This window comes from Megalobrama amblycephala, linkage group LG16 (genome assembly GCF_018812025.1).
Source record: "Megalobrama amblycephala isolate DHTTF-2021 linkage group LG16, ASM1881202v1, whole genome shotgun sequence".
NCBI classification, from domain to species: domain Eukaryota; kingdom Metazoa; phylum Chordata; class Actinopteri; order Cypriniformes; family Xenocyprididae; genus Megalobrama; species Megalobrama amblycephala.
In genome coordinates, this window is record NC_063059.1 from 36,947,458 (window position 1) to 37,155,769 (window position 208,312).

Genomic DNA, 208,312 nt, shown 5'->3' on the forward strand with positions numbered 1-208,312 from the left:
TTTTTAGTGATATTTGTAAATTGTCTTTCTAAATGTTTGGTTAGCATGTTGCTAATGTACTGTTAAATGTGGTTAAAGTTACTATCGTTCATTACTGTATTCACGGAGACAAGAGCCATCGCTATTTTCATTGTTAAACACTTGCAGTCTGTATAATTCATAAACACAACTTCATTCTTTATAAATCTCTCCAACAGTGTGTAATGTTAGCTTTAGCCCGTTAGCCACGGAGCATAGCCTCAAACTCATTCAGAATCAAATGTAAACATCCAAATAAATACTACACTCACATGATCCGATGCATGCATGCAACATGCATGATGAACATCTTGTAAAGATCCATTTTTAGGGATATATTAGCTGTGTGAACTTTGTTTATGCACTGTATTATAGTCAAGAGCTCGGGGGCGGGGAGCGTGAGCAATTAAAGGGGCCGCAGCCTGAATCGGCGCATTTCTAATTATGCCCCAAAATAGGCAGTTAAAAAAATTAATTAAAAAAAATCTATGGGGTATTTTGAGTTTCTATTCATTATACGGCACTCACCCTTGACAACAGCTGTGAGGCACGTGTTGAGATGGCTCTTGTCTCTTAAGTGTTCAGAGACACAGTTTGTCATGTTTGAAGAACCAAACGTGAGAGAAAAAACTCTGAAATTGCACCATCTCAGAGACCGGTAAATAGGTAATAGACAGTTGCTGAAATAGGGGCAAAATGGATAGAAAAAAGACAAACAGACGATTCACACAGATGTGAGATACACAATAGCTCTGCAGTAGCCCAGTGTACTTACAGCTTTTGAGCAATTGAAAAAAAAAATGCTTTCTCTCTACCTGTCTCTTTCTACCTCTCTCGCTCACTCTCTTTTTGATAAATTGCCTTACTATTAAGTGGACTTTGGCTTAGTGCGGCTATAAGTCTTTTAGCACCTCTATCGATTGAGCGCTGTGCATTTACCGAACACACACAGAGAAAATATCACAGTAAGGTGCTCTGCTCTGAAGAGATCCTGTGGACACGCTGTGTGCTCGTCCTAGCATGGAGGAATTCGCAGAACCTACTGGTTTTCTGTACTGTATATATAAAATCGTAAACCACAGTAAAATGTGTGCTAGATGTAAAACTACAGTTTACAGGATTGAATGCCACTACTGCTGTCCGCAACCACAGATTCTCACATTCACACACACATCCCTGCAGAAAATCAATGTCTGCCCAGAGACACAGAGAGGTTGGAAAGCACTGAATGGAATACAAGATGAATACAAAGAGAGTATAAAAGTGAAATTTAATGAAAAGAAATCAATTTATTCATAATAAGAACACAGAGAGATGACCTATGTTCAAAGAGGGAAGAAATTGATAAAAAAAAAAAAAAACTCGCTCTGGCTGAATCTCATGATGCCTGTCAAGAACATATTTTGCATTTAAAAAATGAAGCCTGTTTTTGTACATCAATTTTTTTTTTTTAATATTTCATAATTCTCCTGACTGTAATGCAAAAAATATTATTATTATTATAATATTTACATTTTTATTTTATTATTATTATTGAGTATATTTCAACAAGTATATGTCATGGTAGTACTTGTCATATTGCCTTTCATTTATAATAATTAATTGATTTTATTTATATTTAAATATTTAAATTAAAAAAAGATAAGATGCTAGGGTGTTTTAGTCAGTTGCCAGGGTGTGCTTCTGTATGGTTGCTAGTAGGGCTGGGTATTGACACAATTTTCACGATTTGATTCGATTACTATTCACGTGCTTTTGATTCGATTATGATTTCGATTCGATATCGATTATTTTGGATGTAGAATTTCAGTTACAGTACATGCCAATTTTCTAGAGGAAAAAAAATGTCTCAACTCCAATTCGAAAATAAACATTTAAATCGCGGCTGTCATAACTGATTTATTCAAACATGCATTAAATATTGAAGAACATTATAATGAATATGTAACTGCATAGCTATATTTATCAGAATGTTGCTTTCTAGAGTTCATTTTTCTAGCTGACTAATGAGTTTATGGTCACTGAATATGTTTTTCTGAGGTAAATGTGACATTATGTGACATTGTTTACAAGCCTTTCCAAGGTTGAAACACTGATTGAGCGATTACACGAGACATGATACGGATTTCAGTAAGTTGTACTGTATCTTTTAACATACCTTCAGATGTTCATGCATGTTTATTTCGCGCTGTAACTGGTATTAAAGCAGAGGAGAGGATGATCACATGCGCTCGTGCTGCTGGTTCTCTTTGTCACGCCACATTAAACAGCGCCAAAACAGTATTATTTTTTGAATCTCATAATCAGATGGACGTCATCTGAAATCTGAGACTTTGCTTCAAATCAAAAGTAATAAAGCACAAAGATTATTGCAAATTATTGGATGGGAAGTGCTACATATTCTGCTCATTCATCAACTGAAAACAGATTAGACTAATCGATTCTTGTGATTTAAGAATCGATATCGGTTCGTAAAAACGAGAATCAATTAAAATCGAGAAATCGATATTTTTTACCCAGCCGTAGTTGCTAGGGTGTTGTTGTTTTCTTCATCCATTTTATCATTCGCCAGGCAAAAATATTGCAAGCCATATTAATGACATTTACAAAAACATGCAGACGAATTACCATAATGAGAATTCTGGTTGGAAAATGTGTTTAATTTATATGAAAACAGTTAGAATTATAGTTTTTTTTTATAGAGAGAGATGAATATCTCAAAATGCATGTCCAATATATATCGGCAGATATAGTATCGGTGCATCTCTAATATATATTTATTAAAATATGACCTGGATATATTTTTTGACATTGTGACTGTTGTGGCAAAAAATCAACTCCGACTCTACTGCATAAGAGACAAACACGTCCAATTGTCTTTAAAGCTTTTATTTCTTGCAAGAAAGGTCAGACAGGTCATACAGAAACACAAGTAGCTGCAGAGTGTAAGACCCAGAACGAAAGCTTCCCCTCACTTTTATATCTCTAACCTCCAAGGCCGAAGCCTCTGTCCTTTTACCATATTTGGAACATCCCTTAGTGGCTGTAACTTTCCACACATTGTTAGCACAGACATGTTTTTTAACATACATCTTGCATGTCCCCATACCATATCTTGCTCTTTCTATTTCTAACATCTATGTTAACACTATGTTAAACATTACCAATGAAGCCAGCATCATATCATGTTCCATAAGCATCATATTTCACAAGAATACAGGTTAAAGCATATGAAAAATTAAAATTTCCACAACAGTGACATTCAACTCTTTTTATATGATCTTGTAAGTCCTTTCTCTGCAGATCTGACTCTGAAACTGGGGAGCTGTAGCGGTAATGGTGCATTGTGGGAAAGGAAAAATGAGGACTGGAGGGGAGCTTCAATTTGGTAGTAGAGAGTGAGACAGTGAGAAGAAGTGAGAAAAGGAAGACGGATGGTGAGATTTCAGGTGCAGGAGGAAGATGTAGTGAAGATGAGAAGTGTCTGATGGTTTCTCACAGCCGTTTCGTGTGAGGGTGTAACAATCAGTTCCACTAGACTCTACGACCCCGACCGCCTGCCAGACACACAAATACACAAACACACACTGTGTGTGACAGAGCGAGCAGAAACCGTCTGCTACCGTGTGCTTATGAGTGGCAGCGGTCCAAATGGGCCAAACAGAGACAGATATTCCCATCATCACTGTGCTAGAGCACAAAAAACAAAGCAAATTCATGATAACAATAGATGCGTTTCACTTTGAAGGCTGCGTCCTCCAGTGGTCACCTTTGAAGGCTGCATGCATCATCAAGGATGACTTTTTTAAGTAAATTAACTTCTTCCTTGTGAAGTGTAAAATACTGTAATTTCTTTCTTACTTTGCAATCTAATGGTTACTTTTCTTAAATGAGCCCACCTTAATGAGGTATGCAGCCTTCAAATGCAACCTCTGAAGGATGCAGCCTTCAAAATGAGATGCAGCTAATGAAGCATTTCAGAGGCATTAAATGTAGCCTATTTGCTAAGTCAAGGTTTACCATTAATTTACTACTACTGATCATAGATAGGGATAGTGTTTTGGTATTGTTAACTACAACTAAACTATTAAAAATAAGCCATATAAACCATGAGATATCCCATATAGCCCATATAATTCATAAATTTACGCACACTAAAGCACCATGAAAAACATTACATAAAAAGAATTCACAGTATGTGTACAGTGCAAAAACAAAAAGCTTGTTTACATTTTACACAAGTCAAGTTGTGATAGTGAACAGGACCAAATCAGTACAGAAGTGGTCTGGCGGAAGCTAGATATTTTACTTTATAACATGTTAAATATGGATATTTTTCTTACACAAATGCATCGCTTCACTTCAGAAGCCCCCCTGGAGTACGTTTATAATAGATGGAGACACTTTCTTGAGCTTCATACTCGTTTCCCATTCACTGCCATTATAAAGCTCGGATGCGTCAGGATATTTATTAATATAACTCAGATTGCGTTCATCAGAAAGAAGAAAGTCATATACACCTGGCTTTAGGGTGAATAAAGCTTGGGCTAATTTTTAATTTTAAAGTGAACTAATCATTTAACTAGAGATCTTTTAACTTGGGCCAAAACACCCTAGCAACCACAAAGAACATCTTAGCAACTGCATAGCAACACCCTGGCAACCACCCACAACCCCTTTAGCATCATGCCACATGTTTTGCATGGGCAAACACCACTCACATTTTCTTCAGAAGATCTAGTTACCTCTGCTTCAGACTTTTCTTACAGAGGCCAATGGTTTTCTTTGAGTTTGGACCCTCATTCCTTCACGGCTTGTCAGAGTCTCTTCACACACTAATGTCATCAATCTCTCCTGGACTCCCTTCACCAGTTCCACCCACCTCTACACCTTCCTCGCTTTTCTTTCTCGTGATGAGCATCGGTGGGATTATTAAGGAAGAACTGGAGAATGTTATAAAAGACAATTATAAAAGAAAGAACAGATTTAGAGAGAAAAGAAATGCAAGGGATGAGAAAAGAGAAGCCTAATCAGAGGAGATGTTACATAATAACTAGCCAGCTGCCTACCTAGACGGTATATTAAGTCATCATAAGAGCACTCCACACACAATATCTGGTCTGAACAGGAGGCGAAAAACTATTCTGCCTTCTTAAATACCTTGTTTTGACTGAAATATAATGCAAATTATATGCAAATGAGCTGAATAACAACACAATTGTCTTCTGCAGTGACGCTTTATAACTGAATTGAACTTGTTTCATAATTGATGATTAACCCTTTAAAGGCCAATTCACACCGCCCCGACGACGGCCAACTTGTTCGTTGGCGTTTGTTGGTGTTTGTTGGCGTTTGTCGGTGTGGTGTGAATTGGCCTTATGACCTGAATGCTTTTTTAGAGTTTTTTTTTTTCTGAGCGACACACACAAAAGTAAAGACTCATAACTCCAAAAGTGTAGCAAGGAGAGTCAAAAGGTAGGTATCATTTCATAGAACACTTTTTAAGTTTTAAGAAAATATAAATTACATTACATTTGGACATTTTTTTGCTGAGAAACAGCTGATAAAATAAAAAAAATATATAACTTTTTTTCAATAATTTTTCTTTTTTTTTATATGACATGGAATAACTCAGGAACGCAATAAGATCGGATAAAAATTATTTTTTGGTGATGCTCTCCTATATGTGAGCTGCATCTGGTTCAAATTTTGTGGTGATAGCATAAAGGATAGTTTAAAAAAATTGTTGTTTATTTTTTCCGCAGCCAGGTGGCGCCAACGGGCGGTAAGCTCAGGTTTAGAGGTGCTTCTCAGCACTTATTAGGAGTTTTTTTAAAATGGTTAGATGCATTAAAAAGATGAGATTCTAAGCTTTAAAATGATATCTATTTGTGTTATTCCACGTTGGAAAACGTACATGGATGTGTCCAGGAACATTGGATACACACTTCATCCCTGAAAGATGAGAGACATGTTTTTAGCCAAGTATGTTAAATCATTTCCTGTTTAATATCTTGTGATCAACGAATATATAATGTATATATTATATATTATATATTTTCAAATTCATTTTAATCTTGAGAATCTGCTTTAAATATTGATGTGCCATTTTTTATGATCCGTGCATTTTTCATGAAGTTATGAGCATGTGAAATATACATATTTGTATTCAGTTAGCGGCTGTGCTGTTTTTGTTGTAAACGCATATTATTCCGACTCATTATAAGGTGAAAACAACGCAACATAAGCATGTTGGAGGCTTGATATGAACATTTAAAGTCTCTGGTTTTGTATGCAAAAATAATTTTTTTGCTACCTATATGGATTCAATTTTTATCGGCTCTTAAAGAGAGACATGCAAACGGGAGCGCCGACGCTCCATCCGGTCTTAAAGGGTTAAAGGGTTAGTTCACCCAAAAATGAAAAAAAGTGTCATTTATTACTCACCCTCATGTTGTTCAACACCCGTAAGACCTTTGATCATCTCCAGAACACAAATTAAGATTTTTTTGTTGAAATCCGATGGCTCAGTGAGGCCTCCATAGACAGCAATGGTACTTCCTCTCTCAAAATCCATAAAGGTACTCAAAACATATTTAAATCAGTTCATGTGACTACAGTGGTTTATGGATCTTAAGAGAGGAAGTACCATTGCTGTCTATGCAGGCCTCACTGAGCCATCGGATTTCATCAAAAATATCTTAATTTGTGTTAGATGAACGAAGATGAAGATGAACGAAGGTCTTAGGGGTGTAGAACAACATGAGGGTGAGTAATAAATGACATTATTTTCATTTTTGGGTAAACTAACCCTTTAACTTTACACAGCTATTGACTGCTTTACAGCAGAATTTGAATGTCTCAAATCTGCATAATTGATTCTGTTATTTTCCTGTTTATTACTGTGAAGCTGCTTTGAAACAACCTGTATTGTATAAAGCACTATATAGAGTACAGTCCAAAAGTTTGGAACCACTAAGATTTTTAATGTTTTTAAAAGAAGTTTCGTCTGCTCACCAAGGCTACATTTATTTAATTAAAAATACAGTAAAAAAACAGTAATATTGTGAAATATTATTACAATTTAAAATAACTGTTTTCTATTTGAATATATTTCACAAAGTAATTTATTCCTGTGATGCAAAGCTGAATTTTCAGCATCATTACTCCAGTCTTCAGTGTCACATGATCCTTCAGAAATCATTCTAATATGCTGATCTGCTGCTCAAGAAACATTTAATGTGTACAATTGTACAAAATATTTGTGTACAATATTTTTTTTCAGGATTATTTGATGAATAGAAAGTTCAAAAGAACAGTGTTTATCTGAAATCTAATCTTTTGTAACATTATAAATGTCTTTACTGCCACTTTTGATTGATTTAATGCATCCTTGCTGAATAAAAGTATTCATTTCTTTAATTTCTTTTCAAAAAAATAAAAATAAAAATTCTTACTGACCCCAAACTTTTGAACGGTAGTGTATAATGCTACAGAAGCTTTGTATTTCAGATAAATGCTGTTCTTTTGAACTTTCTATTCATCAAGGAATCTTGAAAAAAAAGTACACAACTGTTTTCAACATTGAAAATAATCATAAATGTTTATTGAGCAGCAAATCAGCATATTAGAATGATTTCTGAAGGATCATGTGACACTGAAGACTGGAGTAACGATGCTGAAAATTCAGCTTTGCATCACAGGAATAAATTAATTTGTCAAATATATTTAAATAGTACATAGTTATTTTAAATTGTAATAATATTTCACAATATTACTGTTTTTTACTGTATTTTTAATTAAATAAATGTAGCCTTGGTGAGCAGACGAAACTTCTTTTAAAAACATTAAAAATCTTAGTGGTTCCAAACTTTTGGACTGTACTGTGTATATATATATATATATATATATATATATATATATATATATATATATACACACACAGGTGAGTTATTATGTTATTATGATCAATTAAGTGGACAATAGACATTTGCCCAGTCCAGAGATAAAGATGATTGCAGTTGCATATCATGGTACAATTTTGTAATACAGAAAACAGAGATACATAACAGTGTTAAGCAACAACAGAAAGAGGATAGTGGATAGAGGACAGAGACAATAAGTAACAACATAAATACACTGAACAAAAATATTCAGAGAGAATTACAGCTGGTAATATAGGATTAGGAGAGTGTCTAAAGAACATGTTATGACTGATAGTATTGGGTAAACAAGTAGGTTTTAAGTTGAGATATGAATACCAGAAAGCATTCCAATAAGCTTAGTGGAAAAAAAAATTAGTTGTGGCACTCTGCAGTCAAGTTACATAAAACTAACAGTCATTGTTTCAATTTTCTTGACTCTGAAGCAAAAATAAAAAACAAAAGATATGTGGAAATCCCCCTAGGCTGCCCGTATGTGCTTTTATTTACAAAAAATCATGCTGATATTGTGAAATTCTTTGTCTCTTTCTCTCAGATCTGTGATAAGGAGTGGCATTATTACGTCATCAGCGTCGACTTCCCAGTGGTGACTCTATATGTGGACGGCGTGACCTACGACCCTTACTTGGTAACAGATGACTGGCCCATCCACTCCTCTCAGATTGACGTGCAGCTGACTGTAGGAGCCTGCTGGCAAGGTCAGAGGAATGGAATGTGGGTGTGGTCAATATGCATGTGACTTTGGAAAGTCTGGGTTATTCTTCAAAACATGCTCTAGAGATCATTTAAATTCAACATAGAAATATAAATTCTCACAGCATGCAAATCCACAATGAATAATTCTTCTGCTAAACAAACTTTCTTTCTTTTGCTTTTGAAAACTTTTTTTTTTTCCTCATTCTTTCAGAACATATCTTCTAACTCAAACAAACAAAAAAACAGCTCCAAAAAACAGAGTTGACCTCTTAACCTGCCCATGCTCTCTTTTCTGTGTCTCTGGGCTTTGTTTCATAATGAAAGCAATATGAGAGAGACAAATCATAAAAAAATTACTTGTGCATGTGGAAGGAAATCAAAGGAAAAGCGATGTGAGAGCTGACTGGACATTTGCTCTTTTAAGATTTTGAGAGCTTGAGGGGTATAATGGTTTCTCAGCGATTGTTTCAGTGGTCATGATTTTGGTTCAGTTGTACAATGCTTTGTATACATAGATTATAGTAGATACTATTATTGTCAAAAATATTTCGATATGTATCGATATTAAAATATTTTTTAAAAATTATTAAAATCGTTCTTGTTAATCGAAACAAAGCTAAAATAAAGTGTACATATTAGATGAAAATCATAACTTTAACAACTTAAACTTAAAGGTGCCATCAAACGTTTTTTTACAAGATGTAATATAAGTCTAAGGTGCCCCCTGAATGTGTCTGTGAAGTTTCAGCTCAAAATACCCCATAGATTGTTTTTTATAAATTTTTTTAACTGTCTATTTTGGGGCATCATTAAATATGCACCGATTCATGCTGCGGCCCCTTTAATTCCTCACGCTCCCCACCCCCGGAGCTCGCGCTTGCCTTAAACAGCATAAACAAAGTTCACACATCTAATATAACCCTCAAAATGGATCTTTACAAGATGTTCGTCATGCATACTGCATGCACACATCAGATCATGTGAGTATAGTATTTATTTGGATGTTTACATTTGATTCTGAATGAGTTTGATGGTGCACCGTGACTAAAGCTAACATTACACACTGTTGGAGAGATTTATAAAGAATGAAGATGTGTTTATGCATTATACAGTCTGCAAGTGTTTAAAAAATGAAAATAGCGATGGCTCTTGTCTCCGTGAATACAGTAAGAAACGATGGTAACTTTAACCACATTTAACAGTACATTAGCAACATGCTAACCAAACATTTAGAAAGACAATTTACAAATATCACTAAAAATATCATGTTATCATGGATCATGTCAGTTATTATCGCTCCATCTGCCATTTTTCACTATTGTTCTTGCTTGCATACCTAGTCTGATGATTCAGCTGTGCAGATCCAGACGTTAATCCTAGCTGCCCTTGTGTAATGCCTTGAACATGAGCTGGTATATGCAAATATTGGGGGCGTACATATTAATGATCCCTACTGTTACGTAATGTTACGTTACGGTGTTATGTTGAGATTCGCCTGTTCTTCGGAGGTCTTTTAAACAAATGAGATTTACATAAGAAGGAGGAAGCAATGGAGTTTGAGACTCACTGTATGTCATTTCCATGTACTGAACTCGTTATTCAACTATGCCAAGGTAAATTCAATTTTCCATTCGAGGGCACCTTTAAACTTTTAAAAAAATTAGAAATGGCAACTACCTGAAAAAAATAGAACTAAAATGACTAAAACTAAAAAAAATATATATATATATAAATAAGTATATATATATATATATATATATATATAAACAGCACATAAATATATAAAAACAGCACATAAAATTACAAAAATTTAAAATACAATTAAAATCTGAAAAAAAGTGTTAATTCAAAATATGAATAAATACTATAATAGTATATAAATAATATTAAAACTGACCGTACCAATTATGTGCATTAATGAAAAAAAAAAACACCATAAAAGCACTCTTAAAAAAAAAGCATGCAGGCAGGTTCCATATTAAACCTTGACAATACCAGATGGGTCAGGTTCAGGCTTAACAGTGCAGACCTCTATTTCACTCTTCTCCTGAAATGTGTAACACATTGATCTGTTTGTTTGAGAATCAAAGCAAGGCTGAACCTCAAGTCTCAACCAAAGTTGCTGAGACAATTTTCTCCATAAACCATATCCATGTAAACCCACACACACAAAACGACCTGATACACATCAGTATGCCATCGCCTGAGGCTCAGAATCTCATCTCACTGTCACCTGATCACAAACACACTCAGAGAGGCTTCATTACACACAAACTCATCTCATACAGAGCAGATAGGTGCAGGTAATTGCTCATTATCTCTAACTTCAGCAGTGAATATAGGTTTAATCATATGATTGCTTCGTTTCAATGCAGCTTCTGAAGACCTCTAGCTTGACTGAAGCCAAAATTTATTTTATATATGTTATGTGTGATGAATAAAGTGTGTGTGTCCATGGCTGCATCTGAAATTAAAGGCAGCTGCCCAATCCGTCAATAACTTAACAGGCTGAGTTTCTGTTTGATGGCTCCTCCAAAAGTAACCAAAGGCTTCCAAGGAATCATTACATCTAATGATCTAGAACAAATAAAAAGAGCTTTGGACATAACAGAGTGAATATTTAATGACTACAACACCTATTTCTTACTACAAATGGAATAATATGTTTAAATTTAATTCAGACGTGCCTTTTGGACGTGGATTTTTTATTTTTTTAAATAAAACGGTTAAATAGAGTATAAAATAAAAATAAAGCTCTACGCTAACATTAATTCAGTCAAACTTCCTCCCCAGTCCACCATGACCATTTATGGAAACTAGGCAGCAAAAATGGGCCAATCAGAAACCATCACTCTATTGAACATCATAAGCTCATTTACATACACCACTCTTCAAAATACAATTTTTTTATGTTTTTGAAGTCTCTTATGCTCACAAAAAACAGTAATATTGTGAAATATTATAACAATTTATAATGACTGTTTTCTATTTGAATATATTTTGATTTATTCCTGATTTTTCAGTATCATTACTTCAGTCTTCAGTGTCACATGATCCTTCAGAAATCATTCTAGTATGCCAATTTGATACTCAAGAAACATTTCTGATCATCAATGTTGAAAACGTTGTGTGCTTCATATTTTTGTGGAAATGTGATACATTATTTTTCAGGATTCTCTGATGTATAAAAAGTAAAAAAAATAATATTACAAATGTCTTTACTGTCACTTTTGATCAATTTAATGCATCCTTGTTGAGTATTAATTCATTTAAAGTAGCAAAAACAGAGCATTTAATTCTATTTGTCAGACAGAGGGTAAAGAATGGTCATGAAAAACTAAATTATATGCAAGAAGCATTGAAATAACATAAGTTTAGGAGGATATTATCAGGTTAGCATATCTATATTTATGTTTGCGTTTGCAGGTGGCGAGGTCTCTAAAGCAAAGTTTACACAGTATTTCCGAGGCAGTTTGTCTGGACTGACGATACGACCGGGGAAGATTGAAAGCCAGACGATCATCTCCTGCCTACAGGCCTGCAAAGAAGGGCTGGACATCACTTCACTGGAGAGCCTTGGACCGAGGATAAAGGTTTCAAACACACAACGCTAACTAAAACAGACTCTACAAACTCAACATTATGAATCTGATTTAATGAGCAGCGCTTGAAGCCAGTGCGCAGTGCGAATAAAATTTTTTGCCTTTACTAGTAATTCAAGGTCACAGATTTGATTTCAAGGTATGCACATGCTGGAGAAATGACATAGCCTCAATGTACTGTATGTCTATTTGCATTAATATAGAAAACAAGATTACCATAGTCTATCATGAAACCATAAGAGTAGAAAGTCAGTATTTTGAAGGAAGAGTGAGGAAGAGACGAAAAAAGCCAGGAGACAAGACTTAAGGAGAGATATTTCTGTACACACATTTTCCGCTTTGCTTTCCTCTGTTCTGTTCTTTTGTGTTCAAGAAGCTGTAGGGAAGATTTGAGGAGCAAATGAAAGCAGGTTTTACAGACACACAGAGAGAGAGAGTGTTAGTGAGAGACAGACGACAGGTGACAGGTGTTCCTTCACTCAGGTGGTCTGATCAAACTATAAGCTCAAAGGAGGATTGTGCTTCATTCAGAGCCAAATTTGATAATGCCTTTAAAATTCCAGTTCAATTCTTGCTGTGCCAAACAGGACGCAGAATTTGAAATCAAAGTGCCCCTGTTATGCTATTTTAAAGGTTCCTAATTTTGTTTTGGAGGTCTCCTACAATAATTTACACGCATCCAAGGTTAAAAAAAAAAAAAAAAAAAAAAAAAAAACTTTTTTTTCTCATAATATACAGTGGGTACGGAAAGAATTCAGACCCCCTTAAATTTTTCACTCTTTGTTATATTGCAGCCATGTGCTAAAATCATTTAAGTTCATTTTTTTTTCCTCATTAATGTACACACAGCACCCCATATTGACAGAAAAACACAGAATCGTTGACATGTTTGCAGATTTATTAAAAAAGAAAAACTGAAATATCACATGGTCCTAAGTATTCAGACCCTTTGCTGTGACACTCATATATTTAACTCAGGTGCTGTCCATTTCTTCTGATCATCCTTGAGATGGTTCTACACCTTCATTTGAGTCCAGCTGTGTTTGATTATACTGATTGGACTTGATTAGGAAAGCCACACACCTGTCTATATAAGACCTTACAGCTCACAGTGCATGTTAGAGCAAATGAGAATCATGAGGTCAAAGGAACTGCCTGAAGAGCTCAGAGACAGAATTGTGGCAAGACACAGATCTGGCCAAGGTTACAAAAAAATTCTGCTGCACTTAAGGCTCCTAAGAGCACAGTGGTCTCCATAATCCTTAAATGGAAGACGTTTGGGACGACCAGAACCCTTCCTAGAGCTGGCCGTCCGGCCAAACTGAGCTATCAGGGGAGAAGAGCCTTGGTGAGAGAGGTAAAGAAGAACCCAAAGATCACTGTGGCTGAGCTCCAGAGATGCAGTCGGGAGATGGAAGAAAGTTGTAGAAAGTCAACCATCACTGCAGCCCTCCACCAGTCGGGGCTTTATGGCAGAGTGGCCCGACGGAAGCCTCTCCTCAGTGCAAGACACATGAAAGCCCGCATTGAGGACTCCAAGATGATGAGAAATAAGATTCTCTGGTCTGATGAGACCAAGATAGAACTTTTTGGCCTTAATTCTAAGCGGTATGTGTGGAGAAAACCAGGCACTGCTCATCACCTGTCCAATACAGTCCCAACAGTGAAGCATGGTGGTGGCAGCATCATGCTGTGGGGGTGTTTTTCAGCTGCAGGGACAGGACGACTGGTTGCAATCGAGGGAAAGATGAATGCGGCCAAGTACAGGGATATCCTGGATGAAAACCTTCTCCAGAGTGCTCAGGACCTCAGACTGGGCCGAAGGTTTACCTTCCAACAAGACAATGACCCTAAGCACACAGCTAAAATAACGAAGGAGTGGCTTCACAACAACTCTGTGACTGTTCTTGAATGGCCCAGCCAGAGCCCTGACTTAAACCCAATTGAGCATCTCTGGAGAGACCTAAAAATGGCTGTCCACCAACGTTTACCATCCAACCTGACAGAACTGGAGAGGATCTGCAAGGGGGAATGGCAGAGGATCCTCAAATCCAGGTGTGAAATCTTTCCCAAAAAGACTCATGGCTGTATTAGATCAAAAGGGTGCTTCTACTAAATACTGAGCAAAGGGTCTGAATACTTAGGACCATGTAATATTTCAGTTTTTCTTTTTTAATAAATCTGTAAAAATGTCAACAATTCTGTGTTTTTCTGTCAATATGGGGTGCTGTGTGTACATTAATGAGGAAAAAAAATGAACTTAAATGATTTTAGCAAATGGCTGCAATATAACAAAGAGTGAAAAATTTAAGGGGGTCTGAATACTTTCCATACCCACTGTACATTGCACATCACCTCTTTTCTCAAAGAGTCTGAAAACGGTGCGACAAAGGATTCAGTTTCTCTAAACCCCAGGGGGACTGTAGTCAATAACAGGGGGAATGTAGTTAAACATTAGATTATAATTCATTTTTGCAGGGTTCCCACATATTTTGAACAATGACTTTCCAGACTTTTCCTGGACACAGAATAAAATAATTCAAAAACAGGCTGATTCATTTGACTGATTCACTGAAAAGACTTACAAATCAGACATTACTGTGTGAGCATGTTTTACACTACAAACACAAGAAACATATTTAGCCAATGAAATGATATGGAGCAAGACATAACTAGAAATCAATTTAAAAATGCATTCAAAATAAATATGCATTATGTAATAGTTATGTCTGTTGCAACACTTGTTACAGTTCCTGTACTGAATTTCTTTGAAATCAGTAAATTCCTCATCCATTCATTCTTTCTAATTCAAATTCCAATTCAGGGCAGAATGTGAATTCAATTCAGATTCACAGCCTATTTCTTTGATCCTGAATTTTGCACAAGTCTGCTTCAAGCACACACTTTAAATGTATGTTTTTGTGTGTCTATTTCTCCCAGTTTCATTTGAATCCCGCTCAATCTCTGGTGGTGATGGAGGGCGAGGATCTGGAGCAGATGAACGGCGCATTGAGGAAAGTTTCCTACATCAACTCTCGGCAGTTTCCCATTATGGGAGCGCGTCACCTTCGGATCTCAACAGCAGTGCAGTAAGATCATAAATATTCATGAGATTTCATCTCTGAACTACAATACTAGAATGTTAGCTCTGAAATATGGCATTATGAATGATCAAACCATTTATTTCAATGTTACACCGTTGTGATTCACATCCCAGAGTCATACAAGAGCTTAATTTTAATCTGTGCCTCGGCTCAGGGCTGGAAAAGTTATTAAAACTGTATCATACTGTGAAAAACAATAAGCAGAAGCTGTTTTATAACATAGTTGTAAGAAAAATTAATACAGTACTTGTAACTAGATTTGTACATTTTCTGAAAGATTGCTGCTTGCTTACTGTCTAGTTCAAATCCCTAACCCTGCGTATGAGCGATACTAACTCTTCTTGTAACCTTTTCACTTTTCCAGTTCTTGTATAATTCATATTCCACGCTTAGGGAGGTTTAATTTTTATGTACAGACAGGGAAATGGAAAGAGAATGACAGAGAGATTTGTTTTTGGAGCAGAAGCACAACCACCGGCACCCTGTGATTATTCAAAACTGTGCATGAATATGCATAAGCCCCTAGAGGATTATGACCCGCCCCTCTGAGGTTTGAGACAGGCAGTGGGCGGAGTTCTTTTGGCAAGATCCACAGGGAATTAGCATGAGAAAACACACACACATATACAACGCTAAAACACACACAATAAAGGCAATTATATAAGTATTATATTACTATGAGTAAGACATATAATTGTATGCTTGCTTCTCTCATTACCATGCAGATGACAGACTTATATTAAGACACGACCATGTGTTGTGTTTGTAAATGTAATTTACACCATTCATTTTTTCAAAAAAATTAACACATTGCTTGCTAAGGTGACCAACATAGCACAGCAAATTATAAGACTCTGAATTAAAGCAACTTGGCATGAAAAGTAATTATGGAAAAGAGAAACTATATATGGAAGCTTATTTCTGCCATGGAATTAAAAAAAAAAGAAAAGATAATTGCGACTTTTTATCTCACAGTCACGAGATATAAACCTGCAATTGACCGTTCGCAAAGACCCGCCCCCTTTAGTTACTGTTGCTATGCCCGACAAGCCATGCCGATCTCTCGCCACACATCATGTTCTCACGCAGTGAAAAATACATCGCGGAGCAAAGAGGACACTGACAACGCATCAACAGACAAGACAGAGTAGGTTACTTTTGACATGAAACGAAGTCTCAAATTTTGGCATTTTTTAAAGAAATTGAAACAATAAATATTGTTTTGTGGCTCTTTAATGTGTTGTGACAGATCACTGTAGCACCTCAGTTCAAATAGCTCGTGAATATCTCGCAATTCTGACTTTATAACATGCAATTGTAAGTTTATATCTCGCAATTCTGACTTTATAACATGCTATTGTAAGTTTATATCTCACAATTCTGACTTTATAATGCAATTGTAAGTTTATATCTTGCAATGCTGACTTTATAACACGCAATTGTAAGTTTATTGCTCGCAATTCTGACTTTATAACATGCAATTGTAAGTTTATATCTCACAATGCTGACTTTATAACATGCAATTGTAAGTTTATATCTCACAATTCTGACTTTATAACATGCAATTGTAAGTTTATATCTCACAATGCTGACTTTATAACATGCAATTGTAAGTTTATATCTCACAATTCTGACTTTATAACATACAATTGTAAGTTTATCTCACAATTCTGACTTTATAACATGCAATTGTAAGTTTATATCTCACAATGCTGACTTTATAACATGCTTTTGTAAGTTTATATCTCGCAATTCTGACTTTATAACATGCAATTGTAAGTTTATATCTCACAATGCTGACTTTATAACATGCAATTGTAAGTTTATATCTCACAATGCTGACTTTATAACATGCAATTGTAAGTTTATATCTCACAATTCTGACTTTATAACATGCAATTGTAAGTTTATATCTCACAATGCTGACTTTATAACATGCAATTGTACGTTTATATCTCACAATGCTGACTTTATAACATGCTATTTTAAGTTTATATCTCGCAGTTCTGACTTTATAACATGCAATTGTAAGTTTATATCTCACAATGCTGACTTTATAACATGCAATTGTAAGTTTATATCTCACAATTCTGACTTTATAACATGCAATTGTAAGTTTATATCTCACAATGCTGACTTTATAACATGCAATTGTAAGTTTATATCTCACAATGCTGACTTTATAACATGCTATTTTAAGTTTATATCTCGCAGTTCTGACTTTATAACATGCAATTGTAAGTTTATATCTCGCAATTCTGACTTTATAACATGCAATTGTAAGTTTATATCTCACAATTCTGACTTTATAACATGCAATTGTAAGTTTATATCTCACAATGCTGACTTTATAACATGCAATTGTAAGTTTATATCTCACAATGCTGACTTTATAACATGCAATTGTAAGTTTATATCTCACAATTCTGACTTTATAACATGCAATTGTAAGTTTATATCTCACAATGCTGACTTTATAACATGCAATTGTAAGTTTATATCTCACAATGCTGACTTTATAACATGCTATTTTAAGTTTATATCTCGCAGTTCTGACTTTATAACATGCAATTGTAAGTTTATATCTCGCAATGCTGACTTTATAATATGCAATTGTAAGTTTATATCTCGCAATTCTGACTTTATAACGTGCAATTGTAAGTTTATATCTCACAATTCTGACTTTATAACATGCAATTGTAAGTTTATATCTCGTAATGCTGACTTTATAATATGCAATTGTAAGTTTATATCTCGCAATTCTGACTTTATAACGTGCAATTGTAAGTTTATATCTCACAATGCTGACTTTATAACATGCAATTGTAAGTTTATATCTCACAATGCTGACTTTATAACATGCAATTGTAAGTTTATATCTCACAATGCTGACTTTATAACATGCAATTGTAAGTTTATATCTCACAATTCTGACTTTATAACATGCAATTGTAAGTTTATATCTCACAATGCTGATTTTATAACATGCAATTGTAAGTTTATATCTCACAATGCTGACTTTATAACATGCTATTTTAAGTTTATATCTCGCAGTTCTGACTTTATAACATGCAATTGTAAGTTTATATCTCACAATTCTGACTTTATAACATGCAATTGTAAGTTTATATCTCACAATTCTGACTTTATAACATGCAATTGTAAGTTTATATCTCACAATGCTGACTTTATAACATGCAATTGTAAGTTTATATCTCACAATGCTGACTTTATAACATGCTATTTTAAGTTTATATCTCGCAGTTCTGACTTTATAACATGCTTTTGTAAGTTTATATCTCGCAATTCTGACTTTATAACATGCAATTGTAAGTTTATATCTCACAATTCTGACTTTATAACATGCAATTGTAAGTTTATATCTCACAATGCTGACTTTATAACATGCAATTGTAAGTTTATATCTCACAATGCTGACTTTATAACATGCAATTGTAAGTTTATATCTCACAATTCTGACTTTATAACATGCAATTGTAAGTTTATATCTCACAATGCTGACTTTATAACATGCAATTGTAAGTTTATATCTCACAATGCTGACTTTATAACATGCTATTTTAAGTTTATATCTCGCAGTTCTGACTTTATAACATGCAATTGTAAGTTTATATCTCGCAATGCTGACTTTATAACATGCAATTGTAAGTTTATATCTCGTAATGCTGACTTTATAACATGCAATTGTAAGTTTATATCTCGCAATTCTGACTTTATAACGTGCAATTGTAAGTTTATATCTCACAATTCTGACTTTATAACATGCAATTGTAAGTTTATATCTCGTAATGCTGACTTTATAATATGCAATTGTAAGTTTATATCTCGCAATTCTGACTTTATAACGTGCAATTGTAAGTTTATATCTCACAATTCTGACTTTATAACATGCAATTGTAAGTTTATATCTCGCAATTCTGACTTTATAACGTGCAATTGTAAGTTTATATCTCACAATTCTGACTTTATAACATGCAATTGTAAGTTTATATCTCGCAATTCTGACTTTATAACGTGCAATTGTAAGTTTATATCTCACAATTCTGACTTTATAACATGCAATTGTAAGTTTATATCTCGTAATGCTGACTTTATAATATGCAATTGTAAGTTTATATCTCGCAATTCTGACTTTATAACGTGCAATTGTAAGTTTATATCTCACAATTCTGACTTTATAACATGCAATTGTAAGTTTATATCTCGTAATGCTGACTTTATAATATGCAATTGTAAGTTTATATCTCGCAATTCTGACTTTATAACGTGCAATTGTAAGTTTATATCTCACAATTCTGACTTTATAACATGCAATTGTAAGTTTATATCTCGTAATGCTGACTTTATAATATGCAATTGTAAGTTTATATCTCGCAATTCTGACTTTATAACGTGCAATTGTAAGTTTATATCTCACAATTCTGACTTTATAACATGCAATTGTAAGTTTATATCTCGCAATTCTGACTTTATAACGTGCAATTGTAAGTTTATATCTCACAATTCTGACTTTATAACATGCAATTGTAAGTTTATATCTCGCAATTCTGACTTTATAACGTGCAATTGTAAGTTTATATCTCACAATTCTGACTTTATAACATGCAATTGTAAGTTTATATCTCGTAATGCTGACTTTATAATATGCAATTGTAAGTTTATATCTCACAATTCTGACTTTATAACGTGCAATTGTAAGTTTATATCTCACAATTCTGACTTTATAACATGCAATTGTAAGTTTATATCTCGTAATGCTGACTTTATAATATGCAATTGTAAGTTTATATCTCGCAATTCTGACTTTATAACGTGCAATTGTAAGTTTATATCTCACAATTCTGACTTTATAACATGCAATTGTAAGTTTATATCTCGTAATGCTGACTTTATAATATGCAATTGTAAGTTTATATCTCGCAATTCTGACTTTATAACGTGCAATTGTAAGTTTATATCTCACAATTCTGACTTTATAACATGCAATTGTAAGTTTATATCTCGCAATTCTGACTTTATAACGTGCAATTGTAAGTTTATATCTCACAATTCTGACTTTATAACATGCAATTGTAAGTTTATATCTCGCAATTCTGACTTTATAACGTGCAATTGTAAGTTTATATCTCACAATTCTGACTTTATAACATGCAATTGTAAGTTTATATCTCGTAATGCTGACTTTATAATATGCAATTGTAAGTTTATATCTCGCAATTCTGACTTTATAACGTGCAATTGTAAGTTTATATCTCACAATTCTGACTTTATAACATGCAATTGTAAGTTTATATCTCGCAATTCTGTCTATAACTCGCAGTTGTAAGTTTATATCTTGCAATGCTGACTTTATAACTTGCAATTGTGAATTTATATCTTGCAATTCTGACTTTAATAACATGCAATTGTAAGTTTATATTTTGCAATTCTGACTATAACTCGCAGTTGTATGTTTATATCTTGTAATTCTGATTTTACAACTCACAACTGCGAGTTTATATCACGCAATTCTGAGAAAAAAGACAGAACTGCGAAATAAAAAGTCACAATTATCTTTATTATTTTTTATTCAGTGGTGGAAACAAGCTTTTTGGAATACAAGTTTTTTGTATTGTATATATGGCAGAATGCCCTCATCCTTCATTAATCAATTGCCATTTGAATGCATGAATTTCATCATGGAAAATCCATGCAAAGGTCCTACACACATCACCCTGAGAAATAATTAGCATCTAAATAGGGCTAAAGATGCCATGTGGCATGCATCAATATAACTAGTTTGTTTAGTTATCAGTCAGTAGTCAGATATTCTAAAAGAATAAGTAATCACATTATAGTTTAAACCTACTGTATCTTTTAGCAAACTGCTGTTTCACAATGAAATGTGGATTAATCTTTTCAAGCCTCAGTGTATCTAAACCTTCAGTCACAGATGGTTTCCTCCATTCATTTCCTGTCTTGATGAATGTGAGTGTTTGTTTGCGTCAGGATTAAAAACAACATCTTTAATTAGAGAGGGCGGAACGTCCTACTTCCTGTCGTTCAGCTGCTTCACGGCAGTGAAATCACTAGAGTTGTAAATTAATTCTAGTAAACACAGTTTGTGTTTTGCTTTTAAGCTTATTAAGTCCAATTACGGCAAGATTCAAGAAAGCTGAAGTGTTATTAATTCACTCCAGGCGTAGGTTTTCTCTTTGTTTTAAGTTATCAGCTACTGCAGTCTCCGTAATGAGTTGGGAACGGCTCCAAGTCATATGTTTACACTCAACAAATCACTGTCTAATGCTTCGTATTATTTATATGTCTTCACCTCTGAATGAGTGTGTGCAGGATCCAAAATTAACTTCATGCCACATCTGCCAATGTCAAGTGAACAGAGGAAATTTACCAGCTCAAAATATTTCTTACTTGTCATGAAAAGATATTTTGCAGTATGTACTATCTATCTATCTATAGAGCTGCAGCGGCAGTTCACGAGACACTAACAGACTTCATTCGCGTCAATGGAAAGCATATTTACACTGAATGTTCCCCTATCCTCTATATAATGCACTATGTGCCATTCACCATGTAGAAACTAGTAAATGTGTGAAAAAATAACCGATTTCAGCCGCAGCATCAGTGTCTGTTGATAGTGTAGGAGGGGCGGGACTTCAAATTCTAGAGAGCATTTGATTGGACAGAAGATTGATGAGAAGCTGTAGTCTGCGGCGATGTCAGGAAAGTTTGTGATCCATTTTAGCGGAAGTGAGAGACTACATTTTGAATGCTTATATCTGCTAAATGTGAATTTTGTCATTGTTTTTGAACACACCAGCTTATTCATAACATTAAGGCTAACATATTCAAACTAAAAGCTAAAAAAAACTAAAATTTTGATTTCAGCGGGACTTTAAAAATAGTAATGTTTCCAAACTCCAAACTTGGCTATTGCATTTGGTGCATTAATTTTGGACCCTGAGTGTGTATCTAAAATATGCAAGGTTGTTTTGTTGTGTTTCTGATCTCTGCAGGTGTTTCGGAGAAGATGTGTGTATTTCTGTCCCTGATATTGAGGCAGTTGTCATGGTAATACAGCCCAGTGAACCACGCATCACGATCACTGGGGCGGAGCACCTGACCATCCCCGCCTCCGACCTTGCCCTAGGCCTATCCCTGTTCAGAGATTTGCATATCATCAGCACAGTTACAAAAAGTGATGAACCTACAAACACAGGTACAGAGAAAAATTGTTTCTAGAATCGCCTTTCTCCTCCTAATGAGAAAATTCTGAAAAACCTTTTACTCTCCCTCATGTTGTTACAAACCTCATATTTACATATTGTTCTGCTTAAAACAAATCTTGATTTACCATATTTTATATACCAGAATGAGATTTGTTAGGGCAACATTTTCAGCAAATAACGTGAGTGAAGATTTGGAATATACCTCACGAATTTATGGTGATTTATCATAATTTTTGAAGCTTGACCAGATGTGACAAAGAGCAGCAGCCAAACATTCTGCTAAACTTTACTTTAGGTGTTGCACAAAAGAAAGAAAGTCAGTGGCATGAGGGTGAGTAAATGATGACAGATTTTTCCTTTTTGGGTGAACTATTTCTGCAACAAAAAACGACCTACAAACAAAACCCCCAAACGCAGCACAGAGCACATTATTCACTGACAAACGGCACAGGTGTCATGCTGTTTTGGTGACAAACAACAGAACAACAGTAAATGCAAAAAACATGTTAATAAATCATAAAAGACAGATGCTCACTGCACCTTCCTCACTCTTGAGTCTTTCATGAGGATGCTTTTCTAAATCTGAAACGCCTCTTCCTCCATTATCCTTAGGGCTTATGTGTTTTCCATACTACATTTTCCTTGCTCTTTCCAAGTAAAGTTTTAAGCACTAGTATGTAGACATACACTAAGATTTTTTTAAATGAAATTAACTCTTTTATTCAACAAGAATGCATTACAATGATTAAAATTGACAGTATAAACAAACATTGTAATGTTGCGAAAGATTTTTTTTTTTTTTTTTTAACTGTCTGTTAAAGGATTAGTTCACTTCAGAATTAAAATTTCCTGATAATTTACTCACCCCCATGCCATCCAAGATGTTCATGTCTTTCTTTCTTCAGTCAAAAAGAAATTAAGGTTTCTGAAGAAAACATTCCAGGATTTTTCTCCATATAGTGGACTTCACTGGGGTTCAATGCAGCTTCAAAGAGCTCTACATGATCCCAGACAAAGAAATATGGTCTTATCTAGCAAAACGAGCTGTCATTTTCTAAAGAAAAAATAAAAATTGTATATACTTTTAACCACAAATGCTCATCTTGCACTGCTCTGTGATGTGCCACGCATTATGTAATCACGTTGGAAGGTCAAGCCTGATGTAGGTGAAAGTACCGAGCAAGTGTTTACAAAGCAAACGTGCAAAGACTAAAAAAAAGGTAAAACAACAATGTCAGATGATTTTGAAGTTGGAGGAGAAAATAAGATGGCGTTTTTCACCCTACCGCAGTATTGCCACCTACACATGACCTTTCTAATGTGATTATGTAATGCGTGGCGCATCACAGAGCAGTGCAAGATGAGCATTTGTGGTTAAAAAGTATATAAATTTTATATAAATTTTAATTTTTCCGCTAGATAAGACTCTTATTCCTCGGCTGGGATCATGTAGAGCCCTTTGAAACTTTAAACATTGAAAACTGCAATTTGGACCTTCAACCCATTGAACCCTACTGAAGTCCACTATATGAAGAAAAATCCTGGAATAATTTCTTTTCGACTGAAGAAAGAAAGGCATGAACATCTTGGATGACATGGGGGTGAGTAAATTATCAGGAAAATTGAATTCTGAAGTAAACTAATCTTAATAAAAGAATCCTGAAAAATGTATCACAGTTTCCACAAAAATATGAAGGAGCAAAACTGTTTTCAGCATTGATTTGTTGAGCAGTAATCATCATATTAGATTGATTTCAGAAGGATCATGTGAAACTGAAAACTGGTAATGATGCTGAAAATTTCTTTCAAAAACATTAAAGAAATCTTACCAACCCCAAACTTTTGATTGGTGTACATTTATAAAAATTAAGCTTCAAAATATAATGAACATACTAACATATGACTTGCAACATTAATTTATCAACACCTATTCAGCATTCAGCACTGTGCATGAATTACACTGATACATAATGGTGAGCCAATCATAATAGAGGTCATTTGCATACAGAAGCATAAGTGAGATATTAAATGCTATAAAAATTCAGAATAGGTTCATTTTGTAAAAAGATACTACAATAAATCACCCAAAAATAACAATTTGGACCAAAAAAGCATCACATATGTAGTCCAGATGTACTTTATATCAAATTTTTTGAAAACTGTGGGAATTATGGTAGAGAAAGAGAGAGAGATTTCCTTTCATTATTATTCATGAAGATAACCCACTTGTTTCATCTGTAATAATAATAATAATAATAATTAGTTACATTTATATAGTGCTTTTCTGGGTACTCAAAGCGCTTTGTATATGTGTAGATCGTATTTCAGGTGTATTGAAGGAAATCACGCATAATCTGGACTATTGTGACATCATGGTCTTGGGGGAGGAGTTAAGGGCGGGACTAGAGAGTCTTGAACTGCAACACAGCGCCTTATTGGGCAAACACCTGGAATACGCCAACTCTAGCACCGGCATGTCCATATATGGTAAAAACAAATTCTTCAACATACTTTTGTCTTTCTCAATACAAAGTCCTTACATTTTTCTTCCTCTACATCTGTTTCAGGTGTAGACTCTATTTCTCACTACACAGAGGTGATCAGACAGGTGCGTTATCAGAACCGCCAGGCTGTTGATTCAGTCCGCACCTTCAGACTCACCTGTTCTGAGCTCAATGGACGTTACACCAGCGATCAGTACACATTACAGGTGAGAATCAAACATCCACACTAACTAAGACATGACTCTGATCTATGAACTAAAGTTGCTCTCTATCAATCTTTCTCCAAGGTCAACATCCTTCACAGTGAGGAAGCTATGCAACATGTCAATCATGTGATGGCTCCGCCCAAATACGTGCAAATTATTCATCCTACAGTCATAGAATCTAACAACTACTACAGCTTAGGTGAGTGCCTGTAATTGTGTTCATATTGACATAAGGTAAATATTATATTATGAAAAGAATCAATAATAAAATCATTAAGATGCATTCTGGTCAATCGGATTACAAGTGGATGACGCTAAAAATACAGGCGTAAACGGGGTATAAAATGTTTTGAGCTTGTCCACTTTTGACCACTTCCAGAGGTAGTCGAAAACGCATTCGACCAGATTGCTTTCATGTGTACGAACAGCCACTAAAGACTGCCTACTCTCTGCCTACTGACCTAATGCATAACATTATGGGAAGCGTGCTAGCCAGAAGGGATTTAAACTGTTGGCTGAAGACCCGAGTTTGGTTTGGAGACAAAATCTGGGTCTTAGATTCAGATGCATTTATTGTCTTTCCAGCTGTACCTACCATTGCTACTGCAGTCATTGTGGTGTGTATCGCCGCCCTGCTGGTGGTGCTGCTGGGTGTTTACCGCCTCAACCAACCACAAAACAAAGACAACGTACACACGCACACACTGCCAGAGAAACAAGCGGACTGTGACGGCTCCTCTCTCTCCATCACTGTCAACCCACTAGAGGTAAGACAAACCGTCTACAACCAACACAAGACATAATAATGTAAAGAAGCTGCCAAAATGTTGATGCCTGTCAAACTGTCACAGCATGCACGAGTCTCCATGAAAACTAAAAACTTGTTTTTACAGCTGACAGGAGTGTACAGCAAAGTAACACAATGAGCTAGAGCTGAACAACTGCTCTGAACACTGTAGTTTCTAAGAAGTTATGTGCAAGATCAGCAAACAAGTATCCTAACTGATGACCACGATTTTGCCATGAAGTTGGACATTTTTCTCAATCAATTTCCATGTTGGTCCTGGATTGGAACAAACCGGAATATTAGTATATGACAGATTTGAGGGTTAGTGCTTAAATAATAGTCTAACCAACCTAACTATTCCCTCTTTTTGGAAGGAGTTAAAGGGTTAGTTCACCCAAAAATGAAAATTCTGTCATTCATTACTCGCCTTCATGTTGTTCCAAAGATGTAAGACTTTCGTTCATCTTTGGAACACAAACGAAGATCTTTTTGATGAAATCTGAGAGATTTCTGTCCCTCCATAGACGGCTACCAACTGCTGAAGCTCAAACGTGCTGCGTAACACGAGAATGAACCTCATTGGTTCTTGCGGAAGTTCAAACGTGATGCGTAACACGAGAATGAACCTCATTGGTTCTTGCGGAAGTTCAAACGTGATGCGTAACACGAGAATGAAGCTCATTGGTTCTTGCTGAAGCTCAAACGTGCTGCGTAACACGAGAATGAACCTCATTGCTTCTTGCAGAAGCTCAAACGTGCTGCGTAACACGAGAATGAAGCTCACTGGTTCTTGCTGAAGCTCAAACGTGCTGCGTAACACGAGAATGAACCTCATTGCTTCTTGCAGAAGCTCAAACGTGCTGCGTAACACGAGAATGAACCTCATTGCTTCTTGCAGAAGCTCAAACGTGCTGCGTAACACTAGAATGAAGCTCACTGGTTCTTGCTGAAGCTCAAACGTGCTGCGTAACACGAGAATGAAGCTCACTGGTTCTTGCTGAAGCTCAAACGTGCTGCGTAACACGAGAATGAACCTCATTGGTTCTTGCTGAAGCTCAAACGTGCTGCGTAACACGAGAATGAAGCTCACTGGTTCTTGCTGAAGCTCAAACATGCTGCGTAACACGAGAATGAACCTCATTGGTTCTTGCAGAAGCTCAAACGTGCTGCGTAACACTAGAATGAAGCTCATTGGTTCTTGCTGAAGCTCAAACGTGCTGCGTAACACGAGAATGAACCTCATTTCTTCTTGCAGAAGCTCAAACGTGCTGCGTAACACGAGAATGAAGCTCACTGGTTCTTGCTGAAGCTCAAACGTGCTACGTAACACTAGAATGAAGCTCACTGGTTCTTGCTGAAGCTCAAACGTGCTGCGTAACACGAGAATGAAGCTCATTGGTTCTTGCTGAAGCTCAAACGTGCTGCGTAACACGAGAATGAAGCTCATTGGTTCTTGCTGAAGCTCAAACGTGCTGCGTAACACGAGAATGAAGCTCATTGGTTCTTGCTGAAGCTCAAACGTGCTGCGTAACGAGAATGAAGCTCATTGGTTCTTGCTGAAGCTCAAACGTGCTACGTAACACGAGAATGAAGCTCACTGGTTCTTGCTGAAGCTCAAACGTGCTGCGTAACACGAGAATGAACCTCATTGCTTCTTGCAGAAGCTCAAACGTGCTGCGTAACACGAGAATGAACCTCATTGATTCTTGCTGAAGCTCAAACGTGATGCGTAACACGAGAATAAAGCTCATTGGTTTTTGCTGAAGCTCAAACGTGCTGCGTAACACGAGAATGAACCTCATTGGTTCTTGCTGAAGCTCAAACGTGCTGCGTAACACGAGAATGAACCTCATTGGTTCTTGCTGAAGCTCAAACGTGCTGCGTAACACTAGAATGAAGCTCATTGGTTCTTGCTGAAGCTCAAACGTGCTGCCTAACACGAGAATGAACCTTATTGCTTCTTGCAGAAGCTCAAACGTGCTGCGTAACACGAGAATGAAGCTCACTGGTTCTTGCTGAAGCTCAAACGTGCTGCCTAACACGAGAATGAACCTCATTGCTTCTTGCAGAAGCTCAAACGTGCTGCGTAACACGAGAATGAAGCTCACTGGTTCTTGCTGAAGCTCAAACGTGCTGCGTAACACGAGAATGAACCTCATTGCTTCTTGCAGAAGCTCAAACGTGCTGCGTAACACTAGAATGAAGCTCACTGGTTCTTGCTGAAGCTCAAACGTGCTGCGTAACACGAGAATGAACCTCATTGCTTCTTGCAGAAGCTCAAACGTGCTGCGTAACACTAGAATGAAGCTCATTGGTTCTTGCTGAAGCTCAAACGTGCTGCGTAACACGAGAATGAACCTCATTGCTTCTTGCAGAAGCTCAAACGTGCTGCGTAACACGAGAATGAAGCTCACTGGTTCTTGCTGAAGCTCAAACGTGCTGCGTAACACGAGAATGAACCTCATTGCTTCTTGCAGAAGCTCAAACGTGCTGCGTAACACGAGAATGAAGCTCACTGGTTCTTGCTGAAGCTCAAACGTGCTGCGTAACACAAGAATGAACCTCATTGCTTCTTGCAGAAGCTCAAACGTGCTGCGTAACACGAGAATGAACCTCATTGCTTCTTGCAGAAGCTCAAACGTGCTGCGTAACACTAGAATGAAGCTCACTGGTTCTTGCTGAAGCTCAAACGTGCTGCGTAACACGAGAATGAAGCTCACTGGTTCTTGCTGAAGCTCAAACGTGCTGCGTAACACGAGAATGAACCTCATTGGTTCTTGCTGAAGCTCAAACGTGCTGCGTAACACGAGAATGAAGCTCACTGGTTCTTGCTGAAGCTCAAACATGCTGCGTAACACGAGAATGAACCTCATTGGTTCTTGCTGAAGCTCAAACGTGCTGCGTAACACGAGAATGAAGCTCACTGGTTCTTGCTGAAGCTCAAACGTGCTGCGTAACACGAGAATGAACCTCATTGCTTCTTGCAGAAGCTCAAACGTGCTGCGTAACACGAGAATGAAGCTCACTGGTTCTTGCTGAAGCTCAAACGTGCTGCGTAACATGAGAATGAACCTCATTGCTTCTTGCAGAAGCTCAAACGTGCTGCGTAACACAAGAATGAAGCTCACTGGTTCTTGCTGAAGCTCAAACGTGCTGCGTAACACGAGAATGAACCTCATTGCTTCTTGCAGAAGCTCAAACGTGCTGCGTAACACGAGAATGAACCTCATTGCTTCTTGCAGAAGCTCAAACGTGCTGCGTAACACTAGAATGAAGCTCACTGGTTCTTGCTGAAGCTCAAACGTGCTGCGTAACACGAGAATGAAGCTCACTGGTTCTTGCTGAAGCTCAAACGTGCTGCGTAACACGAGAATGAACCTCATTGGTTCTTGCTGAAGCTCAAACGTGTTGCGTAACATGAGAATGAAGCTCACTGGTTCTTGCTGAAGCTCAAACATGCTGCGTAACACGAGAATGAACCTCATTGGTTCTTGCTGAAGCTCAAACGTGCTGCGTAACACGAGAATGAAGCTCATTGGTTCTTGCTGAAGCTCAAACGTGCTGCGTAACACGAGAATGAACCTCATTGGTTCTTGCTGAAGCTCAAACGTGCTGCGTAACACGAGAATGAACCTCATTGGTTCTTGCTGAAGCTCAAACGTGCTGCGTAACACGAGAATGAAGCTCATTGGTTCTTGCTGAAGCTCAAACGTGCAGCGTAACATGAGATTGTGAACCAGGACAGTGATTTTTTTTTAGAAGCAGTGTTATTCCAGGACCAAAACAACATGGCAAAATTATGGTTACCCTCATGATCTATCATATCAAAACAAAATCTGGGTTACAGTGAGGCACTTTCAAAAGAAGGGAATATGGCCAATCTGAAACATTGAAACACTCCGAGTTTCAATAGCCATATGTCGTAAAACATATAACATGATTTTTTTTTAAAAAGAGAAAAGTTGCTTTCTAATCTTTTATGTGTAATGTTATATCCAATTTTACAACATTGTCTTGACAATAGAATTCCATATACTCTAAAAATTATAAGCTTTACATTTCTGCTTTTAAATCTCCAAAAAATTGGCCCCATTTATAAGTGTCTTGTTGTAGCCTCAATTTGTGCTTCAATTTTTGTGTTAATTTTCACATTCATGTCAGCCCAAACCCATTTGACTTACTTTCTTTCTGAATGTTCACAACTGCAATGAATTTCCTTGGCTCGTCATCAACACAAAATCCTGTGAAAATAATTCAAGAAAACAAAGTAGAATTGTTGTAATGGTTAGAAATACAACCAAATCAATAATAATTATTACAACTGAGAAAGATTAATGAAACTTACAATGAAAGTGGGTGGTGACTAGGGCTCTCAAGCTCCAAAAAAAAAAAAAAAAAAAAAAAAAAAAACACTGTAAAACACTATGAAAGTAGTCCATATGACTCATACGCTAGTCTTTTGAAGATGTAGACAACTTTATGTGTGGAACAGACTGATATTGATTTGTTATTTACAAAAAGTCCAGCACAACAGCTGTAGTCACCATTCAAGTTCATTGTTTGGAAAAGAGCAGCTTGGACATTTAGCTATAAATATCTCCTTTTGTGTTCCACGGAAGAAAGAAATTCACAAGGTTTCCGAAAGATTTGATGTGATTAAATGAAGATGATTCATTTCAGATCCTTGGTATCTTTTTTATTTAATTTCAAACAATGCAAAATATCCAATTTAAATCACTCTAAACCAGAGTAACTAGATAAATGGAAAGAATCTGAACAAATCTGTTTATCACAGCAGATTACATTGGTTAATTCTAGATCTTTCAGGAGCTTCAGTCAGCAGAAGAAGTAACTGAGGAGGAGGAAGATGAGGAAGAGGAATGTGATATCTCAAGTACCGAATCAGACAGTGATGAAGAGGAAGCTACCACATCTTTCATACATCATCAAACCAGGATGCAATGGGGAAAAGCATCATTACACTGCTGAAAACACTCAAAACACAACACTCTACCTGTAGCATTGTAGTGACCTGCAATACAAGCGAGTTTACATGCAAACACACACAGACATGCTCTGAAAGACTCCTCGCTGGTTCGAAGCGGCTCTGATCCTTTGTGAAACTGTTTTGGTGTGAGATGACAAACTAATAAAAGTCCTGCATCCAGTCTGATCCCTTTATGCTCTCTGTCTCTACCGCTGGAGGACAATAACAGAAGGTATGAGACAGTAGAACAAGAGTTTCTTTTTTGAGGCCTCTTCAGTTCATCTCATTTGATGTGAACTTTTCATCCTTCACCCTTCACCCTGAATTTTAGCTGTAATAACTGGCGGTGAAAAGTCTGTCATCATGAGTCTTGTACATTTTTATAAATCCATGCGTGCACCCTTTAAATGTTGTCTTAGTACTATACAGCTACTCTGTGTAACATGGCGGTGCGTTTAGTGTGCGAGCGGTTTTGTAAATGAATGTTGTTCACTCATTATAAAGTGCGAATGAATGGGTTATGTGTATTTGTATATCTTACCGACTTTTTTGTGGTCGCTGCTGCACTTTCTGTACATGGGTCAATAAAATGGTTTTAAGAAATGAGTAGTCTCATTTGTATTACTCTTTAACATGGCTGTCAAATGTTTGCTGTACTGGAATTAAAACAATAAAATGTATGAACATCGAACTGGCACCTCACACGGCTGTGAACGCGCACAAACAAAATGTGTGATACAACAGCGCCGTCTAGTGGTGCATCACACGAAGCACGTTGATACCGTCATGACGTCAGATTACTGTCCTTAGGGCAGCAGGGGTATATTGTAGCTTGTATGAAGTAATACAAAACAAACAACTAATTTAAATTTTTGTATGCTAAAGCATTTTGATAAAAAGCCACTAAAAAAAAATAATAAATCCGTAAAATAACAGTACTTACTGACAGCTAATTACCCGGCCATTATCCATAGTTTTACGGACATTTCTGTTAATATTAACGCAATGAAGTTAAAAATTCAAAATACAGGTAAACACCTGTAAATAAATAAATAAATAAATAAATATGGAAAATTCCCTCAAATTATTACAGTACAATGAACCCTATTTTTACTGGGGGTTTTTATGTATAATACTTTCTTTAATAAGACATGTTCCTAAACTATGACATTATACACTGTGGACACTCAAACTGGTTCAACAAGGAGTATTTATTAATATTATTATTAATAATAATAACAATAATAATGACAATAACCATGCTCGCAGATAACCATACTCACATTAAAAAAGGCAGATTCCTTGTGACAAATTTCCCCATAGTATGACAACATGACCAATAAAGGGTCAAAGCACATGTAAAGGGTTACTTCACCCAAAAATGAAAAGTTAGTCATTAATTACTCGCCCTCAAGTCGTTCCACACCTGTAAGACCTTTGTTCATCTTCTGAACACAAATGATGATCTTTTTGATGAAATCTGAGAGCTTTCTATCCCTCCATTGACAGTCTATGCAACTACCACTTTCAAGGCCTTTAACCTTGCATTAAAACAAAAAAACAAACCAAACACACAACATGAGTGAAGATTTAGGATGATACAGAAGAGGTTTCATGTGTAGTCCAGCATAAGTCACTGAATTACTAAAATCATGGAAAATAGCTTGCAACACAAAAATGGCTTTTAATCAAAATGTATGGACTCACGTATCCTCTCTTATTAGGCAGGAATTCAAATGTTTCCATATTCTCGATGTAACATTTGGATGGCAAATTATTTCTATTGTAAACATGACTTTATACTTCACTTATGTATTAAACAGCACATTCCAGAGCCCAGTTTTATAGCAGGATCCCTCTCTGACTGGTTTGCTACATTTTGATTGGATCTGGTTTGACTAGAACAAACAAATGTCCACTTCCATCAGATAAGGACGACTGCCAGACACCGTAAGAAGACGACCTCTATAACCAGCAAACGCAGGACTTCTCATTCTTCCACAAGCAGTTTTCTTCCCTTCACCTATAAGACCACCCATCCTCTAAAGTTTAAGCCCGGAAAATTCTAGTGGAGGACTTTTTGGGACATGTGTGGGGGCTTTGCTTGCTTTAAGGGTCAGCTCGCCCAAAAATGACATTTCTGTCATTAATTACTCACCCTCATGCGCTTCCAAACCTGTAAGACCTTCGTTCAACGTCAGAACACAAATTCAGATATTTTTGATGAAATCCAAGAGGTTTTTATTCTCAATAGAAAGCAACGAAATTATCACATTCAAGGTCCAGAGTACAGTGGTTCAAACTTAATGTACATGACATGCATGAAAACAATTGTTGGCTAAATCGTGCGCACAATTTGCTAATTCGTTCTTCCTCTTGAACTCATGCTAAAGTTTTTAATTACTTTTTTGTGCACAAAAATTATTCTCGTCGTTTCATAACATTAATACAGAGCCCCGCACATGACATGCAAGAAAAAAAATTAAATTTATGCACGATTTACTATTTCATTCCCTTGATTTATAAATCAAATCGTCTGCCAGTAATTTTACTGTGGTATGAAATACAGCAATTACTGGATAATTGTTGCCAGTAAGTTACAGTTAATTTGACAATAAACATTTTACAGTGTACATAATTATAATTCATAAAATAGAAATATAATAAATAATTAGCAGCAAAAGATGAGAAGTTTTGTCTGTAAAATGTTTTCACTATAAACTGATTTAATTTGGACTGAGAGATACAGGGGGAGTGGCTTTATTGTATCACTTTATTCACAGCTGATTGGTCCAGTTTTGGTTTGAGATCCCAGAATAAAAGCTGCTTGGAGCAGGTTAGCCGGTTACCAAAAAACAATCCACCTTCATGAGCCCGAAAAGACAGAGTTTGTTCAAACTAATCTTGAACTTAACTATGTAGAAAGTGAAACCAGCTTTGTGCAACAGGTCACAGAACACACACGGGTATCGTGGCTACAGTCCAGTTGAACCTGTGATGACGAGTACTAAGGTTGTTTTACATATCAGTGGAGTTACAAAACAAGAAAGGCTACCTACTCACTGCATTGCCATAACCTCCAGCTCTCCCTCTCTCGACCTACTGTCAGAGCATGATGGGTGGAGCTGCATCCCCCAACCACACCCTAACACTACCATAACCCTATCTCTCCACCCATTAAACAGGCTAAACTCCACCCTTGAGCTCCAGAGAGGTGGAGCTGGATGCTGTGCAGCGAGAACTACTTCAAACAAGACTGAACCGAAAGTAAAAAAGAAGGGACGTCGAGGCTTTAAGTTAACATTGGGTGATTAAACAGCCAGATATTTAGTGGTAAGTTCAAAACTTATTCTTCATGTAATAGACATTTACAAATTAGATGTTATTTAGGTTCATGTGGTTCAGTGCCGGCCCTAGCCTCTTTGGTGCCCTAGGCAAGATTTTTTTTTTGGCGCCCCCTTATATTGCGATTTATCTAAAGGGGCGAATCTAGAAAATTATTTCTAGGGTGGCAAAGGGGTGGCATGAGGTCTATGAGGGGTGGCAACACCAAAGCAAGCGCTCATGCATAGTTTTTGGAGATTTATAGCCTTACATACACAATTGTGTTCACAAACATTGCATTACCAGAAAGTATATATATACCGTTTAAAATTATTAAATAAAAAATTCAATATCCATCATGGCACCAAGTAAATACACTATATGAAAAACTTCTAAATGAGTCTGAGCTTGTATCACTAAAGGAGCAGTTTTATTAATATTACACAGGCTACTTCAATGGTATATCACATTTTAGTGCAAGTTAAAGAGCAACAAAACAATTTTTGAATTTCTGTTATTAACAGAGGTGGGAATGTGTGTGTTCACCCAGAACACCCTATCAACCACATACTCTAGCAACACATCAGCAACTGCATAGCAAGAGCCTAGCAACCACCTAGCAACACTTTAGCAATCACCCAGAACATCTATATTCTGGACTAACTGACCAAAGTTTTTACATTTTAAGACTTGAAGTTGGGTTTATGACAAGCCAACATAAATTTGTCCTTCAAACTTTTCAGTCTCTATTGTTTTTCTTGATTGCTAATGCACAATTCATGAAACAATTCAACATTTTCTCACAACTAAACACAATATCAAAACTATACACCAACTTGCACAAACCTCAAATGTCCAGGTCAAAATAAAATGTTCTATTCAAAAACGTATTCTTGTCTGACAAAATCAAACTTTGGCATCAGATGACACACAAAACATAACAAATACACAGACTACTGCACTGCCCAGTGAACACTAGTGAGATCAATTCATATAACACTGTAACAAAAATACCTCTATTTCATTTTACTATTATAAATTGATCTTGCAGTAGATGAAAAGCATGAGAAAAATAAGTATGAACTTGGTATGCACCACAATACAGTATACTATCAATTGCAGTAAAAGTAAATTCAGCATCCTCTGCACATTTGGCTAAATTTTATTACAGTACAGTACTATAGCAGTGTATCTTCTGACACAGACTATATCCCTTGGAAATCATTTCTCAGCGCTGCAAAAAATACAGTACAGCCTACGTATAACAAATGGCTACAAAGAGAGTTGACAATCACAACATTGAGGGTGTACAACGTGAAATTTCCCTCATCTAAAGTAGCATACTGGTACTGTGTAAGTTTAAAACCCCTGTAAATTATTCATTCAACTCCCTCTCAGATTTTGACTGGTGTGTCATCAGTTTTGCTACCTAATGTTGTCATTTTAAACGTTTTGAGAAATGTATAATGTGTTAGCAATCGAGAAAAGCTAAAATACGTTTAGATTCTTACCCCAACTCTGCTATTAGTTTCTGTGATCGGGATCTCCGTATTGATTTCATGTTATTGGTTCATCGGATGGCAAAAATACCTTAATTTATCCATGATGAAAGTGGAGCGGGCGGTCGCTGAATCAGCTCGCCAAAAAATTACTAAAATTTCAGACATATTCGGATGGGACATTTCTCACAGGACTTCTGAGTTAGCCGGGAAGCAGCAATTTTCCGATTCACGTACAAATATGGGAAAAAAATCGTAAGTGAACTTGGCTGCGCTGTGTTTTTGACTCTCAAAGAACCGGTTCATAAGAGTCATTTGTTAATGAAGCACACTGGGCGCGCTGCGTGCAACCATCATGCACAGTTTATTGAAAGACGTGTTTTCTTGCCATTACTTTGCGTTGCGCAATTTATTTTAGTCATCATATTGAAGCGCCACTCCTGAAAAGCAGTACTTGAAACACTGCTTATTTTATTCTGTGATAATTTTGGGGTGGCAAAGCTTTTTATTAGGGTGGCACATGCCACCCCGTGCCACCCAGGTAGATCCGCCCCTGTCCACACATCCGGCCTCTTTGGCGCCCCCTAGCGAGATTGCGCCCTTAGCATTTGCCTATACTGCCTATATAACGGGCCGGCTCTGCACGCAGAAAAACTATTTATTATATATTTAATATGCCGCAGCGCCCAAAATGTATCTGGCCGCGCCGCTCTCTCTATGGAACCGGGCAGGAAAGCTCGTCTCACCTAGAGTTCTTAGTCGAACCTGCCACTTATCAGCCAATCAAAAAAAGAAAGAGGCTATACAATAGCCAATCAGAAAATAGCACTATTGTATCTGGGTAAGATTTAACGCAACAACCAATAAAAAAAAGCATATCCTGGAATTGTTCACCATCATCGTCGTTCACCCACAGAGGAAACCACTGGAACTCTGAGCATCATGGAGATTGGAGATCTCGGTTGGAGATGTCACTCTTGCCTGTCTTTAAAACTTGAGAGCCCTGTTTATTTATACTTATTTACATGTTTGTTGACTATATTTATTAGCATTCCTCAAGTAGAATGGTTTTGACTGACGGCGCTCTGAAAAGTGAATAGACGCGCTGAATAAGAGACGGTAAAAGTGAGTGGGTCTAACATCACTGGTCTTAGAAAAAAAGTGAATGGGTCTTGCCCTTCCACATAAAATGGTTCATACATAAAATGGTTCATAAATATGCACTGTGCAAAATGAAAGATAATATGATATAAAATAATCTGTGAAAATAACAGAAGCTCTAAAAATACATTTTAACAGGCTCAAATAAGCATGAAAATAACTGAAACATAAACAAATTAAGCCTCTACCCAATATATTTAAAAATTACAATGCAATGAAAATACAGGAATCGGCATTGGCAAGAACCAAAAATAAAAGTATCGGGATCAGCCTTGTTCTTGAAAAAGTGGTATTGGTGCATATGCAGGGAAAAAAATTTCTGAAATAGTGGCAAATATGATCAAAAATATCATAATTTATGATTGGAGATAACTGTCATAAGATGCTTAAGCATTGTTGTGTAAAAAAAAAGAAGAAAAGTTGTGTAAAAAAAAAAGTTAAACCCTGTTAAAATGATCACGAACTCTGTGTTTATATGTTCACAAACAGTAAAAGTAACACTGAAGTAGTGTCAAATGCAGCACTAAAATATTAAGCTTTTGTAAAAGAGTCTAATATAGCTCAAAACATATTTAATTATTTGTGTGAACAATGATAAAATATGTCAAAAATTATAATAAAATAAATTAAAATATTACAAATATTTAACAAATAAAGTACAATTCATGTTTTTGAATTCAGTTTTCATTTCACATTTATTTGTATAGCGCTTTTCACAGTACATATAGTTTCAAAGCAGCTTTACAGAAAATGCATGACAGCATTACAATTTAGAGTAATCTGTTATCAGAGGTGAGGTGACTGTGTCCAAATTATGTAATTTCAGAAATGTACATATATAATCATGCAGTTAGCTAACAATGAATTAAGTGTTTCTGTTTTAAAAAAGAGAAACACAACAGGAACATTTGCATGCTGTTGGATATTACTGTAACAGAAAGAGCGAAACTTTAAACAAACATGCTGATTCATACAGAAATGCATTATTAGAAGATATGATGAAAGTAAGCATTTATCTTTTAACTTCACAGATCAAATTAAACTCACAGGCAAGATGCGGAGGAGAAGACACAGCAGCATGACACCACCTCCTGACAGTAAGTAATGAGTAATTCATATTTATCCATCCATTCATTCATCTATCTATAAATTAATATGTTTGCCATATATGTTATTTACAGTGAATGAAGGAGGAGGAGGAGAAGAAGGAGGGGGAGGGGAGGAGGAGGAGGAGGGGGAGGGGGAGGAGGAGGAGGAGGAGGAGGGGAGACGGGGACGGGGGAGGGGAGACGAAGGAGGAGGGGAGGAGGGGCAATGAGATGGTTGGGAATATTAGGCATAGGAACATTATTAGCATTTGGAACAGTAAAAGTAGCTAAATCAGGAGCAGCAGCAAAAGTGGCGGCAGCAGCAGCAGCAGCAGCAGGACCAGCAGTGGTGATAGGAGTAGGAGTAGGAGTAGCAGCAGGGGTAGCAGCAGGGTTAGTGATAAATAGATATAGAAGATGACCCCCCCTTAGAAACAAAAATCTTTTATTTTATAATCATTTGCTCTAAATTGTATTACATCAAATGAATTTAAAGGTTCATAAAATCCCAAAGCATTTATTCATGAGAGCGGTTTCAGGGTAGAATGCAAGTGTGACTTATTTAAAAAAAATTCATAATTCCATGAATTCATGTAAGCAAACATTTAAAGCATCTACATTTATATGAATGTGTTTAAAATGTTTATAAAATGCAAACATGTCACTTGTTCATTTTTTGGGTGATTTGTGATGAATTGTATTGGCAAAATAAGGTGTGCAATCAATTACTGGTGTTTTGTCAAACACTAAGGGGATTTCTTAATTCCGCATAAAGATGAATGTGGGGAAACATGAATTACTCCCCCTTTTCAGGTATAAAGTTAAATTGTCTGTTTATACTGTGTAAAATAATGTTTTGTATAGGGAACCCTGAAATATGCCTTGTGTTTTGAAAAGGATGCAGGAGTTTAAAGTGTATGTATTTTGTTTTTGTTTTGTTTTTTGTTTTAATTTCAATATGTGATATAAACATTTGCAGTTTTTTAGACTTGCCTTTTGTTTAATTTCCTATCAGATAACTAAGATCTGCACACTTCACTGTTCTTTGTAATATAAGGATATTTTTATATTTGCATTTTTTGTAATATTTTGTTTGTTATTTAATTTCTCTGTTTTCTTATCCATAATCTTTTGAGTCATTACATTGAGTCATGTTGTGTGTGATGGTGGATTAGCAGCTAGTGACATTCACTCTTGTGCTGAAGGGGTTTGATTCTGGAATCCACTGCTCCAATATTTATCTCTTGAGTGATTTATAATCAAGTTATTAATCAACATTTATCCTTGTAAATATTACATTATTTGAAAGATGTATGACCAGAAAGATGTATCTTCAATTTATGTTAAAGCATTTATTTTCCTTTTCATCTTCAGACACTAAATAATGATGAATATTGTCTATACCTCTTGTGAGTGAGAACATGTTATCAGTATGTTTTGGGGAAATATGCTGTTCAGCCAACTTCAACTTTAAAAAAGAGACTATGTATCTGTGTTTGTGCGCTAGTATTTTTGTTACAGATCCTGTATTGGAGAGGTGGGCAAAGTGGCGCCCAGAAACGCATATCTGTGACCTAGATCACCCCATGACTAAACTATTTGTGTCATCCAGATAATTGCTGGAGATGTGCGTGTGCCTATCAGTCCATGTGTGGACAATTTCTAAGTTTATCTATTTCTTAGCAAATCAGAATCATTTAACCTGAAGTAATAATGTTAGTGGACTCTGTTAGAGTATAATTGTTGTGGAAATGTGAAAGTGTGCAGAGCGGCCTACGAACTGCTTGTGAGAGTTGAAGCTGACTTCTGCTGATGAAGCTGCTTTTCTTCAGTAAAAATGTCTTTTACTGTTTTTTTAAACTCTGTCTCTGGGTCTTCATTCATCATATCTGGTCTTTGAGTCTTAACATTAAATTCCCCTACAGTGAACAATAACTGTGTGATTGAAGTTATTGGACGTTTGTGGTGGACTTATGAATTAGTTTGTGGACTGGACAGCTCTTTCGTCATTGGACCTTAAAGGTGCCGTAGAATGTGTTTTCAAAATATGTAATATAAGTCTAAGGTGTCCCCTGAATGTGTCTGTGAAGTTTCAGCTCAAAATACCCCATAGATTTTTTTTTTATTCATTTTTCTGACTGTTACGTAACAGTCGGTGTTATGTTGAGATTCGCCTGTTTTTCGGAGGTCTTTTAAACAAATGAGATTTATGTAAGAAGGAGGAAACAATGGAGTTTGAGACTCACTGTATGTCATTTCCATGTACTGAACTCTTGTTATTCAACTATGCCAAGGTAAAATCAATTTTTGATTCTAGGGCACCTTTAATATACATAAACCTATTGTCATTTGTTCACTCAAACAAAATCACCTGTTCAAAATGATAAACTGATAAACTGAAACAACTGCTAAAAAATAGAAGCAAGTGTTGTATTATAGTTTTAAATTGTATGGACACTGACAAACAATTCAGGATAATGAGACCCATTGACACCAATAACTGGAACATGACTTTCACTATATTATCTATGGTTGAAATTTTCATCATTCTTTTTCAGACACTGTTAGCCTATAACCCTTTACCCAGATTGGACATATTGTATGCAGGCCCTTGAAATGAGAACGTGTGACCAAATCCACAATTCAGCTTTGCATCAAATTACAACAGGCTACACAAAATAACAAAACAGTTATTTTAAACGATTTCCATTGCATGTTTTCGTATAGCATAAAAAAATCATCCGATTCCGTACAGCATTTTTTTTTTTTTTTTTTGCAATATCCCAAAATGTGCATAAAAATAAGTGGATGGAAACATAGCTAATGTAACGTCAGGAAGACACTGGTCAGATGTCAAATATTGGTTGAAAAAGATAAACAGGTTGACGTCTTAAGGCCAAAGTATACTTCACTTTTTTAGGTGTATGCTTATATGTGTACATTATAGAAATTAGGCTACCCTTATTTGTACAACTCTAGCATGAAAGAATACAAAGATGTTTATATGGGTTGTAACTAGTCTAGGGATGTAACAATATCAAAATGTCATGGTACAATAATACCATGGTACAATATTTATTGTGATATTAAAAAAAAAAAAAAAAAAAGACAAATGAAGACAAAAAAGTGCCATAAATGCTTTAAAGTCAAGTCAAGTCAAGTCAAATTTATTTATATAGCGCTTTTTACAATTTGTAATTGTTTCCATAAGCAGCTTTACAGCTTTTAAACAATGATTGAACAGTACAATTATGTACAAATTAACCATGTCATACCCTGTCCTCTTTTCTTTATACTTTAATTAACTGTTGCTTAGAGGTTAGAGGTCAAATAACAGTCCCTTTTATAAAATAAATTGCACCAGCAACAAAACAAGTCAGTTTGAAACAGGAACTTCCAGTGTAGTGTTTTCAGTTTTCATAAGGAAAAATATTAAACAACCAATAATAATAAAAAAAATAATAAGTTGGATTCATAAAGACTTCCCTTGTTTTGTTGCCACTTGGTGGCGTAACAATGCAATCGATACAGTCGTTATTTAAAGCACCCAGTTACTTTCAAAAGGTGATTTATTCTATTTTGATTGGTAACGTAGACATAAGCGTTTATTCTGAATAATAAACTTTTGTATACTTCTGTGAATCTGTGATAATTGGAATATTTGTAAAACAGAAATAATGAGACCATGTGGTTGAAATGACTGTTTGTGAAGCTGTTTATATCTAAACATGAACAGCATGAAAAGTGAATCTCTTTAGACTATTTCTAAACATGACAGCGTGAACGTAGATTTGAATGAGATGATTTTATTTTTGTCAAAGGTTTAATATACAAAACAATAATAACGTTCAGCACTTCCAGGTTCTATGTCAGAATGCTGGCTCAGTATTGGCAGATGCTGTTTACATGAGCAGCACAACGCATGCGTGTGATGTTGACTCAAGAGCCGGCCAATGCTGAGCCGACATTCGGATGCAAACACAGAAGCACTGAACTGCGTTCAACTGCGTACAGGGAGAGACGAATTTTGTTGAATAAGTCGTTTTGTTTTTGCACACAAAATGTATTCGTCACTTCAATAACATTAAGGTTGAAACACTGTAGTCACATGGGCTATTTTATCGATGTTTTTACTACTTTTCTGGACCTTGAATGTGGTAATTTCGTTGCTTTCTATTAAAGTAAAAAAAAAAAAACGTGGATTTTATCAAAATATCTTAATTTGTGTTCTGAAGACGAACAAAGATCTCATGGGTGTGGAACGACATGAGGGTGAGTAATTAATGACAGAAATTACATTTTTGAGGTGAAATAACCCTTTAATTGCATTGTATAAATCGCAGCACGTTTCAGATAAATATGCAAGTTATATTACGGAAAAGATATGGTAGTAAAAAAAAACTACAGAGATGTTGTCAATGAAATAGTCATTTTATTTTTGTAATTATACAGAGTCTATAGGCAGCTTTTATGTTGCAGAGAAATGTATAAGAAAAAAGTCACACAGATTTCAGCTGCTACACCTTTGTCCTTCTCTTGGAGGATGATGGAAATATTCCCAGTATTTAATGGTGAATTGTTGTGGGAGGGGTTTGTGATGTGATACTGTCACGGTTCATGGGTTCACTTACTCGCCCTCGTGTGGTTGTGGTGTGTGTTGCACTGAGTGAGTGATTGTGTGGGCGTCACCCACCTGTCTGATTGTGATGTGCTGCCAGCCGTGTCTTGTTCAGTGTTTGCTATTTAATGTGTGTGTCTACATGGTGTCTTTGTCAGTTCGTTGCAGGCTGTCCCGCTGTCGTGTTTCACCTCCTGTTATTCTGGGGTTCTGGATCTCCGTCTTGTGCCAGCGTCTGGGTTGGATTATTCCTTGGCTTCTGATACCCGTTGCAGCCCTGCGCCACCCGGTTCATCTGCTTCAACACATCACGGTGTCAGATCGTCTTTGTGACTGCAACGACTGTCCTGTTTGGAGTGAAGTTATTGTACAGCGTATTCTGTCAATAAATCCTGTTTTACTTGCACTTGGATCCTCTCTCTGTGTTCATTTCCTGACAGAACGAACTGACCAAGATGGATCCAGCAAGGTCGTCGGATCTTCAGGAGTATTTGAGCAAGAGCGCTCAACGAATGGATCAGCAGGACGAGCAGGTGATTGCCACTGCTCGCGCTGTGCAAACGTTGGTGGCGCAGGTGGCCGAGCTCTCGACCCAGGTACAACATCTTTCATCTCCCACTGCGCCAGCCCCACCGCCCGTTCCCCACTCATCGACACACCACAAGAGCCTCGTATTCCTGCACCAGAGAGGTATGGTGGAGAACCTGATGCTTGTAGAGCTTTTCTGTCTAAATGCTCTATTTATTTCTCTCTGCAACCTAACACGTTCTCTTCTGAGGAGTCTAAAGTCGCGTTAGTGATGACGTTATTGACGGGACGAGCGGCATTATGGGGAACGGCGGTGTGGGAAAACGATCATCCTTGCTGCTCCTCGTTCCAGTCCCTGTCGCAGGAGATGAGGCGAGTGTTCGACCGTTCGGTGGCGGGACGGGAGGCTGCTCGCAAGCTCGCAGGGAGTTCGACCTGTTTCCGACTACGCCATTGAGTTCCACACCCTGGCAGCGGAGTGTAAGTGGAACAAGGAGGCGCAGTGGGATGTGTTCCTGCATGGGCTGGCCGACCGTGTGCAGCAGGAGATCTATTCACTGGATTTACCTCCCACTCTTAACGGACTGATTGAGCTCGCGCTGCGAGTGGATGGCCGTTTGCACGAACGCGCTGAACGCAGGAAGCCTGTGGCGTGTCTCGAAGAACTGGATGCTGCGGGGGTCAGCGGTGAGCACACGGTCGGTCCCCTGTTCGATCACGAGCCCATGCAGGTGGGGAGAGCTCGGCTCTCCCGGGAGGAGAGGACACACCGGAAGGAGAAAGGACTCTGTCTGTACTGTGGTGGAGCTGGACACTTTCTTAAGGACTGCCCGGTAAAAGGCAAAAGTCCGGCAGTAGGACCGAGGTTACTGTCGGGCGGTCTAGCCTTGGATAAATCCTCGTCTGCGACGCTCCTCCCGGTGAGATTGCAATGGGTATCCGGACATCACACCTGCCAGGCCCTGGTCGACTCGGGCACGGAGGGAAGCATAATTTTAATTTTAAATGACAAATTTAATAAACTTTGAGCTGGCCACTCGGTTGCACATTCCCATTCGCCCGTTGGATCACGCCATATCTGTTGTTGCCCTCAACGGACAGAAACTACCCACCATCACACACGCCACGGAACCCGTCACTGCCATAATTTCCGGTAACCACACTGAACTATTGTCATTTTACCTCTCCAGATCCGTTCACCATTCTATCGTCCTGGGACATCCATGGCTGGCAGCACATCACAATCAGACAGGTGGGTGACGCCCACACAATCACTCACTCAGTGCAACACACACCACAACCACACGAGGGCGAGTAAGTGAACCCATGAACCGTGACAGATACTGATGCCCATTTAGAAAAATCAAATATAAGTAACTTAATTTTTTATTGAACTGCTTGATTTAAATGGAAATAAGTCAACATGTTTGCTAGTAGAAATACAGTGTTTTCTCTAAATCACGATTTCAGCATCCAGCTAGGTACATCCTCAATTACCCCATCAAATTCGGCCAGAAATCTTGGAGTAATCCTTGATGATCAACTGACCTTCAAAGACCACATTGCAAAGACAGCTCGGTCATGCAGATTTGCACTATACAACATCAGGAAAATCAGGCCCTTTCTGACAGAACATGCAACACAACTTCTGGTCCAGGCCCTGGTCATTTCTAGGCTTGATTACTGCAATACACTTCTGGCTGGACTGCCATCATGCACAATCAAGCCTCTACAAATGATTCAGAACGCAGCAGCACGTCTCGTATTCAACGAGCCCAAAAGAGCCCACGTCACGCCTCTCTTCATCTCTCTTCACTGGCTACCACTTGCTGCTCGCATCAAATTCAAGGCGTTGACGCTTGCTTACAGATCTACCACAGGCTCAGCACCCTCCTACTTCCACTCACTCTTACGAGTCTACACTCCTACCAGAAACCTGCGCTCACTAAAGGAGCGAAGGCTTGTGGTACCATCACAGAGAGGCACGAAATCACTTTCCAGAACATTCTCGTTCACTGTTCCTTGCTGGTGGAACGATCTTCCTGCCCCCATCCGGAATGCGGAATCCCTGGCAATATTCAAAAGACAGCTGAAAACCCATCTCTTTCGTGAGCACTTAACCTTATCTTAAAAAAAAAAAAAAAAAAAACTTCTTATTCCTATCCTTTCACTTCCTTTAATCCCTCTCTATTGTAGCTTAGGATAATCTGAGCACTGCCTATAACTTGTATTATGAGCACTTCTTGCCTATTTGCCTCGTCATGACGACTCGCTTGTTGTATTCCTCACTTGTAAGTCGCTTTGGATAAAAGCGTCTGCCAAATGAATAAATGTAAAATGTAAATGTTTTGGTATGGTTGTGTATCATACGAAGAGAGCTCATCTATGCTTTTTAAATAAGGATGAAACAGGATGAATTAATATATAAACTAAAATTAAATCTAACACAGACAACATAAACAACATTTCATAGGCCACACAATATAAACAGCAACTTCCGGGGGGTAGAATCGTCTCACCTGTGGCAACTAGGGCATCCAGCGAAAATAATCCACATATCCTTCACTGAAACTCTTACACGATCAGCTACAGCCTCATCGATTAATATTAACCACCACTTGAACTGGTCAAACCTCAAACTTTCAGTATTTAAATCTCGCGCATCCTGATTGTTTGTTTTTTACTTGGAATTTCTTCTACGTGTTCCGCACTATATATAGGCACATGACGCCACCTAGTGTTCCTTTTCTCGCTTGGATGATAGTTAATAATAAATAAATTAATTAAACTTTATTATTTTGGGTTCAAACAGCGCTGTATTTCTGGCTGCTGCGTGTTCAGCTCCCACGCCAAAAGATATTTATATTTATCTACTAGTAGATAAAGCTTTTTTTATTGTCCATCCAAAACCTCTTTCTGGATTACTTTTATACTCCTAGTAGTTTTGCTTTTTAGTCTTCAATATGTCAGAGAGATTTTGCCTCTTTGCCCTGTGCTTATTCTTAACGCTTTAGCCTGTATTAAATCCACGTTTTATTTTGAGCTTTGATTTTGCTGCTGCTCTGTAAATTGTACACCCACAATCAATAATGGGTCTTAACCAGGCCCGGATTAACACAGTGTAGTGCCGTATGACCACATTTGAAGTGCCCCCCCCACCCATTTAATTTATATGCTAGTGCAACATGAACATATCTTACTAAATATCTTTATTTCCATCATAAAAGGCATGTATGAGGACTACATGCAAAACCATATGCAAAAAAAGAATAAATTTAAAAAAAGCAAGCCCAAGAAAGACGGTTGCAAGCAATCATAACAGCTGAATTCAGCACCACATACGCGCGCAGTAGCAAAACACACACACTGAACTTTACAAGCATCTAAGTAACCATCTAAAAGAGAAAACCGTTTCAAAAATTTCAAATTTCACGCAAATTTCAACAGCGTCACATATTTGCAGAGAAATAATTCCTTTTTCTAGAATTTGTGCATGCAAAATCGTTAATTAATTCTGCCTTCACGTGCCATTGGAATGATCATAAATACGAGCTTACTATAGGTAAAATAAATTGTACATGAACATTTACATATATGTGTAATCATTTAAAGCGTATTGTATGTTTTATACACAGCGAAATTTGCCCACATTTGACTGAAATAACACAATCGTCAGCCACTGGACTATCTAGATAGCACTGTGAATGTTTATATGGTTGTCAGTGCATGGGACACCACATAGGCCTATAATTTTGGTTTTAATAAGATTTTTCCCAATAAATAGGCAAAAATAAACCTGGTGTGGTGCATGCAGCGGCATGCACAGACCTCCGCGAGGGCAGGGGCGAAATCGCGTTCTGGGGGAGGAGAAATGGGAACACGGGGGGCGGGGCACCGCTATGTAGAGGGTGGGACGGATTTTTCAGTCCCGCGCCCGCCCGCCAGCTCGCTTCCCGCAGGAATCATTTGATTTTCCCGCAACCCGCGTCTCACCGCCCGCGCCCCGCACACGAGTAGTGTCTCACCGCCCGCGCCCATCAAATCTCGTCCCGCACCGCACTCTGTTGCGTTGGGTCCCGAAGATCTCTACCGGGATGCAACCGCAAACTGGGTACTTTCACTTTCGCGATCAAAGGGGCAGGGCTCTTTATATTCTCTCTGTATATATTGTATCATTAACTGTTAATTTTGTATCCCTATCTTTCCAGCTAAATATGTACAAAACATGATTTAAAAAAAAAATAAAAAATCATTATCTTAATCACTTGGTGCCCCCCTATTGGCTGGTGCCCCAGGGCACTTGCCCAATCCCGTCTATGGATAATCCGGCCCTGGTCTTAACATACCTCTTTTTTTGCTTTTATTCTCTATCATGTTTATATGTTCCTCATGTGTATTTGCTATCAAACCATAACCTCAAGTACTTAAAACTGATGCTCTTTCATGGACTTCCATACAGCAAATGTTTGATGTTTTCAGGAATATTTTCTTGAGAAATAGACTACTTGCAATTTGATTTACCAACAAATAACTTAAAACCCCATGTAATAGACCACCCACCTTTGTTTTGAAGGACTTCCGTTGTATATTTCTATATTCCTTCTTTTTCATATGTGCCATCAACAGCATATAAAGCAGTTCTGATTCCTAAACCTATTCCCTCAAAAAATGTAATTTGCACCACCTACTGGAGTGTAGAGAATTGACTATGGATAGAAGTGCATTATGTACTTTCAACTTTTTCAGGCATTGTGTAGGTGAACTCAAAGCAGGGGCGTCAATGCACTTTTAAACTTGTAAGTAAATAAATAAATAAATAAATAAATAAAAAATAACTAATAATTAGTGTATGTCACACAATTGTGCAAATGTACACTGTAATGAATTGCTGTAAAAATTACAGCAATATTTTACAGCCGATGGCTGTATTTTAATAATACAGCATATTGCTGTAAATTGCAATGAATTCCGGGGGCGTGGCGGTTTGAATCAAATTTACAGAATATTGCTGTAAATTTCAAATATACAGAGGCATTGTGGGATCTCCAACGGTCAAGATTCGAGTAGCAGCAAGAGGAGTGATTTACAACTGTGGTAAGTGACTTATTATTTCATTTCCCCCTCAGTCTTTGGTAAATATGTATGTATTTACATTCGCAATTCATATTGGTAACCCCGGATTGACGCATCCTCCGTCCGCGGGGCGCGAAGCAGACTTGCGCGGGGTTTTCCTCAGCGCGATCGCGGTAGGATCTCACACATTCCCCGGCGCTTTAGCATAGCGGCTGTGGGCCGAAAATTAATAATTAGAAACAGTTGGAATTCACGAGAACTTCGTGTTCATCAGCGCACTTGGTCGTGATTATTTTATGGCGTAAATCACATTTGTACAGGCAGACAGTCATCTGTTAACACGGGCCGAAACGAAAAAGCCTCGCGACGCGATCAGGCCGCTCACGGAGGATGTGTCACGCAAAATGGTGCTGCTTCATGCTGTTAACGTAACCAATGTGATGTATTTGTGGACATTTGCTAACTTAAGGTAATGCAAACACTTTAACATCTCTGTTTGATTTCAGTTTGCCTTGTATAGTTAATGTATTAACGTACCATTACGAAAACAAATCTTTTTTAACTTGAAATGAAATGTGCTATTTACAGATATGAACAAACTGATCATCCTGTACTTGTCTTTTAGATGTACATTTTATATCTATTGAGGCCTTTAACACAACTACAAACTATTTGTTTCTCAACTAGATTAGACATTTATTTTTTAGGGTGAATGTTTTAGATGTCTCTCTATTTGACCCTGGCAAACAAATTAGTTAAATAAGGTGTTGATTAGTGGGACATCTAAAACTTTCTGGGAGGTAAGTATTCAGGACTGGAGTTGTAGGCTAATACTGCTCTACCACATGGTATAATTTCATAAACATGATTACATGCCTCAAAAGCTAAAACCAATCTGAATTCCTGACCCTTTATGCACTTTGTAGGTATTTATCTGGAGAGAGGAACAAAGACGAAAGGAAAAGTGCCATCTAAAACAACAGGCAGACAGTTCAGAAGAAACGGGTTGCGTTCAACCTACATGTGGCCACTCTTCTGTGCAAAGTGATGGATTTTCAGTGGAATTTCTGAAATGTAAGAAATACACACACACACCAAGATCTATTTTTCCTTTTATTATATACTTTTATTATTCTATATCTGTATCTGACTGTATCTATCATCCCTCTATCAGTCTCTTAGGGTGCGTTCACACTTGTCATGTTTGGTTCGATTAAAAGGAACCCTGGTGTGATTGCTCGGTTAGTGCGGTTCATTTGAACATATGTGAACGCTGCCATCCGAACCCCGGTGCGCACCAAACAAGCGGACCGAGACCGCTGAAAAGATGGGTCTCGGTCCGCTTCCAAACGAACTCTGGTGCGGTTCGAATGATATATGAACGCAACATGGACCAAAGACATGTAACCGAACCAAAAAAAGGAAGATGAGACCGTAAAAAGGACAGAAACCTCACGCATGTCGGTTTTTCTCGTCATAGTTTGCTCATCACAGGCATCAGACGCGCGTCTCCACACAGCAGATCGTTTGTGTGTGTGACGGATGGATTCCTGCCGGTGTTTTGACTGCCTTACACATTTTATAAGCTCTTCACTAGTTCCCAACTGGCCAAAATACCATCACATGCAGGCTACGCCCCGCTACGCACACACAACGAGCGCATTTACCTCAGCAAACAGCATTGTTTTGGATGTTCGGTAAGTTCCGTCTCAAAATAGGCAATACGTCATAAAATCCGACCAATCACGTTGTGAATGTATCCCTGTGCCTTTAGGTTCGGTATCTTTTGGTTCGGTGATAAAATTGCCAATCTGAACGCTAACCGGACCAGGACTAAATGCTTTTTTTTCTTCTTTGGTCCGGACCAAATGAACCAAACAAACCGAACTACAAGTGTGAACGCACCCTTAAAGTATTATGTTTTGTAATATATCTAATGTATTGTCCTCTTTGTTCCTTTCAATATTTCTAGCCTCTCTTTGAATCCTGGGATGGAACATCATCTGGAGCAGAATTGTTCTTTTTGATCAAGTTTGTTGGACTTGTTGTTTGGCCATGTTGGTATGTTCATGAAGTGATAAAAGTGATGTGGGTTTTAAGAAATGTTTTTATATGACCCTGTTGGTCAAGTTATAGTTATAATTGTATTTCTTTGTGTGAAGGGCCATGATGGCCAATAAGTAATTTAAAAACATTTTCATGATACAATTTTGTCCCTTTAAAAAATAAAATGATTTTCTAAATAAAAAATAAATTCAAAATAATACACCTTTTATGGCATTTTTTTAATGTAAATTTGAAAGATATATTTATTACATTTTGACCTGTTTTTCAAGATTAAGAAGCATCAAATATATATATATTTTTTTGGGAGGCGGGTGAATTAAGTTATGCATTATACAACACTTTATGCAGTTAAAATTTGTTTAAAGTTTATGCAGTTAATAGATTAAATTTAAAATTCAGCTCCCAGTCATTAAGTGAGCAATAGGGAAAATATATTGTATACTGCATTTTACATATTCTACTTGACTAAACTACTTGAATGTGTGTATTTGCTATTTAAAGAAGTATGTTAAATGCAGTATACAATATATTTTTTTGTAAAAATGCAGTATACAAAATATATAAATTACTGTAAATTTTACAGTAAAATACTGGCAGCAGGGTTGCCAGCCAGTTACTGTAATTTTTACAGTAGTGTTTCTGTAATTTAATTTACAGAATTTTACTGTATTCTCGATTACAGTAAAATTCTGTAAATTAAATTACAGAAACACTACTGTAAAAATTACAGTAACTGGCTGGCAACCCTGCTGCCAGTATTTTACTGTAAAATTTACAGTAATTTTTTAACAGTGTAGACCTATCATTGTGGGTCCAGTGGAAGTACATGAGAACTATTGTCTGATATTTCAAAGCTTCTTTACAAAATAATCTGTGGATTCAGATGATATATGTCTTGTTGTTTGACTTAAATTAAAATTATTTCAAATTATAGACCAGTGATTGTTCAACATCAGAATCAAATGACATCAACAACATGTTATTTTTGTCCTGTAAATACATCTTATTTGTACACACAACTCAATGCAAAAGATTTAGTGGAATGTTTTAACCATCTGTAAATAAAGAAAACAACTGTATTGTTCACAGTTTGTTTATTGTTCAATATTGGTATACTTGCGTTGTTACCTCAGTGTTTGTCAGCAGTCAATAATAAATAAGAAGACAGGACACCAACCTCTGTATGATACAAGACCTGATCATTCTGTCTGGGTTGATTTTACAATACTGTACATCTAAAGTATATTTACTACAGTATTACTGTTCAAACTCACAGATTTAAACTAAATTCATTCTCAATCAATCACAGATCAATCAAGTTGTTGTATTTCCTCATAGTTTTATGTACAATCAGAACACAAAAATGACTTTATTTACACTGTAAAAGTTGTTGACTGGTGACGCTTCAACTCTTAAGTCTTTTTAGTTTTCCAAGTATTTCAACAAATTCACAGTATTAAAGATAAGATTGTGCCTTTGGGAGTAATTCCATATTTTCCTTATCTCACACAATTTACTTTAATGTACACCGATGAGCCAAAACATCATAACCGGACTTCCGGTGATGGCGTGACGAGTCAGACGTGTTTGGTGACCGCTCTCCGAGATTGATGGAAAATACCCACCTAAACTCGATGATATATTATCCATTAATAGAGTAAGTTAAGCATTTGAGTGGGGTTCGAAATATCAAAGGCCCAAAAGACGCAAAATGCCTAAAGGAGACAAAGGAATAACCGCGACAAAAGCTAGCAACGCAACCGAGCAAACAAACACGAGCCCGGGTGGAACTAGCAAAACCTCGAGCGCTATATTGGAAGCAATAGAAACGCTTAAATCCGAATTGAAGGAGGACAATGACAAACTAAGGAAGGACATCAATACCCTGCGACAGGAGATGGGTAATAAACTTGACGGCCTGACGGAGGAAATGAGAGGCCTGACGGAAAGAATGGAAGAAGCGGAGAATCGCGTTGGGCATGTTGAGGACATGACAGTGGAACTGACTGAAGCGCTGACTGAAAGCATTAAGCGACAGAGGAGTATTCAAAACAAATTGACTGATCTCGAATCCAGATCGCGAAGGAACAACATTCGCCTTTTCGGGATAGGAGAAGGAGAGGAAAGGAAGTCGGTGACGCAGTTCGTGACAGATTTCCTCAAGCGTGAGTTACCTCTGCCAGCCGACTTGGATCTTAAAATTCAGCGAGCCCACAGAGTCTTCGCAGCCAAGCCCCGACCCAATAATAACCCGAGACAAATTATAGTAAATTTTCAAGAATATAGGCTACTACTAAAGAGCTCATCCTCAAAGAAGCGTGGAAAAAAGGACGCATTCAGTCAAATGGAAGAAACATTTATTTTGACCACGACTATGCAACTGAGATCGTCCAAAAACGCATGGCATATCAAGAGATTAAGAAAGTGCTGAAGGAAAAGGGTGTACGTTTCCAAACACCCTACACGAGCATACGAATCCACTGGGAGAGCGGCGTTGGAACATACAGCAGCGCACACGAAGCTGGGATGGAGTTGCGGAAGCGGGGCTTGGAAGTGGAGGTGCCGACAGCGGTTACTGAAGAAGTCGCTATGGAGACTCGACTTCAGAAATCCTTGGGATGGCAGCGGGAGGCGCGCCCCCGGCGAGAGCACAGAGTCCCTACTGCGCAGAGGGCAAAAGAGAAATTGATGGAGTTTCAGAGAAGCGGGAAAAAATGACTGATGTGTAGCGCTTACATCATTGACACAGGGAGGCCTCTGTAATTCATAGTACTGAAGGAGAGGCACCAGTGAAGGAGTTAGGACGTTGGACATTTAGGATGGAAGTAGTTTCCAAACCTTACATAGGGCCCTCCCCTTACGGGAGACATTACCCTAGGCCTACCGACGGGGCCCAGTTGGGAGAGACATTTTTCCCTTTGAGTTGGAGTCACAGGTATCCCCTGTATCATTGTTCTTGTTTATTTTATTTCTTAATGTTTTTTGTTCTCGTTATTAGTTCTTGTTCACTTGTGGGGTCTACAGCAATAATATACTCAGGGTATGAGTGGGTCATGTAAACTGAAAATTGAGACAATTAATGTAAACGGTCTGGGTAACCCGATAAAGAGGAGTAGGGTGATAGCGAAATTAAAAAGGGATAAAATGCAAGTGATATTCATACAAGAAACTCATATGTCAAATGAAGAGCATGAGAAATTTAAAAAGTTTGGTTACATAAATTCCTTTTATAGCTCTCACAAGAATAGCAGAAGGAGAGGAGTTATTACCCTTATTTCAAACACTGTTAATTTTGAATTGACTGAGGAATGTTCCGATAAATATGGCAGATATGTGATCGTTAAAGGGAGGATTGATAATACTATTGTTACATTAGTTAATGTGTATGCACCCCCTGAGGAAGATAAAACATTCTTTAAATCATTGTTTGACAAAATAACAATAATGAGTGAGGGGATTTTGATATGTGGAGGCGATTGAAACACAGTTTTGAATTATACTAAAGACACAACAAGTACTAAAAGATATACAAACATTAAATCCAAGAATCTTAACATCCTAATTAAAGATGCAGGTCTCTGTGATATCTGGAGAGATCTTCATCCATCAGAGAGAGACTATACGCATTATTCTGCTGCTCATAAGGTACATTCTAGGATTGACTACTTTCTGATGAATACTATAGATAGACACCGGGTAATAGACTGTGAAACCGGAATAGCAGATGTGTCAGATCACAATGCTATATACTTAACCATACATCTTGATTGTCCAAACAAAACAACATTATGGAAATTGAATGTTAATATTCTTAATAATGAAATTGTGGTGCAAGAAATCAAAAAAGAGATTCAGGACTGTATAGCCAATAATAAGGATGAACAAATAGAGCCAACAATATTATGGGACACTGTCAAAGCAGTGATGAGGGGAAATCTGATATCAAGGCTAGCTCACATTTAAAAAAAAGAAAAAGCAACTACAAGCTGAATTAGAACAAAATATGAGAAAACTAGAAAAACAACAGCATACAGATAAGAGTGATAATTTGGCTGGAATGATAAAAGGAATTAGAAAACAATTATCAGACATGGCAAATGAGGAGATAGAAAAGAAATTGAGATTCACAAAACAAATCTTTTATGAATCAGGTCCCAAAGCTACCAAAATATTAGCAAAAAGATTAAGATCACAGCAAATAAGGAACTCAGTTAACAAAATCAGAGACCCAGAAAGTAAGGACATAAAATATGAACCTGAGGAAATCAAAAATATATTTTATAAATATTATAAATCTCTGTATAATCAATCAGAACAAGTTGATAGAAAGAAATTGAAGATTATCTAGCTGAATTAGATTTCCCCTCCATAGGAACCTCTCAAAATGTATCATTAAATTCACCCATTACTAAAAAAGAGCTTGATAAGGCTATCAGTAGATTGAAAACCAAAAAAAGCCCAGGGACGGATGGCTATCCTAACGAATGGTACAAAGTTTATAAAGAAGACCTTGCCCCTCTATTGTTGGAATCCTCCCTCATGGAAAGAGGCTATGATAACAGTCATACCAAAGGAAGGTAAAAATAAAGAGTTATGTGAGTCTTATCGTCCAATTTCCATTTTGAATGTTGATTATAAATTATTCACGTCTATAATCGCTAGAAGATTAGAAAACTTCCTCCCAGACCTGATAGATGAGGACCAGACAGGTTTTATAAAAGGTCGCCAAACGCAAGATAATATCCGGCGCACACTACATATAATTAATGAAGTCAATAAACAGAGCACCCCTACAGCCTTAGTAAGTCTTGATGCGGAAAAGGCTTTTGATAGAGTCAGCTGGAATTTTCTTTTTGCGGTTTTGAAAAGAATGGGTTTTGATAAAACTATCATTAAATGTATACAGGCCCTGTACGATAAACCAGTGGCTAGAATTAAAATAAATGGCGACTTAACAGACAGATTCGAGCTCTTCAGAGGGACAAGGGAGGGATGCTGTCTGAGCCCCTCCCTATTTGCCTTGTTTATAGAGCCTTTGGCTCAATGTATAAGACAAAGTAATGAACTTAAAGGAATCACAGTCACTAAGGATGATCATAAGTTAGGTCTCTTTGCAGATGATATTATTATATACCTCAACAATCCGGATTATACATTTCCTAAACTTTTAACTTTACTAAAAGACTTTGGAGGGAAATCTGGGTATAAGTTAAACATCAAAAACCCAAGTTCTTTGTATAAAATATAGACCAGCTGACTCAATCAGACGAGCTTACAAACTAAAATGGGATTCAGGAAAAATAAAATATTTAGGTGTCTACCTTACTAGAGAACTAAATACATTATATGAGGCTAATTATAATAAGATTAATGAAACTATACAAAAAGATTTGACAAAATGGGCAACACTAGTCATGGATTTAAGCTCAAGGATAGAGGTGATAAAAATGAATGTGTTACCTAGATTGCTTTATTTATTCATTTCACTGCCAGTTTGTATACCAAATACTCAATTTGATAAATGGGATAAACAAGTGAGTAGATTTATTTGGAAGGGGGCAAGACCAAGGGTTAACCTCAAAACTCTACAACTAGAAAAAAAAAGAGGAGGACTTGCTCTTCCAAATTTTAAAGAATATTTCCTAGCTGCCCAGCTGAGATATATAATTTTCTGGTGCTCATTAGAATATTACTCCAAATGGAAACATTGAGCTTAACTACGGATCATGTCAGCCACAAGCAAGGTTGGGTGAGAAAACATTTAACCAACCTATAGAACCAAATCCTATAGTAGATGCAACAATTAAGATCTGGTGGGATGTAATGAATAAATACAAAATGGAGGAGGATTGTAAATTGTTGATCTGGCCATTGTACTCTCTAAAATTCAAATGTGGTCAGATGGATAGCACATTTACAAGATGGATTGACAAGGGAATCACTGCAGTGTGTACATTAACAGATGGAAAAAAGTTTAAATCTTTTGAAAACTTGAAAAGGGAATTTGACTTGGAAAACTCTGATTTATTTAGGTATTTCCAACTAAGACATCTTTATAATACAGACATTGAAAATCACTTTTCTCAAGAGGGCAGTGAATTAATTGATATGGTCACAGGGGCATACAGACATTTACCTTCGAAAATTGTATCCAGGCTGTATAAATGTTTACAAAATTGCAATAGGTTTGACTCACTATACATAAAACAGAAATGGGAAGCAGAACTGCAGCTTAAACTGTCAGAGAATGATTGGCATTCAATCTGTCTTTTACAACAAACTTCTACTAGCTCCAGACAATGGAGAGAATTTGGCTGGAAGAACTTGGTGAGATACTTTATTACACCCCTCATTAAAAGCAAACAGTTAAAAAAAAAAAACCAACAGTGTTGGAGACTCTGCGGGGATGTCAATGTCAATCATTCTCATATATTTTGGTCATGTATAAAAATTCGCCCCTACTGGGAATCTATTGTAATAGAAATGGAAAAGATTTTGGGTTACAAAATATCGAATGACCCACAGACTCTGTATTTAGGCCTGTTAACTAAAGATGTTGTTAGAGGGGAAGACATTCATCTATTCAAAGTGATGCTGATATCAAGTAAGAAAGTTATAATGAGGAATTGGTTGAAAAGTGAGCCTTTGAGTCTGGACCAATGGAAGAATATCATGGCGGAAATATTTGCAATGGAAAAAATGACCCATGACCTGAGATTGGAAGCACATAAATGTAAATTACGTTGGTGGAAATGGACCAGCTATGTAACCCACTCAAATATATGAAACAAATGGAAGATCTGTATTTGTAGCACCCTACCAGTTGTTATCTTGTTCATTATGAAAATTAAAAAATGCAAAAATAAAAAGTAAAAAAAAAGAAAAAAAAAAAAAAACATCATAACCACCGGTACAATGTTGATCGTCCACCTGCTACCAAAACAGCACAAACCCGTCGAGGCATGGACTCTATAAGACCTCTGAATGTGTCCTGTGGTTTCTGGCACCAAGACTTTAGCAGCAGATCCTTCAAGTCCTGCAGCCGAACTTGTTCAAACTTTGATCAAACTTGTTGGTCCAGCACATCCCACAGATGCACATTTTAAATTTGGAGGACAGGGCAACACCTTGAACTCTTCATTTTCTTCAAACCATTCCCGAACAATGTGTGCAGCATGGCAGGGTGCATCCTACAGAAAAAGGCCACTTTCACCACTGTGATGAAGGGGTGTACCAGGTCTGCAACAATGCTTAGGTAAGTGGCAAGTGTCAAATTGATGTCCAAATGAATGATCAGACCCTGGGTTTCCCAGCAAAACATTGTCCAGAGCATCACACTCCCTCCACCGGCTTGTCGTCATCCCACAGTTCATCCTGATGCATCACTTCCTCAGGTAAACGCTGCACAAATACATGGCCGTCCACATCTAGCCTTCATTGTCCTTGTGCATCGATGAGCCTTGGGCGCCCAACACCCTGTCGCTGGTTTGTGATTTGTCCCTCCTCAGACACTGTTGGTAAATTCTCACCACTGCTGACTGTAGCAACACACAAGCCTTGCTGTTTCAGAAATACTCTGGCCCAGTCGCCTTGACAATAACAATTTGGCCCTTGTCAAAGTTGCTCAGATTGCCCATTTCTCCTGAATCCAACACATTAGCGGGGTTTCCATTACAGATTTTCATAAAACTTTTGCGACATTTAGAACTTGGGAGCGGCCATGTGTGACGTGTTTATGAGTGTTTCTCCCTCAAATCTGCTTCGAGGTCTTGATAAATTGTAGCATTTCTTTGTTGTTTAGAATCCAGTAGCCCCGTAATTCTTTTGTCTTTTATGAGTTTAATGAAGAACTCTGTCTCACCTTTCATCCAAACCATCTATAACAAGGAGTATTTATTAATATAGGATTTTATTAAAAAGACTTTTGTTCATCTTCTGAACACAAATGAAGATCTTTTTCTATCCCTCCATTGACTGCCTATGCAACTACCACTTTCAAGGCCTTTAATTACCTTGCATTAAAACAACAAAAACAAACCAAACACACAACATGAATGAGGATGTGTAGCCCAGAACAATTCATTGAATTGCTAAAATCGTGGAAAATCAGGTGAGCAGCTCACAACATAATACAAAGCAACATCATTTATGGGCTCACGTATCCTCTCTCAATCGACAGGAATTCAAATGTTCTCAATGTAACATTTGGATGGCAAATTATTTCTTTTGTAAACATGGCTTTATACTTCGATTGTGTATTGAACAGCACATTCCAGGGCCCATTTTATAGCAGGATCCATCTCTGACAGGTTTGATTGGATCTGGTTTGACAAGCACAAACAAATGTCCACTTCCATCATATAAGGATGCTAGGGCAACTGCCAGACCCTGAAAGAAGGTGATATCTAGAACCAAACGCAGGACTTCTCATTCTTCCACAAGCAGTTTTCTGCCCTTCACCCATCCTAAGACTAACCTCTAAAGTTTAGGCCTGGACCAACATAAAAATTCCTTTGGAGGACTTTTTGGGACATTAAGGGTCAGCTCCCCTAAAAATGAAATTTCTGTCATTAATTACTCACCCTCATGTGGTTCCAAACCTGTAAGACCTTCGTTCATCTTCAGAACACAAATTAAGATATTTTTGATGAAATCCAAGAGGTTTTTTATTAATAATTGTTGCCAGTAAGTTGCTGTTAATTTGACAATAAACATTTTACAGTGTACATAATTATAATTCGTATAATATAAATATAATAAATAATTTAACGCAAAAGATGAGCAGTTTTGTCTCTAAAATGTTTTCACTATAAACTGATTTAATTTGGAGTGAGAGATACAGGGGGAGTGGCTTTATTGCATCAGATGTCACTTTATTCACAGATGCTAGTCCAGTTTTGGTTTGAGATCCCAAAATAAAACCTGCTCGGAGCAGGTTAGCCGTGTAGTGTAAGTTACCAAAAAACAATCCACCTTTATGAGCCCGAAAAAAACAGAGTTTGCTCAAACTAACCTTGAACTTACCTGTGTAGAAAGTGAAACCGGCTTTGTGCAACAGGCCACTGAACACACACGAGTATCGTGGCTACAGTCCTGTTGAACCTGTGATGACGCTCTGCGCCACTAAAAGGAGCGCTAAGGTTGTTTTACATATCAGTGGAGTTACAAAACAAGAGAGAGGCTAGTCACTGCATTGCCATAACCTCCAGCTCCCCCTCTCTGGACCTAGTGTCAGAGCATGATGGGTGGAGCTGCATCTCCCAACCACACCCTAACCCTACCCACATAGGCCTAACCCTATCTCTCCACTCAGAGCCAGCTCTGTCTCCACCCATTAAACAGGTTAAACTCCACCCTTGAGCTCCAGAGAGGTGGAGCTGGATGCTCTGCAGCGAGCACCTACTCAAACAAAACTGAACCGAAAGTAAAAAAGGAGCAAAAGAAGAGACGCCATTCCGAGGCTTTAAACCTGTTAACATTGGGTGATTAAACAGCCACATATTTAGTGGTAAGTTCAAAGCTTATTCTTAATGTAATAGACATATACAAATGAGATGTTATTTAGGTTTATGTTGTTCTTTACATGGGGTTTAAAACATTTTTGAATAATCAAAACCAATAACCAAAAAACAGTCTCCCAGTCATTGACTTTCACTAAAATTGTGTTATTTACAACCCCCTATAAGAAATTGTTTAAATAAAACCATATTTAAAATCGGAGCATTTATAGCCTATACTAAAACCACCAGCAGGTCAAATTTACCCAATTCCTCTATTTTTTGCGCTTACTGAAAACAGTCACACCACGCACGTTCATATGAAGATGTTTTTGAATAATCAAAACCAATAACCAAATGGCAGAAATGTTGATGATTAACGTGCTTGACACTAGAAAAATGTACCCATTTTTTTTTTTCTCATTAAAACCAAAGATGTTCATTAAGATTGTATATCAAGAGCAGGGATACGTTTATGTGTAGCTATTTTGTTTTGTGATTTCAACCTAACAGATAGAGAGTCTTTGCAACAGAGCGACAGATTGAAGCGTGTGAACACTGCTCAGTGTGCACGAGCGCTCAGTGTGCACTGTTGCGCCTCTTCAAAAACAACACATTCTAGCGCCAGATCGCCTATTATTAACTCAAATTGATAATCAACTAGAGGTGTTTCTTTTGTATTAGGCTACATATCCGTGCCACGAGAGGTTTCAAAAAGTGGTCGGGATAATATCGACCCTTTCAAAAAGTGGTAAGGACATGTCCCACCCGTCCCACCCGCAAATTAAGCCTATGGGTTTAAAACATTTTTGAATAATCAAAACCAATAACCAAATGGCAGAAATGTTGATGATTAACGTGCTTGACACTAGAACCGCCACGGGGTAAAATGTACCCATGGTTTTTACACATTCCTGTCCCACCCACTTTTTAAAACAAAGTTACGCCACTGGAAAAAAGCCATGGGTAAATTTTACCCCGTGGCGGTTCTAGTGTCAAGCACGTTAATCCAGTGGCGTAACTTTGTTTTAAAAAGTGGGTGGGACAGGAATGTGTATGTGCCATTAGTCCCGAGAGTATGTGTATTAGTTAATAAATATGACGAGGAACCGCAGTTGACAACAGGTTGTCCTGATGGGCTGGTGATAGCATTTTTCGTTTAGCGTGCAAGAGGTTCTGGGTTCTGACCCAACCATGTATGATTTTTTTTCTTTTTTTTTTTTTCCTCATTAAAACCGAAGATGTTCATTAAGATTATATATCAAGAGCAGGGATACGTTTATGTGAAGCTATTTTGTTTTGTTATTTCAACCTAACAAATAGAGAGTCTCTGCAACAGAGCGATAGATTGAAGCGCTCGTCCGTGTGAACACTGCTCAGTGTGCACGAGCGCCAAGAGAACACTGTTGCGCCTCTGATAGCAGCGACAACTAGCACTCAACATGATTTCAAAAACAACACATTCTAGCGCCAGATCGCCTATTATTAACTCAAATTGATAATCAACTAGAGGTGTTTCTTTTGTATTACATATCCGTGCCACGAGAGGTTTCAAAAAGTGGTCGGGACAATATCGACCCTTTCAAAAAGTGGGGGCATATCCCACCCGTCCCACCCGCAAATTACGCTTATGTCCCGACCACTTTTTTGGTTGTGTTACTGACTCATACCAAAATTTTCATACAGGACAGAAATATAATCTCAGTGTTTTTCTTTTCCTTTGAAAGTGTGTAAAAGATATTGAAAGAACGTGATTTTGGTATTGTTTTATTATTTTTGAAGTGTTTAACTTTATCAAGGGTTTAACATTTTATCTGATATTCTAATTTGAGGTTAAAAATTTAAGAATACAGGTTTAAGAAACTAAGTATCTGAAAAAAAGAATTCTGAGAGGTTGTACAAATCTTTTATTTGCTGGAAAAACAAATAATTCACAGATTTTTGGGTAAAATAATTTCTGTGTTATTTGCTATTCTCTATACAACGTAATTATTTGTTTCATCATTTAGTGCTTTCTTTGAAACAAAACAAAGTCATTTTATTAGTGTAAAAAAATAAACCATTGCTATTCCTTTTTCCTAAATTTGTTATCTGACACACTGTAAAAAAAAATCCCGTTGTTTCTACGGAAAAATACCGGCAGCTGTGGTTACCAGAACAATACTGTAAAAATGACATCAAACCGTAAACATACTTACGGAGTTACATGTGAATTTTACATTTTAAATCTGTTAAATTTACGGTAAAATAATGTATTTCATTAACTGATATAATGTTAATTTACTAACCTAATGAAGTACTAATATCTGTTTTGTACCTTTATAATACACTGACAGTCACCAAACACAGTGGTGATGAGAGTCACATGATGAATCAAAGTTCATCACAAGCAGCTTTTCCACAAGCTGAGAAGCACAATACTAATACATAGAAGCACACAGTGTCATTCACACACACACTAAACACCATCATGGTAACATGCATGAAATTTTAAAAATGCAATAAACATTAATTTAACAACATTAGATGTAACATAAAACCCTAATGTACATAACTGATTAGAAAAAAATGAGAAAAACTAAGAAGAAACAGAGTTATTTCAACGAAAATATATCAAATGTGAAGTATCACGCAGGGAATTGTGGGAATGTCAATATACGTTTTTTCACTGTAAATTTTACAATGAATTGTTATTTTTCACTTCCAAAAACTGTGAATTTAACGGTATTTTACCGTAAAATTACATTAAATGTACCATTAGATCTATTACAGTTATTCACCGTATATAGTACGGAAACTTTCTGTAAACCAATCAACAGTTTTTCACCGCAGCATTTTTACAGTCTTTTACTGTTAAAATCACGGTCATTTTTTACAGTGCATTTCATTGTTCTTTTAGATAGTTAATTCATTTAACACAGTTACAAATTTCTAAGAAAAATATAAATAAGGGTTTTTCCTACTTTAATTTTATTGTGGAATTATTGGTACAGGAGAAAAGCTAAATTACAACTGTTTTAATTTAAAGAAAAGAAACACCGGCCAAATTCCCCATTCAACTGCCGGGAACCCAGGTTTTCTTATTTAACACAGCATTGAAATTAACCCCTATTAACAAAAGGGTTACACAACATTTACTGTAAGTGAGAGGCTTCTCTATGCTGATTAAACAGCTTTTGTGGGGAAATAGCTAATCATTTAATTAATCAACAGCCTGTTTGCCAATCTTCAGAATGTTTTACACTAAACAACACTTTCGCTGGGAACTAGGCTATATGTAGATTTTAGCTTGATAAAAATGTATTTTTAAGAGAAGGCAGACTATAGGGAATGTTGTGACTGATGTCGCTGCCATTACAAGATAGGCCGAGAGCTGCCGCACGTGATTAAGTCAGACGTTACGCGTTCTCCAATCGTAATACAGTCCCTCTTATTTCTATATACAATCTCTGGTTCAACGCACCACTGTTTTCCATTTAAAAAACCTTTTGCAACTTTTTGGCGGGGCTAAACGCAGCCCAGGTGTGTCATTCAGCGTGATTCTACCTTCTCTAACGGCAAGTTCGATGATAACGATTCGTGATTGGATATTAATTTTGGTTGGGCTGTTCTTGCGTGACAGAACACTAGTCTACTACTCGTTCTATCAGCCATAACAAAATTTTAGGATAGATGAAATGCAGGACAAAACATGATTTTTGTCGGGACACTAAAAATAGAGCTGAAATACGGGACTGTCAGGGGAAAGCAGTCAAAAAACATATGATGCTTAAGCATTGCTGTGTAAAAAAAAAAAAAAAAAAAAAAAAAAAAAAGTTTGTAAATCCTGTTAAAAAGATCACACACTCTGTGTTTATGTTCACCAACAGTGAAAGTAACACTGAAGCAATGTCAAATGCAGCACTAAAATGTTAAGCTTTTGTAAGAGTTTTTTTAATGTGGCTATACCTCAAAACATATTTAATTATTTGTGTGAACAATGCTAAAACATCTGTCCAAAAACATTATAATAAAATACATTAAAAATATATTTTAAAAATTTATTCAAAAAATAAAATAGAATTTATGTTTTCAATTTTCAATTCACATTTATTTGTATAGCGCTTTTAATAGTAGGCCTACATATAGTTTCAAAGCAGCTTTACAGAGAATGTATGTCAACATTACAATTTAGATTAATCTGTTATCAGAGGTGAGGTGACTGTGTCCAAATGTACATATATAATCACGCAGTTAGTTAACAATGTATTAAGTGTTTCTGTTTTAAAAAGGAGAAACACAACAGGAACATTTGCATGCTATTGGATATTACTGTAACAGAAAGAGCAAAACTAGAAACAAACGTGCCAATTCACAAAGAAATGCGTCATTAGAAGATATGATGAAAATAAGCATTTATCTAACCGTATTGATCAAATTAAACTCACAGGCAAGATACGGAGGAGAAGACACAGGAACATCCTCCTGAAAGTAAGTAATGAGTAATTCTTGCTATATTTATCCATCCTTTCATCCATCTATCTATAAATTTATACATATATGTCATATTTACAGTGCCTGAGGAAAGGAAGAAGGCAGGGTGGGGAATACTAGAATTAGTAGTGTTAGTAGCAGTAGCAGTAACAGCAGCAGCATTTATAATAGCAGGAGCAGCAGAAGTATATACAATAGCAGCAGCAACAGCAGCAGGAGCAACAGCAAAAGCTGTAAAAGCAGCAATAGAAAGCAGCAGCAGGAGCAGCAGCAGCAACAGGAACAGCAGGAGCAGAAGCAGCAGGCGCAGCAGGAGCAGGAGCAGGAGGAGCAGTAGCAGGAGTAGGAGGAGTAGGAGCAGCAGGAGCATCAGCAGCAGGCGCAGCAGGAGCAGGAGCAGGAGGAGATTTATATAAATCACAAACAAAACCATATCCCTCAGGAAAATGATTTTTGCTGTTTTATCACTTTAGTTTTTAAAAATCTTATAACCAAAATCTTGAATATTTTATTGATGGTAATTTGTGCTCAACTTTATTACATGAAATGAACTTAGAGGGTCATGAAACCCTAAAACATTTTTTAGATGTTAACATATGTATATGTTGCACATCAATGAAAACATCTAATAACTAATTAAGGAAAAAGTGTTTGTTTGTTTTTTTGTTTGTTTTTTGTTTTGTTTTCTCAGCCTTTTCTCTCTTCCGGTTTATAAAGCAAAGTTGAACCAACTTCACGAAAAGAGGAGTATATATGTTTATTCATGAGAATGAAAATCTTTTAATCTAATCACTGCACTCTGCACTGTGGAGAATTAAAATGTCACAAATGTAAAGACTGTTTTTCAGCACTGCTCATTCACCTCAGCCTGTTCAGCTTTGTTTTGTCAATCAGACGCAGATGTCCTCGGTATAGCAACACAAAAGTGCTCTTTGCATTTTCCCCACAATGCAGACAGAACTAGAGTTTGACTACCAACACATGGAAAATATGACTATAACAATATTTAACATGTAACATGTTTTAAATTAACCGCTGTGACTCATATCCTCAAAAAAAAAAAAAAAAAAAACAGTACTTGACTCTGCAATATGTGCAAATTACAGACGCATCTCTAATTTGCCGTTTTTATCCAAAATTATTGAAAAGTTGTATTTATACAATTGAGGAACTACCTGCAAATCAACTCCATCTCTGATATTTTTCAGTCCGGCTTTAAAACCCTTTATAGCACTGAGTCGTCTCTTTTAAAAGTCTTCAATGATATTTTAATGACCACAGATGCTGGTGATACCATGGCCTTAGTGCTTTTAGATTTGAGCTCTGCTTTTGATTTCATATACCACAAGATTCTTTTATCTTGACTTGAATACTCGATTGGTATCACTGGTACAGTATTGAAATGGTTCCAATCTTTTTTGTCAAACAGAAGATTTACAGTCAGTTTAGGTGTCCATTCATCCTCAGTGGCTCACGTCACTAAAGGTTAGCTAAAGTCAACCCTTTCTTAAGCAGGAAAAGTTTGGAAACAGTTATTCACGCTTTTATCTCAACTCGACTCAATTACTGTAATTCTTTGTATTCTGGTTTTACCTCTCTCTTCCATCTCTCGCCTTCAAATGGTCCAACATGCGGCAGCCCGTCTACTCAGAGGTAGACGCAAACGAGACAATATTACACCAATCTTAAGTTCTTTGCACTGGCTGCCAGTCTGATACCGTATCGATTACAAGATTTTGTTATTTGTTTACAAAGCTCTCAATAATTTAGCTCCCAAATATCTATCTGATTTGATTGTTATGCACAATCCTTCGAGATCACTTAGATCCCAAAATGGTCATCTTTTGCTGGTACACAATCTCGTCTGCAATGCAGGGGAGACCGAGCTTTTGCAGTATGCTGTGGAATAGCTTGCCACCACCAGTCAGAACTGCTTCTACGTTTGCTGAATTCCTGTGCTTTTAGTTGTTGGTAATTTGTACGTGTTCTTTTATATTTATGTTCTTCTTTTCCTTTTCTTTTAACTCTATGTACAGCACTTTGGTCAGCTCAGGCTGATTTTAAATGTGCTTTATAAATAAAATAGAATTGAATTGAAAATTGAATATTACATAATATAGATATAGTTATATTTAACCTGTCTGTTATTGCTGTGGAAAGAATCGTGCTTTTTCATGGCGTGTTGAAAGTAGGCCTACCTTGTTGATGCTTTTACACTTTTAAATGTCCTTTTAATGTTCGGTGGTTGAAGGGTGAGTAGAATAATGTCATCTCATTGTACCCAGTTTAAAAATAAAACACATTACTGCGAGCCTTTCACTGACTATTTACAGCTTAACGGAAGTTACTCCCATAATTCACGCAAATCATCATGGGGCGTTGGAATAAGGTGGATAGGGAACCCTAAAATATACCTTGTGTTTTAAAAATAATGCAGAGGTTTAAAGTGTATGTATTTATTTATTTTTTTCTTTTTTGTCATTTTCAATATGTGATATAAATACCAACCAACATTTGCTTTTTTTAGACCTGTCTTTTGTTTAATTTCCAATCAGATAACAAAGATCTGCACACTTTTTATTTTTATAATTGCCATTTTTAATATTTTGCTTGTTATTTAAAGTGTTTTCTTATCCATAATCTTTTGAGTCATGTTGTGTGTGATGGTGGATTAGCGACATTAGTGACATTCACCTTTGTGCTGAAGGGGTTGGATTCTGGAATCCACTGCTGCTCCAATATGTATCTCTTGAGTGATTTATAATCAAGTTATTAATCAACATTTATCCTTGTATTTGAATGACATATGACATCTTCAACTTATGTTAAAGCATTTAATTTCTTTTTCATCTTCAAACACTAAAGAATAATGATGAATATTGTCTACCTTTTACTGTGAGTAAGAACATGTTCAGAATGTTTTGGGGAAATGTGCTGTTCAGCCAACTTCAACTTTAAAAAATAGTCCGTATCTGTGTATGTGAGCTAGTATATTTGTTACAGATCCTGTATTGGAGAGGTGGACAAACTGGCGACTAGAAACGCATGATCTTTTTGTCATCCAGATAATTGTTGGGGATATGCTTTTGCCTATCAGTCCATGTGTGGACAATTTCTAAGTTTATCTATTTCTTAGCAAATCAGAATCATTTAACCTGAAGTAATGATGTTGGTGGACTCTGTTAGAGTATAATTGTTGTGGAAATGTGAACGTACGCAGAGCGGCCTACAGACTCCTTGTGAGTGTTGAAGCTGGCTTCTGCTGATGAAACTGCAAACTATTCTTCAGTAAAATTTTCTTCATTTTATTCTTTTTTTAAAACTGTCTCCGGGTCTTCATTCATCATATCTGGTCTTTTGGGTCTTAACGGTAAATTACCCTACAGTGGACAATAACTGTGTGGTTGAAGCTATTGGACATTTAAGATGGACTTATGAATTCGTTTGGGGACTGGACAGCTGTTTTGTCATGGACTTAATATACTTAAACCTATTGTCATTTGTTCACTAAAACAAAATCACCTGTTCAAAATGATAAAATGGTCAACTGAAACAGCTTCTAAAAAAATATAAGCAACTGTTGTATTATTCTTAAGCCGCCTTTCCACTGCACATTACAAACGACAGCCGTTGGACCGGAAGTAATTCATTTCCAATGGAGAGTAGTATGGGGCCTTCAAAAGACAATGACGGAGAAATATTACATTTGTTTTAAGAAATTCTAAAAATTTACTTCTCCCTGAGAACTATGTGTTTTGAACAATGTGTTTTCTGTTTTTTGGTGTATTGTTTACTGACTGCTTGGTAGTGTATATCATTTTGATCATTTTGTTTATGATTTGAGAGCAGTGCTTGATTTTGAACACAGGTAAAACTGCGCCTGAAATGAAAGTTTCATTTTGCAAGAGGAGTCAGAGGTTTTGTAAATAGTGCTTGAAGACGAGGTTTTGTGCGTAATGGTTTCAGAAAATGGAGCAAGGTTTCAGAAATTGTGTTTTAGCAATTGAGAAAAACTGTAATTGCAGTATATAAATCACAGCACATTTGAGATACAAGTTATGTTATGGAAAAATATGGTAGTAAAGAAAAAAAAATCTACAGAGATGTCAGTGAAATAGTAATTTTATTTTTGTCATTATACAGAGCCTATAGACAGCTTTTATGTTGCTGAGAAATGTATATGAAAACAGTTTTCACAAAAAGAAAAAAATTAAGTTAAAAAATTGAGGGCATCATTTCATACTGACAAATGACTTTGTTTTTGTTATATATTTGTTTCAGGCATTCAGCACAGAATAAAAGATTAAAGTGATTCAATACTTTTGCTGTTCCCTAGTATTGCATAAAAAATATCTTCACAAATTGTGTGGCATTTCTATGAAAGCTTGTTTCAAATACTAAATAAAAAAGAAAAAAAAATATTTGCGACATTTTCTCTCACAAATGTGACATTTTTCCTCAGAATTGCGTGATTTAAACTTGCAATTGCGTGTAATAAAGTCAAAATATACTTTTTTTCCTCTCACATTATAACATGCAATCTTACGATTCTGAGAAAAGAAATCAGAATTGCGAGATATAAACTCGTAACTGCCAGAAAAAAAAGTCAGAATTGCGAGAAAAAGTCAGATCGAATTGCAAGATAACTCACAATTGCAAGCAAAAAAAATCTGAATTGTGAGATAAAGTCACAAATGTCTTTTAAATGGTTTTATTCAGTGACAGAAACAAGCTTCCATACATTTCACACCAACTCTAAACTACATTTACTTTGAATATCAGACCCAAAGTCATTTGGTAACTCTGACGCACAACGATGCTTTTTAATATGAGACACTAGAGTCCTTAACTGGCCAAAGCTCTTCCCACACGGAGGGCAGTGGAATGGCTTCACTCCGGTATGAACTCGCTCATGTACTTTCACGTATCCTGAAGCACTGAAACTCTTGTCACAATACGAGCACTTGTAAGGTCTTTCTCCAGTATGGATTCTCTGGTGACATTGCAGGTATCTAGCGGTAAGAAAGGTCCTCCCACATTCACCACATTCATGATCCTTCAGGTCAGTGTGTGTTTTGTGGTGGAGTTTGAAATGATCCAGCCTTGAAAAACTCTTTCCACAGAAGAAAACACAAGTGTGGTTTAACACCTGTGTGGAAAAGCGAGGTGTTTTTTGAGGTATGATTTTGAAATGAAATCTTTACCACACTGATCACAGCTGAACGGCTTTTCTCCAGGAGTGAACGCGCAGATGATTACTGAACGCTTTGGTGCATTTGAAACTCTTCTCACACTGAGTACAGCGGTGCGGCTTCTCTCCAGTGTGAACTCGCTCGTGTGCTTTCAGGTTTCCAGACTGACGGAAACTTTTATCACAGAAAGAACACACATAAGGCCTCTCGTCTGAATGGACTTTCAGATGTGTTTTTAGATTTGCTGGTGAAATAAAGTCTTTGCCACACTGATCACAGCTGAATGGTTTTTCTCCAGAGTGAATGTGCAGATGATAACTGAGACCTGCTTTATGAGAAAAACTCTTTCCCACACTGAGAGCATGTGTGCAGCTTTTTGGCTTTTGTTCCTTGTGTTTTGAAGTCATGTTTCTCCTCCACTTCATTCACTTTGTGTCTTTGCTCCATCACTTCTATTTGGTCTAAAATAAACATTACTTAGAATCAGTTCATGGTTGTGGAAATTTAGGTAAACGGGCCATTCCACCGAATGGGTGCCATTTGCTTGTTGTAACTCTTCAAAATTAAATATTTTTCATCTTTTTTCAACACTGAATCTAATACTACACATTTTTAACTTTTCAAAATGTGTATTGGTCAATCTCAGGCAACTTTATTTAATTTTTTACAAGGTTTCAACGCAGAAGATGGATGCATGTTTTCTCAGTCCTGTTACCAAAACTCACGTGCCATTTAAAAATCATGTTTAAAAGCATGTGAGTTAATTCCTTTGTATTCACCTCAAGAAAGTGTTTATTTTGAAGAAATGGTTGATTATGTGTTCAAATAACTGATATTTGTGACAAAAAAAAAAAAAAAAAAAAAAAAAAAATCACTTTATTATAAGGCAAGATGTATTTTAATAAAAAACGCAAAACAATTTTCTCATTTAAAAGAAGACAAAAGCCTCAAGTTTATATGTTTTTAAATAATTTAATTTATTTAACCATTGTGTAAATGATGGATCAGACAAAACTGATAAAAACAGTGGTTTAACTTTATTTTTCTAGAAAAATAAATAAATTTAGTAACAGGACTGAGCACTTTGTAACAGGAATGAACGCTGGGTAACAGGACTGAGTGTCCATATGTGTGTGTATGTGTGTGAGAAAAAGAGTGCGTTTATGGCCGTGTGTGCATGTGTGTGAGTGAGATTTCTGTGTTGAAGGGATGTTCTATGTGCTAGTACTACATTACAGTGAAGGAGGTGGAAAGAGAAAGAAGGAGAGCAAGGAAAAGAGAGAGGGGGGAGAGGGAGGGAAGGAAAGACAAGAAAGGGGGAAAAGATAGGGTTGCTGGTGTGTTTCACTCCTTTCCTTGCAGCATGCCATGGGTGTGTGTTTCTTGCACCTGCAAAGTATAGGTTCTCTCCATCTTCTACAAAAGATAAGAAAGAGAAAGACAATAAGATGAAGTCACGTCATGGTGGACTGGCTCCCTGCAATGTATGGCATTCATATTGTAAAACTAATCCTAAAAATCTACAATTTAAATAATTTCAACTGTAAAACTCATGATACAGGTGAATAGTATTATATCAGCTAATATTCACATTATTAAATAACAAAACAGAGGACTTTACTCACTCCTGTTACTCTTAACTCACTCCTGTTATTTTTCATATGAGTAACAGGACTGAAAGTAACAGGATTGAGTATAAGCAAAAATGATAAAATACATGACATATGGACACATGGCGTACATGCTAATATCATGAGTACACTAAGCAAATACTACTGACTTACGTAAAGTTAATATTTTTAAAATAAACAAATAACATCAGAGAAATAATTTAGGTAACAGGACAGTACGTTGAGATTGACCTTCTCAGTCATAGTTACAATTTCACCAAATATACAGAAATTAAAATGAGAGAACTTACTTTTGGTCTTCTTATGGCCTGCGTAAGATCCAGATGATGCAACTTCCTGTTGAAAATGTGTCTTGTGGAATGTTCCAAGTTTTTTAGAGGGGGAAATGTGTGAGGGTAACAGGACTGAGTGAAAACCAGGGGACACGACTAAAATGTGTATTTTATATAACATATTATGGATTTCTTATGAAATTTATTTTTGTTTAGCATAGATGGTATATGGAGTAACACAACAATGCAAAAATAATAAGATTTCTGCCAGATTTTAATGATTATATTTCATGATAAAGTTTAGATTTAGTTAGCGGGGACATGTAACACATGCTATTTTTTAGTATTCTCAGTAGTTTTTAATAATGTTTTAAATTATACATTTTAAATTTGCAGTTAGATTAATGTTTAGGACACTTTGCTTAATAATAAAATATATTTTAGAGTTCATTTTCATGCATATTTATATATAAAATGTCCTGGGGACAGAAATGGCACCGATTCGGTGGAATGGCCCAAACACAGAAAACGATCAAGTCGAGTACAGCGTTAGATCTTTGATGTGGCAAAGCTTATTAGTTCTGTCATTCACTTCTTAGGGAGATTAAAATGTGGATGACATCTGTTTTATACAAGGTTATGAACATATTGATGCATTTATTTATGCTTTACAGCTTCCAAAGAATGAAAATGAGACACTGACCGGTTTGTTCCTCAGATGATGGATCACTCATGTCTTCAATCTCCTCTTTAATAAACTCCATCTTTAACAGTCACACAGATTTAAGCTGCTACACCTGGAGTTTGTCCTTCTCTTGGAGGATGATGGAAATATTCCCAGTATTTAATGGTGAATTATTGTGGGAGGGGCTTGTGATGTGATACTGATGACCATTTGGAAAAATCAAATATAAGTAACTTAATTTTTTATTGAACTGCTTGATTTAAACGGAAATAAGTGAACATGTTTGCTAGTAGAAATACAGTGTTTTGGTATGGTTGTGTATCATATAAACAGCTCTATACGAAGAGAGCTCATGCTTTTTAAATAAGGATGAAACAGGATGAATTAATATATAAACTAAACTTAAATCTAACACAGACAACATAAACAACATTTCATAGGCCACACAATATAAACAGCAACTTCCGGGGGGTATAATCGTCTCACCTGTGGCAACCAGGGCATCCAGCGAAAATAATCCACATATCCTTCACTGAAACTCTTACACGATCAGCTACAGCCTCTAGTGATGGGTCGTTCGCGAACGAGCCGGCTCTTTTACGTGAACGTCGGGAGCCGGCTCACATATCTGAAGAGCCGACTCTATTTTTAAAAATAAAGCCTATAGAAATTCAATCATTATGTAATGAATGATTTTAATTTTATTTAAAACAATAGACTAATAATTCAAAGAACAACACAAAAAAATATAATTATATAAGCCTAAGCGCACACACTAGAGATGGGCATTCCGGCTCTTTCGTGAGCCGGCTCGTTTGAAGAGCCGGCTCGTTTCGTGAGCCGGCTCTTCAAATAATAAACTATGATTTTGACTATGATAGGTGTGAAAACAGTTCTAATTAAATTATTAAATGAAATCATACTTGCAATGTCTCACAATTTCACAAATTGTTTTCACACCTATCATAGTCAAAGTCATAGTTAAAACATTTATTATTTAAAGAGCCGGCTCTTTTCAGTGAGCTGAGTCAAACGAGCCGGCTCACAAAAAAGAGCCGGAATGCCCATCACTAACAGCCTCATCGATTAATATTAACCACCACTTGAACTGGTCAAACCTCAAACTTTCAGCATTTAAATCTCGCGCATCCTGATTGTTTGTTTTTTACTTGGAACTTCTTCTACATGTTCCGCACTATATATAGGCACATGACGCCACCTAGTGTTCCTTTTCTCGCTTGGATGATAGTTTCGCCTTTATTTAATAAATAAATTAATTAAACTTTATTATTTCGGGTTCAAACAGCTCTGTATTTCTGGCTGCTGCGTGTTCAGCTCCCAACGCCAAAAGATATTTATATTTATCTACTAGTAGATAAAGCTTTTTTATTGTCCATCCAGGGGCGTAGTTTGCGGGGGGGATGGGGGGAGGTAACCCCCCAATATTCAAATCCATCAGTTACAACCCCCCCAATATTTCAACATGAAAATCACAGTAGATCTATACTAACATATGTATAATTCATTTATTTTGTAACAATAATTTTGTTTCTAATCGAATATGAGTTTGTCATAATAAATTAGTCAAAAAAGTACCCCCCTTCCATTGAACCGATTGGTAACGCCCAACCAATGCGCGTTGCACTTTCATGAAAACAACGCGAGTGGAGCTCTGTTTGAATGGAGAGCACGGGTAGCGCCAAAAAATGAAGAGAACCGCTGCCCAGCCGACTATATTAAACTTCTTTTCAAAGAGGGACATTAAAAAGAATAAAGCATGTACTGAGAAGGAGGTATGAAAACATTGTAATAACTAGGTACACTCCACATATAATTTAGCTAGCTAATCCATTGCAATTTAGCCATAACTATCAGTGTAACTGTAACCAGTTACCAAAACAGCCGTCTGTTTTGTTACTTCATTTTTCAATAGTGTCTTATCAATGACAAAAGTATTCATATCGGTGTTTGTTTTTTTCTTCCTTAATTAATCTGACTTTTGAACGAATTGGCTGCATGAACGATTTAAGTAGCTCACTCATTAAAACGTCGAATCGCTGCCACCTACTGGCGGTTTCAATATTTAACAATTTCTTTCTTTTTAGAATCACTCCGTTATGTTAGAATTTGATGAATGGTTATAGATAAATTCCATAAAGTTATGATAGATAGATAGATAGATAGATAGATAGATAGATAGATAGAGAAGAAATAAATTATACAATAACGCTACACATAAAACAGATTTTTTTTAATTAAAAAAAATAATAACAGGCAGCATACCAACGCTCAACCCCCCCAATGTTGAAACCAAATCTACGCCCTTGGTCCATCCAAAACCTGTTTCTGGATTACTTTTATACTCCTAGTAGTTTTGCTTTTTAGTCTTCAATATGTCAGAGAGATTTTGCCTTTTTGCCCTGTGCTTATTCTTAACGCTTTAGCCTGTATTAAATCCACTTTTTATTTTGAGCTTTGATTTTGCTGCTGCTCTGTAATAAATTTTTTTTTTCTTTTTACATCCTTGTCAATGCTTCACACTCCAGTCCAGTTGGTGGCGGCAATACACCATAAGTTGGCTTGTCAACCGCCATTAAATCATACAAGAAGAAGAAGAAGAAGAAGAATGGGTCTTAAAGGGATAGTTCACCCAAAAATGAAAATTTGATAAGATGTAGGTGTCTTTGTTTCTTCAGTAGAACACAAATGATGATTTTTAACTGCAACCGCTGCCGTCTGTCAGTCGTATAATGCAAGTCAGTGGGAACTTGGACTATATATTACTCTTATAAGAGTAAATAAAACACGACAGACAAATCCAAATTAAACCCTGCGGCTCGTGACGACACATTGATGTCTTAAGACACGAAACGATCGGTTTGTGCGAGAAACCGAACAGTATTTATATCATTTTTTACCTCTAATACACCACTATGTCCAACTGCATTCATCACTCGAGCCATCACTGCCGCTGTCAGAGCGCGATCAGACCAAACGAATCGAGTGATGAATGCAGTTGGACATAGTGGTGTATTAGAGGTAAAAAATGATATAAATACTGTTCGGTTTCTCGCACAAACCGATCGTTTCTTGTCTTAGGACATCAATGTGTCGTCACGAGCTGCAGGGTTTAATTTGGACTTGTCTGTGCAAGTTTTATTTACTCTTATTGTAGAAGTTCCCATCCACTAGCATTATTTGACTGACAGACAGCAACGGTTGGAGTTAAAAATCATCATTTGTGTTCTACTGAAGAAACAAAGACACCTACATCTTGGATGCTCTGGGGGTAAGCAGATAAACATCAAATTTTCATTTTTGGGTGAACTATCCCTTTAACATACCTCTAGCCTATGTTCATCAATGTTTTTATTACTTTTTTTATATTCACCCCATCTACATCCTGAAACGACCCATCATGTTTTCAACTTTTTTTGCTTGTATTCTCTATCATGTTTATATGTTCCTCATGTGTATTTGCTATCAAACCATAACCTCAAGTACTTAAAACTGATGCTCTTTCATGGACTTCCATACAGAAAATGTTTGATGTTTTCAGGAATATTTTCTTGAGAAATAGACTACATGCAATTTGATTTACTAACAAATAACTTAAAACCCATGTAATAGACCATCCACCTTTGTTTTGAAGGACTTCCGTTGTATATTCTATATTACTTCTTTTTCATAAGGTGCCATCAACAGCATATTAAGCAGTTCTGATTCCTAAACCTATTCCCTCAAAAAATGTAATTTGCACCACCTACTGGAGTGTAGAGCATTTACTATGGATAGAAAGTGCATTATGTACTTTCAACTTTTTCAGGCATTGCATAGGTGACCCAAAGCAGGGGTGTCAATGCACTTTTTAACTTGTAAATAAATAAATAAATAATAACTAATAATTAGTGTATGTCACTCACACAACTGTGCAAATGTAGGCCTATCTTTGTGGGTCCAGTGGAAGTATGAGAAAGTTGTGCTAAATCTCCACATTTGGTCTGATATTTCAAGGCTTCTTTATGATGAACTGAAAATTAGTAGATTTGAAAATCTAATTAAACAAAAGAATCTGCGGATTCAGATGATACATGTCTCGTCATTTGACTTAAAATGATCTCAAATTATAAACCAGTGATTGTTCAACATCAGAATTGTTTTTGTCCCATAAATCCATCTTATTTGTACACACAACTCAATGCAGAGGTTTTAAGTGGAATATTTTAACCAATCTGTAAATAAAGAAAACAACTGCATTTTTCACAGTTTGTTTATTGTTCAATATTGGTATACTTATGTTGTTACCTCAGTGTTTGTCAGCAGTCAATAATAAATAAGAAGACAGGACACCAACCTCTGTATGATACAAGACCTGATTCATTCTGTCTGTGGTTGATTTTACATACGTCACATCTCAAGTATATTTACTACAGCATTACTGGTTCAAACTCACTTGATTTAAACTACATTCATTCTCAATCAATCACAGATCAATCAAGATGTTGTATTTCCTCATAGTTATTATGTACAATCAGAACACAAAAAATGACTTTATTTATACACTGTGAAATGTTGTTGACTGGTGGCGCTTCAACTCTTAAGACTTCTTTAGTTCTCCAAGTATTTCAATAAATTCACAGTATTAAACTAGATAAGATTGTGCTTTTGGGAGTAACTCCATATTTTTTTTTTATCTCACACAATTTACTTTAATGTACACTAATGAGCCAAAACATTATAACCACCGGTACAATATGCTGTTGATGCTCCGCCTGCTACCAAAACAGCGCAAACCCATCAAGGCATGGACTCTTAAGACCTCTGAATGTGTCCTGCGGTTTCTGGCACAAGACGTTAACAGCAGATCCTTCAAGTCCTGGAGCTTGTGAGGTGGAACCGCCATGATTGAACTTGTTGGTCCAGCACATCCCACAGATGCTTAATTAGATTTTGGAGGCTAGGGCAACACCTTGAACTCTTCATCATGTTCCTCAAACCATTCCCGAACAATGTGTGCAGTGTGGCGGGGTGCATTATCCTGCTGCAAGAGGCCACTTCCACCACTGTCATGAAGGGGTGTATATCAGATCTGCAACAATGCTTAGGTAAGTGGCATGTGTCAAATTGAAGTCCACATGAATGGTCAGACCCAGGGTTTCCCAGCAGAAACATTGTCCAGAGCATCACACTCCCTCCACCGGCTTGTCATCGTCCCACAATTCATTCCTTGGTGCCATCACTTCCCCAGGTAAATGCTGCACACGTACATGGCCGTCCACGTCTAGCCGTCATTGTCGTCGTGCATCAATGAGCCTTGGGTGCATCAACACCCTGTCGCTGGTTTGTGATTTGTTCCCTCCTCAGACACTGTTGGTAAATTCTCACCACTGCTGACTGGTAGCAACACACAAGCCTTGTCGTTTCAGAAATACTCTCCCAGTCGCCTTGACAATAACAATTTGGCCCTTGTCAAAGTTGCTCAGATATTTATTCCTGCCCATTTCTCCTGCATCCAGCACTTTAGCAGGTTTCCATTACAAATTTGCGTAAAACTTTTGCGCTATTTTCTAAATAATGACGTAATGACGGCATTTCCATTAACTGATGTTATACAACTAAAATGTTTTTTTTTTCTCTCTCTGCAACGGATGTTAGTAGGTTTAAGTATATCGCAGCCACTGCACTAGCCATTATTTTTAATCAAAAGGAGATGTTGGCGTGTTATCCAAGCATTAATGTCAAGAAAAGCCCCTTCTACTTGGGAGCGGCCATGTGTGAGGTGTTTATGAGTGTTTCTCCCTCAAATCTGCTTCGAGGTCTTGATAAATTGTGGCATTTCTTTGTTGTTTAGAATCCAGTAGTCCCGTAATTCTTTTGTCTTTTATGAGTTTAATGAAGAACTCTGTCTCGCCTTCCATCCAAACATGCCGCACCATCTTTAAAGAATGATCAAATTTTATGTACGCCAGGTGACCTGTAAATGCGAAAAACTGTTTCCATTGCAGTTCTGTGAAACATTCCTTTTCCAATTGCCTGAAAAACCACCTCATTCGAGCGTAAAAACTTTTTTGCAATATATGGGAGTTTTTGCGAAATTAACGTGTTTCCATTGGGCATAGTTTCAATTTGCAATTTCAATTTTTGCAATTTGATGGGTAATGGAAACACAGCTATTCATTACGAAAACCGATGGTTTTCTCTACCCAGACCATAATATTTGGCCTTGTTAGGAGATAATCAACAACATTCGCTTCACCTGTGATTGGTCATAATGTTTTGGCTCATCAGTGTATTTGACATGAAAATGAACGTTGTTCACTGTGACGACTTCTTACATTTTTTCATATGCGTGAGAAGGCTTGGTAAATGTCTAAAGCTCTTCTCACATGGAGGACAGTAGTACGGCTTCTCTCCTGTATGAACTCGCTCGTGTGATTTCAGGTGCTCCAACCGAGAGAAACTCTTTTCACAGTACGAGCACTTGAAAGGTCTTTCTCCAGTATGAATTCTTCGGTGTCGTTTCAAATGGACGTCCGTAACGAAGCTCTTCCCACACTCACAACACACATGATCTCTCACACCGCTATGTACCTTCTGATGCCGTTTATAATGAGACATCCGTGAAAATCTCTTTCCACAAAAAGAGCACGCATAAGGCCTCTCGTTTGTATGAATTTTTAGATGTTCTTTAAGATTTGACGATGAATTAAAATCTTTACCACACTGATCACAGTTAAATGGCTTTTCTCCAGCGTGAACACGCAGATGAATTTTGAGAACGGTTGCTTTTCTGAAACTCTTCCCACACTGAGTGCAGCGGAGTGGCTTCTTTCCAGTATGAACCCGCTGATGTGCTTTCAGGTGTGTAGACATAGTGAACCTCTTGTCACACGATGAGCACTGGTAAGGTTTTTCTCCAGTATGAATTCTTTGGTGCCGTTTCAGATGCTCAGCTCTAGTAAAGCTCTTCCCACACTCAAAGCACACATAATCTCTCACACCGGTGTGTATTTTCTGGTGCTGTTTACAACTGCTCAGCCTTGAAAAACTCTTTCCACAGACAGAACACAAGTGAAGGCTCTCATCTGAATTAACTTCCAGGTGTTTATTTCGTTGTAATGATGAATTTAACTTTTTACCACACTGATTACCGTTAAATGTCTTTTCTCCAGAGTGACAGAGCAGATGATTACTGAGACTTGATGTACAAGAAAAACTCTTTCCACACTGAGAGCAGGTGTGCAGCTTTTTGGCATTTTCTCTTTGAGTTTTGCAGTCGCAATGTTCCTCCTTCACGTCATTCAGTTTATGTCTTTGTTTCACTTCCATCATGTCTAAAATACAATATTATTAAAATCAGTTCAACTGAAACTGTTTTAACAGCAAAAAAGCAACAGACATCAGGTAGATGCCAAGTCATTAGTGTATTAATACAGTAAAAATGTGGATGACAACAGATATACAAAGTTATGATAATTTAGATGAACTTCTGTATCATAAATATGTTGAACTAAAGCTTTAACAATGAAGATTCAAGACTGGACACCAACCTGTTTGTTCCTCAGTATCTTCATGTTTTATTCTGGATGGTTCTGGATCACTCATGTTTTCAATCTCCTCTTTAACAATCGCCATTTTTAATGTTTTGAACACAGATTTCAGCTGCTACACCTGGAGTTTGTCCTTGTAGGATGAAGGGAATATTCCTAGTATTGGTGAATTGTTGTAGAAGGGGCACCAGATCTGGGAAATTCAAAGATAAGTTATTGAATTTATACTAAATTATTTTAATTACATTTAAATTAGGTACCATGTGTTTTCTGTTAGAAATATAGAGTTTTTTGATATAGCATTTAAAGGTTTGTTTAATTTTTGTTCATACTCTTGACAGAAATTACTGGCTCATCATGTTTAACCGAGTTGCCGAAAAGCATCTTTGTCTCCAAAAGCTTCATTTGTTTTGGTGATGTCTGAGATCTCCTGTAAATTGGCACATTAATAACATTTCATCGGGCTGAGACAGGTAATAATGATTAATAATAAACCAGCAGACAACGTGTTTCATTGCATAAATACTTAAACTCTGGAGCTGGTTAATGTTAAAGGATTAGTTCACTTTCAAACAAAAAATTCCTGATAATTTACTCACCCCCATGTCATCCAAGATGTCCATGTCTTTCTTTCTTCAGTCAAAAAGTTATTAAATTAAGGTTTTTGATGAAAACATTCCAGGATTATTCTCCTTATCAGTTTGTTAAGTCGTGACGTAAGCCTCGACTCGTTTCACTTGAGAATGCCATCGACGGCCATTTATGAGCGCTATTTATTCATATTAAACATCAAACATTTTAAAAAGTTAAACATTTTAAATACTTACAGTCTACACAACAGTCTCCATGCTCACAGCATCACAGACATTAATATTTTAACGATTTATAAAAGATGAATCACTGTCTGGCCATCTGGAATTTTGGTATGGAGATTAAGCTTATGATTATAATTTTTTTGTAGTATTACACCATATTGCGTGTGTATATTAGCACCATGATATGAGATAGAGCGCTTGGACCCGAAAGCGCTGCCGTGTAACGTCAGCCTTAACAACCGAATAGTGGACTTCAATGGACTCCAAACGGCTGAAGGTCAAAATTTCAGTTTCAGTGCAGCTTCAAAGGGTTTTAAACAATATCACACGAGGAATAAGGGTTTTATCCAACGAAACAATCAGTCATTTTTGAAAAAAATGTATATGCTTTATATAAACAAATGATCGCCTTCCAAGTGCTTCCACCAAAACTGCACTTTCGTATTCTTCAAAAAGCTTACGCTGTATGTCCTACGCCTTCCCTATTCTTCCCTTTAAAGCCCTTTGAAGCTGCACTGAAACTGTATTTTTGACCTTCAACCATCTGGAAGCCATTGAAGTCCACTATAAGGAGAATAATCCTGGAATATTTTCATCAAAAACATTAATTTCTTTTCGACTGAAGAAAGAAAGACATGAACATCTTGGATGACATGGGGGTGAGTAAATTATCAGGAAAATTGTATTTGAAAGTTAACTAATCCTTTAAGTCTGGGAACATCTCTCACATGCAGACTGGAAATATACGGCATCGACTGAAAATATTATACAACATCACTCTGAGGAGCTTCCAACGGTGAGGGTGAAGATCGAACAAACACTCGCCTTTCGCGCTTCTCTCTTCTGCGCATCCTGAGTGCGCAGGTGCCATTCTTAAAGGGGTCGCATATTCTCAGGTAAATCACATCCCATTGCTGATACTACAGTCTTAGTACATTTGCTTACTCTATGTTATGTCTTTTCATGGCCTTTCACAACATCATCATACCCAGCAGTTTATCTGGAAGGTGTTTATTGGTGTCAGAAGTTTTAATGCTACAACAGCATTAAACATTAGAAACAGTATTTCTAACACTAAAACACTTGTTCACTTAATTGACACCAAATATCTCCTGATTATTCGACTTTTTTCATTCTTGTCAGTCTGGCAGAAATAACAATAACGGTGATGTCTGAGAAAAACAACATCAGATAAGCCGGATCAGTGTATAAGCTGCAATTTATTATTACTCTCATAAATAATGTAAAATACCGGTAAGTCAAATAAAACGTATATATAGGCTGTATAGAGTAGCCTAATCTTGGAGCTCAATCCACAAAAAAAATGCGTTTATGTCCCACTGATGGGTTAGCGGTGGACCTTTCTTTCTAAAAACGAATATATACGAATTTACACGAAATCGCAATATGGTCAAATAATTACGTTTCTCAATAATCTTGACGTGCCTTACCTTTTGATGGGCGCTTTCAAAACCCGCTGTTTGAAGCTTGAGCTTCGAAACCTTAGTGAATCATTTGTTTTGAATTAGTGATTCGGAGCGCGAATCAAACTATCACGTGATTTCAGTAAGCGAGGCTTTTGAAATTCTCTGTGAACAGTGTCATAGATATATATATATATATATATATATATATATATCATATGACTGTAAAAAAATAATGGCAAATTACAATAATGAAAAAAAAAAAATGATGTAGACCACATTAAAGTATACAAATATAGGGATTAAAAAAGTGATTTAGAGGAGGAAAATAAACGCTTAATACAAATAAATATGAGAAAAAAGAAAAAAAAAAACTGGAAAAAAAAAAAAAAACTGCGTGAGACATGTACGGTAACCGAGAAGGGACAAGTTCCCTATACTGTTGTGGCCAAGACCAAACAAAACGACCTTCCCGGTCATCTTATACATACTTCAGAGACCCACAAGGTGGCACCATTATTCTGCAAACTATAAAACTGAAAATGGATTAGGTAGAAAAATATGAATAAATCAGTATGTTCAGCTAAAACTCAATGTCAATGCTGTTTTCAGGATTGACATGCCTGAAAACAGGCTTACAAAAATCTTGCCACATCAGAATTGAAATGAAAATTGAAATGAAAATTTTTAAAGCAAGTGAGAATACAGCAATGAAAGAGGAACAGACTGCGTTTGAGTTTTATTTTTATTCACATTTCAAAAGTCACAAAATAACAAAGTCGTGTCTGTCGTCTTGCAGGTTTTCCACTGCCACCCGGAGGCCCACAAAGCACAAATTGCTTTGGCAGACATCAATTTCATATAAAAATCATATCTGTAAAAATCTGCTTCACAGACGCCGCGGCACATTTTATAGCCGCATACTCGCGTTTATACGCCAAAACATCTGAAAACCGATTTAATCAGCTTCGTCATGATTACAGCTTGGGAACAAACAAACAAACACGAACAGAAAAGCTTTTAAAAGATCTCAGGCACTGAGGATGTGTATTAGTGAAGACTGCTGAAACAATAAGGACTTGTTATCGGGAATAAAATGCATTAGTCAAATACAATTTTAAAATCATGCTGGATTTATGTCCAGAAAACTAGACCCTTAGTTTTGAGATAAAAGTGAAGAGAAATCTAAATCATCAGCTCTTAAGAAAATTATGGAAGACATGAGTCATTCTCAAACACAAACACCTTATTGTTACAATCACCTCATAATCATGTATAAAAATGAGATACTTGTCGTCTGGCTGCTCAATTCTGTAGCGTCTGTCCTTACGACACTCGAATAACATCTGTGCACAGCACAAAGCTTCTACAGTCCTGAGGTCACCAGCAGCGCAGATCATTTCCGAGCACGTGTCCAGTGACCGCAGGTGGGTTTTTTGGCTGTGTGTGTCTCATTGGTACTGCAGGTAGTTCTTGAGCGTCTGTGGCAGTGGAAGAGACTGGATGTGATGGATTCGGTGGCGACCCAGAGCCTGTCGCGCCGCCCTCCTGCACAGCTCCATCAGTGGCAGGGGTTCAGCTGCGGGACAGAGCAGAGGTCAGTTAGGGTCAAAGACCTCATCCAATCATGTGAAAAACACTCGTCAGGACTTCAACATTGATTCTAGATAAGCTGAAGGATTCATGGTTGTGACACTACAAACAGCAAAAGAACCATAAAAAAAAAAAAAAAAAGACATTCACAAGATTTATATATAGAATAATAGAAAATAATAGAAAAAGGTGGGAATTAGGGACGCACGATATATCGGCCACAATATCGGTATTGGCCGATATATGTTCATTTTTAATGTTATCATTATCGGCCCGATAAGAAAATTTGGCCAATATATTAAAGCCGATAAATAATGGATCATTTGTAAACTGTAACTAAATGTAACCAAAACCACCTACGGCTTCCCTATTCAACTTACGGAACGAACGCAGCACCAGTTCCGTTTTTTTTCCGCAAGTAGAATGGGGAAGGCGTAGGACATACAGCCTAAGCTTTTTGAAGAATACGAAAGTGCGGTTTTGGCGGAACCACTTGGAAGGCGATCATTTGTTTACATAAAGATTTACATTTTTTTCGAAAATGACAGATCGTTTCTCTAGATAAGACCCTTATTCCTCGTCTTGGTATCATTTAAAGCCCTTTGAATCTGCACTGAAACTGTAATTTTGACCTTCAACCGTTTGGAGCTCCACTTGAAGTCCACTACAAAGAGAATAATCCTGAAATGTTTTCATCAAAAACCTTAATTTCTTTTCGGACTGAAGAAAGAAGGACATGGACATCTTGGATGACATGGGGGTGAGTAAATTATCAGGAAAATTGTATTTGAAAGTGAACTAATCCTTTAAGTGCAAAATCATATTTACTACATAAAATTATAATGAGAACATTATAATTGTGGGCTTTGGGCATGGCTTTTAATGGAGAGACTTTTGATTTTGTAATCAGGCTCTCAAATTATATAAAAATTTGGATTTAGATTTATCAGCCATATATATCGGTTATCGGCTTTTAAATATAAAGAATTATCGATATCTGCCAAAATGTTCATAATGTGCAAAATGTGCATCCCTAAGTGGGAATTTTTGTAAAACATCTTTGCAATTTAATTTGATCCACAATTTATTTATAAATGATTAAACTACAGACATATACGACTGAAGATGAAAGTGTTGTGGGACATTAGTAGACTTACCATTCAAAAGTTTGGGATCAGTAATTTATTTTAGAGAAATTAGTACTTTTATTTAGCAAGGATGCATTATATTTATCAAAAGTGACAGTAAAGGCATTTATAATGGTACAAAAGATTTAAAGATTTAAATTAAATGCTGTTCTTAAGAACTTTCTATTCATCAAAGAATTCTGGAAAAAAAAAAAAAAAAAAAAAAAAAAAAAAATCACGATTTGTACAAAAATAGAAATGTTTGAGCAGCAAATCATCATCATAGAATGATTTCTGAAGGATCATGTGACACTGAAACGCTAATGATGCTGAAAATTCAGCTTTGATCACAGAAATTACATTTTAACATATATTCAAACAGAAATCAGTTCTTTCAAATTGTAAAAATATTTCACAATATTACTGTTTTCACAGTATTTTGATCAGATAAATGCAGCCTTGGTGAGCAGAAGAGACTTCTTCAAATACATTAAAAACCTTACCGACCCCAAATTTTTTAATGGTATTGAACATCCACTAAAAATCACCAAAACACCCACTGATTTAAAGATACAAGCAAAAATGTTAAAGAAAATTGATGTTAGTGAAGAGAAAAGATCATGCAGCACAGCATCTGCTAAAATGTATGAAATTGATCACAGGCATTATTTATTCATTAAGTGTGACTTGCATATTCATTTATATTTAGATCATCTGGAAGTAGGCTTTAGGAGGGAAATAAATACTAATGCAACTAAATGTAGGATATGGCCTCTTTAAACGTTTCTTTAATCCTTTTGTAAATTCATGGTCGGTGTTGCAATGCCCATTAAATAGCAATCTTCAGAAACAAATGTTTGGAAACATGCTCATGTGCGTCACACCAACAATATGGGAATAATTTCATAGGTACATAATTTTTCAAATCTGCCATTACAAAAAAAGCACTAGATGAGCTGCACGTAAACATGTTGTTCCCAGTTACTATGAGTGGTTGCGCAATTACTCGCATCATGAAGCAACAGCACCTCAGCTAAAGGCTGAAATACACCACACGCCTTCTGCCCAGATTTGTGATTTACAGTCTGAATTAAAGTCAGAGACAGTGCAGATTTGAGCTTTCAAATCAGTTTTTACAGAAAATATTGCATAGTGTACAATGGACACAGACTGTTTCTTTAGCTTTAGACTAACTTGAATACAAAAGGTGGTCTGGCGGAAGCTCAATATTTGACTTCATAACTTGTTTTAAACATGGATTTTTTTTTTTTTTAACACAAATGCATCATTTCACTTCAGAAGGCCTTTATTAACCCCTGGAGCCGTGTGGAGCACATATTTATGATGGATGGATGTGGATGGAGACACTTTCTTCAGCTCGTACTAGTGACCCCCATTCACTGCCATTATAAAGCTTGGATGCGTCACGATATTTATTAATATTTCTCAGAAAGAAAGAAGAAAGTCATATACACCTAGGATGGCTTGAGGGAGAGTAAATCTTGGGGTAATTTTCATTTCAAAGTGAACTAATCCTTTAAAAGGGCTATATGTAGAATTCAGAAACCCTTGATATTAGCGACACCAGTGGCCATTAAGTGAACTGCAGCCAGCAACTTGTTGCTTGTGCCCGTGCTCCCATCGACTGAATGTGATTCAATGCCCCGTTATACTTACAGCGAAATACTGTTAAACATATCAACATCATTAACTCTGCTGAAAGCGACGTTTAGATTAACATGTAAATATGTGCTGCACGCTTTTTTGTCAATAACCAAAAAAAACAAAGTCAGCGGTGAGAAAGCAGCAGTTAAAAAAAGCATCTGATCAGTAGCGATGGGGATATGTTTGCACCAGCTCTGAGATTCTCTGACATCATGTTAACAGATGAGGCGATTAAAATTACACTGTTATGATAGTTTGTTTATAAAGTATATTTGAGTCTAGTAAATGTCACATCCTCTTGATTTTCCCAGTAAAAACATCCCGAGTCCTTCACATAAAAATCAGTCTACAGGCTTTCATAGACAACCTAAGGATTCAGGGAAGGCCTCATTTTAAGTTTCGTTACAAGCTGTTCACACATTGGCAATAAAAAAAAGGGATTAATACATGGAACTTCTTACATATAGCCCCTTTAAATCTAAAGAGCTTGCTTCAAATTAGCATGCACTGCCTATGGAAATGGGATGATGGGAAATATGGGAAAGGAAGAAAAACAGAAGTAGCAAAACCTGAAAATTATACATACGGTCTAATCCGTTGACGTAGGTCATGCTGACTTCACAGTGACCCCACACGGCGCTGACGATCGGGTACAACCTCTTCCCTTTCAGTCCACGAAACGCCACACCCAAGTAGTTCCCGTCAGCACAGAATCCGAGTGTGCCTTCGTCCATGTCCAGCACCACCAGAACCTCTTCAGGCACCGAGAACGTCCCTTCCTCATCCTCCTCTTCAATAAACTCTGGGTACGACGGCGCTGGGCCGGTCTGACTCTTCCTGTCGTGGTACAGTCGGCCTCGTCCCAAGTCCCAACCCCAGGATTCGGCATCGCTGCCAACTAGGGCGGAATATCCGACGGCTCTCAACGGAGCCAAAGATGTTGCGACCCCGACCACGGCGTGCGTCCCGCGCTGCCGCACGGGCCATCGCAAAGTCCATGCGTGCAAGCCACGGGTGAAGCCGACTTTTCCCCTCACACAGTCCGTGCTTTGGGCCACCGGGTGGCGGTGGAACGTGAGCCGGTCGTCGTCTTTGATGAAGAGGTTCAGCGAGCGGTCGTCCGGGTTCCACGGAGTGCTGCAGCTGGGTTTCCGGTCCCGCCGGAGGCATGTCCAACAGCAGCTCTAGACGAACAGGTAAGGGGACGCCGCGACTACGGAGCGACGCGCACACTGGCGGATACGCCAGATCGCCCGTATCCGGCTCATCTGCGGATTTCACCACACCCGACACCCTCTGCCCCATCACGGCCCAGCCACGGGCATCAACAATGACAGCCGGGGTTACCTCATGAGCAGGATGGACCGGAAAGCGTCAGCCAATCAGAAGAGATGACACTGTCCCAAGAATTCCTCCAGAACAGAGTGGGCGGCACTGTAGAGCAAAATGCAAGAGAGTAAGGATGCTTGCAGTGACATTTAAAGACATTATTTTTAATGTTTCTGCACTAATTGCAGACTGTGTCAATTACAAGGTTGTTCTCTCCTGAACTCATACGCACAACATCGTCATCATTATTCCTGACACGTCAGTTAACAACATGGGCTCATTTTTCACTAATTTGCACAAAAAAGGAATAAGAAAAAAGCCAAAAGACAAGGACAAGCTCTCCCATATTTTACAAATTAAAAGTTCTTCTTTTGAATACAATATTTTCAAAATATACAGTTTTTAAAAGAATTCTCTACGTATCAGAAACTGTAAAATCTATTGAAATATTACTACAATTTAAAATAACTTTTCTATTTGAATATATTTTGAAATTTAATTTATTTCTGTGATCAAAGATGAATTTTCAGCATCGTTACTCCAGTCTTCAGTGTCACATGATCCTTCAGAAATCATTCTAATATGCTGATTTTCTGTTTAAGAAACATTTCTGATTATTATTAATGTTGAAAACAGATGTGCTGCTTCACATATTTATGGAAATGGTGATACATTTACAGGATTCTTTGATGAATAGAAAGTTCAAAAGAACTTAAACCTTCTTGTAACATTATAAATATCTTTACTGCCAATTTTGATAAATTTAGTGCATCATTGTTGAATAGAAGTATTATTAAAAAAAAAAAAAAAATGAAAATCTTACTGACCAAGCTTTGAACAGTAGCTCAGCTATCATATAATATAATTTCTATTATCTATATTTTTCATTAAAAAAAAAGATGAGGCTTATTGAATAAACTTAAAGGGATAGTTCACCCAAAAATGAAAATTTTATGTTTATCTGTTACCCCCAGGGCATCCAAGATGTAGGTGACTTTGTTTCTTCATAGAACACAAATATGATTTTTACTGCAACCGCTGCTGTCTGTCAGTCTTATAATGGGAGTAAGGGAACTGAACAATAAGAGTCAAAAAACGTGCAAAGACAAATTCAAATAAACCCTGCGGCTCGTGACGACACATTGATGTCCTTAGACACGAAACGATCGGTTTGTGCAAGAAACCGAACAGTATTTATATAATTTTTTACCTCTAATACACCACAATGTCCAACTGCGTTCACACTCGCTATGAGGTCTGATGCGCTCTGACAACGGCAGTGTGTCTAGCACTCATTGAAGTATATGCGCGAGATGTTACTGCCGTTGTCAGAGCCAGGACATATGTGTCACGAACTGCAGGGTATTTGGATTTGTCATGCACGTTTTTTCGATCTTATTGTTCCGATTCCCATTCACTCCCATTATTTGACTGACAGACCACAACGGTTGAAGTAAAAATCATCATTTGTGTTCTATGAAGAAACAAAGTCACCTACATCTTCGATGCACTGGAGGTAGCAGATAAACATAAAATTTTCATTTTTGGGTGAACTATCCCTTTAATAAGGGTATGGCATTAAACCTGAATGAGTAAGTGTACAATAAATCTAATATTATATATACTGTATATTTATGCATTGTGTGTGTATGTGTGTATATATGTATACATGTATGCATAAATATACAGTATAACAGATCTGAAAAGTACATTTAATTAAATATTTAGCTAAAAATGTACTTCTGACCAGTATGGTCGTAAGCTTAAATCAGGAAGAGGCTAAAGTAAAAGTAAAAGTGAAGTGAAGCAGTAGGCACTTCACTAAAGAGACACTTCTCCAGACTGTGAGATGAGTTTTCACACCATCTGAAGGAGCCGATTGCTCTCACACTCCACCGGGAAACTGACAGAATCTGTTTTGAGCCTGAGAAGGCCACGCTTTCACAAGAGCACGTGGATTGGAGGTGAATATTCCCTCTTGAGTTACGATGAAAGCAGCAACAGCCCATTTTCTTGAGAGTCACAGACTTCAAAGAAAACTTGCAATGTCCAAAACCTAATCCAGTAACTAATTTTCTACAAAGCCACATTTATCACTAGTCCACGGGGTGTGCATATTTCCCATAAACGCCCTCACATGTAGAGCACGACTTATTCTTCCAGCTGCTCCTGTTCCTGAACGGAGCATCCCAAGAGCCAAACAATTCACAGGAACTGAACTCGACCGGTCTAAGCCAAACAAAGACGCCTACACCTTAATAAACCAAGATGGCAAGATGAAACAAAAAAAGAAAATGAAAAAATGCTAGGAAAAGAAACTTGTAGAATGCAGAATACTAATCATGCATGCTTATAAATGGAGCGCTAAAGAGATGAGATGTCTTTGCGAGGGTGAGGAAAAGTTAATCGGTGCACCTGAAATCACATACTGAATAGGTACTACATTTGAATTTTAACTTACTTAGTGACCATTAAAAAGTATGTTCTATATAGTATGAATATAGGTAGTATGAAATATTCAAATTGTGAGAAAGCCCTAACTCGCCCCCTAGTGGTATGTAATATACGCAGCTCATTCGGGGCGTGGACGTGCAGAATCGGCAGCTAAATCACGAATATGAATCAGGCTGGCTGGACTGTTTATTCCACTTTGTATATGTTTTCTCCTGTGCGTGAATGATTGCTGGTGAGTTTTCAACTGTATTCTAACTTTGTGATTGATATTATCGTTCTGAATGTTGATATTTGCCCGTGGATTGAGCGCATTTGAAACTGCGTCACAAAGTGAAACCAGGGTGTTTTCATATCGGACTTTGATCTTGAAAATAAGTGTTTTTCCATTGAAGTATGGATATTATGTTCACTTACTAGTTGCATATCGCCCAGTTTGTTCAGTGTTTTTTTGAAAATGTTGAAATTGAAGACATTGCATAATTTCTTTGTAATATTGAGCATACGCAACGATCATGCGATCTGTTTTCATTGTTTATTTAATTATTAATATCAATCAGCACGCAGTTAAACTATGTATATGTTAATTAATATTACTTAATAACTGAATGTTTGTCAATTCCTGATATATTTACAACTGTTTTCCTTATTTCTTTTCTGTTTATTATAGACCACATGTGTGAAGTAACATATACAAACCTCCTTGATTAAACGAGTTAAACTGGGATTCCCTCTCCTGTTTCTCTTACCGGAAACACACACACCCCATCTTTGGTGCACTACACCTGAACCCCCTTGAGCGTCCCATACGCTCGTATATGGTCCTTCGAGCCGGAGTGCATGTATCAAGATGGATCCTGAAACTCCCAGTGCAACTCCCAGTGCAAATGAACCTGTTGTTCGACCTCGTCCTCCAAGAGAGAGACACCTTCCTGTCCATCTGGGCCGATTATGATGTCCAGCTCCCACCAAACCTACATCCAGAGCCACCTCCTGCTGATTCGTCTTCGCAGAGACCATCCAGACCATCAAGACATGCGTCTAGATCTGTTTCTTCTGGCACGGTTTCCAGTACTTCATCCAGATCCCATCGCAGTGCACAACGCAGATCTCCCAGACATGGACTCTCTGATCTTCAAGCCGCCATGTTGGAGGAAAGGCTAAAGACTCTAGACTTGGAAGAGCTTCAGCAGCAGATTGAAGAGGATTCCATTGTTGATAAAGAGTGTGAGAGACTTGATGCTCAGGCTAGAGAAGCGCAGTATAGACAGGAACAAGCCACTAAGGCTAGAGAGTTGCTCGCTAAGCAGGTAGAGACCCGGCGGCGTCTCAAAAAGGTTCAAACTGAGCTTGAGGCTGCTAAATATGTTTGTGCACTTCTTAAACAGGAATCTCAAGATGTTAATGTTCCTGATTCACAGTCCAGCCATGCTGTTGATCCTCTGATTGAGGTAAGCGCTCGACAGCACAGAGTTGCTGCTATCGATGATCTTAAATCATCCGACCATGTAATGCCTAGTCATTCTACCCCTTGCCATGTTAACTTTATACCTGCGACATCAGTAATGCCTTCCCCTATATTACCTGCTGCACACATTACTGCTTCAGTAGCTGAACCCCCGTTCATTTCTGTCACCTCAGCTGCAGAAGTAACCCAGCCCAGCATAGTTACAAGGTCATCGGCTTCGCTAGTTACTGCACAGCCCACCTTCATGTCTAGGCCAGATTATGCTGCTCCTTTACTCTTTAACCCAGCTGCGGTGGCCAGACCGCACCATTACTCAGACACCTCTGTCACCTATAGTCAGACACCCTTTGTTAGTGTTCTACCTACAGCCCCACCTACGGTTCCTGTGACGTTAGGGGCTCCCGTACATACTCAGTCCTACCAAACCACGAATCCTAGCCCTCTTTGGACAGCATTACCATATCCTGTTCCCTCACCTGCCGCCTCTCATAGTCAGGCAGCATTGTACCCCTCCCCAGCCCAACCACCTGGTCTGGAAATGCTAGCTGCCTCAGCTTATGGTGTCCCCAAGCCAGCTATCCCATACTTTGACACTGGCCGGGAAAGTGACTTTGCACTACTGAAGATGGCCTTAGACAATGTAATGAATAACCAGCCTCATTTGAGTGAACATTACAAATATCAGGTCCTTTTAAGTCACTTAAAACTTCCTAGCGCTCTCCAGTTGGCCAAAGCATACATGCATGACCCCAAGCCATACACAACCGCATTACAAGCACTCCAGGATAAATATGGCCAACCTCGTCAGCTGGTACAGTCCGAATTAGGTGTCATACTGAATGCACCAGTAGTCAAATTCGGTGATGCAGAAGCGTTTGACTCCTTTTCATTATCTATCCAAACACTAGTAGGGATGCTTAGAACGTTGGAGGGCCCAAATGGATACGAGCTGCGCTGTGGCTCTCATGTTGATCGCTTGTTAAGCAAGATGCCACCATCATATCGCGATGGGTTCGTCGAGTACTGTTTCAGCCGAGGCATTCTGCAAACTGGCACAGATCGCACCTATACATTACCTGATCTGTCTGCATGGCTGCAGATGAAGTCACAGGCGAAGCGCATCTCCAATAAAGCAGCTACCCTGTATCAGGCTGACAATGCCAGATCTGTCAAGAAAGAGCAGCAAAGGTCAGTACCTTCTCGCCCAAAAGAGAGATCCACGTCTATCTTGTATTCAGCTGAGGCTAATTCAGTCTTGCAGGGACAGATGAAATCTAAGACCCCTTCTAAGTTTCAACCCTTCTGCCCATACTGTAACACTAAAGACCACTTCCTTAATGCCTGTCCCAAGTTCAAGATACTGACCACAGAGCAAATAGTACAGTGGATATCCAAAGAGAAGCGCTGTTGGAAATGTGGGCGAATGCATACTCCAGACAGTTGTACTCTGAAAAGAACCTGTACAAATTGTAAAGAGTTACATCTGACCATACTGCATGATGCAGCCTTACAGATCCACAAGAGTGTGCTGTTGGTCAATGTTCCGACCCCTCAGGTCTATTTAGACCGGCCCAACCGATCTCAAAGGGTAATGTTGAAGATAATCAAGGTCTTACTGCACAATCAAGAGAAAGTCATGGAAACATACGCTGTGCTGGATGATGGTTCAGAGCGTAGTATTGTTCTGTCACAGGCTGTAGACCAGCTGAATCTCCCTACTGAACCTGAAACACTCACTCTACGCACTGTTCATCAGGACGTAGTTAATCTGCATGGAGCCACTGTTTCCCTTCATGTGTCACCCTTGCACAAACCAGGCCGGAAATACCTGATTCATCATGCTTTCACCGCAGATAACTTGAGACTTTCCGAACATTCTTACCCTGTATCTGCTCTTCAGCGCAAGTATGAGCATATTAGGTCCTTGCCATTGCCCTTGATAGACCGAGCTCAACCTCTATTGCTCATCGGGTCTGACATGCCTCACCTGATTACTCCTGTTCAGCCAGTGTGCATGGGACCCGCCAAAGGACCGATTGCTGTCTGTACCAGACTTGGTTGGACCCTCCAAGGTCCCATTGGGCTCAGTCAAACCACTCTTTCCCCCACACAGTGTTTCCACATAACCACAACCACACAGAATACAGAGTTATTAAAGAACGTGGAACGCCTCTGGCAAATTGATACTCTGCCGTACGTTAATGAGAAGACAGCCACTCGTTCCAAACAAGACCAGTATGCCCTTGCTCTTCTCCAGACACATACAACAAGGGTAGAAGTCAGCGGAGTTATGCGTTATGCCACTCCCTTGCTTAGACGACCCAATGCTGAACTTCTTAAAGCCCCTAAAGAAGCAGTAATGGCGAACCTTCGAAGCACTGAGCGTAAACTTGTTAAAGACCCTAGGCGAGCTGAGTCTTACTGTTCCGAAATGAGGAAACTGCAAGAAGCTGGCTATGTGACAGAGATATCAACTCAAGAAGCCGAGCAGTCTCCTGAGTCATGGTACATCCCTCACCATATGGTGACGCATAACCACAAGGACAGAATAGTTTTCAACTGTTCTTTTTCATACCAAGGCCAAGCTCTAAATGACATCCTCCTGCCTGGGCCCGTTCTTGGTCCGTCTTTACTTGGTGTCTTGCTGAGGTTCCGCGAATACCCTGTCGCCATCAGCGGAGATGTGAAAGGCATGTTCCACCAGGTTCGCCTCTTGCCAATTGATAAGCCTATCGTGCGCTTTCTGTGGAGAGACATGCAGAGGACAGAACAGCCTAAGATCTACGAATGGCAAGTCTTGCCATTTGGCACAACGTGCAGTCCATGTTGTGCCATATATGCACTCCAGGAAATCGCTCAGACCCACCCGCAAGTAGACCCAGCTCTAGTCAGAACAGTCAAAAGTTCCTTTTACGTAGACAACTGTCTACATAGCCTTCAAACAGTTGCTGAAGCTAGAGCATTAGTAGATGACCTACGGCAACTTTTGCTCACAGGTGGATTCGAGCTCCGCCAATGGGCCAGCAACAGACCCGAGGTAATCCAGCATCTTCCCTCTGAAGCAAGATCACAGAATAGTGAACTCTGGCTATCACAAAAGAGTACTGACCTTCTGGAAGGTACACTTGGGCTACTATGGAACTGCCTCAGAGACTCATTCAGCTACAAACCCAGTCAATCCGAATGCCTTGAACCCACTCTGCGTAATGTCTACAGAGTTTTGGCATCACAATATGACCCCCTGGGTTATCTAATTCCATTTACTACCCGAGCCAAAGTGCTGGTCCAGGATTTGTGGAAGAACAATCTTGGGTGGGATGACCCAATCACATCTGAGAGCCTGTTAACCAGATGGCAAGACTGGCAACAAGAGCTTCAAAGTTTGAATCAGATCGCAATCCCAAGATGTTACACTCCATTTGAGGGGCATGGAGAAATCCTTAATCGGGATTTACATATATTCTGCGATGCATCGGAGAGGGCTTATGGCTCAGTGGCCTACATGCGCACAGAAAACAATGAAGGACATGTGCATGTCTCATTTGTGTTAGCCCGTTCACGAGTGGCACCTCGTAAGCAAATGACGATCCCTCGGCTGGAGCTTAGTGCGGCACTTACCGGCGCGCAGGTGGCTAATATCCTTCAAGCTGAACTAACTGTTGACATTAATCATGTCATTCTCTGGTCAGACTCATCGACCGTCCTCCAGTGGCTTAAATCTGACTCATGCAGATACAAAGTCTTTGTCGGGACACGGGTGGCCGAAATTCAGACACTTACCGATGTTGATTCCTGGAGGTATGTTGATTCAGCGAACAACCCTGCTGATTTCATAACAAGAGGACAGTCGTTAAAGGATTTAACCCCACCTTGTCGATGGATTAATGGACCAAATTTCCTGCATCAGCAAGAATCATATTGGCCCACTTTGCCAGCAGATGAACCTGAACCAGAGGCAGAGTTGAAAAAGTCAGCAATTTGCCTGCATATATGCACTAGTTCAGACATTCCCCTTCCTGATGTCGACCAATTTAGTACCTGGACTGAGCTACTAAAGGCTACAGTGACATCCCTTCATGGGGCGGCTACATCTTCCATACAGCCAACAGCTGATCCAGACAGTTACATCTCAGCAGAGAAGCTCCTACTACAAAAGGCTCAGAAAGATTCCTTTCCTGAGGAGTTTAAGGCTCTCGCCTCTGAACGACCATTACCATCCAACAGCAGATTAGCATCCTTATCCCCCGAGTACGACAAAGATAGTGGACTTATCAGGGTTGGAGGGAGACTAAGACATGCTAAGCATATGGAATTGGATGCAATACATCCCATTGTGCTTGATCCGCAACACAACCTAACCAAGCTTCTGATCAAGGACTATGATGCCTCCCTTTTACATCCTGGGCCAGAAAGAGTCTTTGCCGAGCTGAGAAGACGATACTGGATTCTGCGAGGAAGGGAAGCTATCAAGAAGCATCAATATATGTGTATGGACTGTCAGAAATGGCGTGCCAAGCCTAATATACCCAAAATGGCCGACCTCCCACCAGCACGTCTACGTCTGTACAAACCCCCATTCTATTCCACTGGAATGGATTGCTTTGGTCCATTCACAGTGAAGATTGGCCGACGAACAGAGAAAAGATGGGGAATAGTATTCAAATGTCTGACCACCCGTTGTCTCCACCTTGATCTCTTAGAGAGCCTTGACACAGATGCATTCTTGATGTCTCTCCGCAGATTCATAGCTCGAAGAGGGAAACCATTTGAGCTTCTTTCCGATAATGGTACCAACTTTGTTGGTGGAGACAAAGAGTTGAGAGCAGCCTATGAAGCCATGATGCCTCAACTAAAGGAACAACTCGCAGAACAACAGATTTCATTCAAATTTATTCCACCTGGTGCCCCTCATTTCGGGGGAGCTTGGGAACGGGAAGTTAAGTCAGTAAAGCAGGCCCTAAAGGTAGTACTGAAGGATCAAACAGTGACTGAAACTGTACTGCGTACTGTGCTCACTGAGGTAGAGGGCCTCCTAAATGCCAAGCCTTTGGGATACGTGTCCTCAGACGTGTCGGATCTAGACCCAGTTACACCTAGCATTCTCCTAATGGGTCGACACGATTCCTCGCTTCCACAAGTTCTCTATGATTCAAGTAATCTTTTGGGAACCAGAAGATGGAAACATAGCCAGGTACTTGCTGACCATTTCTGGTCTAGGTTCATCCATTACTACCTCCCGAATCTGCAAGAAAGACAGAAGTGGCGTAAAGATGGAGGAGATATTGGTCTAGACCAGGTGGTACTGATAGTGGACTCACAACTTCCACGTGCATGTTGGCCAGTAGGTAAAGTGACAAATATTTTCCCTGGACTTGATGGACGTACCAGAACAGTTGAAGTTCAGGTACACAATCGTACATATGTGAGACCTGTATCCCGTATAGTCCCACTCCCTAAGCTTTCTGATGATGACCCTGTTGAGCCTGCCAATTAGTTAGGGTTTCTCACTATTTCAAATGTCCTTACTCACATTTGGGGGCGGCTGTGTGAGAAAGCCCTAACTCGCCCCCTAGTGGTATGTAATATACGCAGCTCATTCGGGGCGTGGACGTGCAGAATCGGCAGCTAAATCACGAATATGAATCAGGCTGGCTGGACTGTTTATTCCACTTTGTATATGTTTTCTCCTGTGCGTGAATGATTGCTGGTGAGTTTTCAACTGTATTCTAACTTTGTGATTGATATTATCGTTCTGAATGTTGATATTTGCCCGTGGATTGAGCGCATTTGAAACTGCGTCACAAAGTGAAACCAGGGTGTTTTCATATCGGACTTTGATCTTGAAAATAAGTGTTTTTCCATTGAAGTATGGATATTATGTTCACTTACTAGTTGCATATCGCCCAGTTTGTTCAGTGTTTTTTTGAAAATGTTGAAATTGAAGACATTGCATAATTTCTTTGTAATATTGAGCATACGCAACGATCATGCGATCTGTTTTCATTGTTTATTTAATTATTAATATCATCAGCACGCAGTTAAACTATATATGTTAATTAATATTACTTAATAACTGAATGTTTGTCAATTCCTGATATATTTACAACTGTTTTCCTTATTTCTTTTCTGTTTATTATAGACCACATGTGTGAAGTAACATATACAAACCTCCTTGATTAAACGAGTTAAACTGGGATTCCCTCTCCTGTTTCTCTTACCGGAAACACACACACCCCATCTTTGGTGCACTACACCTGAACCCCCTTGAGCGTCCCATACGCTCGTATACAAATGTTGTTACTGTCATGACACTTACTGCGTCAGTTGTGTCGCTTCACTGATATTCATAAATCCTCTACTGTGTTGTCCATCGAATGCACACTTCAGAATCTCACCAGAAGTAGTAGATCATCTAGGTACTTTGCCTACTGTTTTTCGAATACTACACTGTAAAAAATTATTTTCATGATTTATCACATTTTTTCTTTTGTCAAAATCAACTTAATTCACGTGGTTCAGATAACAATATTTTGAGTTTTTGTTGATTAAACCAATCTCCATTGTATTAATGAACACAATTAACATTGTATTAAATTGTATTCATTTCAATTAACTCAATTTTAAGGCAACCAGGTAACTTACTTTTTTAAGTTAAACCAACCATTCTTTTTTACAGTGTATGTATTCGGACATACTACTTTGTTAGCGTACTGTTTTTTACCTACTATATAGTAGGGAAGTATTCGATTTCAGACGCAGTTAATGTCTTTGATTAAAGATTATGGGGCACATTTAAAAAAAAAAAAAAAAAAAAAAAAAAAAAAAAAGTGCACCTATAAATCATTTATAACAAACACTGCAATATTCCATAAAAAAATGAGTTGTGCATTTTATTCCACTGTGACTAACATTTAAAATCAAATATCAGTAAATTTATTATCATATTAATTTTCTTAAATACTCCCAGTGAATTTTTACCGTATTATATATATATATATAAAATATTTCTTATTGTAATAACATTATTTAATAATTTTATTATTATTATTATTTTCTTAAATACTACATTTTATTTTACAGTGAAATTAAAACAGTAATATTTCTTATTTTGTTATAACAATTTTATTTAATAATTTTAATAATTGATCATCATTAAAATAATCATTATTAATATTCTTTTTTAATAAGTATTTTAGAGACATTTATATATATCACAACATATTTGGCCAAATGGTGCAGCCCTACAAACAGCATGGAGCATTTTTAAATGAATGAATAAATAAAATTTTTAAATTTGTGTCAGCAAAAAAATAATATTTTTATTTTCATTTTCAATTATTAAAATTCCAATTAGATTTTTCCCTAAATGGTGCAGCCCCAGTTTTTAGTGTGATATGTGTGGTTACTTATTGGCCCAACCCAATCCTTAAGTCTGTAGAATAGATATTGCTCAGGTATCTCTTTTCTTTTTTTCCCCCCCTCAACCAGTAGTCCAAATTTATACATCTCATCGCTTAGAGAAGTAACAGCACACGTCTCATCAACAAGACATGATATGAGGAATCATTCTCATCTGGAGCACAAATAGTGTAGGATAAGCTACACACTGAAGTTCAACACTAAGTGTTACAAGTTTGTTCAAATCACTAACTATGAGCTTATATAGTAATGAAAGCGATTTGAAGAAAGACATTTTGTTAAGCCCATATAAACATCTCATTACTCCACACAATAAACACAAGACAACGAACACAAGAGAACAGAGTCTGAGCTTACCCTGCATGCATTGCTTCTCCTGTGTCAGCATAGAGCAGGAGAAAAGGGAGAAAATGAAAGAGAAATGAAAAGAGGTAAAGCAGTTCACAGTGGAGCGATTCCAGAGTAACTCTCCTCCCTTCAGGAGGGCCAAACACACAGCCGCCTTTCCGCTGCTGCCGTCGCCCTGTCTCTCTCGCACACACACTCGTTCATCCAGAACACTCCTCTCACTCATGACGATAGTGATTCACTGGAATAAACTGTGGTGTAAGTGTGAATAACTGAGCAAACACTCACCTTCCAGATCACTGCAGGACTGAAGGAGGATCCACGTCAGCCGGACGAGTTTTATTAGGCCTCGAACTCCTGCACAGAGACAAAGAAGAGTTCTGTTAGGAAAAATGCTACCTGTGCACAAGCAGAACCAGGAAGTGAACATTTCATCAGTCAGCACACATGCATGAGAGAAAAATAAGCTTATCTTTTGTCCATTGTAAAGTAGGAGTTCTACAAATTGATTCGTTTTTTTGTGAAGAAACAGGTTTTAATCTTAATGTTTGGTGTAGTATAGAACAGTCTTATATATATATATATATATATATATATATATATATATATATATATATATATATATATATATATATATATATATATATATATACACACACACAGTAAAAAAAAAAAAAAAAAAATTGCTGCCTTAAATTTAAGTACAATTAACGTGGCTGTACAAGTCATTTCCACTTAAATTATATTAAACTGACTTGATATGTTAAAGTTTGTATAACTTTACAATTTGAAAAGTTAAATTAATGTAAAAACATGCTATTATGACTCACCGATCATATAATTTTTACTTATATTTTAAGACAGCTTTTTTATTTTATTTTAAACATAATATATATGATATATGTTTAAGATATATCTCAATTTAAAAACATTGACCCTTATGTCTGTTTTTGTGATCCAGGGTCACATATGTACAGAAGAGGATTAGGGCCAAGCAATAATAAAAAAATAAAACCATCTTGAGATTAAAGTTGTTAAATTTCGAGAAAAAAAATCGTTAAATTTAGAGAAAAAAGTCAAAATAAAATGTTGAGAATAAACTCATTAAATTATGAGAAAAAAGTCATTAAATTACGAATTTGTTCTCATAATTTATACTTTTTTCTCGTAATTTAATGACTTTATTCTCAACATTTTATCTCGACTTTTTTCTCGAAATCTAACGATTTTTTTCTCGTAATTTAATGACTTTATTCTCAACATTTTATTCGATTTTTTTCTCGAAATTTAACAACTTTAATCTCGAGATGGTTTTATTTTTTTATTATTGCTTGGCCCTAATCCAGGACAATTAGTATTAATGTATTGGTAAAAATGTTTTAAAGTACTGATGTTCATGTATAAATATACTATTAATCAATGTTTATTCATTTACATTCTGCATAATATACATAATAATGTGCATATAGAAATTATTAACATAAACCTACTTATTAGTAGGTTTATTAGTATAATAAATGCTGCAAAGGAATTACTCATTGTTAAATAATAATACCAAGTAAAGTGCATTAATATTAACACACTGAACAACCATTAAACCAACAAACCGTATAATAAAATGGGTAATAATTTACAATAAGGTTCATTAGTTAACATGAACTAAGAATGAACAATACTTATACAGCATTTATTAATCTTAGTTAATGTTAATTTCAACATTTACTAATACACTTTAAAATCAAGAGTTGTATTTGTTAACATTAGTTAATGCACTGTGAACTAACATGAACACACAGCTGGATTTGTATTAACTAACATTAATAAAAATTAATAAATACAGTAACAAATGTATTGCTCATGGTTAGTTCATGTTAGTTAATATATTAACTAATGTTAACAAATGAGCCTTATTGTAAAGTATTACCATAAAATGTTACCAAAATATTTTCCAAGTAAGCAAAGTACATAGCCTTCCCAAAAACAGCATTTGTGCCTCATTAAGGTAAACATTGACCCACCAACTAGTCAACTAGTAAGAATGAGCAGTCGTGCGCATCCTAGTGGACACACCGGCAGCTGGTCAAGCCTGAGTACAGGACAGCCTCCATCTGTCACACCTGCATTATTCATGTTTGCAGTGTCCTACATTAAAAAGGTATCGAACACTGTCTGAACAACAGAGATGAGCATCGGAGCCATGTTTGATTACAACTTGGGACGGGTCAGATCCCATTCAATCCATAAGTAAAAATAAATATGATTAATATTATTAATTATTAAATAATTTTAGAAACCAAATGCATGAACAAAACAGCTTAAATGCAATCAAAAACAAGTCCACTACAATATGCTTCGGAAAAAAGGAGTCCCATGATGGTGGTTATTCATTTTTCAATAAAAATATGAGTCATTAATACAATAAGAATGTGTCTTAAGCTGCAGAAAGTGGTATGAGTAAAGTTATTGTGCATAGTTTTGATTTAACATAAGATTATCAGTACTAATAACTTTTATTTTATGTGCAAGAGCACCACATGTGGTCAGTGACTCCACCAGCGTGACATTCACAGCCAGTCACAATGAAGTTCAAAGGTCACACAGAGTTCAGCATCAGGTCAATGAAGACCCCCGAAGCATTAGCCGCGAATGTTTTTTTTGTGTTCGTGTTTCCGTGAGGACCTCATCCTCCGTTTGACCCCGGCGAAGGGTACACGTCTTTGCATGAGCCATAAAAAGGAGAAAATAGAACGAGATGAAAGAATGAGGAAGAGGAAACAGTACTGGGACTTCCTGCTTCCCCCTCTCCCGTTCTGAGCATGCTCGAAAACATGACTGAGCAGCGTGACCTCAGCTGAAAGGAGAAAATGACAGAGCTGAAGTCTTAGAGCAGAAGCTGAGAACATGAACGTTTGGCCTCTTTATGAGAAGAGCCATATAATAATCATAAAAAGCAGAACATTCCAATTCATTAAAAATATGGGCTAAAAACATGCTATATCACTTTGCAGTAATGTTCAATTTGGTAAAATTAAAATAACAGATTTATGAATCTACGTTAATGTACGTCAATGTTAACAGAGTCGACATTTCGGCCTGTTCATGAGATGACTGTTTCAGTGGAAGGTCAAAACTTCAACAGCAACTTAATGCAAAATAAAAGTTCATTTTTCAACACTCACAATATTGCATTTATCTGAAAACTGTAAAAAATATTAACAGGCCCAGGTGACCAAAAGTTTGAATTTAAAAGATGTATAAATTTTACAATGCCGGTCAAAACGGGTCATTTTTCACTCAAAAACCAAATTAATGTGTCAAAGATGAAAAGGGTTTTAAGCATCAAAACAATAAGTGTAACAGAGCTTTGAATTGTTTTTCAATTCTGACAATTCTGTCATTAATTACTCACCCTCATGTCTTTCCACATCCGTAAGACCTTCATTCATCTTCAGAACACAAATTAAGATATTTTTGATGAAATCTGATGGTGCAGTGAGGCCTGTATTGACAGCAAGACAATTAACACTTTTAAATGCCCAGAAAGCTACTAAAGACATATTTAAATCAGTTCATGTGACTACAGTAGTTCAACCTTAATATTATGAAGCGACGAGAATATTTTTGTGCGCCAAAAAAACAAAATAACTTTATTCAACAATATCTAGTGATGGGCGATTTCAAAACATGCTTCATGAAGTTTTACGAATCTTTTGTTTCAAATCAGTGGTTCAGAGTGTGAATCAAACCGCCAGAGTCACGTGAACCATTGAAATTTCGAAATGCTTCGAAACACTTACGATGTAACAAAGCCTCATTTACTGAAATCACGTGACTTTGGCAGTTTTAAAAATGCTCCAAACCACTGATTCAAAACAAAAGATTCGTAAAGCTTCGAAGCTTCATGAAGCAGTGTTTTGAAATCGTCCATCACTAGATATTGATGAACAAAGTCGTTATTTTGTTTTTTTTTGGCGCACAAAAAGTATTCTCATCGCTTCATAACATTATGGTTGAACCACTGTAGTCACATGAACTGTTTTAAATATGTCTTTAGTAGCTTTCTGGGCATCTGAAAGTGTTAATTATCTTGCTGGCAATGGAGGCCTCCCTGAGCCATTGGATTTCATCAAAAATATCTTAATTTAACGGGTTTGAAACGACATGAGGGTGAGTAATTAATGACAGAATTTTCATTTTTTGGGTGAACTAACCCTTTGTTTTTTTTCTGAGCAAAAATTATTATACTTTTCAGAAAGCACCCACTAAAAATGTCATTCAGTGTAACAAACTTGACAGAGATATTTACAACAACAAAAAAATATCTATATATGCCATATTAAAGACTAATTACTTTTACCCAAAATGCTAATTACTTGTACTTTTACATTTTTAAACTTTTGCCCATTTGTTAGCAAGAATTTTTTACTCATTTAAAATGCAAAAAACTTAGTATACTTATTTTATATATTTTAATATATACAGGTTAGAATATGTATGTTGTTTCAATTTTTACATAAATATAAGTGTTACACTGATTGACAATGGGACGTTATTTCACCCACATTTTGACATTTTATTCTCCCAAAACTTATTCGAAACCTTAAAAGTAGACGTTTTACTTTCATTTAATGTGCTTTCGCTTCACTTTTGTAAATTTCAATTGATGCAGACATCTAAATGTCTTTGACTCGTTTATATTTTGCATAATAACATTATATCAGAATGTTATTATGCCTTTTTGGAACTAAAATGACAGTTCATATGAACAATAACCACCAAAAGACAAAACAACAACACAACCAAGCAGCCATTTTGACTATATTCCAACTGTCTTCTGAAACCATTCTTGTTATTAACTTCAGTCTAATTTTGATTGACATATGCCAAGTCCTTATTTGATAAACTCACCCTTCGATCTTTAAAGGACACAAACTTGAAGCTCAAACAAACACACAGGTACACACCTGTCTTAGTGCTTGTTTGCATAAGGGTTGAATAAGGAATCCATAATGAATAACGAACATATGCAAATTCTATAGGTAATGGGAAGCAGGCATGGTTTTAAAGAACAAAGACGGCTGAGACAAAGGGAATAGAAATAACTTTGCAGAAGTGATATAGGCCCACACTAAGAAATAACATCATCTAGTGTCTGAATCACTGCTGACATATGTCTACATTTTAATAAAAAGATATTTTAATAGTCTCCCCCACTGTTCACCAGTGATTAATTCATGCATTTCACAATATTCGGAATCTGTGGTGCTAGATAAAAACACAGGGAGAGGGGAAAAAGCATGATTAGATTATCTCTGAAACTCTTTCCACTGGGTGACCTTTACACATAAACACTCATGGAAGATGACACACAAACATCCTCTTTCATGTGCACTGCCTGACAGACACAATGTTTTTCCAAACTAAATGTTTACTGAACACACAAACATATCTGTGCAAGCGAAACAATGAGTTTTAAAGGTGCATAAGGCCAAATATGTTGCTGGCATGCGGTGCAATTGAAGAGCCTGTATATTTTCAGTATGAAAACATGTATGACATGTTTCAGAAGTAGAATACGACCCAATACGGTCCTGCGGTTTCAGCTGCTTTGAAACAATCTAAAGCACAAACACAAACAAACCAGCCACGCGCTCATCTACTTACTCTCGCGAGAATCCCTCGCAGCTTCAGTGCAGACAAAAACACTCGCCGCCAGTCACGAGATTTACACTTCTACACTGTAAATATGCGTATATACCACGTCGAAATCTATTAAAACAAACTTTAACGCTAAACGAAACGAACGCTTCGGCGGTCTGTCGGTCGCATCCGGCGGGGAGGAACAGAGCGCGCAGACGGCTTTTGTTCCGCGAGCTACTTACTGAGTTACGTCACGCAATGCCAGTGCGAGCTGATTGGCCCCCGTCGATGCGAGGGCGTGACGAGAGTATGAGGAGTTCTGGGAAACGAAGCTTTCAGAAAATGAATCATTTGAACTCGTAAAATGATTCACTCCAAACACCACAGACTGGCAGTTTTTCCCAGTGGACAAAACTGTGATGCAACAAAATCTTGGCACAAGCTTTTACAAACCAGTTGTTTTCATGAAAGTGTAATCTATTAAATGTAATACACAAATAATGAAATACTATTAAATTGTAGGCAGTACTTGGCAAACTTGCTCAGTTAGAAGCAATTAAATATACATATTTGTGTATGTATCATACATGCACTTTTATTATGAACATTATAAAACTGACAGATCAGTAAAACCATTGATTAGATACTTGTTGGGTTCAAACAGATCAACGTCATCCAATTGTGTTCTGGAATTCTGGGATTTAGAAATTAAAAATTTGAATCCACGTGACGTACATTTTTCTGGATTACTCATTTCAAATATTTTCTCTTTAAAGGGGACCTGCCCCTTTCACAAGATGTAGCTATTATATGTCTCTGGTGTCCCCAGAATGTGTCTGTGAAGTTTCAGCTCAAAATACCCCACAGATCATTTATTATAGCTTGTCAAATTTGCCCCTTTTTGGGTGTGATCAAAACACGTCGTTTTTGTGTGTGTCTCTTTAAATGCAAATGAGCTGCTGCTCCAGAAGAGGGCGGAGTTTTAACAGCTCCTGTTTCGGTTGCTCAACAACAAAGCTGGAGAATCTCAAGCAGCCAAAATGAGGATTGTCAGTAACGGTGTTCAGCCTTACATTGTTCAAACAGGAGTCCACACTGATGGAGAGACTCAGGAAGAAGTTACAACTTATAGAATGTTTCTGAATGGTTAGTGGATGAATTTATGTAGTTGCTGTGGAGTTGATTCAACTCATCGACTAGCATGTGTCGTCATGTTAATCTTTTGTGCAAATCCAGTGTTGAATTGACCCTCGTTTGTGAAGCAGTCTGAAGTAAAATGACGGCATGGTAACAACACTCTACTACAACAACTCTTACTCTTCTCTAAACCAGCCCAACATGGCCTTGACCCTTTTGTTGGGTGTTCTCGGGGGCGGGGTTTATGTAAATTTTAGGGTTTGTGATGTCACCAACCTGGAAAGAAGCTTGTTGTAGTCCCTACCAGCCGTTTGTTGCAGTCCTTAAAAAGCAATTTCTGTAAAAGAAAATATCTCCCTCTGCATTGAACTTTGAGCGTCATAACTTTGTAGATGTTTTTTATGCTCTAACAGCAACATTACACACTAACTAAAGTTAAAAAAGTGAAATCATAAGCAACCACCCCTTTAACATACATACTCTATCTTTAAAGGTGCCCTAGAACCAGTTTTTACAAGATCTAATATAAGTCTAAGGTGTCCCCTGAATGTGTCTGTGAAGTTTCAGCTCAAAATACCCCATAGATTTTTTTAAATACATTTTTTTAAATGCCTATTTTGGGGCATCATTAACTATGCACCGATTCAGGCTGTTGCCCCTTTAAATCGCGCGCTCCCTGCCCCATGAGCTCTCGACTATAATACAGTGCATTTACAAAGTTCACACAGCTAATATAACCCTCAAATGGATCTTTACAAGATGTTCGTCATGCATACTGCATGCATGCGTTGGATCATGTGAGTATAGTATTTATTTGCAAATCGGAACTTTGCGAATCAAATCAGTGACTCGGAGAACCAAAGTCACGTGATTTCAGCAGTTTATCTGTTTGATAGGAGATCCGAGTCACTGATTGGATTCGCAAAGTTCTGAAGCAGTGTTTTGAAATCGGCCCATCACTATATTGTTGAAAAGTCATTATTTTGTTTTGTTGGCGCACAAAAAGTTTTCTTGTCACTTTATAATATTAAGGTAGAACCACTGTACTCACATGAACTGTTTTAAATATGTTTTTAGTACCTTTATGAACCTTTATGAGAGAGGAAGCACCATTGCTGTGAATGCAGGCCTCACTGAGCCATTGGATTTCATCAAAAATATCTTAATTTGCATTCCGAAGATTAACGAAGGTCTTATGGGTGTAGAACGACATGAGGGTGAGTAATTAATGACATTATTTAAATTTTTGGGTCTTTAATGTAATTCAATACTTTTGCTGTTCCCCAACATAACAGAAAAAATATCTCCTCACATCTTGTGGCATTTTACAAAAACTCTAGTTTATAAACTACACACAATTACTTATTTAAATCTCACATTATTGACACTGAATTTGGATCTATTTATTTTGTTGACTTGTGTACTTTCATTATCTCAGATGTTTCCAAGAATGTTTAAATCCAGAGAAATAAGCCATTTTAAAACCAGGACACGGACTGTGTCCGTGCGTCGCCTATCAATGACATCATACCCATGTTACCCCAATTTCCAGTTTTATTTTGTAGTAATCATGGAAACACCAGATGCACTTTAATATATTACATATTTTATTAGACAAGGGAACATCTGTTTGGATACATTTATAGACAGAAAACTAATCATGTTATACAGCTCAACACGTTTAGTCTTATTGTTTGAATCTCCTTTCCATTATTATATTAATATAATATTCTAATATCGATCTAGTGTACTGCAATGTGCAACAAGTGTCTCATAGCGGCCTCAGAGTAACATTATAACATAATTTTCAACACACTCAAATGTATCCAATATGATAAACAGCTCTGCGTTACCCCACATACGCTTGACCAGAAGAAGCAGAAGCACAACTGTGGCATAATAAAAGTCCTGCTTCTCTCGAGCCACGTGTCGTTCTTGTTTCTCATTAACAATCACTCCAGCAGCCTCGTTTCTGCTCCTACAGCACTCTCATCCATCAATATGATCTCTGCCTGAGTCCCGTTGGATTCTTTTCCACCAGCTGTGAGGTGAAGACAACATCTCCCATGATTCTGCGCTCAATCTCGGCGTCTCTGTGTTTTGAACAGGCGACCTCTAGTGGCGAAACATTACATATTGTGCCTTTAATTGAATGCAGAAACACTGCAATTACTTTGGCAATACAAATGTATAATATTAGTCATGCCAATAAAGCACTAAAAACTAACTAACTGGATGGATGGATTTTGCTCATTGTGAAACTTTGGAAAGTGCTTTTTCATATGATTTGCTACAGAGTTTGAATGTTTAAAACGCTCTCCACACTGAGCGCAGTGGTACGGCTTCTCTCCAGTATGGCGTCGCTCATGTGATTTCAGGTGTGCAGACAGAGAGAAACTCTTTTCACAGTATGAGCACTTGAAAGGTCTTTCTCCAGTATGAATTATCTGGTGCCGTTTCAGCTGGCCACGTGTAACGAAGCTCTTCCCACACTCGCAACACACTTGATCTCTCACACCGGTGTGTATTTTCTCATGCAGTTTACAACTTTCCTGCACTGAAAAACTCTTGCCACAGAAGGAACACACATAAGGCCTCTCATTTGTATGGACTTTCAGGTGGCTTCTCAGATTTGATGATGAATTAAAATCTTTACCGCAATGATCACAGATAAATGGCTTTTCTCCAGAGTGAATGTACAGATGACTTTTGAGACCGATTGCGTCTTTGAAACTCTTCTCACATTGAGTGCAGCGGTACGGCTTCTCTCCGGTGTGAACTCGCTCATGTGATTTCAGGTTTCCAGGCTGAGTGAAACTCTTGTCACAATATGAGCACTTGTAAGGTTTTTCTCCAGTATGAATTATTTGGTGTTGTTTCAATTGGCCAACCGTAGTAAAGCTCTTCCCACACTTCAGGCACACATGATCTCTCACGTCATTGTGTATTTTCTGGTGCTGTTTACAACTGTCCCGTCTTGCAAAACTCCTTCCACAAACAGTACACAAGTAAGGCCTTTCGTCTGAATGAATTTTTAGGTGTTTGTTGAGATGTGACAATGAGCTAAATTTTTTATCACACTGATCACAGTCGAATGGCTTTTTTCCAGAGTGAATGGTCAGATGATTCCTGAGAGCCGATTTATGTCTGAAACTCTTTCCACACTGAGAGCAGGTGTGCAGCTTTTTCGAGTTACAATGTTCCTCCCCCGCTTCATTCAGTTCTTGTCTTTGCTCTTTCACTTCCATCCAATCTAAAATAAATATATCAAGTTTAAGTGAACCCTGATTTATTTGCAGAAAGCAACAGAGATCAGGTATACATGGAAGCTTGTTTTCGCCACTAAATAAAAAATATAAGATATAATTGCGACTTTTTATCTCACAATTCTGACTTTTTTCTTAGAATTGCGTGATATAAACTCATAATTGTGTTATAAAGGCAGAATTGCAAGATATAGTCAGAATTGAGTTATAAAGTCAGAATTGAGTGATATAAACTCATAATTGTGTTATGAAGGCAGAATTGCAAAATATAGTCAGAATTGAGTTATAAAGTCAGAATTGAGTGATATAAACTCGCAACTGTGAGTTATAATGTCAGAATTGTGAGTTATAAAGTCAGAATAGTGAGATATAAAGTCAGAATCGTGTTATAAAGTCAGAATTGTGAGTTATAAAGTCAACTGCAAGATATAAAGTCAGAATTGTGAGATAAAGTCAGAATTGTGAGTTATAAAGTCAGAATTGTGAGATATAAAGTCAGAATTGTGAGATATAAAGTCAGAATTGCGTTATAAAGTCAGAATTGTGAGATATAAAGTCAGAATTGTGAGTTATAAAGTCAGAATTGTGTTATAAAATCAGAATTGTGAGATATAAAGTCAGAATTGTGAGTTATAAAGTCAGAATTGCAAGATATAAAGTCAGAATTGTGAGTTATAAAGTCAGAATTGTGAGTTATAAAGTCAGAATTGCGTTATAAAGTCAGAATTGTGATATAAAGTCAGAATTGCGTTATAAAGTCAGAATTGTGAGTTATAAAGTCAGAATTTTGATATAAAGTCAGAATTGCGTTATAAAGTCAGAATTATGAGATATAAAGTCAGAATTGTGAGATATAAAGTCAGAATTGCGTTATAAAGTCAGAATTTTGATATAAAGTCAGAATTGCGTTATAAAGTCAGAATTGTGAGTTATAAAGTCAGAATTGCGTTATAAAGTCAGAATTGTGTTATAAAGTCAGAATTATGAGATATAAAGTCAGAATTGTGAGATATAAAGTCAGAATTGCGTTATAAAGTCAGAATTGTGAGTTATAAAGTCAGAATTGCGTTATAAAGTCAGAATTTTGATATAAAGTCAGAATTGCGTTATAAAGTCAGAATTATGAGATATAAAGTCAGAATTGTGAGATATAAAGTCAGAATTGCGTTATAAAGTCAGAATTGCATTATAAAGTCAGAATGGTCTACTTGCACTGAGCCTCGTGACGCACATCCGGTTTGATATATTACGGCTCAGTTGTTTCCGGTTATTTTCAATGGGCTGTTGTTATCACATAGCTAACTAAAAGCCTCTTAAAATTTGAGTCCTCTGGATGATTTTAAATTCCAGACATATTCAGAGACCGGAGAAGAGATATTCTGATGATTGTACAGACCTTTCCAATCTCAACCGAACTTTAAGTTTAATCCAGCATATTCTTTCACCACAGGGTGTCAGCGCTCTACTTGTGAATGCATCGCTGCAGTGTGAGACGTGATGAATAGGATCAGAATGAACATAATATTATTATTTAATTTTACTCACTATTCTGAGCCATTTTTTGTATGTAATTCACACATTTATGCATTCTAATATTTAAAGTAGTTGCGCTGTCATTGCATTATTCTTTAAGATTAATTAAATATTTAACATCGTTAAGGCAGTTTTCACATTCATTCAACTATTTCAAACACTGGAATAAAAGAGCACCAATGCAAGCAATAGCCTACTGATCGTATGAATATTAGCCATAGTTAGCCTACTACACTCTTACTATAGTAAAACCATGATTCACCTTCCTAAGTAATTGATTAATTATAACTATTATATAAAAAGGTAAGTTATACTGCTGTTTAATCATCAGCTTGGTTTGTATATGCTCATCTGCTCGTTTAAATTCATTTAAATGTTAATTTAACAGGTATGAAATATGATGACTAAGAGAAAAACACTGCTAATGACAAGACGAGCACTTGACGGCGGCAGGTTAGTGGGGAAATATATTTATTTATTATTCAGAATAAGCATTTGGAAGCGAAATACATTAATAAACATTTCAGCAGGTTGAAGATAATTAATGTTAATGCAGCAGCAGAGAATATAATTAATTGTTTAAAAAACCTTTGGCAGCCCTAAAACATATTAATAATGTGCGTTTTCATGAGAAGCTCTCGTATATAAGTGCGCTGAACGCTGACCGGAAACGCTCGAGCCGTAATGAGTAGAACGCGAAAGTAGTTGTGCAAGTAGTCCAATGAGATATAAAGTCAGAATTGTGAGATATAAAGTCAGAATTGTGAGATATAAAGTCAGAATTGCGTTATAAAGTCAGAATTGTGATATAAAGTCAGAATTATGATATAAAGTCAGAATTGTGAGTTATAAAGTCAGAATTGTGATATAAAGTCAGAATTGTGAGATATAAAGTCAGAATTGTGAGATATAAAGTCAGAATTGCGTTATAAAGTCAGAATTGTGATATAAAGTCAGAATTATGATATAAAGTCAGAATTGTGAGTTATAAAGTCAGAATTGTGATATAAAGTCAGAATTGTGATATAAATTCAGAATTGTGAGTTATAAAGTCAGAATTGCGTTATAAAGTCAGAATTGCATGTTATAAAGTCGTAATTGCAATATATAAACTAGAAATTTTTACTTTTTTTCTCAGAATTGACTTTATATCTCGCAATTCTGACTTTTTAACACACAATTGTGAGAACTGGACTCGCTGACAATTGCTATACAATGACATGATCAGTCAGATGCATTTTCTGTATCATTTACCATTCATATACTGCTTATTTCACAGACACAACATGTTTTGTTACCTTCAAATATAGACACCAACCTGTTTGTTCCTCAGTATCCTCATGATTCACTCTGGATGGTTCTGGATCACTCATGTCTTCAATCTCCACTTCAACAAATGCCATCTTTAACAGTCACACAGCTTTCAGCTTTTATATCTGGAGTTTGTCCTTCTCTTGTAGGATAATGGGAATATTCTCAGTAATAATTGGTGATGCGTTGGGAGGGGCACCAGATCTGACAAATTCAAAAAGAAGTTATTTAATTAATTCTAGCATATAAAACAGCTCTATAGGAAGGTTGCTAATTTTTATGTAACCAAAGCTTTTATAAACATGAAATGGCACAAAGTATATTCTTTAATTAATACATAAACTAATAAGACACCAAACACAGACAGCAGAGATTTACATTTACACTACATTAATGCATTTAGCAGACGCTCTTTTCTAAATAGAAGAACATAAGAAATTTGTCAGAGCCTGATGTAAAAAGCTAGACTAGGAAAAAAAGCTATGGGTGAAATGTAAAGGAAATGATTTTTTTTTAGAAATCCTATTCTTTTTATAGACAGCTCTATACACAATTCTCTAATAAAGTAATTCTCTAGTAATTTACAGTAACGTTACGAACAATGTAACACTAAACATCAATAGTAAAGAAACACATTAAGCCATGAAATGAAATATTCTTTATCACACAGAAGTTCACACTCACTCAGAGACAAAATATTACACTCTAATAAATACTAAACCGGGACACATAAGGTGTTTCACTGCATTCGTATGTAAACACTTCAGCACTCGCCTCGTCTCTCGCGCTGCTCTCTGCGCATGCGCATCCTCTTGTTCTTTTGGATTAGTATGGCAAACTCGAAAACCCTTTAGTGCATTGCTGCCACCTAGTGGAAATATTTATTGTGCCAGTGCCACCAAAATTAAGTTTTTTGAAATGTCAGTTTTGTCTGGCTAAAAGTTGTTGTATATCACACTGAGCTTTAATATATATATTTCAGTATTAGTTAAACATTAACTGGGAAAAGGTAATACTGCAGTAGGCCTACACACAAAAAGATTTTGTACATTTGCATGTAGTACTTTTATTTTTGTAGCAATGTGTGACATGTAACATTTCTTTCATGTAAAGTATATCGTGAACAGAAAATTGCCATAAAATGACATCCAGGCAAGCTCCATATTCTAAACATGGTTGATTGGTAATAATGTGTTTCCTATTAGTTTCTTCCCTCAAGCAATCCATCTCATGAACACTTGACAAACACGGAACACACAACACTATTACACATTATTTACTTAAAACACTTATTTATATGTCAATTTGCACACATAACTGTACATACAATTGTCTATAACATATATTGTTTTTTGCTTTTTTTTTGCACTTTGTCTATCTTGTAATTTGTATATTATTATTTTATTCTTTTTATTATGTGTCTTGTCTTGTCGCTGTCACTCTGTTGCACTGTGGAGCTTCTGTCACTAAAACAAATTCCTAGTATGTGTAAACAACATACCTGGCAATAAAGCTCTTTCTGATTCTGATTCTTCTGATTCTATTATGTGGCAAGTCATTTGCCAATTTAGCAGAATTAAAAAGATATTTTCACACACACACACACACAACACTATACGAGCGTATGGGACGCTCAAGGGGGTTCAGGTGTAGTGCACCAAAGATGGGGTGTGTGTGTTTCCGGTAAGAGAAACAGGAGAGGGAATCCCAGTTTAACTCGTTTAATCAAGGAGGTTTGTATATGTTACTTCACACATGTGATCAGCAATCATTCACGCACAGGAGAAAACATATACAAAGTTGAATAAACAGTCCAGCCAGCCTGATTCATATTCGTGATTTAGATGCCGATTCTGCACGTCCACGCCCCGAATGAGCTGCGTATATTACATACCACTAGGGGGCGAGTTAGGGCTTTCTCACACACACACACACACACACACACACACACACACACACACACACACACACACACACACATTCCTTAAACTGCAAGTGAAATACAAAAGTGAAATATATCATAATCTATATGTATAGCAATCACATTGTGTTATATTTTCATGCCTGCAGGCAGTAAAGAGTTCAGCTGAGTTTGGCATTTCATACACATGTAAACACATGGGGTATAGAGGTCCTATATACAAAATATTCCCCAAAATTTATCAAAATTCATGAAAAATGCAACACCCTTTAGAAATCACTCAAGAAAAATTACAAAGAATTACTTAGCTAATGTCAAATTAGGTACATTTATTAATGCTGCTAAACATGTTTAATCTAATGCAATAATGTGAGCACTATGACAGCTCTAAAAGCCACTTTTCTGGACAGAAGTTCATAAATTTGCTGTGACTTTTCTTTTCTATATGGCAGTACAAGATAGTGAAGAGTTGACAGGAACATAATGCAGATGTGATGCAGAAATCCATGAATGCTTTGAGTATATCTATACCTTTAACTGTAAACAGTTTAGGACATTTTCTAAATATTGCATTACTGATTCAAAAAATTCTCCTTTGCTCTATGATTCTAACAGATGAACCTGTACCAACCCCAAAAGCAGGGTATAAGGGTTCAGTGAAAGTGGTCTGGACTCTGTGAAGGAGAGTCATTGTGTCAGAGACGCTGTAGAAGGACAGAGTTCCTGCTCTGTGATCCAGATACACTCCTATTCTAGAGGCAGCAGGGATAAGGACCTGTGCTTTATCATGAATGAAACTGAAATTCTGCTGATAATAACCCAATCTCCAAGATATTTTGTTGAAGCCAAGTCTACAGTCATCACTGTTTCCTTTACGTCCAATTCCTTTGTAACAAACTGCTACAGCCCATTCCTTCCCACTGCACTCGACCTCCCAGTAACAACGACCGTACAAACCCTCTCGACACAAGAAATTCCAATATCCATCAAATCGCTCTGGGTGATCAGGATATTGCTGGACTTCAATTGAATGTGCTGCTTTTCTGTTCTCTTCTGACAGGATGAGGTCTTTGTGTGCAGTGTTTGGATCCAATTGCAGTTGACAGAAATCTGATGAAGATGGAGGGACAAAAAGATGATAATAGAAACACTTAATGACTTGTATTAACTATCATTCAGCAACTGTGTGAGAGAACAATGTATATTATTAAAACTCAACTTACATTGCAAAAATCCATTCGGAGTTTCAGGTTCTGGAGTCTCTGAGACATGGACATTTGACACTAAAGAAAGGGAAACATAATCAAATGCTTAATATTTATATAAAATCTAAAATTATGTGAATGAATCAACAATGTTTTTTTAATAAAAAACTATTTATCTAAAATAAAATAAAAAAATAGACCTTCTCGGGATATTCTGGCTGTTTGCTGTTGACAGACGTCCCCCAAAACCTCCTTAAACGCTGAGATTGAAATATCTTTAAAAGACAGATGAGTGTGTTGAGTGAAGCTGGGAACGTCTTCAAATGAAGGTAAAACACACACAGACTGACAGCTCTGAAATGAGAATAATAATTCAGACTTAATTTAAGGATATGACACCTTTTCCTTTCTTTAATGGTGATATGTTGTCATGTGAAAGATTCACACACAGATATGATAAAAATAACTTTCATTACCTTCAGACACTGGATCTGATCATCAGTATTCAGAAGTTTCTCAATCTCTGCTTGTCTTTTTCTGAGTTCTGTCAGCTCTTGATCCAGATGTTTGTGAAGTTCCTCTGCTCGATCTATCTCAGTCTTCTCCTGAGCTCTGATCTGCTCTTTAATCTCAGAGCGTTTCTTCTCAAGAGAGCAGATGAGCTCAGTGAAGACCTTCTCAACGTCCTCCATGGTCTCTAGAGCTGAACTCTGTCAGAGACACAAAGATCTGATCATGCAGACAGAAACAACAGCTTAAATAATACATTAATGTGACCATTTCCATTATCATAGATGTTGTTGAAATCCAAAGTGATTATGCTTTGACCAGTCGTCTTCATACTGATACTCACTTTAAAAGACTTCACAGCTTCACTGAGTTCCTGCTGACCTCTCTCTCGCTCCTGGATCAGCTTCTGACACGCCAACTTTGCCTCCTTTAACTCTTTCTGAGGATGTTAACATACAAAGTTAATATAGAAGAAAAATTGCTGCAAGCAGCAAAAATCAGTTCCACAAAAATGCACACTTTTGTTTATGCAAAATAAAATAAAATTTAATATCATCTGTATACTTGTCCAAGTAGTGGATTGGATAAAAAGTTAACCATACAAAACTATAAATCACATGTGAACATGAATATAAGCATTTACCTTTTGATTTGTCCATTCAGATTCCAGAGAAACCAAACGATGTCCATTATGATTGTCAAACATACACAAGTTACAAATGCACTGATGATCATCCTGACAGTAAATCTCCAGAAGTCTCCCATGACTGAGGCAGATGTTCTCCTGAATGTTTCTGGAAGCTTTGACTAGTTTGTGCTTCATAAACGCAGGAGATTCATAGTGAAGCTGCAGGTGAGTTTGACAGAAGGAGGCCAAGCACTGCAGACAGGACTTTACAGCTCTGTTCTTCTCTGTAGTGCAAACATCACACTCCACAGCAGCCGTTTGTAGGGACGTCTTCTGCAGCGTCTCCATCATCTCAGCTATCAGAGTGTTCTTCTTCAGTAGAGGTCTCTGACTGAAGCTCTCTCTGCATTGGGGACAGCGGTACGGCGGCCCCTGCTCCTTCTGGCCCCAGCAGTCAGTAATACAGCTCATACAGTAACTGTGTCCACAGGGAATCGTCACCGGCTCCTTCAGAGGATCCAAACAGACTGGACAGCTGAACTGATCCACAAACTGACTCACTGCAGACTCTGACATTTCTTTGCAGATAATCTATATACCCTTATGAAAAAGAAGTATACTTCAAGTTAATTGTATTAAGTATGTTTGAGTATATTTTAAGTATACTTGATGTAGTAAGTATACTAATATACTCAATGTACTAGTATTAAACTTGTAAGTGTACTATTTCAATATTGCTTATAAAAGTATACGTTTTAGTGTAGTAAACTTTAAGTGCACAACTAGGTTTCTCATTTGTATTGGATCTGTGAATGTAAAAGTATACTAGTTTGCTATTTTAATACTTGTACCACGTTTTTAGTTTATGAAAGTACACTTTGAAGTATACTCTCAGTAAACTACTAGTTTAGTAGTTTTATACTGCAAGTATAATTTTCTTAAAGCAAGTTTTCTTAAAGTGAACATAACTTCATACTTATAGTTTACTATTTATATATTATATTTGCACTTTAAATATACCACTATGTTCCTATTTAGGTATTACATTTTTATACTTATATACCTTTAACTCTACTTTAATTCTTTCAATTTTAAAAACATTTTATTGTAGCTTCATGCATCCTTTTTTTATCAACATTTGAATGTGGGTAAGTTTAATGAAAAAGCAACATTTCAAAAACAAACAAACAAACAAAAACAAAAAAGCAGAGAAAATAGCATTTTTGTCAAAGACCATGTCCGGACTGGATTCAGAACAATGATCAAAATACAAATGGAGTATACTGAGTATAAGCTTCACACACAGTTGTTTACTCTTTATGGGTTCAACATTTCATTCAGTGACGCTAGGAAATTTTGATTTATATGCTGTTTAATGTTTGATGATCGTGTTGTTTTACATTTGATAAGCAATCTTCTATCAGTTGTTTTCAGCTTCTTCTTCACCTGTGTTTTGATCCGTAGATCATTTACTTAGAAGATGTGTAATAGCGCCCCCTACTGTATAACAGTGAAAACATGGATAGCCAGAAAATTCAGTCAGTGGTGGAGATAAATTAGAGCTGTAGTAAATTCCTATGTACACTACAAGTGAACTAGCCTACACAAAAATTCAGATACTTAGTTAGAATTAGGAACATGTTTTCTTTATAAATCAATATTTTCAAACAATGTACGTTTCTAAGACAGTATGTAAAACTATGTAAAAAAAAAAAAGTATTTAAGCTACTCAATCAAAAGAATAAACAGAAGCTATTTAGAATACTTAATTATACTTTTAAGTATATCTGAATCTAAAGATTGAGTACAAGTATAGGCCTAATTCTCAGATGTTTCTGACAGTTTAAGTATACTTAAGTGCAATTTCAAAGTACATACAATTGAGAAGTACATAGATCGAAAGTATACTTTCTTATTAATATATAATTTAATTTCTTATTAATAATAGCACACATGAATAAACGTCTTTTTCGTAATGGTATCTCTCTGCCAGAAGTAAATCATTAAAGAAGGTACATAAATCCACATGTAAATCATTAATTAAAAAGAGCACGTCTAAAAAACTACAAAATGCTTACAATTTTCTGTATAAAAGAATAATGCTAAAAGCTTCACCTGTAACCAAAAAAATAAACATATGACATCCAGATTAACATGTAATTATTTTCAAACACATACAGTAAAATTTGAATGCTCATTTTTCAATGCAAGCAAGAAAACATTTAAACCTTTAGTTAAGGATTATATAATGTTTTACCTGCTTTGACAGAATAACAAGTCAAATATTTCCTCCTTTACAGCTTTAACCAAACTAGAAGAGTGTGGATCCTTAAGCAGAGGCTTGTGTAGCAGGGAAATAGGTTTCATTTCTTCTGAACTTCCTGGTTTTCAGTGTGCAGATGAGAGAGGGAGAGAGCGAGAGAGAGAGAGTAAACATTGTTTAAGCCATGACTTTGCAGTTTTGATGCTATACTCTCTGTACTTGACACTGTATCTCTCTACACCAATAATCAGACTAGTCGAATGGTTTGTAATACAGAAAATGTTTCTTTGTTTTAGCTACTTCTAACACACTTCCAGCAATCTGTGTGTAAAATGATTAAATCATTGATGATATTTTAATATTAGTTGTAGAATGTCATTGGTATAAAACCTTTCATTTTAATAAAAGTGATGCTTCTTGATTATAAGAGAAAGTTTTCATTCAGCTGATGTAGAGAAAAATAATAATCACATACCATCTTACATGTATACAAAATATTTCCTAAAACTGCCACATTTACATCAAATGATTACAAGAATGTTATTAACACAAAATGCACCATTTCATTTCATTTCTCTTTATTTGATAAAAATGACATTAATTACATACTAAACTGAAAAGCAGAAATATAAAGATGAATTTTTGAAACAAACATTTCTACAATGTACAGACAGAAGGTCTATGTTAAAACTTTGCCTCTTTGAAAATGTTTCACAGCTGCTTTTTGTCAACACTGTCTGATTTTATGAAACAATAAAAATCAAGTCATATCACATCCTGAAGTCAACTCAGTTATCCAAATTGAATTACACATTGCATTGTGTTGTGTTAAAGGAAACTTCCAAAACATTAACAGATAATGTCCTAGCAGAAAAATTAATTGCAAATTCTAATGACCAAACTAACTGATGTCGATGAACTGCATCAATTATAATAAGCAATTATAATGCCAAGATGATGAAATACACACAAATATCTCATTCTGAAAAATCTGATAATGAACTGCAGATTAATTTACTTACATCTAATTTGAGTGTCATAAGGTATTTGTGATAATTAAGAAAGTACAACTTAAAGCAACCAAACTAAAATACACTTTAAATATACAGAACCACTACTGAATTTAAATGAAAGTTTGATGTATAAGTTTAACTTGTCTTTGGCACACTGTACTTAAAGCCTTTATGTATAATGCATTATAAAAGTATTTTTAATGCAGAAATTATGCCTTGTAATGAACCTTATAATGCATTGTATGATCTCATGAATAATTGTAACTTCATTTATAATACTTATCTATTCATTGAACACACATTTAGGAAGTATTATACATTAAAACACACAACCAATTTCAGAATCTGCAAATATTATAATGTATTTTAACTTACAATTGTTTAAATAAAGATATAATGCACTATAACGTACATTATGAATACCTTTATAATGCATTACACATTAAGGCTTTAAGTAAAGTTTAATCAAATACAGTCATGCATATTATTTTATGAAAATTGTATTTTTAAATTTTGCTCTTCTATGATCCTGACAGATGAATCTTTACCAGAGTAAAAAGCAGGGTATAAGGGTTCAGTGAAAGTGGTCTGGACTCTGTGAAGGAGAGTCATTGTGTCAGAGACGCTGTAGAAGGACAGAGTTCCTGCTCTGTGATCCAGATACACTCCTATTCTAGAGGAGCAGACAGCAGGGATTGAGACTTGGGCTTTATCATGAATGAAACTGAAATTCTGCAGATAATAGCCCAATCTCCAAGATATTTTGTTCATGCCAAGTTTACAGTCATCACTGCTTCCTTTACGTCCAATTCCTTTGTAACAAACTGCTACAGACCAAATGTCCCCACTGCACTCGACCTCCCAGTAACAGCGACTGTACAAACCCTCTCGACACAAGATGTACGGAAACACATCAAATCGCTCTGGGTGATCAGGATATTGATTAACTTTATCAGAGAATGATATTTTTCTGTTCTCTTCTGGCAAGATGAGGTTTTTATTTGCAGTGTTTTGATCCAGTTGCAGTTGACAGAAATCTGACGATGGATGAACACACAAACAAATATAATATGTTATTATGATTATTATTTTTCCAAAATTATTATTTTGCACTTTTAATTATATTTATATTAAAATGTATTGTTTTTGTGAAAAATGGCTCAACTTACATTGCCAAAATGTATTTGGAGTCTTTGGTTCTGGAGTCTGTGCAACATGAACATTTGACACTGAAAACAAGAGAAGAAACACAATTGTAGAGTCAATATTTAGGTGTAATCCTATAGTATGAATGACAAATTTTATATTCCATGGAAAAGAAGCATTCAGACCTTCTCGAGATATTCTGGCTGTTTGCAGTTGACAGATGTCCTCCAAAACCTCCTTAAACGCTGAGATTGAAATGTCTTTAAAAGACAGATGAGTGTGTTGAGTGAAGATGGGAACGTCTTCAAATGAAGGTAAAACACACACAGACTGACAGCTCTGAAATGAGAATAATAATTCAGACTTAATTTTTGAAACATCAGACAGTTTTTCCTTTCATTAAGAGCCTGTATCTATGGTGATATTTTGTCATGTGAACAGTTCACACACACATATTACCTTCACACAATGGATCTGATCATCAGTAATCAGAAGTTTCTCAATCTCTGCTTGTCTTTTTCTGAGTTCTGTCAGCTCTTGATCCAGATGTTTGTGAAGTTCCTCTGCTCGATCTATCTCAGTCTTCTCCTGAGCTCTGATCTGCTCTTTAATCTCAGAGCGTTTCTTCTCAAGAGAGCAGATGAGCTCAGTGAAGACCTTCTCAATGTCCTCCATGGTCTCTAGAGCTGAACTCTGTCGGAGACACAAAGATCTGATCATGCAGACAGAAACAACAGCTTAAATAATACATTAATGTGACCATCTCCATTATCATAGATGTTGTTCAAATCCAAAGTGATTATGCTTTCAGTCTAATGAAAATGCCAAGATTTAAATGTTTCCTATTTAAAACATTAAAACATATATCTGTTGTATTTGTGATTTGACCAGTCGTCTTCATACTGATACTCACTTTAAAAGACTTCACAGCTTCTCTGAGTTCCCGCTGACCTCTCTCTCGCTCCTGGATCAGCTTCTGACATGCCAACTTTGCCTCCTTTAACTCTTTCTGAGGATGTTAACATAAAAAAGTAATTTAAGTAAGTAATTTAAAAATATTAAAGAATTTTTACTAATATTATCAGCTCAAGAAACAAAGACAACTACCTGAAATGATAAGCATTGATTACCTTTTTACTAGTCCATTCTGAATCCACAGACACCACATTGTGTTTTTTATGATTGTTAATCAAACATAAGTTACAAATGCACTGACGATCATCCTGACAGTAAATCTCCAGAAGTTTCCCATGACTGAGGCAGATGTTCTCCTGAATGTTTCTGGAAGCTTGGACTAGTTTGTGCTTCATAAACGCAGGAGATTCATAGTGAAGCTGCAGGTGAGTTTGACAGAAGGAGGCCAAGCACTGCAGACAGGACTTTACAGCTCTGTTCTTCTCTGTAGTGCAAACATCACACTCCACAGCAGCCGTTTGTAGGGACGTCTTCTGCAGCGTCTCCATCATCTCAGCTATCAGAGTGTTCTTCTTCAGTAGAGGTCTCTGACTGAAGCTCTCTCTGCATTGGGGACAGCGGTACGGCGGCCCCTGCTCCTTCTGGCCCCAGCAGTCAGTAATACAGCTCATACAGTAACTGTGTCCACAGGGAATCGTCACCGGCTCCTTCAGAGGATCCAAACAGACTGGACAGCTGAACTGATCCACAAACTGACTCACTGCAGACTCTGACATTTCTTTGCAGACATTCTATATACCCTTATGAAAAAGAAGTACTTTTATTAAGTTAATTTTATTAAGTAGCCCATGTTGATGTAGAAAGAATACTAATACCAATGTACTAGTAGTAAACTTGTAAGTGTACTATTTCAATACTGCTTAGGACTAAATTGGCACATTTCTAGTATATAAAAGTATATGTTTTAGTGTATTCTAAGTGTAACAGTAGTACACTTTAAGTGCACTAGTTCAGAACTTTCTCATTTGTATTGCATCTGTGAACTTAGTAGTAATTTTAACACTTGTACCACATTTTTTAGTTTAAGAAAGTAAAATTTGAAGTATACTCTCAGTAAACTACTAAGTTTAGAAGTTTTATACTGCAAGTATAAGGGGGGGGGGGGGTATCACACACAGTTTCTGCCAATCTCATGTTGATCTTGAGTACCTATAGAGTAGTATAGCATCCTTCAAATAAAGAAATAGAGGTATGCACGTGACATCACCGTCAACAGTTACGACCGCGGTCACGCCCACTGAATGGCACAAAGACAATCAGGCAGCATTGGTTTTCAGCGTGAATGCCGCGAAAAACACACAAAACACATCCAAAACGGGAAAGAGCTTTGTGATTGACTGTACAAATAGCTTTGACACAAAACCTGAGGTATATATTTAAAAACTGAAGAAAGCAACAGAAAAAAGAAGCGAATGGATCACTGCAATTTACAGAAACAACTGGACTCCAGCAGAGAAACATGGATTTGCAGTTATCATTTTGAGTCAAAATGTTGGATTTTGAGGTAAAATCATACCATATTACATACATTGTATTGTTAGATATTGTGTTGACAACACATCAATTAAATATTCACCATCTTATATTCTTCATAATTGGATGTTTTTAAATAAACACTGACAAAAACTATACAAGTTTTAGGGCTAGACAATATATATAACATTGATATAAGTGATTACTCGGATTTAAACCTACCTATATTGTAGTTATATAAAATATTCACAGGCAGATTTGCTTTATGTATTTTCCCGGCGTCAAATCAGGCACATATAAATGTCAGGAAACACGATTCCTGGCTGCATGTCAATATCCATGGATAGGTTTATTTGACATGTCATAAGGAACACTTTCGAGTCCAACTTTTAGTGTAATTCGTTTGTTTTACTCCGTTTTCGCAGTTTCCCCTATTAAATCCAGTCAGGCAGGTTCTTTTGCCACTCAGTCCAGCTGAGGGAGCGCGTTCTGGCGGGAAAGTGACGTACGTCGACGTCGATGCATACCCTCTATACACCGTCATTCGTCCAACTCGTGTTTGGAAACTTTGGCCATGTTTAGCATGAGAATCCAACTCTTTAACAGTGTAAACAAGTAAGAATACATGATTACACCCCCCTTTAATGAAAGAGCACATCTTAACTACAAAAGGCTAACATTTTTTTTTGTATTAATATAAAGGAATAATGCTAAACTCTTCATCTGTAACCAAAAGAATAAACATACGACATCCAGATTAAAAGTGAATTTTTAAACACATACAGTAAAATTTGAATGCTCATTTTTCAATGCAAGCAAGAAGACATTAAAACCTTTAGTTAAGGATTATACGATGTTCTTACCTGCTTTGACAGAATAACAAGTCAAATATTCCCTCCTTTACAGCTTTAACCAAACTAGAAGAGTGTGGATCCTTAAGCAGAGGCTCGTGTAGCAGGGAAATAGGTTTCATTTCTCCCGAATCCACAAACTTCCTGGTTTTCAGTGTGCAGATGAGAGAACATTTTTTATGTGAAACCGTGACTTTGCAGTTTTGATGCTCTACTCTCTGTAGGCTACTTTGCTTAAAATCATACTGTATCTCTCGACACCAATAATCAGATGAAACCTATTTCCCTGTTACACGAGCCTCTGCTTAAGGATCCACACTCTTCTAGTTTGGTTAAAGCTGTAAAGGAGTGAATATTTGACTTGTTAATCAGACTAGTCAGAGTGTTTGTAATAACATACAGAAAATGTTTCTTTGTTTTAACAGCTTCTAACACACTTTCAGCAATCTCTGTGTGAAATGATTAAATCATTGATGATTATGTATTCATATTTGTTGTACAATGTCATAGGCATCAAACCTTTCAGAAATGATTTCATGTTTAAAAAAAAAAAATAAAAATCGGTGTGTCTTTAATTAGAAATTCTCAAGTAAAGTTTATTTTGTTTAACTTTTACTAAAATTTTACTTACATTTTGTAAAAAAAAAAATACTTTTTTTATGCTTTTTTGCTTATAAAAATACTTTTTTATGCTATGTATCTTATTTAATTCCTGAGTAACGTTTATTTAACATTACTACAATTCATTTATAAAGCATTAATACTAATGTGTTAAATAAAAATATCTGAACATAAGCCAATAACACTGACAGACAACATTGTAACACTGTAAATGTATTAATTCAGTAAAAGACGAAACAAAAATATAAGGATAAACAAATAAACATTCTCATCTTCTGTCCGCAATTTAAGGTAATATTGCCATCAAACATACATTACTGGAAAGTTAATTAGTAGTTAGGATTTTTATAATGCACATTAGCTTCCCTTTCTCCTAAAACTGGATTCATCTTTAAATGTGTTTAATTGTTGATTTTCAAAGCACTAAACTAAGAGGCCGCCATCCAAAACATTTTAGTTTTCTTTAACCTGAGCACAAATGTTTTTAAAATGTTTGTGACATGTTCAATTCTGCATGCACAACATATGCAGATTCTAACACAATGTATCTTTAATTTGACCAAAATAATTATCTCCAAGCAGAGATCACATGTTTGTGCCACACACAAAAATGTTGTTCATTGACATTTCATGTGCCCATCCTGATACTCAAGAAAAATTGTTTAGAGGAAACAAGAAATGTGTTTAATGTTATTATGGGTCATAGAATATTTTAAATACATCTGAAAAGTTCATCTGAAAGTAAAAAAAAAAAAAAAAAATTCTTCCCAACTAGAGTCCCCCCTGTGAATCTCAGCCATTTCCAGCCCTATAGGCCATATATCAGAACTGTTTTATCAGACTTCACAATTAACCCACACAAAACATCATCCATGCTTCAAAACATATTTATTGTGCCAATAATTTGACAGATGCCACCAAAATGAAAAGTTTTGTCATTGTGTGAGTCGCACCAGTCAAAATATTTTGATATTTTTGTTTGTCATTTTTACCATGCCAGTCAACCCTGGAAATGTTAGTTATATATACATTTTATTTTTGTTTTACTTTTTATAGACTTGACTGATCACTATATAATACAAAAATGTCTTTTCTCGGTGAAAGCTGTGTTTCACTCTGAGCTTTGTATATATATATATGGATTTAACGGTAGGTAAAAGATTACTAGGAAAATTCAATACAGTAGTACACAGAAAAAGAATATGAACAGAAAAATGAAATTGTATGTATGCGGTACTTTTATTTAGGCAATGTGTTACATGTATACAGAACATTTACATTTACATGCCCATGTTTACACATTTCTTACATGTAAAAATGAACAGAAAACTGCAAAAAAATGACATCCAGCAAGCTCCATATATATATATATATATATATATATATATATATATATATATATATATATATATGCTTCCAAATTTGATCAATAAGATTGTGATTTTTCTTTAATTACTATGGCAGGTCATTTGCCCATTTACAAACTTTCCATACCTGTACATACATGCCTGACAGATTTTAATAATGTAATGGATCAATTTGCATGTGATTGCTCACACGAAGAAAGAATGTTTAGAAGTAGTGAAGAGTATAACTAAAGTATAACAGAGAATTTCACTGAAAAAAAAACATCTTTATAATTGAAAATATTTACCATCTTAAAACATTTAAGTTTTATATCATAGACACAAATGTAAATGCACACACTGCTAAGACATGTATGTAATGCCTCATTAGCTCCTCTACTAAATGCAAAAACTATGATCTGATCTAAACCATTAAGATATTGACTGTCAGTAGCATGTGTACTGAAATTATTAACTGCTACAAATTCAGATCCAGCCAGCCACATAGTAGAGAATCAGGCTATATGATTTAATCATCACTAAACAACAAAAACAAAACACTTAAGATTTTTAATTGAAAATATTTACCATTTCATCTCTTTCATCATTTCATCTTTTTCATCCAACATTGAAGTTTTATTTTATATATTTGTGAATTTAGTTTTTACTCCCCTTCTTTATGATACTGACAGATGAACCAGAATCAATTCGAAAAGCAGGGTATAAGGGTTCAGTGAAAGTGGTCTGGACTCTATGAAGGAAAGTCATTGTGTCAGAGACGCTGTAGAAGGACAGAGTTCCTGCTCTGTGATCCAGATACACTCCTATTCTAGAGGAGTGGAAAGCAGGGATTGAGACTTGCTTGTTGTCATGCATGAAAATGATATCATTATTATAGTAGCCAAATCTCCAGGATTTTTTGTTGGAGCCAAGTCTACAGTCATTAATGTTTCCTTTACGACTAATTCCTTTGTAACAAACTCCTACAGCCCATTCCTTCCCACTGCACTCAACCTCCCAGTAACAGCGACCGTACAAACCCTCTCGACACAAGATGTAGGGAAACTCAAAACGCTCTGGGTGATCAGGATACTGCTGGACTTTTTCTGAATATGATGCTTTTGTGTTCCTATTTGACAGTTTGAGTTTTTTGTCTGCAGTGTCTGGATCCAGGTTCAGCTGACAGAAGTCTGAGGAGGATGGATAGAAACAAAGATATATTGAATTATTAGACACTGAATGTGTTCTTATTAAGTATTTCAAAACCATGGGCATCAATAGGGAGTTGGTCCTCCCACTTCTCTGGGATGTTCTGGAGAATGCAGGGATTTTCTCCTATTCACAAGACACCCGAGCATCAGCGAGTTCAAGCACTGATGTTGGTGGTTCACTGTTACAAATCATCCCAGATGTGTTCATTCGAGTTCTGGGCTTTGTTCTTTCACATCAGATTTTTCTTTATTAACTAATTTTGTACACTGAGGCTCTGTCATGTCCGCCCGAATGTTCCATTGCCACAAAGTTAAAAGCACAGAATCTTCTGGAATTTCATTAAATGCCATAACATTAAAGGTGGAGTCATTAGAATTTCAAAAACACTGTTTGGAAGTTAGTCGGCCGACACCAACAACAAACGTGTAACCAATCAGCATTAGGGGGTGTATGATGGTTGAGGTGAGAGAACAAGCAAGAGGTTTGAGAGATTTGAAAAAAGAAAAGCGATCAAGATCAAGAGATGGTACACAATACAAAAGAGCTCAAAAGAACATAACTGGAATGAAGGATTATGACTGGGCAAGCGCTTTAGGACCCGGTTATATTAGAAAAGATTTCCGGCGCTGGAGAGAGCTAAGGGGGAAGGCCTGAAAACAGTCGCTTCTCATGTAAGTAACACTGGGTTTTGATTGTCTAGAGGTGCTGTGCTGTTTGCGACTAACGGCGAACACTTTGTATTTACTTGTGTGCACTGTACATTCATTTTTTTTTTTTTTTTGCTTCTTTGTCATTTGTTCATCAACTGCGCTTTATTTTTCATGAAGCATTATTTTGTTGCGCATCAGCTGTAATAAACAGACATCCACTCTCACATTGCGTGTGTAACAGTGGCCAGATAGTGAGAGTTGAGCAGTTAAACTACTGCACACTGACGACCGCTAGACAATCAGGACAGGGTGTTTAGGATTGGAGTGTGAATTCTGGAGATGGAGCAATGAAGAGAGGGGTGTGTTTGTTTGGGTTAATTTTCAAATATTAACAATGTCCAACAGCGTTTTTCAAAATCTACTGATTCCCACCTTTAAGTTTTGTCTTTACTACAATTAAGGGGCCTAGACAAACCTATATGTGCATTGTTGTGCACATATTGTGCAGTGTATTTATCAATGAATGTTTTTGATTCAGAATTTTTTTTTTTACTTACATTTCAAAAATTCATTTGCCGTTTTAGGTTCTGGAGGCTCTGCAACATGGACATTTGACACTGAGGGGCCAAAAAGAACCAATACACTGTTTATTTCTTAAGTGTAATCTTGTATGAATGACAAAATATTACACATAAAAGTTTCAGACCTTCTCTGGAAATTCTGGCTGTTTGCTGTTGATAGACGTCCTCCAAAACCTCCTTAAACGCTGAGATTGAAATATCTTTAAAAGACAGATGAGTGTGTTGAGTGAAGATGGGAACATCTTCAAATGAAGGTAAAACACACACAGACTGACACCTCTGAAATGAGACAAATATGAAAATGTGAAACAGTGAGTAAGTATAGAAACATGGTGGTATACCAATGAAATTACTTTTATTACTTTCAGACACTGGATCTGATCATCAGTAATCAGAAGTTTCTCAATCTCTGCTTGTCTTTTTCTGAGTTCTGTCAGCTCTTGATCCAGATGTTTGTGAAGTTCCTCTGCTCGATCTATCTCAGTCTTCTCCTGAGCTCTGATCTGCTCTTTAATCTCAGAGTGTTTCTTCTCAAGAGAGCAGATGAGCTCAGTGAAGACCTTCTCAATGTCCTCCATGGTCTCTAGAGCTGAACTCTGTCAGAGACACAAAGATCTGATCATGCAGATTACTGTTGTGACTCAAAATAATGCAGTAAGACAGTAAATAAGTGGCTGTCAAGCACACTGTGAATTGTATGTCATGATTTTTATAGCACTTTGTAAATAATGTTTTGGAGTTCAAAACCCATTGGTCATCCAGTTTTATTCATTTTAAAAGATCAAATTTTTTGCATGTAAAAAAACCCCTTTAAAACTAAAAAACAAGTAAAAAGACATACTTTAAGCAGCTTCACAGCTTCTCTGAGTTCCCGCTGACCTCTCTCTCGCTCCTGGATCAGCTTCTGATATGCCACTTTTATCTCCTTTAACTCTTTCTGAGGATGTTAACATAAAATAAATAAATAAATAAAACAGTAGACAAGAAAAGACTCAACACCTTTCCAGTCTGGTAAAGGGTTGTGTAACAAGGTGAATCGAAATTACAGCCTAAAAATATAATTTTTTAATTGTTGATATTACCTTTTTACTAGTCCATTCTGAATCCACAGACACCACATTGTGTACTTTGTGATTGTCAATACACAAACAACAGATGCATTGACGATCATCCTGACAGTAAATCTCCAGAAGTCTCCCATGACTGAGGCAGATGTTCTCCTGAATGTTTCTGGAAGCTTCGACTAGTTTGTGCTTCATAAACGCAGGAGATTCATAGTGAGGCTGCAGGTGAGTTTGACAGAAGGAGGCCAAGCACTGCAGACAGGACTTTACAGCTCTGTTCTTCTCTGTAGTGCAAACATCACACTCCACAGCAGCCGTTTGTAGGGACGTCTTCTGCAGCGTCTCCATCATCTCAGCTATCAGAGTGTTCTTCTTCAGTAGAGGTCTCTGACCGAAGCTCTCTCTGCATTGGGGACAGCGGTACGGCGGCCCCTGCTCCTTCTGGCCCCAGCAGTCAGTAATACAGCTCATACAGTAACTGTGTCCACAGGGAATCGTCACCGGCTCCTTCAGAGGATCCAAACAGACTGGACAGCTGAACTGATCCACATACTGACTCACTGCAGACTCTGCCATTTCTGAAGGAGTAGCCTATAAATACACATGTAAATCATTAATGAAAGAGAGCATGTATAAAAATCTACAAAATGCTTACAGTTTTGTATATTAATATGAAAGAATCCTAAACTCTTCATCTGTAACCAGAAGAATAAACATAACACATCCAGATTAACATATAGTGCATCCGGAAAGTATTCACAGCGCTTCACTTGTTCCACATTTTGTTATGTTACAGCCGTATTCCAAAATGGATTAAATTTATTACACTATTCTGACACTATTCTTTAAGAGCTGCTGTGCAGCTAAAATTATGTACCAGTTATCAATGTAAAGCACAATCTGCATTGTAAAAAGTGCTAAAATAAAGGTGACTTGACTTGAGATGTTCAATCGGGTTCAAGTCTGGGCTCTGGCTGGGCCACTCAAGGACATTCACAGAGTTGTCCCGTAGCCACTGCTTTGTTATCTTGGCTGTGTGATTAGGGTTGTTGTCATGTTGGAAGATGAACCTTCATCCCAGTCTGAGGTCCAGAGCACTCTGGAGCAGGTTTTCATCAAGGATGTCTCTGTACATTGCTGCATTCATCTTTCCCTCGATCCTGACTAGTCTCCCAGTTCCAGCCACTGAAAAACATTCCCACAGCATGATGCTGCCACCACCATGCTTCACTGTGGGGATGGTATTGGCCAGGTGATGAGCAGTGCCTGGTTTCCTCCAGACATGATGCTTGCTATTCTGGCCAAAGAGTTCAATCTTTGTTTCATCAGACCAGAGAATTTTGTTTCTCATGGTCTGGGAGTCCTTCAGGTGCCTTTTGGCAAACTTCAGGTTGAGGAGTGGCTTCTGTCTGGCCACTCTACCATACAGAACTGATTGGTGGAGTGCTGCAGAGCTGGTTGTTCTTCTGGAAGATTCTCCTCCCTCCACAGAGAAATGCTGGAGCTCTATCAGAGTGACCATTGGGTTCTTGGTCACCTCCCTGACTAAGGCCCTTCTCCCCCGATTGCTCAGTTTGGCTGGGCGGCCCGCTCTAGGAAGAGTCCTGGTGGTTCCAAACTTCTTCCATTTATGGATGATGGAGGCCACTGTGCTCTTTGGGATCTTCAATGCTGAAGAAATTTTTCTGTACCCTTTCCCCAGATCTGTCCCTCAATACAATCCTGTCTCGGAGGTCTACAGACAATTCCTTGGCCTTCATGGCTTGGTTTGTGCTCTGACATGCACTGTTAACTGTGTGACCTTATATAGACAGGTGTGTGCCTTTCCAAATCATGTCCAATCAACTGAATTTACCACAGGTGGACTCCAATCAAGTTATAGGTTGCGTCCGAAAACTGGAAAATGCTGCCTTCTGAGGACACATTTCAAGGTAGGAAGGCATCAAGGCACATCCAAATCCAATGTTAGCTTCACTTCCTGTTTCCTGAGATACCTTCATCTGATCGATTTTTCAAGGCAGCATAGATGTATCATTTGCTGCCTTTGATATCCCACAATCCTGTGCTTTCCATTCTGACAGTTGAGCTAGAAAAATAAAGATGGCGTCCGAAAGTTGCGTTTGCTGGCCAGTTTGTGAGTAAATGTACATTTTTGACTACATTTTCCACTTTTGATGTCATTTATAGTGAGAAATTACTACTGTAGTAATTAAATATTTGTTTAGTTCTCACCAAAGCTCACGCTATATTGCGGTAGATCATTAAACTCTTATGCTGCCTCAGAAGTCTGTCCGAATTCAGTTTCATGAGGTGCCTTCATGCACAAATGCTGCCTTACAAGTCATTGCTTGATAAGGCAGCGAGGAAGCAAGTCAGCTACCTCAGTTTTCGGACGCAGCCATAGAAACATCTCAAGGATGATCAGTGGAAACAGGATACACCTGAGCTAAATTTTGAGTCATGGCAAAGGCTGTGAATACTTATGTACATGTGATTCTTTCATTTTTTATTTTTAATAAATTTGCAAAGATTTCAAACAAACTTCGTTCACTTTGTCATTATGGGGTATTGTTTGTAGAATTTTGAGGGACATAATGAATTTAATCCATTTTGGAATACGGCTGTAACATAACAAAATGTGGAAAAAGTGAAGCGCTGTGAATACTTCACTGTTCATGAAACACATACAGTAATAAGGAATAATTGAATGTTAATTTTTCAATACAAGCATAAACTAAAGACATTAAACCATTAAATGAGGATTACATGATGTTCTTACCTGCTTTGACAGAATAACAAGTCAAATATTCCTTCCTTTTGCTTTAACCAAACTAACAAGAGTAAATGGATTCTTAAGCAGAGGCTTGTGTTGCAAGGAAATAGGTTTCGTTTCTCCTGAATCCACAAACTTCCTGGTTTTCAGTGAGAGAGAGAGAGAGAGAGTAAACATTGTTTATGTGAAACCATGACTTTGCAGTTTTGATGCTCTACTCTCTGTAGGGGGAGACCGGGGGCAATTGTACCAAATTTTGATCATGTCGTCATTACTCAAAAACCTTTGAAATATATTTGGATACAATTTCTATGTCAGTAACTTCTGTGTGTTGTTAAGAGTCACCAAATGTTTTTACAAGCAATTACAATACTGATTGAAACATTAGAAGTCAAATGTTACATCTAATTACTTTAATACCTCAAAAATTAGTCTTTACCAAGAAAAACTTTACCAAGTATGATTTAGAAGCTTGTCCTTTGGCATGCAGAGAGGGATCTCCACAGAGCACATGCAAAGTGAGTTTCATGGTTCTGTCTCATTTCTGATTGGTGCAATTTGAGATGTTACAATTGTCCCGTTACATTTGCCCCTGGTCTCCCCTATTTTTCTTAATATCACACCATATCTCTTGACACCTTTGTATGTGAACTAAACTGAGCTGGACGATGACTTCACTGTTTTCTCTAAAGCTGATCTACAGAGAAAACTAAATTAATAACTAATGATTTTTACAACGGAATGAATCAATACTGAACTTACTTAAGTTGGACAATGACACTATTTTCTTCTAGAACTGCTGTGCAGCCAAAATTATGTTCCCTTTATCGCTGCTTTGATCTGCATTGCAAAAAGCACTATGTAAATAAAGGTGACTTGACACCAGTAATTAGTTGAGTGTGTAACATAGAAAATGTGTTTGTTTGTTTGTTTTAACAGCTTCTAACACACTTCCAGCGATCTGTGTAAAATGATTAAATCATTGATGAGTTCATGTTTGTTGTACAATGTCACTGGCATCAAACCTTTCAGAAATTATTTGTTTTAGCATGTGATTCTTCTTGATTTTGAGAAGATAAAGTTCATTCAGCTGCAGCGGAGAAAAAAAACACTCACTTAGATCACAGATTCTTCAGACAAAATATTCCATAAAATGGCCACAATTTTATCAAACGATCACTAGAATGTTATTAACACAAATGAATAATTAGATTTGATTATCTCTTTATTTTATCATAATCACACATTTACATTATTAATTATACATTAAACTGAAGAAAAACAAATATAAATATTAATGTTTTAAAGAAACATTGCTATGTTCTGAAAATGTGAGTAAAAGGTGTTTTGCAGTTTCTCAGCTTTTTGTCAACAACAAAATCAAAAATCAATCAAAATCAGGCCTCAGTCTGAAGTCAACTCTGTTATCTGTTAAATTGTAAAGATGATCCTACAAGTAGGTAGCAACAAAACAAAATATAATCTGCATTTAATACGTCATATAACAAAGTGTGATTATGTATAACAATTATTGTATGAAAACCGTGCTGTATAACAGTTTTTTCCACAGACGATTATTTTCCAAACTAACCCTGATGCCTTGTGGCTCGATGATGAAATGCATCATGGATTATCATGTGCTACAAACTTTGCTGAAGATGAAATCTTTTAGATGCCAAGATTACGGAATACACAAATCACTGTAATCTGATTTTGGAAAATCTGATAACGAACTGTATATTTATTTACTATATCCAACTTGAGTGTGTCTTATGGGTGTTTTATATTCATTGATGGTGTTTAAGAAATTTGATGTATTTTGTTCATCCAAACTACAAATTATATTTCAATTAAAATATATTGGCCTACATGTTTCAGAAGTTTAGCAAATAAACCTGAAACTCTATCAATTCATTTTTTTCTGGACTGTCTGAACTCTCCTCTGTTCTATGATCCTGACAGATGAACCATCTCCAAACCCATAAGCAGGGTATAAGGGTTCAGTGAAAGTGGTCTGGACTCTGTGAAGGAGAGTCATTGTTTCAGAGACGCTGTAGAAGGACAGAGTTCCTGCTCCAGATACACTCCTATTCTAGAGGAGCAGACAGCAGGGATACGGACATGCTCATTATCATGTTTGACATAGAAATTCTGTTGATAGTTGGCCAATCTCCAGGATTTGCTATTAAACCCCAGTCAGCAGTCTTTATTTTTTCCTTTACGACTAATTCCTATGTAGGAAACTGCTACAGACCAGTTGTTCCCACTGCACTCGACCTCCCAGTAACAGCGACCGTACAAACCCTCTCGACACAAGACATTACAATACCAATCAAATCGCTCTGGGTGATCAGGATATTGCTGAACTTCAACTGAATGTGTTGCTTTTCTGTTCTCTTCTGACAGGATGAGTTCTTTGTGTGCAGTGTTTGGATCCAGTTGCAGTTCACAGAAATCTGAAGATGATGGAGGGACAAATAGATATTCAAATAAAGTACTGTCATCCACACTTTCCCCTCACAATATCACAGTCATTCACATCATTCAGCAACTGTTTGAGAGAACAGTGTATATTATTAGAACTCAATTTACAGTGCAAAAATCCATTTGGAGTTTCAGGTTCTGGAGTCTCTGAGACATGAACATTTGACACTAAAGAAGGGGAAACACAATCAAATGCTTAATATTTATATGAAATCTAATGTGAATGAATCAACACCTTTTTTAAATAAAAAACTCATTTTTTAATAATAAAAAAGACCTTCTCGTGATATTCTGGCTGTTTGCTGTTGACAGGCGTCCTCCAAAACCTCCTTAAACGCTGAGATTGAAATGTCTTTAAAAGACAGATGAGTGTGTTGAGTGAAGATGGGAACGTCTTCAAATGAAGGTAAAACACACACAGACTGACAGCTCTGAAATGAGAATAATAATTCAGACTTAATTTGTGAAGCACAACCTATTTTTTCCGAACATAAAACAACCATGACACAATAGTGTTTCATTTTATGGACCATTTTCAACATTTTTGCATCATTACCTTCAGACACTGGATCTGATCATCAGTAATCAGAAGTTTCTCAATCTCTGCTTGTCTTTTTCTGAGTTCTGTCAGCTCTTGATCCAGATGTTTGTGAAGTTCCTCTGCTCGATCTATCTCAGTCTTCTCCTGAGCTCTGATCTGCTCTTTAATCTCAGAGCGTTTCTTCTCAAGAGAGCAGATGAGCTCAGTGAAGACCTTCTCAATGTCCTCCATGGTCTCTAGAGCTGAACTCTGTCAGAGACACAAAGATCTGATCAAGAAGATCATTGTGACTCAAAATAAGACAGTAAATAAGTGGCTGTCAAGCTCAAAAATGTACAGAAGTCTCAATAAGAACACTGTGAATTGTATGTCATGGTTCTTAAATCAATTTTTGGAGCTCAAAGATCTACTTTTTTACATGTCAAAAAAACTTTACAACTAAAGAACAAGTAAAAAGACATACTTGAAGCAGCTTCACAGCTTCACTGAGTTCCCGCTGACCTCTCTCTCGCTCCTGGATCAGCTTCTGACACGCCAGCTTTACCTCCTTTAACTCTTTCTGAAGATGTTTATATAAAATAAATAATAAAACAATAGGCAAGAATAGACATTGGTAAAGGGGTGTAACAAAGGGAACCAAAATTACAGCCTATAAATACAGTATATGCAATATAATAATAATATTAAAACAGTTTATGCATGTTTTCATTATTGTTAATATTACCTTTTTACTAGTCCATTCTGAATCCACAGACACTGTGTTGTGGTTTTTATGATTGTTAATACACAAACAACAAATGCACTGATGATCATCCTGACAGTAAATCTCCAGAAGTCTCCCATGACTGAGGCAGATGTTCTCCTGAATGTTTCTGGAAGCTTCGACTAGTTTGTGCTTCATAAACGCAGGAGATTCATAGTGAAGCTGCAGGTGAGTTTGACAGAAGGAGGCCAAGCACTGCAGACAGGACTTTACAGCTCTGTTCTTCTCTGTAGTGCAAACATCACACTCCACAGCAGCCGTTTGTAGGGACGTCTTCTGCAGCGTCTCCATCATCTCAGCTATCAGAGTGTTCTTCTTCAGTAGAGGTCTCTGACTGAAGCTCTCTCTGCATTGGGGACAGCGGTACGGCGGCCCCTGCTCCTTCTGGCCCCAGCAGTCAGTAATACAGCTCATACAGTAACTGTGTCCACAGGGAATCGTCACCGGCTCCTTCAGAGGATCCAAACAGACTGGACAGCTGAACTGATCCACATACTGACTCGCTGCAGATTCAGACATTTCTTTGCAGACAGTCTGTCCTCAAATATGAACTGCTCTGCCACAAGTAAATCATTAAAGAAAGTACATAAATCCACATGTAAATCATTAATGAAAGAGCACGTCTAAAAATCTACAAAATGCTTATAGTTTTATGTTTTAGTATAAAAAGGATAATGCTAAATGCTTCACCTGTAACCAAAAGGCTAAACATAATATATCCAGATTAACATATAATTATTACCAAACACATACAGTAATAATTGAATGTTAATTTTTCAATGCAAGCAAGCAAAAAAATAAAACCTTTAATTAGATTATATGACTTTCTTACCTGCTTTGACAGAATAACAAGTCAAATATTCACTCCTTTAGCTTTAACCAAACTAGAAGAGTGTGGATCCTTAAGCAGAGGCTCGTGTAGGGAAATAGGTTTCATTTCTCCTGAATCCACAAACTTCCTGGTTTTCATCGAGCAGATGAGAGAGAGAGAGAGAGAGAGAGAGAGAGAGAGAGAGAGAGAGAGAGAGAGAACGTATCTCTCGACACCAATAATCAGATGAATGGTGTGTAACATAGAAAATGTGTTTGTTTTTACTGCTTCTAACACTTCCAGCAATCTGTGCGTGAAATGATTGAATCATTGATGATTTCATTTTTGTTGTACAGTGTCTTTAGCATCAAAACTTTCAGAAATCATTTCTTGTTTTAACATGTGATTCTTCTTGATTATAATCTTTTAAAGAAACATTGCTATGTTCTGGCAGAAAATGATGATCGTTTTAAAAAGCTTTTAAAAAAAGTCTTTGTCAACACAAACAGCAATACAAAACCAACAAAAAACAAAATAGTCTGCATTTAATCAAAGTCCCTTTCTATGTCTATAGTCTTTGATTTAATACATGTAACATAACACATATAATACATGTGTGATGATGTAAAACAATTATTTCATCAACACCACACAGTAAACAGCTGATTTTCCAAACTAGCCCTGACACTTTGTGGCTTGATGATGAACTGCATCTTGGATTCAGAAGTATTACAGTTTTTCTCAATCGATTTGACACATTTCTCCAAAGTGATGTAACTGCTTTCAAAACAGTTAACACCGTGATCTAAACACGCTCTAACAGTTCAACTTTACTACAAAATAAAGCACTGCATTTTTTTCTAGTAATGCATTTATTCAAAGTAAATACTTAACATCAAAACTACAGCTGCATTGTCTATTGATTTTAGAATATTTTTAGCTGTGGATGCACAAATACACTAACAAAAATACACGTTTATTGTAATGTTTTTCCAACAGGTTTTGTTATATGGGTCATTGACAAATAAAGCTTTAAAAAACTGATGAAATACATATTTTTGAGTCAAGAACAATGTGTTTAAACAAGTTTTAGTTCCCAGACAGCAACATAGTGTGGCCCAGATCTGGCCCACATCTGGTACATGTGGATTACATGCGGACCATATGTGGGCCGGTTTTGGGCCAACACTAGTCAGACATAACATTTCAAAGTGTTAATTCATTTTTTACTTTTTTTCGTCAGGTGGTACAACCAAATATTTGTAAATATATATCATTGTACCACCTGACATGGAAAGTGTACCAACCTACCTATACTTGAAATTAGCAGTTTTTAATCAGTATTTGAGATCTACAAACCTTTTCACTCTGCCACAATGATCTATTGATTTCCTCTGGATGTTGCATTATCAGTCTTAATGTTATTTCCTTGTCAATACATATAAAACAGCCATATTTGCAGTTGTGCCAGCCTGACAATTGTGAATGTACTATACAAATTGCTATGCAAATGTTTTCATTTATCTCAACTGTGTTATGATATAGACACGGAGGCAGAGGTAAAAGCAATCCAGGTGAGTTTTATTGAACAATGTGTAGAACACAGAGTGAAAATAGTAGCTATCAGGTTCTTGAGAGATGAATAGAAAGAGATACTGTCCTTGTTTGACTTGTAGATCCGGGAGCAGAGATGAGATGGAGGGAGACGTTGGAGACACTCACACACACAGGAAGGTAAGCACACGAAGGGACCAGGAGACGAAGGAGATGAAGGAGATCGCTGGAGCAGGTAAGTATGTCGATTGGGAGTCCTTAAGGTAAGCATACAAGTGTTGTAGTGCAAACGAGACCGGACAGTGAGTGTGTGTGAGTGTGGTGGCTTTGTAGTGCTGGTGATTGCAGAGTGAATGAGGTGCAGGTGGCGGTGATTAGTATGCTGGTGATTGAGTGCGTGGATACTGCGGTGAGGTGGAGCCTGGCGTGTCTGTGACAGTACCCCCCCTCCCACGGCCCGCTCCTGAGGGCCGCGGACCCCGACGTCGTGGTGGTCTTCCCCTGGGTCGCGGGGCAGGTCTGTCTGGATGGTTGGTATGGAAGTTCTGTAACAGGAGAGGATCAAGGATATCATTCCTGGGAACCCATGAGCGTTCTTCGGGACCATAGTCCTCCCAGTCCACGAGGTACTCGAGTTTACCACCATGGCGCCGGGAATCCAGGATCTCGTGGACCACGTAGGCTGTGCCGTCTTCTAGGAGAAGTGGAAGGGGGGGCTCGGCGGCTGCCACGTCAGGCTCTGTGGAGGGAACAACAGAAGGGTGGTGAGGTTTGAGTAGGGACACGTGAAATGTAGGATGGATTCTACTATACTGTGCCGGGAGTTGGAGACGATAGGTGACGGGGTTGATCTGCCGAAGGATGGTGAACGGGCCAATGAAGCGGGGACTCAGCTTCTTGCAGGGCAGACGCATCCTGATGTCCCGGGTGGACAGCCAGACCTTCGTCGCTCCGAGGCTCCTGTCTACCAGCCGGGGCAGAAGGTCTGGCTGCCATCTTGCGTCTGCGCAGGGCCCTCTGCAGCTGGTGGTGAGCTGAGTCCCACACCCTCTCGCTCTCCCGGAACCAGTAGTCGACTGCCGGAACGTAGGAGGGTTCCCCGTCCCAGGGGAACATCGGGGGTTGGTAGCCGAGTACGCACTGGAAGGGTGTTAGTCCAGTTGAGGCTTGGCGGAGGGAGTTCTGTGCGTACTCGGCCCAACCCAGGTACTGGTTCCAGGAGTTCTGGTGGCCGTGACAGAAGGTACGCAGGAAGCGGCCGATCTCCTGGATCTTCCGTTCCGTCTGCCCGTTCGACTGAGGATGGTATCCAGACGATAGGCTGACGGCCACACCCAGGAGGGAGAAGAAGGCTTTCCAGACGTGGGAGACGAATTGGGGTCCTCTGTCGGAGACGATGTCTTCAGGTAATCCATAATAGCGAAAAACATGATTAAACATTAGTTCTGCAGTGGCCATGGCGGTAGGTAGACCCTCCAGGGGTATCAGACGGCAGGACTTTGAGAAGCGGTCTACCACCACCAGGATGCATGTGTGACCGTCAGACTCAGGGAGATCGGTGACGAAGTCCACTCTCAGGTGTGACCAGGGTCTCTCAGGAACGGGCAGAGGAAAGAGCTTGCCGGTGGGAAGATGGTGTGGGCTCTTGGAGATGGCGCACTCCCTGCAGCCCTGCACGTACCTCCTGACGTCGTTGGCCATGTTGGGCCACCAGAAGCGTTGTTTGAGCAACGAGAGGGTCTCATTGACCCCCGGGTGACCAGTGCCAAGTGAAGAGTGGATGCTGTGCAGGAGTGGAGTGCGACGTGCCCGTGTGATGTATTGCAAGCCTTGGGGGCAACCCGGCGGAGTGCGTGTGGAGGCATTGGAGGAGGGAATGGTTTCTTCGGACCACTGGATAGGGCTCATGAATATGGACTCCGGCAGAATAGTATCAGGCTCTTCGGGCTTCTCCTCAGGAGCATAGAGGCGAGAGAGCGTCAGCTTTAGTATTCTTAGAACCAGGGCGGTAGGAGATGGAGAAGTTGAATCTAGAGAAGAACATGGCCCAGCGAGCTTGGCGAGGGTTGAGTCTCTTAGCGGCCTTCAGATATTCGAGGTTTTTGTGATCAGTGAGAACTTGAAAAGGGTGAGTAGCTCCCTCCAACCAATGCCTCCACTCCTCTAGGGCAAGCTTGACGGCCAGGAGTTCGCGGTCACCGATGTCGTAGTTGACCTCCGCCGGGTTGAGCTTGCGGGAGAAGAAGGCGCATGGATGGAGTCTACTGGTATCCCCTGCTGCTGTGATAGGACCGCTCCCACTCCGGTGGTAGATGCGTCCACTTCCACGATGAACGGGAGATCCGGGTTAGGGTGGACGAGGAGGGGAGCGGTGGTGAAGGCTCTTTTCAGGGTTTCAAAGGCGTTGGTGGCTTGTGGGACCAGGACAGAGACTTGGGCTGGTGACGGAGTAGGTTGGTGAGTGGACAGACGATGGTACTGTAATTCTTGATAAACCGGCGGTAGAAGTTGGAGAAGCCTAGGAATCGTTGGAGTTCTTTTATAGTAGTAGGAGTGGGCCAGGACTGTATTGCGGAGACCTTCCCCTCGTCCATCCGGATGCCACTGTGATCAATTACGTACCCCAGGAACTGGACGGAGGGTTGATGAAAGGAGCATTTTTCTGCCTTGAGGAAGAGATGGAACTGCCGTAAGCGCTGGAGGACCTCCGCAACGTGGTGGCGATGTTCGGCCAAGCTCCGGGAGTAGATGAGGATGTCATCAATATATACCAGAACGAACTTATGGAGAAACTCCCGGAGCACCTCGTGGATGAAATCCTGGAATACGGAGGGGGCGTTGACCAGGCCATACGGCATGACGAGATATTCGTAGTGTCCTGTGGGCGTGACAAAGGTGGTCTTCCACTCGTCCCCCTCACGTATCCGGATGAGGTTGTACGCGCTGCGGAGGTCCAACTTGGTGAACACAGTGGCACCGCGGAGATGTTCCAGGGCCGCTGGGACGAGGGGAAGTGGATAGCGGAATTTTACGGTGATCTTGTTGAGGGCACGGTAGTCGATGCAGGGCCTCAAGCCTCCGTCCTTCTTTGCCACAAAAAAGAAGCTTGAAGCAGCAGGGGAAGTAGACGGGCGGATGTAACCCTGTTCGAGTGCCTCCTTGATGTATTCCTCCATGGCCTTCTCCTCCGGTATTGACAGGGGGTATATGCGTCCCCTGGGCACTGGTTCACCCGGTAGCAGATCGATGGCGCAGTCCCATGGCCGGTGTGGAGGAAGCTTGGAGGCGCGTTGCGGGCAGAACACGTCACTGAAGGGGGCGTAGTCCAGGGGAACATCCACGGAGCGCTTCTCAACAGGGCTCTCGATGGACGTGGCGTTGACGAGAAGAGACTTGGGGAGTGGAGATTTCGGAACAGGAAGCGCTGGGAAGCAGTCTGGGAAGCAGTGATCGCCCCACTTCAGGACTTCGCCCGTGCGCCATGAGATGTTGGGGTTATGTTGTTCCAGCCACGGGCGCCCTAGAACCACGTCAGCGGTGGATTCCTCCAGAACCAGCAAATGGATGTGTTCAGTGTGCAGGATACCGACTCTGAGTTGAAGTGGTCCCACGCAATGACGGATGTGTTTACGGCTCAGGGGTTTGCCCGTGATGGAGTGGATTTGATAGCTCGTCGGTGAAGGAGAGATCTTGAGTTTGAGTTGTCTACAGAGAGCGCCTGAGATGAAGTTTCCGGCTGACCCTGAATCAAGGAGCGCCACCACTGGAACAGAGATATTTACAGCAGTAAGGGTTACAATGGTAGTGAGCGGTTTCATTTTCTGAATGGAGGGAAATATTGCACTCACCACGGGTCGAGGAGGACGTGTTGGGCATGTGGAGAGATTATGCCCCATAGATCCACAATAAAGACAAAGGTTCAGGGTCAGCCTTCTCTGTCTTTCATTAGGGGTGAGACGAGAATGATCAATTTGCATGGGCTCAGTAGCTGGTTCTGGAGAGCTGACGGGTTCGGACCGACGGAGGAGGTTGGTGGTGGATGACTGGCCCTGGTGTTCCAGGATACACGACTGCATAAGGGACCCCACGCGGATGGCAAGTTGGATGAAGCGTTCTAAACCCATGGAGTCCTCGTATGCAGCGAGATGCAGCCGCACGGTGGGTTCCAGCCCCTGACGGAAAGTGGTGATGAGGGCTTGCTCGTTCCAACCGCTGGTGGCGGCTAGCGTTCGAAACTGCAAGGCATATTCGTTAACAGAGAGATTTCTTTGTTTCAGATTATAGAGTTTCTCACCAGTCGAGGAATCCGTCAGTGGTTTCCCAAATACTTCCCGGAAGTGGGAGACGAACGCCGAATAGGATTTGACGACTGGGCCTTTTTGGGTCCATAGCGAATCTGCCCATTGCAGAGCCTTCCCTTGCAGTTGTGAAATAATGAACGCTACTTTAGCCGTGTCAGTGGTGTAGAGGTGCGGCTGCATCTCCAGGACCAGTTCACATTGGAGAAGGAATCCGCTGCATTCCTCCGCCGATCCAGAGTAGGGCGCCGGTTTGGCCATGGGACTGGCGGTAAATGCAGGTGAAGGAGCGGTGCTGGCGGGTGCGGAGACAGCCGTGTTGAGAGGTGACGATGTAGAGGGCTGTGGTGTGAGTGCTCGACGCAGCGCGTCCACGAGCTCCTGGAAAGGATCGTTGGTGCTCATGCCGTGAAGTTGTTAGGGTCCGGTCTTCTGTTATGATATAGACACGGAGGCAGAGGTAAAAGCAATCCAGGTGAGTTTTATTGAACAATGTGTAGAACACAGAGTGAAAATAGTAGCTATCAGGTTCTTGAGAGATGAATAGAAAGAGATACTGTCCTTGTTTGACTTGTAGATCCGGGAGCAGAGATGAGATGGAGGGAGACGTTGGAGACACTCACACACACAGGAAGGTAAGCACACGAAGGGACCAGGAGACGAAGGAGACGAAGGAGATGAAGGAGATCGCTGGAGCAGGTAAGTATGTCGATTGGGAGTCCTTAAGGTAAGCATACAAGTGTTGTAGTGCAAACGAGACCGGACAGTGAGTGTGTGTGAGTGTGGTGGCTTTGTAGTGCTGGTGATTGCAGAGTGAATGAGGTGCAGGTGGCGGTGATTAGTATGCTGGTGATTGAGTGCGTGGATACTGCGGTGAGGTGGAGCCTGGCGTGTCTGTGACAAACTGCTTTAAAACAACTGATATTTATAAAATTTGTTTATAAGTACACTACCATTCAAAAGTTTGGGATCGGTAAGATTTTTATTTTTTTTAAAAGAAGTTTCGTCTGCTCACCAAGGCTGCATTTATCTAATTAAAAATACAGTAAAAACAGTAATATTGTGAAATATTATTACAATTTAAAATAACTTTTCTATTTGAACATATTTTAAAATGTAATTTATTCCTGTGATCAAAGCTGAATTTTCAGCATCATTACTCCAGTCTTCAGTGTCACATGATCCTTCAGAAATCACTCTAATATGATGATTTTCATAACATTAAGAAATGTTGTGCCTTTTGTTCATCCAAACTTCAAATGACATTTTAATTTAAATATATTGGCCTACATGTTTCAGAAGTTTAGTAACTGAATCTGAAACTCAATCAATTATTTTTTTTCAGGTCTGTCTGAACTCTCTTCTTCTCTATGATCCTGACAGATGAACCATCTAAAAACCCAAAAGCAGGGTATAAGGGTTCAGTGAAAGTGGTCTGGACTCTGTGAAGGAGAGTCATTGTGTCAGAGACGCTGTAGAAGGACAGAGTTCCTGCTCTGTGATCCAGATACACTCCTATCCTAGAGGAGCAGACAGCAGGGATAAGGACCTGTGATTTATCATGTATGAAATGGACGTTCTGTTGAGCAAGTGACAATCTCCAAGATATTTTGTTGAAGCCAAGTCTACAGTCTTCACTCTTTTCTTTACGTCCAATTCCTTTGTAACAAACTGATACAGCCCATCTGTCTCCACTGCACTCGACCTCCCAGTAACAGCGACCGTACAAACCCTCTCGACACAAGATGTAGGGATACTCATCAAATCGCTCTGGGTGATCAGGATACTGCTGAATTTCAACCGAATGTGTTGCTTTTCTGTTCTCTTCTGACAAGATGATGTTTTTGTGTGCTGTGTTTGGATCCAGTTTCAGTTGACAGAAATCTGAGGATGGATGGATGCATACAAACAGAATTATAAACTTTATTATTATTACATTCTTTACATTTCACTTGACTGATCTTTATCAGTTCATATGTACAGTAGGGCCTATTTGTGTTTGTGAAAAACAGCTCAACTTACATTGCCAAAATGTATTTGGAGTCTTTGGTTCTGGAGTCTGTGCAACATGAACATTTGACACTGAAAACATGAGAAGAAACGCAATCGTAAATTCAATAGGTGTAATCATTAGGGATGTAACAAAATCAAAATCTCACGATAATATCTCGATATAAAGTCCACGATACGATATTTATTGACTTTATCTGACAAAGTCTTATTGAAGTCAATAAGACTTTGTCAGATTGAAACAGGAACTTCCAGTGTAGTGTTTTTCAGTTTTCATAATAAGGAAAAAATATTAAACAACCAATAAAAAAAACAGTAGTAAGGGAAAAAAATGCACAATACTCAACTGTAAAATGAGTTTAACAGACTGCTAATCTCAACAAATTCACTAAGACTTTACAAATACGGTTCATTAGTTAACATTAGTTAACTACATTAACTAATAATGAACTACATTACTACAGCATTCATTAATCTTTAATGTTAATTTCAACATTCACTAATATTTCATTAAAATCAAGAGTTGTATTTTGTTAACATTATTTAATGCACTGTAAACTAACATGAACAGCTATATTTTTATTAACTAACATTAACAAAGATTAACAAATACAGTTATTACGGCCTTCCATTAAGCCGTTGGTGTCGGTGGCAGAAGTAAGCATGTTAAGCACGCGTGCCCATGAAGTCCATACACGCAGATGTTAAAATGCAAACTGTCTCTTTATTTTGTTCCAGTCAATAAACACTGCTTCCAATCAGTTTCCTGTGAGCTCTCATTCTTATACTGTTCATTCCTTGCAGACAGAACACTTTATCCATAATCCATGTCAACACGTAAGCAATCATCTGTGCAGTAAAACAATGTATGGCTTAACACGGTTAGCACGGTCAAAAACTGTTTGCCTCTCAGCCACCAAACACACCTGTTGTCTCATTAAAGGATTACTCCACTTTTAAATAAACTTTTGCTGATAATTTACTCACCCCCATGTCATCCAAGATGTCCATGTCTTTCTTTCTTCAGTTGAAAAGAAATTAAGGTTTTTGATGTAAACATTCTAGGATTTTTCTCCATATCATTCATTTCAATGGGCACCAAACGGTTGAAGGTCCAAATGTCAGCTTCAGTGCAGCTTCAAAGGGCTTTAAAGACGATGAATAAGGGTCTTATCTTCATTTAAAAAAAAATAATTAAAAAGTTTAAGTTTTATAAGCACAAATGCTGGCCTTGCTCTTTTCTCCGATGCGCGTTCGTGACGTCACATAATACGCAATTACGTTGAAAAGGTCACGGTTGACATAGGCGGAAGTATCGAGTCAGTGTTTACATTACAAATGTGCGGAAGGAGGATCGTATACACATATTCAAATGTCTTTGTGTCAGTTTATTGTTTAACCCTTTGAGCGGTACGTTCCCCCATATGGGATGTTTATTTCTGTGCCCCTGGGCGTACGGTTCCACATATGGGATTTAGAATGTTCAGCGACGTCACATAACTGCTAGATTCAAACTGTGCTTTCGCGCTCTCGTCGTCACAGCTTTGCAGTGTTTTCAGCCATATAATGTTTCTTTTAAGGTTTCAGACATTTAAATACATATAAGCACCATTAAACAATACATTTGGAGTTTATAAAATACACACTGATGTCAGACGTCAGTGGAAGCATCAATAAACAGTGAATTCAAATATAATTTGCCAACATTTATTCATATCAGACACACATAATGGGTCTAAGTAACTATAAAGTTTACTCTCTTATTCTTCCAGTTCACCAGCCACTTACTTGCATACATTTCAGGAGAAACTGATGTATTCACCTGTTGTAAATCAGACTGACAGAACTCTGTGAAGTGCAGTGCAAACTAAAGCCGAGTTCAGACTGCACGATTTTAGCCCCGATTTTGGCTCGCCGACAGGTTTTGAGAAATCGCCGACAAATGCCCGAAATCACAGGCAAATCGGTGCTCATTCACGCGAGTGACAATCACGCAGTGTGAATGAGCAAAGACGCGATCTGAGAGAATCGCCGACGATTCAAAATCCTGCAGTGTGAAAAGTGTTCTGACTGAAAACTACATTGGCGATGACCGACAGCCAATGAGAGAGCAAGATACAGAGCAGCGGAGAGTTCGGGGAGGAGTTATAGACCACAACATCAGCAAGCATGGCTTCGTTTCAGATAAACATTACAATTCTATCAAACAGAAACAAAGCACAAACATTTGCTTGACCATCCGCAACAGCAGCACATTGAAAAGTTATTTATTTACCTCCAACTCTCCAACAGTATGAACACAGCAGCGACTGAATGCTTGCCAAGATAGTCATACAGTGTGAAAAGAACAGTTACCCGACTACTTTGAAAATCGTGCAGTCTGAACTCGGCTTAAGATGGCGGCGCCCATCTTAAGCCGAGTTCAGACTGCACGATCATAGATCAAGATCATAGATCAAGATAAAGATCATTTATAAAGGTTTTTAAATGACAAAACACACTCACTCACACATATTTGATAATCAGAATATCATATAGTTGAAGACATGTAAGCAAGTTTGCGAATATTTAAAATAAAAAAGGAAAAACAAAATAATAGTCATCAATCTCTCATACAGTGTTGTTGTGGCTACGTTCAGCGCTCGTGACGCACGCGACACGCACACGTCACCATGGAAACAATAAGGGCAAACGTTCTAAAATAAGGGTCGCCTTAAAAAAAAAAACTCACTCTGGGGGTCAGTTAGAATATTTTAAACTCACGCTTGAAAGGTGTGCGTATCCTGGGTGTTTTAAAATTAGAAAGCCTAAAAGAAAATTTTTGTCAGGACAGAAATTTTTGACTTTTCATAGATTTCCTATACACAATCCTGAGCGAATGAAACTGTGGTTGCTACGCCTACGTCAACCGTGACCTTTTCAATGTAATTGCGTATTACGTGACGTCACGAACGTGCATCGGAGAAAAGAGCAAAGCCAGCATTTGTGCTTATAAAACTTAAACTTTTTAATTTTTTTTTAAATGACCGATCGTTTCGCTAGATAAGACCCTTATTCATCGTCTAGTATCGTCTGGTGTCGTTTAAAGCCCTTTGAAGCTGCACTGAAGCTGACATTTGGACCTTCAACCGTTTGGTGCCCATTGAAATGAATGATATGGAGAAAAATCCTAGAATGTTTACATCAAAAACCTTAATTTCTTTTCGACTGAAGAAAGAAAGACATGGACATCTTGGATGACATGGGGGTGAGTAAATTATCAGCAAAAGTTTATTTAAAAGTGAACTAATCCTTTAACCCTGTGCTCTAAATATACAGCCACATTAGAGCGACACCCAATGGAGAAGACATGTATTGCATTAAAATGGCTTCTACAACAGTAACAAATGTATTCCTCGTGGTTAGTTCATGTTAGTGTTAACAAATTAACCTTATTGTAAAGTGTCACCACAAATTCACAAATTGGATTCATAAACACGTCACTTGTTTCTGAAAGAATGATTCTAGTTTTAACAGTAATTTATTGCCACCTAGTGGCATAACAATGCAATCGATATATTAGTTAAGGCCCCGATATACTTCAAAAGAAGTTATTTTTCGTACATTGTTTAGGAGTAAAACGAAGTTCGAAATGCGTGAGCAGCGATATACTGTAAACGAACATCTGACGCCGCCCACACTGCTGAGAGCGACGGTTAGATGAATATGTAAATACATGCTGTACACTTTCTTCTCAGTAATAAAATAAACACAACAAAAATTAGAAAATTGCAAGCATTTTTATAGAAAGCATAAGAAAAGCACCTGATCATAACAACCTCATCCTTACCTCAACAAACTCTACAGACGAAATGAGTCAGAGAACAGTTCCAAGCTAATGAAGGCGGAGCCGATGGTAGTAGGAAGATGTTTTGCAGCTGGAGCGAACTTCTCGTGAGAGCAAGCCGTTATGAACTTCCAAAAAGAACACAAAACGAACTTCATTTTGGCCTGATTTTGTTCGAAATGACGTCACATCAGTTCGTTCTTCGATTTTGTTTGAAGTGTATCGGGGCCTTTAGACTATTTTAAGCATTTTCAAAAGGTGATTTATTCACTGTTGTCTACAGAAACATAGACAACAGTTGTTTATCTGAATACTAAACTTTTGGATACGTCTGTTATAAATGGAATATTTGTAACAAAAATAATGATACTGTGTGTTTGAAAAGATAGTTTGTGAAGCTGTTTATATCTATCATGACAACTGCTCTCTAGATCAGTGGCAGCACGAACACAGATTTGAATGTGGCGATTTTATTTTTGTCTGAAGTTTAATATAGCCTACATGGGCGAATCGTTGTCATTTAGGAATTAGATCATATGGGTAATGAAATCGAGAACGCAATCTTTTGAAGACTAATCGTGCAGCTTTGTGCACCTCTCTCTCTGCATTGATACCTGACATATAGTAGCGCGAGGGCTTTTCACTGCATTCATTGTTGTAATATTCATGAGGTGAGACGTCTCTATTAAAGAATACGCTCCTCGCACTTTGTTCTGGATAAGAACTGTTTCTTAGTTCCCAACCCTATTTCCCACTTCCCTCCATTCTGTTCCACTTGGCTGAAAAAAAAAAAAAAAACTACACTTTTTGCCTGCAGGTTATCATTACATACAGTCAGGTGACCACGACAATATCGAGACAATTTTGCTATCGCGATACCGCAATATTGATAATACCATTACAACCCTAGTAATCATACATAGTATGAATGACACATTATATATTTCAAGGAAAAGAAGCATTCAGACCTTCTTGAGATATTCTTGCCTTTGCTGTTGACAGGCGTCCTCCAAAACCTCCTTAAACGCTGAGATTGAAATGTCTTTAAAAGACAGATGAGTGTGTTGAGTGAAGCTGGGAACGTCTTCAAATGAAGGTAAAACACACACAGACTGACAGCTCTGAAATCAGAATAATATAGCACTGCTTGTTACGTAAAAGAGACTATTCAAAAATGTGAAACAGTGAGTAAGTATAGAAACATGATGGTATAGCCTACCGATGAAAGGACTTTCATTACCTTCAGACACTGGATCTGATCTTCATTATTCAGAAGTTTCTCAATCTCTGCTTGTCTTTTTCTGAGTTCTGTCAGCTCTTGATCCAGATGTTTGTGAAGTTCCTCTGCTCGATCTATCTCAGTCTTCTCCTGAGCTCTGATCTGCTCTTTAATCTCAGAGCGTTTCTTCTCAAGAGAGCAGATGAGCTCAGTGAAGACCTTCTCAATGTCCTCCATGGTCTCTAGAGCTGAACTCTGTCAGAGACACAAAGATCTGATCATGCAGACAGGAACAACAGCTTAAATAATACATTCATGTGACCATTTCCATTATCATAGATGTTGTTGAAATCCAAAAGTGATTATGCTTTCAGTCTGATGAAAATGTCAAGATTTGAATTTTGCCTATTTAAAACATTAAAACATATAGTATATCTGTTGTATTCGTGATTTGACGAGTCATCTGGTCTTCATAGTACTGATACTCACTTTAAAAGACTTCACAGCTTCTCTGAGTTCCTGCTGACCTCTCTCTCGCTCCTGGATCAGCTTCTGACACTCCTCCTTGATCTCCTTTAACTCTTTCTGAAGATGTTGTTAATGTACAAAGTTAATATGTAAAAGAAAAATTGGGCTGCAAGCCAGAGACTAAAATCAGAGACCAATTCCTCAAAAAAGCACACTTTTGTTTATGCAAAATAAAGTTTAATATCATCTGTATACTTGTACGAATAGTGGATTGGATAAAAAGTTAATCATATAAAACTATGAATCACAGATGAACATGAATAAGCATTTACCTTTTGATTTGTCCATTCAGATTCCAGAGAAACCAAACGGTGTCCGTTATGATTGTCAATCATACACAAGTAACAAATGCACTGATGATCTTCCTGACAGTAAAACTCAACAAGTTTCCCATGACTGAGGCAGATGTTCTCCTGAATGTTTCTGGAAGCTTGGACTAGTTTGTGCTTCATAAACGCAGGAGATTCATAGTGAAGCTGCAGGTGAGTTTGACAGAAGGAGGCCAAGCACTGCAGACAGGACTTTACAGCTCTGTTCTTCTCTGTAGTGCAAACATCACACTCCACAGCAGCCGTTTGTAGGGACGTCTTCTGCAGCGTCTCCATCATCTCAGCTATCAGAGTGTTCTTCTTCAGTAGAGGTCTCTGACTGAAGCTCTCTCTGCATTGGGGACAGCGGTACGGCGGCCCCTGCTCCTTCTGGCCCCAGCAGTCAGTAATACAGCTCATACAGTAACTGTGTCCACAGGGAATCGTCACCGGCTCCTTCAGAGGATCCAAACAGACTGGACAGCTGAACTGATTCACATACTGACTCGCTGCAGATTCAGACATTTCTGAAGGAGTAACCTATAAATACACATGAAGACTTCAGATGCATAAGCCTCTAAGTGCCATCTGAAATTTTCTTCCAAAATGAGCATTTTTATTAACTGCCATTAAAGTGAAATTACTGAACCTAAACAAACGAGCGTGATAAAAATGCTTATTTTAGAAGAAAATTTCAGACGGCACTTAGTGTCTTCACATGTAAATCATTAATGAAAGAGAGCTTGTATAAAAATCTACAAAATGCTTATAGTTTTGTGTATTAATATGAAAGAATCTTAAACTCTTCATCTGTAACCAGAAGAATAAACATAATACATCTAGATTAACATATAAATATTATCAAACACATATAGTAATAATTGAATGTTGATTTTTCAATGCAAGCAAAAAGATATTAAAACCTTTTGTTAAGGATTATGACGTTCTTACCTGCTTTGACAAAATAACAAGTCAGATATCCACTCCTTAACAGCCTTAACCAAACTAGAAGAGTGTGGATCCTTAAGCAGAGGCTCGTGTAGCAGGGAAATAGGTTTCGTTTCTCCTGAATCCACAAACTTCCTGGTTTTCAGTGTGCAGATGAGAGAGAGAGAGAGAGAGAGAGAGAGAGAGAGTAAACATCTTGTTTATGTGAAACCATGACTTTGCAGTTTTGATGCTCTCTCTGTACTTTGCTGAAATCATACTGTATCTCTTGACACCAATTATCAGACTAGATGGTTTGTAATAACATACAGAAAATGTTTCTGTTTTAACAGCTTCTAACACTTCCAGCTATCTGTGAAATGATTAAATCATTAATGATTTTATGTTTGTTGTAGAATGTCACTGGCATCAAACATTGCAGAAATCATTACATGTTTTAATAAAAGTGTTGCTTCTTTTGCCTGGCAAGGCCAGACTGATATTTATTCTACAAGGTATATCAGTCTGGTCAGTCCGCCATCCGTCGCGATTCGAGTCAACTCCAAAACGTACCGTGCAATCAGATTTGTTTATTTCAGTGACGCAAACAGCGTCACTCTAGTGCGGCGAAAGTCCCTTCAATATCGAGCAGAGCAGACCGTCATGTCTCTTAAAGGTGCTAAAGAGGATGTTTTATAGATTTTTGCAATATTACTTGAAACTGTCTTTACTAACTGATAAAAGACTATTTATTAGGTGCACTGAAAGGAATAATATTAATATACATCATCTGTGCACGAGGTAGGGCCTTAAAAACATCAGCCAATCTTTTACGCGATCATCGTGTAAACGATTGGCCCTCTGGCTTGTCAATCACTGCTGTGACGTTCCTTGTGAGAGACGAGCGCGACTGCGCGCTCCGGTAACTTTCCACACTCCACAGGCGCCGCATGCAATGTTTTTGTCAGGAGACAGGAGTAACAACTGCAGATTATGAGTTACCTGCGGTGAGTCCGACATAACGAATCCACTAACACGACACAGCGAATGCCGGTGGTAAACACTCGTGTTCCAATACGAGTGTTTACGAGTTTTGGGAGGCGTTCCTTCGAAGGAGGGGGCGTTGTTCTTACGCATGCGCTCATTTAAAAAACTCAGTAACAGTCTTTGGTTTCTCAGTTGACGAAAAGATCCTCAGCACCTTTAAAGCAGTTTCTTTTTAGCCTTTTTAAGTGAAAACATGTAGAATCTCAGTATTGATCGGGTGACTGTGTTTTAAACAGTTTATTGAACAGCTTGATGGCCTGATACTATGGCTGCGTCCGAAACCGCCTACTCACTGAGTAGGTACTTAATTTCAGTAAGTCAAGTCAAGTCAAGTCAAATTTATTTATATAGCGCTTTTTACAATTTGTAATTGTTTCAAAGCAGCTTTACATATTAGGAGCACAGAAAAAAGAGAAATGGTTAAAAATAAGCTGTACAAGCAAGCGTGGTAATATGTAACATATACAAGATGGTGCTACATTAAGCCAATGTCGGCTGACTCCCAGGGGTGGAAAAAACCCCCTAGGAGAAAAACCCAGCGTGCTAGCACTGGGAAAAAAGTCCTAGGAGGGAAAAAACCCCTTGGAAGATATATATAATATATGTAAATGGATATGGAGATCAAAATCTGAATTATACATTTTTATTATAGAGATTAAAAATAGATTATATATAAATATATGTAAGCGGATACGGAGATTTAAAAATCTGAATTATAGATGCAGCCAGAACTGGATCTGTAGGCCCATTGTCTCCTGGGCTACGTTGTAGTCAGGTCCAGACACAGGTTCTCCATCTGATCTGGATACGGCCTGGATCCAGCACCCGGAAAACCTCAGGATAAGCAGAGAGACAGATATTAGCGTAGATGCCACTCTTATTCTGATGTACAGGTATATCTAGTGTTATAGGAAATGTTCTCGGTTCCGGCCGACCTAATTATTGCAGCGTAACAATCCTTTAACGGATTTGAAAAATGTTAATGTATTGATAATGTGTTATGTGTATGCAAGAGCAAAGAGATGTGTTTTTAGTCTAGATTTAAACTGACAGAGTGTGTCTGCTTCCCGAACAATGCTAGGAAGATTGTTCCAGAGTTTAGGTGCTAAATAGGAAAAGGATCTGCCGCCTTCAGTTGATTTTGATATTCTGGGTATTATCAACTGGCCTGAATTCTGAGATCGCAATAGACGTGAAGGACTATAATGCACCAAGAGCTCGCTTAGATATTGGGGAGCTAAACCATTTAGAGCTTTATAAGTAAGTAGCAAGATTTTAAAGTCTATACGATGTTTAATAGGGAGCCAATGTAATGTTGACAGAACTGGGCTAATATGGTCATACTTTCTGGTTCTAGTAAGAACTCTAGCTGCCGCATTTTGGACCAACTGTAGTCTGTTTAAAAGCCGAGCAGAACAACCACCCAGTAGAGCGTTACAGTAATCTAGTCTTGAGGTCATGAATGCATGAACCAACTGTTCCGCATTTGTCATTGAGAGCATATGTCGTAATTTAGATATATTTTTTAGATGGAAGAAGGCGGTTTTACAGATACTAGAAACATGACTTTCAAATGAAAGATTGGTATCAAAGAGCACACCCAGGTTCCTAACTGAGGACGAAGATTTAATGGAGCACCCGTCAAGTGTTAGAGAGTATTCAAGGTTTTTTCGTGAGGAAGTTTTTGGTCCAAAGATTAGGATATCAGTTTTTTCTGAATTTAATAATAAGAAATTTCTTGTCATCCAGTTTTTAATGTCAGCTATGCATTCTGTTAGTTTTGTGAATTTGTAGGTTTCGCCAGGGCGCGAGGAAATATAGAGCTGAGTATCGTCAGCGTAGCAGTGAAAACTAACACCATGCTTCCTAATTATCTCTCCTAAGGGCAGCATGTACAGAGTGAAAAGCAACGGTCCTAGTACTGAGCCTTGTGGTACTCCATATTGAACTTGTGATCGATACGACATCTCTTCATTAACTACTACAGACTGATAACGGTCAGATAAGTAAGATTTGAACCATGCCAAAGCAATTCCACTAATGCCAATATAGTTTTCAAGTCTTTTTAAAAGAATGTTGTGATCGATAGTGTCAAAAGCAGCACTGAGATCTAATAACACTAATAGAGAAATACAGCCACGATCGGATGATAAGAGTAGATCGTTTGTAACTCTAACGAGAGCAGTCTCAGTACTATGGTATGGTCTAAATCCTGACTGGAAATCCTCACAGATTCCATTTCTTTCTAAAAAGGAGCACAGTTGTGTTGAAACTGCCTTTTCTAGTATCTTTGACAGAAAAGGTAGATTCGAGATTGGCCTGTAATTTACTAAATCTCTCGGATCTAGTTGAGGTTTTTTAATAAGAGGTTTAATAATAGCCTGCTTAAAAGTTTTTGGCACGTATCCTAGTGTTAACGATGAATTAATTATATCAAGAAGTGGACCTACGACCTCTGGAAGCATTTCTTTCAGTAGTTTAGTCGGCATTGGGTCTAACATACATGTTGTTGATTTTGATGATTTGATAAGTTTAGATAATTCTTCCTCTCCTATAGCGGCGAATGATTCTAGTTTTACCTCAGGGACACTACAGTGCACTGTCTGAAGCGAAACTGTAGACGGTTGCATGTTTATAATTTTCTCTCTAATATTGTCAATCTTGCAAGTAAAGAAGTTCATAAAGTCATTACTGCTGTGCTCTTTGGAAACGTCAGCAGTTGAATCTCTGTTTCTAGTTAATTTAGCCACTGTGTCAAATAAGTACCTAGGATTATGTTTGTTTTCTATTAAGAGATTTGAAAAATAAGTAGATCTAGCATTTCTTATAGCCGTTCTGTACTCAATCATTTTTTCTTTCCACGAAAGGCGAAAAACTTCTAGTTTTGTTTTCTTCCAACTACGTTCAGCTTTTCTCACAGCTCGTTTTAGAGCCCGAGTGTGCTCATCATACCACAGCGTTGGATTAGTTTCCTTAATCTTCTTTAGACGTAAAGGAGCGACTGCATCTAATGTGCTGGAAAAGAGAGAGCCAATAGTTTCTGTTGCAGCATCGAGTTCTTCTAAGTTGTCAGGTGTACTAAGGCAATGAAACTGCTCGGGGAGATTATTTATAAAGCAATCTTTAGTGGTAGAAGTGATGGTTCTACCATATTTATGGCTGGGTGGTGGTTTTGTAGCCTTGGCTAACTGTATTATACACGACACTAAATAATGATCTGATATATCATCGCTCTGCTGTAGAATTTCAACAGCATCAATATCAATTCCATGCGACAGTATTAGATCTAAGGTATGATTACGACAATGAGTGGGTCCTGACACGTGTTGTCTAACTCCAATAGAGTTTAAAATGTCTGCAAATGCCAATCCAAATGCGTCTTTATTATTATCTACATGGATATTAAAATCACCAACAACAAGGACTTTATCCGCAGCCAGTACTAACTCTGATAGAAAATCAGCAAATTCTTTGATAAAGTCAGTATGGTGCCCTGGTGGCCTGTATACAGTAGCCAGCACAAATGTCAACTTACATAATGTTACATAAAGCACCATCACTTCAAAGGAGTTATATTTGAAATTCTTTTGAATGATTCTGAATATATTACTATAAATTACAGCAACACCTCCCCCTTTGCCTTTCTGTCGAGGATTGTGTCGATAGTCATAACCTTGAGGACTAGACTCATTTAAAATAATGTAATCGTCTGGTTTTAGCCAGGTTTCTGTCAAACACAGCAAGTCTAGTTTATTTTCTGTGATAATTTCATTTACAATAAGTGCTTTTGAAGAAATAGATCTAATATTCAGTAGCCCAAGCTTTATCATTTGTTTATCTAATTTATCTGTGATTTTCATTTTTTGAACATCAATTAAATTTTTACCCTTAAAAGGTTTCGGAAGTTTTTTGTATTTACTAGTTCGAGGTACAGACACAGTCTCTATGTGATAATATCTAGGTGAAAGAGTTTCTATGTGCTGTGAATTATTTGAGTTCTGTGACGTGAGGCAGCTAGCAGACGGTCGGTTTAGCCAGTTTGTCTGCGTCCTGATCTGGGCCCTGGTTTGTCATGGTTTAGCTCTAAGACTATTTGCCAAATTTCTAGATAGAAGAGCAGCACCATCCCGGGAGGGATGAATACAATCTCTTTTCAACAGATCAGGTCTGCCCCAAAAGCTTTTCCAATTGTCTATGAAACCTATATTATTCTGCGGACACCACTTAGACAGCCAGCCATTGAGTGATGATAACCTGCTAACTATCTCATCACTCCGACGAACAGGAAGAGGGCCAGAACAAATTACTTCTGCTGACATTGAATTTGCGAGTTCACACACCTCTTTAATGTTAATTTTAGTGATCTCCGACTGACGAAGTCGAACATCATTTGTGCCGACGTGGATAATGATTTTAGAATATTTACGTTTAGCATTAGCCAGCACTTTTAAATTTGCTTTGATGTCAGGTGCTCTGGCCCCGGCAAACATGTGACTATGGTGGCTGGTGTCTCTATTTTCACGTTCCGTGTAATAGAATCGCCAATAACTAGGGCACTTTCAACAGGATTCTCAGTGGGTGCGTCACTGAGTGGGGAGAACCTGTTTGATGTTCTAATCGGAACGGAAGAGTGGTGTTTGTTCTTGCCACTATGCCGCCTCACAGTCACCCAGTTAGCCTGCTGCGTGGCTTCTACAACCGGAACCGAATGTGCAGTGTTTACTAGGCTAGTCGCATCCAAAGCAGTATCTAAGGCCCTTTCATTCTCACTATCCTCAATTAAAGTTTGGATGCGTGTCTCTAATTCTGAGATTCTCTCTGTCAGCCTGACAATATCCCTGCATTTATCACATGTGTAAGTCTCACTGCTGACAGAAAGAGCTAAGCTGTACATGTTGCAGTTAATACACATGATAATCGTCGGACATGACTGACCGTGTTTTTGTACGCCGTCCGAAAAGCTGCATCGCACACGGGACTCGCTAGCTGGATGTCTCGGTCGCTTGCCGGTGCCTGGGGCAAGGGTGATGTGCGGGACGCTGTACCTCGCGGTGGATCGATGAATGCCGGGCAGCAAAGTCTCCACAGCTTCCCGATCTGGCGAGGACAGATCAGAATAACATACATCGGATAAATCCGCCATTAGATCGACAAGGAAGGTTAGTTTAGAGGAAAAAAATAGACGGTAGCTAGCAGGCTAGCGGGCTATGGCTGACACTAGGTGATTACGCTGGTAGATTACTAGTAATAAATCGTTCCGTTTAGTAATACTATGCAATAGGTTAAGTAATCTAGTGAAAAATAAGAAAGTTATATTATGTGAATAGGAATAAAGAGAAAGATTTAGGATAAACTCCACGAAGCTTCGAGCGTAGGTCAGACAGCAGGCAGGCAAAACACTGAGCAGAGAGGCAGACAGGAGCAATCGAGCAGTCCGTCCTCATGAACTCATGAACACGTCCCTCTGACCAATCAAACGTCCACGATCAATCAAACGACCAATTAAGTAAGTACTTACCAAAAATGAGTAAGTACTTACTTAACAAGCCTAAAAGGGTAGGTACTAATCTCGTTGAGTATGAATGTGATCCGGATATAATCCGCCATGTTGACGTTATCATGTGACTTACGACGTTATCAAAAGCGCAACAACTTAAAAGCTATGAGTGACTGGTTTAATTCATATCTGTAAATATCTTAAATTAGATTTTTTTTTTTTGCCCTACTAATGTGACCCACAGTTTTATCCTTAAAGATATTTTTTTATTGAATGAAAACCCAAAAATCGTGATCTTTTGAATATGTTGTTAATTTCTTTATTTTATATGCATACAATTTTATCCACAAGCAAAAGTGGCTTAAATCTCCTGTTTTCCTTTTTCTTGTTGACTTTAACTGTCGTTTCATCCCTTAGGCCGGGTTCACACCGCAAGCGGCAGCAGAGCAGAAGCAGCGCGTATTTTTTTCGGCGCCCATGTTAACAGATGAGAGCGTTCACACCGCACGCAGAGGCTGCGCGGCAGCACGGAGCAGGAGCAGAGCAGAAGCAGCAGTGCCGCGATCGTTTCGGCGCTAGGTCTATTTTTGCTGCGCTGCTAACGCTCAATTAAAGTGAAAGTAGCCCTACACCTTTGATGGACAAAATAAATATGATTTCACACAAAAAGTGCTCAAAATGCACAGAATAAGCATATCTAGTGTGTTTTAACAAGAATTGAAGTATGTCATGAAAGAAAATCAATATTAAAAAATATTTATAGAAGATTCACTCATTTAAACTTGTTTTTAATTATTCAGTTTGGGCTAAAGTATGGTATATTATAGAAAACTAAACTAAACTAGCCAGAAAATATGATATATAAATATTATTTTAGTTATTACACAGACAGCAATATAGGCTCTTGCATACCCAAATCAAACCCGAGTTTGCTGTCTTTTTCGCCGAGTTTGCAGTCTTGTAAACATGTTCATGCGTCAGATGATGTAAAACACAAAGCTTACCTCATTCGTGTGCAGCAATGGATGACACGAGGCTTTTATTTATTTATTTTTATTTATTTTATGTTTATATGTGTGTGTTGTACACCTTGCATGTTAACAAACTTTCAAGCCTATCAAGTTTAACAATGACCAATTATAAAAACAAATTTATAGCTGTCTTTGTAAAGAAAGCTCATTTTATATGTAGCTTCGAGCCGCTGCTGAGACGCTGTACAAACGCTTCCAGTGTGAATACTCGCGCGTCTCTGCAGCTGCAGTTCACGCTCACGCGCTGCTAACGCGCTGCTTCCGCTCTGCTGCCGCTTGCGGTGTGAACCCGGCCTTAGGCTTATAATTAAAAAAAAGCCTTATGAAAGCCTTTGAAGCCTTATGATGAATTATTCAGATATTTAACCTTGTCATTGTGCTTTTTTTCTGTGTATATAATCTCTTTTTTGTCATTATGATTGTTCATTGTTAGTTCTGCAATAATAATATAATAAAATATGACAGGTGCACTAACACCTCACAGCACCAGTAACTTGACAACGCTACCTAGTACAGTTTTCCTCAGCATTTGCAATATCTGCACAAAGGAGATGTCGGACAGCTGCTCGAATATCTCACCTTGGAGAAGACTGACATATTACTACTAAAGATAAGATTACCAGAATGAACAGCATTGCTAGACCACCCTAACACTTACAATAATAATAAATGCTGACCAATACTTAATTATATGACTTTTTTACTGAAAATAAAAAAGTCATTAGTAAAACAAGCAAAACATGTTTTGTCATATGACATAGCTGTGCATGAACACACACTAGACAAATACAGCTGATGTGAATACATCTCAATTTACAGTCAAGCAATGAATTAATAAAATAAATATATTTTATTTACAGACAATAGGAAACATAAATGAGTTATAGAATGAATAAAAGTAATCATCACAATAAATAAATACATATACAAGTCAACAACACATGAAACAAAGCTTTATTCAAATTTATTGATCTAACAATCAGGTATTTACAGTCCTTCTGCCATCTCAACACAGCTGTGCCAATTCTGCAGCTTTATTCTGATGAAGCAGCTGACCACCACGAACACCTTCGCCTGTCTTTGCCATCTATAATGTCCCTCATTGCTGCTCCTCTCAATGGAGACATCTTTGATCCAGAGGATGAGGAAGATGATGATGGACCGCTGAATGCCACAACCTTGAAGCAAGAGTGGGAGAAGATACTCTGTCTGCTCCAAACATTCATGTGCTCTCCATGAACAAGACTACATGTAAAACATTTAAACTGATTGAAACGTTTAATAATTCATGTCAGAATTCTATTTCCTGCCATATTTCATTCAATATTTTTACAATTATGTGCTATTTTTTTGTTTCAGCTTTATTATTTTAGTGGTGTAGTGGGCTAAAGGTGAGCAGAATGTTGCTGGTTCAATCTCCGCAGCTGTCACCGTCCTTAATCAAGACACTTTACTCCAGGTTACTCCATGGGGATCATCCCTGTAATAAGAGCACTGTATGTCACTTTTGATAAAAGAATCTACCAAAAGCAAACCTGTAAATAAATGTAAATTGGGGGCTTAAAGGGCTAGTTCACCCAAACATATAAATTCACTCATTATTCAGGTTTCTTTTCCCCACAAATGCCGCCGTCATCTTGCCTTGCAGGTCCTGCTCCACAAAAGCTCTGCAGAAAAACATACAGACATCAATAATCAGAAGTGCTGTAATAACTGTTTGAAATTACAGTAATTAAAATAAACTACAAGTTAATATTTAAATAGATTTGTATTAATTTCTGTAGTATACTCACTCAAAGCCTTTGATGGCATCATTCCTTCATCAGCCTCTCTCCACTGGATAAACACACGTGATCATCTGTCCCTGTAACATCAGACGAGATTCAAGTTTCCTCTGAGATTTATGTGCTCAATACTACATTTACATGTTGATGATGTGTTAACTCACTTTTTATTCAATACAAATGTTCCTTAATTTACCAACAGTACTAACAGACAAATAAAATAGATAACTTATGTCTAGTCACTTGTACAGTTGTTTATTTACATTCATGTAAAGTGTTGGGAACAGACAGTGAATTCTACATAATACACACACACATCACTCATGATGTATATTTCATATTGTGATGTACTCATTATCTGCAATACTTATTGAATATTTTCCTGTCAGATGTTAAATAAACGTTTAGTAATCGACTTTATGATGTATATGGTTTGGAATTCATGTAAATCCACTTTGGAGACGAATGTGTGTTTATTGAAGCTCCCCTCTCAGCTAAAGCGTGTTTTTACAGCAAAATCACAACTATACTAGCGTCTTTACACCTCTACAGTAGTTCAACAAATGCGATTTTAACACAAGGAACCAAGTTTTTGGTTTTATACTCACATTTGAAAACATCCGCGCCGCTTTTCTCATCCGTGTTTGAGTGTGACGTATCCTCTCCCGTGGCCTCCTGGGATAGAAGAGCGTCCATCGGATGAACACTTCAGAATCTGGGCGGGAACAGTAGGCCATCCGGGAACTTCTCGACTACTCTTTTATGATTACTGAGGATTTCGGACATACTGCTCCTTTCACATACTATTTTCCCCTACTATATAGTAGGTAAGTCGGCATATTCGGACGCACTTTAAAGGTGCTAAAGAGGATCTTTTCGTCGACTGAGAATCCAAAGACTGTTAGTGAGTTTTTGAAATGAGCGCATGCGTAAGAACAACCCCCTTCCTTCACAGCTCATTTCGAGGGAACGCCTCCCAAAACTCATGCACGAGTATTGGAACACGAGTGTTTACCACCGGCATTCGCTGTGTCGTGTTAGTGGATTCATTATGTCGGACTCACCGCAGGTAACTCATAATCTGCAGTTGTTACTCCTGTCTCCTGACAAAAACATTGCATGCGGCGCCTGTGGAGTGTGGAAAGTTACTGGAGAGAGCAGCCGCTTGTCTCGCACAAGGAACGTCACGGCAGTGATTGACAAGCCAGAGGGCCAATCGTTTACGCGATGATCGCGTAAACGATTGGCTGATGTTTTTAAGGCCCTACCTCGTGCACAGATGATGTATATTAATATTATTCCTTTCAGTGCACCTAATAAATAGTCTTTTATCAGTTAGTAAAGACAGTTTCAAGTAATATTGCAAAAATGTATAAAACAAAACATCCTCTTTAGCACCTTTAAGTAGACGCACGTCCGAATCTCGCGAGAATTAGACGTCACCCAAGTAATTCTCGCCTACTCTTTTATGAATACTTCGGATTCGGACATACTTTTTCGCTCGCCTACTGCTTTTCTACTATATAGTAGAGAAGTAGGTGGTTTCGGATGCAGCCATTGTTTATCACTCTGCTTTTAAGATACAAGTTTCAGCAGTAGTTAAACATTAACTGTGAAAAGTTAATACTGCAGTACACACACAACGATTTTGAACATTTGCATTTAGACCCTATATAGTTTTTATTTTTGTAGCAATGTTAAATGTAAACAGAAAATTCACATGTGCATGTCCATTTATACACATTTCTTTGATGTATAGTATATAGTGAACAGAAAATTGCCACAAAATGACATCCAGGCAAGCTCCATATTTGTGCTGCTGAACATGGTTGATTGGTAAGATTGTGATTTAATTATATGGCAGATCATTTGCCAATTTAGCAGAATGAAAAAGATATTTTCACACACACACACACACACACACACACACACAACCACAACATATTTTCTTTAAACATCTAATGAAGTACAAACATTTAGCTATACATATAGATTATATATTTTATTTGTCTCACTTGAACAAAAATCCCCCAAAATTAATCAAAATTCATGAAAAATGCAACACCCTTTAGAAATCACTCAAAAAAAAAAAAAAAAGTCAAATTAGGTACATTTATTAACGCTGTTAAACATGTTTAATTTAATGCAATAATGTGAGCACTTTAACAGCTCTGAAAGCCACTTTTTTTGACAGAAGTCCGTAAATTGTATTGCTTTGACTTTAATATTGTATAGAACATTTTCTAATATCTAATCATGACTATTAGAATTGGTTAATTGTAAATGCCAGTAGGTTTTACATTGCAAATTAATTTACACAAAATTGAAAACGGGAGGACTTTGCAAGCTAAAGCAGACACCTTGTGGCTTAACGATGAACTGCAATTGTCTGGTTTTCTTTGGCAGTACTGGATAGAGAAGAGTTGACAGGAATGTGCAGACTTGATGCAGAAATCCATAAATGCTTTGAGTATATCTATATCTTTAACTGTAAACTGTGCTTAATATGTATTTTGGATAATGTGGCAGTATGTGGACTTATGTGTTGTTTACAATGTAAAGCGGAAAGGCTCTATATAGCCTAAATAAAACTTCTTTTCTCTAAACAGCTTAGGACATCTTGTGAGTCTTTCATTACTGATCTAAATTCTCCTCTTCTCTGTGATCCTGACAGATGAACCATAACTAACCCCAAAAGCAGGGTATAAGGGTTCAGTGAAAGTGGTCTGGACTCTGTGAAGGAGAGTCATTGTGTCAGAGACGCTGTAGAAGGACAGAGTTCCTGCTCTGTGATCCAGATACACTCCTATTCTAGAGGAGCGGAAAGCAGGGATTGGGACCTGTGATTCATCATGCCTGAAATAGAAATTCTGTTGACAGTGGGTCAATCTCCAGGACTTGTTATTAAACCCCAGTCTGCAATCATCACTGTTTCCTTTACGTCCAATTCCTTTGTAACAAACTGCTACAGACCAGTCGTTCCCACTGCACTCGACCTCCCAATAACAGCGACTGTACAAACCCTCTTTACACAAGATGTGGCAATATCCATCAAATCGCTCTGGGTGATCAGGATATTGCTGGACTTCAATTGAATATGATGCTTTTCTGTTTTCTTCTGACAGGATGAGGTTTTCTTGTGCAGTGTTTGAATCCAGTTGCAGCTGACAGAAATCTGATGAAGATGGTGAGAGAAATAGATATTCAAATAAAGTACTGCCATCCTTCCTTTCCTCTCACAATGTCACATTTTCATAGTTATTGATAACAAAAAGCAGATAAATAATTTAATAGTTTTCAATAAATACAGAAATAGTTAATAAATAGTATTATTAACTATCAATCAGCAAATGTGTGAGAGAACAACATATAAAAATAAAACAACTTACAGAGCAAAAATTCATTTGGAGCTTCAGGTTCTGGAGACTCTGAAACATGGACATTTGACACTAAAGTCGAGGTAAGAAAGAAATGCTTAAATGTAATATAAACATCTTTAAAAACATCTATTTTTAATACTGATTGAAAAATGCAGACCTTCTCGTGATATTCTGGCTGTTTGCTGTTGATAGACGTCCTCCAAAACCTCCTTAAACGCTGAGATTGAAATGTCTTTAAAAGACAGATGAGTGTGTTGAGTGAAGCTGGGAACGTCTTCAAATGAAGGTAAAACACACACAGACAGACAGCTCTGAAATGAGACAAACAGTCCAAAAATAATTTGTGAAACATGAGACACTTTTTCCATTCAATAAGAGAGAAAAGCTTGTATCTATGATGATATGTTGTGATGTGGAAGATTCACTCACACATGATAAAAAAAATCTTTTATTACCTTCAGACACTGGATCTGATCATCAGTAATCAGAAGTTTCTCAATCTCTGCTTGTCTTTTTCTGAGTTCTGTCAGCTCTTGATCCAGATGTTTGTGAAGTTCCTCTGCTCGATCTATCTCAGTCTTCTCCTGAGCTCTGATCTGCTCTTTAATCTCAGAGCGTTTCTTCTCAAGAGAGCAGATGAGCTCAGTGAAGACCTTCTCAATGTCCTCCATGGTCTCTAGAGCTGAACTCTGTCAGAGACACAAAGATCTGATCATGCAGACAGGAACAACAGCTTTTATTTATGTGACCGATTTCAATGAAATTACTCCATTATCATAAATCTTGTCTTGAAATCAAAACAGTGATCTTTTATAGTCTACTATCAGTCAAATGAACTGGTAAAATAAAAATGTTGCTTGTTTATAGCGGATTAGTTTTCCAATTATTTTCAAACATACATTATTTACGAAGAACCCAATTCATTTGGTCTTGTTTTTCCCCTGCAAATGTCAATTAAGAATCTTCATTGGATTCTGTAATAATACGTCACTTTTACAAGCACTGTAAACATCACTGGCTTCTTCTGATACTCACTTTAAAAGACTTCACAGCTTCTCTGAGTTCCTGCTGACCTCTCTCTCGCTCCTGGATCAGCTTCTGACATGCCACCTTTACCTCCTTTAACTCTTTCTGAGGATGGTAACATACCAAGTCAATATGTAAAAGAAAAAGTGAGATGCAAGCAGCAAAAATCAGAGACCAATTCCACAAAAATTCACACTTTTGTTTATGCAAAATAAAATTTAATATCATCATTATACTTGTGCAAATAGTAGATTGGATAAAAAGTTAATCATATAAAACTATAAATTACAGATGAACATGAATAAGCATTTACCTTTTGATTTGTCCATTCAGATTCCAGAGAAACCAAACGATGTCCGTTATGATTGTCAAACATACACAAATAACAAATGCATTGATGATCATCCTGACAGTAAATCTCCAGAAGTTTCCCATGACTGAGGCAGATGTTCTCCTGAATGTTTCTGGAAGCTTCGACTAGTTTGTGCTTCATAAACGCAGGAGATTCATAGTGAAGCTGCAGGTGAGTTTGACAGAAGGAGGCCAAGCACTGCAGACAGGACTTTACAGCTCTGTTCTTCTCTGTAGTGCAAACATCACACTCCACAGCAGCCGTTTGTAGGGACGTCTTCTGCAGTGTCTCCATCATCTCAGCTATCAGAGTGTTCTTCTTCAGTAGAGGTCTCTGACTGAAGCTCTCTCTGCATTGGGGACAGCGGTACGGCGGCCCCTGCTCCTTCTGGCCCCAGCAGTCAGTAATACAGCTCATACAGTAACTGTGTCCACAGGGAATCGTCACCGGCTCCTTCAGAGGATCCAAACAGACTGGACAGCTGAACTGATCCACATACTGACTCACTGCAGACTCTGCCATTTCTTTGTGGTGTTCAAAGATGAACAGATTCTCAGTCTCTGTCCTGTTAGAAGGGCTGTTTTGCCAAGAAAAACAACGTTATTTGACAAATGCTTGAGTGAAAGTATGAATACTGTCAAGATTTTACAAAGTCCAAGTATCTGAGCAAAAAAAAAAAAAAAGTTTGAGAGAAGCCTGATCACAATGTTTTGATATTTTAACTGAGGAAAAAAATTGTTTTCTGCTGATCAAATGCTGTTCATATGCTGTCAATAGAGCTTAACTTGTATTGAGCCCAGAATAGTCTCTTTAGTCATGATCACCACAGAAATAGGTTTGTATATTTTTAAAAATAATCGAAATTGCAAAGGGTAAAAGTATAGTTTTGTAGTACACTCCAGTATGTAATCGAGTATTCCGTTTTAATAGCAGGCTACGTACGTTTTCATTAGACAACTAAATCCAAAATTAATCGTTTAGCAGTGAAGTACAAAGCAAAATTGTGTTTCACCAGTTCTGTTTACAAGTTACAGGAGTAGAAACACTCTTGTACACGCACGCACACACACACACGATTTCTTTTAAAGCAGACAACATGAAAAAGTCATGATCTTTGGATGTTATGAAGTCCTTACCTCGACAGAAATACAGCTCAAATATGATTTCTTTTACAGTTTATCCCAAAGAACAGCGGTGTGGATCTATTAGAGGTTGAATCACTTGTGAACTAGAGGAGAAATAAGTTTCGTTTCTCTTGAATTCAAATACTTCCTGATTCACAGCGCGTAAACAAAACAAAAAACTGGACGTGTGTTCTGTCTCTCAAAAAAGAGATATAATGAGAGAAAGAGAAATTAAATGTTTATTTTCCCATATAATCGACTGGTGAACATTATTGAACTTTTTATTTATTTTTACTTCTAGACTTTGACACACAACTGAAGATCATGAAGGGGTTTATTTTGCCCTCTACTGGAGTAAAAAGCTCTTGGGCTAAACTTATCACAGTTGACATTTGATTTTTGCAGAATATGTAAAAAAAATTGTCTGATTTCATTTTTTTATGACTAAATATAAAATACTAAATTAAATATTCTATGTAAATCGATGTATTTTGTTAATTGAATGACAGAAATTAAAATCTGTCAAAGAAATACCTCTGAATGACACTACAGTTCTCTAAATTATAGGAGTATATTTAGCTATGTCATCATAATAGTAATAGAATAACAGATTATTAAGACAATGTATCCTAAAACAGAAACATTTACACTTTGAAATTAATCAAAATATCACTGTTATTAACACAAATTCACCATTTAATTTAATTTTCTCTTTATCATAATTAGATTACATTTTTAATTATATACATTAAACCGAAGAACAACAAAAGATGAATCTTAAACATTGCTATGTTCTGACAGAAGAATATATTTTAAAAATGTGTCTTTAAAAGGCTTTTAAAAACAGTTTCTCAGTTATTTTGCCAATAGCTACCATCAGATAGGCTACTTATGAAAATCAAAATCAGACCTTATCCTGAAGTCAACTCAGTTATTAAAAGTGCATAAAAAAACTGTAAAGAAAGGTGGTAAACACAACAGCATTTAATACATGTAATATAACATGATACATGTGACGTAAAACATTTGATCAACACTGATTTTGTTTGTTCCACAACCGATTATTTTCCAAACTACCCTGACACCTTGTGGCTTGATGATGAACTGCATCATGGATTCAAACATTAAAGGTGCTATAGAGGATGTTTTCGACGACTGAGAAACCAAAGACTGTTACTGAGCTTTTTAAATGAGTGCATGCGTAAGAACAGCCCCCTCCTTCACAGCTCATTTCGAGGGAACGCCTCCCAAAACTCGTGCACGAGTATTGGAACACGAGTGTTTACCACCGGCATTCGCTGTGTCGTGTTAGTGGATTCATTATGTCGGACTCACCGCAGGTAACTCATAATCTGCAGTTGTTACTCCTGTCTCCTGACAAAAACATTGCATGCGGCCTGTGGAGTGTGGAAAGTTACTGGAGCGTGCAGCCACGCTCGTCTCTCACAAGGAACGTCACGGCAGTGATTGACAAGCCAGAGGGCCAATCGTTTACACGATGATCGCGTAAACGATTGGCTGATGTTTTTAAGGCCCTACCTCGTGCACAGATGATGCATATTGATATTATTCCTTTCAGTGCACCTAATAAATAGTCTTTTATCAGTTAGTAAAGACAGTTTCAAGTAATATTGCAAAAATGTATAAAACAAAACATCCTCTTTAGCACCTTTAATTATTATCCATTAACAAAAATTACAGAATAAACAAAATATATATATATTTTTGCAACATCTGATAATGGAATGTATATTTATTTATTAAATACAACTTGAGAGTGGCTTAAAAGAGTGTTGTAGCCATATAATCATTGATGGTGTTTTTGATATCTTTTTAACTACAAATTACATTTTAATTTAAATATATAGGCCTGCATTTTTCAGAAGTTTAGCAATTGAATCTGAAATTCAATCAGTATATTTATTTCTGATCTGTCTGAACTCTCCTTTGCTCTATGATTCTGACAGATGAACCATAACTAACCCCAAAAGCAGGGTATAAGGGTTCAGTGAAAGTGGTCTGGACTCTGTGAAGGAGAGTCATTGTGTCAGAGACGCTGTAGAAGGACAGAGTTCCTGCTCTGTGATCCAGATACACTCCTATTCTAGAGGAGCGGTAAGCAGGGATTGAGACTTCGGCTTTATCATGTGTGAAATAGAAATTCTGATTAAAATAGTCAAATCTCCAGGATATTTTATTGAATCCAAGTCTACAGTCATCACTGTTTCCTTTACGTCTAATTCCTTTATAACAAACTGCTACAACCCATTCCTTCCCACTGCACTCGACCTCCCAGTAGCAGCGACCGTACAAACCCTCTTTACACAAGATGTAGGGAAACACATTAAATCGCTCTGGGTGATCAGGATACGGCTGAGCTTTATCTGAACCTGATATTTTCCTGTTCTCTTCTGACAGTTTGAGGTTTTTGTGTGCAGTGTTTAGATCTAGGTGAAGTTCACAGAAATCTGAAGAGGAAAGAAAAAAAAAAATTGAATAAAGTAAACTTTGTTTCCAAAATGTTCACATTGTAACAGATCATATCCACTGATACTTAATTAATGAGTGTTTGCCTTGAAGAAACCAGTTTAACTTACACTGCAAAAAATCATTTTGAGTCTTTGGTTCTGGAGGCTTTGTAACATTAACATTTGACACTAAAGAAGGGACAAAACAAAACAAACATATGATTAATTTGTTGGTTTTATCTTAGAGATTATGAGTGACAATAAAACATTAAAATATTCAGACCTTCTCGTGACCTTCTTTGTTGTTGACAGGCGTCCTCCAAAACCTTCTTAAACACTGAGATTGAAATGTCTTTAAAAGACAGATGAGTGTGTTGAGTAAAGCTGGGAACGTCTTCAAATGAAGGTAAAACACACACAGACTGACAGCTCTGAAATGAGAATAATAATTCAGACTTAGTCTTTGAAATGTTAAAAAAAAAACAGTAACGGCACAAAATAGTGTTTCATTTTATGGTTAGTTCTCAAGATTTTTGCATCATTACCTTCAGAAAAATGACCTGATCTTCAGTAATCAGAAGTTTCTCAATCTCTGCTTGTCTTTTTCTGAGTTCTGTCAGCTCTTGATCCAGATGTTTGTGAAGTTCCTCTGCTCGATCTATCTCGGTCTTCTCCTGAGCTCTGATCTGCTCTTTAATCTCAGAGCGTTTCTTCTCAAGAGAGCAGATGAGCTCAGTGAAGACCTTCTCAATGTCCTCCATGGTCTCTAGAGCTGAACTCTGTCAGAGACACAAAGATCTGATTATGCAGACAGAAACAACAACCTAAACCCAATTTCAATTAAATTACTCCATTATCATAAATCTTTTCCAAATCCAGACAGTGATTATGCACTCTATCAGTCAAATGAACTGCTAACACAAAAATGTTGCTTCTTTATAGCAGATTAGTTTTCCAGTGATTTGCAACTGAAAGTGACCTTCCCAGAAAAAACAAAAAAAACAGCAGCTTTTGCATGCACAAAAACTACATAAAAAACTGGAAAGGAATGCAAACAGGTAAGGGAGAAAAAAGGTGAGACCATTGCGTGGGACGGGGGCATGCTCTGCACAATTTTTTTTCCAAAGACATTTGCTTTGCTTCATCTTTTAGAAAATGAGATTTTGACCAAATGTTGATTTTGGTAAAATGTTGCAACAATATGTAAAAAAAAAAAAAAAAAAACATTTTTGTGAAAAATTACCGTTTTGGACATATAAGGTGATAAAAAATAAATTAATTCTCTGTATAATTCTGTAATAATACGTCACTTTTAGAAACACTGTAAGCATCACTGGCATCTTCTGATACTCACTTTAAAGGTGCCCTTGATCATGTTTTTAAAAGATGTAATATAAGTCTAAAGTGTCTCCTGAATGTGTCTGTGAAGTTTCAGCTCAAAATACCCCATAGTTTTTTTTTTTATTAATTTTTTTAACTGCCTATTTTGTGGGATCATTAACTATGCACTGATTTTCACTCGACCCCGCCCCCTGCCAATCGCATCTTCCCAGCCACACGAGCTCTGGACTATATTACAGCGCATTTACAAAGTTCACACAGCTAATATAACCATCAAATGGATCTTTACAAGATGTTCGTCATGCATGCTGTGTGCATGCTTCGAATTATGTGAGTAAAGTATATATTTGGATGTTAAACGTTTGATTCTGCATGAGTTTGAGGCTGTGCTCCGTGGCTAACGGCTAATGAGGAGAGATTTATAAAGAATGAAGTTGTGTTTATGCATTATACAGACTGCAAGTGTTTAAAAATGAAAATAGCGACGGCTCTTGTCTCCGTGAATACAGTAAGAAACGATGGTAACTTTAACCACATTTAACAGTATATTAGCAACATGCTAACGAAACATTTAGAAAGACAGTTTAAAAATATCACTAAAAATATCATGTTATCATGGATCATGTCAGTTAATATTGGTCCATCTGCCCTTTTTTGCTATTGTCATCGCTTGCTTACCTAGTCTGTTGATTCTGCTTTGCACATCCAGACGTTCTGCCCTTTCTAATGGCTTGAATATGAGCTGGCAATGGCATAGGCCTATGCAAATATTGGGGGCGGAGCCCCCGACTGTTACGTAACAGTCGGTGTTATGTTGAGATCCGAGGGGGGGGGGTTATGCTATTTCATGCATTCTGACTTATTTACACTGTTAAAGAGTTGCATACTCATGCTAAACATGGCCAAATTTTCAAAACACGAGTTGGACGTATGAAGGAGTATTTCTGTGCCAAGTACACTACTTCCGGTTTCGGTACAGAGTTTTTTTTCCGAATGTGTCCTGTATGACGTCAAAAGAGAGCAGAATTCCTTGTTTAAGCACTTCTCCCTGATCACAAAGAGTGCATCTCAATCAGCTCCCTAGTTCAGTAGTCAGGGCACTGATCAGGGAATCAGCCACGTTCATTTAGATGATATACTGATTCACGACCTACCCAGCAAACAAGGGACGTCCCCCGGACGTTGTGAACGTCCGTTAAGGTCCGCGTTTGGTCCGCTTTGTAACGTTCGCTGGCGGACGTTCAGAGGACGTCCGCGTTTGGTCCGGTTTGTAACGTTCGCTGACGGACCTTCGGAGGACGTCCGCGTTTGGTCCGCTTTTTAACGTCCGCTGGCGGACGTTCGGGGGACGTCCGCGTTTGGTCCGCTTTTTAACGTTCGCTGGCAGGACGTTCGCCGGACGTTCGGGGGACGTCCGCGTTTGGTCCGCTTTGTAACGTTCGCTGACGGACGTTCGGAGGACATTCAAGTCCTTGCCAGTTTGCGAAAGTCCTACTGACGTCCCTCATCTGGTATTTCCATAACAACACTTGTAAAAAAAAAACAGCGTTGCCTTTTATCAACAGACCTTACACCTTGAAACTCAGACAAAGGGCAAATGAAACTAAACCTACTGGATTTAAAGGAGGTTGTGTTCCTTAAAAATCCCTTTAAACATGATAATGGATTTACAGAAACCATGATTGTTTTGTTGTGCAGGTTGATATTATGGTTTTACTTCAAGTAAAAATAGTAGTTGAATTCGGGTCATTCTACAGAAAAGTCCACTTTTGGTATGACAAAATGTCTTAAAATGTATTTCTTTTTCTAACGTTTAAACTTAGACCACATTATTATATTACACGTTGACTTTATGAATACAAATGACAGCTTTATGATTTATTATTATTATTATTATTATTATTATTATTATTTTGTGCATTTAAAGACAGCATGTACCATTTTTTTTGTCACTGGTGTTACCATACTTCTCTGGCATTTTAAACATTTTTATGAAATGATATTTCTCAATTTTTTTTCAGCACATGCAGTCAGAGTTACAGAAAAAAAGATAATGAAAAAAATAAGGAGATTATGTGTTTTGTTTTGTTTGTTTTCAATCAGGTTAGTTAAAAGTGATTGAATTATGCTAATTTAATTATGCATGTATTTGCTATAACAATGGAAATATTTGAAAAACAGTTATAAACAAGTAATGCAATTCCTTTACATCTTAATTCTTGAGTTTAGCAGAATTCAATGAATGTAAAAGTATTATCATGTCACATATGACACATTTTATTTAATGAGACAGACAAAAAACAGTAAGAACAGTGACACAATGAATCACCAGTGACAGATACGACCAAAGATAGCCTACTTATTCTTCAACTATAATCAAGGAGAGGAGACTAAATTTTTTACATTTTTTATACAATCAAAGACTTTTCATTGACACTTAGTGAAAGCAGTCAGTAAAAGATCATAAACAACATTTTAAAAATGTCTGTAAAATACGCTGTCCGTAAAGTCGCTGCTTTCTCAGCTTCTCAGTTTAGCCAAATACCCTCAATTTAGCCATATCTGACCAAAGGAGGATTAACAATAGGAAAAAAAGTTAGAATCACATTATTTAGTGCTATTTTATGCAAAATAACTAAATAAATAGCTTTGAATAAAGTTTTTTTTTCTATAAACAACACCAGTGACAGTAACACCAGTGACATTTTTCATGAAAAATGCATTTTATGGCTGCTGCAAGGTATCAATCCACATGTTGTCATCATGGTATATTCACTAAATTAAGTAGTTTAATCCATTTGTATTCTAGTTTTTTAAAATTCCCTAATAATAAAGTAGGTCACACCAGTGACTTCAACTAAAAGCTTCATATGAAATTATGATTTTCTAATTAAAATTTCTGATAACTGAAAAGAGATAGTAGGTCTTTCCATGTGTCTTTCTTCATGGATCTTCAGGAAATAGGAAGAAGGTAGTCAATTGATGTCAACAGTGTGATTTTTATTTCAAATTAAGAGATTTTTGTTAAAGGTAACACCAGTGACACAACACCAGGGTTTTTTATATATATATATTTTATAATATTTATTCGTATTTGTTTTTATTATATTTATTTATTTGTTTTTGTTTTTTTATGTCATTTACATAATATATTTGACAGTTATGCATACATTATTGTATTTAAACCCTGTTTCTGAGCTCAAAATAAAGCACTTTCCCACATGACTGTGGGGACGAGCACTTCTGTGCTGTTTGGAATTTTTATAATTAAATAAACAAATACTGCCACATTGATGCGCAAGAAGGTTTAATTGTTCAAATATTGTTTCATATTAAAATATATTAAAAACAAAATTTTTCAATAGCTATAAAAAAAGTGTTTTCAAGTGTAATATTTCTGTAAAGGGACAGAAAAGTTGACTTTTCTGTAGAATGACCCATTCATTGTAAAATGAAGTAAATATTAAAAATGAACAACTTTCATGTTAGCCTATGGGAAAAAATAATGGAGTAACTTCAACCTACTACTAACTAATTAAAGATGTCATCAGATCATGTGTGCTTTCAGCAGTTATCATTTTAAACATCAAAATCATGATGCCACCCCAATAGTAGGCTACTGAATATAAGATGTGGGATAATATAAGAATGGGACATTTTATCCAAGTCATCTCAATGGTAAAAAGTGTCCCAATCACCCTGAACTGGAGCTCTAAAATAATGTTATTGACTTCAACTGATGAATGCAGCCAAAGAAAAGATGAAGAATGGAAAAGCACTTTGCTGGCAAAGAAATTGGAAAATAACACAGGTAAGACAATTCCTATACCCATAAATACCTGTCAAACATGGTTTTATTAAAGAAAAGTTATTTAAAAAAAAAAATACTTTAATTTTTACACATAAGAAAGGTATAGCATGTGGCAAAAAGTGTAATATAGCCACACTGTGAGATACAAGCAAGTGACGATCGAGTGACGTCATTCTTTAGGTTACGCGCATGTATCCATGGCAACGCTCGGCTGCGTCGACAGGTTAACGGTCCTGCCGGTGATTTTCTCAGATGAGGCCTTGAGTTTTCTCTTTCGTCGGTCGAAAAGGTATTTTAGTTTTAGTTTAGCAGACATTTAATTTAGCTATAGCTACCATAACCACTGTTTATCTTGTAAAGTTTAAATTATATGACAAGATTACAGACATCCCAAGTCTCCCGGAAGTTCCGGGAGTCTCCCGCATATTGATAGCGACTCCCTGATACCCGCAAATTAGTTAAAATCTCCCGGAATCTAGAGCGAGCGAGCAAGAGCGCGCATGCGAGACAGAACCTGCGTCTCAATCAGCTCCCTAGCTCCCTAGGTCGTGAATTAGTATTAATGTAAATGAATGTGGCTGATTCCCTGATCAGTGCCCTGACTACTGAACTAGGGAGCTGATTGATACACACCCAGAGACTGTGTTTCAAACCGTGTAGCGCGCGCACGGCAGAGAGGAAGAGGGAGCGAGAGACCTTGCGTTTGTGTGCTAGTGGGCTTGTGTGCGAAGGGCATGTAAGACAGAGAGAATCCCGATTGGCCTGTTTCGGCAAATCAACCAATCAATTGTCAGTGTGGGCGGGCTTTTATCTCTTCTCCCGTACCAAATTAATCAGTTATGTCTATCTAGAAACAGGAGCACCATAGGGAGAGTGCCACCAAAAAAAAAAAAAAGTATAAGACACATTTTATGGCAGACTACACCATAGTGTACCCCTGTTTAAAGTTGCAATGGAAAATAAATAAAAGCAGTTTACATAAAAAGTATAAGCAGCTTATATAAATAGTAAAAGTAATCTACATATTTAAACATAATTAACAAATAATTTCATAGGCCTTTAGCGTATAGAAATAATATTTTATGCTTTTATATCTTTTAGGGATCACAACATGTTAAAACAAAGGCATAGGAAATAGGCCTAGGCCTACATGTAGCCTACATTTGGCGTGTATGTAAATAGTTACTTCATTGTTCTGTTATATTCAGCTGTATTTCGGTATACAAGTAAAGTCATGTTCTTTTTTTTGGGGGGGGGGGGGGGGGGTACCTCCCTGAAATGACTTTTTGCAGGTTGGGATGTCTGAGATTACATTTACAAACGTTTGCTGAAGTTGTTGTCCGTCGCGGCTGACCGTTACGGCCTATCTTCAAATGTACGCTAATCTTGGTCTCACGAATCCAAATTGTCAATAACAAATGTTTCTTAATAGACAAACGATACCTGAAACATTATTGAATGTGTTCATTTTGTCGTTTTAGGTTAGAAGCCATCGAAAAAACTGCCATCGGACTACCACAGCTGACAACGAGAGACGCGCGTGCACAACTGCATAACACACACACACGGAAAGAGCACAACAATTATGAAACTGCTCATTTATTATAAATAAATAAATGTATTTTTCTCCTTACAACGTTGTTTGTGTTCTTTTGTTAACCTAGAAGTAAAATAAAAAACAATAAGAGGACTTAATCGAAAGTCCCCTAAACGTCCCGAATGGCCGCTGAACGTCCTCTGAACGTCCCCGTGAACGTCCGGAGGACGTCTTTGTGGACGTCCCCGGGACAGCCAGAGGACCCTACACATGGACGTTCGGGGGACGTTCGCAGAGGCCATTCAGGGGACGTTCTGGGGACCTTTTTTTGTTAGCTGGGTAGCTAGCTAGGGAGCTGATTGAGATGCAGGAAAAGAGTATACAGGTGCTGGTCATATAATTATAATATCATCAAAAAGTTGATTTATTTCACTAATTCCATTCAAAAAGTGAAACTTGTATATTATATTCATTCATTACACACAGACTGATATATTTCAAATGTTTATTTCTTTTAATTTTGATGATTATAACTGACACCTAAGGAAAATCCCAAATTCAGTATCTCAGAAAATTAGAATATTACTGAAGACCAATACAAAAGAAAGGATTTTTAGAAATCTTGGCCAACTGAAAAGTATGAACATGAAAAGTATGAGCATGTACAGCACTCAATACTTAGTTGGGGCTCCTTTTGCCTGAATTACTGCAGCAATGCGGCGTGGCATGGAGTCGATCAGTCTGTGGCACTGCTCAGGTGTTATGAGAGCCCAGGTTGCTCTGATAGTGGCCTTCAGCTCTTCTGCATTGTTGGGTCTGGCATATCGCATCTTCCTCTTCACAATACCCCATAGATTTTCTACGGAGTTAAGGTCAGGCGAGTTTGCTGGCCAATTAAGAACAGGGATACCATGGTCCTTAAACCAGGTACTGGTAGCTTTGGCACTGTGTGCAGGTGCCAAGTCCTGTTGGAAAATGAAATCTCCATCTCCATAAAGTTGGTCAGCAGCAGGAAGCATGAAGTGCTCTAAAACTTCCTGGTATATGGCTGCGTTGACCTTGGACCTCAGAAAACACAGTGGACCAACACCAGCAGATGACATGGCACCCCAAACCATCACTGACTGTGGAAACTTTACACTGGACCTCAAGCAACGTGGATTGTGTGCCTCTCCTCTCTTCCTCCAGACTCTGGGACCCTGATTTCCAAAGGAAATGCAAAATTTACTTTCATCAGAGAACATAACTTTGGACCACTCAGCAGCAGTCCAGTCCTTTTTGTCTTTAGCCCAGACGAGACGCTTCTGACGCTGTCTGTTGTTCAAGAGTGGCTTGACGCAAGGAATGCGACAGCTGAAACCCATGTCTTGCATACGTCTGTGCGTAGTGGTTCTTGAAGCACTGACTCCAGCTGCAGTCCACTCTTTGTGAATCTCCCCCACATTTTTGAATGGGTTTTGTTTCACAATCCTCTCCAGGGTGCGGTTATACCTATTGCTTGTACACTTTTTTCTACCACATCTTTTCCTTCCCTTCGCCTCTCTATTAATGTGCTTGGACACAGAGCTCTGTGAACAGCCAGCCTCTTTTGCAATGACCTTTTGTGTCTTGCCCTCCTTGTGAAAGGTGTCAATGGTCGTCTTTTGGACAACTGTCAAGTCAGCAGTCTTCCCCGTGTTTGTGTAGCCTACAGAACTAGACTGAGAGACCATTTAAAGGCCTTTGCAGGTGTTTTGAGTTAATTAGCTGATTAGAGTGTGGCACCAGGTGTCTTCAATATTGAACCTTTTCACAATATTCTAATTTTCTGAGATACTGAATTTGGGATTTTCCTTAGTTGTCAGTTATAATCATCAAAATTAAAAGAAATAAACATTTGAAATATATCAGTCTCTGTGTGATGAATGAATATAATATACAAGTTTCACTTTTTGAATGGAATTAGTGAAATAAATCAACTTTTTGATGATATTCTAATTATATGACCAGCACCTGAAGAACCTAAGAGGCAAAACTCTGATACATTTTTGGGTAACAGCCACGAGGTGGCACTTCGGTAGCACGGCCACCATTTTGGGATGAAAATGCCAACCGGACAATAGAATCGATCACATTTTACGCACCCAAAATCGGCGAATCTCACTGCCAAATCAGAAACACAATAGAAAATTTCTCAAATTCAATAAATTTTATGACACAGTAAATGTTGTATTGTCTTAACCTATATGTTTTATATTATCAGTTGTGGAATCCAACCATTGTACATCTGAGGTAACGTAGTTAGCCTACTTTATTGAGCATTTCCATTTTATGCTACTTTACATTTTTACTATTAATAGTAAACTAACATTTAATAAAGTTAAGAAAAAAACAAAAAAACACAGCCACTGTGTCCAAAAGTGGCAATTAGGGGATAACAGACACAGCAATGCATCATGTTCTATAAGATCATTATGTTTGTAGCGTGATCCAGGGGATTAAAACGTATATAGGCAGACCTAGTGGAGTAATTATTATATTACTCTACTAGGTCTGAAATATATACGTTTTAATCCCCTGGATCACACTACAAACATAAGTGGCTGTGTTTTTTTGTTTACATAGTCTTGCTTTAACGGACATTAATATAAGACAACACTGCAAAGACAGTTTACTGTCAAGCTGTTATATTCTGTTATATATTTATTTTCCAACATTCCAACATTTACTCACCCCCATGTTATCCAAGATGTCTATGTCCTTCTTTCTTCACTCGAAAAGAAATTAAGGTTTTTGATGAAAACATTCCAGGATTTTTCTCCATATAGTGGACTTCAATAGTGGACGTCAATCATACACAAGTAACAAATACAATGATGATCATCCTGACAGTAAATCTCCAGAAGTCTCCCATGACTGAGGCAGATGTTCTCCTGAATGTTTCTGGAAGCTTCGACTAGTTTGTGCTTCATAAACGCAGGAGATTCATAGTGAAGCTGCAGGTGAGTTTGACAGAAGGAGGCCAAGCACTGCAGACAGGACTTTACAGCTCTGTTCTTCTCTGTAGTGCAAACATCACACTCCACAGCAGCCGTTTGTAGGGACGTCTTCTGCAGCGTCTCCATCATCTCAGCTATCAGAGTGTTCTTCTTCAGTAGAGGTCTCTGACTGAAGCTCTCTCTGCATTGGGGACAGTGGTACGGCGGCCCCTGCTCCTTCTGGCCCCAGCAGTCAGTAATACAGCTCATACAGTAACTGTGTCCACAGGGAATCGTCACCGGCTCCTTCAGAGGATCCAAACAGACTGGACAGCTGAACTGATCCACATACTGACTCGCTGCAGACTCTGCCATTTCTTTGCAGTGTTCAAAGATGAACAGATTCTCAGTCTCTGTCCTGTAATAAGAGCTGTTTTGCCAAGAAAATAAACATTATTTGACAAATGCTTGAGTGAAAGTATGAATACTGTGAAGATTTTACAAAGTCCAAGTATCTGAGCAAAAAAAAAAAAATAGTTTGAGAGAAGCCTGATCACAATGTTAATCACAACGTTTCGATTTTTACCTGAGGAAAAATCAATATGTTATCTGCTGATCAAATGCTGTTAATATGCTTTCAATAGAGCTTAACTTGTATTTATCCAAAATAGTCTCTTTAGTCATGATCACTACAGAAATAGGTTTGTATTTTTAAAGAATCATCGAAATTGCAAAGGGTAAAAAAATTTGTAGTACACTTCAGTTCAGTATGTAAAGTGTAACGTTTCAATACGTACGTTTTCATTAGACAATAAAATCCAAAATGAATCGTTTAGCAATGAAATACAAAGCAAAATTGTGTTTCACCCAGGGGCGTAGTTTGTGGGGGGATGGGGGGAGGTCACCCCCCCCAATATTCAAATGCTTCAGTTACAACCCCCCCCCAATATTTCAACATGAAAATCACAGTAGATCAAATGAAAAATATGTAGAATTCATTTATTTTGTAACAATAATTTTGTTTGTATTCAAATATGAGTTTGTCATAATAAATTAGACAAAAATATTCTCCCCCTCCATTGAACCGATTGGTAACGCCCAACCAATGAGCGTTCACCAAAACAACGCGAATAGTGCTGTTTGAATGAGAGAGCGCGGGTAGCACCAAAAATGAAGACAACCGCTGCCCAGCCAACTATACACAAATCCGCCGCGAACTCTATGGGCGCCGCCATCTTGCCTGCCGCCATTACTGCGTGCCTGCGAAGTGTGACGGTGTGACACTTGCCGGTGCCCTCTAATGACATTTCAATTAAAGCGCATCCTGCTCATTAAAGAAAATGTCTGGTGAAAGGGAACATGGGTAGATGATGTCAGGCAGTGGCCAAAACTTACCGATAAAGGTAATTTAATATTGACAACATAATGTAATAATGTAAAAATGTAAATGTAATGTAATTAAGAAGTGTATTAATTGATGACAACAATAAAACCGAACGCTGTCATTACTAGCTGTGTTGCTAATATGTTCACAAGCTTCACAGTTTCAAATAATTATTAGGCCATCCTTAAAAATATTCTTGTTTGCCATAACCCGACCGACCCTGTCAATTTAGGACCGACCCAATTAATTATTTTTTCCCCTTTTAGTCCGACCGACTTGCCGATTGTAATTGCGTTAAGACCCACGGATTTTTTTTACTCTTCAAACAGCTAATACAAATGCAATAAAATGTGAGACACGCGCAATTGACGCTTTTCACACGCTCTCACGCCACACATCCATTTTCTCACGCACAGAAAAATCGCGAAGTAAAGAGGACACAGAGACCGACAGACTAGACAGAGCAGGTTACTTATGATAGAAAAAAATCTCAGCTCTCAGATTCTGTCAATTTTATTACGAAATTCAAACAATAAATACCGTTTTGGTGCTTGTAAATGTGACATGCTAGAAATACAGATTACAAAATATTACAACATCAAACGACGTATAATGTTATGTTCTTGTAAACATGTTTTTCAAAATGGATTTATGTATTCACACTTACCTTTGTCTGAGGTAAATCTCTCAGAAATGACCGAACGCTGTCAGCTAGCAGCTCCTCACACAGAACCTGTTTTGGCTGTTATGTGTACTGTATTACAACTTTATTATATTTTTACTTATATCATTAAATAAAGTTGTTATTATAATAAAAAATGCATTATATTTAAATTGTTATTTTTAAATAATACTGCCAGCTGATAGGGCTCTCTGTATGTTTACAGCATTAAGTTAGGTGAGTTGTTTTTTTCTTGAGAAAAATTAATGCCTACCTTGTGTAGCCTAGCTAATATTTATCCAAATGAGTCAATATTAAATCAAATCACAATAATAATTAAATAATAATAATTGAATAAAAATAATAAAAAAGTGTAGCTTACCAGAAATTGTAGCCTACCATGTAAACATTGTAACATGTCACTAAACCTAATAAAATTCATCTTAGTTACTAAAATGTTTTGACAATCACAATACACTTAATGTGATGCAATAAAAAAAAATTTTTTTAACATTTTTTACGACCTACCGACCATTTTTTATTTTTTTGGCTGTTACGGCAAACCAAAATATTTTTAAGGATGGCCTTAGCCACGACCAGTTGTAGCAATAAAATACATGTTCTTACAGGTATTCAAGATTATTTTATTAATCATCTGGCATGCGATGAGCCATCTCGGTTATGTGTTTCATCCACTTTTGACGCACATCTTGGTCCTCCGCTCGACCAGGAACTCTGTGCAATCCGTATGGCCGTAAACATGGGCAGTCAATGTGCAACAAAGCTTCGTGGATTACACAAACGGTTTTATTCCAGGCCTGTAGTTTTGTGCTGTTGTTAAAACAACCAACCACACAACACGCTCTGCCCGGCATCACTGGGCAGCATACGTACTAAAAAAACTATATAGCTAACATCTGCTACAGCCTACGGGACCAACACGCTACTTCTGCTACTTCCTTAGCAGCAAGGCACGCAGTAATGGCGGCGCTGCTTTACTTCCGTGTTTCGCCGGATTTGTCTATATTAAACCGCTGGTCCGTTAAAAAGAATAAAGCATGTACTGAGAAGGAGGTATGAGAATGTTGTGTAATACACTCATATTTTTAGCTAGCTAATCCATTGCAATGTAGCCATAACTATCAGTGTAACTGTAACCAGTTACCAAAACAGCCGTGTGTTTTGTTAGTTCATTTTTCAATAGTGTCTGTAATGATCAATGACAAAAGTATTCACATCGGTGTTTGTTTTCTTCCTAAATTAATCTCACTTTTGAACGAATTGGCTGAATGAACGATTTAAGTGACTCACTCAATAAAAAAGCGAATCGCTGCCGCCTACTGGCGGTTTCAATATTTAACATAATTTCTTTCTTTTTAGAATCACCGTTATGTTAGAATTTGATGAATGATTGTACATACATTTCATAAAGTTATGAAGGATAGATAGATAGATAGATAGATAGATAGATAGATAGATAGATAGATAGATTATCCAATAACGCTACACATAAAACAGATTATTATTTTTTAATAAAAAAACAAACAAAACAAAAAAAACAGGCAGCATACGTTCAACCCCCCCAATGTTGAAACCAAATCTACGCCCTTGGTTTCACCAGTTCTGTTACAGGAATAGAAACACTCACACACACACACACACACACACACACACACACACACGATTTCTTTTAAAGCAGACAACATGATAAAGTCATGATCTTTGGATGATATGAAGTCCTTACCTCGACAGAAATACAGCTCAAATGATTTCCTTTACAGTTTATCCCAAAGAACAGCGGTGTGGATCTATTAGACTAGAGGTTGTGTACTAGAGGAGAAATAAGTTTCGTTTCTCTTGAATTCAGATACTTCCTGATTCACAGCGGGTAAAAAAATGGACGTGTGTGTTTTGTCTCTCAAAATAGAGATATAATGAGAGAAAGAGAAATTAAATGTTTATTTTCCCATATAATCGACTGGTGAACATTATTGAACTGTTATTAAACTTACACTTTAATTTATTTTTTTACTTCTAGACTTTGACACACAACTGAAGATCATGAAGGGGTTTATTTTGCCCTCTACTGGAGTAAAAACCTCTTGGGCTAAACTTATCACAGTTGACATTTGATTGCAGAATATGTAAAATATGTCTTATTTCTTTATTTTATGATTTAATATAAAATACTAAATTAGATATTCTATGTACATCTATGTATTTTGACAATTTAGTTAATTGAATAATAACAAATTAAATACAATCAGTCAAATAAATACATCTGAATTACACTACATTTCTCTTAATTATAGGAATGTCATAATAGTAATAGATTCAAGGATTCTTAAGACAATTTTTCCTAAAACAGCAACATTTTTACTTTGAAATTAATAAAAATATCACTGTTATTAACACAAATGCACCATTTCATTTAATTTTCTTTTACCATAATTACAAATTACATTATTAATTATATACATTAAACTGAAGAACAATAAATATAAAGATGAATATTTTAAAGAAACATCGTTATGTATTGACAGGAGAGGATATTTTTAAAATATGCATCTTTAAGAGGTTTTCAAAAGCGCCGTTTCTCAGCTCACCATCAGATACTGTAGATATGAAACAGTAAAAATCAATCAAAATCACACCTCATCCTGAAGTCAACAGTTATTCAAATTGTAAAGAAATTGTAAAGAAAGGTGGTCCTATTAGCAGGCAACAACACAACAGAACAAAATAGTGGCTGTATTTAATACGTCATATAACACGTTACATGTGACGTACAGTATAAAACATTTTATCAGCACCGTGCTGTAAACAGTTTGTTTCACAGCCAATTATTTTCCAAACTACCCCTGAAACCGTGTGGCTTATTAAACCGAAATGAATCAACACTGAACTGATTTCAACTGAATAATGACTGTTTACTGTTGTCTTTTTAGAGCTGCTTTACAGCAGAATTGAACACTGTTTGCATCACTGAATTGGTATTTTCCTGTTTATTACTGTGAAGCTACTTTGAAACAATCTGGATTGTATAATAAAGCACCATATACATAAAGCTGACTTGACGATGAACTGCACAATGGATTCAGACATGGATTATTATCAATTAGCCAAAATTACAGAATAAACGAAATCCAAATCATTCCAACATTAAACATCATTTATATCCAACTTGAGAGTGTCTTAAATAGGTGTTGTATATTCATTGTTAATCAAATTACAAAGAACATTTTTAATTAAATATATTGGCTAACATGTTTCAGAAGTTTAGCAACTAAATCTGTAACTTGAGCAATTATATTTATTTCTGCTCTGTCTGAAATCTCTTCTGCTCTATGATCCTGAGAGATGAATGATGCACCAAAACCCTAAAAAGTGGTCTGGACTCTGTGAAGGAGAGTCATTGTGTCAGAGACGCTGTAGAAGGACAGAGTTCCTGCTCTGTGATCCAGATACACTCCTATTCTAGAGGCAGCAGGGATACGGACCTTTGCTTTATCATGAATGAATCTGAAATTCTGCAGATAATAACCCAGTCTCCATGATATTTTATTGGAGCCAAGTGCACAGTAATCATAACTTCCTTTACATCCAATTCCCTTATAACAAACTCCTACAGCCCATTCATCCCCCACATTTAATTTAATTCTCTTTATTTTATCATATTAACACATTACATTATTAATTATACATTAAACTGAACAAAAAAACAAACAAATATAAAGATGAATCTTTTAGAGAAACATTGTTATGCATTGACAGGAGGAGAGGATATTTTAAAAATGTGCATCTTTAAAAGGTTTTCAAAAAAGTGTTTCTCAGCTTATCATGAAACAGTAGACTAAAATAAATAGAAATCAGACCTCATCCTGAAGTCAACAGTTATTTAAATTGTACAGAAACTGTAAAGAAAGAAGGTCTACTAGCAGGCAACAACACAACAGAACAAAATAGCGGCTGCATTTAATACATAACATTACATGATGTGACACATAAAACATTTGATCAACTGCGCTGTAAACAGTTTGTTCCGCAGCTGATTATATTCCAAACTAAAAATTCCAAATTACCCTTGATGATAAACTGCATCATGGATTCAAACATGAATTATTATGAACTAAACCTTGCTGAAGATGAAACATTTTTTCAGATGCCAAGATTACAGAAAACACAAAATCAAAAAAATCTGATTTTGCAACATCTGATAATGATCTGTACATTTATTTACTATATCCAACTTGAGAATGACTTATAGGTGTTTTATTCATTGATGGTGATTAAGAACTGTTATGTCTTTTAATAATCCAAACTACAAATTACATTTAAATTTAAATATATACATATTCAGGAGTTTAGCAACTGAATCTGAAACTTGATCAATTATATTTAATTCTGGTCTATCTGAACTTCCTTTGCTGCATGATCCGGACAGATGAATTGTCTCCAACCCTAAAAGCAGGGTATAAGGGTTCAGTGAAAGTGGTCTGGACTCTGTGAAGGAGAGTCATTGTGTCAGAGACGCTGTAGAAGGACAGAGTTCCTGCTCTGTGATCCAGATACACTCCTATTCTAGAGGCAGCAGGGATACGGACCTGTGCTTTATCATGAATGAAACTGAAATTCTGCAGATAATAGCCCAATCTCCATGATATTTTATTGGAGCCAAGTGCACAGTAATCAGCAATTCCTTTACGTTCAATTCCTTTGTAACAAACTGCTACAGCCCATTCATCCCCACTGCACTCGACCTCCCAGTAACAGCGACCGCACAAACCCTCTCGACACAAGATGTAACGAAACACATTAAATCGCTCTGGGTGATAAGGATATGGCTGAGCTTTATCTGAACATGATACTTTTCTGTTCTCTTCAGACAGTTTGAGGTTTTTGTGTGCTGTGTTTGGATCCAAGTGAAGTTCACAGAAATCTGAGGAGGAGGAATGGACAAAAAAACAAAAAATTATCAATGTAAACTTTGGTTTCAAAATGATTACATTGTAACAGATCATGTACACTGATACTTATCAAATAATGATTTGCCTTGAAGAAACCATAGTTCAACTTACACTGCAAAAAATCATTCTGGGTCTTTGGTTCTGGAGGCTTTACAACAAAGAATTTTGAGACTGAAGAGAAAATACAAAACAAGTGGTTAATTTGTTGGTTTAATCCTACAGAGTATGAATGGCAATACAGTAACATATTAAAAGATTCAGACCTTCTCGAGATATTCTGGCTGTTTGCTGTTGACAGACGTCCTCCAAAACCTCCTTAAACGCTGAGATTGAAATGTCTTTAAAAGACAGATGAGTGTGTTGAGTGAAGCTGGGAACGTCTTCAAATGAAGGTAAAACACACACAGACTGACAGCTCTGAAATGAGAATAATAATTCAGACATAGTCTTTGAGATCTTCTTAACAAAAAACAAACAAACAAACAAAAACAACAGTAACAGCACAATAGTGTAGTACTTGAAGGTAAAACACACACAGACTGACAGCTTTGAAATGAGACAAATAACAACTCAGATTTAATTTTTGAACCAGAACAAATCTTTTCCAGAACATAAAATAAGCACGACACAATAGTGTTTCATTTTGTGGATAGTTTTCAAGATTTTTGCATCATTACCTTCAGAAAAATGACCTGATCTTCAGTAATCAGAAGTTTCTCAATCTCTGCTTGTCTTTTTCTGAGTTCTGTCAGCTCTTGATCCAGATGTTTGTGAAGTTCCTCTGCTCGATCTATCTCAGTCTTCTCCTGAGCTCTGATCTGCTCTTTAATCTCAGAGCGTTTCTTCTCAAGAGAGCAGATGAGCTCAGTGAAGACCTTCTCAATGTCCTCCATGGTCTCTAGAGCTGAACTCTGTCAGAGACACAAAGATCTGATCATGCAGACAGGAACAACAGCCTGTATTTATGTGACCAATTTCAATGAAATTACTCCATTATCATAAATCTTTTTCAAATCCAGACAGTGATTATGCACTCTATTAGTCAAATAAACTGGTACACTGTAAAAACGACAACTCAAAATTGTTCACCTTACTAAGATTTTTGCATTCACTGACAATAAAATTGCTAGTTGGAACTTGAACTATCTGTTGTAAGCCACTTGAACTCACTTTCAGACGTTTCTGAGGAAAAGTTCATCTTATTTTATAAACTGAGTTGAGTTTATTTTGAAGTTGTAGTTGAAACCCAGTTAGAGTGAGTTCAACTTATCTGCGCATGCTCATTTGAAATTTGTCATGGCAACCGGCTGCGACGGGGTTTCCAAGGATTTTCCCAGGAGCTCCCTGCGAAAGTTTGCGTCCACCACGATGCCAGCGGTAACTTTCCCTGACGTCTTTGTCGAAGAGAAACATTCCTTTTAACGGTAAGCTAATCGTATGAATATGTATATGTATATGCATTTGATATTTGTATTACATTTCATTGCGGGAAACAAAAGCGATAAATCATAACCAGGCGAGGCGTTTATGGCAATACAAAATCCCCCACTAGCTAATCGGTTAGAAGCTAGCTTATTTTGAACAGCTAAGCTCAATATAATTATTGTCCACATAGTAATTGAAAGATTTGTGTTGCCGTTATGTTTGTTATTCACGATGAATGATGGCATTGTTTTATGCACGTCTGCTTTGCTCATTGACATTAAACTTAAGTCCGTTAACGCGCCGGCGCGTTTTGTAGGATTTTTTTTCACATTGCAGCAAAACAGACTTAAAATACTCCGTCATTTTTTGTCATAGAGACATAAGTAATATATCAATTGAATCTATAGAATATCTTTTATTTGTATGAAAAGAGACATGTCAGATTTCGAAGTTTTTAAGTAATGATTTTGATAATTCAGATTTGACATCACAGGAATAAATTACATTTTGAAATATATTCAAATAAGATTTTAAATTGTAATACTATTTCACAATATTACAAGTTTTACTGTATTTTTTATTAAAATAAATTCAGCTTTGGTGAGCATGAGCTCTTTATAAAACATTTTTTGTTCCTTTTTGCTTTTTTTGTTTCAGTTTGAGTCAAACTGAAAAAATAAAACCAAAGTTTTCCTTAGGTAATGTGTTCTGTAATCTTGTTAAAATGGATTTCATAAAAGTGGTATCGAAAAAAGTATCGTTAGGAACCGGTATCGAAACTGAGGTATCGAAATTGGCACCGGATTGAAAGATTTTGAACAATAACCAGCCCTACCTTTGTGTGTTTTAGCCCTGAAGCTCAACAGCATTAACATAAACGGTTGCGAAGTATGTGTTCATTTTCTCCTCTTATTTTTGTGCTAGGTTTTCTATGAAGTGTCTCTTCTGCAGCTTTGCCAGCGCCAGTCAAGAGCGTCTGCTTAGGCACCATCGGCTCAAGCACAGAAGAGGAGCTTACTGGCCGTGTGTTTACAGTGACTGTGTATGTACTTTTAAAACACCTGGTGCCTTAAAGTCACATTTGACCAGATCACATTGTCAGACAGCCAAAATACAAGATAAATTCACCTTTTTTTGTGATCTATGTGAATTCCGGGAAATCTGCACGCAGCAGTCTTTCTTCACACACCTTGGACACCATTTAAAAAAACATGAGACTGTGTGTTGCCCCTTCTTGAGATGTAGTTTTAAAACAAACAATCTAAAGACTTTTAGTTCACACAAAAGTAGGAAACACAAGCATGGTGATATCAGAACCTGTTTAAGAGCAGACTTAGAAAATGAACCTGTGTCCATTGAGACAGATTCCTCTGACCAACCATTAGGTATCTGTAATGAGGAAGATACACTTCCAAGTAGTTCTGGAAATTCAGATGTCCAAGAAAAGGAGGAGTATGTAGATGCTGAGACTCTTGAACACAGGGCTGCTGGATTTTTTCTACGTATGCAAACTGAATTGCATGTTAGTAGACACGCTGTACAGAAAATAGTTGAGGGGTTTAATGACATTTTACATCTTTCAGAATCTCACTCTCAACAAGGTTTCAAAGCAGTGCTTGCAGAACATGGCATTGAATTAGATGATAGTGTTCTCCATAAGATTGATGCTGTCTTGGAAACAAATCCATTAATTGTAAGCACTCAAGGAAAGGGTGCATTGGCCACTGATCACAGGAGAAATCTTTTTTTTAAAGATAAGTTCCCTGTAATTCAGCCTACTGAGTATACATATAAAATAACCCATAAACAAACATTTGTTTATGTTTCAATCATCCAGGTTCTTGGAACTTTGTTGAGACAGCCAGATTTTGTGGAGAAGTTGGTGTTTAGTCAGGGGGACAACCCAGGTCAATTTTGCTCTTTTCGAGATGGACAGTACTACAAAGACAATGGTCTTCTGGGTGTGCAAGATGCAAGTATCTCTATAGGACTTTACATAGATGACCTGGAACTATGTAATCCTTTGGGGTCCTCAAAAAAAATCCATAAAATTACTGCTGTCTATTGGATTTTGTTGAATTTACCAAGCAAGTTTCGCTCTACTCTCCCCCTAATTCAACTGGCTTGTCTTGGAAAAACTGTCGATGTCAGACAATTTGGGTATGATGCCTTTCTTTATCCTTTGATTAAGGATCTTGGATTTCTTGAAAAGATAGGAGTGTATATTGAGGCTCTAGATACGTTTGTAAAGGGAACAGTGTTCTGTGTCTGTGCTGATAACCTTGGTGCACATAGCTTAGCAGGTTTTCAGGAAGCTTTTAATGTCGAAAAATTCTGCAGATTTTGTTGCATCAGTCGAGACCAAATTGGAAATTGTGAACCAAGGAACTTTCCACTGAGAACTGTGACGCAACACGATTCTTTTGTGGAACAACTCAAGTTGACTGATAAGCCTAAGCCATGTGTGAATGGAGTTAAATCATCCTGTGCTTTAAGTAAGTTGTCTTTCTTCCACCCAGTTACTGGATTTCCCCCTGATCTTTTGCATGATCTATTTGAAGGTGTTGTCGCAGTGGAGTTAAGTTTGTGTTTGAAAGAATTGATTAGAAAAGGTTTCATTACATTCGATGGACTGAATAACCGCATAAAACAGTTTCCATACAAATTCTCTGATTTGGTCAACAAGCCACAGGCAATTACAAAGACGAGCCTTGCATCTGGAAAGGTAAACGGTAACGGACATGAAAACTGGGCACTTTTACGTATGCTACCTCTCTTGATTGGGAGCTATATACCTGAACAAGAGCAGTCATGGGAAATTTTAATGGACCTTAAAGAGATTGTGGAGATTACGGTGTCTACTACATTATCAGAGGGAACATTATGTTACTTAGGGAATAAATTGGCTGACCATCGACAGTTACTCACTGACACCTTTCCTGAATTTAAGTTGAAACCAAAACATCACTTCATTGATCACTATGTGCATCTCACACGGTGCTTTGGGCCATTAGTGGATCTGTGGACGTTTAGATTTGAGTCTAAGCATAGTTTTTTCAAACAGGCAATTAATGATGCTCACTGTTTTAAGAATGTACTACTCACCCTTTCCACTAAGCATCAACAGCTCATGGCATATCTTCTTGACACACAGCAATTGTTCAAGCCAAAATTGCATGTTGGTAGTGTAGATAGAGTGAAAATATCATCTTTAGATGAAAAGCTCAGGACAGTACTAGAAAAGAAGTACCCAAATGAAGATGATGTGTCTCTTGCCAAAGAAGTACATTTGTATGGGACCCAGTATGTGAGGGACATGATAGTGTCTGCGGGTGAATGCAGTGGACTGCCAGAGTTCTTTAGAATACTACACATATTGGTGGACAAGTGGTGGAAAGTGTATTTTGTCACCACAAGGTTATCATCTTGGTACATGGAACATTATCGGTCTTACCAACTCATTGATAACTGTCACTCAGATTTAGAGATCCTGGATCCAGAGACTTTGAACGACTACCACCCATTGGCTGCATATCAAGTTGCTAGAACTTTGATGGTGACCCCAAGGGCTTGGCTACTGCAGTAAATTGAAATGGTAAGCACCTTTCTGTTTGTATGTTTTCATAATTTTAAAGTTTAAAGTTAATGACTTGATTTTAAGTGTTCAAGGTACAGTCATGGCCAAAAGTATTGGCATCCCTCCGGATGTGTTGGTTTTCGAGCAAAATTCACAAACTTTTGAAGGTGGTTTTATGTAATAACAAACCAGGATATTTTCAATAGCTCAACAGAACTGAAACAACAAAAATTGGTTTCCTCAAATTCAACACAAAATATCACCAAAATACTACGGGAAGTGAATACTGAATGGTCAAAAGTATTGGCACTCAAAATAACTGTCTTTTGTAGTGATACAAGCACACTTTTCATTGTTAAAATCCACAGCTAAGGTTATGGATAGTCAGACGTCAGCTGTGGTAGCATTCCTGAGTATTATAAGCCCATTTGTAAAGGATAATAAATGCGATTCTACTTGAAGAAAACCTCATACTGTCCATATAAACCAACAGAGATGTATAGTGAGTAAACTGGAGATTTTTGTCCATTAGAAATGGGCTGATATTTTTCAAGGGTGGTACCACAGCTGACGTCTGACTACCCATAACCTTAGCACTGGATTTTAACAATGAAAAGTGTGCTTTTATCACAGCAAAAGACACTTGTTGTGAAGGGTGCCAATACTTTCGACCATGCATTCACTTTCGATCATGTATTCACTTCCCGCAGTATTTTGGTGATATATTCTGTTACATTTGGGGAAACCAATTGTTGTTTCAGTTGTGTTGAGCTATTGAAAATATCCCGGTTTGGTTATTTTATCAAAAAACCTTCAAAAGTGTGTGAATTTTGCTTAAAAACCAACAATTCTTTAGTGAATTTGCACCAATACTTTTGGCCATGACTGTATATGGCTTCAGTTTAAAGTGTCATGCAAATATCTGTTCTTCTTTTGTCCTTACAGGCTTTGTTGCTTCTGGTCCACATAAATCCCAAACTCGTCCGTAAGATTCGGCTGACCAAAGTTCCTGAAACTTTAGAGGAACTGTACAATGAACTGCGTCACAAACTTGAACTTGTGGGTGAATTCTGTATACAGTATGAAGACTCAGACTTTGGCCAGGCAGTTTGCAACCTGATTGACATAGCAGAGTTGCCTTCAGAAAAGGCTGTCTTGCATATTCTGTGGAGCAATGAGGACATGCCATCACCACCACCTCCAACACCAACTCGGTCATCCTCCATCTCTTCCCTTGACACAGCCATCATTGGATCTCCAGACTCAATCCACAGCTTATCTTCAGTTGTGCGGACATATAGGAGGAACGTTTCACAGTGGCCCACTCCGTTCCCAGTACCACAATTCTCATATGATGTTGAACTGATACTCCGCAAGGGGAATGACACATTTGAAATATCAGGGAAGGGTTTACATGTAACCAGAGATGTGAAAAAAGAGATTCTGGACAAGCTGGCACAAGAAATATTTTCTGTGAAAGCCTACCCTGAAAAACATGAGTTCGATTCTGTTGCCGCTGAACTTGTCAACAAACATCCCTGCCTCAAAGAGCCTGGTGGTGGTACTGGATATGCGGGATGGACAACCAGCATAAAGTACAAGATGGGGAACTACAGATCAAAACTACGTCAAGCTGGATGTAATGAGGTTGGTGTCAACAGGAGATCAAGAAGGGAGGAGGCAGATGATCATGGTGTCAACAGGCGAAGAAGAGATGATGATGATGGGGATGGTGGTCCGGAGGGAAGGTTTTCCTTGAAAAAACCAAAACGAGGTGAGGTCAACCATGTACCAGATCATCCTGAAAGCCACACTGAGGATGACTTGGAAGACCTGAGGTCTTCCCTGGTTGAAGCCATGAAGAAGAAAAACAAGGACATGGAGTTCATCAGACAGAAGATGGACATCACATTCTCCCTTAGGAGAATGGAGATTGTGGAGATGGAGCCCATGGTCTCAGAGGTTCTAGAGAGGTGGCCCGGTCTATTTCTTGAAGAACAGGCAAGGCATCTTTTTTTTTTCTTGAACTTGGTGCATTTGTTTACATTTGTGTTATGTTTTTTTCATAATAGTGTATGTAGGTTCATTTGCATCATGGCTGAGAGTTTGCAGTCTTAATTATAATAATGAAATCACACTACCAGCTTGTTGTATTTGTATTGCATTTGTTTCGTTCAGATTTGTCAAGAGTTCACTCGTGTGACCACAAAGGACCTGATGGGAACATTTAAAGCTGCCCTTGAGATGTTCACCCCTCGTTTGCTGAAATTGTATCGTGCCAGGAAGGGCGCCTTTAGTCGAGAGATGGAAACCCTTTTGGAAATGCTTGACAAACAGGTTGTTATATTGACTACAAGGCCTTTTCTTCAGTTTGTCCACTAATATTTAAACCATTAAAGGGATAGTTCACCCAAAAATGAAAATTCTGTCAGTAATTACTCACCCTCATGTTGATACAACCATGTAAGTCTTTCTTTCATCTTCGGATCACAAATTAATATTTTTGTGATTAAATATGAGCGGTGGAATACTCCTCCATTGGCTTTAAGGGGGCCCAAACTTGTCCGTTCAGAAAGTCAGTGAAGAAAATGTTTAAATAGTCCATGCCACTACAGTGGCTCAACCGTACGTTTCTCAAGCGACGATAATACTTTTCGTGTGAAAAAAACAAACAAAAGAACGACTTTATTCAACTATTCATTTTCTCTCTTGTAGGCCTCTGACGTTAGTTCAGGAGAGCTCCATGATGCCTGCGCGAGAACTAAACTGACGACGGTCTTCTTCTACTACTACTTGTTACTGGCTGCTCACTCCTTAGGAGTATTACCGCCACCTAGTGTTCAAGATGAAGTGCTGGCATAGCCGGAAGCGCTAAACTTTGTTTACAAGCAGGTGAACGCGCGCGCTGTATGTAAGCTATTGAATTCGACATTGATCGTGCTTTTGGTCTCGCTCTAAGTAATTGTTTACAATGGTTAGAAAGTGTGCATTTCCTGGATGTCCGAATCGTGAAAAACTAACGAGTAAACGTAAAGGTGCCTTAACATTGCCACAAAATGAACGGCTTACCTTTCACCGTTTCCCATCAAATGATCGTGAGTGACTGAATCTATGGCTGCTGGCTGTTCAACGGGATGTTAATTTACCAATTAATTTCGTCAAGCACATGAAGTTGTGCAGTGAACATTTCTCTCCAGACGACTTCAAATCAGTTCAACAAAAAAGATTACTGAAATCAACAGCTGTGCCCAACTTGTTTATACAGACCAACAAGGTAAGTGGAAGCAGTATGTGGTAATTGTTAAAGTCATGATACACTCATTTAGTTTTGTCTTTATTTGTATATGGCTATATATTAAATAAAAAAAAAACATAATACATGATACAGTGAATCACGATCATTTGATGGGAAACGGTGAAAGGTAAGCCGTTCATTTTGTGGCAATGTTAAGTCTTAGTTTTTCAGGAAATGCACACTTTCTAACCATTGTAAACAATTACTTAGAGCGAGACCAAAAGCACGATCAATGTCGAATTCAATAGCTTACATACAGCGCGCGCGTTCACCTGCTTGTAAACAAAGTTTAGCGCTTCCGGCTATGCCAGCACTTCATCTTGAACACTAGGTGGCGGTAATACTCCTAAGGAGTGAGCAGCCAGTAACAAGTAGTAGTAGAAGAAGACCGTCGTCAGTTTAGTTCTCGCGCATGCATCATGGAGCTCTCGTGAACTAACGTCAGAGGCCTACAAGAGAGAAAATGAATAGTTGAATAAAGTCGTTCTTTTGTTTGTTTTTTTTCACACGAAAAGTAGTATCGTCGCTTGAGAAACGTACGGTTGAGTCACTGTAGTGGCATGGACTATTTAAACATTTTCTTCGCTGACTTTCTGGACGGACAAGTTTGGGCCCCCTTAAAGCCAATGGAGGAGTATTCCACCGCTCATATTTAATCACAAAAATATTAATTTGTGATCCGAAGATGAAAGAAAGACTTACATGGTTGTATCAACATGAGGGTGAGTAATTACTGACAGAATTTTCATTTTTGGGTGAACTATCCCTTTAATCAAGAAGGAACTACCAAGCTAGCACTCTGCACTTTTGATGTAATATAACTTCATTCTTTTTTTGCATCAGCTACATTGGTGAGCGAGTTCCATCTTGATTGACTATTTAATACAGTAATATTTAAAGTATACGTTCACGGTTTTGCACTTTGAGCCCCCTCTCTGGGTTGATGAAATAGAGTGTTTGACACCAGAATTTTGACTATTGGTCCCGTCTTGAGCTTTTGGCTGATTTAGAATCGGCCCTGCCATGCTTCATAATGGCTAGCTACATGCATTCACAAACCTGTCTTTAAATCAACCCTAAACGTTAGTTTTCAAAGATGTGCAACTTATCGATTGGTTAGTGGTATTCGTTGAGTGTTCGTCAAACACTCTATTTCATCCAAGATAACCCAGAAAGGGGGCTCAAAGTGCAAAATAGTGAACTTATCCTTACAAGACAAAAAGAAACACTAACAAACTAACAGAGCCTGCAATTATTTTATCTGCCTACATGTACAATTGTAGAGATGGGAATACAAATGGAACAAGCACAAGTGCACATGCACAAGTACATTTCACAGAGCTAAACAAAAGTATTTGTTTGTCTTTATATTCTTCCAAAACAGACATCTGACATCACAAGTCATCGCAGACAGGCAGCTGTGGAAGGTCTTCCCATATTTCTGCGGGAGAATACTGAGAAGCTTTTCTCTAGATGCCTGGTGAGTGCAGCTTGGAAGACCTTCAGCTTTTAGTAGTGTTGTATAGCAAAGAGGCCATACACAAATAGACATCACTCTTTATTGACTAGTTTTCTACAGGACATTGTTTCAGTGGTGTTTTTGTTTTGTCAGGCAACTGATGCAGATGACAAACAGATGAAAGGCATCAAGATGGGGGTCCTCACAGTGCTTGATGATGATAACGACGCAGTCATTAATATTGCCCTTGTGTTGGAGGAAACCATTGTCCTGAAAGACATCCCAGACACCCCGACTGCCCTTGCGTATCTTTTTGGCTTGCTTTATGCCCTCAACATGGAGTTCCCAAAAGACATCAGGTATACCTTTGAAACTATCCAGCACATTTTCATGGAAATGTCCACCGATTGCTCACAGCGTGTCCGGAGCTTCAAGACCAAGCTGTTAAACCAGTGATTCATTTTCCATGGGGAAGATTTATTTTATAATGTCTGTTCATTTATGTTTGGATATTTTGTAAGTCTACACATAGACCACCTTATAGTTTTTATATTGTTCCTTTATTTTGACTAAAAACAAATCTGTTATTTTTAGCTGTCATATAACTGTCACGAGACTATTGATTGTTTCTCAGTAGAAGCAAGCTTTGTTTCAGCATTGCCGTTATAGTCTGCATCTTTGCTGGTGTGGCAAGTGTCCATGGGGAAGATTTCTTTTATCATGTCTGTTCATTTATTATGTTTGTATATTTTGTAAGTCTTAACATAGACCACCTTAGTTTTTATGTTGTTCCATTTGATTTCCCCAACTTATCGACTTATGTGCCTTATTTGCTCTGTACACAAGTGCTATATTTGAATTTGTTTTTAAATTTAAAAACAAATGTTTTATGTGTATCTGTCATATTGCTGTCAAGAGACTACGGTATTGATTGTTCATTAGAAGCAAGCTGTGTTCCACCATTACTGTTATAGCCTGCATGTTTGCATTTTTGGCTAATTTCAAAGTTCAGAAAGTTCAGATAATTTGGCTTTTTCAGCTGGGGATTTAGACAATTCTGTTCTTAGGCACTATACAACTGTTTATCGGTAATCTTTGTCAATATTGCATTATTTGTAAGGTCTCAACAAGAGTCAGAAAGTAAAAAATAAAACTGCCCATATTATAGTACTGAAACCTGATGTATCTGATTTGGGCATAAGATTACTTGTTTACATTGTGGAATTGTAAAGCTGTTTGTGCCAAAGTCGTTCAAATAAACATGCATAAATTAACTGGTTTACTGTCAGTGGATGATTTAATGTGGGGGGGTAATTTAAACTCAAAATAGTAAGTTATTACAGGGGATGGTAATCTGAACTCAAAATAGTAAGCTTTTACAGACTTGAAAGTTCCAGTAACTTGAATTTAAAAAACTTAGTTCTCAGAACTTGAAAAACTTAGCTGACGCAACTTAATAATTGTAGTTCTTCAAAACTTAAAAAATTAAGTTGATATCTTCAACTCAAAAATTCTGTGCAGTCGGTTGCCTTGAAAATTTGAGTTGAACTAACTTTTTCTTTTTTACAGTGTAACACAATTGTTGAAAATCCCATAGGTAATCTATTTTGATCTCAAAAAGGAGTTGTCACTGAAAGGTGAGGAGTTTGCATCTATGAAAACTGCATACGAGTATGTTTTTGGTCTTGTTTTTTCCATTGCAAATGGCACTTAAGATTCTCCGTATAATTCTGTAATAATACGTCACTTTTAGAAACACTGTAAACATCACTGGCATCTTCTGATACTCACTTTAAAAGACATCACAGCTTCTCTGAGTTCCCGCTGACCTCTCTCTCGCTCCTGGATCAGCTTCTGACACGCCACCTTTACCTCCTTTAACTCTTTCTGAAGATGTTAACATAAAAAATGTATATTAAAGAACAAAAGTAGAAAAAAAAAAAAACATGGCCAATCTCATTTGTGGGGGCTTAATAGTTCAAAGGGCCTGCTTTTTTATGTGCATCAATAACTTGAATTTATTGCATTTTAATTTAATTTTACATTTACAGAGTCACATTGTAAAGTGTGCACAGTTATTAAGCACATTTTAAAAAATTCACTTAACACCTTTATTTTTTCTTTATCAGCACTTCAAATCAATAACTTTTTATTGAACCCTGCAGACTGACAGTCCCGTAGACATGTATTTGAACAGCCCCACCTACTGGCCGGAACAGATAGCCTAATAAAGACTTTAAAAATAGGGGTGTAAAAATACATCGATATAGATCAATACATCGATCTAATGTCTAACGATCCAATGCATCGATGCAACGTGTAAAAAATCGATACCTGTGGGCTATTTATAGAGGCACCTTTGATTTAACACTCTCCACATTTTCACACAATATCAGTCTATGCATTATTGCCAGCGTGAGCATTCTCATTTAAACTACCTTTCAGAACTTGTGAAAGACGCTCAGGATAGTTGATGGAACTGTCACTGGCCAAGTTTTTTTACATTACACATTTTAGCACAGAACTAAAATACTTTCTTGACTGTTGTCATGTCATAAGCTGTCATTAGATTACTGTGTGAATATTTTATTTGTGGATGTCCCAATCAGGGTTCAGGATGTGAAATTTTGAAATAAATGTTTGTTATATATTTTGGTTGCAGTTGTGAGTTAATAAAAATTTAACTGGTTGTGTAAAATAGGCAAATATAATATCGAAATATTGATCGAATCGAATCGTATCGCAGAACTTTTTGAAATATCGGAAAATATCACATCGCTGGCTATGAGAATCAATATTGTATCATATCGTGATGAACTGTCCGTTTTACACCCCTATTTAAAAATGCAGTGAGATAAATGAAGGAATGCATTTGTGCTTTTAAAAACATGAACATAATGGAAAATAGCAGGGTGTTGTGACATGTTTTTTAAAATGTATCTTTTAACTTCATATGCGTTTTGGGGAGGGGGGGTTAGCACCGAGCCACCAACACTGCAACTCAAGAAAAAATGACAACTACCTGAAATTATACACATTTATTACCTTCTTACTAGTCCATTCTGAATCCACAGACACTGTATTGTGGTTTTTATGATTGTCAATCATACACAAGTAACAAATGCACTGATGATCATCCTGACAGTAAATCTCCAGAAGTCTCCCATGACTGAGGCAGATGTTCTCCTGAATGTTTCTGGAAGCTTCGACTAGTTTGTGCTTCATAAACGCAGGAGATTCATAGTGAAGCTGCAGGTGAGTTTGACAGAAGGAGGCCAAGCACTGCAGACAGGACTTTACAGCTCTGTTCTTCTCTGTAGTGCAAACATCACACTCCACAGCAGCCGTTTGTAGGGACGTCTTCTGCAGCGTCTCCATCATCTCAGCTATCAGAGTGTTCTTCTTCAGTAGAGGTCTCTGACTGAAGCTCTCTCTGCATTGGGGACAGCGGTACGGCGGCCCCTGCTCCTTCTGGCCCCAGCAGTCAGTAATACAGCTCATACAGTAACTGTGTCCACAGGGAATCGTCACCGGCTCCTTCAGAGGATCCAAACAGACTGGACAGCTGAACTGATCCACATACTGACTCACTGCAGACTCGGCCATTTCTTTGTGGTGTTCAAATATGAACAGATTCTCAGTCTCTGTCCTGTTAGAAGGGCTGTTTTGCCAAGAAAAGCAAAGTTATCCGATGACAAACTGTCTATTTTTCACTTAGGTGGAAGTATGAATACTGTCAACATTTGACAAAGTCCAAGTATCTAAGCAAAAAAAAAAAAAAAAAAAAAAAAGTTTGAGAGAAGCCTGATCACAATGTTAATCACATTTTGATTTTTTAACTGATCAATCAATGTTCTCTGCTGATCAAATGCTGTTCACATATGCTGTCAATAGAGCTTAACTTGTATTTATCCAGAATAGTCTCTTTAGTCATGATCACCACAGAAATAGGTATTTTTAAAGAATCATCGAAATTGTAAATAGTAGAAAATAAGGTTTTGTAGTACACTTCAGTATGTAATCGAGTACTCCGTTTCAATAGTACTACTTACGTTTTCATTAGACAACAAAATACAAAAATAATCGTTTAGCAATGAAGTACAAAGCAAAATTTTGTTTAACCAGTTCTGTTACAAGTTACAGTAGTAGAAACGCGGTACACACATGCGCACAAATACATTTGCACGCGATTTCTTTTTAAAAGCAGACAAAACGATCAATCTTGATGTTTGGATCTTATTAAGTCCTTACCTCGACAGAAATACAACTCAAATTTGCTTTACAGCTAAAGAACAGCGGTGTGGATCTATTAGAGTTGAATCACTTGTGAAGAAATAAGTTTCTTTTCTCTTGAATTCCAAAAACTTCCTGGTTTTCAGCGTGAAAACAAAACTGGGCGTGTGTTCTGTGTCCCACTTTCCCAAGAGAGAGAGAGAGAGAAAGAGATGAAAGAGAGAGAGAGAGAGAGAGATGAGCAGAGAAAGAGAAAACAACAACAACAAAAGTTTATTTTCCACATATGATCGACTGCAGAACATTATTGGACTGTAATTATTAAAACTTACACATTTAAGTGTTTAGTTCATACGGAAGAGGAATAGGACCAAGCAATAATAAAAAATAAAACCACCTCGAGATTAAAGTTGTTAAATTTCGAGAAAAAAAGTCGAGATAAAATGTTGAGAATAAAGTCATTAAATTATGAGAAAAAAAGACGTTAAATTACGAGAACAAATTCGTTAAATCTCGTAATTTAACGACTTTTTTCCTCATAATTTAATGACTTTATTCTCAACATTTTATCTAGACTTTTTTCTCGAAATTTAACGATTTTTTTCTCGAAATTTAACAACTTTAATCTCGAGATGGTTTTATTTTTTTATTATTGCTTGGCCCTAATCCTCTTCCGCAAGTTCAAGACTTAAAGGTGCCCTCGAATGAAAAATGGAATTTATCTTGGCATTGTTGAATAACAAGAGTTCAGTACATGGAAATGACATACAGTGAGTCTCAAACTCCATTGTTTCCTCCTTTTTATATAAATTTCATTTGTTTAAAAGACCTCCGAAGAACAGGCGAATCTCAACATAACACTGACTGTTACGTAACAGTCAGGATCATTAATATGTACGCCCCCAATATTTGCATATGCCAGCCCACGTTTCCAACATTATGAAAGGCATTAGACAAGGGCAGCCAGTAACGTCTGGATCTGTGCACAGCTGAATCATCAGACTAGGTAAGCAAGCAATAAGAACAGCGAAAAATGGCAGATGGAGCAATAATAACTGACATGATTCATGATAACATGATATTTTTAGTGATATTTGTAAACTGTCTTTCTAAATGTTTCGTTAGCATGTTGCTAATGTACTGTTAAATGTGGTTAAAGTTACCATCGTTTCTTACTGTATTCACGGAGACAAGAGAGTCGTCGCTATTTTCATTTTTAAACACTTGCAGTCTGTATAATGCATAAACACAACTTCATTCTTTATAAATCTCTCCAACAGAGTAGCAGAAGTAAACAATGTAACAGTATACAATTCTCACATAATCCGACGCATACATGCCGCATGCATGACGAACACTTTGTAAAGATCCATTTTGAGGGTTATATTAGCTGTGTAAACTGTGTAAACAAGCTCTGTGGGCGTGGACCACGGGATTTAAAGGGGCTGCAGCATAAAATTGGCGCGTTTATAATGATGCCCCAAAATAGGCAGTTAAAAAAATTAATTAAAAAAAATCTATGGGGTATTTTGATCTGAAACTTCACAGACACATTCAGGGGACACCTTAGACTTATATTACATCTTTTAAAAACATAATCTAGGGCACCTTTAAAAAGATCATTAAAGTAGTTTATTTTGCCCACTACTGGAATAATGATCCTCTACTGAGGTAGAAAAACTTTTATCACAGCTAACATTTGACTTGGCTGATATAATTTTTGATGATTTAATGTAAAATACTAAATTAAATATTCTGTAAATCTATATATTTTGACAATTTAATTAATAATGAAATACAAATTAAATGACAAAATCTCTGTCAAAGAAATGCATCTGAATTATTCTACAGTTCTTTAAATTATGCATAAGAATGTTTTTTAGCTCAAGGAATGTCATAACAGTAATAAACCATAAATTTAGATTAAATGGCTGAACCTAACTGGCCTATACATTATGATAAATAATAAAAATGTCCGAATGTGCATCTAATTCATAGAATTATTAAATAATAATTCCATGAATAATAATAATTCTAAAATTAAATATGAAAAGCAACATCATGCCCACTGACGGGTTTTCTGCATCAATTCCTATTAATAACTTCTGACCTCAAGAGTCTCACAATATATTTTACTTCAAAATAAAAACAACCTCCATTCAAATCTACATTAATTACGTTGTCTACAAATTCCCTATGAAGATACATATCTTTAATATCAAATATAAAACAAAATTACAAATCAGTGATATCTGACAAAAATTTTATAATTTTCAGATTATTAAATCATGATTAAAGAGATTATAATCATTTTAGTGTGGAAAAAGTGGTGGAAATTTACCCTGAAGTCCTACTGTATATATACACCATATGCTGACCTTTTCCATTTGTGAATAGTTCAAGTAATTTATGGAATAAATTCTGGTTTTATAATTGATCTTTTTTTCTGCTCTATGATCCTGACAGATGAACCTTGTCCATTTAGAAAAGCAGGGTATAAGGGTTCAGTGAAAGTGGTCTGGACTCTGTGAAGGAGAGTCATTGTGTCAGAGACGCTGTAGAAGGACAGAGTTCCTGCTCTGTGATCCAGATACACTCCTATTCTAGAGGAGCAGACAGCAGGGATACGGACCTTTATTTTAGCATGTATGAAACCGAAATTATGCTGATAATAGCCCAATCTCCATGATTTTTTGTTGGAGCCAAGTCCACAGTCTTCACTGTTTCCTTTACATCCAAGGCCTTTGTAACAAACTGCTACAGCCCAATTTTTGCCACTGCACTCGACCTCCCAGTAACAGCGACCGTACAAACCCTCTCGACACAAGATGTAGGGAAACTCATCAAATCTCTCTGGGTGATCAGGATATTGCTGAGCTTCATCTGAACCCGATATTTTCCTGTTCTCTTCTGACAGTTCAAGGTTTTTGTGTGCTGTGTTTGGATCCAGGTGAAGTTCACAGAAATCTGAGGAGAAAAAAAACATACTAAACAAAGTAAACTTTGTTTTCAAAATGGTCACATTGTTACAAATGATACTTATCAATAAATGATTTTCTTTGAAGAAACCACAGTTGAACTTACACTGCAAAAAATCATTTTGGGTCTTTGGTTCTGGAGGCTTTACAACAGAGACATTTGAGACTGAAGAGAAAATACATGATTAATGTGTTGGTTTAATGACAGTAATGACAAATTAATAGAACATATCAAAATATTCAGACCTTCTCGTGATATTCTGGCTGTTTGCTGTTGATAGACGTCCTCCAAAACCTCCTTAAACGCTGAGATTGAAATGTCTTTAAAAGACAGATGAGTGTGTTGAGTGAAGCTGGGAACGTCTTCAAATGAAGGTAAAACACACACAGACTGACAGCTCTGAAATGAGAATAATAATTCAGATTTAATTTGGGAGATCTTTTCCAAAAAACAAAACAAATAATCATTGCACAATAGTGTTTCATTTTATGGATAATTCTCAACATTTTTGCATCATTACCTTCAGACACTGGATCTGATCTTCAGTAATCAGAAGTTTCTCAATCTCTGCTTGTCTTTTTCTGAGTTCTGTCAGCTCTTGATCCAGATGTTTGTGAAGTTCCTCTGCTCGATCTATCTCAGTCTTCTCCTGAGCTCTGATCTGCTCTTTAATCTCAGAGCGTTTCTTCTCAAGAGAGCAGATGAGCTCAGTGAAGACCTTCTCAATGTCCTCCATGGTCTCTAGAGCTGAACTCTGTCAGAGACACAAAGATCTGATCATGCAGACAGGAACATCAGCCTCCATGATACTCCATTATCATAAATCTTGTCTTGAAATCAAAACAGTGATCTTTTATAGCCTACTATCAGTCAAATTAACTGGTAAAATAAAAATGTTGCTTGTTTATAGCAGATTAGTTTTCCAATTATTTGCAAATTATCTACAAAGAAGGGAAAGATAATGTATGGAAAAAAACAAAACAAAAAAAACTTTTGCATGTGCAAAAATGACAAAACGGAAACAGGAAACTTTCATGTTTGCACCATTTTTGGATGTGTATGAGTGTGTTTTTGGTCTTGTTTTTCCCCTGCAAATGTCACTTAAGAATCTTCATTGGATTCTGTAATAATACGTCACTTTTAGAAACACTGTCAAAATCACTGGCATCTTCTGATACTCACTTTAAAAGACTTCAACAGCTTCTCTGAGTTCCCGCTGACCTCTCTCTCGCTCCTGGATCAGCTTCTGACACGCCACCTTCATCTCCTTTAACTCTTTCTGAGGAATGTTAACATAAAAGGAGTAAGTAGGTTAATATCCCAGTAATATAAATTGGTAAATTAAATAAATAACATTCAATAATATTATCAACTATAAATATTTTCATAAATGACAACTACCTGAATTTATAAGCATTGATTACCTTTTTACTAGTCCATTCTGAATCCATAGACACCACATTGTGTTTTTTATGATTGTCAGTCACACACAAACAACAAATACATTGATGATCATCCAGGCAGTAAATCTCCAGAAGTTTCCCATGACTGAGGCAGATGTTCTCCTGAATGTTTCTGGAAGCTTCGACTAGTTTGTGCTTCATAAACGCAGGAGATTCATAGTGAAGCTGCAGGTGAGTTTGACAGAAGGAGGCCAAGCACTGCAGACAGGACTTTACAGCTCTGTTCTTCTCTGTAGTGCAAACATCACACTCCACAGCAGCCGTTTGTAGGGACGTCTTCTGCAGCGTCTCCATCATCTCAGCTATCAGAGTGTTCTTCTTCAGTAGAGGTCTCTGACTGAAGCTCTCTCTGCATTGGGACAGCGGTACGGCGGCCCCTGCTCCTTCTGGCCCCAGCAGTCAGTAATACAGCTCATACAGTAACTGTGTCCACAGGGAATCGTCACCGGCTCCTTCAGAGGATCCAAACAGACTGGACAGCTGAACTGATCCACATACTGACTCACTGCAGATTCAGACATTTCTGAAGGAGCAGCCTACATAAATACCGGTACACATGTATATCATTAATGAAAGAGAGCATGTATAAAAATCTACAAAATGCTTATAGTTTTGTGCATTAATATGAAAGAATCCTAAACTCTTACATAAGCAGAATAAACAATACATTCAGATTAACATATAATTAATATTAAACACATACAGTAATGATTGAATGTTAATTTTTCAATGCAAGCAAAAAGACATAAAACCTTTAGTTGAGGATTATATGAAGTTTTTACCTGCTTTGACAGAATAGCAAGTCAAATATTCCCTCCTTTAGCTTTAACCAAAGAGTGTGGATCCTTAAGCAGAGGCTCATGTAGCAGGGAAATAGGTTTCATTTCTCCTGAATCCACAAACTTCCTGGTTTTCAGTGTGCCGTTGAGAGAGAGAGAGAGAGAGAGAGAGAAAGTAAACATATCTTTTATGTGAAAGTGTGACTTTGCAGTTTTGATGCTCTACTCTGTTTTAACTTCCTCTAACACACTTCCAGCAATCTGTGTGAAATGATTGAATCATTGATGATTTCATGTTTGTTTTAGAATGTCACTGGCATCAAACCGTTCAGAAATCATTTCTTGTTTTAACACGATGCTTCTTGATTATAAGAAGAGAAAGTTTTCATTCACCTGCTGTGGAGAAAAATAATAATCACAGACAGTCTCACACAGATCACAGATTCTTGGGACAAAATATTTCCTAAAACAGCCACATTTTCATCAAAAGTTCACTAGAATGTTATTAACACAAAATGCACTATTTAATTTGATTTTCTCTTTATTGATAAAAATTACATTAATTACATTCTAAACTGAAGAAAAACAGAAATATAAAGATGAATCTGAAACATTTCTACAATGTACTGACAGAAGGTCTATGTTAAAACTGTGCCTATTTGTTTCTCTGCTTTTTGTCAACGCTGTCTGACATGTAGTTATGAAACAATAAAAATCAAGCAAAAACTCATACCACATCCTGAAGTCAACTCAGTTATCCAAATTGTAAAGAAATATGACCCAATATACTGAAGGACTTTTCAGTATATGAAAAAATCACCAGTGATTTTTCACAGGCGTTTTACCCATTTTTTGTTATAACTAGGAAACTACATGACTTTAATCAACCAAACTAGAAACTACACTTTGATTTAAGTAAACAGTTTTGCATATATATGTTTTAAGTATGCAGTACTATTGAATTTAAATAATGTTTGTTGAGTAAATTTATTATTGTTATTGTAATACTTAATACTTAAAGCCTTTATGTATAATTCACATAATTTATAATACATTATAATACTTATCTATTAATTGAACACACCTTTAAGTATAATGCATTAAAACACAATAAACAACCAATTTAAGAATCTGCAACTATTATAATGCATTTTAACTTTGGTTACAATTATTTATGAAAAGATATAATGCATTATAACGTTCATTATGGACACCTTTATAATGCATTATACATAAAGGCTTTAAAGGCTGTATGTAATTTTTTTTGTGTAATTAGGGCCCAAGCGAAAATTCGCGCAGGGCCCTCTTGTTCTTCTAAGGATTATTATTAGGGCCCAAGCGAAAATTCGCGCAGGGCCCTCTTGTTCTTCTAAGGATTATTAGGGCCCAAGCGAAAATTCGCGCAGGGCCCTCTTGTTTTTCTAAGGATTATTATTATTTTTTTTTTTTTTTTTTTTTTATTTTTTTTCCGTCTTCCGGGGCTTTTTGGGGGCCTTAACATGCTCAAAAACTCTTGAAAATTGGCACACACATTGGAATCCGCGGCCAACAGGGCCGGGCAGAAGCTGGTACCCGGGCGTGGCAGGGGGGCTCAACAGCGCCCCCTTGAAAAAGGTCTGAAAATTTGGTCCATATATTAAACACGCTTGCACGTATTAGTCTGAAACTCGGTACACTTATAGACCTCATCGGGCCGAACAACTTTCGTGCTCTAAGTTAAACGTCACGCCAACAGGAAGTCAGCTATTAAGGGTTGTTTGAAAAACGCATGCTCTGGAATTTGATATACTCCTCCTAGACGATTAATCCGATCGCCACCAAACTCGGTCAGCATGAAGTCAAGACACTGATGATTAAAAATTGCCAGGGGATTTTTGATATCTCGAACGGTTTGTCCGTGGCGAGGCAACGAATTTATGGCGAGAAAAAGGAAACAGGAAATGTGTTATAACGTCTGCATACATATATTGATCTTTATGAAACTTCACAAGTGTGTTCGTTATAGGAGTCTGATCACATGTATGTGACTATTGTGAGTCAAAGTTATAGCGCCACCAACTGGCAGCAGGAAGTGTATCACTTTTTGAAATGTTTTGAGATCACCCTCTTATTTTTACCTGATTTGCTTCAAACTTCATCAGTGTAATGTCAATACACAGCAGATGTAGACCTATGACAGGATTTTTGATATTTGAAATATTGTTGCCATGGCAACAGGTCAAACTGTAATAATATTCTTGAGTGTTTTTGAGGCTCTTAACATGCTTCAAATTGCATGAAACTCGACACACACATCAATATTGTCAACCAGTAGACATGGACAAAGCCATAGAAATGGGCGTGGTGGAGGGGCTCAGTAGCGCCACCTTTTGACAAAAGTGGGGGGGTTTGTTTTTCCTACAGTCACCAAACTTGGTACACATATTGTTCTCATCAAGCCGGACAATTTTCTAATTTACATTCATTAGCTCCGACCAACAGGAAGTCAGCTATTTTGGTTTGAATGTTAATTTTTTGAAAAAACAGGCTATGAATTTTATACTACTACTCCTACAGGGTTTATCCAATTTACACCAAGCTTTTTTTAACTTGTTGCTAACACATTGAAGTTGTTTAATTGCAAACGGATTTTGGATATCTCAAACGGTTTGGCCGTGGCGAGGCAACGAATTTATGGCAAGAAAAGGGAAACAAAGTGTTATAACTTCTGCATACATTAATTGATTTTGATGAAACTTCGGCTTAGTCTTCGTTGTACAAGGCTGATCACATGGATGTGACTATTGTGATTCAAAGTCATAGCGCCACCAACTGGAAGCAGAAAATGTGTCACTTTCAGCATACATTGAGATCACCCTCTTATTTTTACCTGATTTGCTTCAAAATTCATCAGAATAATGTTAAAACTTGGCACATGTAATCCTTTGAAAATGGGCAGGGAGGAGGGGCTCTATAG

General features: G+C 37.4%; 14 protein-coding genes, 4 long non-coding RNA genes and 1 pseudogene across 25 annotated transcripts in view; 4 read left to right on the top strand and 15 right to left on the bottom strand.

Moving 5' to 3' along the window:
* Positions 1-31,641, top strand: part of clstn2b (calsyntenin 2b) — a 91,629-nt gene extending 59,988 nt beyond the window's left edge. Inside the window, exons 9-17 of one of the 2 annotated variants that reach the window (XM_048161247.1) lie at positions 8,497-8,659; positions 12,084-12,250; positions 15,200-15,348; positions 22,398-22,600; positions 24,927-25,097; positions 25,178-25,320; positions 25,402-25,519; positions 25,906-26,087; positions 30,926-31,641. In XM_048161247.1, coding sequence (XP_048017204.1) covers positions 8,497-8,659; positions 12,084-12,250; positions 15,200-15,348; positions 22,398-22,600; positions 24,927-25,097; positions 25,178-25,320; positions 25,402-25,519; positions 25,906-26,087; positions 30,926-31,096 — 1,467 coding nt within the window. In that variant the 3' untranslated portion in view covers positions 31,097-31,641. The remainder of the gene's footprint in view (positions 1-8,496; positions 8,660-12,083; positions 12,251-15,199; positions 15,349-22,397; positions 22,601-24,926; positions 25,098-25,177; positions 25,321-25,401; positions 25,520-25,905; positions 26,088-30,925) is intronic. The other variant, XM_048161248.1, reaches the window with a different exon arrangement.
* The window catches only part of LOC125249057 (oocyte zinc finger protein XlCOF15-like), a 95,478-nt gene extending 63,707 nt beyond the window's left edge, over positions 1-31,771 (bottom strand). For all 3 annotated transcript variants that reach the window (XR_007180483.1, XM_048161250.1, XM_048161249.1), the window contains exons 1-2: positions 31,636-31,771; positions 30,289-30,348 (exon numbers count right to left, since the gene is read on the bottom strand). The gene's annotated coding sequence lies outside the window, so the exon portion shown is untranslated. The remainder of the gene's footprint in view (positions 1-30,288; positions 30,349-31,635) is intronic.
* A 16,403-nt stretch (positions 31,772-48,174) lies between these two features.
* On the top strand, positions 48,175-50,410 carry LOC125249689. The gene is made up of 3 exons (XR_007180604.1): positions 48,175-48,406; positions 49,312-49,459; positions 50,358-50,410. It is a non-coding gene; the product is annotated as an uncharacterized LOC125249689 (long non-coding RNA).
* Positions 50,411-59,872: 9,462 nt separating this feature from the next.
* LOC125248475 lies at positions 59,873-64,672 on the top strand. Its single transcript, XR_007180313.1, has 3 exons — positions 59,873-59,960; positions 64,379-64,419; positions 64,504-64,672. It is a non-coding gene; the product is annotated as an uncharacterized LOC125248475 (long non-coding RNA).
* Positions 64,673-69,865: 5,193 nt separating this feature from the next.
* LOC125248476 lies at positions 69,866-72,398 on the bottom strand. The gene is made up of 2 exons (XR_007180314.1): positions 72,221-72,398; positions 69,866-70,075 (listed from the first exon to the last, which is right to left on the bottom strand). It is a non-coding gene; the product is annotated as an uncharacterized LOC125248476 (long non-coding RNA).
* A 5,451-nt stretch (positions 72,399-77,849) lies between these two features.
* Positions 77,850-82,139, bottom strand: LOC125248477 (zinc finger protein 501-like). Of its 4 annotated transcripts, none has more exons than XM_048160372.1 (3): positions 82,019-82,134; positions 79,753-79,945; positions 77,850-79,536 (listed from the first exon to the last, which is right to left on the bottom strand). In XM_048160372.1, the coding sequence occupies exons 2-3, from the start codon at positions 79,835-79,837 to the stop codon at positions 78,518-78,520; spliced, it is 1,104 nt and encodes a 367-aa protein (XP_048016329.1). In that variant the 5' UTR covers positions 79,838-79,945; positions 82,019-82,134; the 3' UTR covers positions 77,850-78,517. The 4 variants fall into 4 exon arrangements, with proteins under 4 accessions (XP_048016329.1, XP_048016331.1, XP_048016330.1 ...); XM_048160374.1 differs by lacking the exon at positions 82,019-82,134 and adding an exon at positions 80,085-80,364 and having other exon boundaries at positions 79,753-79,885; XM_048160373.1 differs by lacking the exon at positions 82,019-82,134 and adding an exon at positions 80,085-80,364.
* A 579-nt stretch (positions 82,140-82,718) lies between these two features.
* On the bottom strand, positions 82,719-105,332 carry spsb4b (splA/ryanodine receptor domain and SOCS box containing 4b). Its single transcript, XM_048160376.1, is given in 5 exon segments — positions 82,719-83,570; positions 86,963-87,506; positions 87,508-87,810; positions 99,680-99,748; positions 105,056-105,332. Coding segments are annotated over 3 exon segments (846 nt in total). The 5' UTR covers positions 87,682-87,810; positions 99,680-99,748; positions 105,056-105,332; the 3' UTR covers positions 82,719-83,442.
* A 2,622-nt stretch (positions 105,333-107,954) lies between these two features.
* Positions 107,955-113,073, bottom strand: LOC125249617 (gastrula zinc finger protein XlCGF8.2DB-like). Its single transcript, XM_048161940.1, has 3 exons — positions 112,963-113,073; positions 112,286-112,482; positions 107,955-109,421 (listed from the first exon to the last, which is right to left on the bottom strand). The coding sequence occupies exons 2-3, from the start codon at positions 112,368-112,370 to the stop codon at positions 108,385-108,387; spliced, it is 1,122 nt and encodes a 373-aa protein (XP_048017897.1). The 5' UTR covers positions 112,371-112,482; positions 112,963-113,073; the 3' UTR covers positions 107,955-108,384.
* A 910-nt stretch (positions 113,074-113,983) lies between these two features.
* On the bottom strand, positions 113,984-118,951 carry LOC125248601 (tripartite motif-containing protein 16-like). The gene is made up of 7 exons (XM_048160606.1): positions 118,800-118,951; positions 116,558-117,142; positions 116,258-116,353; positions 115,881-116,114; positions 115,605-115,758; positions 115,423-115,482; positions 113,984-115,309 (listed from the first exon to the last, which is right to left on the bottom strand). The coding sequence occupies exons 2-7, from the start codon at positions 117,116-117,118 to the stop codon at positions 114,780-114,782; spliced, it is 1,635 nt and encodes a 544-aa protein (XP_048016563.1). The 5' UTR covers positions 117,119-117,142; positions 118,800-118,951; the 3' UTR covers positions 113,984-114,779.
* Positions 118,952-119,366: 415 nt separating this feature from the next.
* LOC125248597 (tripartite motif-containing protein 16-like) lies at positions 119,367-124,422 on the bottom strand. Its single transcript, XM_048160602.1, has 7 exons — positions 124,276-124,422; positions 122,095-122,679; positions 121,878-121,973; positions 121,424-121,657; positions 121,150-121,303; positions 120,988-121,047; positions 119,367-120,855 (listed from the first exon to the last, which is right to left on the bottom strand). Exons 2-7 carry the CDS (start codon positions 122,653-122,655, stop codon positions 120,308-120,310), a joined length of 1,653 nt encoding a protein of 550 aa, XP_048016559.1. The 5' UTR covers positions 122,656-122,679; positions 124,276-124,422; the 3' UTR covers positions 119,367-120,307.
* Positions 124,423-126,104: 1,682 nt separating this feature from the next.
* On the bottom strand, positions 126,105-133,581 carry LOC125248600 (E3 ubiquitin/ISG15 ligase TRIM25-like). The gene is made up of 7 exons (XM_048160605.1): positions 132,517-133,581; positions 129,756-130,328; positions 129,515-129,610; positions 129,036-129,269; positions 128,799-128,952; positions 128,650-128,709; positions 126,105-127,420 (listed from the first exon to the last, which is right to left on the bottom strand). The coding sequence occupies exons 2-7, from the start codon at positions 130,311-130,313 to the stop codon at positions 126,888-126,890; spliced, it is 1,635 nt and encodes a 544-aa protein (XP_048016562.1). The 5' UTR covers positions 130,314-130,328; positions 132,517-133,581; the 3' UTR covers positions 126,105-126,887.
* Positions 133,582-133,717: 136 nt separating this feature from the next.
* LOC125248598 lies at positions 133,718-137,270 on the bottom strand (annotated as a pseudogene).
* Positions 137,271-144,076: 6,806 nt separating this feature from the next.
* On the bottom strand, positions 144,077-152,276 carry LOC125248717 (E3 ubiquitin/ISG15 ligase TRIM25-like). Its single transcript, XM_048160835.1, has 8 exons — positions 151,804-152,276; positions 150,817-151,392; positions 150,506-150,601; positions 150,038-150,271; positions 149,766-149,918; position 149,703; positions 144,984-145,043; positions 144,077-144,845 (listed from the first exon to the last, which is right to left on the bottom strand). Exons 2-8 carry the CDS (start codon positions 151,375-151,377, stop codon positions 144,289-144,291), a joined length of 1,662 nt encoding a protein of 553 aa, XP_048016792.1. The 5' UTR covers positions 151,378-151,392; positions 151,804-152,276; the 3' UTR covers positions 144,077-144,288.
* Positions 152,277-160,189: 7,913 nt separating this feature from the next.
* LOC125248735 lies at positions 160,190-161,340 on the bottom strand. Its single transcript, XR_007180357.1, has 2 exons — positions 161,148-161,340; positions 160,190-161,021 (listed from the first exon to the last, which is right to left on the bottom strand). It is a non-coding gene; the product is annotated as an uncharacterized LOC125248735 (long non-coding RNA).
* A 1,444-nt stretch (positions 161,341-162,784) lies between these two features.
* LOC125248599 (E3 ubiquitin/ISG15 ligase TRIM25-like) lies at positions 162,785-167,185 on the bottom strand. Of its 2 annotated transcripts, none has more exons than XM_048160604.1 (7): positions 167,033-167,185; positions 165,858-166,473; positions 165,554-165,649; positions 164,974-165,207; positions 164,676-164,829; positions 164,528-164,566; positions 162,785-164,313 (listed from the first exon to the last, which is right to left on the bottom strand). In XM_048160604.1, the coding sequence occupies exons 2-7, from the start codon at positions 166,416-166,418 to the stop codon at positions 163,781-163,783; spliced, it is 1,617 nt and encodes a 538-aa protein (XP_048016561.1). In that variant the 5' UTR covers positions 166,419-166,473; positions 167,033-167,185; the 3' UTR covers positions 162,785-163,780. The 2 variants fall into 2 exon arrangements, with proteins under 2 accessions (XP_048016561.1, XP_048016560.1); XM_048160603.1 differs by having other exon boundaries at positions 164,528-164,587.
* A 1,499-nt stretch (positions 167,186-168,684) lies between these two features.
* LOC125248287 (tripartite motif-containing protein 16-like protein) lies at positions 168,685-183,046 on the bottom strand. The gene is made up of 6 exons (XM_048160008.1): positions 182,924-183,046; positions 178,994-179,564; positions 170,034-170,267; positions 169,772-169,919; positions 169,618-169,677; positions 168,685-169,488 (listed from the first exon to the last, which is right to left on the bottom strand). The coding sequence occupies exons 2-6, from the start codon at positions 179,507-179,509 to the stop codon at positions 168,941-168,943; spliced, it is 1,506 nt and encodes a 501-aa protein (XP_048015965.1). The 5' UTR covers positions 179,510-179,564; positions 182,924-183,046; the 3' UTR covers positions 168,685-168,940.
* Positions 183,047-185,135: 2,089 nt separating this feature from the next.
* LOC125248602 (tripartite motif-containing protein 16-like) lies at positions 185,136-200,293 on the bottom strand. Its single transcript, XM_048160607.1, has 7 exons — positions 200,154-200,293; positions 198,948-199,663; positions 197,694-197,789; positions 186,824-187,057; positions 186,410-186,563; positions 186,258-186,317; positions 185,136-186,118 (listed from the first exon to the last, which is right to left on the bottom strand). Exons 2-7 carry the CDS (start codon positions 199,506-199,508, stop codon positions 185,589-185,591), a joined length of 1,635 nt encoding a protein of 544 aa, XP_048016564.1. The 5' UTR covers positions 199,509-199,663; positions 200,154-200,293; the 3' UTR covers positions 185,136-185,588.
* LOC125248603 lies at positions 187,102-197,165 on the top strand. Its single transcript, XM_048160608.1, has 7 exons — positions 187,102-187,570; positions 188,496-188,613; positions 191,051-191,166; positions 192,094-193,149; positions 193,327-193,485; positions 195,828-195,923; positions 196,056-197,165. Exons 3-7 carry the CDS (start codon positions 191,164-191,166, stop codon positions 196,356-196,358), a joined length of 1,617 nt encoding a protein of 538 aa, XP_048016565.1. The 5' UTR covers positions 187,102-187,570; positions 188,496-188,613; positions 191,051-191,163; the 3' UTR covers positions 196,359-197,165.
* Positions 200,294-202,542: 2,249 nt separating the features above from the next.
* Positions 202,543-205,073, bottom strand: LOC125248288 (E3 ubiquitin/ISG15 ligase TRIM25-like). The gene is made up of 5 exons (XM_048160009.1): positions 204,539-205,073; positions 204,307-204,393; positions 203,635-203,868; positions 203,360-203,513; positions 202,543-203,102 (listed from the first exon to the last, which is right to left on the bottom strand). The coding sequence occupies exons 1-5, from the start codon at positions 204,872-204,874 to the stop codon at positions 202,543-202,545; spliced, it is 1,371 nt and encodes a 456-aa protein (XP_048015966.1). The 5' UTR covers positions 204,875-205,073.
* Positions 205,074-208,312: the final 3,239 nt, after the last annotated feature.

What these genes read in the sequence shown, in the direction of transcription:
- LOC125248603 (XM_048160608.1), top strand. An exon ending in GTCTATTTCTTGAAGAACAG is followed by an intron (nt 193,150 to 193,326) that starts GCAAGGCATCTT and finishes TGTTTCGTTCAG; the next exon opens with ATTTGTCAAGAGTTCACTCG. An exon ending in TGGAAATGCTTGACAAACAG is followed by an intron (nt 193,486 to 195,827) that starts GTTGTTATATTG and finishes CTTCCAAAACAG; the next exon opens with ACATCTGACATCACAAGTCA.
- LOC125249617 (XM_048161940.1), bottom strand. Translation starts at nt 112,370, where the DNA reads ATGGCATTTGTTGAAGTGGAGATTGAAGACATGAGTGATCCAGAACCA. An exon ending in GGATACTGAGGAACAAACAG is followed by an intron (nt 109,422 to 112,285) that starts GTTGGTGTCTAT and finishes TATTTATTTTAG; the next exon opens with ATTGGATGGAAGTGAAAGAG.
- LOC125248599 (XM_048160603.1), bottom strand. Translation starts at nt 166,418, where the DNA reads ATGGCAGAGTCTGCAGTGAGTCAGTATGTGGATCAGTTCAGCTGTCCA. An exon ending in CTGAATGGACAAATCAAAAG is followed by an intron (nt 165,650 to 165,857) that starts GTAAATGCTTAT and finishes TACCATCCTCAG; the next exon opens with AAAGAGTTAAAGGAGGTAAA. An exon ending in AGCCAGAATATCACGAGAAG is followed by an intron (nt 164,588 to 164,675) that starts GTCTGCATTTTT and finishes CCTCGACTTTAG; the next exon opens with TGTCAAATGTCCATGTTTCA.
- LOC125248287 (XM_048160008.1), bottom strand. Translation starts at nt 179,509, where the DNA reads ATGGCAGAGTCTGCAGCGAGTCAGTATGTGGATCAGTTCAGCTGTCCA. An exon ending in GTATGATTGACGTCCACTAT is followed by an intron (nt 170,268 to 178,993) that starts TGAAGTCCACTA and finishes TGTCTCTGACAG; the next exon opens with AGTTCAGCTCTAGAGACCAT. An exon ending in ACAAAGAAGGTCACGAGAAG is followed by an intron (nt 169,678 to 169,771) that starts GTCTGAATATTT and finishes TCCCTTCTTTAG; the next exon opens with TGTCAAATGTTAATGTTACA.
- LOC125248477 (XM_048160372.1), bottom strand. Translation starts at nt 79,837, where the DNA reads ATGGCGATTGTTAAAGAGGAGATTGAAAACATGAGTGATCCAGAACCA. An exon ending in AGATACTGAGGAACAAACAG is followed by an intron (nt 79,537 to 79,752) that starts GTTGGTGTCCAG and finishes ATTGTATTTTAG; the next exon opens with ACATGATGGAAGTGAAACAA.
- LOC125248600 (XM_048160605.1), bottom strand. Translation starts at nt 130,313, where the DNA reads ATGGCAGAGTCTGCAGTGAGTCAGTATGTGGATCAGTTCAGCTGTCCA. An exon ending in CAGAATGGACTAGTAAAAAG is followed by an intron (nt 129,611 to 129,755) that starts GTAATATCAACA and finishes TAACATCCTCAG; the next exon opens with AAAGAGTTAAAGGAGATAAA. An exon ending in AGCCAGAATTTCCAGAGAAG is followed by an intron (nt 128,710 to 128,798) that starts GTCTGAAACTTT and finishes TTGGCCCCTCAG; the next exon opens with TGTCAAATGTCCATGTTGCA.
- LOC125248602 (XM_048160607.1), bottom strand. Translation starts at nt 199,508, where the DNA reads ATGGCCGAGTCTGCAGTGAGTCAGTATGTGGATCAGTTCAGCTGTCCA. An exon ending in AGCCAGAATATCTCGAGAAG is followed by an intron (nt 186,318 to 186,409) that starts GTCTGAATCTTT and finishes TTTTCTCTTCAG; the next exon opens with TCTCAAAATTCTTTGTTGTA. An exon ending in CCAGAATGATTTTTTGCAGT is followed by an intron (nt 186,119 to 186,257) that starts GTAAGTTGAACT and finishes CCTCCTCCTCAG; the next exon opens with ATTTCTGTGAACTTCACTTG.
- LOC125248717 (XM_048160835.1), bottom strand. Translation starts at nt 151,377, where the DNA reads ATGTCTGAATCTGCAGCGAGTCAGTATGTGAATCAGTTCAGCTGTCCA. An exon ending in CTGAATGGACAAATCAAAAG is followed by an intron (nt 150,602 to 150,816) that starts GTAAATGCTTAT and finishes CAACATCTTCAG; the next exon opens with AAAGAGTTAAAGGAGATCAA. An exon ending in AAGCTGTGAAGTCTTTTAAA is followed by an intron (nt 150,272 to 150,505) that starts GTGAGTATCAGT and finishes TGTCTCTGACAG; the next exon opens with AGTTCAGCTCTAGAGACCAT.
- LOC125248288 (XM_048160009.1), bottom strand. Translation starts at nt 204,874, where the DNA reads ATGATGGAGACGCTGCAGAAGACGTCCCTACAAACGGCTGCTGTGGAG. An exon ending in CAGAATGGACTAGTAAAAAG is followed by an intron (nt 204,394 to 204,538) that starts GTAATCAATGCT and finishes AACATTCCTCAG; the next exon opens with AAAGAGTTAAAGGAGATGAA. An exon ending in ATCAGATCCAGTGTCTGAAG is followed by an intron (nt 203,514 to 203,634) that starts GTAATGATGCAA and finishes TTCTCATTTCAG; the next exon opens with AGCTGTCAGTCTGTGTGTGT.
- LOC125248601 (XM_048160606.1), bottom strand. Translation starts at nt 117,118, where the DNA reads ATGTCAGAGTCTGCAGTGAGTCAGTTTGTGGATCAGTTCAGCTGTCCA. An exon ending in AAGCTGTGAAGTCTTTTAAA is followed by an intron (nt 116,115 to 116,257) that starts GTGAGTATCAGT and finishes TGTCTCTGACAG; the next exon opens with AGTTCAGCTCTAGAGACCAT. An exon ending in AGCCAGAATATCCCGAGAAG is followed by an intron (nt 115,483 to 115,604) that starts GTCTATTTTTTT and finishes CCCTTTCTTTAG; the next exon opens with TGTCAAATGTCCATGTCTCA.
- LOC125248597 (XM_048160602.1), bottom strand. Translation starts at nt 122,655, where the DNA reads ATGTCAGAGTCTGCAGTGAGTCAGTTTGTGGATCAGTTCAGCTGTCCA. An exon ending in ATCAGATCCATTGTGTGAAG is followed by an intron (nt 121,304 to 121,423) that starts GTAATATGTGTG and finishes TTCTCATTTCAG; the next exon opens with AGCTGTCAGTCTGTGTGTGT. An exon ending in AGCCAGAATATCTCGAGAAG is followed by an intron (nt 121,048 to 121,149) that starts GTCTGAATGCTT and finishes TCTTGTTTTCAG; the next exon opens with TGTCAAATGTTCATGTTGCA.